The sequence below is a fragment of the Podarcis raffonei genome, chromosome 10 (genome assembly GCF_027172205.1).
Source record: "Podarcis raffonei isolate rPodRaf1 chromosome 10, rPodRaf1.pri, whole genome shotgun sequence".
NCBI lineage: Eukaryota > Metazoa > Chordata > Lepidosauria > Squamata > Lacertidae > Podarcis > Podarcis raffonei.
This window is the reverse complement of record NC_070611.1, coordinates 40,505,510-40,793,867: the sequence shown is the minus strand read 5'-3', so window position 1 is coordinate 40,793,867 and position 288,358 is coordinate 40,505,510. Positions and strand designations below refer to the sequence as shown.

Genomic DNA, 288,358 nt, shown 5'->3' with positions numbered 1-288,358 from the left:
CCGAGCAAAAATGAGTAGGGCTGATCAGAAGGTTTTCATAAGTTAATCAGAATCAGAAAGCATTGCTAGGTCAACATTTGGGGGTAAATATGAACAAAACTCTGGTGTTATAATGTTGTAAAATATCGACTATGTTCTACAATGTCCCAATTTTCAGCCATAAACTAAAATGAACAAGGTATTAACTGAATGAACATGCTGCAATTAATGCTGTAAGAAGACAGCATCTTAGGCAGCCTCAAGCTCATCTTAAAATCAGACAGTTAACCCATTCCTTATAGAACTGCCACCCCACCAAGAACTTCTGTGCCAGTTGTTTATTTTCATCTGGAAATTTATGTCCCAGTATCTAGGTTCTCCTACAGAAATTCTGAAAAGTTTGGAGTGCCATAAATGCAGTTAGGAAGTCATTTGCTGCATGGGATCCAGATGTTTGCTCTCCCCTTAGCCCTTTTGGTGAGAAGACACTTGCACCTTCTCAGCTCTCGAACTACAGTATTTTGTCACTGGGAAATGTGAATCTTCCACAAGGTACTGTATCGATCTAGATGGCTATTTGCAATGTGGTTGCACAAGTCTCAAGGACGTGCGTTAGGTAACGCCTATGACATCACTGGTGATGAACCACACAAATCCCACCCTTTGTACAGAAGTGATTTTTCAAAGACAGCCACATCACTAACAGAACGCTTGAATTAGTTTGTTGTTGGTGGTGGTAGTACAGGAAGAATGCTTCCATTGGTTCTCAGAAGAGAAAACCAGTCAAATGTGGCAGAGCCAAACAAGATACAGGTTGGTAGACCTGACTTTTAGATGCAGGACTGCCCCAATATAAAGGAGTAGGATTTTAAGAGCCAAAGGAAGGCATGGATGTGGAAGAATGACAAACCTTTCCTCTGCTTACATCTCAACCTCACTGCAACACAGGCACTTTTCTCAATGAGGTTTAAGAGACTGGCCAATCAGGAGAAACAGCAGAGATTACTCTGCTGCAAAGTTTTGACTGTGGAGTCCTGAGTTCAAGCTACATCACCCCATGCCACTTCCACACATAAAGATTACCTTGGCTATTTTCAGAATGACCTTACACAATACATTTTTTTTGCAGCTGACTGCACAGGGCTTTTGATTTCATAAAACTGTATTCATATCTTTTTTAAAAAAAGCGAGGCAGAGTAGATGATATATTTATATCCGATATTGATATTCTTTCAAGAATTCCTTCAGTCTTGTTGGCAAAGGAAGTTCCTGGATCTCATTAGTGTATCTGTTTATAGCTACCCTACAGCAGTGCTGTAGAGATGAAGTTGAATGACAGAGAGGTTTATTCAAATACAGATGGACTGTTCCATTGGAAGGCATTTCAGACGCAGTTCTTCTGTCCTTGCACATAAGAACGTAATATTCAATCAGGTGGACCACACTGTCAAACTGCCGGAGCCTTGACCGAACACAGATAATGGAATCCAGTCGGAATTTGCCATCTTGAAATTCTATGCGTAGGTTGGTAGGTCCGACTGACGTTTTTACTGAAATAGTAAGCAGGTACTCAGAGTGCGAGCTGTCTCTGACCAAGAAAGTCCCTTCAGACGTATCTTGTAATCTCTCCTTGGCTTCTACAACACTCAGGTTACCCCAGTACCATCCTGATAAGAGGAGGAAAACAAAGTTACTCAAGTAGATTCCCCTAGAAGGACCCCCACCCCTTTCCAGTCACTGCTGAACCAAACACTTACTGGGTGGCCCTGAACAACTCACTGTCTCTCACTCTTAGTGAAAGGGGCCTGTCTCAAAGACAAGAACAATTTTCCTCTGCAGTCCTGCATGTCTCTACCTGAGAATAAGTCCCATTCAACACTGAGGGGCTTACTTGAGTCAGCTGTGTGCACAGAATTGGTCTGCTCAAGTGCTATAACAAGTGACAGAAGTACTTAAGCTCATGCTATCCTGCAATGTGTCTTATTTGATTAACAGTAACTTTAACCCCAAAGTACCCCAACCACGTTCTGATGCCTGAAACTATATGCAGAGAGCACAACAGCAAAGCACAATATAATCTTTACAGATGCAGGCATACTTACAGCCAAAGATTCTTCTTTATCTTGGGCAAAACAAATCAGGGATGGGGAAACCATCCCTTTCAGGTAATAACTTCCCACATCTTCAATCTTTTTTTAAAACTAAAGAGAATATTTTGCTGTCTAGCTTTTGTAGTAAAACTGTTTTCTTTGTTCGCACAAATTCCCATGACAAGGCAGTAAAATTCTAATCACTGCCCTCTTGAAAAGCCTTTCCTGGAAGAAATGTAGGACATAATAAGCTGAAAGACTTTAAGCGAATATTCTGTCGATGTGAGAGATTCTGCTCCATAACTACACTGAACAAATTAAACTGTTTTCTGCTCAAGACACAGTTCTGTTTCCCCAGAAAGTCTCCAGCGACTCTCGATTCACAGAGAAGCCTGCCCAACAAGTTAAAAGACAGCCTTTGAGAGGCACCGTTATCCTTGAAGCAATCCTAATACGCGACACCCCGCAAAATACACGTCTGTAACCCGAGGTACCACTGTAATCCATACGTATCCACGCCTCCCAATCCAAAACGTGAAAACCAACACAAAACGAAGTTGTGGCACACCACTATAGAAGTTTCTTTAACGCTTAGAAAGGGAGAGTGTGGATTTTTCGTTTTCTTCTCCTTCGCAAAGCCTCGCCCTGAGATCACTATACAAGATGGGTGGTTTTCTACCTCGCACCGCTCATTATTTTAGGTCGCGAATGATCGGAACGAAAACCGCGACGCAGCTTTCGAGGGAGCCTCCTCAACGGCAAAGGGGGAAGGAGGGGGGAGCATTCAGGCTTGCGGGGTATTTTTGACTCGCATCTCGAGCCCAAGCTCTTGCTCTTCCTCCCCCGACGCGCGGCCCCCGAAGTTGCGCGTCCCATTTCCCGATCCTACAGAACGCGCGCAGATGTCGCGGTCGTCCTCTCGGGAACCCGATCCAGGTCCGCTTTTCCTCCCAGCCCTTCCCACGCTACAGCCCCGAAGGCACCGGCAGGGAAGGAGGCGGGGAGCGCCTCCGGTTCCCACAGCCGCACCAGTCCCCTCTTTGTATCTGGCCATTGTTCGGGGAGCGCAGCAAAAGCAGAAACCCCCAGCCTTTTCTTCTTTGGTCACCCCGGGGCAACCCCGGAGGGACCTTCACCCCGCCAAGGCCACGACTGCTCCCAATCGGACTTACCTGCGAGCCTCAATTCCCGCATGGCCAACTCCAGGCGCTCCTCCTCGGAAGGCTCCGCCGCCACTGCCGCTCCGGCAGCCTCCCACTGGGGCCCAGTCCTGTCGGTGCCATCCGAGGATTCGTCCGTGCGCAGGGTCATTTGGGGGCTCGAGGTTTGGGAGAGGGGGAGGGCGGGCGAGCGAGCTAGGAGCGCCGTGCCCCGGCCCCGAGGCCCCGGCGGCTGCCCCAGCCCATCCGGATCCCGGCCGCCAGCAACCTGCAACCCTGCGGGAGAGAAAAAGAGCCGGTGGCCGCTTAGGAGCGCTCCTGCGGAATCCCGCTAGGCTGGGGCGCCTTGCAGAGCATCCGCTGCAAGGAGAGCGAGCGCAAGAGGTCCTTCCCGCTTCGCCCCGATTTCCTCGCAGGGGAGGCGGCTCTCCCGCCTTCGGGCAAGCACTAGAGAAGGTGGGGAAGGGCCCCTCGCCGGTTTCCACCTGGGCCAGACCCGGGACAGCGCGATCGGGCTCCCTCTGGCTGGCCTCAAGGTGGAGCGCCTTCTCCTCGCTTTGCAGGCTGCTGTCGAGGAAACACGCGGTGGGCGGCCCCGGGGGCTAGCCGTGGGGGGGCCTGCGCGCACTCCGGAAAACTTACCTCCGCCTGCAAGCGCCGCATGGATTCCCCGCTTCCCCCTCCCCGCACTGGCCGAAGGCGCTTGCAGGAGCTCGCCTTTGTTTTGGGAACCCGGGAGGCCAACGCAGGCGCTCGCCCGCCAGCCTCGCTTTTGTTGCTAGAGGGAGAAGCGCGGTGCTGGCTGGGCGGAGACGGATCGGCCAGCGGCAGCAGCAGCGGCGGCTCTGTCTCTCTCCACAGCCCCCCCAGCCCCCGGCAAGCTTGGCTCTCTCGCAGCGGGGGCAGGCAGGCGAGCGCAGGTTATTCTTCTCTGCAAAGGGCTGTTACTACCAAGGGCAGGAAATCTGCATGTGACGCCGTGACGCCCAGCAAACAATTCCCGGCGGGCTGGAGGGATTTTCTCGCTGGCGCGCGCGCGCACACACACTACCAACCCCGCCGCCGGGTAGGGGTGGGGGGGTGGGGAGAGAGAGGCAGGCATAACGAAGAGGACAGAATGCACGTGGGGAACGCTTCAAACACCCCTCCCCCCCCGGACTCGCTGCATTATTATTTATTTGCTCTGAAGGAATTGGGGCCGGCAGCTTTCAACGGGGGTGGGGGTGGCGGGGGGTCCTGCATGGCTTCTTAGCTCGACTGCAGCTTGCAAACTTCAAAACAAGGAGGCGCGTCGTCGGGAGCTAGTTTGTGCTCGGCTCCGCCGCCTCCTTTACCCGTCTCCTGCGCCGCCTTCCTTCGCTCCCTCCCTCCCTTCCTCGAATGGTAAAAATGCAAAGGCCGCTTTCCAAGAACTTTCCAGGAACCGCGTCACGTGACAGCCCGGCTCCTGCGCCTCGGCTTTCAATGGGGCTCGTCTTGCAGCAGCAGCAGCGGCCGCCGCTCCTTTTCTCGCGCTCTCCTCACAATAGGAGTGGGAGGGAAGTGGTGCGGTTGCAAAAACAAAACATAAGCTCCTGTCGCCCTGAATAACAGCCTCGCCTGCCCGCCCGCCCCTGAAAATGGTTTTTTTTTGCAATTGCTAGGAAGCAGCCATTTCTTCCGACTGACCGGTTGCCAATGGAAAAGAGTCGATGCTGCAGCTTTTGTTGTTGTTGTTGTTGTCAGAGAGATTCTGGTGTCTGTAGTTATTGAAAGAGAACTGACCGGAGAAACGTGCCAGTGGCCCAATGGGTTAGTGCATCTGGCTGTTAACCAGAAGGTTGGTGGTTCGAGACCACCCGGGGACGGCTGCATTGCAGAGGGTTGGACTAGATGACTTTGGGAGTCCCTTTCAACTGACGATTCTATGAAATGTGTCGTACGAAACTGGTTGGGCTGGCTGGAGATATGTGACCGTTCCTTCATCGCGGGGAGCTATGCCGAACCTGCGTGTCGATGGCGCGCGAATCTGTTCTGTGTGTACGTGGCAGACGCGTGTACGTACTCTGGTAAGCCTCCATTGGCTGCGCAGCTTCGCGTTGCGTGTACACTGCCTTCGCCGAGTACGTGTGTGCGATTGTGACACGGTGATCGGTCGGTGCTTTCCGTTCGAAAGTGTGCAGTGGCCCAGAGGTGCCGGTTTAAGAGGCAGCGAAATCGCTGTTGTTAATGGTCGAATAGGTAATGTGCATTCCTTCAAAATGTGGTAAGCTAGCCGTTTTAGATCTGCTTGTTTCCCCCAGAAGGAATGGGCATTGTGTGCCAGTGAGTTTGTACTGGGGAAAATCTATAGTCATTTCTAATGATTTATTCCTGTACATTCACTTGTAAATAAATCCTGTTGAACACAGTGGGGCTTATAGGATTTGGGTTGCAAAGTGGCTAAGGATACAACTGATCCATTCTTCTTAGTGAACAAAATGAAATTGCCCGTAAGGGGTGCACTGTGAATAACCAAACATTATTCCACCACCTCACCAAGTTTAGTAAAGCTCACGGAATGAAGGCAATTTGTTTCTGTCTTGTTGGAGAATTTCCCCATGTAATTGGCATTGGGCTTGATACTGCATCATATGCATGGAGAGAGAAAACAGGTTCCTACTAACACACCATCACTGTTTACTTTAAGGATGTGTATTAAGAAAAACCTTTTGGCACCTGCCTGTGGTGGTTTAGAACCTGTAAAAGACTAGGAACCTGTTTTACTAGTTGGTACTGAATGCAGTGAAATATTGTTAATGAGAGGTCTACTCTATAAATTACTATTGGGCACTGAATAATCAATCAATCAATCAATCAGTCTTTAGTAAGATAATGCCTTAGGCACTGAAAATAAAACAACGGTGTGCTTAAAGCTTTTTCTTTAACTTTTGTGGCGGCAGGAAAGCAACACAAAATGTTATTGTGATAGAGATATCACATTTATGAATGTGTGGCATGTTATCCCAAGCAAGCCCCAGTCATGTTTATGTGGAATTTGGTCCTAGTGAGATTATTACTATTTATTATTTATTAAATTTTTATATAGCACTGTATCTGTAGATCTTAGGGCGGTTCACAACATAAAAGATGAAAGATACTCTCTCCCAAGTGAAGTGTGTGTAGAATTGCAGCCTTAAACTGCAGCTCTGAATGGTTGTAAATACAGGGTTCAGACTTAGGGCCACATCACACATCAAGCATTTGGTTCCACTGTATTTTTATTTTAAATAGAAAATCCAGGGTGTTCGTCATGCTTTACATCTTTCCCTCCTCAGGCTGGCAGGAGGGTGAAGCCCATGTAATGCTGGCCTTGAATTACATTTGACTTTTATTTTACTTAGAAAGCATAAACCCTACCCTTTCTGTGCAATTTAAATTAAACAATTACAAATAAAGAAGCCCCATGGAGGAAGTAAAACAGCATAACAATGGAAACATAAACAATACATCAACATAAAACCCATCTGCTGCAAGACAATTTGTTACATGGAAATACAAAAATAAAATCTCTTCACATTTATTACTAAAGCTGAGAAAATAATGAAAGGCTCATACCTTTTAAAAATGCAGCACCCAGGCTAGTTTTGGGATTTAGGGCCATATAATGCCAATTCTGTGTGAGCTCCTCTGATCTGCATTTGGTTCCTATGCAAGGGGCTGGTTCTTAACTTCGCAATTCAGTACTTTCCATGTTTACTTAGAAGTAAGTCCCATTGTCTTTGAGAGGTTTACTCCCTAATTAAAAGTGTTTATGATTGCACCCTTAAAACTCTTAGTGATCTGGGACTAGGGTATTTGAGGAAGAGTGTCTTTTTTCATGTGTACCTGCCTCCTTACAGTGCTATTGCCTATCACGGTTAGTGGCTGCCATAGAGAGGACTTTCTCAGGAATGGCTCTCAGGTTGTTTGAGCCAATGGCCTCAAGAAACACCATTTACCAGAATTTAGGACTGTGACTCCTTTAAATGGGCTTCAGAGACTTGTTCAGTTTGATAGGCATTTTATGGTTTATAAATAAATTTTATGGTTTAAATACCTGATCGGTTTTCTTGGTTGTTGTATTCCATTCCCACTTATTATTTTCTTCTGATAGGTTTGTTATTTTTAAATTGTATCCTGCTTTCATTTTTGTTCCACTTTTTGAATTGTTATGTTGAAAAGACAAGTTTCCTAGATAAATAAGTAAAATATTTATGTGTGCTTCAAACTACGTTGTATCTGTCTGTTGTAAGCAATTGTTATGAATAGGGAGGACTTTGATCCCCCTACGTTTACTTCAAATAATTGGGGTTTGCTTCTAGCTAAGGCCACGGTTCTTGGGTTACTTTCCAGGAAGCAATTTCCACTGGAACTTGTGTCTAAGTAAACATGCTCAGGATCTGGTTTATATGGGTTTTTAAAATTTGTAGGTGTTAATTCATTTCCTGAACACATCATGTAGAGAGTAATATGTAACTGGCTATTTGTCCAGTTCAAGACGGCTATGGTGGCAAAGTAGAAAACGGCATTGTAGATTTCCATGTTTCTAATTCTAATGCTATATTAAAATCTCTTGCTTTTGACTGAGTTGAGAAAAGTAATTTGCAAGCATATCTGTTTAGAGCACTTTGTCCCATGAGTACATTATTTCTAGCACTAGATGGTTAAAAGTACATTTTCAGTGCATTGGATTTCTATTTACTACTTTGTTGTCTTCAAATTTGGGCTCCAATCCTGTGCCTAGTTCCTTGTGAACCATGAACTTATTTAATGAGCTTACCTTGTGAACTCTGAGCTTACCTCTGAGTAAATTGCATAGGACTAAGCATGATTATCAAATTATGTGTAGTAAACACCTTCTGAGATATATCCACGTGTTAAAACTTGTTGCTACTTAAGTATACAATTATGTGACGGATATACCTTATAGTTAAGCTATAATTTATTGGCATTGGATAACTTAATAATTCTAGTTCAGAAACATTAGTTTCCCTTCTGGGGGACAACAACTTTGTAAATATTCCTAAGGCACTTCCTACATTTTTGGTTTGTCTTGTATGTACTAGAATTAATGTCAGCAGAACAGGTCCGTGGGTGTTTTTAAAAATTCAAAGCACAGTTGGGAACAAATCTGTTATGGAAGACAGTTTCATTTAATATGGCCTAGTTTTAGACTTGAAAAAAATCCTTAAGCCCATCTGATTCATCCTGAAAAAATTCTGCAATGTATTCCGAGACAAATATGTCTTTATTAAGTATTTGTGGTACATGACTTCATCCAGTTTTTATTTGTTAATTTTTTTTTAAGATATAAACAGCATCTTTAGACTTTCTCTGCCACTAAATTGCTTTCTCATGATCCTTTGTTTGAATTTTCAAGAAACCTTTTCAGCTTCCTGCTGAAAAGAGAAATATGGGGTCACTAAAAAAGGATTTCCAAAGGGTTATGGGGCAAGTAATATAAAAATACAGAGGAAGTTACTCTCCCTCAGATTTAATTACAGAAAAAAGACTCATTAGAGTTCTTGTACTTTGGCAAGTAGATTAATTAATTACCTATTCTTTTATTATGTTCTACCTTCAAGGAACTCAGGGAGTCTTCCAAGGTTCTCACTTTTTTGGCCTAACCATGCAAAAGGTAGGTTAGGCAGGGAGAGAATGTGACTGGCGCAAGGTCAGCTGGGGAACTTCAAGACCGATTGGGGATTTGATTCTAGAACAGTACATAGTACAGTACCCTAATCACTACTTAGGAAAATTATGGGATCTTGCAGCATTTAATTGAGAACAAAATCTGCTTTTCCCCTCTAGTGACTGTAGTACTGAAATGCAGAGAACAGAAAGCCTCCCTCTGGAGTAATAGCAGCTGGTGGGTCCAGTTGTTGATATTTTCATATTTAGGATTGTGTGGCAGTGCTTTCAATATTTGTTTCTTGGGCTAGTATTTTAATATGTCACAGTATTTTTCAAAACTTTTTGAGTTATCCCCTTTCTTTTCCCCTGCTGTTCTCACTTCCAAATTGAACCTGAATACCGGAAAATTCAGGACAGATAAAATCAACACAGCATGTAGTTGATAGGATTCACTCCCACAAGATATAGTGATGGCCACCAACATGGATGGCTTTAAAAGAGAATTAGACAAATTCATGAAGGATAAGGCTGTCAATGACTACTAGCAAAGAAGGCTATGTTCTACCTCCACTTCAAGAGGCAGTATGCCTCTGAACACTAGTTTATGGGAATCAAATAGGGAGACTGCTGCTGCTTAGGGGCTTTATACAGGCATCTGCTTGTCCCCTTTGAGGACAAAGATGCTGGACTAGATGGGCCTTTGGCCTGACTAGCTGTATTCTTATGTAAACCTCAAAAAGTGGGGAAATGAAGATTTTTTTTTGCTAGTGAGATGTAGTCTAATTTTCTGGAAGAAATTTGGTACGAAAATGAAGGATGCGATGGCAGTGTTTCAATAAGAAATCATTTGGTATCTTAAATATGAATTTTGGGGGGCATGACTGCTGTACTGTCCATACTTACCTGGGAGTAAGCTCTATTGAACTCAGCGATGCTGACTTCTGAATGCATTGGCTCAACCAGTAAAATACATTGAAGTATATTAAAGGTTTTTCATCAGCCAGCTGAAATGTAACCTTTGTCTTTTGTTTGGAAATACAAGTGATCTTAAAAAAAAAAAGAAGTTGTATCATTTAGGGAACCTGAAGTTGGAATCCCTACCAAAGAAAAAAAAAGTATGCAACCTGATTATTTGCCCGACTTCCTCATTTGTTTCTGTTTCTTTATTGATCCTAGACCAGGGTGGATTTGATTTAAATCAAATCAATTTAAATCACTATTCAGTAAGACTTGATTTAAATCACTATTCAGTAAGACTTGATTTAAATCATATTTTTTTACAGAAAGACTCATTCTTGCTGGTATAATCTTAATATTTACAACCAGATGGAGGTTTCATTTTCGGAATAATAATTTTTTGAAAATAATAGATTTTTTTTAAAAAAATCATTGCTTTTTATCCACCCTGTTCTAGACCCTTCCAGATTAGAAAACAACTTTCAGTTCTGACATTTCTCAGTGATCGCAAGGATTGTAGACTGAAAGTGAATCAAGCTCCACCTTCCATTCTCCCAGTCTTGTTTTTAACCTGAGTTCTTGGCTCCAGTTTATTAATGTAGATAAGATAACAAGCATTTTCTAACCTACAGAGAGACTGGTTTGATTCCCTCCCTCTCCACACCTTCTGAAGGGTGTGGCCAGTGCAGCAAGGGCCGTGGTGAGTGATTTGATGGAAGCCTGGCTGCAAACTTAACCACACTTGCTAGGGCAGGGGGTCTCAATTGGGGGGGGGGGGGCTGGGGCACATTTGGAAATCCAATAAACTGTAGACAGACACGGCAAAATACCCATCTGGCAGAGGAATAAAAAACAGTAATGCTCAGAATCACACATGCACGCCAATAAAAAGAAAACAAACCCATAAGCCAAACACATATGTACCCGAAACAAATATACACAGACCCAAAACAAAATAGGTGATTTCCCAACCCCCAAAGCAAAAAAAAAACCCTCAATCTAAATATTTGTTAGGGTCAAGAGGCCTTGGTGAGTACCAAGAGGTGTGCCTGAGGGGGCCACATTGAACTCAGGCTTTCTTCTGAATAAATTTGGTTAGGATTGTACTGTCAAACTGGTAAACGCCTTCTAGCAATGAGTTACAGACTGGATGAGAGTAAAAGCTTAAAATACGTTTCCTCTTTTGCCCCAAATTGAAGTTTGCCCTGCTCGTTGCAAAAATGAAGATTCGGAGAACAGGGTTACATTCAATAAGCTATGGGAAGGTGTAATATGTTTTCTGACAAATGGAAGACAATGTTACATAATTAACAGTGTGTTGAATTTGGACTACAGGGGACCAGAGTTGAGATCCTTGAGAGGGAGAAAACAAAGCAACACATAAATGCAGTGCTTTTTTTTTCTAAAATAAAAATGTTTAGAGGTACTCTCATTTTCCTACTCATATTGAAATACTGCCCCGCAATGAGGCCAAACTTAGATTCACAAAATGTTTAGGGGTATGCATATCCCTGCGTACCCCCAGAAAAAAGCACTGCACAAATGCAAACTTTTTCCGACTCCTTACTGAAAAGAGAATATACATGCTTGTACTTGAGACCCTTTTTTACTGCAGTATTGCTGAGGCTCTTCACATATTTTCTCACTTAAGCAAGAATTTTTTTTGTAACCAAAGTGGCATAGCAGAATGTGACAAATAACATGACAACTTTACTGTTTTTCCTGAAAAAAAGTATGCCAATTAAATTGAACACATGAATTTGCCTTATACTGAAGGCCAGACTAGATGCAATATTTAAAAATACATCTTTGCATTAACATGCAAATTGTAAAAAATGCAAATAGAAGGGCTGATAATTGGGATCATCGTAGGCATAGCAGTTGCAGGGTGTGAGTCTAACCCGTTCCTCCCCTGCTGTGGTCCTAACAAAAAATTATCCTGCAACATTACCGTTCCCAATGTGCTTGTAGTATTTATTTCCCTGCTGTATTTTGAACTCTCTGGATACTCTTCAGTAAGCAATTCTCAATCTGTTTCCCCACCTTAAAAGAATTCTTTATTCATAACTACAAATTTAACGCAGAAGTTTGTTGTGAAACAGAAAGCAACTAACTAACTAACTCTATGCTTATCTATCACATGGATGAAAGATGGGGTTCCCAGACTATGGCTGCATTTGTTTATATCTGGAATTATTTCCAGAATTATTTCCAGTCTTGAACTGGCCATTGAAATCTTATGTTTGCCTAAAAATTGGATATTATGGGGTGGGGAAATTTTATGTTCATATTTGCTTTAGTACATATTGGCTTAAGGTTATTATGTATATCTGATGGTTTGACGAAAACTTGTTTTTTTGTGTTTTTAAAGAAATCAGCAATTCTGAGAATTCAGGCAGAAAGTGAGTAATTCTGAGAATTCAGGAAGTGTGCTGCATGCCACTCCTTCCTCCATTTGAGCCAACACAGACTTTGAGACTCAGATCCCAACAGGTTTTACATAATGGCACCCATGCAAGTCTAGCTCTGTGTGCCAGTGTCAACTATTATGTTGGGGTGGGAGGAAGTATCCCTGCCTGCCTTCCACATGCTGCTTTCTTTGGTCTTGGAAGAAAAACTAGCACTTGGATTTCAACATAGTATTTCTCTCCTTCCTGCTTTCAGTTCAGACTTAGCATAGGAAGACCTGTTTTCTAGCCCTGCCACAGGATGGGCTCTTCTCCAATTAGAACATCGGGAATGCTTGGCAAGAATAAACTTCAGGAATACTTGGCTGCGTTGATTTTTCAGTCACCTTTATTTCCTCGGGCTCTTTGTAGCTCAGTTCCCCGCCCCTGCCCCCCCCCACATATACATTGTTCTTGGGTGTGAACATGCCCATGCAAAGGTACAATTATTTTGTGAGACAGCATGTGGCTTAGCTTACACTGAAGTTATATAGCCATGCTATAACAACAGAATAATTATATTGCAATTCCTTGATGTAACCACGCAGTGTTGCTGCAGGAATGTTGCTCTTGATTATAAAGGTGATAAAATATATTAACTAGATTTGGTTGATAACCTGAGTTGAACCTGAAGCCCAGCAGGTATCTTCTTAACACCATTTTGTACAATTCTGGTATAAAATGGAATTGACTTTCACCATAGAGTTGCCAAGGGCTAAAGCATGGTGTCTATTGAGAACCATGGCTAATGACAATTTTCATTTTACAACAGAAGTACAGACTAGGGATGACAGTATCTTACTCAGTCTTTAAAGGTGATGGTCCAGTTGGAGGAGTTGCCTCTTCCTTAACAACCGTTTTGGGGTGATCCCAGACACCTGCTAGGCAAGAATTTGAATCCACACCTTTTTATTTTGCGCAGGGCTGGGACATGGTTGAAGAATATGAAGAAGTAGAAACCTACAAGGAATTGTTGGAGGCAGGTGAGAGAAATTACTAGTTTGGTTCCTTATGGAATTTATGCCATACTCTTCAAAAGGTGAAGCTTGCAATAAAACAAAAGCATTGAAATGCTATCTTCTGTTTTAATTTATTGAGTTTATTAGCTCTAATCCAGTCCATTACCCAGGAACAATTTATATGTGCATTAAATTTTGTTACCTGTCTAATAGCGTGCTTCTGTAGAACCAATTGAAAAGACAGTGGTATTTTCTCTTAATTTCTGCACCTGCTAATTATAATGTACAACAGATTAAGGTTTATTACACCTGCTCCACCCACTTAACAATAAACAAACAATCTAGCCTCTAGATGGGGAAACAGGAATATCAGGTTTAAGCTTGCTGATGGCTGCAAAGCATTTTAGATGCAATTAAGATAATAAAATTGTGAGGGAAACCTGTTGAGGCCTTTGTACTCCTGACTGCAATCTGGTGAATGAAGGAGGACTGCTTGTTGCTATCTAATTCATTTAACCTACCTAAAATGAGAGAGTGAAACCAACATTTTGGTAAGGACAACTGAATTTGTAGAAAACTAAGGAACTACCATCGGTACCGGTAATTGTGTCATTTTATCACATTTACTTAGAAGACCCACTGAGTCAGTGGAACTTATTCCCAAATAAGTATGCATTGAATTTCACCCTTTTAGCCCTGTCCCACACAAATAGCAGGAAAAGCCAAGGGGCCCTGGGACAATGAGAATGCAAAGCATGTACTTTACCTCTGCGGTACCCAGGATTGGTTTGTGGTCTTGTGTTTTTCAGAAAAGAAATACAATCTGTATTCACGGATACTTTCAACGCATATGCAATTAGATTACAGGCACCCACCCCCAACGTATTCCCATGTTAGTGTAACACAATGCAAACATCATTTAAGTATCCCTAAAATCTTGAAAGACCTATACCAGTGAGACTGCATTTCTGCTTTTTGTGTGCGCGATGGATTGCTGTTCATTATTAATACTGCACATTAAAACTTCAAATATAAAATCCAAGCCCTTAGTCCATGCACAGGGGTTACATAAGTGCTATCTTTGTGGTTAAGTAGCAAACTACTATCTGAAATATAACTTTGTTTTAGGTATTCTATCATTAGCTTATTCATGAAAGCAACAGCAAATGAGCAAGCAGTGTTCCCAAATATATGAACAAAGCAGTGAAAAGGTTCAAGATGTTATACCACAGTGGCCTCTCTCTGTGGTTTTTGTATAATGAAAAGCAGCGGAGAGAGCCTGGAATCAGAGGGTGGTATTGAATTAAGTTCTACTCAACCGTATACCCATTGAAATTAATGAACCTGCCTTAATTAAGTCAATTAATGTTATTTATATATTTGGTGCATTTATATCCCACCTTTTCCTCCATGGGGCTCAAAGTGGCTTACATAGTTATCATGCCCCTCATTTAATCCTCACAACCACCCTGTGGGGTAGCTTAGGCTGAGAGATGGTGACTGGCCCAAGGTCACCCAGTGAGCTTCATGGCCAAGCGGAGAATTGAACTCTGGTCTCCCAGGTCCTAGTCCGACTCTCTAACCACTGCACCACCACTGAAAAGATAAAGTTAGTTGAATACCACCAAGAGATTCAAGAGAGATGCTTAACTCTTTCTTCTCCAGCCATCATCTTGCTCAGTCACTCCCCAAGCTGCTTTCCCACTGCTGGAGAATACAGGCACAGCTCATGTGAGGAGATTAGATAGATAGATAGATAGATAGATAGATAGATAGATGATAGATATGGGCGAGGTAAGTTGCAGTTGATTGGGAAGAGGTTTGCACTCCTTTTGTCAGCTTGTTTTAAAAATCTTCCACTCACCCCTTTTTGTAGTTTCTAAATGACTGGGTGTTTTAAGCACATTTAACTGCTGCCATTGCATTTCATTTGATCCTTACAGCTTTGGGGGGAAGTGAGCAATTCTCTGTGTCAGAAAGGCTTCTTCCACATATTTAAAAGTTAAGATCTGTTTGAAGTGAAGAATGAAAACACTACTGTAGTAAGCTAAGGGAGTGAGAATACTGTACACATAGAGCCTCACATTAACTGGAAATATCAGCATAACTGAGTACATGTGCAAATCATAGGGGCGGTAGGCCTGCTTCTATCTGCAGTAGCCAGAGAGCAGGGACTTTTGCAAACCCTAACAAAGTGTTTTGCTGTGTGTGCAGGGAAGAATAGTCTGATGTTCCTGGGGCAGACCGTAATGATCTGCCTGCCTCCGCTGTAGCCAATACACTCATGGAGATGTTTGGTACTGTTGACTGAAGCATCTCAACACTCATGCACTTTCCGTATCCAATTAGTGCAGAGCTTGGAGCCCTCTTCTGTTCATAACTGAAATAAGAACAGCCACAAAATCTGTCTTTCTGCTGTGAGCTGAAATATTTCCTGCTGTCAGTAAAAAAACATATTGCTGGATTGAAATGTTCAAGTCTGGTTTTGTACCAGTTAGAAACACTTTCACCAACTCTCAGGGTTCACATTTTTCATAAGCAAGCACTCTCAACTCATTGAATAATGCTTTTTCTAGATGGAAAAGGCACATAAATACCACAAGCTCATCCCAAGGTAGTTTAATATAAATGTACATTGCTGGTGCTCTATAGCAAATAACAATGGCAAGACCAGTTTTGATTTATTTCCATTTGCATGGCTGTAAGGGACTACTTTGTGGTGGCTTATTAGCATAGCAGTGGCTTTCAGTTTCTTTTAGTTTCCTTTACTGAAGCTCCTTAAGTTTCTAGCTGCCCATTTTGTATTTGTAGCCATACACAGCTTCTCAGGATTTATGACTATTGTACACAAGTGGCAAATGATACTCTGTCACTGCAGAATCTGGTGTCACTTTGATGCACTCTGGAAAAGAGAGGCCTAGCTCATTGACAGCACAATCCTATGTGTCTACTCAGGAGCAAATCTAATGTAATACAATTGGGCTTATTGTCAAGTTAACATGTATAGCATTACACGTATGTTCTTGGCCACTTCAAAGCTATTTTAAAGCAGCTGGTAAATGTCTTTGGATTCATCTTGCTTGTTCAATTGAACTTCTGTAAATAATAAGAGTATTAACATGTGCCCTATTTTTATCTTTACATCACCTCCTGCCGCTCTTGACTTGCAAACGAAGAGAGGGGAGCTGTTCAGTTCTTCCCCTTCCTTTCAGAGAACCAAGACAAACACATAGTTGCACTTAGGTACCCTTGTGCCAAATTATTCAGAAAAGTGTAAAACGATCCAGTATTATAGTTCCTTACAAACTGCTTAACTTTCCTGGTGTACCCCACTCACGTTTCAAATTTTCCTCAAATTGTTGATAATGTCTTCAAGTCTTCATTTTACTTCTCTCTCTACCCCGCCCCCCATTCTAGTACAGTGTTACTTCGGTTCTCGAACAGCTTGGTTCACGAACAACTTGGAACCCGAACACTGCAAAACTGGAAATAGGTGTTCCAGTTATCAAACTTTTTTTGGAAGCTGAACGTGCCCTGATTTGGCCTTCACTGCCAGGGGGAAAAGGCGCCCGCCGCAGGAGGCCTAGCAGGCTGCACCATGACCCCAAACCCCCACGAGGAACACTTACCTAACCAACAGCGAAGTCCAGTGATGAACTCCAGGTAAGAAAAGCAAGCACCAGCCCTTTACCGGCCCTTACCCCCCTCCCAGCTGGTAGCAAGGTGTGTGGCACCTTGCCAGGTAAGCCTACCTGGGAGGGAGGGAGTGGAAAATTTTGGGATTCTGCCTAATGCCTTTGTTTTGGGGAATGTGGAACCCAGTTCAGCTACTGATTGATTGTGTGACTGTGGAAATGGATAAAAGCTCCCCACCCAAACAATGACTATCATCAGTGCAGGTAAGAATTTTTTTTTAATTTTTTTTAATCATCTACAATATTGTCTTATTTATTTTATAGTACAGTATATTGATTATTGCCTTCATTTTATGGATCAGTGGTCTCATTAGAAAGTAATATTCATGTTAAATTGCTGTTTTAGGGGTTGTTTTTAAAAGTCTGGAACAGATTAATCCATTTTGCATTACTTTCTGTGGGAAAGTGTGCCTTGGTTTTGGAACGCTTTGGTTTTGGAACGGACTTCCGGAATGGATTAAGTTTGAGAACCAAGGTACCACTATATGTAGTTAAATTATAGGTAAGTAAAGCCGAGGTCTTGTCTAGCAGTGCCCTCTGCTGGTTGAGACAGCAACGTGTAATGGTAACATCTATAATCAGGAGTGGTTACAGAATAGATTCATTTGTAAGACCAAAAAGAAAATGCCACTATCATGACATTGATCTGCTCCCATTTTAATATTCCTTTCCTTTCCAAACACTTAACTGAAATAACGTATTTTGTCTTTCGTAATTTTAGTGCTCTGGGTAACTTGATTCTTTATTTCTTCCAAAAGTGTACAAAACCATTTCCTCTGGTTTAATGTTGCTGTTTTAGTAGCTGCTTTCTGTACGTTTTCTCTTTTTATATATTTTACTTACTGTGATCGGTTAACCTTACTATTGATGGCATGGAACCATATATCTTTCCATTACTTTTCAGATCTGAGTCACCAACTCCCGCATGCCACTTTTAATTGAAGTGATGAGGTACAGTTTAGTCTTAGTCTACCTTTCACATACTTGGGGAACTCATGTTTTGCATGCATTTATGCACTTGGTTTTCTGCTTCCAAGATTAATACTTTCCGAGGACATGCCTTTCCTCTCCAACCCACCCAAAGTCGGAGCTTGGAGCATATGTTGCTTCAATTCTTCCCATCTCCATAGGCACCTGGGCAGCAGATGACATGCTGGTTTTAATCAGTGAGAACTGACGCTTTGACAGTGCAGATTAATGGTATAAATTCTCTTACATTTCCCACTCCCCAAATACTTGTAATGTTTCCAGCTGCCCTAGACAGATCCCGCCGAAATGGATTGAGATACTTTTCTAGATCATGTCTTCAACACCTTTCTGTGAAGAGGCTCTCTGGGACATAATCTGTACCATCAGAGGAGCTGATATGTGCCCACCATCCATTTGGAGTTGCTGTTGCCCTACTTTGAAGAAGATGGCTACAAGTGTAAGCAGAAATGGTACAAGAGCACCTGAGAGCTCCATTTAATTTCCCCAACATTAAGCCGAGTTGATGCTTTGGGGAAACTTAAGTCTAGGGACGTGGGTGGCGCTGTGGGTTAAACCAGAGCCTAGGGCTTGCCAATCAGAAGGTCGGCAGTTCAAATTCCCACGACAGGGTGAGCTCCTGTTGCTTGGTCCCTGCTCCTGCCAACCTAGCAGTTCAAAAGTATGTCAAAGTGCAAGTAGATAAATAGGTACCGCTCCAGCGGGAAGGTAAACGGCGTTTCCGTGCGCCGCTCTGGTTCGCCAGAAGCGGCTTAGTCATGCTGGCCACATGACCCGGAAGCTGCACACTGGCTCTCTCGGCCAATAAAGCGAGATGAAAGCTGCAACCCCAGAGTCGTCCGCGACTGGACCTAATGGTCAGGGGGTCCCTTTACCTTTAAGTCTTGTAAGATGTTCCAAGCCAAATCATTCATGTTCTTATGCAACGTTCCAATTATGCAGGAAATCTGGGCATTCCGTGCCTACAACATATGAACAAATATCTTGCAAAACATGATAATTACTTTCCCATTATTAGTCAAGACTGGGACGCGAGTGGCACTGTGGTGTAAACCACAGAGGCTTGGGGCTTGCTGATCGGAAGGTCGCCAGTTCGAATCCCTGCGATGGGGTGAGCTCCCGTTGTTCGGAGCTCACCAACCTAGCAGTTCGAAAGCACATCAAAGTGCAAGTATATAAATAGGTACCGCTCCAGCGGGAAGGTAAATGGCGTTTCCGTGCGCTGCTCTGGTTTCACCAGAAGTGGCTTAGTCATGCTGGCCACATGGCCCGGAAAAACTGTCTGCAGACAAACGTCAGCTCCCTCAGCCTGTAAAGCGAGATGAGCGCCGCAAGCCCAGAGTCATTTGCGACTGGACTTAACTGTCCAGTCAAGTACTGCTGAGATTAGATAATTAAGAATTGATACTTGAAATTGCTTTCTCCCCTCAATCCCTTTTTCATTGTGTATTCTATTACACAATGAGCAAGAAGAATCTTCTGCTTTACTCTCTACACCACTTTGTAAATGATAGTTTTTTGACTAATAAAATATTTAAATCAGTAAGCAAAGAGCTGAAGTTCCACACTGGTTTTTTTATAACTAGTTATTTTTTGTAAGCCAAACTGGGAGTCCAAAGACTTAAGAGATAAAACTGTCTCAAGCGTTGTATCTTACTGCTGTGTGAGTGAAGTTCTGCTCGCAAAACAGGACCTCTGTTTCCTCCCCAGCCCCCCCCCCGCTCCTTCAGAGCTGATTTCTGTGCATGTGGGGGGCTGGAGGAGAGGAAATTCTGTTGCGTGAGCAGAGCTACAGCACTGGATGTAGGCCAAATTCTTCAATCCACATTGTTTAGCTGGGAAAACTGCTAATCAATAACATTCAGTAAATTATTTCTGGAACACAGCTTTACTAGAGCTGGTTAATTCCAGTAGTAGGCATAGCATGAATGTTCCACACAGGCATTACTTGCCATCATGACTGGCGCTGGAGGCTTAATGTTTCTTCACGTAAGTCTTCGTGGTCATCATGTTTCACTTATTTAGTGTCAGTCTCCTAGAAGTCTGAGGCATCCAGTTCTGTTGGCTATGCATTTCCTTCTTGATCTCTGGGCTCCCTCTGCTCATCACAAGTCTCATCACAAAGTTGCCTTGGATTTCAACCCCCTGTTTAACACTCATTTCAGCTGCAGCATTGGCCTTGTTTTCCAAGGTCTGCCCTAGTAGGAACAGCGAGCTGTTAGTTCAGTCCTTGTGCTCTGAAATTAGGCCCAGCAAACCAGCACACAGGAACGGGCGAAGGCACAAAGCAAGTTTGAGTTAGAAAAGTACTTTAATGACAACCTAACATATATATACACGTTCAAAGCAATCTCATCCACTTAAGTAGTCACTTGCCCCGACAGCAACAACAAGGTGACAAACATGGTGTTCATCTGTCTTTAGGGGTATTGGTTTTCTTGCGTCTAGTGTGGTACCTTGAAGGGAAAAAAAGAGAAGAAACACATTAAAATGTATTTTGTCATACGTTCAGTCATTTGAATACTCCGTTTTAAGAGACCAGTGATTGTCATGTTGACATTGTGTTTTGACATTACATTTATTATACCTTGTATATTTGTCTGCCCAATACAAAATAAAAATAAAAATCAAGTCTTCTGTAGTGCAAAAATACCCTGTACTTTTTTAGTTCGTGGGCAAATCCAACTTCCAGCAGCACACAAAGGATGAAAGTTCCCTAGGAGTCCTATATCCGATCCTATACTCAGCACAGCATCAGATTGTGTCTCTCTTGCTAACTGTGCTAAAAAAGAGCTTGATCAAGACTTCTGCTTCTATGCTAAACTACATCCACAGTGGCTGAACTGCAGGACTATATGGCCAGAGACTGCGACACACAATTCTAGGTGATGTGTGTAGCATAGGAAATCTGTTTACTACCTGGTCCATCCAGCTCAGTAACATCCACAATTACTGGCGGCAGCTCTCCAAGGTTTCAGATGAGTCTCTTTGGTGTCCTCAAATTAAGGACAACTATTCAAGGCCCCAGGGATGCGGGTGGCGCTGTGGGTTAAACCACAGAGCCTAGGACTTGCCAATCAGAAGGTTGGTGGTTCGAATCCCCGCGACGGGGTGAGCTCCCGTTGCTTGGTCCCTGCTCCTGCCAACCTAGCAGTTCGAAAGCACGTCAAAGAGTCGGTCACGACTGGACCTAATGGTCAGGGGTCCCTTTACCTTTTTATTCAAAGCCCCATTACCCTGAGACCCTGAATAGTTGTGGAAAAAACTATTGGGGCCTTTTGTCAAAATAAGGTTCCAGCAGATGCCCTCGATATACTTAGAGGGGGGGATACTTTGGAATACCCCATATGGAACGGAAACACATTTATGGATGTAATCAGGTCAAGGATATCTATTGATTTGCTCCTTATATACAAAATCTAATGGAAATGTTTTATCATCTATTCTTAACCGGTTCCCAGGCTGATCCGCTCCAGGAAGTGACAGTTGAACTCATAGCTGATAAATATCTACAATATACTCATCTGGTAGCCAAATTTGCTCTGGCAGCTAAGAAGCTCTGCTCCAGCTATGTTAATGCTTGTAATCTTATATTTTATGTGGTAAACTTTTATGCTGTAGACTTTTATAGACATGTTGTTATGTCTATGTTGTTTATAGACAGCCTTGTTTTCACCATCTACTGTTCATTGTGATACTTCGAATGGATATGAAGTTTTCTATATCTTTGAATAAGTATGAATAAAGGTATGTTAAAAAATACAAAATAAAGGAATTCCTGCATTTTTTAAAAAAAGCAAGTTTGTTTTCTTGTTGGTAGGGCTATAGATGACTGCCAAACATAAAACTGGATCGGTATTCATGCCTGCATGAATTACATTGTTTATACAAAAAATAAAATAAAAATCTTACTGGTAGGACCAGATGAGTTAAATTATTATCAATAATTCTCAACATAACAAACCATTCCAGAAATTCAAGCGCCATGTTTCCTAGCCCACTTAGGTATTGGATAAGCACAAGTCTTCTCATATGTATCTGGATATATATTTCTCTCTAAGGTACTTTATTATCGGTATAGCCATTTAGGTAGGAGCTAAAATCAGAGCAGATGAAAATCCTGGTATCTTACCCAAAATAGCTTTGCCCCAACTATTCTGGAGGGTTGAGGGAACCTCTGAAAACATGGAAGAATGAACTGGAGGCTGCTGGGGGAGGAGGGAATCAACAAATGTTGCCTTCCTCCCCTCTGCTAGCAGGAAAACCCTTCTGTGGATGAAGGGGCCTTTCCATCTGTGGAAGGCAAAGTCTGGATCCAACCCAATCCAGGTTCTGCAGTACTCGTCACCCTCCCACACAATACTTACTGTCCCACAGGGTACCAGCGGTGCTTTGTTGTGTAAAACATTTTACTAAGTTCCTCAATCATAGGACCTTGCTGGTTCTTGAAGTCCTTTCCATCCAATCTAGATTTCAGGATTTGATCATGTGTTTCTTCTGTATAATCCAGTGGATCTAGTTGTGGAATGGGCTGTCAAAAGAAAACTGCCCCAATTAACAAACTAAAAAAAATACACCCCCCCCCAAAGAAAAGCCATAAACATATATATTTATTGCTTTACAGTTATGAAATGTGCAGGTATTGCTAGTTTTAGGCTGAATGTAATTTGCCATTTTGCTGTATACATCGTTTAAAACCCCACCCCATCCAAAGATTACAGCATGCTGAATCCTGGCCATTATGCTGCAGAACAAAAGCGAATACTCTTCACTCCAAACAAATTTATCAGTCCTATTTTTCTCTAGCTTTTTTGCTTGCCACTGTTCTGAACCTTATATGGGAATAACCTCCCCCTCTTTTGATCCAAGCAACTTCTGCTGGAACTAAACTACTTGCAAGAGCTCATTCTCACTACTACTTGTGCATTTCTGGCTTCTAATTATCCATGAAATGTAGACTGCAGCCTCTTTTCTGCTGGCTCTGGGAGAACAGCTACTGAAATAGTGCTCCGCTTAATGGAACAGAATTTAAAGATGAACATAATCTAGATATCTGGATTACTTTGGGAAATAACAGCAAGGTGAAATGATGCATGCAGTCTTGAAAAGGGCTGAAGACTAGGGTGTTCCGCTGAACTTGTATATATTGCCACAGATCTGAACTTCTTGGTGATCAAGCTGAAAATTTAAGCTATGTTAAGTGTGCCAAGCTTAAGTTTTGAGCACAAGGCTATTTTTAAATCACGTTCATGGTAAAGGATAACCACCAAGAAGAAAACTGGGAGGGTACCCAAATATGAGCTATGTTCGCCTGATAAAATCAGGAAGATATTTTTTTGCAGATTCACATACTCTTGTGTGCTCATATGGAATGTCCACTGAAGGGTGATAGCAAACAATAGTTTTTCCATCCGATGTCACGGCAAGTTCCACTTTGCTAAAAAAGAAAGAGATGACATTAGACAAGGCTTTTTCCTTCTTGTTTTAACTAAAACGTTTGCATAATTAAATGAAATAATAATTTTAAAAATCCAGAATAGAGGCTAAACCTCAAGAAAATATTTTTATACAATATTTAAATTGATCTAAATTTATTTATATGATTTAAAGTTGTTCTAATAGACCAAAAATGCTGTTTAGCTGTCCAGTAAGGCAGAGCACTTGTTTTCCTGTAGTATAGTCCTTTGAAGTATGTAACCTTTGGCATGCACTTTGGCATCAGTCTTTCCACAGTGAGTAAGCACTGTTTGGGTTTCCTCCCCAGTTCTTTGCAACCAGAATATGCACTAACGGTACGTGTTGTCCAAACAATCCTAATGAAATGTCTGACTTCAATATCAGTTTTTCTCTCACAGCAGTATTTTTATGGAGCTACTAATCACACTCATAAACATCCAAATTAGTGAGTTTATTAGACAAAGAGCATAGAGACCTTCATTTATATTCAAAAAATCTGTGGGCAAGGTAGAACAATACTAAATACCTAAACTAGGGCTGTTGAAGCCAAGTTCTTTGACAGCAAGCCCAACTAAGCTGATATCCTAATGAGATGTTCAGCCTGATGCAAGACAAAAGTGATTACTATGAAAGCAGTGCATAGGAACAGTGCATAGGAAGCTGCCTTATACCAATATACCTTATACCTCAATCTTCTAGAATCTGGCCAGCAGCATCTCTCCAGAGTCTAATACATTTTCAGCAAGTCTTCATAGCTCTACAAAAGCCCAACTCCACTAAAATATGGTGTTTTCTTTTAATGAGAAATGAAAACAGAGATTCTAAAATTCATAAATTATTCTAGCAGTAAGAGTGGACTGGCAATTGTGCTACTTCTAATATTAGCAACTGACATCCTGGTGTCTTTTCACACACTTGTGAAATGAACTTTTGAGTTAAATCTGAATGGCTTAATACATACCAGTTATAGTCATCGGGAAGAGCTGAATATGTAGATTTGGGACAAGCGCAAAATACAGATGCATCTGAAAATGTAAGAGCCAAGTAAAACACCGGAGACAGAAAACAGCACAATGCGGGTTTCCTTTGAACACTGCTGAGCATAAAGTGGTCATTGTAACAACTCACAGTACTAAACTAGGGATTGAACATAAATCAATGTGAAGACATGTTGAGTCAGGCATCCCCAAACTCAGCCCTCTAGATGTTTTGGGACTACAATTCCCATCATCCTTGACCACTGGTTCTCTTAGCTAGGGATGATGGGAGTTGTAGTCCCCAAACATCTGGAGGGCTAAGTTTGGGGATGTCTGTGTTAAGTTATCTCACTTTTCAAAGCCTCTCCCCAAGCAATGTCCCTCACTGGCACTGCACAATATTTACAGGTGTCAGACTGCTTTGAAAAAAAGCAGTATGACACCACATAACCCTATAGATACATATGGTATAACAGAAGAGCTACACAGCTCTGTCCTACCTTTCTTGATTGATAGCCAAGTATTCTTCCCTCCCCCTGCCCCTCCTGCAGACTGTTCAATGCAAGGGAGACCCTTCCCCAGCTTCAGGTGCCACATGGCAGAGTTGCCACTCAATACGTTGCGGATAAGAAAAGAAAGTCCAGTGCTGCTTTGCCACTTCCTCTGCCTCTGTTCTCCAACTGGTGTCACTTTAGAAGCAGCCTCCATTAAAAAATGGTGGGGAGTGAGAGGAGAAAAGATGGAACCCACCCAAATTAGGTAAGGCTGGGCAAACACATACACCCTTTGGGAAGCTGGGTGTGTACGCCATTCTGCAGCAGCACACGGTCCAAACTCTATGACAGTATTCCCTAACCTGGCGCCCTCCTGATGCTGCTGAACTATGACTCCCATCAGCACCAGCAGTGTACAGCTATGCAGCTTGCACTGATGGGAGTTGCAGCCTACCACCAGCTGGAGGGCACCAGGTTGGTGAAGGCAGCTCTATGCCAAATACTCTGGGAGAGATGGGCAGGAATAAAGGGGAGGGCTCTACTTTTCCATCCATGTAAGGCTACTATGCCATTGCAGGTTTTCCCGGTTATTGCTCCTCCCCTCCAACAGAGTGATTGGGCATATAGTCTTCCTTCTTGCATGTCTGTCAGCCAGCAGCGCATTTCTCCAGGCTCCCTGGACACAGACTTGGGCAACAAGGCTTGAATGGGAAAAGAAAGAAGCTTCTCTTCTTGTACTACCGGAGTGCTGCTGAACAGCTTTGCTGCAGCAGAGCTGGCTCAGTCATGCTTCTCTTGAGTGGAGACACAAACTCTTTTCCCATCTAGAACCACAAGCTGCTTAGCTCCATGGTGATGGCAGCAGCAGCAGCAGCAGCAGCCACCTTCTGTGTGTGCAAAGCAAGATCCCACTCCATTAGAGTTAAAAGAGAATCCATGCACACTTACTAGGAGACAGAACTTGCTTGGTGAAAGCGGCCAAACGCGCCCATGCAGTCCTCGACAACACAGCCCTTCGTGATGCCATGGCCATAGTAGCAGGCAAAACAGCTGTCACGTCACAGTGATGTTTAAAGAAAATCTGCGCAGTTCAGTCCGTCACTGTTTGGGAATCAGTGGTTTGTCAGGAGATTAGTCAAAACGTATTAGATCCACAATTTGCAAGTCACCTTGTACACATTTCAATAGCTTCCAGGCTTTCACTGTTTAATTTTTCACTATGCAAAGTCTTCTCTATCTTTGCCTTCCTATTTCCCTATGACAGGTGTGGGGAACCTCAGGCCCAGGAGAACAATGTGGCTTGGCAGGACTCTCTTCCTGGCCCTCAGAACTCTTCCCCAGCGATAACTATTGCTGGCTCTGCTTTGCTCCCCCCCAAGTGCTTTTGGTTGGCTAAAATGCATCCTTGACTGCGTGTCTGTGGTGTATGCAGAAAACTCTAATGTATGGCTGGAATGCCGTCAATTGTTACAAAGGTAAGAGTCACCTTAATTTCTCTGCTCCACCCATTTTGTGTCCTAGAGTCCACCAACCACTTTCATGAGACAACCAATGGGTTGCTTGAAAAAAAGCTTCCCACCCCTTCTCTAAAATTTCATTATACCAATTGTACAGACTCTGGAGGCAGTGGTGTAGTAGTCAACCAAGTGCAACTCAGAGCAGACCCACTGGAATTAATGAACATAAATCATGAATACCACCCAGGAAGTTTACCTCAGCTTTGAGCCCCACAAGACAATGCGAGTGCTCCATGGCTCAGTCACAGCATTACCAAACAATGTTATCATGAACTGCCTGAGCCATGTGAGAACAGTTCTTTCCTCATATAATTTATTTTCAAACACTTTTTATCCTGCTTTTCTGCAAGTCTGTACATCTTTTCAGAAGTTAATCTCACTGATTTCAACGAAGCTGATTCCTAGGTAAGTGGGTACAGGATTGCAGCCTTAAAACAATTAAAAATACAACATAAAAACAGCAAACAGCAGTACAATAATCAAAGGGTTCCAAATACCTCCTTCCACAAATAAACTGGATCTAGCTTGGAACCAAAAGGAGACCAGAACAGGATGATGCAAACACACACACACACACACACACACACACAACACACCTAGCTTGCAGGACTGTTTAGAGCTGGCCTGCCACCACACTCTTGAACAACTTGGCCCCAATTAGCAGCTAGTTGACAGAATGCTGCTCACTCAGGTTCAGCAAGATATTTTTCAGAAGTGATTTTTCTCCTTCCCAGACCCTTCTTCAGCAGCAAGATGGTATCAGCTATGATGGACAGGTCTGGCTCAGGTGGCAGATTCCACTCCCATCTGCTGCTTGCAGGGCTGTCTGTGGCTGCTGCCACCGCCACCCACTGCGACCCCCTACTATCAGGAGCCTCCTACCAGATATGGAGCAGCAGCACCACTTTTGCTGCTACAACCAAATACTGTTTAAACAGCATTTGCTACTGTTAGGAAGGAGCTAGCAATGATGCAACAGGTTTCTATGTAGTGTGGGCCCAAGCCAAGCCTCCCTCTGAAGGGGTCCTTTATTCAGAGAGAGGCAGGAAGTGGTCCTGGAGAGGGTTTCTACTACCACAGAGTCCAAAGAGCAACCAACGCTGTTTCGTGCTTATTAACCTTCAACAGAGACTTTAAACAAAGAGCCACTAAACTTTTGTTGCAGCGAGTAACCTTCATGGATTCATGTGCAAGGCTGTCAAAACCACATATAGGGAATGCGGGCAACGTTCTTTACACTGAATTCCACTGGTTACACCCCTAGCAGCGAGCAAGAACAGTATACCGTATATCCTATGCCTGCCTTGATTCGCCTCAGGCTCGCTTCTGTACACGCGTGTGTGTGCTTTCAGATGCAGATCCAAGGTCTCTCCAGAGCGGCAACTAACCATCCAAGCCAGCCAATAAGTATTTGCCGCACTGCAGAAACGAACCCGGATGATTCGACCGGTCGTCAGAACGCTAAAGCCCAACGCTAGAACTTCTCGGATCTATTTTAAGGCAGGGTGCGGCGGCATCATTGACAACAGCTCAGCCACGGCCGCTTTGCTCTCGCAGTGAAATCGCTGCTCGGAGGAGGCAGAAGTGAACACGCGCGCCTAATGACCCGACCGGGGCATTCTGCACGTGGGGAAGCGCTTTTGCTTCCCTTCGCCTCCTCATCGCGCCCCAACCGCAGGAAAGGATTTGGATAGGGGCTTTTCGCTTTCGGCGCTGATTTCCCCGGCAGGAGCAAGGAGAGGATTCCCAAGCGCCAAACCGACAGGTCAGGCTCTCCTTGCTCCCCGGCTGCCTCCCCCACTTTCCAGGGCGAGGCGGCCAGGAGGCGAAGTCGGAAAAGGTGAAGGGAGGAAGGAAGCCGCTTACCCGGCCGAGCCAACCCAGCAGCAACGGAGTTCGCCGTTCTCGCAGGAACCGTCCACTTCTTCCTTTACGGCAAAAAGGAACTCGCGAGGCAACGTCCGGGAGCTGCTCTCCTAAGCCCCAAAGCACATTGGGAAATGTAGTCCTGGCAAGGGCCCTCCGAAGGCTGCCCAATGAAAAAGCAGCTGAGGTTTTTAAGACTGCATGTTTTTAATTTTAGACAGTGGTCCTGTTAGTGGGTTGCAGCAAAAACAACAAAGCACGTTAGTCTTTAATTTGTCACAAGACTCTTGCTGGTTTTGCTCTGTTTTTATTTTTATTTTTTAGGAGCATAGAAACTTTCCACCCACACTGATACATAGAACTAGAAAGAGGTGGTACAGGGGCATTTCTCTTCCAGCCGACTGCTTCACCCTAACTTGAGCAGGCAAGACTTTCCCTGCTCTGGGGAAGGAGCACAGTTCACCATAAAAGCATCTGCTTGTTGGTGGTGATGGTGGGGGAATCTCGGGTTCAACTCCTCAGGTAGGGCTTGGAAAGATTCCTGTCTGAAAGCCTGGGCTGGGCAGCTGCTACCAGTCAGTGTTGGCAATACTGAGCTTGGTCTAACTCGGTATAAGGCAACTACCCTCTTTGGGAGAAGATTTGCTTTGCATGTGCCTAATTTAACGGCTGGCATTTCCAGGTAGAAGGACATCTGTCTGAACCCCTGGAGAGCTGCTGCCAGCCAGTGTCTGCAATAGATGGCCAATAGTCTGACTCAGTGTAAGGCAGCTTCCTGTGGTCCTTGTATGGGGTTGAAACGTTGATAAATGCTTTGTTTAACAAATTTCTGCATGCCAGACAGCTGTTAAATAAAGGCTGAGGAACACTGTAGGTGGCAACTTATACAACTTTTGCCACTATTTTTGTGAATTCAACTCAGTCACTTATGAAGAGTGTTGTGGATTACACAGGTATGGTAGCAGAAATGTGCATATGTGATTAAAAAGGTAAAGGTACCCCTGCCTGTACGGGCCAGTCTTGACAGACTCTAGGGTTGTGCGCTCATCTCACTCTAGAGGCCGGGAGCCAGCGCTGTCCGCAGACACATCTGGGTCATGTGGCCAGCATGACGAAGCTGCTCTGGCGAACCAGCACCAGAGCAGCACACGGAAACGCCGTTTACCTTCCCGCTAGAAAGCGGTACCTATTTATCTACTTGCACTTAAGGGTGCTTTCGAACTGCTAGGTGGACAGGAGCTGGGACCGAACGACGGGAGCTCACCCCGCTGGGGGAATCGAACTGCCAACCATGCGATCGGCAAGTCCTAGGCGCTGAGGTTTTACCCACAGCGCCACCCACGTCCTGCATATGTGATTAGATAGAATCAAAGGCAGAGCTCTTTCCCTTTAATCAATATGAAGCAGAATTAATTCCGCAAATCTGACTTTTTGCTGCTATGGTATAACAAACTGCTCATGCAAACATGACAGCTCTAAAAAAATAACCTAAAATCTTCTCAGATTCATTTTTGGCGTAGCTCTTGGCTATGAATAGAGTTTCAAATGCTACGCACTTGAGTTGGAATGTCACTGGTATCTTTAAAAAGTCTTTGCAAGAAGCAAAGTTGAAGCAAGGATAATTTGGAAAGGGGATTGGCATATAATTTCACTGCTTGTGACTGAAGGGCAAGGAGTTGAGTTACAGGGCTAACTGCAGTTGAAGATCTAAAAGGAATCTGCTTCTAGGAATAAATTTCTCTTCCTCCCTCCCTCTCTCTCTGTGACAGCTTCTCACTTACAAGTAGTTAGATTATGATTACGTAAACTTGGAAAAACTTAAAAACAATGGGGAAAGCAATTAGAAACCTTTAGTTCAGAATTCATGGCAAAGCCTTCATAAGCTACAGAGTTTAGGCCAAAATAGTACTAGCAGGGTGGCAAAAGGCAAAATGAGAGGTAACATTATGTTTGTGTGGATGCCGAACAGTAGCATATACAAAGAAAATTTTAATTTTGACACAGGTACAAAAGAGGACAGGATTGCAGTGCCTTTACTAGAACTGTACTGTTCTTGTGTAGAAGTGGGGGTTTCTAGTGGTGTTGCATGTCAAGCAAAGTTGAGAAAAGGCAGCACTTGCTGGAATTTCTTCCTTCACACAACTACTCAAGGAGTAGAAGTCTAGTCAACTTTTGTACTTAATTATCGGTCCTGCCTTATATAGAGTCAAGCCATTGGTTCATCTAGCTAATCTATCTTAGTATTGTCTGCACTGATATTAAATGGCTCTCCAGGGTTTCAGCCCTATCTAGGGATTGAACCTGGTACCTTGTGTATGCAAAACAGATGCTCTATCATTGAGTTAAAACACTTCCCCAGAGGTACTGAAGAAAGTAGCAAAATTGTGTTATCATTAATTTACTACTATTGTTTTGAACGTCACCTGGCTTAAGTTTTATATAGACTTGATTCAGATATCAAATTAATGCATAGGGTGAATTGGGCTGTTTTTGGAATACAACTACTGTAATAAATCCAGAACACAAATTTGCACAGGCTGAATTCAGACCATTGTTTAACTTGACAGGAATGAGCTGCGACAAACCTTCAGTTCACACACTCCTCCTCTCTCCTCTTCCTCTGGCACACCCTCAAGGAAGATATAGAAAAGAGAACAGGAAGCTTGCAGCTTTCAAAGTTATGCAGAAGCGGGAATTTCAGGAGTTGTAACTTGTTGTCATGCAAGCTAAAGCTACTAAAATCACCTCTTCTGCACATAAGTGCAGGAACCCTGTCCTCTTTTTCATCTGGGCACCCTAGCTGCATGGAGTTCTTTATTTCCTTTAATTTGTATTTGGGTATAGCTGAATGAAGGACTTGTAGCTGTCTCTCACACTAACTATATGCATGTTCTTTCAGCTGCTAATATGTGTCCTGCATCACCCAGTACCAACTCTTTTGTATTGTTGGTTTTGTTTAGATCAGTATGTAAGTTTAAGGGTGAAGATGCTAAATTGCTAAATTGGCGCTCTGGTTTTCTCTCAATCACAGCATTTTTCACATGGTTTTGCCAAGGCTAGATCTTGTGTTAGTCAGTGTATCAATGATACAGACTTTCAATATTTGCTTTCAGTAGCCAATAAGTCCAGCTCACCTTTGTCATTTGGCTTTTACCCTACCTCTGTAAACAAACCAAATGTTTCAAAATTCCACTCTTGCACGTTTCAATGTGACACTTTCAGCTCTTTTGGATAGGAGATAGCGATATCCTACTCTGTCCCTGTGGTTCAGAGGGAATTGAAACAGTATGGCATGCCTTATTATTTTGTAACTAACATTGAGATATCCAGAAAGAGCTGATTAATCAGATATATAGTTTAATCATTTGAACATTGCTCGTTTCCCCTCTCCCCGATGCAAATAAGATTGCTACAGAAACTGTAGCTTTTGTTGTTGAGATCTATGAATATATGAGTACAAATCTTACCTAAACAAATGTAACCATGTTTTCCTACCTGTTAGAAGAGATATTCAAGAATTTTGTATCTTCCATTTTTGTATGTTAACTGATGCAGAAGTTTTATTGTGAGGTCTGAAAGTGTGAGGCGATCTACGATATAGTCATCGTCTTGCTCAGCTCAATGCATTTTCCATGAGTAACAGAAGCAGGATAAAATACATAAAACAAGGGAAGACAGGTAAAAAAATTTCTCACAGAACTCAGGTTCTTGGCGCGGCAATGTGTATATCAACATTCTTCTATGGCTAACGCTTCGTGTGTCTCTGACGAAGGGCGCTCTGCCTTCCACGGAAGCTCCTGACACGAAGCACCTGTGTTAATTCGGAAGGTGCGGCCACGACAAACCTGCCCGCGCCGGGACTACACTTCCCAGCATGCCTCGCTAGGCGCTGCCGGTGACGTCACGGGAAGTGAAGCGCAGAGCTCCTTCCGGTAGTGCGTAAGCCCCGAGCGGAGCCGAGACCCAGCGGAGCCTGAATCCCAATAAGACAAGATGGCCGGGCTGCCCCGCAGGATCATCAAGGTACCCGCTCCCCTTCCTCCTCCGGCCTGTCCCCACCCCCTTGTCCCGCTCGGCCCTCAAGCTGCGCGCAGGCCTCGCCGGGCCTCGCGCCCAGGCCCGGGGCCGCCGGAGCCCCGAGGAAAGCGCTGAGGGCAGCGCGGCGCTTCCGGTGAGCGGGGCAGGCAGGCAGGCGGCGACTTCGCCCTCCTTCCTTCCCCCGCCGCTGCAGGGCGCGGGGGGCGAGGCCGGCCTGGTGGCGACTACGGCAGCAGCCATCGCGGGAGGGACCAGCCGGTGCGCGCCTGAGGGGCGGCGGCGGCGCCTTGCGAGCATCCGCCTGCCGGGAATGAATGGGAGCCGCAAGCAGGGCGGATGGAAGGCGCCCCCCCCCCGCCACCTTCCGGGCCTGGGTTCTGAGCCGCGCGAGTCACGGTGCTGGTCCCCGCCCTCTCCGCCGCTGCAGCCGGCGCCCCTGCCTCTGCTGAGCCGCGGCAGGGCGAAGGGAGGCGGCCGGGGCGGGCTCTCTCTCTCGCTCGCACGAACTAGGCGGGCGAGACCTGGCAGTGGCCCAGGCAAGCTGGTGGGAAGCGGCGCACGACACCCGCATGGCAGGCGCAGCTTTGCCTAAGCCTCGCGTCGGCTCTCGGGCAGCAGCAGAGTCCGCCGCTGGCTCATCTTCTCACGAGGTTTGGCCAGTACGGTGGTGGTTCCCAAGAGCGCCGGCCGAAGTGAATGGGCTTGGCCAAGGCTCTCTCCCCTCCCCAAATGCGAGCTAGGTTTTGTTGCAGTGCCATTTAAAAAAAAAATCTTTTTTTTAGGGAGAGGGTTGCATCCGTTGAATCAGAGTAGGCCCATTGGCGCCAACGTGGTATATAGTAGCTAGAATGTTGGACCTGGGAGACGGGGGTTTTGGTCCCCAACTCACTGGGTGGCCATGGGCTAGTCACTGTCTCTCCGCCTAGCCTGCCTCTCAAGGTAGTTGTCAGGATGAAATTGGGAGAGGGCTGAACTGTGCACATTTGAACACCTTGGAAGAAAGGTGGGATATAAATGTAATAAATAAAATGAACAGACCTAGGTTAGTTAGGTCCATTCATTTCTACAGGTATGAAAAACACTGGATGTGGCCCAGAAAGTTTTGATTTTATGCTGCCAGATAAAACATATGCACATACTTCTCTTGAGTTTTTGGGTACTATCATGTTTGGCGTATTATGGAGCACAAAAAATGGTCATGAAATTGTATCGATTTTTCTTTTCACATGTAGCTTAAAAGTTAAAAACAGGAAGTATCTGATTTAAAATAAAGAGCTTCCAGAACTAACACCCTTTGTGTGTTGATACTATCACTGCTACACTTCCAGCAGTGCACCCTTCATATGTAATTCTGAGTTTTCAGATTATGGGTTACATGATTTTAACAGTGCTCTGAAAAAGTCACAAGGCTGTGTTTTCAATCAGTTGCCTTGGATTCCAGTAAGTGTTGCTGTGGAAAAGATTTGTATGATTGAGACATTGTACTCGGTTCTTATTTGTGCATAGAATTGCTGCTAAATTTATACTGTTGAAAGCTCCAGCCAACTTGCAACCCTAAATTGTACTTAAGCAGGGGGTTAGGTCCCACTGAGGTCTGTGGAACATGGAGTAAACATGTTTAGGATTAAGTAGTTGAATGAGCAACAGTAAGAGGGCTTTTGTGGACATGTTCTGCTTGTGAACTTTGCAGAGGCATCTGGTTGGCCACTGTCAGAAACAGGATGCTGAACTAGATGGACTATATCTCTGATCCAGCAGGCCTCTTAGGATATTAATGGGAAACTTGGCATTGATTTCTCTCAGTTTTATTGAAGGAAAAACATGTAATGTTCTACGGTCAGTATGCTGAGAGAAATGTTCACTATAGTATGAGTAAATTCATTGTGTATTTACCTTATTTTTATTCTACATACCCATTTGACTTGGAAATACTGAGTTCAGTCACACTGAGTTCAGTGGGATACACTCTCAAGTGTGAAAAGGGATGCAGCTCAGATTCAGTTCCACTCCTTGTTACATGGAGAAACAAAGAGCTACACAAGTTACTGAAACTGCGCAACTAACCATGAAAGACCTTAGCTTTTCCACTTGATAGGAGATCTCACCAGGCATTGATTTCAAGCCTATCAAAAATTGAAACCGAAAGCTGATATTTCCTAGAAAGTGATTTCTAACCTATAACCAAACTTACATCAAACTTGAACTCTTAATTTCTGAACGGATTGTATACTTGTGTTACTCATGTATAGAATCACAAAATAAATGCAAAACCTAAGTGAGTCTTGTTACAAAAACAATGTTGGGAAATTTACAGGAATCCGAAATTTTACCAAGAGACAAAACAGGGCTGGAAAATTTACAGGGATCTGAAATGTTAGTAAGAGACAAATAGTTTCCCAGCTATGCCCAAATAATTTTGAAAGTGGCAAATAGGCAGAGCAGTTCAACCCCCACCCTCAGGATCTTGCATCAGTCTTAGCACTCAAACTCCCCCTTCTGTCAGCTGAATGTAAGGAGAGCTGCCAGTGGAATCCCCTCCCCATGGGAAGCCCCCAAAAGGAGATTTATGGAGCCCTTGATTAACCATCTCAAGGAGTCAATAGTAGTTGCAATTCAAAATACCCATCCAACATGGAGCAATGACTCAATATATACACTAATTTTTGTTAAAAGGCTTTCTAGTCAAAAAATAGTTTTTAAAAACACACTCTCTCAAAAGGACTTGAGGCACAATCCCAACTCCCACAGGCTTTGCTGAGCAGCAGGGCCACACAGCACTGCTGTCCATTGTAGCCACCACAGAAGATTGAGTGGGGGGCAGGACTATCATGCCTGATGTTGTCAGTGAGACCCACTCAGGATCCAATGGATCCTGGACCAACTCAGCCCCTTCACCCGAACACATCATTTTAGTGGCAAGTGCCTTTCCTTCTGTGTATTGCAGAGAATGTAGGAGAGGGGGATTGGGTATTTCATCATCATCATTATTACAAAAGGCAGAAACTCCATTGTAAACTAAACAAACTTAGGTCCTTTTTTCTTTCTCTCCTTCCCTCCTTTTGCTCTGAGGCACAGAAATGACGCATGAGGGCAGCAACAAGCAATGGCTGGCTAGTAAGCCAAGCCAAAGTTTGTGGACCCTGGTTAATTGGGGTATGTGTGAAGTTGAGTTCTTGTGATGTGCATTATCTGTTTGAAAGGTAGGACACAGTAGAAAAATATAGAATTGTACACAGGGTTCAAAATTAGCAGGGTGCCAGGCGCATATTGCACCGAAAGATTCTCCATTTGTGAGCACCTCAAAAAGTCAGAGTGCACTTTTTTATGCCTGGCTGACACTCATGGATTACTGAAATATATGTGCTTTGAAGCTACAAAGTACAGTATATGTTAAGAATAGACAATACGTTAAGGAATTTAACAATAAAGAGTAGAATGTTCTAAAAACTGAAGTATGGTACCAATATTTTTATTATAAACACCTAATTAAACATGACTAAGCGGCTTAGTCATGCTGGCCACATGACCTGGAAAAACTGTCTGCAGAAGCGGACAAATGCCGGCTCCCTCGGCCTGTAAAGCGAGATGAGCACCGCAACCCCAGAGTCGTTTGCGGCTGGACTTAATTGTCAGGGGTCCCTTTACCTTCACCTTTAATTAAACATGTATTAACAATTTCTGCTAAAAATGTGATATTAACAATGTGTCACTTATGTGAATTGTGCATTAGTTCATGCTTATCAAAATAATAAATAAAAAGTGTTGCTGACCCCTTCCCCCATGGCAACTAGACATTCTGTTTTGGCCCACAACCCAGGTCCCAGAAGCCATTTGGCTCCTAGCTTTTCTATCCCAGTTTCTAACACTGATTGTACAGGCCACACCAGGCTAAGCTGGTGTACTAAACTGTAGCATATTAATCTATTTGAGAATAGTTTTTCTTTTGGCCTTCTGTATACTAGTTTGTACGTAGTTCAGAACCACTAAACTAGCATTTCAGTGACAAGTCTTATGTAGCTAGTCAGTTTAGTGGTGGGTGCCAGTGTGGTATAGTGGTTAAGAGCGGTAGACTTGTAATCTGGTGAACCGGGTTCGCATCTCCTCTCCTCCACATGCAGCTGCTGGGTGACCTTGGGCTAGTCACACTTCTTTGAAGTCTCTCAGCCCCACTCACCTCACAGAGTGTTTGTTGTGGGGGAGGAAGGGAAAGGAGAATGTTAGCTGCTTTGAGACTCCTTAGGTTAGTGATAAAGCGGGATATCAAATCCAAACTCCTCCTCCTCTTCTGCCTTCGTAGTGACAACACACAGATGTTTCTAGTAAAGTTCTGCCGCTCTCTTTGTTTGATCCCAGATCTTCTGGGACTGAATGGCCTTGTGACTGTGGCTGCGTCACTCCACTGTGTACTAAGCAGGTTTGGGCTTCTCTGCCATGAGTACAGTGAGTTTGTATTGGAGCAATTGCCAGCACTGGCACAGATCACTGACCTGGAACTTGTAGGGTTTCAGTATCAGTAGTATTTTTAACACATTTGATTTCAGTGATAATAGATCCAGGCTGGACTGCTACTCTATAATTTATTTGAAGGCATTAAAACCATACATAGAAACACCTTGCTGTTCTTCCAATACCTCTCCTGAGTTCTTCAAGTAACTTTTATAACAGTATGTAAGATTTGGATACGCTGTACTTCAGTTGCAATAATAGTATCCTACCTATCACAACATTTCTGGGGCCTTTGTAGAGTATATCTAGAAAGATGACTGCAGACATGCTGCCTCACTGGTTTTTTTAGCCTAAATGTTACTGTGCCTATTTACTCCAGTGTGTCCTGCAGCAGGATTGCAATTTGAAGTGTGAAGACTGTGTCAGAACTCAAGAACAGACCCATTCAAATAGAAAAGCAGACCTACAGTTATCCCGCCCAGCAAGCAAGAAAGTTGAATAGCTCCTAAACTGGCATCAGTTTACCCAACATCGTTCTCTCACTACTTGCTGCAATTTAAACCTATTTATACAGCATGAAAGTAGCAAAAGTTTCTTTTCTTTTGAAGTGCCAATTTGGAAGGGTAGTTTGGTTTGTTTGTTTAACTCTAAAAATGTTGAGACATATTCTGTAAATCAGATATGCCAAAATAAATATGACTAGGTCTCAGATATAAGTATCAGCATTGTGGGAGGGAACGACTGTCTCCAGTAGTTTTTCTCAAATGAGTTGGGAGGAAACAATTTAGGTGTGGGGCTTGTGACTCAGATTGAAGTGGCAAGGAGAAGTAAAATGGGCTAATGACTGAGCAAGTGAACAGATGATCAGGAAATAAGATCTGCAACTGTCTTTACTCATGTATGACAGGTGTCTGGTAATCTCAATCTCTTTAAATGATTTTTGACTACTGGCTGAGATCTAATAATAGCTCTGGTTCCTTTAAAAGTTACAAAGAGGTGTGGAAAGAAGGCATCAGATGTCATAAAGGCAGTGAGCAAAGCTGAGAGAATGCTCCGGCAGGAAATTGAAAAGTGTCTTCATTCTTGTTCTTCCTACACCTAACATTGGTTGTTGGCATCAACAAACTGCTTCGTGCTCTGGAACATCATGTTGTACAGTCTGCACCTAGAGGGCTTGCAATCTGAATCTGAATCTGATAGGAGAGGACATGAGGACGGACCAGTGAGAGAAGGAAGGGGATGATGAAAATGTAGAGCTTAAAGTGAGCCAGGAAAGGCTTTTATGGAAAAAGTCATTGAAATCCGTGATAGGAAGGAAGGGAGAGAGAGAAAAGGCTCCCATAATGAAGACAGTAAAAGAAGGGACATGGATCGTGTGAGAGTTTAGGAGGTACATGAAGAAAAGCATTTTCTCCATGTTTTTTTCTTGGGATTGGAATATATTAAATACTTCGTTAAAACTAAATCTCACTGCTTTAAGAATATGAATGGCTTGAGTACAGTTTGGTATACAGTATTTATGACAGTTAATTGAATATTTATTTTTAGCCAGATAAATGCATTATTCAGACAATAACTGGGAAAATACGTAGGCCAGCGTCCAAATAACTGTGGCACTAGTTCCATGAGTCAAAGGGAACTACAGTGGTGCCTTGGGTTACATACGCTTCAGGTTACAGACTCCGCTAACCCAGAAATATTGCTTCAGGTTAAGAACTTTGCTTCAGGATGAGAACAGAAATTGTGCTCCGGCGGAGCGGCGGCAGCAGAAGGCCCCATTAGCTAAAGTGGTGCTTCAGGTTAAGAACAGTTTCAGGTTAAGAACGGAGCTCCAGAACGAATTAAGTACTTAACCCGAGGTACCAACGTATAGACTTATTTCCTTCAATATCAGTCTCCTTGCCACAAGGAAGACTGTTTGTGAAACCAAGGGGACTTTCCAAAACAGTTCGTGACCTGTGTGAGAGTCACTGTTCAGATATAAGACACAAATCCACTGGGCCCGGCACAAGTGCTATGAGGAAAAGCAGCTCTTTTGAGTCCGAGACTCAGTGTCAGATATGGAGCTACAAGTTATTGCAACTCACAGTATCTTAAGTATATCTTAGCTTTTGTTGTTAACACTGTAACAAAAGAAAAAATAAGTTTTTACTTCTTAGTCTCAGGGTGCGAACTAATGCACATTTACTGTATCTGAGCATAAGCTCCATTGAAGTCAATAGGACTTATCTCTGAGTAGACAAGAACTGTTTGAAACTGTTTGAGGACTCTTTGAGACAGGCCTGGGAAGCAGATATCCTGTTGATGTAACTTAAGAAATAGCAATGGATCTGGGTATTCTAAAAATAATGAACACTTCTGTTATACTGAATCTGCAGTCCTAAACTCATTAGGGAATGAGCCCCATAGAACATAGTGAGACTTATTTTGATGAGTAAACATATTTACCGTAGATTGTGCTTGCAGCCTGATCCTTTATAGAAGTAGTACTCAATGCCTGACATTTAACAGTGTCCATCCATCAGTGAATAAGTTTCCCTTCCCCTCCTCTCCCCTTCAACTAAAGCTTATTTTTCTAGACAAAACCATTGTCTGAAAAATAATTCATAGCCTGAAATACTGAAGTTTCATTTTAAACTTCATGGACATCAGAAAAAAGGTTTATATGAATTGAAACAGGTTTTCCACAATTAATGTGCCTTGCTTTTGTGTGGGTAGTTTTCAGACATTCATGTCCTTTGATTCAGAAGATGGAGGAAGCAAGAGAATTCAGACCACGTTGTCTAAACATTGCAGGAGTGATGTGCTTGGCAGATACCCAGATCACAATTCTGCACCAAATAGCTGAAGATATTCTGTATTTTTTGATTCCAATCCAAGGTTACTTGTTTAGTAATGCAGCCAAACACAATCTCACTGTTATCAACACTATCATTACTATATTTGCATCTTGTAGTGAACTGATTTGTAGTGGCATGAAATTGCTGCAGAGCAAGGTTATCTGGAGTTTTGGAGTATGTTGTCAGCAACGTGCTGATGACACACAGATCTACTCCTCCTTACTGCAGGTGTAGCAGTGGATGTGCTGGACTGTTGCCTTGTCTCGGTAATGGACTGGATGACAGCCAACAAACTGAAGCTCAATCCAGACAAGACTGAGGCACTGTTAGTGGGTGCTTCCCTAGACCAGATGGATGGGATGTTGCCTGCTCTTGATGGGGTTGGTTATACCCCCTCTGAAAGAGGGGGTACGTAGCTTTGGGGGTACTGCTGGATCCTTTGCTTGAGGTTCAGGTGGCCTCAGTGGCAGGGAGTGCCTTCCATCAGCTTCAGCTGGTGGCCTAGCTATGCTCATATCTGGACAGGGATAGCCTAAATTTTGTTGATTAGCTTCCGGGCCCAGTTCAAAGTGTTGGTTTTGATCTATAAAGCCTTAAACAGCTCAGGACCACATCTCCCCATATGAACGGATCCAGACCCTGCAATCATCATGTGAGGCTATTTTGTGTGTGCCTCTTCCACAAGAGGATAGCAACTGGAGAACAGGTCTTTTCTGCGGTGGCTCCCTGTTTGTGGAATTCCATCCCCAGGGGCGCTTGCCTGCATTGTAGGGGGTTGGACTAGATTACCCTTTGGGTAATGCTAGAAACTTGGATAGAAAAGTTAGGAGCCAAATAGCTTCTGAGACCTGGGCTGTGGGTGCCAAAACAGAATGTCTAGTTGACATTTGGGGGTGACAACACTTTTTATTATTTTGATAAGCAGGAACTAATACACAATTCACATAAGTTGCACATTTTTAGCAGAAATTGTTAATACATGTTTAATTTGGTGTTTACAATAAAAATATTGGTACCATACTTCAGTTTTCAAAGCACATACATTTCAGTAATCCTTGAGTGTCAGCCAGTCGTAAAAAATGGCACTCAGCCTTTTTGAGGTGCTCGCAAATGGAGAACCTTTAGGTGTAAAATGCACCTGGCCCCCTGCTAATTTTGAACCCTGCATTGGGTCCTTTTCAACTCCACAGTTCTATGATTTATATATCTTTCGGTGCCAGGCAAAACATTTGGAAGTGGGGTTATTGGTTGTGTTTTTGTTTTATTATGTATTTTGTGTTTTCATTTTGTATTTTTATGTTGTGAACTGCCGTGTGATCTTTCCTGGTTATTTATTTTTCCTGCTGATAGAGACATCACAACACAATAGAATGATACTGCACTTCAACCTCATCTAAATATAGCAATATGAAATTAAATTTACTAAGTGATAGCTGGACCTGTTTGCTTACATAATGGAATATAGGAAGGAGAAGTGTTTGCAGTTCTTGGTGCTGGGTTAATACAGTGTGCCTGCTTCTTCAGACTTCTTGGTTTATTGATGTCTGAAAAGTTAGATTCACCAGATGGGAAGTTAATATTCTGAGGGTTTGGTAAAATGTACTGGGAGGACAACAACTTGTATACTTCCATTGTCCATGGATAGCTGCCCTCTTAGAGGAACAGTATGTGTGTGTGTTCCACTTTGGTTTTCTCTCTCTTTCAGGAAACCCAGCGCTTGCTGGCAGAACCTGTTCCTGGAATAAAAGCGGAGCCAGATGAAAGCAACGCACGTTATTTTCATGTGGTCATTGCAGGCCCACAGGATTCTCCCTTTGAGGGTGGGACATTTAAACTTGAACTATTCCTGCCAGAAGAATATCCAATGGCAGCTCCGAAAGTACGTTTCATGACCAAAATTTATCATCCTAACGTAGACAAATTGGGAAGAATATGTTTAGATATTTTGAAAGGTAAGTATTTTGGAGCCATGATAAGCATGACATATCTTTCTCTTCCATGCATTTTTCAGATTATTAAAAAAGTTGAAAGATTATTTCATATTTCAGTTATCTTTTAAGGGGTGTGTGTTTTGTATTTGAAACATTGCTTTAGTACTCTCTAACTTGCTTCCTCAGACAAATGGTCTCCAGCTCTGCAGATCCGTACAGTTCTGCTATCAATCCAGGCTTTGTTAAGTGCTCCCAACCCAGATGATCCACTAGCAAATGATGTAGCTGAGCAGTGGAAGACCAATGAAGCCCAAGCCATAGAAACAGGTAGTGTGCCCTTACTCTAGACTAAAGAAAATTGAGTTATGAATAAAATTCTTGTACTGCTTTTGATCCCAAATGCAGATGCCTAAAGTATCTTACAAAAATAAATCTTTGTAAGAATCACTCCAAGTCATACATACAATAACTCAAATACCGTAAATATAAAATACGTCCAGCCTTTTAAGTCTTGGGGACAAAAGAGATGAATTGTTAATGATGTGCATGCAATTTGTGCACATAGTTTTTGTTCTGTGAAGAAATTGCCATGGGGAGACTTCGCAAAGGGAGAAGGCACAGGGGAGGTTTAACAGTTTCTCTTCCTGTACAGTGCCAAGGAAAATTCCCTCTCCAAAGCTGCTATTTGCATTTCAAAGGTCACATCTTGGCCATGTAACTTGTGCGGTCTTGGAAGCCTACTTTCTAGTCTATGAGTGCGGGCGTCATCATGGGCTTATGGCCAAGTCTGACCTCTAGTTGACTTTTTCAGCTTTCTTGTATGAGTGTGTACATAGATTTATGTGTGGAAACTATCAAGTGAGAAACCTACTGGTTGATAAGTTGTCTCTTGTAAGCGGCTACTGCCTTTGCATCTGATGTGCGTAAGAGTCACACAATCAATGTACCATATGTTGGTTGTGTCACATTATTGATGTGAATTTGTAAATGGCTCTATAGCTCTATAAAGATGAGGGTGCAAAACTATGGAACATTTGTCACTTGATTCATTTTATTATACGTAGTCCTCAGGAATAGCCAGCATTCTAATGAGTTTTGGGCAAGAAAGGTGGGAGGGAGTAGAGAATTCTGAAGTTAGATGCTTTGTTGTCTAATACATATTTCTTTTCTCTTTTCAGCCAGAGCATGGACTAGGCTATATGCCATGAATAATATTTAAAATGTGCTCTGAATCAGTGTGCATCACTTTTTCCTGTTCTGCCAAGACCTCTTCCTTTTTTTTTGTTTTTTTGTTTTGTTTGCATTTAATGGACACAGTCTTAGAAAACATTACAGAATAAAACCCAGACATCAGTTCTTTGGTGATTTAAATGCATACTAGCAAATCTGTGTCTTGTCCTAATTCACTCCTGTTCCGCATGAGCAGAGGCTAGAAGTATCATCGGGATTGTTTGTGAAATTGTTTAAAAGCAGTAGCACATCTCTGCTTTTAATAAGTTTTCCCCATCATGAGTTAAGTGTAAGCACTGTGAATGAAAGTAGTCAGGGTTAGCTGCAGGGATTTTTGTTCTAATTGTGTGGGCTCTTCCTCCCTTTTTTATGGTGATGCTAATTGTATCGGTTAAAGCAGCTAACCAGTTATACTCTAGAATATGCCCTCTAGCCAAGTCTAACTTAGACGCTGTAGATGGACAAGCTTGGCTGTTTGAACAAAAATGGGAACATTAAACATCCATCACTAATAATATTGTGATTCTGCTGTCAAGTGTAAAAACCCTCCCTTCAAGAAAAGAAAAAAAAAGCTTGTGACCATTTTGTATGGCTTGTCTGAAAAATCTTCTGTAAATCTTATGTTTTAGTAAAATATTTTGTTATTCTACTTTGCCTTTGTACAGTTTGTTTTGCTGTGTTCTTTTGTTCACTTTTCAATTGTGACAATCATTTTTTTTAATGAAGCCAGATTAGAACACTTTGATTTTCATCAACCTAACAGCTGTAGTGAAATATTGGATTCCCCCCTCTCGACCTGTATTCATAGGCTATGCCACATTAGTGTTCATAATATTTCTTTTGTTTTTAAAAAGCCTCTGATAAATGTAATTGTTATCAGAGTCGGTTAGATGCATCATTAATGTGTTTGTACTTGCAAAGTTACGTACCACTGAAGCAGGAAGCTAGCAAAACAAACAGTAATTTTGGGTGTATGTGTACCTTGTCTGTCTTGTGCTACGTATTATCCAGTATCAGAATACATTTTAAAATAACTTGGATCTTAAAAATAAATAAATAAATCCTCTGCATAAAATGAGATGTTAACAGTGCAGGTCAATTGGTTGCTAAGGTATTTACAATTAGGCTTCTTAGCTCTGGCTGTACCTGCAGTCTTTAAGCTACTACTTTCTTGACCCATTTCTTCATTTGAAGACGGAAACTTCTTATTTCTTAAGATATCACGCAAAAATGTAAATAACTCATGGGAGCATATTTTGATCCCAACTTCTACCTTCTGTATTTCTTAAAATTTATTTTCTTTTCTTACCCTACTTCTTTGCCTTGACCACCTTTCTGATATCTCTGCTTTCCATGTGGCCAGTGTAATGCCAGCTTGGCATGGGTAATGTCTGTCTTGCAGTTTGGGGGGTGGGGGGAAACAGTATTGAGGTCCATAATTTTCTGCCCATCATACCTATTCTAGCATCATCTGGGGTTTCTATAGAATGTGGTGTATGTATTGTGCTCTTATGTAAGATAAAGAATATCTATTAAAATCACATTTTCAACAGACAAAAATGCTTTTAGTGATGGTATTGTCAGAGTTGACTGCATTATAGCATGATAAAAGGCTGATAATCTGCTTCAACAGGAGAGAGAGACCATCTCAAAAATTGTTTCTAGTTGAAATTCTTTTTTAGATTGTTTCTGGGCTTCTAGCTAGTCCTTGTCAACTACCAATGAATAGCACCACTGTCTGCCATAGTAGAGAACTGATTGTGTTATTCTTCTCTAACACTTGACGAGCGTAAGTTCTCATATGTCAATGACTAGTATGAACATAACCATATGCATAGTGGTATAATCTCTGACTACTCAAAAACAAGTCCCACTCAGTTTAATAAAAGTTATATTGAAAAAAATGCTTATGTTTGCAGCTGTAGTAGTTTTTTAAAGAAAGAAACTTGAATACCTGCATAGCAAATGGCTTTAAAATGCTGCTACCATGATATTATTTTTAAAAAGACCAGACAGCGTAAGCTCTGGCTCTCTGTATGTCACATTCTGGAATAAAATACCATAAAACCTGTTAAAAATGGTACACAGTAGCTGAAGTCAAGTACATATGGCAACTATACGGTTGGAATGTTAATGTTCAAACATAGGGCATAATTTAGCAAGAGCTATACAAATTTCAATGGGTTACAGCTTAATCCTAAATATTTTTATTTGCTGTAAATCCCACTGAATTCAATTCTGCATGAGTGCACATAGGATTGTAGCTTTGAACACATGCTATATTTCTCCTATTGAAATAAATGGGCATGGGAGGCGCTTAACTTTGGACTGTGTCCTTTCCAGCCCTGCATATGTGGTAAATGTCTTTAAATGTGTACAAATAACTGTTGAATCTATGCTGTGCACTAGAGAGGTGTGTACACTCAAATTTGAGGATTTCTCATCAGTTGCCCATGGGACTGTGTTGAAACACCTTGTGTTGAAATCTTACTAAGTTTAAAATAGGGAGTTGGTGCAAAGCAGATGTATATGCATTTGTAAACTAGGCATACTATATTTTTTCCATGTGTGCATTGAAAAACAGCTCTTGTGCCAAAACTTGGGAGTTTAGGCATTCCTTTAGGACTGCAGTTAAGGAGTAAAATATCCAAAAAGCCCCTGTGTTCTGGCTCTAAATGTTGAGAGCAGTAATTAAAGTAACTACAAGGGTTGGTTTTGAATTTCCATTTTCCACCTGAATCTTTCTCCTAATGAAGTGTAAACATTAAGAACTAGACTTTTATCCCTTAAAAAAAAAGGTCAAGGAATGTGGCTAAAGAGTCACTGAAGGTACTTGAATCTGTGTTTGATTGAACTAACAACTTTTATCTGTAAAGGAGTTCTAAAAAGACTATCAACAATGAATAGGTCATCTTGTTCGGTACATCTCAGCTGGTTGGAATTGTCCCACTGTATGATACTAATAAACCAAGTAGAATTATTTACGTATGTTTGCTTTATGATAGGGCTAGGTAGAAAGATGGGGTTCCTTTACTGAATTACAGTATAGGTGTTTCATATTAATCTTGGTGCTAATAAATATTCAGGCCAGTTATCTGGCATGTGTACTGATGTATGAAGCCTTGGCTTAAATCAAAACCATGTTCATGATAACTCTTTTTCCTTTAGCTGATAAAAATATAGTTCTTGTGTGTGTTCTTGAAAGAAGGAAGACCCCAGTGACAAATCCATGCTTTGCATGGGTAGTTTTACAAGAGTAAACATACTGAATATCGTGTAATTATGGCCTAAAATAATGTGGATGTTATGCTTTTAAATGAAGCATATGCCCAGCAAATTATGGTTACTGTAAAATCTTCAGGTCTAATACGGTTAGAAATCATGTATATCTGAGTGTAATGTACATTCCTCCTATGTTCAGGATTATTTTTTAAATGCCTGATAGGTTCTGTTTAACATCTTCTGACTGTAATGTTATGACACTGAATAAAAGGAAGAGTGATTATTCATTATACAGTGAGCTTCTCATTTTAAAGATTGGTATTCGCACAGTAAATTTTCAAGCATATTTGTACAATGAAAAAAAAAAGCAAGTTACCAAATAACCTCTCCCCTCGCGAGAAAAACTTTCCATGTGACAAGAAAGAAGTCCTATCCTTTTCAGAAAGCACACTGGTTCATATTGAAGTTTTATTGGCCCAAAAATGTTTCCCTATTTTGTTTAGGATACTTCTATTGTGCCATCAGCAAAGTTTAAAATCAAGTGCACCTAAGTACAAATACAGAAATGCAAGCTAGAAGTGCAAAATTAAAGTTACCTCAAAAAAGTACATAAATTTAAGCTGAACAATAACAAATCCTGAGACCCCATGAAGTTCTTTGCTTTGTAACAGAAATCCACCAGAGGGGGTGCCAGTTGAGGCTTTGGGGGGACAGCATTCCAAAGTTGGCGTGATGGGAAAGTACCTCTTTCCCTATAGCCATCTGCTGCACGTCATGTGTTGGGAGTACAGAAGGTCTCTAAGAAAGGATTTGTTTGATGCATTAAGATTCAGGAAAATGGAGAGCCTACTAGATCTTGGGAGTCCCTATTGACTATGCAGGATACAGCCAATGGAAGTTGGAGTCAAGTAATAAGTGGAGAGCAGCAGATTAGCCCTACCAGGTTGCAAGCCATAATGTAAAAGCTTTTTTAAAAGTCAAAACTTGGACTTGCAAATAAACCCAGAGCTAGTGCTCTTGCACAACGGTTAATGCGCATACTGCTCAGTCTTCGCAATCTTTCACAGCTGTGTTCTAAACTCTGTAAGTTTCCCGATTATTTTTAAAGCTGAAGCTCAAGTATAATAAGTCATTTAATTTTGAAGGTTACCAAAGCATGGGTAGCTGTTCAGATAGGGTCACAGCTGACATACCAACTGAAGTTGGCCACCTCAGTCTCTACTGGCAAAGCTTGAGCCAAGATCACCCCTTGGTCCTTCAGGTTTAGTACAACCCTATCCAGAAGAACAGAAGCTCTATTTTCTGGTATTGTGACTGGATTGTGAAACTATTCCATTTAACAGCAACGTTGCTGGTCAAATGTCTTAAGTTTAGGAGTGACATGAGTATATAGAAATTGTTTATAAATTAAAAGACAAATATACACTCACCTTATTGTCTCAGTGGACTCCCAGTACCTGTGGGAGATTAAAATTGTAGAGTAACTCAACTCATTGCCTAGTGAGGGAAAGTTACAGGCTCACGTAAGAGGCCAAGCACACTTCTGCTGTGCATTTGCAGATACTTGCTTTTCTCCATTGTTTCCTTTCACACAGGAGGGGGAAAGTTCAATGGAATGCTGAATGTATTAATTGGGAGATGTGGGAATGTCCTTGAGAGGAGTATGTGGGGTGGGCATCCATGCCGTGGTTTAAACCTATTTGTTATTAACCCCTCCCCCTTTACTGGATAACATGCTTGTTCAGAGCTGCTAAGCAGTCCTTGTTCTTTAAATCTGCTAACTGCAGATTTAGCAGAGTGAGGTAATGTATCAGGAGTGTGGAGAAGGGGGTGGGGAGGCATTCTCTGTGAGCCATGCATAGTGCTACAAGGTAAAGTGTGGTCCAGACTTATACAAGGCTTTGCTTCCACACTGGCTGGATCACTGAACAGACACACTTGGGATAGACAACAACATGCTGTTGTGCATCCTAACATGTCAGAGGAAGCAGAGCAGAGAACAAGCGAGAGCAGGAGGTGGGGAGAAGTTACTAAATTGCTCAAACCCCAGGTAGAAGTTTGCCATTTCAATGAAGATCGAGCCCTTCTCCCCCTAGTGGAGTGTTCATTGTTCTGAAAGGGATAGCCTCGTACCCAGCAAGTGCAGCAGGTAGGGTTAAAGTAGACCAGGAGCAAAGAGATGGGGGCCTGAAATAACTGCCCCTTCAGGTACAAGAACAAGTATAGCATTTCCACGTGACATCACTGCAGGTCACTTGTGAGTTTATAGCATGTAGCTGATGTCAGAAATGGGTGTGAGAAGCAGGTAGTGAGCCTAACCACGAAGCAATATTTGTAAGCAAAATTCTCAAGTTTGTGGACACATCCACAAAATGAAACAACAGTCAGGGACATGGGAGGCAAGCAAGAGCGTTTCTTCTTGAGTAGCTTGGGCATACAGGCAATAGGCAGCAATTCTGTATAGGTTTATCTGAAAGTAAATCCCACTGAACGCCATGGGGTTCTTGGGGTGCAAAGCATGTTGTGTACCACTAAGATGTGGTCCCTGCCCTCAACTACAAGCACAGAAAAACTTCCAGGCCACAGAAGGAGGTGAAAGTCACTGTTCCCAATACTTAAATCTGAATTTTATTGCTACATAAAGAAGCTACAGTCTTTGAAGATTGTGTTTCAATTTTTTTTTATTTTGGAGGATCATTTCAGATATAAAAAGTCAAAATTCTTACATCAATCTTTAAAAGAAAGCCATGCACACAGCTCAAAATGTTTACAACTTAACTTGTAGTTTTCCTTCAAACGTTTTACTTCTCAGAAGCATGTTGAGCATTTGTTCCAACATTTTGACAGTAGCCCTGGTTAGTCTGCAATAAGCACTCAGGATGGTATTTTTACTTTTAATAGCCTCTATAACCTACATAAATACTCTTGCAATGTTGGTATGACATGTTCCCAATTAACTATTCACTGTAACAAACTCCCACTGTATTAAGTCAAGACCTGCCTATACTTCTCTGGTATACCTTCTGACTTTGCAAACCATGTCTTAAGATACTGAAGACATGGACTGCCCTGTGGAATCTGGTCCTAGTCAACTTTTATTTCCCTGCCTTGTGAAGCCAGCTACAGGTTCAAAGGTCACTTAGGGGGAACACTGGCCTAGTTCCACAAGAATGCTTCACTATATACTAATCCCTCAGCATTTTAATGTCAACCCTGAACCCCTTACTGGAGTTATTTGACTATGGTTTAATCTTGACAGAAGAGGTCTTAGCTGTTATTTGACACATTCATGCTGTCCGGTCTATTCTTCCAAATGACAGAAATAGACAATGTTTCTGTGTTCACTTGTCTATAAGTGAAAATGCAACAATGGCAGCTAAATAATACAGTGGACCTCTTGTCATTCCAGTGTTATGTTGCAAGACAGACTTTAGAAGTCAGTATGAATAAGGGGCTTTATCTGAAGTTGCATAGGCAGAAGAGATCTGTACACCAATATATTTAAAACTGTATGTGGCACAGCAGCCTGGAGTATTTATAAGCCATCACCTTTGATTTGGTTAGCACTGACAACTGTACATTTGTACATAACACATAAATGTTAGAAACCAAAGTATTCATGCATTACCAATATGTAGCTTCTCTATGCTTGGCTTGGTTTTATGTTCCAAAAGCAAAAGTTGAGATGAAAGCAGTTATAGTAACCAAAAACTAATTAAAATTGCTCTTACTTCCATCACTGTGATGAACAAGAGACATTTCTCATATTATCATCATCATGTGGTTAGTGATAAGTGAATAAGAGTGTGGGGTTGAAGTGCTGACTTAGGAATCAGGAAAAACGCATACTTGTTAACTAGCCATTTCCTTAATCCGATTAGTGTACAAAGTTTCACATTGATGGGTCTGCCACCAGTCTACTATGAATGTTCTTTTGACCATCTGAATCAGAATATGGAAAGTAAGGCTCTTCAAGCACAAAACTGATGACATCTACGGCTCCACTCAGATTCTCTGAAGCCAGTAACTCCTGGAAGTTCTAACCTGAGCAAGATGTTGCAAGTCCATCTCCAGTTAATAGTACTTACTTATGGCTCTTGAAGCAACACTCACAACCAAACCTCTTACGGATGTTCCTTGCTTAAATGCATTTCTATGGCACTATGTGTGATTCCCACATGTTTCTAGAAGGAAAGCATATGGCACCAATATTTTCCTTAAAAACTGTAACAGCACGTGGGTTAATTTATAGCAGCATTTTTACCCAATGTATTGGAAGTTAGTGTGTAAGTTTGCCACCTTTTTCTCAGACAGGATTCCTGTGCCTTTATCTGTTATGTGATGAGCAGGAACTCACTAGGTGAAGATTCGGTGAGTGAGCTATTAAAGATTCTGCTGGTTACATAGCTATTAAGACACAGAAGTCCTAGGTAGTAACCTACTGGTGTGAGCAACAGAGTATTTACATTACCTTTTCTTTCCACTTTACACTATACACCAGTTGGATTATTTACAGTGGGTTTATGTTACATAGAAAGAATGAGAAGAGACAGTTTCATAATAGAGGTAGTTCTTTACCTCAACCACAGTAATGACTTGAGGGATCAAGGGAAAGTTCAGCGTACAGTAAATGCTTTTAGAGATTTCTGAAATTAGACTTCATATAATTTAGAGAATCTCTATAGCCATATTTTAGTTGCAAGCATTAAAACAGGATTAGAACCCCATTTAGTCTGCTTTTTTTCCTTAAAGCTCAGGACAGTTCTCTTCCCAATAGTGATCCAAATCATGTGTTTTGGAAACTGGCTGGAAGAAGCTGGGATGGTCCCCAGTAGTGAATCAAGACCTGCTGGAATAGCAGAGAAAGCCAAGGCTGACTTTGGCAAGAGGAGAGCAAGCAGGTTAAGGGGTTGGCATGTTAGCATTTTTCTCGAATCTGCCTGTTTGGCTAATAATTGTAAGCAAGAGCAGTGTGAAGGATTGGCAGAGGCAGACAAGCTGGCACTACTCTGGTTAGGATTTGTAAGTGAAATATTTGGGGAGGACACTTCTTGACATAGAAGGCACTTCTTTGTTGGTTTCTGCTGCCTTTTAACTTGTCCAACAAATTTTGTACTGAAGTAGGGAAAGAAGGATGACTAAATTAAAAACAGTTTCCCCAAAATAGCATTTTTTGATTTTTAGGAAATTTAACAAAATTAAGCCAGACTCAAATGCCAAATTACAAATTCACTCCTGTTGTTTTTTTTTAATCGGGTTTTTAAAAGCCACAAAGAGGACCATTTAAGGCATCTTTAAGAATTCCCTGTATGGCTTTGGTTTGTTGAAATATTAAACATTGCTAAAAAAGAAAGAAAGAATGTATATGTCTGAACATAAAGTGTTCACACACTCAATTTAAATGACTATACACATAGCACATGACCACTAACACATCTCCCCTTGTGATGGTGAACAAAAAAGTAGCTGAATTTTATCTTACAGTTGAGGGCAACCCAGAAGTCTGTGCAGGAGTAACATATAGAGAGTTGTTATCAGGATGGGAAGAAACCACAGAATTTCCATTGGTTGGTGAACATCCCAGTTTCAATTTTTCCAAGTACTCTGCATGTACTGGCTTGTGACACTGAAGGACCTTGATTGCATCTTCAACTTTAAACCACTCTCTTTTCCTTCCTACAACATGAAAAGAATAAATGTTTCAAATAGTGGACATTTTGAACCTTACAATCTGTCAACTTAAAGTTGGCAAATGTGGCTGAAACATTCTAAAGAATCCCCCCAGAGATCCACCCACTATTTAAGGGCACTTAGTAGTGGCAAGCAGGATTGTGAAAAACAAGGGTATTAACTACAGACAGCCAAGATCTTCAACTCTGTTCATAAAATTCCTAAGTTGGTCTTATGATGTTAGGTGCTGAATAAGGATCATGAACATTTGGAGCTATAAATAAAGGCTTCTAATTACCACAGTTGGCTGAATGGTTCACTGTGAGACTAACAGGCTGGTGTCTACTTTTATTAATGTATTATGTTAATTATGTGCAAATTAACATGAAAGTTAGTTTGTCCATCTGTTCCCTTGCCAACAAGCAAATAGCCTGCTTTTTATCTATCTTACCCTGTTCTGATTCATTAGAAGTATATGGCATTCTGAATATTACTCATTATCCCAAGTTCTTTCAACCAATTAGTAGTTTAAAGTATCCGTAAAAACAGCATGCCATGGAATGTCAAACTGGAATCAAACACAACATTTATCTACTTCCATAAATTATTTTATTAATGCTATTAGAGCAGTGGCCAATTAGTGATAAAATAAAATGGTGCTGGCTGCTCTTGAGTTATCCTTTGAACCTTTTTAGTACACCTCTAACTTTAATAACTTGCGGCATCATGCTTCTTGAACACCAGTTGTGTGAAAGCTGTCCTAAAAATAGCATGGTTCTGATACTGCATTACACACTTAGCACATGCAGGGTTGAAAATTTCTTGCCTATATTAACCGAATCCTCCCAGTCTTCCAGGATTTCAGTCACTGTAAGAACATAAACATAAGTCCTATGTTTCCGGTCTTGATTCTGCTTCAGTAGGAAGAAGAGAGAACAGACATATTAATTCACACTTGCAACATTAGATAGCTATTTACTTAGAATCACTTATATACTATCTTTCCACTATAATATAGCCCTCAAGGTGCCTAAAATTCAAACACTGCAACAAGATCATTTAAAAATACAATGGTACACATACAAATTCAAAAGTTTAAATGGGGGGGGGAATATAAATTAGAACTGTTTTAAAAAAAAGTCAATGGAAAAACAAGTGAAAAGCAAATGTATACTGTTGGTAGCAGTACAGAAACATGTCAGTCTTCTAAGAGGCAGCTATGAGTTCTCTTGGCAAAGCTTTACCTCTCATTTAAATTGGAGCCAGTTGAGGCATGTGTGAGTGTCTGGAGGCAATTGGAGGATGGATGGCAGTTAACAGATTGAACTTGAATCCTGACAAGACGGAAGTACTGTTTCTGGGGGACTCCCTAGTCCTGAATGGGGTAACTGTGCCCCTGAAGGACCAGGTACACAGCCTGGGGGTCATTTTGGACTCACAGCTGTCCACGGAGGCACAGGTCAATTTTGTGTCCACCGAACCAGAGTGAAACATGGTCTGGTTATTTCCTATTTGGATTACTGCAATACACTCTACCTTTGAAGGTGACTCAGAAACTACAATTAACCCAGAATGTGGTTGCTAGACTGGTGACTGGGAGCAGCCACCGGGACCACAACACCAGTCCTAAAACATCTACATTGGCTCCCAGTACGTTTTTGAGCACAATTCAAAGTGTTGGTATTGACCTTTAAAGTCCTAAATGGCTTCAGACCTGTATACGTGAAGAAGCATCTATGCCCCCATTGTTCAGCCTGGACTCTGAAGAAGCCCTTCTGGCAGCTCTCTCATTGTGGAAAGTGAAGTTACCAGGAACCAGGCAGAGGGCCTTCTCACTAGCCCCACCCCGTGGAACACCCTCCCATCAGATGTCAAAGAGATAAATAATTCTATGACCTTTCATAGACACCTGAAGGCATCCCTGCACCAGGAAGCTTTTAATATGTGATGTTCTGTTGTGTTTTTGTATATTCTGTTGGAAGCCATCCACAGTGGCTGAGGCAACCCAGTCAGATGAGGTGGGGGTACAAAATCATCGTGATCATCGTCATCATGAACTTTGATGTTAGAAACAGGGCTCCACTTTTTCTATCTGCATATATTTCATTAGGAAGTGCGGATTACAGCATCTATCCAGGAGTTAAACTAACATTCTCTGTTCACTGCTTGAAAACTAGAACTATACAAAAACCCCAATCCTAATCACATTTCCTTTCAAATCTTTGTTGCATTTATTAGGTCAGTCACTTTGCAGACCAGCAAAAATGGGATCCTAGAGACAATTCTTATTCTACTATATTTTCACCCATTATGCAGGTACTGGATAGTGTCCCCATCACAATCAGCACAATTTACTGAATCAGCTCCTTTTAATATCTTCCCTACTTATAAATATTTTGTACATGAATGTCAATATTTTTCTATTCCCAAACCTGACTTATTTATATATGAAGTGTAGAAGGTATTCAAATTATCAGCCCTTAATTAAAATACCTGTTTTCCAAGATTCCAACCCTTCCGCATTAGAAATGCAAACTACATTTCACAGCATGTACATCACAGAATATATATTTTTAAACAGCTCACCTCAAATATTCCCAGCAATCTGCCTAGTTTTCCCTTTACTCCAGCCTGCAAGGAATAAAGATAATCAGATATTTTCCCCACAAGCAATTGTTCTTACGGATTCATTACAATATTCAAAACCAATGTTTAATTTACTAGCATGTCCAATAATGGTTTCATGATCTATTAAATCTGTGCCCTAGCCAGAGTCTCTTTAGTTTTCCTGAAAGCTAAGGAGCAGGGAGCACATTTTTCTGATTATCAAATTTTTTCAGACACACAACTAAATTTGAGAAGCTTCTAACAGAGCACCTGCTTTTCTTTCTTTTACAGAGTTTACAGTTAGGAAGCATGTGAGTAATAAAGCAAAAAGTGTGTAGGAATTTAGCATACTTAAATAATGTAGCTAGTTCCATTCTGGCTCCCACTTTTAAAAAACTTTTATATTAATGATTTGGGGCTATATTTAGCCAATGCAAACTCCCCCACTCTGGTAATTAGGAACAGAAATATCTGCATCTTGATGAATGCAGATGATTTAGCGCCCCTCTCAGGACTGGGCCTCAAACATCTCTTAGAGGTGCTCAGCACATACTGTAAACTATTTCCTAGCTGAGATGTAAAACTTCTAAGATTATCCGTACATTCAAAGAATATTTCATTCTGTGATAAGTGCTTCTTAAGTAGCACATCCTGGAAATTTCAGTTTATTTATTTGATTCACTACCTGCCATGAGATTACAAGGAGGTTCACAGCAATTTAGAAATGCATTTTTAAGAACAGTTTAAAATAAATTACAGGCACAAGAATAGGGTGAGACCTATAAATATCTAACTCAAAGGCCAGAGTGAAGAGGGGCCTCTTCAAGCAAACAACAGGAACTATGTAAGGAAGGTGTCAGACACATATAATGAAGGTGTCCCTCCTCTGTCCGGAGGGAATTCCACAACTTAAGGGCTGCCTCTCCTGTACCAACACACAAATGTCTGATGGCTGTGGAATTATCAAGATTAGAGGAAACTGTAGCCCGGAAAACAACTCTAACCATGCAATAAAGCAGAAGAGTCCTGTGTGGTCTCAAGTGTTTGGCAGACCCAGCTGATAGGCATCTGTTGGAAAGTGTTTCATTTAAATTAGGAACAATTCAATTCTTTCAGTAAGCTATTATCTTTATAGCCAGCATCTCATGAACACGAGAACAGCCATGCAGATGGCTATTGTCATTTATAACAGGTCTGCCACATGCCTGTCCTAGGAGGGGAGTAGCCCTTGTCTATGTGGCTCTCAGTTAAGTTCAGAGAATGAACTTAAAAAATTCAGTTAAAATTCAGAGAATGCATATCCATACAGCATTTCAAGCTGAGAGTTCTTTACCTCTTCATAGACTTCTCTGACAGCAGCTCCACCAGGTTCCTCTTCTGGTTCCATTCCTCCACCTGGAACAATCCACTGATCTGGGTACCGGCTGCTACTTACTAAAAGAACCTGCAAAGAAAAAGATTTTCTTATGACAGTGTGAATTAAAACTCAGTGAGACTTCATGAAACCAGACTGATATTTTGTGAAGTTAACAAAATGTTTAAGATGTCCACCAAATGGTACTCAAGGGAGCCAACAATATCAAATATATGTTAACAGATCCAAGCTTGGGTGACAGGCTATAAAGTTCAAGAATTCTGCACTCCTTCCCTTGCATCAAACTTTTATATACATATTAAAGTCAGATAATATGTCAAGTTTTGAGTATGCTTTCCTGGATGTTTCCATATTTGGTTCACAGTCAACTTACTGCAAGACTGTCAGTTTTAATAAAATATGACCCAATTAAGTTACCCAAAAAATAAAATAGCTGTCTATTCAAAGCATTTCAGACACGACTGCAAATGTTTTAATAAGTAGAAGGACAGTAACAATGGAAGCAGAACCCAATTCAGAACATCAAGATAATGTTCTTGGAGAAACCCAGACCAAGATGACAACTTATTCAGGCCAATACAGACTGAATTAGATACCCAATTCCTCTGTGTCTACAGTGGAAGTCCAAAGCCCATTCTGGACATGAAAATCTGTGTATGCACCAGTGTGTTAATGCGCACACAGGTTGAAGAAACCTAATACTTTCCATGTGCACTTTTGTGCACATTCTTGTGCTTTCAACTGAACTCAGTGGGTTACTTTTTTTTAAGAAAAAAGTGTGTCATGACCAGCCTCACTAGCAGCCCACAAAGGATTGCTTCCATCCTAGTGCTGAGGGCAGTTTCAGCCACACATTCTACAGTAAAATGCAAGGGTTTAGATGCAGAACCATTACCTTTCCTATTATATTAAAACATTAAACACAAGAAAGCTAGACTGTGATTCAACAAAGCAAATACAAATCTGTACAGGCTTCTTGGATTCTTACAATTCAAAGCAACTAATTGTTTAGATTCCATACTTTAGTCTTATGAAGTTTACATTGGTTGGAAAGCCAAGCCAAGAAATAAATATGAGAGGAATTCTCCTGCACTTTCTAATGTAGCCGCCACAAGGAAGAGGGAAAGCATATTAAACTGGATTTAATTTTTATGGAATAGCTAAGAGCTCGTTCACACTTCCACTTGCCCCGTGTTTTCTAGGCAAAGGTCTGGGTGGTTCTGCTTTGGCCTGCTGCTTTCACCCAGAAAACCCACCCTTTAGCACTAAAGCGGACAAAAGGCAATCTGCAGAAAACCCAATTGCTGTTTTCCTGGGGGAAAGCGACAGGACAAGTGGAAGTGTGGAAGAACCCAGTGACTCAAATGCATTTGCCTTACATACTACAGTATTTCAGAATTTTAGATAGAATTTAACTGTTTTTAGCTGTGTGTGTTTTTAGGTATCTTGAATGTTTTGTGCTCTAGCTATGAACTGAGGATTCCAATTTCCTTTCAGTGAAGGAACTAAGTGTTTTCCATAGTCATGTGAGCAACCACCAACAATTATGAACACCATTATTCTTCTGTTTCAAAACACTCGGCTTAGTGAAATTGTTTCAATCAGCATTTACATTGATCACAGGCCTGAACAGAGATCCCAGTTACTAGTGCAGGGAGGAAGGAGTCATTGTTTGTCCTGTCTGGAGCTTAACTACATGGCTTTGTACCATTACATAAGATTCAGAGCCATGACATATCATAACATGACAGTGTTTTGAATTACGGACCCTAGCATTAGTGAAGAAAATGCATGTGTTTACAACTCAAGTATTTATATTAAATAAACTGAATGTAATCCAAAGAGTTTCAGAACACATGTCAGATTCATTAGGTACAGATCAAATTGTACAAGATAAATATACCATGCTATCATATACTCAGTTTTTTTAAAAAAAATACAAGATTCATAATGATGTTAGAACTGAATAATCCCCCTTACTTTCTTATATAGGAGAAATAAACATGATTGATCCAGGATAATTTGGGAGTCTCTCAATAGTCTTGCTTTCCTACAAATCAATACAGTTGGGAAGATTACCCTCCAGAAAAGTATGGTCCAATCACAACAAATTTCCACAAAGGCTATTCACATTCATCATGACACTTATATATAGTGCAGAGACGTATTATAGACATTTTCCAACTCATCGAAGTGCAATCACTGGTTCTTAGAACAGTGCTGGAGACTCTCTGACTTGTGGCCCATTAGACCTCTGAATAAAGTATGAGAGGCCATTTGCTCACCTGTCAGTCACCGGATGTCAGGTGTGGAGATCTGTTCTCTCTTATGTAATCTATGGGATAAGCCTGTGTTTGACAATAAAAGCCAGTATTTCCACCCACCTAGAAGGTATTTGCTTGCAATCCCAGCTTGAATTCAAGCCAGGGCTGTGAAAGAAAAATCTTCCTTTGGAGCTGCTGTTTGAACTTTGATTCACCTGACATCATATGACTCAAGGGGTTGACAGGTCAGTGCCCTGCCCACCTGTCAAATGCCCCAGAGAAGATGGGTCAAATCTGGACCCTCCATCCAGATCTAATTCCTCCCCCCAGTCTTAGATTTACAACCAAGAAGGTACAGTGGTACCTCGCAAGACGAATGCCTCGCAAGACGAATGCCTCGCAAGACGAAAGGGTTTTTCGTTTTTTGTGTTGCTTCGCAAGACGATTTTCCCTATGGGCTTGCTTAGCAAGACGAAAACGTCTTGCGAGTTTGCTTCCTTTTTCTTAAAGCCGTTAATACCCAGCGAATCCGCGCTCCGCAAGACGAAAAAAATCGCTAGACGACACAACTCGCGGAACGAATTAATTTCGTCTTGCAAGGCACCACTGTATGCCCAGAGGAAATAAAGTAGGAATGGTGCTATGTGTACTAATGCACTGAACAGCGCTATTCCTGTCCACCTGCATTCTTTTGCCATACTCACAGATACCAATCTATTGTATTCTACCTTGTGCATCAACAAACAACCTTGGCAGATGCGCGCAATGCTTTTATCAAAACTCCAGATTTCTTTCAAGGCTTAATGAAAATGTCAAGAAACCTGTTTGCTATTGCTTGGGAGCAAACAGCAGCCACAGCACTGGGTTCTTCCAAACTGATAGTTCCTAGTGCTGATCAAACATGGCAATTCTGCATGCAGATTACATCAAAGAACACTTTTCCACACCTCAGGGTGGAAGCAGGATGTATGCACATAAAAAGTGGTGTGTTCCATTCACACTAGCAAGCATAGCACAGCTAAGAGAGAGCACATTTCTGTTTGAGTGCTAAAGTGCTTTTTAGTTTATGTAGGCATTTCAATCTCACATTTGGCTATGAAAATCCCCCAAGACAACTCACAACAGAGCAAAAACATAAAATATATAATCTACTTCTTGCACAACTGTCAAGATTGTTTTAAAATGGGAGGCAACTCCCAGCAGCAGATCCCACAATATGTTCCTCCAAAGTTCTGGAGTGCTCAAACAAATCCTTGCTTCATTCTCTCTTCAGCAGCCAACTTGTCCAGCCAGGCAAATTCTAAGCATTATCAGCCATGCCTGATAATGTCTTGGAAGAGTCATTTCCTTGCTCAGTATTTAAACACTATCACATGTTCTACTGCACATTTATTTATTTATTTATTTATACACATATGGTGTGTGAGAAAAATGGCATTCTAGACTAAATTAAATATTAAGAACATACCAATAAAATGGTGCTGGCAGAATTATGAAGATGTGCAGGCAAGCCTTTTGACACACAAAGCTCACCTTTGTTAGAAAGAAGTTGGAGCTACTGTTCTACCCTTTCTAAAGAACAGTGATTTGATGGCACAATGTATACTTCCCATAAAAATAAGTAAACAAAGTGTGACTACTCAAGGGCAAAAATCATGTCTTTAGTTTATTGACATTTAGCAGGTCTACACTGATCATGCTCACTTCTAACAAGAAAAAGTCCTAAAGTGAAGGAAGACGTTAAAGAAGGAAATTAGAAAAGAGACAGCTAATAGCGTTGGTAGCTTAAGGCTGTTCAGGTCTCTCTTATGAACAGTGCAGTCCCTCTTAACTTTTCTGGGCAGCTGACAGACCAACAAGAAGTTCTTTCTGCAGCTACTAAATGTTGCTGGAGAGGTTTCAGTAACTATAACAAGGATGCCAAAGCAACTGACTGACTGCAGGGTTACTCCCCCACAAAACACCTTTTTTCACCCGTTTCAGTGTGCAAGTCATTAGGTATTCACTTGAGCCAGAGTCCACCTGACTGGTCTTGAACCAAAGTGGACTGTGTGACTGACAGACTCACCTTTGTAAGCTAAATGTTAAGAAACTATTTCGAGTTCCATGTATCCACTGTCAAAATGTTCCATTTTTTCAGCCAAGGCAAGGACAGTGCAGAAAGGTCATTTACACTGCTTTTACCAATTCTGGCTATCATATGTTTGTAGACAGGAATGAAAAAGGCAACTTTTCAGCACCATTCTCCCTCTGGACAATAAAGAGTATTATGTTGTAACTTGAAATATGAAGGAAGAACCCCATAGACTGCCAGCTTACCACATGGTTTTGTCCCATTTCAGCTGAGAGTTAAGTTGTGAGTACTCCTTTTTCTATATTAAGCATTTTTTATTATACAGGAAATAGATTTTTAGTCATTACAACTTCTGTGTGAGGACTAACTTTCATCAAGAGAACTTACAGACCAGAACAGCCCCACTTCAAGAAGAAAAAAAGCTATTTGAATTGTATCAAATGTACCGAGATGCCAACTCTCTCTTCATTACTGGAAGCAATTAAGACCCTGCAGAGGCTAATTGAAAGTCACAAACAGTCTCTACCAACTGACAGTATAACGGCATGCTAGTATATAAGCATAAACTGTTACACAGAAATGAACATGTAACAGGCACTTGTAAAAGTCAGGATTACTGCAAATCTTGTCCTTTGTTAACAGAACACTTAGTTTCATATTACCGAAGCACCTGCAATCTCTGTGCTTTCATGATGACTAGTAAAACTCCTTGCTTTGCAAACACCAAAACTGTACCCAAGAGTCTTGAAAGAATTCTGAACTGCAATTATTTGCAGAATTTTCTGAAACACAATATCCTATTGAGAATGCAAAAAGAGGAATATGCCAGGATTGTTTCAAGATAATACTAAGAGACATAAATTAACTATTGCTATTGTTGAAACTCTGACAAATTAAGTTTTATCTCCACCACTGGAGGACCCCAGTACACACAAGAGGTCAACTAGTTTACACACAAAAATGGACAGTTTTTGTCCATATGTGTTTGTGGAATTTTGACCAGTGGATCTCTCAAGCCACTCACCCAAAGCTGCTAAACATTAAGGACAAGTAGTTGCCACAATACAGTTACTGTCTCATTCTTTGAATATATGTTACTTAAACCTAAAATAACAATTAAAAGATGCTGAGTATCTCACTTTTTAGTATAGCTGGAGCTCCCTCTACAGCCCCAATACTGTGCAAGAAGCCTATTGGAAGCATATACTGGCAATATTTAGCAAAACAATTCAGGTGTGCCAACAGACTTAAAGCAGTACTTTTGCTTTAAATTTGGACTCATTCAATTACATTGTTAGTAGCCCAGAACAGCAATGTGAAGTTTCAAACAATACAATTACAGAAACTATTCATACCAGCTTAGACTGCTCTACAGAAGTTTACACAAAAATAACTTTTTAGACAAAATAGCTAAAAGTAGTAGTTCCATGTGCCTAGGCAATATTTCTGGTTGCTAAATACCAGGGGCACAATATTTCTGGTTGAAATGCATTTTGTTTGGTTGGGTTTTTTGCCCTATGTTAGCAGTCCCCACCCACTTCAGCTTTAATCATGCCATGTCTCAGTTGTACTTCCCATCTAGCATATACTTCCAGAAGCAAGATCCAACTGTACCAGGGAATTGTATAATTGCATCACAGAATATGGAAAGCTTTTTCCTAACAGCTGATACAGCCAAGCCTACTTTTGGCAGAACTGCCTCTAGGTTGTGTGACAGAACCATTGTGTACTAGTGTTGGCAAAGGTAAATCTGTAGAGACTGTATTATGAAGTCAGGAATGCTTCACAGTTTCTCCCTACAACTACACTGCCTCTCAAGATGGCAAATGGCTCTTGGTACTTCTCGGGCATGTTTAATATTTTTTTCTGGTAAATGATATAATCAAAGGATAGAACAATAATATTCTGTACTTTCCAATAAAGGTCCACAGCATAATACTTGGCTTTTAAAAATCTGCTGTTTGCATTTTATGTGAACAGCCCAATTTAAAATGATAAATGAGACCATAACCTCCCTTTCAAGAAACTGGAGAAAAAGCAGCTGAAAGGCTACACCAACCTGCAGCCCAATTCTTATTCAAACAGATCACCAAGCTAAATGGTAAGTAACCCCAATTATGTATATACAGGAGAGTATCCTTAGTCTCATATTTTCAGTTCTCTCACATATCCTTATGGACAGCAACACAGAAAGGAAGCAACAGTGACAACAGGTTATTTGAAAAATTATTTAAAGAGGCTCTAGAAGACTTAGTAATGGCTTGATATGTCCCCAAAATATAAAAAATCTTGACTGCCTTTAACTTACCATCTGCTACATTAATGCATAGTCACATTTGCTATCTTACTTTGAAGTGCAAGAAAAACAGCAAAATGTAATGCTGTTAAAAAACTATACATGGTTAGAAGGTAGCAAAAGTAGATTTCAAGGGGGGTGAGCCTTCTTTTTCAGTGCAGACCTCTATCACAACTACAGTAGAAATCACTGTTCATGCATATGTATATCCATATATTTAAAACCAGAGGTAGTGTGGCATTTCAAAGCCTATTCAGTGTTATTAGATTCTATTATGCTGTATGCAGACATATGCATATTTAGCCTGTTGCAAAAGTGAAACTGCATGTCTGATTTATACATGCTGTTTGCCTTACAAACAGGTTTGAAACACACATTCATCCAAGCCCGCTGGGAGATATCCAATCAGTCACAATCAGAGTAGACCTGTTGTAACTTAAATGCATTGATTTCAGTGGGGCTACTCTGAGCATGTCTAGTATTAAATATCACCCACACAGCAGCCAACTCCTAGGGGCCAAGGCCCCCTCCCCAATATTCGAGGGGACTGACCCCCCCAAGTTGATGGGCATTGCCATTCAAATGATGTGTGTGCACCATCCCCTCTTTTATTCAAGTGGTCACCCCTAATGAGCCATTATAAACATGCTTCAAAACCACATCACTATGTCTGAGCTAACTGGGTAGCAACTGAACAGTAGACAACTACTCAGATATTAACTATTTACTCTGAACGCATCACAAAGAGATAGAGTAAAAAAAAGGAAAGTCATGTACAGGAGCTGCTTATGCAGATTGTTGTTGCATAAATAGGAACTAGTGCCGCCTACCTGTCTGCTCTGCTGTGTGTGTGCACGGGGGCGGGAGGGGGGTGTCTGTAAAAACTGACAGTCACAAAAGCAACTCGATCTCCCCGCTGTGGCAGAAGAGGTCATTGAACTCAAGCCATGCTGTTTTCGGAGGCAGCCAGATCTGTCCGACTAGTGTCAAATGTATTAAAGATGCGCAATGCTCAAGGCACAGTGTGCAACCCTTTCATTTCTGTTAAGTAGCCACTGGCGGGCTAAAAGACCAGCCGGCTTTATCCCCCCCCCTCTCTCTTTCACACACACACACACACACACACACACACAAAAGCACACCACGTTTTAAGACCGGCGGCAGTTTCAGCTCCACTCCCCCCCCCCCCACGTTCCAGCCACAACCAAGTCACCTAAATAAGCCGACCTTGGGTCACCCCATCTCTCTTGCCTTACAGAAGCGGGCTCGGCCCCCTCCTCGGCCCCTCCGACTAGGCCTGCCTCGGAGGGGGGGGGAGAGAGAAAAGTGGGTCTTAGCCCCCTGGCGACCACGCATCCCGCGCCAAAGCCCAGCCCCGGAGAAGGGACGGGGAAAGCGGGCAGGAACCCTCGAGGATCGCGAGAGGGCGACAAGCCCGGCCTGCTCCGCAAAGCCCCGCACACAAAGGGGGTCCCAGGCAGCGGGAAGGAAGGGATGGCGGGGTGGGCAGCGAGGGAGGCGGAAACTGGGCGCGGCACCAGCGCCGCGAGAGGGAGACGCGGCCCGACCCCCACCCCCCCAAACCGCCCTCACCTCGTCCTCCCGCTCGCTGCGGAAGCACAAGCACGCCGCCCGCTTCTTGAAGCCCTCCCGGTCGTAGGTCCGCGTCTGGTTGGGCTTGAACTTCATCATAGAGGCAGAAATAATAATGCCGCCGCCGCCTCTTCCTCCGGTCCCCGGCACTGCGCCTATTCCAGTCGCGGCGACGGCTGAGGCCCCGGCGCTCTCCCGCTTCGCTCTCCGGCCCGCTCCGAGGGGCGGCGGCGGCGGGGCGAGAGTGAGTCCCGTCGTCAAGGGAGGGAGGGAGGGAGCGAGCGAGCGAGGGAGGAGGAGGAGGAGGAGACGACGACGCGCTTTTCCTCTCAGGGGGACCGAGCGCCGCGAGGAGCGGAGGCGCTGCCGGTGTCGCGGCCGCCCAGGAGGAGTCCACGCCGCGCCATGGAGACGCTCCGACTGCTGGCCCGCTGCCGCCTTCCCGCCGGCGCCTCTGTCCCGGAGCTGCTGGAAGAAGCGCTGCGCTATCTCTTCGCCGCCCCGCCCGCCTCAGTCAGCCGCCCTCATCCGGCCCCCTGAAGCGCCGCCACTCGCCGCTCCTGCGGCCGCTGTACCCACTATTTAACTGTAACGCGCATTCCTCCACCCGCCCGCAGCGGCCCGGCCTCCGCCGCTCACTACGCAGGCGCAGGGCCCGCCTCGGAGGAGGGGCTGGCGAGGGAGGGGCGGGACGAAGTGAGGAGGCTCCATGGGCTGATCTTGGGGGGAGGGGGTGCCCTAAGGCGAGGCAGCCTCCTCGGCCCCGATCCCCTCAGCCTGACGTGAAAGGAGGAGGGCCTAGCTGGTCCCGGGGCGGCTGGCTGCCTTACTTCCCTCGCGCAATAGCGCCCAAACTAGAGGCTTTTGCAATTTGGAAGCGGGAAAAGCGCCTCCCTTTCTTTTCAATGAGAGTTGCCCCCCCCAACATGCCATATTTGTAGTGATGACTAGTTTAAACTCGCGCAAGCATTGACAAAAGAATTTCATAGTTTAGGGAGTGCGCACGGACAAGGCTCGATCCAGTTCACTCCGGATGGCAGCCGCCCGGGCTGTGTACAGGCAACTCTCAGTAGGGCTCTTCCTTTAGGTATAGGATTGCAGAGAATGGTGCGCATCTCCCATATCAGATCCTTCAGTTTCTCAATGAATGGGAACTCCGAGGAATATGAGTGGCGCCTCCGTTTCCACTTGGTACTCCAAGTGCCTCATTTGTCAGTAGGGCAAGGTGGAGAAAACAGGTGCCCAGGCGCTGGGAGTATCCCCCTGAATATAAGTGCTACACCCGCAGCGAACTAGACTGGTTCCTGAGCTGACGATGCAAAATGGTTGAACTGCAATGTGAAATTCTGGACCGTTGCAGTCAAGCAAAACTAGGATATGGGAACTCCTACCAAAGATCTCGCATTAATATACCAACCCTGAACTTCACATGGAACACAGCAGCAGTGGAGTGCAAAAGTGCGCTTAGCCCTTGGGTTCTCCCAATAAGTGCCTGATAAATTCTGGACATGGTTCCATTATATTTTGAAGTATTACACATAGTCCAATATGGAATTATGATGTCATGAGGGTTCAAAAGCCTTTATAGTCAAAACAAGTATCTATACCCTGCAAGTTTTAGCTAAGATTACAAGTGAAGCAACATTTATCTGAGTACTATCAACAGGCTGCCTTTCCCCCCACCCCAATAGAGTCTGAAGATATGAAGATTAAACATTTACAGATGTATTTCTTTTTTAAAAAATCTTGCCTTATCTTAAGTGGTCACCTAAAGAAATACAAGGTTGTCTCCAAATAGTTTTACTCAGAACTGGCCCATTGAAATTAATAGATCTAAGTCATGTCCTTTAATATTAATAGGCTGCTCTGAGGGCTAACACTAGATACAGCCCATGGTGTTTAGCATTTCACTTTATTGCTGCATCACTGATGGGATAAGCAATATAGCTAAATACAGTTTATTAATGCACTGTTAACTAGCTCTATTGTAGGTAGCCTATGTGATTAATAGAAATGGAATATTCTATGTTTGAGTTGTGCAATCAAACAAAAGGGATGTCTGATTACTCTTACATCCTGACCCACATCCCTACAGAATTAATCAGAGCAAAACTTTCAGAATATGATCTGCTCAGACAGTGGTCATAAATGGAGGTCCCCACTGAAGTGTGTGCAGGAATGTCCTATGAAGACTGAGTTTACCTCTATCTTTCTGTTTTTACTTTCTATATTGCATTTCCCCTTATATGATCACATTGCCCTTCTTGGCACTGGAGTAATAATGCCACACCAGCCAAAGACTTCTTTGGAAATCATTCCTATATCTGAGGCTTGTCCAGAGTGTCTGTTTTGGCTAGCAGGAGCAAGTAGGAATGATGAAAGTAGCAGATAAAAAGGATAACTGTCTGAAGGAAAGATCCTAAAAACCCAGCTCAAAGCAGTTCCTTTTGTATCTCCTATTACAGCTCCCTGCATTCTTCTAGGAACCTGGGAAAGTCCCTTTCTGGGCGTGTTTCAGATGCATGCAATGGCAATAACTTTTACAAACTGAAGACAAATACTACTGTTTTCAGTGCTCCATGACAGATGTTAGCATCTCTCTTATGGTTCTTTCCCCCACCCCCATGGATGGTTCTCCCAGGCACATTTGTACTGGAGCCAAGACTTATGCTGCAAATCTAATTTTGCTGTCATTTCAAAACAAGAAGCAACCATGCTCTTTTGGCTCTTAGCCAAGCAATTCGTTGCATATTTGTGTGCGAGAGAGAGCTAAGGATAAGCGAAGTTGTTGCATTTGTTAAAAGTACTAATGTGCAGATAGATTAGCTTGCTTCTTCAAGTGTACTGGAAACCTAACCTGTAGGGAGATTTTATTTATATATATATATATATATATATATATATATATATATATATATATATATATCTGGGTTGTCCTGGGTTCCTGGGTTGTCCTGGTTTGAAATCCTGGTACCCTAACTTTCATTATGTATGTATGACTGCCATAAGGTTGTAGCGTCCAGTCATCTCCTGTCCTGACAGTGATGAACGTTCATGTAAATGTTCTCCAGTGACAGAAACTAGATCCCAGGCTGTTTGTCCATACGCCAAGTGAAGTAAAATAGAATGTGGTGCAACTTCTGTATAATAAACAGTCCATGTTTTGGATATGCAGTAACATCTCCGTGGCACCTTTTCTGCCTTTGACCTTGCATTTCGGTCATATGCTATTCTTGAAATTTATCCAGGGCCTGGATTCCAAGCAATAATCAATTCAGAATACACACAAAATGTTCATTTTAAGCCTTACAAGTTAACAGAGGCTGCAATCCTAAGCTTTCCTACCCAAAAGTAAGTCCTACTGAATTTCGTGGAGTTAACTCCTTGTTAAATGTCATTAGGATTGAATCCACAGGTGCATGTCTTAAGCCATCCTTACAAGATTACCTATGCAGTACTTGTTGAATGGCAGCAAAAATGTGGCAGATCATGGAAGGCAACAAGTTTAACTCTAAAAACATGGACTTTCATAGGAAAATGTTTGCTTCTGGTGTGTCAAAACTGAAGCTGAAGTCTGCCGTCAATTTTAGTTCTCAAGTACAGTTGGTTTGTGGCACTTCAATCTGAAACATACCACTTGGGAGTCCAGCTCATTTTCAAGGACCCATAAATTCTGTGCCAAGTGTTTAGAATCAGTATCAGTTCACTAGACCCCTGCCTGCAAAGTTAAAGTTGCAATGAGAGAGAGAGAAAATGAAAGCAGTTTCTTGCAAAGAGAACTATATTTAATATTCTCAGGACTGTTTCTGCTGGTTTAGAATCCATCAAGTAACAGAGATCAACAGATCAATTTCACACAACCATTTCATGCTTATTGTGAGTTTTACATATGCTTGTCTATTTTTTGTTGCACTTATGTTTACCATAAGTTTCCTTTGCATGTTAAATGTATTTTTAACCAATTACGTTAAAGCTAAGTAACAGTGTATGCTGCAGCCCATTGGCAAGACACATAAATTAAACTGTGTTATGTCTACTCCCAAGCATAATAATAATAATAATAATAATAATAATAATAATAATAATTTATTTATACCCCACCCATCTGGCTGGGTTTCCAAGCCGTTAGTTTTAATATAATAAATTAGAAATAGAGACAATTTACCAAACTTCCCTGTTATGTAATTATTCTGCATCATTGTACGAAACAGTTCTGGTCACTTTCATCTGAAAACTACACCATGATGGTAAAACACAGAATTCATTCAACGTATCAGGTAGCAGCTTCCCACTTTCACAACCAATACCTGATCAGATATGGAATCTGCTTCTGGCTACGGAAGTGATGGTGTGACAAACCTTAACAAGATAGGAATGGACTACAGAAATCCTAGCCTGCAGGAAGGGCATGTAGTAGAAACATCATGGTGCTGAATCTTATTCACTCTTTTTTTCCATCCTGGAAAACATTAAAGTACTATTCAGCCTTCTTCTTTGTCGAGACCAAATTATGTTTAATGTTTATACTGTAGCATGATTAGGACTGTCCACATCTCTTTCTATTTCTAAAAAATAAATAAGTCCATCTCCCCATCTGGAATGGTACTATGATATGGAAAAGAGGGGTGTAACTCTATCCCCTGAGCTGTGTTTGCTTGTCAAAACACCCTGAGGTGTTATTCCCCACCCCCACCCCCCAAAAAGTGTTATTGGTAGACTCTATCTCTATGAGATGCCAGCACCTCACAGCATGGCTATCATCACCATGTTAAACATTTGTCTTTGCAAGAACAAGATTTTCTGCTTCAAACCTGTTGTTTTTCCAGGGCAAGGTCTTGTAGGAATACATTCCAGAGACAATATGCCTTTAAAACAAGACTCTGCCTGTGCTGAGTGGTGTTCAGTTTCCCCTGAGGTGGGTTTTCATTGCAAAGAACTGGATGTTTTGCTTGTAGATTATTCTGATGTTAGAATACACAACAATAGTAAGTTTAAACACACACACACACACACACACACACACGCAGCCCTGGTGGTGCCTTTAAACCAAATATACTGCTGGAACACCCTTCCAGCAGGAAAACTGACAGGATAGAGTCATGGGCAGAGAAACAGCGCAAATGCCACATTAACATCACAGAAACCTTGTTGGACCAGGCCATAGGTTTATCTAGTCCAGCATCCTGTTCTCACAGTGGCCAAGCAGATGCCTGTAGGAAGCCCACAAGCGGGATATGTGTGCAACAGCACTCATTCCACATTCTTACAACCTGTGGCCAAAACACCTCAGCCCTGGCACATTTATTTATTTGATTTTATTTTTTTAATTGAATTTCTCATTCACTTTATCTTGCCCGGGGCCACCCAAAGCAACTTAGAACCAAACAGACAATAAACCCCAGTCAGACATATTAAAACCAAGAGGAAAGAGAAACACATTATTAAAAACACCCCACCCACTTCTAAAAGGTCTCAGATAGTTAAAGGCCAAAGGCCTGGTTATAGAGGAAAGTTTTGGTCTAGCGCCTAAAGGTATATAATAATGGCACTCTCAGGTGGACTCCCTTGATAGGAAATGGAGAAGGGGTGCTTTGTGCTACAAAGAAGCACTTTACAAAGCGTTTGCAAAACCAATGTGCAGTATGTGGTTAGCATGTCTGACCAGAGCATGGAAGATCAGGGTTCAAATCCTCATTCTGCCACAAAGCTCACTGGGTGACTCTCAGCACAACCTACCTCCTTACTTATGAGGAGAACATAAGGAGGAGAGAACCGCACATGCTATTGCTACATCAGCCTCCTTGAGGGAAAGGTGGGATATACATGTATTAAGAAAAAATTCATAAATATAAAATGGTTCTTCTGAGGAGACACAGGAACTTGAGCATGTGCCAAGATTTTCTCCTCCCAGAACCTTAGCACGAACCTTGCCTCAAGCACAAGCAACTTCCATTCCCAACAACTGGGGTGCCTGAATTGAGTATATATATACATTGCCTGAAGATAACATGAGGTAAGTACCTTGCTGTAACCTGGCTTTGGTCAATTTCTGATGTGAGACCACCTGGGAATACCATGTGTGTCACCTTGAGTTTTGTGGTTGAAGACACGATAGAAACATAATAAATGATCAATAATTAAAGGTAACCAGCATTACCAATGAAATAAATAATATTCAATCCATTATATGCTCCTCAGTATGTGCCCAGCTTACACTTAGCATCTAATTGTGGTTTCTAGTTCAATCCTGCATGGGTCTACTCAAATATCATCCCAGGGTTGTGAGTGTAGGGTTGCAGCCTTCAGGTGCCTACCTCCTACTCCCTGTTCAGTTTGGTTTTCTACTAAGACAATGAGCGTGCAAGTTTTCTTGCAGCAATTACACATGGGTTATATTTACTTTTGTCCCTGTGGAGCAATATGGCACAACTCTTACAATAGTTAATTGATGAAACATTGTTAAAGGGACAGGAGGCTCTCCGTTAATGATGCACCATAAAATTGCAGGGGATGGGATTCCCCTCGGTTTACCTGCAGTCCCTGCTGCTTTTGTGTATTGAGGACACTTATGAATGACACTTGTGAAAATGCCTTTAGATCTTTTGCGTGTAGTGTATCCAAGGCTGAAAAAAAACCATCATCTCCTTTAAGAAATACAGTTGAACCTCAGTTTTTGAAAGTAATCTGTTCCAGTAGACCGTTTACTTTCTGAAATGTTGGGAAACCAAAAACTCAATACGGAAGCCTCAATACAATAGGGCAGGCATGTCTAAAATCCAGCCTGGGGGCCACTTGCGGCCCCCAGGCTGGTTTCAAACAGCCCCCCAGGCAATTTTGAAAAAGCAATCTCTTGCAGCCCCTGAGCTCCTGCCCACCAAAGCCATTTCCTTTTTGCAGGCTCCTCACGAGCTCTCCCCTCTGCGCAGGGGGTGTGAGTAGCCCCCGTGCCATTAGGGAGTCCCCGGTTGCGTCACTCCTTGGGTCGACCAATCTGGTCAGCCGGGGGGGGCGTGGCTAAATAAATAAATACTACAGTACACGTTTGGGACGTTGATGCTGCAGTGATGGCGATGGCAGAGGGGCGGCCGCCTTCTTGACCCAGTGCCGGCCCTCACGCATGTTCACTTCATCAAATCTGGCCCTCTTTGAAAAAAGTTTGGACACCACTGCAATAGGGAAACTCAATATGGAAGCTGTGTTGCACGTTAGGCTTCTGAAAATCATTTGAAAACCAGAGCAGTTACTTCTGGGTTTTCGGCATTTGAAAGTTGAAACGTTTGACTTCCGAGACGACTGAAAACTGAGGTTCCACTGTGTGTGTGTATATATATATATATATATATATATATATAAAATTGGAGCCCCTAAAGTCACATTTGCAGAATAAGAATTACCTGTTCCCTGTTATCACCGCAGGAAAGGCTAGAGTACAAGCTACAGAGACGACAATGTTTCCTAAGCTGCTTTCTCCTACTGTTCTCACAGTTGTTGAGTAAGCAGTGGCTTGATTTCACGACTGCTTATCTGGCAGGGACAAAATTTGCACTCCATGCACTCTGCCCTTTGAGCAGATCCTGTTGCAATGCTGAGTATGTTGAAGCCCGTGATAGTAGAATGGAGATTATTTGGACCAAACTCCCATCTCAATTATACCAGACAACCTCACTGAACTCAAAGGGTTGCAGCTAAAACAAGAGTGGTTAGCTGCATATTTCTTTGGGGGACCAGCTTGGACCAGCAAACATGAGTGAAGGACAGAGAATCATCATGTTCTCACACAGCAAGTTAATTGCATGAAAGCAACTAATGTATTGAAATGCAAAAATCAGGGTTGCTGTCACATGTTAATTGATTTCACTCACTTAATGTAACAAGTGGTTTAAACCCCAATTGAAATAATAATAATAATAATAATAATAATAATAATAATAATAATAATAATAATTTATACCCCGCCCATCTGGCTGGGTTCCCCCAGCACACTCATTCTGCTCTGAAAACAAGGGCACCAGAATGCAGAAGATATGTGTTCAGATAATCTCCGCTATACTTTGGAATGCGTTTCTAGCTCTGTTCAGATGTTTGCCAAGAATGCACAGAGGGAGGCCACACAAGCTAACTTCACCCCCAGTGCCCTGTTCCTGTCAGCTGCAGCCTCAGACTCTAATGATGAAGAGCCATAGCTTAGTGGGATAGTATCTGCTTTGTATGCAGAAGGTCCCAAGTTCAATGTTCAGCAATTCCAAGTAGGGCTGGGACTGTCCCTTGTCTGAAATTCTAGGGAGCTGCTGCCAGTCAGTGTCGACAATACTGAGTTAGAGGGACTGATGGATTGACTCACTATAAGGCAGCTTCCTTACTGTGTGTTTCACATCACTTGCTACCTGAGTTCCATTGTCTGAAGATGCCAAGGATGGAACCACAGACCCCCTGCAAGTTAAGTGCATGAAACACAGTGGTACCTCGGCTTACATACGCTTCAGGTTACAGACGCTTCAGGTTACAGACTCCGCTAACCCAGAAATAGTATCTCGGGTTAAGAACTTTGCTTCAGGAGGAGAACAGAAATCGTGCTCCGGCGGCGCGGTGGCAGCGCAAGGCCCCCATTAGCTAAAGTGGTGCTTCAGGTTATGAATAGTTTCAGGTTAAGAATGGACCTCCAGAACAAATTAAGTTCTTAACCAGAGGTACTGAGCTATGGCTGCTCCTCAATCAGAAATGAGGCCAGAAGAGGTCTGTGGCACACATCCAGCTCTGATCTCCAACAGAGGGGAATAGCTAGGGGTGGGAGGCTGCCCCTGCTGCCCCACCCTCCTTCTGCTACCGGAGGTGGATTTAGGACAGCACAGGGGGGGGGCAAGGCACAAGGGGCAAAGGGCCACCTTCCCACCTACTTCCCAAACCCTAGTTAGCACTTGCCCACCTTTGGGAAGGAGGTAGGAGGGCTCTAGGATTCTGCCAGAGCCTTGCACCACCTTCCCAAAGCCTGATGCCCCCCATTCCTGCCTTTGGGGAGGTGGCATGTCTGCCCCTGCTGCTACCTAAGGCAATTGCCTCACTCTGCCTAATGGTAGGGTCAGCCATGCCATCTGAAAAGCACCTTAGGTCAGAGATAAAGGCCACAGCAGTGACTGTTGGGAAATTTTGTCTCAAGGCTCCGCAGTCTCAATATCTTGAGTGGAAAGCAAATTGACAACTTAAAGGACAGAGTATTAAACCCGCATACACAGAAGGTCACTCAAGTGTGTTTAAAAAACTGCTTGCAAAAGGTCTTTCCCCCTCTCAGGTGAAAACTGAAGCCTGGCCAGCAGAAATTGTACCATTTCCAAAGGCAGTTACCCGATTACTGTGAGAATGAGGATTTCTGGATCAGTTGACGCTTCCTTTTTCTACTGAGGTGCATGCAACTAAGGCTTGTTTTGTATCGCTGTAAGTGAAACCAGATATTAGTGAAATAATCCACTGTAGAGCTTTAAAGAGAACATAAACTAGAAGCTTGCTGAACAATACATCTTTAATTGCTTTGGCCTGATTCTTACCTTGTGGGTTCCCCCTCTTATTTGTTTGTTTGTTTGTAAAGCTACAGCATTTCCACACAGATGGCTTCCAGTCAGAAAGTTTCTCCTAAATCTGAGAAATGGCTTCTAAAAATGCATCATCATTCTGCTGTCCAGGTATGTGTTGGGGAGAGGTGAACTTATCTGTGTGGCTCTTCAGGTGGGAGCCTTAGATCATTGAAACTACTGTACTTGATTAGTTATTGTGGGGAAGAGAAGGAAGGAAGGAAGGAAGGCGTGAAGGAGTGGCATTTTAGATGACTATATCTTGATGTATAACTTCCAGAAGAAGTCTGATGCTCTTTTATAAACATTAAACATACAAATGATAAGGGATGATGGCAAAGATTTACAGTGAAAAACGCCAGCAATCAATAATGTTGCAATTCACTTTTTTGGCGAGGTTCTGTACAGGCCAAAATAGAATTTCCTTCTCAGGGGCAAAAGCTGGATTTAAGGGGTGCTTCGCAACAAGGAGTACTCTTGCATTTGTGGTAGGAAAAGATGCAGACTTCCAATAGGAAGTCATGGGACATGCACCAATTGGCAACAAAGTAGAATGTCCACTCTGAAACTTTTGCAGGTGCAAACAGTACAGTGGTACCTTGGGTTACAAATGCTTCGGGTTACAAACACTTCAGGTTACAAACTCCGCTGACCCAGAAGTAGTACCTTGGGTTGTGAACTTTGCCCCAGGATGAGAATGGAAATCATGCGCTGCCACCAGCGTGGTGGCAGCAGGAGGCCCCATTAGCAAAAGCGTGCCTCAGGTTAAGAACGGTTTCGGGTTAAGAACGGACCTCAGGAACGAATTAAGTTCATAACCCAAGGTACACTGTATTGAAGTTGGAATCAATAACTTCCCCAATGCCATGTCTTGGGGAAATGGCTTCACAGACCAAACTGAACCAATTGCAGGCCAAGATTGGCCTGTGAGACAGAGGTTCCCTACTACTGATCTATATGAACAAGGTACTACTACACATTTGCATTCTATACTGTACTTATATGGGTGATTTCAGTGCTTAGATGGAAAACAACTTGTTATTACTCCTTTAAACTGCAATTTTCTTCTTGTCTCTCTGGCTGTCTTTCTCTATCAGAGTTGGCAGGGAGAAAACTACTTCAGATGAGCTGAACAAATCAGGATTAGGTGGAAGAGGGCAGACTGGAACAATGGAAAAAGTAGACCTCCTCTGTTCCTGGTTTATAGACCTTTCCAGGACTTTTTTTTTCAGCTGGAACTCACCGGCACTCAGTTCTGGCACCTCTCAGGGGTGCTATTGCTGTTCTAAGAGAATGAGGGAGGAGTTTATGTTGAGTTCTGACACCTCTTTTTCTAGAAAAATAGCAATGGACCTTTCTTTCTTTCTTTCTTTCTTTCTTTCTTTCTTTCTTTCGATTCACTCTAATGAAATGAATTGGGGAAGAAAAGAGGGGGAAGAGAAGGAGTGGGAATTGTCCCAAGCTATGGTGCACAGAACACAGCAGGAAGTCTGCACACAAAGAAGCCAATGTGTGCAAAGTTCGTTGCAATTCTGTTTGTAGCTTACAGCACAAAAGCAGAGATGATTTTGGAGCACAAGGAGTCAATAAAAGTACAATTCAAAGCAGTATAACTATTTAATGTGATGAATATACTGCCTCCCATTTTCAACTGCAAATCTGCAGATATGCTGCAGACCAGCTGAATGAAGCTCAAGGGCCATTAGTAGGCTGTGGACCAGTTTGGGAAACCCAGACCTAGGCTTCTTATGGAATCATAGAGTTGGAAGCTTGACCACAGCCATCCCTGGGTGGGCTTGAACCACCAACCTTCTGGTTAAGAGCTAGACTCACTAACCCACTGCGCCACTGGAGAACATCTTACGTGATACAGTTTGTCTCATGCCTTTTAAGAATTGTGGAGAGAGAAAAGGGAAGGTGTATATTTAAATATATATGTCATGGATATATAAGTCCAGATTCATGTACAGTTTACTAGTTCCCAATTGACAAAGATATATCCTGTGTCTCAAGATGCCAGGGGCTCCTGTTTCATTTGTATCACAAGTTACATTGAGCTCTGCTTTAACAGTTTTCCTCCTTTCATCTTCTCCAGTTTATCACAGCCCGAGCAAAACTGATTGCAATCTCTTTTCAGAGTTATCTTGCTGCAGGCTGTTTGGATCTAACTGCACGCTTCTTCGTTGTTCTTTTGTGGCTTTCTTATTTGAGTCACTTTGCTAAAATGGAGACAGCATGTTCTGTGCTCTTATATAGCTTTGTTACATCAAGAAGGAATAGGCCAAATGATGATGATGAACATTTTATATTTATCTGTATTTGTAAATAAGTCACCTTGTGTAAGAAACCTACTATTTTTAAAACTGACTTTATGTATTATTTTGCCCTCTTGGTGCCAAGTGAGGAAGAGGTAAGACAGAGTGCAATGTGTTCTGATTGGTTCTTTGCCAGGACACTGCTCCTCAAGAGAATGCAGCAGCTCCTCTGCTTCTTCTTCTTCTTTTTATTAAAAAGAGTAACTCCCAACCTATTTGAAATGTTGCTACAGACATTTTTGGTCCTGCTTTGGCAGAGTCAGAAAGGACATGTAGAGCAAAATTTCCTTTGCTAGCTGGCAGGAGCACTGGGCATACCCAGAAAACTATGAGGGATTTGCAGTTTCAAGTTCCAATTTTAATAGCTGCTATCCCCAACAGGGCTGGATTTAGGTTTGATGAGGCCCTAAGGTACTGAAGGTAATGGGGCCCTTTATATGTCCAGCTGTCCTTTGTCAACAACAAATTGTCGCTGTTTTTTGTGTTGAATATGTGCTAGCTGGTAATTTATGGGCCTAATAGGTATCTAAAGCCATTTGCAAATAACAAAATATGTATTTTATCAAAGTACCAGTAATTGTTGAACTGAAATACAATTAAGAAGAAGCATATTAATAGTGAAATACAATTAAGAAGAAGTATAAAGGTAAATGGACCCCTGACCAGTTGCGGACGACTCTGGGGTTGCGGCACTCATCTTGCTTTACTGGCCGAGGGAGCCGGTGTACAGCTTCTGGGTCATGTGGCCAGCATGACTAAGCCGCTTTCTGGTGAAACCAGAGCAGCACGCGGAAACACTGTTTGCCTTCCCACCGAAGCGGTTCCTATTTATCTACTTGCACTTTGACGTGCTTTCGAACTGCTAGGTTGGCAGGAGCAACGAGACCTCACCCCGTCACGGGGATTCAAACCGCCCACCTTCTGGTCAGCAAGCCCTAGGCTCTGTGGTTTAGACTACAGTGCCACCCGCGTCCCTTGTAAGAACTATATTAATAGTGAAATAATTATTAAGCTTTAACTTAAAATCATTTTTTTATTTATAACAAACTTCATAATGCAAACACATTGGCAACAAAACACTGTTGCTGTATATAGGTTTTATTTTATTTGTTTTTTATCTTATATTTTGCAAATGTACATCTAATTTTTTTCCTTTAATTTTTTTGGGGGTCCCCATGAGAGTTGGGCCCTAAACTATAGCTTGTTTAGTTTATACGTAAATCTGGCACTGATCCCCAATAATCTCTGGGTGTGGGGCAAGTAAAGGACAGTGGGCCAGATCTTGCTGTCAATCACAGTGAATAGCAGAGATGGACCGCTTGTGAGATGGACAGATGTTGTGAGATTGCAACTTCCCTCTTCCCCAGGCAGCACGGCCAAAAGTCAGGAATGAAGGGAGCTGTAGTTTGCAGGGCCACAGGGTCCTCATCCCTGGTGAACAGAAATGGGATTGTTATACCTGTGATCTGACTCAATATAAGGCAATTTCATATACCCATCTGAAACAGAGTTATGAAATCAAGCTAATATACACATATTTGTGCAACATATACCTAGTTCAGATTTTTGGTGAAGAGAAGAGTGTATGATGTAGCCGCATTCTTCCTGAGATAGGTCAACAGAACTGTACAAGGTTGATGCCCAAATAATTTCTTTCTGTGGCTCAATGTTTGGAAACTGGACATCAATACGTAAATCCCTTCTGTAAAAAATGTAAGGTTTGAATATTACATATTCATTTTCAGAATACCCTAACCTACCTCCAAATAATGAATATTTTAAACATTTGGGGAGAAATTGTTATTTGAGGACTGCAATCCCAGCCTGCTGATTTCTGCTGGGTGAATTATCTGAGAATCACGGCCACAGATGCACAGCTAACATGCACTAGAATTTACAAAGTCTGAAGGCAAATACTTCCAGTTCTTCAGCGATCAAGTCTGATAGCAAGAAAGATTCGTTATTGTACTTGGGAATTGGGGCCCAGTTAAGCAAGTGATTATGCTGGAAGGTTTTGACAGTCAAGCTTAAATTTAACACAGTGCAGTCAGTTTCAAATGCCAAACTGCTGGGTGAGAACAGGTGTTAACAACTCTGTTCTTCTTCCTAAGGCGAGCCAGGAAAAGCACAAGAGTGCACGGTGGGCCCTTTTAAAACTGTTGAGTCTTGTTCGCTAACTGAGGAGGACTTGAAAAGCTTCAACGGTTTCCTAGACTTTACTAATTTAATATGACTTTAAGTGGGCAGGGCTGTAAACATTAAGCCCATGAAACTTATTATAAAGTCTTCTCTTGAAAAGTAGAAAAATAAATATCCTGAAAATTCTGAAGAATAATATGTCATCCCCATATCTGGAATATAAACAACTGAGTACCATAAAACAGCTTTACTGGAGGGAGTGATAGGGAGAAGTGAACACGATCATTATATTAAACATACAACTCACTGTATAAACTGTATATGCAAACTCTAAATAGTTCACTGTCTTGGATTCCAGGCATGCTAGAACATTTGTGAGTGACATTTTAACAGATATTGTGGTTATCTGCTTAAGACGGGAAATATTAAGGATCCATTTATCACATGGCATCTGAGGTAAAAGTTCATCTATACATATTTAGACAGCTTTGGGCTTGAGGACTCGGGGGGGGGGAGCACTGCCTTTTAAATGTTCCATCAGGGTGCTTCTCCCCTTTAACAGTGGCATGATGCAGAGAACACCAGCAGCCAAAGCAGAGATGGGGGACCTGTGGTCCTCTAGATGTTTCTCCCATCAGCCCCAGCCAGCAAAGCTAGGGATGATGGGAACCGAAGTCCAGCAACATCTGGAAGGCCAAAGGTTCTCCATCCTGGGGGTGAACCGTCATCTTGTATGGAGATGATGTACTGATGGGGAAAGCTACACCATTGTAACCCATTTCTGTTGAATGACTGTTAAATGTACAGGAACCCTGCCATACTGCCATAGAAATGCTACATGGCAATGATCTTACGGACAAATTGAAGAGGTGTCAAGGACACTTCTTCTTCTTCTTTGGCGATCACTCGTAGCCAAGTAAGATTGTCTTCCATGAACACCGTCTTAGCAGTGAGTCCGTAAGCAACTGTGGAGGCCATTTCTGGATCCCTACGTCTTTCCCAACACGGGCCGAAAAGTCAGCACAGAATAATTTCATGGCTTGCACATGATGCAGAATTTGGCTCCTCACATTAAATCTGACCCTTTTGGAGGACTCTCAGCCCCATTCCCTGCATCTGGAGATACAGCTGTGCATTCGGTGTACTTTATATGCAAAGCACTGCGTATCTGGGGGAGAGAGACTAGCAAGGGAAGATTAAACAGGAGGGAGCCTCCATTGCAAGGTAGGTAGCAATGGAAGGGAAAGAGGTGGTGAGGTTCCCTTAGTTTGCAGCTTTTTAATTAACCATTTTCTAGTGCGCCTGGTGCCTGGAAGTATGTTTGAAAAATATTAACCTCTGCTCAGCTGACATGTTTGCCCTGTCTCTTTACTACACATGCGCAACTTGATTCTATATCAGTACCTCTTCCATCCCCCACCCCCCATCAGGCTGTGGGACGGGCACAGGTCTCTCTTGCCTGAGAGTCTGCAGGGGCCTTTAGAAATTAATCCTTGGTTTGGATGATCAGCCCAATAGGGCTGGTGTAGAGAGAGGATGCAGCTTGCATACTTTGTATGCAGAAGGTCATGGCAACACAACCTTGTTCCAAGTCTGAGCAGAGGTCCATCCGACTTTTTTGACTCTGCCTGGCAGAAGCTCATACAGGAATTTTTGCCAACCCTACCTGGAGGTACCAGGGATTGACCTTGGAACTTTTCACATGCAAATCATTTGCTCTACCACTGAGCGATGGCTTTGTTCCAGAATGACTCCTTGGCATCTCCAGTTTTAAAAGGATCTCTGGTATCAGGGCTGGCAAAGATATTTGCCTGAGACCCTGCAGAGCTGCGGCCTGTCAGAAGAGGCAATCCTGAGCTAGAAGGCTGAATGGCATACAGCAGCTTCTTATGTTCACAACAGAGAAGCGCTGAACTCCTGCCCAAAGCCTTTGGAAGCAAATGTCACCCATAACCCAGTCAGCAAATAGCTCATCCAGACAGCGGTTAGCAGATTCACTCTCATCTCCCTGAAACTGGAGAAGGTGACAAAGAAAATTGATTAGAGCTGTGCTTTTAGAAACTGAAAGATGACTGTGGACTTTCCTGAAAGAGCTGGGAGATATCAGGGATGTGGGCTGAGGCAGAACCTCAAGAGGCAATGTCCCCATAGGCACCATGTTTGCCTCACCACCTTTGCTGCTGACAGAGAAACAGTGGTGGCTTCCAACAAGCTGTCTTGTGACAGCTTGTGGAAATCTCATGAGATCTTGTGCGCTCAAAGATATCTTCCGAAAAGCTCTGTAAGATCTCATGAGATCTCGCCAGAATACGCTGTGCGACCCAGGTAAGGGAGGCTTTGGTGAGGGGACTTCAGAGGCATGAAGGCACCTTCCTGTTTCACCTCAGGTGGCAAAACAGGCTGGGCCACCCCATCTTGTTCTAACACATCAGGTACCTATGGCTGCAGATCATTCTAGTGCTGGCTACTTTAAAAAGGGTGGGGGGACAGACCTTTTTTTTAATGAAGAGCTATGTAAGTTGCCAATCACACATTGCATTGACACAATGAGAGTGTTCCACATCTTTCCTTTTTTTAGAATCACAATATGGTATCAACATGAACAAAATTTGCATTTCACACAAACGTATACATACACACCTATGGTACATATGCAGCTGCATTCTAGATAGTACAGTAAATCACAACTGATACATTAAGCAGGTAGATAATTTATATTTTCTTAATAATGATATATAATGCAGTATTTTGAACATGTGATCTCATTGCAACTAAAGCTTTTCCTAAAGGAAAGTTATCCCAACTCTTGCATCAAGATGAACAATTCGTGGCCCAATTTTCTGCACTGTAAACTTAGAAGGGAATTTTATTAATTCCATTTCATATTTCAATTGGTTACTTGCTGCATACAAATTGACTTTGGTCTTTAGAAGCTATGAGGACCTTCCTCCCTGTACTTTCTAGGACCACTCCTCAATAATTTTATGGTGGAATTTAAAAAGCAATAGCTTAGCGTTGTCTGTTCAGTAAACCGTTAGTCTTTTGCACAGTGCTTAGATCCTGAACATTGAACTGCTAAATCCTTGCAGAAAGTTCACAGGCAGTTTATGATTTACGTCTTCGACTATGTTGCTGAAAGGAAATGAGAGCACCCAGACGATCTAGTTCTCAATGCTCAACATCCTTGCAATTACCTATTTACACCTGTAAAGGTACATTGCTGTTTCTACCTTTCTCCTTTTCCTTTATCTGATGCTGATAAAAATCTCATATTACAGTTGCCAGAAAAGATGAGAAATAGGTTAATAGAAGCAAAGCGGAAGGAGGAAGCACACACCTTTTCCACCCAGACAGAAATTTCATGGCACTTCCTTTTCAGTGTTGCGTTAGAAATGGAGTTCTAGATAATGGAATGAAAAGTAAACACAGACTTCCTCATTCAGGAACAACAGGCAGGTGAGGCTTGCAAAAAAAAAAAAAAAAAGCATGGAGAGGACCAGTGTTTTTCTTGTTAAATATGTGTCTATTTTCCCATATGTATTTTAAATAAATGCAATATCTGTATATTCTCCATTATCACATGGTGAACTTTTGGATATGAGTGACAACTTTGTCTGCCAAGGCCTGGTTCTTTGCTGACCTTGAGTTCACTTGGAGATGCATGCACAGTGCTTTCTTGTTTTGAGGAAGTGCCTTCTTAGAAAGTTTGGCTCAGGTCTCGGTAGTACCAATGGGTAGAAATGGCAGGAGGGCAGATAAGCATTAGAAGACATGTCCGAATTATATAAGACAATAGGGCAGTCTGCCTCGAGGAGCTGGTGGAATAGACTCTCTGCTACAGGTATTTCAGCAAGGATCAGCCATCTGCCAAGGACGCCATTGTTGCATCCTGCATTGAGCAAGGAGGGGAGTTTGGACTGTATGAACTCCCATTTCCCTTTCCAGCTCTATGATTCTAAGATGTTCCCAGTGCTCTGTCCTTCATTGCTCCTAATATATAATTTCTGCCTATAGAGGAAGTGTGGCTGGAGTGTTGGACTTGGACAGCGGAATGCCCACCTTTTGACCATTGTTGAACCATAAAGCTCAATGGGTGGGCTTGAGTAAGTCACTTTGTCTCAGCTTAGAACTTACCTTATAGGATCACTGTGAAGCCAGAAGACCTAAGTGAACTCATTGACAGAATGGGGTGATGGTGGTGAGATGCACATTTGACCAATTACATAAATCATAGTATAGGCCAATGGTTCCACATTTTGCGTGCAGAGGACACAACACTAATGGTTCCTCATTGTTCCATATTTACTTGTCAGTTCCAGCTCATCATAACCAGGAAGCTGCCCATCTGCACCTCCCAGGTGTGTGGCATTGTTTCCTGTACACAGTGTTGGAAATTTGGTAATGCACTTGAAGAGCCTTTGCTTGGAATGATTGACTTGAGAGTCACAGCAGTGGGTGGAGATTCAGGCTGTTGTTCATCCTCAGGCAGTTAAGCAAACTGCTAAAACAGCTGTGAATGCACCTTGACTAATCATTTCCTTCTACTAATGCTGAGGAGATCTTCAGTTGATAACTCATGTGTGAGCTCCAGGCAACAAGCAACCTTCTCCAAGGACTATTGGCAGCACATCTAAGGCTCGGCTTAAAACAGGTGCTAGTGTTGCATTTTAAATGTAAAGTAATAATAATAATAATAATTATACTCTGAGTACTCCAGATACTTCTTTGTTGTAGTCCCAGCAGTTACCTCAGTATCCTGACTGCAATTATACATCACTCTGGGTACTCCATTTAATACTAAGATACACATATTACAATTCAGTACTCTCAAACACTTGATGTCAGGGGTGGAAAAAAAACCAAACCCATGCTGGAAATACAATTATGTACCACTGAACGGACCTGTGCTATCTTCTCACTGGGTTTAGATGTGGACAAGCTTGGTCCTCTGCAATGAAAAGGTGAACAAAGTTTAGAATAAGTTCCTAGTGTGTACCTCTTGGAGGACAAACAGAGAGTTTTTTCTTCCGTGTTCTAGGCACCCAGAGATCACAGCATTGAAAGCAGCACAAATAATGTGTCAGGACAGACTTGATTCATTTTCTCCATGGTGTATGGAAATGGGCATGCTTTGTTGAGTCAGCCTTCATTAACTTTTAAGTGCTTAGGGTCTCTAGAAGTCTTACTCCAGACCTGCCTGACAGCTAGGTTAGACAGAGAGAGAGAAAGCGGTTTGAAGACACACAGTGTGTAGGGATTTGAAACTTGGTCTCTCAGAGGACTTCCGGTTAGCGCCAGCGCTTAATGGCGGATTTCTCCCGGAGCTCCGGGAGAGATCTGCTTCGTAGGTTCGGGTCCTGTCAGCTACGGCGGAGCGGGGACCCTTAAAAATCACAGGCATGTTGCCTGTGAACTGGAGACTCGGCGGGCACCTTTGCGCCCCCCCGACGCTGTGAAATAGCCTTTTTAAAGGCTGCGGATCAGCGGAGGGTGTGAGGAGCGGTGCTGAGAGTCGTTCTCACCCAGCCTGCGAAGCGAAGCCGCGTCGCCATTAGCGGAGAGCGCTGATTTCTTCCAGCGAAATTGGATTAAAAGAACAACTATCCGTGAGTAGGATTGACCGCTAAATTACAATTGGACATTAAAAGTTAAGAAATTGGGCACCGAGACGGATAAGCACTAAAAAGGAAGTCTGCTTTCCGTTCTGTAGCAAGATCAAAGCGAAAGGCACTCCAGCTGTAACTGTTTGAGAGGAAATTTGCGGGATTTAAGAAATCCACCACCAAAGCAAAGAACTCCCTCCCCGAAGGCAGAAAGGGGGGGGAAGAAGATTTTAAAGTGTTTTTCTGCCAACTTTAAAGAACTGAGTTAAATACCGCTGTTCTTAAACCTGGGATCGGACTGCCGGAGAAAAGGAACCGGCTAAGGACTGTTGCTATAAGAAGGTTAAAAAGTATCTTTAATTGACTTTGGTTACTCTCAACTTGAAATACTTATTTTGTTGCATTGTAAAGTTACTTACAGGACATTATTGACTTGGGTCCCTTAGAAAGAGAAAAGAACAATTGGAAGGGACTAGGAAAATTTTTGTTTACTTTTAGGAGAGTGTGGGACTATTTGGAGAAGTAAAAAAAATTGACTCTGCGCCCTCTAGAGGACTTACAAATTGTTACAGCAACAAGTGAAGTGTAAAATCTGAGAACTTTTGTTTGACAGCTTAAGAGTGTGGGAATGACCTTGACTAAAAGAACTTGTTATGGCAGATGGTAAAGAGAAAGGGGATTCACAAGAAACAACCTTGAGATCTGGCAAACAATATAAAATTGATTCTTTCATGCAGAGAAGGGCTTCTGTATCAGGAGCCTCTGGAACTACAGCTGCCCCAAAGGCAAGAGTGAAAACAATGTCTACAGAAGAATCATTTGCCAAGGTACTGGAGAAGATAAATGATTCTTTGGAGGAATTAAAAAAGCAAGGTGCAGAAACTAAAGCACAAGTTGCTGAAACTAAAATACAAGTTGCTGAAACAAATAAGAAAATTGAAGAAATCTCTGGGAAAATTGATTCAAATACAAAAAGTATAACCGACCTTGGGAACAAAGTGAACTCAAATGCAGAAGCAATTGGGAAATTATTGGAAGAATCATCTACAACAAGAAAGATAGCTGAGGAAGCTAAAGAAATTGCAACTGCTGCTGAGGGAAAGTTTCCACCAGTGTTCAAGAAACTAGATGAGTATGAACTGGCACTTTCTATGCAAGATATGCAACGCAAGGAGAGGAACCTAAGGATCAGACTTGTGCCAGAAAAGGAAGGAGAGAACCTGGTGGACTACCTGACAAAAGAATTTTCTGACTTTTGGAAGCAGGAGTTGGACAAAGAAGAATTTAAGATAGAAAGTGCATTTAGACTGGGAGCAAGGCAGAGGAAGAACAGACCCAGAGACTGTTTAATAACTCTGAGATCAAAGGAGGAACGGGACAAAATACTGAACCTGCATTACCAAACAACCCTTCGAATTGAAGATTTTCACATCGAGATTTTTAAAGATATTCCTAAAAGCATTTTGGACGCAAGAGGACACTACAAGGACCTGGTGATACTGCTGAAAAGGAACTACATTCAATTTAGGTGGGAGTTTCCCCAAGGCTTGTCTTTTAAATACAAGGGGAAGAAAAGAAGAATAAAGACAGTGAGTGATAAAGACAAGTTCTTAGGAGAACACGAAGAAGACCTACAGAAAGAGACGTTTCCAGGGCAAGGGCATCCTTCACTAGACACGGACACGGAACCACCGACAAACGAGGAACAAAAATTGGGAGCTGTAGGAGGAAAGAGTAAATAACCCCATCATGGCTCTGCAACTTCTAACTTGGAATTGTAATGGCTTAAATATTCCCAGAAAAAGGAAAAATATATTTCATGCTCTAAAGAAAGACCAATTGGACTTGATTTGTCTACAAGAGACCCATGTGACAAGAGCACATAGGAAATTATTAATAAATAAAAGACTGGGACAAGAATTTATATCTTCAGACAGAGTAAAAAAGAGAGGAGTAGTGATTTATGCAAAGGAAAAGCTGCAACCGAAACAAATTTTCAAAGACGACCAAGGAAGATATTTGGCAATTGAAATCCAATCTCAAGGAGAAAAGTATCTGATAGTGGGAGTCTATGCGCCAAATGAAGGGAAAGCTGAATTTTTCAAGAAGTTGCATGAGACTTTGATGGACTATATGGATTACAATCTAATTATGATGGGAGACATGAATGGAGTAGTTTCAACAAATATGGACAAAGCACAAAGACAGGTAGTAACAAAAGATGGAAGACTACCAAAGACCTTTTTTGAAATGACTGACAATATGGACTTGATAGATATTTGGAGAACAAAACACCCACTAGAAAGAGAGGGAACCTTCTTCTCTGAAGCCAAAATGACATGGACAAGGATCGACCAAATCTGGGTGACTAGCAGTATGGCGCAGAATATAAAGAGAGTGGAAATCTGCCCAAAAACTTTCTCCGACCACAATGCAGTAAAGATGGTGATGAGACAAACAACAACTGGTTCCTTTAGATGGAGAATGAATGACACTTTACTTAGAGATGAGGAGATTTGCAAGAAGGCCCAAAAGACTCTGAAAGATTATTTTGAAATCAATTTAAGGACTAAAGTAGAAAAAAGAATAGTATGGGACGCAAGCAAAGCCGTGATGAGAGGGTTTTTGATACAACAAAACATATTAAAGAAAAGAAAACAAAATGAGAGGAAGGAAAAAATTCTGGAAAAGATAAAAGAAGGGGAAAAGAAACTAAGATTGAAGCCAAAATCACAAGAGATTCTAAGAGAAATCAAATTTTATCAAACACAATATATGGAACTGACGAATCAAGAATTAGAGTGGAAAATTAAGCAAATGAGACAAAAGACCTTTGAATCTGCTGACAAATGTGGCAAGTTATTGGCTTGGCAAATAAAGAAGAGACAAAAACTCAACACGATAACAAATATAGAAGTGGAAGGAAAGAATATAAGCAACCCAGCTGAAATTAGGAACTGTTTTCAGAACTACTTTAGACAACTTTATACACAAGGGCCGCAGAAGGAAATGGATATACAACAATTCCTCGAGGAAAATGGGCTGAAAAAGGTCTCGCAGGAAAGTAAGACCATTTTGAATCAGGAAATATCAGCACAAGAAATAGAAGATGCCATTCAAGGCATGGCGTTGGGCAAATCCCCAGGACCGGATGGACTGACTTCCAAATATTATAAAGTACTGAAGGAAGGGTTGATACAACCTTTGAAGGAAGTCTGTAACGAGATTATGGAGGGGAAAAGGGCACCCGATACGTGGAGAGAGGCCTACATTACACTTATACCAAAGACAGAGACTGAAAAGACCCAACTTAAAAACTACCGACCCATCTCGTTATTGAATGTGGATTACAAAATCTTTGCTGACATTTTAGCAAAGAGATTGAAAAGAGTTTTGATGGAGGAGATTCATGGGGACCAAGCAGGCTTTCTCCCGAAAAGGCATTTGTCGGATAATGTAAGGAATATAATTGACATTTTGGAAAAGTTGGAAGTGAACATAAACACTAAGGCTGTTTTGATATTTGTGGACGCCGAGAAAGCCTTTGACAACATTTCTTGGAGCTTTATGTTGAAGAACCTCCGGGGGATGGGGGTAGGCCAAGGGTTTGAGAATGGTATAGGTGCAATTTATTCTGAACAGAAAGCAAAATTAATTGTAAATAATGTGGTTACAGAAGAGTTCAAGATTGAAAAAGGGACACGACAGGGGTGCCCTATCTCCCCATTACTTTTTATATCGGTCCTGGAGGTTTTGCTTAATATGATCAGGAGGGACCAGTTGGTTAAAGGGATTCAGGTCGGAGCTAAACAATATAAACTGAGAGCATTTGCAGATGACCTAGTACTTACATTGCAAGAGCCAGAAGCTAGTACGAAAAGGGTTTTGGAAATAATCCAAGAGTTTGGTCAATTGGCAGGATTTAAATTGAATAAGTTAAAAACAAAGGTATTGGAGAAAAATCTAACACAGGTTGAAAAAGAAAGGTTTCAGAATGAGACAGGGTTGACTGTGGTTAAAAAAGTGAAATATTTGGGTATAAACATGACAGCTAAGAATGTGAATTTATTTAAAGATAATTATGAAAAAACTTGGACAGAAGTGAAAAAAGACTTGGAGATTTGGTCAAATTTAAAGCTTTCCTTGTTAGGTCGAATTGCAGTTATAAAGATGAATGTATTGCCAAGAATGCTGTTTTTGTTTCAAGCATTGCAAATAATGGACAAAATGGACTGTTTCAAGAGGTGGCAAAAAGACATATCTAAATTTGTCTGGCAGGGCAAAAAGCCCAGAATTAAATTTAAGATATTAACGGATTCAAAGGAAAGAGGGGGGTTTGCCCTGCCAGACTTCAAACTGTACTATGAAGTGGCAGCTTTCTGCTGGCTGAAAGAATGGCTGCTTCTTGAAAACACAGACATTTTGGACTTGGAAGGTTTTAACAATATTTTTGGGTGGCATGCATATCTGTGGTATGACAAGGTTAAAGCACACAAAAGTTTTAAAAACCATATTGTCAGAAAAGCATTATTAAATGTTTGGGTCAGATATAAAGATTTGCTGGAAAATAAAACTCCAAGGTGGTTGTCGCCAATGGAAGCTAAGGCAGTTAAAAAGTTAAATATGGAATCTAAGTGGCCAAGATACTGGGAAATTTTGGAAAAGGAAGGGGACAAACTGAGATTGCAGAGTTTTGAGAAACTAAAAGGGAAGGTGAGAGATTGGTTGCATTATCACCAAATAAATGAAGTGTTTAAACTGGACAGTAAAGTTGGCTTCCAGGTGGAAAAATCCAAATTGGAGACTGAATTGTTAGAATCCAGTACTAAGAATTTGTCAAAAATGTATAATTTGCTGCTGAAATGGAATACACAAGATGAAACGGTCAAATCAGCGATGATTAAATGGGCTCAGGACATTGGTCATAATATTTTGTTTGCTGATTGGGAAAAGTTGTGGACCACCGGGATGAAATTTACGGCATGTAATGCCCTAAGAGAAAATATTATGAAAATGATCTATAGGTGGTACATAACCCCGGTCAAGCTTGCAAAGATTTACCATTTGCCTGACAATAAATGTTGGAAATGTAAAGAAAAGGAAGGTACATTTTTTCACCTTTGGTGGACGTGCCCGAAGATTAAGGCATTCTGGGAAATGATCTATAATGAACTCAAAAAGGTATTTAAATATACTTTCACCAAGAAACCAGAGGCCCTTCTCTTGGGTATTGTCGGCCAAGGGGTGTTAAAGACAGACATAACTTTTTTCATGTATGCTACAACAGCAGCTAGAATACTCATTGCGAAGTACTGGAAGACGCAAGATCTACCCACACTGGAAGAATGGCAGATGAAGGTGATAGACTACATGGGTTTGGCAGAAATGACGAGCAGAATCCGAAACCAGGGAAGAGAAACAGCGCAAGAAGAATGGAAAAAATTCAAGGACTATTTAAAGAAATATTACAAAGTTAATGAAAGTTAGAATGATGATGGACTGGAAAGTAAACGGTTACTATTAGTAATGGTTAAGACAAGGAGAATAAGGAAGATTAGTTTAAACTTAAATTAAAATAAGGGAAGATTTGCTGAGTAATTGATAAGAATTTGGAATACAGAAAAGGGAGGCATGAGGAAGTCGGGGAAGGAAGGTATAAGAAATTAGGATATGAAATGGTATATGTTTTTCGTTTTGTTTTTGTCTTTGTATGTTTATGTATGTTATGGAAAAATTCTGGAATAAAAATATTTAAAAAAAAAAAAATGAAACTTGGTCTCTCAGATCCTAATCCAGCACCCTAACTACTATGCCACACCGCGACCTGGTAAGACTTTGGCACATTTCCCTCAGCTTTAAGAGCTTTGGCCACATTTAGAAGGTAAATCAAACCTACTCTTACTGTGGTTGCTGCATACATTTTTCTAGGTCACCCGGCTTAATATGAGTGGAGTGATTTTCACAGGCAGGATCAGTCAGTCCCTTGAGGGCCTTGATACACTTCCAGCCACCATGATGGGGTAATAACAAGTAAAATATATGGACTCAGTTGGCAAAATGGATGGGTTCTTAGGTCCCAAGCTGAGTTTCAACCTTGGATCCATGGCCAGGTGGTTCTTAACTTCTTCCTCTGATTCCTGACTATCAGAAACCGTTTATTAATGAGTGTGACACTCCCTGGTTTCATTTTACCTTATTTCACTGGGAAACATGAGCCCGGAATGACTTCCACTGAGGTATATAGAAATTACCTTTGCTGGGTAAAAGCAGTTTTGGAACCTTGGTGGCCAAATTAGATTTATGAGCCCTGAGATAATCCAGGGACATTTCACAAATAGGTTGCTTAACAGGCTCTCAAGGACTTTGTTGTGTAGCATTGGAAAACAATCTTTGAGCCCAACTAGTTGCATCAGTTCCTAACATGGTCTCCTTATTTGGGAATCTCATACTTGGCCTCCAGACACTGGTTTTAAGACTGTATGCTTAGGCATTAAATATGGTGTTTTCTGACCCTTTATGAAGTTTTATTTAAATTTTGAGAGATTAGCAGTCCAAAGCTCCCTGACATCCAGATTGTTAGGATAACAGCCTGCCTTCCTTCCTTCCTTTCTTTCTTTCTTTCTTTCTTTCTTTCTTTCTTTCTTTCTCTCTCTCTCTCTCTCTCTCTCTCTCTTTCTTTCTTTCGTTGCGCATTGCTATCTCCATTGCCCAATGGATGCATATGTGCACCTCCAGTGACACAGCATAGAAGGGGATTATGACTCCCTCTAGATGCGCGTTGATGTGACAGTGCATACAGATAATATCCAAGTTTTAAGCTAATTTTAAATAGTTGTTTGCCTGCTGTTGCAGTAAACACCCAGCAATGCAGCCACTCTCCGGCAGCATTGTCTGCGATGCCTCGCCCTGAGGAACAACCCCTTCCTCAGAGGGGGACATGGGGCACCCAGGGTGTTTTGTTAGTGGCATGCAGGTGAGAAAACAGGAAGGAGAATTGGTGGTAGTAGTAGCTAGCCAGCCGCTTGCTGCTACGTTGGTGGTGGGTGCCCTGCAAGTGGTGGAGGTGTGGGTGTGCACCGTCCTCTGTTTCTCCTGGCCCATCTGAGCCATATGGCTCACAATAGGACCAGCCTGCTTCTATGATTCTATCTATGAAGATTGGTATGGTGAGGCTACTTTCCCTGATGATTAAATATAATAACTAGTGTTAGACCTCTTAGGGTGATCGAGGGACTCCAGTCAATGATGGAGTTCTTCCTTGAGTAGTTGAGCGGGTGCACAATTTGGGGACTCTGGGGGGCTCTGCACAGCTTGTGGACTGTCAGTGGCTGCATCCAGGAGTGTGTTGTACCATCTGTACCTACTGAGGTGACTGAAACATTTCCTGGAACAGAGGATCCAGCAGCCATCATCCAGGTCTTTCTAAGGCTGCAGAAACTACTTTCTTCCAAAAAGTGACACAGGAATGAATCCAGTGTTACTTCTACTCAGAGTAGGCTCACTGGAATTGATGGGCATGGGTTCATCCATTTCAATGGGTCTACCTTAGTTGGATACAACCTATAGAGTGTGGATTGTTTTTGGTCCACAGTACCTATTCATAAGCCCGACCAGTGCAATCAAATCTAATTAGGAAGCAGTATTAAAGGCCCATCCCAGCAATTGGGCAATTTTAGTCTGCTAACAAAAAGAATGAAAATGTAAATTATAGTAAAAAATGTCTGTTTTTGCCAGAAGGGAGATAACTTCCTGCCGACATTGAATCCATCCCAAAAACCTGTTTTCTACAAGCTCTGCGTTATCGTGAACTTAATTAAGATGGAACTTAATTACATTTCTTTCACATTAGGTACACCAGAGCTAGTCAGAGCATTTGCCTTTCTCCTCACACCAGTAATTTTTGAGCACACAGTAGGAGGTCTGTCTACTTGGCTGTTTAAACCATTAACTGGAAAAAAAAGTGCTTGTCAGCCAAGCTTCTTGGTTACTTAATGCATCAAAAATATCACCCAAGCAACGAATTCTTCTGAATGTGAAGGGAAATAGGGTGCCCTTCAGACTGTCACTGTTCTGCAGAAGGGATTCAAATGTATACTGTAAATTTAGGTTGGTGCAATTAAAGTGAGTGACAGGGCACTTTAATGATAGTGCAACAATTTTTTATTTATTTTTTAATTGCAGTTTAGAAACTGTCGAGGAAATGCATTGAAAAGTGAGATGTGGGATGAACAAATGACTAAAGAAATACAGTATGGATGATTAAAATTTTAGTTAGGGCTTTAGTTAACTCCGTAACCTTGCATTTCCCCCATCTATCGTAAGAGCTGAAGACTCCAAAAGTATTTAAATTCCCACCCATTAGGTTAGAAAGTTTACAGGGAATAGCGTAAAGCAGTTTGGCATGTAACCTTGCCAACTCAACATGGATCCTAAACTGCCCAGGCGCGTTATGTTTCAGACAATAATTAACTGATAAGCTTGTATGGTTTTCCTCATGAATGAATTCTGCAGGAATTACAAGTTTAAGCATAGCCTTGGCACATACTTGAGGGAAGTGTACATATGTTTGCTGTGTGCAAAATTGCCATTCAAACCATTAGAATTCTTATCACTCAAAACTGCGACAGGTATATATATGAAGAATAGTCATCTTAAGTGTATTAACCTTATCCCAAATATTGAATTTAAGTGATGCCTGTCTTTCCAAGTAACCTCCTTTATCAACCTATTCAAATTCAATTTAATAATTTGAGAAATGTCTCTCTTGGAACCAAAAGGCCAAGATATGTTAAGACCTCTGGGCACCCACAAAATCACCAGCTGGCATACAAAGTAGGTGAACTACAATTACCCACTGACATTGATTCAGATTTTGACCAATTAATTGTATACCCTGAAATTCTATCAAAACAATTAATTATTGTGTATTAATTCTGCTGTATATGTTTCAGAACTACTACTAATAGTAATAAATTGTCAGTGACAGTCTAGAAGCACCCTCAGAAGCAATGGTGGTGCAATCATGTGACTGCTTCTTCCACTCAATCCACATTTTCAATATTACAGTTTGGTAGCTTGATTTGCCCTCCCATGCTTTGTGAGAGAAAAGGACAAGTAACTGTGCAAAATACCATATTTTCCGGTGTATAAGACTATATTTTTTCCTAAATTTTTGAAGTTTAAAATAAGGGGTAGTGCATAGCGCATTTTCTTAATTCTGAGTCCCCCCAAATAGGGGGTGTCTTATACATGGGGGCATGTTATACACAGAAAAATATGATATATATATATTCTATACTAGTAGCTGGTATCTCTGATAGGTAATTAACGTGCTGCCTTCTGGGGTATTTCTAGGATGTATAACCCCATGTTATCTAAGCAATGTGCTTCAGTTAATGATGAATGCTCACCCTTGCATGGTGCCAGTAACAGCACACGAAGATCCTTGCAGGAAGCCAGAGAGCAGCTGTCACTCAAACAATGCTCCATTTTTAGTTGGATGAGTAATTGTTGTGCTTCTGACCGTAACAAACATAGTCACTTAGACACAAATGTAGCCTATAGTAGGTTGTCATATATTTGAGAAGTCTCATCCGTGAATGGTGTGCAATTGAGCCTGCCTCAAAAGACACCATTAGCTTAGGTTTCAATTGACTATGGCCGAGGGCTCAAAAAGGTCACCTTTGGGGAACTGGTTCTCCCCCCCCCCCGCAATTATAATAATTTTTTGTTTCGTTTTACAAAATTAAAATTATAATCATACCACAACGCTTCCACAGTCAACAGATTCCTCTGAATCTCTGAACTTCCCACCTTCCCCTCAGGGGGCTCCATTGTTAAGCCTTTTCTACTGCATCTTATTCCAATATTCCAAGTTCTTTTATAACTCCATTATATCCATAGTTCTCGTTACATCCCAACTATTATTTCAGTCCTACTAGTGCTTTCAACTACTTACAGCGATCTTCTAAGTAATTTATAAATTTCTCCCATTCCTTATTAAAGTTTTGGTCTTCCTGGTTCCTGAGCTTTCCGGTCAGTTTTGCCATTTCGGCATAGTCCAACAACTTAATTTGCCATTCTTCTCTGGTAGGGACTTTATCTCTTTCCATCTCTGGGCTAACAACATCTGAGCAGCTGCCACTGGGTACATAAAAAGTCTCTTCTGCTCTCTTGGAATTTCAGGACCCACAATTCCTAATATTTGGGGAACTTATTCTGATCAAATGTGGGTCAAGGCCTGAAGTAAACCTTGAGTTGGCTCCATCCAACGTAACTCAACTACAACCAAATCCTGTTTGTTTTGCCCCTTCATACTATATTCCCAGTGGGACGTGGGTGGCGCTGTGGGTTAAAGCCTCAGCGCCTAGGACTTGCCGATCGAAAGGTCGGCGGTTCGAATCCCCACGGCGGGGTGCGCTCCTGTCGCTCGGTCCCAGCGCCTGCCAACCTAGCAGTTCGAAAGCACCCTCGGGTGCAAGTAGATAAATAGGGACCGCTTACTAGCGGGAAGGTAAACGGCATTTCCGTGCGCTGCTCTGGTTCGCCAGATGCAGCTTGTCACGCTGGCCACGTGACCTGGAAGTGTCCCCGGACAGCGCTGGCTCCCGGCCTATAGAGTGAGATGAGCGCACAACCCTAGAGTCTGTCAAGACTGGCCCGTACGGGCAGGGGTACCTTTACCTTTACTATATTCCCAATGGGAGGGTGAAAAGCAAACATTAGGTAGTCCTGTCTGAATTCCCACAGGGATCCAATTATGTGCCTGTTCCATTGGTGTTAAAAAGCTAGATGGCAAGCCTCCGGTTAATGAAAGGAAAGCATTTGAACGACAGGAAATCATTAAAATGATTCAAAAGGAAATGCCACAGAAGTGGAAATGGTGCTGAAAAGGGAAACTAAGATGAGAAAGGGGTTGGAGCAAATTTTCTATGAGGAAAGGCTGAAGTTTGTTTGTTTGTTTGTTTGTTTGTTTTTGGAGCTGGAGAGCACTTCCAGACTATTGCTATATTTCAGTGGGATTCAATTACATACTGGCAAATTCAGGTTGAGAGAAAAAATAGAGTTGACTGAGAGGTCTTGCGCAACAAACCCACTTCCCCAAAAGGTCAGGGTTGGGGTTTTTTATGATAAGGAAAGTGCCAGGATGCCAGGATGGTTATTGTAAAATAAAATAAAATTGAAATATTTAGAGGGATTTATGGAACAAGTCAAATCTGGTCTGTAGCTATAGATGAAAAATTAACTCACAAATTGAAGGACAGTAGATGAAAACAACAACAAACAGACTCATTTCCAGGTATGTGGCCAAGGCTTCTTTTATACATGAATGATGATAACCATGTTCAAATATGGCACTATGGAATTACTGGAGACTCTCCAGCTTTGAACATGAAAATATCACAAGATGCCCTTGGGCAATATTCTGATACTAAAAAAGTTAAGGGGGTTGGAGAGGACATGTTATAACCCTTCCAGACCAATAATTATTAGTCTTCCAAAGGATGGTGAATGCAGTGACCCAAATTTGTACCTCCTCCTTTTTTGTATGTTTTTCCTGTTTTATTATATGCTATTGAACTACATAGTTTTGATTAACATAAATAAAAAGAAATGTTTTTTTAACCTCCCATCATCCCTCACCATTGGCCATGCTGGCCAGGGTGATGGGAGTTTTAGTTCAACATCATCTGGAAAACATTTAGTTCAACATCATCTGGAAAACATTGACTCCCTTTGCCTTATATTGGGTGGGACAATTGGGTGGGACCCTCTAGTCCAGTATTGTCTACATTGAGTGGCAGTGACTCTCCAGAATTTCAGGAAGAGATCTCTGCCAGCCTTAAGTGGAGAAGCCAGAGATTGCAATTTGGACTTTCTTCATGCAAAGCCAATGGTCTGGTCTCTCACTGAGCTACAATCCTTTCCCAAGAGCATTGGGGATTCTGATAATGCCTTTATAAAGAACGTAGACATTGCATTCCTCTCCATTTTCTCCTGCAATTTCTCCCATATGACCCTATGGTCGCTTTAAATTACTGTCATTTGTTTTGGTATGCTTGTCACCAAATTCCAAAAGGAACGGAAATATTCGCTCCACTTGTTGCAACAAACTGCTGCTTCTCTTCCCACTGGACGCAACTCTCAGAGCAGCCTGAATGCCATTGTTGTTGCTATCTGCTCTGATATCTTTGAATAGAAGCTGGCATGCATATGGACACTCTTTCCAGGAGCGGCTGCTTTTACCTGGAGGCATGCAAAGCAGGGTCACTGGGTGGACAAAGGCACCCAGCCCTAGTTAGCTCCAGGCAATAGCCTGGTATTTTATGCAGAGACTGAATTTCTCCAGCATGCCAAATTAGCTGGGCTTGCCTCTGCTTCTGCAGATCATGCAACTGCAGGGCAGGGCAAAACCGTGTCATTGTAGTATTTCTTTATCAAGATCCACCGATCAATCAGGAATATTACAGGATGTTCCCTAGATAAGGAAAACCAGAATAAACATGCTGAAATGCTTTGCATTTCTACGAAAGCGTGGTACTGATTAGAACAGGTATGGGAGCTACCTTCACTTTATAAAGCAAAAAAAGCACACACACTGATGTAAGTTTCTTGCCAAAGTCACCTTGCCAAGGCAGAGCCAGGAATACAAGCAAGGTCATATGACTCAATTCCCAAGCTTTAGCCACTAACTAGGCCCTGATTCATTTGCTACAATGGAGTGGAGGGATGGGTCTGAGTGAGGAAAGCTTTGTTCAAAGTCTATAGATCTGTTCATTTAGCGTGTACATTTGATTGCTTCATCCAAATGGCCAAGTGTCTTATCTATCTGTCTGGCTAAACTTTGCCCTTAGTAAAAAACATCATTATATCCAGTCAAAGCAGGGCTGTTCTCATTTCAGCAAGACAGATGCCAAAATGGAAGGCTGTGTGACAAAAGTACGAAACATGTTTCCCCCCCTGGGATATCACTCCCATCTCTCTCTGAAAATTCTTAAGATTCAAAAAGCCTGCAGAAATTTCCTCTTCATTATTCTCTCTCCCATGGTATTTTTAGACTCTCTTCATAATGTGTTTATAAAACAGAATTGTTCTTTCATTTCAGCTGCAAGTCACTCAGTTAATGGGAATTTCTCCTTAGACTCCTTCAGGGATGAGCAGTGCGTAGATGTCTGAGCAGGACTTCTGGGGTTACAGAGTGAAGTTTTTGGTGAGTCCAGAATTCCAGCTCAGCACAAAATATGGTTATGATAGTAATAATCAATGACGACTTAATGGGGAGAAATGGCTTTACCTGCGTGTTTTTCTGCCCACTGGCTGAAAAGCAAAACGAAAAGCAAAACAAAACTGGCCAACCCATTTAGTGGGGGATTGGATGCTAGGAATACATCAGTCGCTGTTGAAAGTACATAGCAAGTTGGAGCGTTACCTTTAAAATATTGTAGCAAAAACAAATATTGACATATAATGTTTCTGCATACATAACTGGATAGTTGATGTTATGGTTTTATCAGAGGTTGCAGAGTTCATTAAAAAGTTCCAAAATAATCTTTATTTGTTACACTCTTTTTATTGGTCTTTTGACTAACCTAATGGAAGAACATGGTAATTTATATTATTGTAAGGTGTGCCCCTTTCCTGTGTTCTTCATAACTCCTGATACCATAAAGCTACATGTGGAAAAGTTTTTGGAGGCAAATAGATTCATCTTTCCATTCTGTAGACATTAACAGCCACAGTCCTGGACAGAGAATTGTTACATTGTTTGTTATTCACACTTACTTGAGAGTAAGCCCTATGATTGAGCATTATGTTGGAGCCCAAGTGAATGGAATCAAAAAGTTTGATTCTATAGTGAATAGAATCAAACTTTTTGACTCCTTGTTTCCTGGGGTTTCGTGTTGGTGTTTCCTTTTGAAGTTACTTTGTTCACAAATGGCCACTTTCAGGTCAGTATTACAGGTTCTGAGCATAATGCTGGGCCCCAAAAGTCTGCTGTTTCTGAGGGCTCATCAAGACTTGCTTTTGTGCCACATTCCTAGGCAGAGGCCCATGATTTAAAGCTCTGCATCGTAGCACTTTTTTCCTTTTCTTTTTGCCCTGGTGCTTTCCCCACAGAAACTCACTAGTTACTGCTGAATTGAGGCAATTGGCAATCCATTGAAAACCCCAATTTCCAGTTGTTTGTATTCAGTGTTAAACAGTGGGTTTTCTGGGGAAAGTGGCATGACAAAAAAGGAAAAGCACTCTGACACGGAGCTTTAAAGCACAGATCTAAGCCCAGAAGGCACAGGAGAAAAGGTAAGTGTGTGAGGCCTCAAGCTTTAAATGGAAAATGGTGGAGCTAGGCAGATCTAAAGCACAGTTCTATACTTGTCTACTCAGAAAAGTCCCATGAAGTTTAGTGGGACTTACAGGGAAATCTGTGGAGGTCTGCAGTCTCAATCTGATATATGTCTGCCTGGTGCAAAACAGATTTCAAATTTCACTAAAGGCTTCTAGGGCAAGCAAAGAATAGTTGCGGCTCACCATTAGCATTAAAACTTATCAGCAGCTCAGGTCTGTCTCCCAACTTCATTGGAACCCATGGGAGGCAGGGCATGGTAATAAAGACAATATTTATCTGGCAATATTTATATTAGCAAAGCTGGAGGATATGTAAGCTCCAAATGCCAGTAGTGCCCATTGGAACTGGTAGGGTGGAAGGTAGGAAGACCTAGAGTAGGTGAGGCCAGAGCCAATGACAGGCAAAGCAGCAACTACTCTAGTTCTTCTTTTGTCCCCATCCTCTTCTCTGCTGAGTTCTGCAACAGCGACACTCAGACTACGAGGGAGGGAGCTGAGAACCAGTGCAACCCCCTGAACTGGATGTCAGTAAGAAGGTAGGCAGGTACGGGTTAACTTGAGGTTGGTGGGGCAGCTCCCCATTCACCATAACAGAGCAGTTTCCACTGTCAAAAGTTATGTCCCATCCTCAAGCAGCAGAAGAAAACCTTTGTTCAGTTTTAGGCTCCCTCTCCTGGATGGCTAAATGTTGTACAGTGGTACATCGGGTTACAGATGTTTTAGGTTACAGACGCTTCAGGTTACAGACTCCGCTAACCCAGAAATAGTACCTCAGGTTACGAACTTTGCTTCAGGATGAGAACAGAAATCGTGCTCTGGCGGTGGGGCGGCAGCGGGAGGCCCCATTAGCTAAAGTGGTGCTTCAGGGTAAGAACAGTTTCAGGTTAAGAATGGACCTCCAGAATGATTTAAGTTCTTAACCCGAGGTACCACTGTACTGTACTCTTCAAAATGTATAAAAGCCATGGGTAGTTGCGAAGCTAGGCTTTTGGCCCCCAACAGTATTCTTTTTCTAGAAAAAGAGGTGCCAGAACTCACCATAATCACTTCTCTCGTTCTCTTAGAATGGCAATTGTGCCCACCTGAGAGGTGCCAGAACTGAGTTCTGGCAAGTTCTGGTTGAAAAAAAGCCCTGGGCTCCAATATAGTGCTCAATTTACTCACACTCTTGCCCCATAGGCATTTGCTTAACATTCAGCCTAGAGAGACAGAGACATATTTTACAGAAGTCAAAAATTGCTATTTTGTGACATTTTAGTTGAGCCTGGTAAATGTATTGCCCTACTGTGGCCACTTGGATTGGTTTCTAATGAACCCGTCTAATAAACTAGCCCTTCATTTAATTAATCCAGGTTAATCCCAGACAGATCTCAAGAGTTATTATCTCTTCTGTGTATTAAGAGACCTGCCATTTTTGCTACAACAGAATCTGCATTTTCATTATAAACATAAGCATCTAAAATTATGCTCTAGAGGTAGGATATGAATAAAAGGGATTCCTCACATCTATGCATTGTGACAAGTTCCTGCTGAAGAATGTATCCAAGCAACGCAATTTCCTCACTTGAGATCATTCTGTTAGTTGTACCTGAAGCCGGCAAATCTCAAGAGACAGATTGGCATATATTTCAGGAAGGAAGTTTGTGTTGATAAACGGTGTTGCATGGGTATTCCCTTAGACACCAGTGGTGAGACTTGGAAGGGTCACTGAAGCAGAAGAATTTATGAGGTCAGCTTGGTCTCGCTAACACATCTCACAGCTATAAACGTTTAAAAGCCTTGGCTGTACTGTCATAATTTATCACGGTCTTTAGAGATGAAAACAACCTGATAGCTCGGTCATTGAGTCCAGACATTGAGTCCAGTCCTTGTTCGCTTAACCTTCTTATTGGGTAGCTTGATATTCCCATTAGGGCAGCCTCCCATTCAGTGGCTTAGCAGTCTGTGTGCATTCTGAAACGTAGGCTGCATCCACACCATATATTTAATGCACATTTAAAGCGTACACACACCCCTGAAGGAATCCTGGGAACTGTAGTTTGTTAAGGATGCTGGGCACTGTAGCTACAGTTCCCAGGATTCTTGGGTGTGTGTGCTTTAAATGTACTTTGCATGTGTGGTGTGTATGCAGCCCTACTCCGTGAGTTTGAGATAATTCCATATGAAACTTAAACCTTCGTGAACTGAAAAGAAACTGGTCTTGTCACCCACTCCCTCATTATTTTCTTGAACAATAAAACCTCTATTTTGGTGCTGTAGTGTAGGGATTAAATCAACAGCTATGTAGATGTGCATTTATCCAAAGCAGTTGCTTTTAGCTATAAATCAGGGCTCTTTTCATCTCTCTTGGTTTCAGGGGGCTGGGGGGATGACGACCATAGCAACCTCCCTCAGTTAATAAGATATATAAATGTAATATGTTAAGAAAACCTAAGGAGAGAGTGTTTTTTGGACAACAGCCCTGATGAAAGACTGTGTAGAGAGACAAGAATTTATAGTCAGTATCAGTATTCTGAATCTAAACTCACCAGCCAAAGACCAACAGGAGGTTGAGTTCAGTGTCATTCACTGGATTGGACCCAAACTTAGTCATGCTTAGCTAACCTATATCCCATTGATTCCAGTAGAACAGTTCACACATTATGCTGTTCACAGGTACAAGGGTTTTGTACACATGTATAAATGCTTGTGGGAATGATTGTACACATGGTGTATTTAAAAGGAAACATGTGAACTAACCTAAAAAAACGAGTACAGAGTACATGTAACCACATATTGAATGCAGTGCTCTACTGTATTTACTTTAAGCATCTGACAAAGTCTGAGTGGATCGCCTTTTTTTGGGTATGAGGACAAGAATGATGAATATGATGACCATTGCATGCACCCTTGGTTAGGCCACTTTGTACAGCACCAAGAAGTTTACGAGCAAAGGGTGCTATCTTATTATCAAGCTTTAAGCTGCCCAGAGTGGCTGGGGAAACCCAGCCAGATGGGTGGGGTATAAAATAAAATTATCACTACTACTACTACTACTACTACTACTACTACTACACCTTATGTCCTACTTCTGAATAAATGTCCATAGGATCAGGCTGCACATCTGCCAACTAATTTCAACCTCTGAGCAGATGGAGCAAGCATTAAATCCACAACCAGGTTAGTGCCTGGAATAGAACCTCTTTTGGAAGGACAATCATGGAGATTTTTTAAATAAAAAGTTCTAGCTATACTAAGTCTAGACAATTTTTAAAAATATTGTTTATTGATTTATATGCTGCTTAATTGGTAAAATGGTTTCTAAGTGGTTTACAAGTATAAAACTGATTACAAAGAAGCAACAACACACCCGTGGGCAAATTAAGAGGGCAACTGATTGCAGACTCTCTGGTATTAGACTTTGCAGTGCGCCTAGCTACCTTGCAAGCCAATTGAACCACTTCCTACCTAACATGGGGGAGGTCATTCCCCTAACATTGGGGGATGGGGGAAGGGGTTCTTCCTCATCCAGCTGTCTCTTCCTCTTGACTGGAATGTAGGGAGCAAAACTTGTTTTCACATACTTGACTGATCCAGTGTGAAGATGCTTAGTGTTTTCCACATTAACAGTGAAACAGTGGCTGTGTATTTTACAATGTACACCCTTTTCCTCTGTTTATGTAACAAGAGGCACCGGAGGAACAGATTTAGGTGTTTTTTTTAGTATGGTTCTGTGGCAGCCATAACTGATTTCCCAATGAAACGATAATAACAGTATTTGAAGAAGTCACCATAACTGAACATCTTCTAGGGTAGTAATTTTCCATGTCCATTATGTTCTGCATTTCGATGAAGTCAACAAAGTAAGGTGCTGGTTTAAGAAATATCTAATTTACTTTGTTAATGAGTAAGGGAACAGCTGGAAAAAGAATTATGTACTGTAAACACAGACTTGTTTGGAGCTTAATGCAGAGCATAGCCTCTTTCCAATGTTAACAAAATACTCGCTTTATGTAACACTGTAATTAAATTCCCTCCCCAAGGAAAACAAAGATAAGGTAAAATTTTAGTGGAAGGCACAAATGATTCTGAATGTATGTTATTGTTGAAGGATGCCTGTATCTTTATTTAGATGGGAAAATTGAGAAGTCCAGGCATTTAAAAGTCAGGGATTAGGTAGCTGAAGGAGATCCGATCAGCAGAAGGAGGGTGGTGTGGGAGTTGGGAGAAGGGCTTCTTTAAAAATAACCTTTCCTACGTTTCTTTTATTTATTTGGACAGTTAGCCTGCCCACTCTGGCAGCTCTGAGGAGGTTACAACAATAGATTGTGGCTGTGTACACATTGCTGCTTACCCCAGCTCCAGCATGCTTCCACTGCTGGTGTTTGAAGCCAAGTACACATAAAGTTAGCCACAATCCACATGCATCCTGTTGTTTCTTGAGAAATACTCTTGTGCTTCCCTTCAAACCAGCTTCCAGTCAATTTGAAAATGGGAGCAGCAGTTAAGCTGAGGTGTGTACATTTCAGAGAGCTGTTGCGCATTTGCAAATGATAGCACATGCACAGATGACAGCTTCAGTGAACTGGCATGAGGGAGGAAATCAGGGAATGGGCCTCAGGTGAAGACATCCCCAACCCCTCTCTGGTGTGTACAGCAAGAATGTGACATGAAACAGTGCGGGGGGGGGGGGATGACCTTGCTGCATTTCAAGCCACTTAAATTTACATAGCCTTAATCACAACAGCAGCTCAGAGTGGTGTTGTGGTTAGATTGCAGTGCTGAATCCAGGTTCAAATCCCCCCTAGGCTATGAAGCTTGCTGGGTCACCTTGGGCCAGTCACTATTCCTCAGCCTAATCTACCTCACGGGGATGTTGTGATGAGAAAATGGAGTGGGGGGGGAGAGAGGAAAGGTGGAATATGACTGTAATAATGAATAAATAAAATTTCCCCACCAGTCGCATTCTGAGCACAAACACAGTAGGATGCAAGAAGTCTGGATGGAGAGGGGGGGGGGGAGAAAGAAAGAAAGAAAGAAAGAAAGAAAGAAAGAAAGAAAGAACCTGAGAACACATTCTATGTGGCAACAAATGGCCACTCAAGAACTAGCCATCAGGAGGAAGAATAGGTTGCCTTTCTGCCTATCCCCACCCTCACTGGTTCAGGTTACTAACAGAAAACATTGCTGCATTTACTCACAACACAACAGAAAATAGTTCAACTTCTTTAAAAAAGGAAAATAAAAAGGGAAGACCCACCCACAACCAGCTAATTTTCATCATAAAATCTGAATTCGTTGACTTTAAAATCCCCTTTGTGTGTGTGTCTCCACATTATACATTTAAAGCATATACAACACACAAGGCATATGACACCCCCCAATAATCCTGGCAACTGTACTTTCCCCCCACAGAAGTACTGTTTCCAGCACTCTTAACCAACTACAGTTCCCATGACCCTTTGGGGGATATCATGTGCTTTAAATGTGGATGGAGTATGCTTTAAATATATAGTGTGGATCTGCCATTCAAAGATAAGAGACCTGACAGCAACTTAACAAGAGAGTTATGGATCATTTGATCAGCCTTCTAAAGTGCTTTACTAGGAAACACTGCAAATGATTTTTAATCATTAATAGCTTCATTTTAACTAGAACTGGATGGGAAGGAAACAGAAAACTTTCCACTTTGGGACCTTTGGTATCTTTAATGAATCACTGACATGGCCCAGGAACTAGAGTAACCATTATCTTGCCACCTGCTTCTGATTAGTAGCAGTAGCCCATTTAACTCCACAACAGTGGATACAGCTGACCATTTACTAAAGTTGGACTTGCCAGACTGTGCATGAAGCCACGTGGGAAGTTAGTTTTAAACCACTGCTTGAATGTACGCCTCTCAGTTTCCCTCTCATCCAGGAGCAGGTCTATTTTGTCAAATCACAGTCTGTTTATGTATTATGTGTCCTTGGATTTTATATCCAAGCTCTTTAGTTATCTCCCTTATTATAAGGCTCTCAGATGCTGTAACGCTCAGTCCTCTGACAATGGCAGAGCTCTTCTTCATCTTGTGGATGTGATTCCTGCTGATGGCACCAGCACACAGTTGTCCAGCAGCCATGTGCAGTTATGCACAATATCAAAGAGATATCAGATAAGCGCTGAAGGTCAAAACATGGAAACTGCTGAAGGTCAAAACATGGAAATTGCTAAAAGCACACAGATGATGGAGAGCATTTGGAATTTCTAGGCAATGAATGCAGCACTCTCGCAGGAGCATTTTCTTTAACTCCTATGCCCTAAAATCAACAAGGAGGTTTGCAGAAACCTCTGGAAAAACCTTGATGATTGAAGAAGTGAGGCAAATCAGAGGCTCACACTTTCCAAGTGTCCTTTGGTATGAAGGGTGTCATTTGTTGGACAAAATCTTTCTAGATGTTTCGGACAGGGATGAGGAAATTGTGGCCCTCCAGGTGTGGCTCTAATTCTCATCAGCTCCAGTCACGAAGGACGGAAACTACAGTCCAACTACAGCGCAGAATTCAGGAAGAATTCTGCCTGAGGCTGGTGTTACTGAGAGCATGATAGGACACAGAACACAACTGCCCTAGGTTTTAGCAAAAACAGCAAAGAGCCTTGTGGCACCTTAAAGCAGGCTTTCCACATGTTCTCGGACTCCAACTCCCATCCACCCCAGCCAACATGGCCAATGGTTAGGGATGATGAGAGCTGTAATCTGACAACACCTGGAAGGCCATACAGTAGCTTTCTAATTTCTGCCTTAATGGCATATGCTTATTATGACATAACCTTTACTTGCTGCAGCACCTACCCTGATTTGATTCATTTAAAATCACCCTTCATCAACTTTGATGCGAGGGCAATTGGTTTTGTGAAACTTGAGGTCTTTTGCAGGTCTACGGTTGCCCCTTCTTACGCAGTGTGGCATGCATCTCACCCATTGCCTGGAAAGCTGGAAATGTGATAAGGCAACTCCCCAGCAACAAGGGCTCCCTTCTTCCTCAGTTACATTTGGGTATTGTGCTACAGGTGCTGGTGTTGAGGCCTTCCTAGGCTTCCCCAAGTGCCATATAGAGCCGTCCTTCCCATTGGTCTTAGTGGTACGTTGCACCAGGGCGCCGGCCTCTGAGGGGTGCCCTAGTGAGTGGGGGAGCTGCGCATCTTTGCTGGCAGCCTCCCCTTTCCCTGCACGCCCGCCAGCTGCGCCCCGCCAACTATATGGCTGGCGGGCATGCAGCTTCCTTCCCAAGCCACCGCAGGAGGAGAGCGATCCCCGCAGAGGCTTAGGATGGAAGCTGCGTGGCCTCTGCATCTGCTAAAGATGGCCCTGCTCCCGGTCATTGTCCTCCTCCTGCTTCCTGATGAAAGGTGGTGTGCAGCCTTCCCAGGCTGCCTTCTCGGGCGCCCCAATGCCGGAGAGCATGTCTGCCAGTACGTTTTCCTGCTTGATCGCCGCCGCCACGCTGGGGATCATATGATGTAATTGGCATGTCCCTCAGAGAAGGCAGCTGTGTGACATTGTGAATGGAATAAGAAGTCACAGAACCATGAGGAAGCATCCACTTCAGACAACTTACTGCAATAACATATCTTTCCCTATTAGATCAGACCCTTTAGATTAGATCTATCAGATCACAGGCTTTTTGTGATGTTATGAGGAGAGTTGAGTCAGTGTGGGGTTTTTTTTATCCAGCACCGTTTAGATGTCATTCATTAGCTTTGCAACTGCTTCGATCTAAAGGCCGGATGAACAGGTGTAAGGGTATGATGATATCAGCAGCTCTAAACCTACAAGGGGCTTTTATACTCTGTTTTATATTCAGAAATAGAACATGCTGTGAACACAAGGGCGAGAAACATTGCGCAGAGGCTGGCCTCTGTCCAACCAGCACTTTGCTCTGCAGCAACTTTCCGCACCAAAGAGCAGATAGCTTTTAAAACTTGGTAGACTTCTGAAATAGCTCAGAGGGAGGAGGCTGCAAAAGTTAAAAAGAGGAAAGAAAGAAAAAGCTTGGCTTTATCATGTCCAGGTCAGTCTGGCCTCCTCCTGTGACTTAACAGCTGCTTGATTTGCAAAAGTTACCAGGTTAAGCTTTTCACAGCATGGAGAGAAGCATAATCACCTGCTAATATCTGTAGATAAAGGGGGGGGGAGGGAGAGGGAGAGGGAGAGGGAGAGGAGTTGCTGAAAAAAGATTGGCAGCCCCAGAGCCAGATGATTGATCTATTTAGCTCTGCGCTGAGACCTCCTTTGCAGAGCACAGTCCTGTGGTAGTTGAAGGGCTGTTAGAGGGCAGTCTCCTACTTGAGGTGGTGTCCACTTCAAACCCAGTTTAAGAATAATTTTTATTTTGTTTTGCTTTATTTATAGATGGATTTCTGTATGGCTCAATCTGGTCAAGGTGGTTTACCGTTTAAAACCCATAAAATAAAATTACTGTCAAGATTACTAAGAACAATCAGTGTGTAAAAAGCAACACCAGTGTAAAATTAATTTTAAAAGCATGCAACGTTACAAAGTGATGATCCAGGAGTGGGATAAAAGCAGTAAGCGGCACTTAAAAACCATCAAGTTGGAGACAAAATAGTTCTAAAAGCATGGGATTTTAAAGGCTTGGAGGAGTGAGGGAAATGCCCCACTAATGCAGATGCCAGATAAGCCTCTCTGGGGAGAGCATTCGATAACTATGGAGGCTAAGGCTATCAATGGCTAGCACTAGTCACAATGGCTATGTTCTACTGTCATTGTCAGAGGCAATATGCTTCTGAATGACAGCTGCTTGCAATCACAGACAGGGAGAGTGCTATTGCTCCTGCTCACATGCTTCCCGTAGGCATCTGGTTGGCCACTGTGAGAACAGGATGCTGAACTAGATGGGCCATTGGCCTGATCCTGCAGGACTCTTCTGACATTCTTCACCAATGTGCCACCACCAGAAAGACCCTCTCCCTTTGCCACACCACGTTAGGTCGGGCTTCCAATAAAAATCTTAAGGTACAGTGGTACTTTGGGTTACAGACGCTTCAGGTTACAGACTCCGCTAACCCAGAAATAGTACCTCGGGTTAAGAACTTTGCTTCAGGGTGAGAACAGAAATCACGCAGCAGCAGCGGGAGGCCCCATTAGCTAAAGTGGTACCTCAGGTTAAGAACAGTTTCAGGTTAAGAACGGACCTCCAGAACGAATTAAGTTCTTAACATGAGGTACCACTGTACACCTGGGAGGAGGTGCTCTCAAGCTTTCATTATAAAGGTTAGTGACAGCACTTAGAACTGGGCCTGATAACAGGCTGGAAGCCAGTGCAGATGATGGAACATCCTCCCATCTGATGTCAAGGAGATAAAAAAACTACACAACTTTTAGAAGACATCTGAAGGCAGCCTTGTATCGGAAAGTTTTAAATGGTTGACTTTTTATGTTTTATGTGTGTTGGAAGAGTGGCTGGGGAAACCCAGTCAGATGGGCGGGGTATAAATAAAAAAATGATGAGGATGAAGCACTGGCATAATATACTGATATCTGCCAGCCCCTATTAACAATATTGCTGCTCTGTTGTTTTTTTTTAGAAGATATTTATTAAAATTTTCCACTTTAGTACATTAAAAAATCAAAAAAGAAAAAACAAAAAAAATTAAAAACACATACAATTTACAATCCTTATTTTCCTGTAACATATTTCCCTGTCTTCCCCACACCTCCCCTTCTTATATTCCAATTCAAATTGTTAATTCAACAAGTTCTTATCCCCAATTTTTAACCTTTTTCTATTTAGTTCATTTTAAAAAAGCCAATTTTACCTTATAAACATCAATATTTACATCAATTCTCATTCTTAAAACTTTTTTCTAAAGTCGACCCAAATTCCCTTCCACGACTTCCCCAATTTTCATACAAATAGCAAAACAAAATAGAAGCAAAAACAGATTGTAATTATGCACCCTTTGGATCCCCAAACTCCACCCCCCCTTTCCCGGTTTCAATCCCCAACAAATGTCCATCAGTCTTAATCTACTATCAGCCTGGAGATCTCACGTCCGAGGCTCTTAATTCTCTCTCAATTCCTCTCTGCCGGTTTTTTTGATAGTCCTTAATATTAAACACCAGATCTCGGAGAAGCTCTAGCCAAATGGGGTCCATGTTTCTTCCAGCCAGACCTCCATACTTAAAAGTGGAGCCCGAATCTTGTTTCTTACTCCTTTCAAGTCCAAATGTCCCCAAAGCTCCAACTTCCACCTTAATCAGATTTGTAATCCTTGGATCTTCAGATCTCCACATAAGGAGATCTCTCCATTCTTCAGTCTCCAATTCAAACCAAATTTTCAACATCAAGTTCTTATTTTCCTTTGTAGCCATCATGTCAGGCCTCTGGCTCTCCTTTGTCATCTGCAGCATTACAGCTCCTCCTTCCTTTTCCTCAGGAACAACATATATCTCTTTCTCCACACTCTCAAAGTTTTGTTTGCGGGGAGGTTAACGAGAATTCATCCTCTTTTGCTTGAGGGATGTTTGTGCATCTTCACATTACCCATTTTTTCATCCCACACTGTCCAGGGCATTTCCTCAGCAATTTTCTAACAAAAAACTGAGAGGTCCCCCCCCCCCGGGTGATAGATAGTGCTTTAATCTACTTTAATTGCACAAATCTACATTTTCAGTATCCACTTGACTTCCTCCTGCAAAATATTGACAGTCTGGAAATGACCTCTATTTAAAATATAGTCATAAATTGGAACATAGTAGCTCAGACTTCTGAAAAGTTTTAGCATGGAGGGCAAGCATAGCTCTTCAGTGATAGAGCACTTGCTTTGTCCCTAGGCAGGGCTGGGAAACCTCCTTCCTAAAACCCTGGGAAGCCAACAGTGCTGGTGGACCAATAGTCTGATTTGGTACAATACAGCTTCCTGTGTTGACAATGCCTGCAATGAAGCAAGCAAAGGGAATTATTCACTGGGTTTTTTGTTTGCTGCAAATCGCATTCAAATGAGTGGGAGGTGTGCAAAGGAATGGTTGCAATGGGCTGCGTCAACACCCTATGTCATATATTGCAAGTGCAAACATCGTAGAAACCTGGAAAAGTAACATGTGGTGTGTTTTGTAAATAGGCAAGAGAGGAATTCTTTGTGTTTTCCCCCTCCCCCTTTCTTGGTCTGAAAAAGAAGAAAGGAAAGCTGGCTGAATAATGAAACAATAGTGCTGCCTTCCCTTTCCAGGACAAGGGATAGGAAGGACTATGTGGGGTAGATTACTTCACACACACACACCATTCTCAGCATCTGAATGTGCTTGAATAGCAGCTTTTAATTTCAGACAGTTTACACATCTTAAAAGGTGTGTCTGATTGTAATGCTGCCGCAGCCCAGAGAATATGTCAGGTCCCATAATGTAGCTTTCCTCCTCCAAAGTGTAACTGCCAATGAAGCTGTTGCAGTTCCCAGTGGATGAATTAAGTTAATTCTTTCTTCTTCCAAGAAAGCCTCCCGCTTGACCCTGTTGGTGAACGCAGGCATGTTCAAAGCGCAGGTCTACAACTAGGGCTGGGTGTTATGTTAGACGGGGTGAATCGGCTGCCTCAGGCAGCAAAACATGAGTGTCATGAAAGGACAGCAAATTGTACCTGATTTAATTTCTTATTATTGTATTTTTGTGTTTGGAGAGGTGCTTTGTGGGATTTTCTGCTTGTGTGGCCTTGGGTATTACGCACCTTGACTCGGTGGAGAGATGGGATGCCGTTTGTTCTTCTGCCTCAGGCAGCAAAATGTCTTGGGCAAGCTCTGCTAAAAACCCATCTCATTTCACTTTGCTGTGGACTAAAAGGTACCCTGGGGCAAAAGCAGATGAAGATTGGATTACAGCAAAGCTACTGACTTGGCAGTGGATATTTACTAGGATGGGGAGCAAACCTCAGGGGAGAGTCCACAATGAGGTAGGAAGAAACATGAGTCTTGAGCTGGAACGAAACTAAAGCTTTGGAGCTGAGTCTTGCGCTTTCCATTTGGAATCAGGATGGGGTGTTAACTGAAGCTGTGGCAAGGAACAGAAACTTCCAATAAGTTGGTATTATGCCCAACAGTACCGACTTTGAATGCCTCCTTAATCTATTTAATGGGACCTTTAAAATAAACTTTAATTTAATCCAAAGTTTTGAGCTTGAGCTTGGTGCTGCCTGCTTGCCCAGAGTCCTGATCCCTGCTCTACTTGCACAGATGCAGGCAGGCCTGGAAGTTCCCCAAGATTGATGTGCTGCTTAGTAATAATTTTAAAAAACTTACATATCTGAACCATTTATATCAGGCTTCCTTAACCTTGGCCCTTCAGATGTTTTTGGCCTACAACTCCCATGATCCCTAGCTAGCAGAACCAGTGGTCAGGGATGATGGGAACTGTAGTCTCAAAACATCTGGAGGGCTGAGGTTGAGGAAGCCTGATTTACATAAAATAGTGTAATAATGCAATATTAGAAACACTTAGATCAATTGGCATCAGAAGAATGTTCCCTCAAATGGTAAAACCCTCCTTTGCAGTGGGTAAGGAATCCAATAAACAAGATATATAAAGCGTTGGTTTTAAAAATAGTGATAAAAGGAGACCTGGAAAGCATTAGATGTAAGTAAATTATAAAAACACAGATAAAATATAGTTTTGAAAAAAAAATACACAATTAAATTACATGCCTGGGTATTTTAGCAGGCATCAAAAGCAATACAATGAAGGCCTGATATTAACAGGCAGGCTGTTCCAGAGCATAGGTGCTGCCACACCAAACGGCCAATTTCTTGCAAGTTTAAAATGAGTATGACACGAGAGTGCAAGTCCTGTAGCCTGAGCCAGTTGTCGTGAGCACATATAGCGAAAACGGGTCTGGCTTGCCTTTGCAGATGTTAACATTTTGGTTCTGGTGGCATCATTCTGACTCCATTGCTACAGCTATTGGGGATTATTAATAGGCTGTTATTGTATACAAGCGGCACTGGCATTTGTCATGAAATAAAAAGCTGCATAGCTTTCCCTATAAGAACAACATCAGAGCCAGAACCTGCCAGCGATGACAGCAGATGCCTGGGCATAAGGAGACAGTCAGCAAGTATTTGCGCATGTCAAGAGAGCGGGGTGTATGTGTGTGTGTGGTGGTCAGTGCCTTTGCATAAGCAAGAGAAAGCAGGAGTGGCCACTCGTGAACAATTGGTTTGCTCATTTAGGGTCAGGTTTTACAAGCCACCCAAGTGAGTAAGCCAAAAAGCAGTCCTGCTTTGCACTGGGACCACAATATGTATGTGTGCTAGAGAGAGAGAGAGAGAGAGAGAGAGAGAAGGAAGGAAGGAAGGAAGGAAGGAAGGAAGGAAGGAGACATTCTTTGTCCCTACATCAATTCCCAGATGCAAGTCACCCCATCCCGAAGCCACTGGCGGAGGAAGAGGGGGGCAGGGGGAGCGCACCGCCCCCAGCACCACGATCCCTGTGGGGTGCCATCACAGCTGCCCCCCCCGCACTGGGCACCACACCCCCGCAGGCGTTGCACCACACCCCCAGGACGTGTGCCAGCCACGCCCCCGCCTGCTTTCTGCCCCCGGTGCTGGAGCATGAAGTTCTGCCACTGCCTGAAGCTGCTGTTAACTGCAGCGGCAAAAACATACGGTCAGGAGTTCTTCATAGATAGCATAATACACTGAGAGCTGGTGGTAGTGGGAGGGGCATTGTGCCATCTTAAGAGGTCCCCTGCTCAGGATAATGCTACCACAGCAAGCCCATATCGGAACAGATAGTAAAGATAGTAAACTTTTGGTAATAATAATGACAACAGTAATGTAGCAAAATAGCAAAATTAGTTTTAATGTAGCAAAATAATACCAGCCAGGATCATTTTTTAAAGTAGTTCATTTGTTTATTATACTATGTATATGCTAGCTTTGGGGACATCAGAGTATCATAAAAGCACAATCAGTACCCATCATTTAGCACAGATAACGGCAGAACAGTAAAAATTATTGTAAAATATAGGCTAGTTAAAACAAATAAGGTAAACCAGTATAACTATCGGAACCATATTCCATCAAGTAGTTTCCTGGAACAGTTATCCCAATACAGTATGTAGGAAGGAAGAAGATGGAAGATGCACACTATGCTGTCCATGCAATAGCAATGAGGCTCCTCTTCATGTAAAAGTATTGTTATAGGGTTTTTTGGGGGGGCGGTCTGTCTGGATGATATCTGTGGGTGCCTTCCAGGCCTGTGATCCTGTACCCAGTAAGGTTAAGAAACTAGTGTAAGAGGCTGCTGAACCAGTCAGACAAGTTTCTTGGTAAGTGGCCTTAGATGGCCAGTTAAGTCCTGCCATTTACATGTCCAAAGAGGTTGGACAGGAGTTGCCCTGTTGCTACAGAGACTAATTGATGGACCTTTCCCCATTTCATGTGGCTGAATGCCATGTCATCCTAGGATGGAGAGCAATAGGTCCAAGAGGAGCTGTGTGGGTGTGAGTTTCAGCTGACACTGGAAGCTGGAGACACAGGCTGGTCTTGCTCTATTCTGGACCCAGAGCTGTGACTCCTGAGACATCTAGTGGGAGGCAAGATCTGTTGGAGTCTTAATACTGTGAGCCCTTCTGTCCTAGGCCAGGTTGTATATAGGTGTAAATAAAATCACATATCCTATCACTGTCTCCATTGACCTTCATTGCAAGGCACAGGAACCCTGGGTAAGCACAGGAACCCTTGGAGTCTCTTGCACAACAGCAGGGTCTGTGAGAGGGTGGGATCCAGTTCAATGCACTGAATCCCTTATTGCTTTCCTTGTACTATCACCACAGGAGAGAGAGGATGGGAGGTTGGGGAATGGCAAGTGACTGCTGGCAAATGTGGCAGTTTCAGGCTGCTGACTGCACCCTGCCTGCCCACATAGAGAGGCTGGGCAGCCTCTACTGTAAATTCTATAAATACCTTTGAACATAAAGCCAGTGGAAATCTTTTTGTGAAGTTAAACATCTGTAAATGATCAACTTACATTTTCAAGATTATCTGGAGGTTACAGTTCTTTAAAATCTCTTTGGAAGGGAGTCACAGGCTCAATCGCTAAGCCCGTAACAAGCTTTTGCTGGAATATACTAGCATGGGGTGGCTTGCGGGGATGAAGGCAGACATTAATGGACATGAGGTTGGCAGTTAAGAATTAACTGGAAAGTAGCCAGGTTTGGTGGCACTGGAAATAAGACGGCAGTGTTGTGACTATCATTCGATACACAAATATGAGAAAAGTAGTTGCTAGAATCCAGGGGAGACCAGCACTAGAGGCAGATTTAGGGCAGTGGTACGGTTCCACCAGGCGGGCAGCCAAGGAGGGCACCTTCTCAAAGCCTGGTATGCCCTTCCCTGGCTTTGGGAAGGAGACATGAGGGCTTTGACAGGGTCCTAGAGTCCTTCCACCTCCTTCTGAAAGCCTGGTAAGTGCTTACCCAGCTTTGGGAAGGAGGTGGAAGGGCTCTAGGACCCTGCCAGAGCCTCACGAGGGCTCAGGGGAGGGCATCAAATGGCCTCGCACCAGGCGGCTTATTACCAAAGTTTGCCCTGCCAGCACAGTGTGGTGGTGCTGTGAAGCTGCCCTCCTGACACTGTCTGAACAGTGTGGGGGCTTGGAAGAGGCAAGGTCAGGGCAGGCGCATCGATGGGAGTGTTGAATTGTCACTACTGGTTTGCCCACGCAGCTCTGACCTCATTGCCACTCTGCCCCACATGTACACCATCCAGGCACATTTGCTTTGATTAAGTGGTAAAGAGCTGGTTTCCCTGGGGGAAAGCGGTGGGACAAGTGAAAGTGTGGGCAAGCCCTGTGTCAGGAAGAGGGTGGCTTCTCAGCACCACCTCACTAGCCTGGCCACTCTTGTTAGGTCAATGTTCAGCCTGCATCCACACTACCCAAGTTTACAAAAACAAGACAGAACACATAAATAAAATACAGCAAATAATGCACAAAAAGAGTGAAAACACTGATTGCATTTCATTCCCATGCACTTCCCAGTGCCAAAGGGCATGGATTTTCTAGATGGACATAAGCATATATGCACACATAAATCCAGACCCAGATGTGTATAGGTCATGCGTACCTGTGTACTGCCCTGGCAACTCCACATCACGTGGGTTTATCCAAAATAATCTGTGAAGCTATCAGAGCTTTCATACTTGATTCCAAGTGTTTCTGTGGATTTATGGGATAAATAGGACACACATGCTGGAAAAGGGCATTGAGTCCATTTCTCTGAGCCCAAGTAGGGTCCCTCGGTGGTGGAGCATGAGACACCAGTTTAATTCAGTTTTGCAGGCAAACACTATTGAGAAACAGCCTTCCCGATGGTTAACTATATATGCACAGGTCATCTCCACCAGGAGCTGTGCTTTCAGTCCTGTGGATCTAATTCTGTAGAATTCCATGTTGGAACATCTGGTACTTGGTAAAGACTTTAAAAAATCCCCCAAAATAGAACAGCAGTAGGCATTTTTGGTATGTCCCCCCCCAATTAATTTTAACTGATTTTACGCTATAGTCCTCCTGTATACCTAGTGTATACGGCTTAATACTTGAGGTATTAAGCAGCACCTGATTTTAAAAAACAACTAACTGTTGGCATAACTGAGTGGTTATATATTGTTCTTGATGATAACAACAACAAATTAAATGCCTTAAAATAAAATGGATATAAGAAGGCAGATAGTGCTGTATTGGCATGGACACGGTTTCCTTCTGAAACTCAGCTCAAAGCTTGGGAAAAAGAAAACGTGTAAACTTTAGGATGGAAGGAATCTTGTGACTTGAGTTTCCCAGCTTTATTTATTTTTCTATTTCAGGATCTTTTGTTTTGTAGATTTTGGACAGGATCCAGAACAGAAATCCTAGAACACCAATGCATCTTTTTTTGTATGTGTCGCATATCTGCCAGATGCAAAACAGGAAGCAGAAGGTGGTGTGAACCTTTAGTAAAGCTTGATTTCACAAATTCCCCAGGAATTTCAGATCCTTGACAGATTTCACCCATTACTAATACTTGCTTAATTATACAACATTCAGATAGAATAGAGTAAGACCATTAAAACAATCTACCCAATTTAGTGAGATTAAGTCTGCAATCTTACACAATTCTCTGATCTTGGAGTAAGCGCCATTGAATTCCGTGTGATTTATTTCTAAGTTAGCGTGCACAGCATGGCATTATAAGGGTGTGACAAATCTATTTTCTGTTATAGTAGCTACCAGGCTCCTCTTGGCTTAAAATTTCCCAGATTGCACTTTTGAAGAGAAACATCACCTTGACCGACAATTGAAGAACAAGTCATTGAAAGTTAATTAAATTGTCAGTTGAGGTGTTAGGTTTCATGTAATACGTTATAATACAGTGGTACCTTGGAAGTTGAATGGAATCTGTTCCGAAAGCTCCTGCAGCCAGTTGGAAGCCGTGATGGATGTTTGGGTTCCAAAGAATGTTCACAAACCGGAACAATCACTTCTGGGTTTGCAACGTTCGGAAGCCAAAACATTTGACTGGAAGGCGTTTGACTTCCAAGGTATGACTAGGTTTCTCAGTGAGAGCAAGTGTGGTGTATTGGTCAGTGTGTTGGACTAAAGCTTGGGAGATGGGGGTTCCAGTCTCCACTCAGTCATGAAGCTCACTGGATGGCCTGAGCCAGTCACTGTCTCTCAGCAGAACCTACATCACAGGTTGTTGTGAGGATAAAATGGGGACAGGGAGAACCACATGTGCCACCCTGAATTCCTTGGAAAATAAAGGTAAGGACAATAAAAACATATACATAAATGAAGAGTAAAGCATTTCATAGGCACGTAGGGCAGTCTTTCCCGACCTGGTGCCCTCTAGCTGTTTTGGACTACAACTTCCTATCAGCACCGGCCAGCATGGTTGTACTGAATGGGACTGATGGGAATTGCAGTCCAAACATCTGAAAGACATCATGTAAGGGGAGCATCATATGAAGCTGCCCCATACTGGATCAGACGATTGGTTCCATCTAGCTCACCACTGCCGACAATGGCTGACAGTGGCTCTCCAAAGTTTCAGGCAGAGTACCCCCTCTGTCGCCCTTCCTGGGGATGTTGGAGAATTCCAACATGGACTCTTGTGCATGCAAAGTGGATGCTCTGCCACAGAGCTGCAGCAATTCTCCAAAGATTGGTGAAGGGTGATATAGGATCTAATATTCAACCCCAGCACTGAGGTGCCTTGTAAATGTGGATCTTGGAGTATAATATCACTTGTTCTTAGCTATGAGAGGGAGTATGCCAAAGGTCAATAGGCAGTGGTTCTCTAATCAGTCATAGAGATATGGCAATGTTGCCTCCTTGCATGGTGCTCTCTTTTTTAACTTGAGCCCACAGCAAACCAAGTTGTGACCTTGAAAAATGTCAGGCAGGGAGTCAGTCTGTGTGCTACCAAGGGAACTGCAACAGCCACACTAGCTGGGGAGACCTCCATGCAGATGATACCCATCCAGCAATTCCCTGGGCGCTTCTAGACTGTTGCTTTTTGGGTGGGATTCAATCACAAACTAGCAAATTCCGGTTGCACGGTTATAGTTGACTGGGAGCTCTTGTAGATCTAACTGGAAAGCGATGGAGAAATGCACTGGAAAATGTGGGGGAACATTTGCTTGATGCAATGTTGTCTAGCTCTAGCCTCCCCATAAACAAGAATGAATGCTCATTAAATGGCCTACATTATCTAATCTCCCTGGAAACGTATCCAGATGACTGTTCAATAAACAGATCATCTGGAAGCAGCCCTTGCTGAAGCTTCTGAGTCAGCCATGCTCAGTGAATGGAGAAACTATGAGACCTGTGCTTGCAGATTACAGGTGTTTCCCCTCCCATCCACTGTGTCATGAATCCCAAGATGACTTGTTGGAAGGACTGGTCAAAGGGTGAAGAGTCGAAGAGTCTGGAGAATGCTAAGCTTGATGCTGGGGAGGGGCCAACTAACCTGGCAGATGTTCCCTCCATGCAGGTGCTGGGTGTCTCTGCAGAAGATGGAAAGCTACATAAACCAGTCCCTGCCTTGCTTCCTGCAAGAGGGATGTCCCTGGCAACTGGGGAGGTGGACAAATAGTTGGCTGGGCAGACCCACCTTCTGTCTCTAAGGACACACCTGGGACTGGATGGTTGAGGGGGCTTCCATCACTGCCCTGCATCCACCACTTAAGATGGGTACCTTACTCTGCCTAATGTTAGGGATGGCACTGCTTCTCTTGTAATTCAGTTGCTCCAGTGCTTAAACATAAACTGTGACGTGTGCACACAAAAGCTATATAGCATTCTAGCCTTACATAGAAGATCCTAAGACACTAAGTGCCTAGCTTGGAAGTGTCAATGGTGTCCATTAAATTCTGTCCCCAGCTAAGAGCCACATTATTCTAATGTCCGGATTTGAAGGTAGGATAGGAAGAAAAAATAAATGAAAATTAAGAATAGAAGACAAAAAGAAATCTGCTGGTCGTAGCTGAAAATGGAACTTTACTCAATAGCCTTTTCCTTAACTTTTCCACTGTAAGGGATTTATAATTACCATGTCTTGTTATGATATCCTGTAATCCAGACATGATTGTTAAAATTACAGCATCCTTTGCAATTTTGTACATTAAAGTAGGAAACAGCTAGCATTATCTTCTTGGAAACCTCAAACAATATAATTTTAGGGACTAGCAACTTTGTTGCAGTGCCAGCAGCTTTAAAACCGCAAGGTCACGGAGGTCAAAATTAAATTCACTTATGCAGTATTTTGAATCTAAAAATCAATTTTAAACTCCATCGTCATCATGATTATCATCCGTACTTGATCTACATTTTTCCTTTGGCCATCAAGATTATCCATATAATCCATCAAGCCCAATGTTTTAATGTTCATACCAAAGGGTTTTGAAGTGAATCTGTAAGCGGGCATATACTGAAATGTTACATCAGCGATGGGGAACATGTGGTCCTCCAGATGTTGCTGGATTCCACCTCCCATCATCCCTGCTCATTGCTCATGTTGGCTGCGTCTGCTAGGAATTGGATTCCAACAACATCTGGAGGGTCACAGGCTCCCGTGACACCACCCCTGTGTTACACTGAAGTAGCTTATTCATGTAAGTATTTATATTTTTTCTCATAGCATGGATTCTCTTGTTGTTCTTATTGAGTGCTTAAATTATTATTTGATAAGAGTAATGTTAGTTGAAGTTATGAAATATGTTTATTTAAGTAAATGTATATATTACCAAAACACCAACATACATATGGCTGTATTGTTTTTTAGGAAGGACAGTTAAGTAAACCAAGTGTATACTTCCTGAAAAGGTTACTCTCATTTTTTTGCTCTTTTTATTTACTTATTTAACAATAAAAAATAAGAAAACATTAAAACAACCCAAGCCATAGCAGCATCTCTTACAGTACATCACACATATAAGGTCACAAAAAACCTTAGAGATAAAAATTATTATGCCTCTTTCTCTTTTTATCCCAAGATGCAAAAGGTTTATCTTTAAAGTTTTCTTTTTAATTATTTGGAAATTCAAAATGCAGAATAGTTCCTGTTACAGTAAGAGCAGAGACAACATACCACAAAACAAAGTTAAATTTCCATTAGTATTTATTTTTTATTGTGAAACGTAAGTTTTCACATTTTCAAGATACAAACATAGACCCATTGGGTTAATGCAATTTATTATTATTAAAATAAGAACAATTTTAACATCCAGATTAATGATGAATTAACGCCATAAATTTTTTACATCACCACAAAGTCAATACCATGGCCCTCATTTTCTCTCTGTCTCTCTCTCCATACCTGCACATATATGCAAACCACATTGTGGAGAATTCAGATTTAAAAATGCATTGACACTGATTTCAACTGACTAATATATCCTTCTCCAACCTGGTGCTTCCCATAGGTTGTTCACCACAACTCCCAGCATGGCCAAGTTATGATGGGAATTATAGCCCAACAATATATTTATTTATTAACATTGATATGCCACCCTTCTTTGCTAAGGTGCTCAGTAGATTTTTTTTTTAAAAAAATCAAACATTTAAAAACATATAAGAACATTAGAAACATCTTTAAAACATGCAGATCAGAGGGCACCAGGTTGGGGAAGACTGGAGTGATGTCATCTTAATTTACTTGTGTTCCTTATTAGCAGGAGAAAGTTTTCCCTCAATATAGCTCTGCCTGAGTATGCAGTTGGTGGGATGTTTGTCAATGAACCGTCCTCCCTGTTTTTTCTGGGTATTAGATTGGAGCCATTAGGCGAGTGAGTCGCTCAGAAGAGCTCATTTTTCTTAGTATTCTGTTTGGTATGTTTGGGCAGTGAAAAGGGGAAGACTGGGGGTGCCAGTAATTTCGCAGTATTTTCAGTGGATCAATAAAAGGTGGTTATGACCTTAAAGTCTGTTCCCTTTGCTTGTACTAGCTTCTGGGATGCTGTAGGAGGGGATTGATTTACACAGGTTATATAATTCAGCTCTTCTGAGTAGAATTCCTTCAGCGATGCAGAAGCCAAAACTGACACCTAGCCACGTGGGCCCATCATGTAACCCACACTAACTTGTCATGAGACCAATCTGTAAAAAATAGATCACTGGTGTAAACTTACACTAGAGTGAGCTCTACAGAGCTTGTGTGACATGCTCTGAAGTCACCCATTATTTTCAGAACTCTTTTCTAAGTTGGCCTCAATGAACTTTCAAAAGTAGGTTTAGGTTACATTACTGGCTTTACAAGACATACTATTTTGAAGTATGCTCTTTCATTTTTGCTTGCTTTTTGCACAGTCTTGTGTGTTAGGTGGTGCAAGACAGACTAGTAGAGGGAAAAGAAATCAAAGGTCCTTTAGTTGCGTTGCAATGTGTCCTCTTCCACTCCAAGGTTTCGTGGGTGTCTTGTGAAATGGCCAGGCTTAGCTTGCTCACACTTATTTTATTTATTTAGAAACACATATAAACCTTTTAATACTTGAGAAATCTAAGCAGGGTACAACATACAAACAATAAACAGTAGAAGTAGAAGAAAAAAGCAGCATAAAACCAGTAAAAACATATAAAAACAAACAGGGAATTCAGGGAATTCAAACAAGTAAATAATAAAAAGGGTGCCTTTAGATTGAAGACATCTGAAGCAACTGATGGTTTCACAAATGGCAAAATGAAGTGCATTCCAGAGTTCAGAGACAATAGCAGAAAATGTCGATTTTCAGGTCATTGCCCTTGTGATATTCAGTAGGCAATGTACAGCACATGTGGAATTTCCTGTAAGCGATCTTGCAGGTGTATACAAGAGCAGATGATTTTTCAGGCTACTAAGTGAATGAAAGCATTCCCTTATATTGCAGACCCTTATCTGTTTGCTCACATATTGTGAGCAACAGAAATACTGAATTAGTCCTGTTTACCAGTCTCCCATTATGTTGCGTGAAGTTTCAGATGGAGACATCTAGTGGCTATAATACACAAGACACCTGGATTACACCAAAGACTGAGTCTAGAACCCAGATCTAGAAAGGTGAATCCTCCCCACTCCTCCATGAGAAACTGTTGGCAATTTTATTTGAAAATCATTTAATTTCCCTCAGAATTCCTACATTTTTAGACTGAATAATATTATCTAAATGCAATGTTAAACACTAATTTCTTTGGCAGTGCTATATTGGGTTTTGTAGGGGATTGGTCTGGATGTCATCTTTGGGGTCCTCTCCCTGCCTATGATTTTATCTCTGTAAGATGTGATGCTCTAGAGAAGAAGAATGCTAATTGAATAGCTCTAATCAAGTTTGTGAAGTGTCTCTCTGCATATCTAAAGAGTACAGAACTACAGTGCCACAGAAACTATTTAATTCATTGTCAGTTTCTCTATCTCGCCCTCAGGTCCAGGAAACCTGTGGTCCTTCAGATGTTGTTGGACTCCAGCTATCAGCTTGACCAATGGTCAGGGATGATGAGAGTTGAAGACCAAAAATACCTGGAAAACTACAAGAATGACTAATCCTGTACTAGCTGAAGATGGGCAGGCCTTCTGCTCCCTACCCAGCCGAGCTGGAAGTGATGCCATTGTTGAGTGTAAGAGAACAATACAAGTGAGACTATTCTAACTTGGCAGCTGGAGCTGGTAACACAGAGATTTTGTGAGATTCCAGCACTATGGGACTGAGAGGCTCTCCACTCTGCTGTGAAACATAGTGGGTAGGGATGAACAGATCTGTCTATTTCACTCTTAGTTTCTCATTTCCCCAATATTCAGTTCTCCATGTTTTCTGCACAGATTTGCTTTTTAAAAAAATCCTCATGAAAATTCAATAGCATTTTTTGCAAGCATTTTTCCTTAATATATACACATTATGTCCATTTCTTCCAATATACACATTTTTGTAAACATTGTTTGGCTAGAGAACTACATCACAAAATCTAGAGAAGTGTAAAATTATATGAGGACCAAAACAGTCCTCATATAGTTTTTAAAAGTGTGAATTTGTTAGGTTCAACACTAAATGTGAACTGAACCAAATTTCTTCCCCATCCCCAGTAAAGGGGGCCCAGTATTGCTCAGGTGTTAATGTTGTCAGCTCTTCCTTTATATGCTTGGGCTGCATATACATGTAGATATATCACAAAGACAACACAGCCTCAAGTGACCTCAGTTCTAGGGAAACCAAACCCAGGTATGCACTGGCATCACCAGTCTGGTGGCAATAATAAAATGCAATGACATAGTTGCAGGGTTTTCATCTCCTGAGCTTTCTGCAGGATTTGGGGTTTAGTGTTCCTAAAACCCCCATCAAGAGAGAGAGAAAGAAACTCAACTCTCTAAACAGCAATCAAATATTACTTGGTGACTTTACACATTTGGGCTTATTTTATCCCTGCCTGGTTCTTCCAGCCTCCCCACCCCCCGCCCAAGCTGAATGTACAAAAAGGCAAGGTGTGTCTTAATAACACACTTTGCACTTCCACTTAAAAGGCGTGAAAGTGTGACTGCAATGAGCTGAAAGCCTGAAAGAAATGTGCATAGTTTTTCTTTGCATAGAAGCGTAGTATTTAAAAAATAACAATAAAGTGATATGCTGTGATTTGGGAGCTGGTGTGAAACTTGCTACAGAACTAAACAGGGAAATGAAGTGACTTGAGTGATTCATGAAGTGATTCTTGAGTGATCATACCATAAACTGGCTAATCCGAGAATCTGTTAATTATTATCAAGCTCTGATCATGACATTTAATAGGTTCGATGCAGCCATAAAGGATTTATGCTGTCCCTCACCAAAATGTGGACTGAGACCAAGATAACAAACAGCCAAGGTTGTCTGACATATAAAGCGACTTCTTTCCCTGTCATTCAAAACAAAAGCACACACTCGCAGGTTTGTTGTAAACCTGTCTATGCACATGATGATAGCACAGAGAGGGTGTTGTGCTCCACTCTCCTCTGTTCTGTACTGGAAGTTGGACGTGTTCATTTCTGTTGCCTCTCCTGAGCATGTTTAGGATCAGAGACAAGAAATAGATGTTTGAGGAGCAGAAAAAATGGTTCTCCCATTTGTAGTCTTTCTCATCAGTGGCGTAGTGTAGGTTGCCAGCGCGCCGGGGCGTTTGGAGGGGGTGAGTGGAAGGGAGGGAAATGAATGGAGTATGCATGCACATTCAACTGCCTAATGGCGTCTGCATCACTCAGGAGATTGCAGTCACAGAGATCAGAAAAGTTGTTTCTTTGTCTGGAGAGGTCACTTCCTCGTTCGTATGGAGAAACCAGTGATAAGAGCATGCAGCTGTATTGAGGCAGCACCAGGTGTTGAAATTTTGTGCCCCTTACAATTCTGTGCCTGGAATAACTGCCCTTGTGGCCCTCCCCATGCTACACCACCAGTTTCTCATGTCATAATCTAGAGAATGATGCTGCTTTGCCTTTTCTTCAAGACCACTCACACATTCTGTTATTTATTATTACATTTCTATCCCACCTTTCCTCCAAGGTGCTCAGATTGGTATACAATTTTATCTTCACACCAACACTCTGAGGTGGGTTAGGCTGACGGACTGTGAGTGGCCCAAGGTCACTTAGCGAACTTTACGGCTGAATGGGCATTTGAAACCTTGTCTGCCAGGTCCCACTGTATCACACTGGCTGCAATCCTAGTTCTCACTGATATAATGGGACTCGTGCATAGCATTGTACTGCATAGGCATACAAAGTTTGTATGGAGACCTAGATTCATATGCATGAAGCTATGCTTCCTTATTAGCTGTGCTTTCATAATCACACATTTTATAATCTGCTTTTCAGTAATGTTTCTCAGAACATAGCACAAAAAAGGACAAAAACCATATTTAAGCACATAACTCATTTAATAAATGCAGTAGTAGAAATATGTGTACTCTAAGAGTCTCTTAAGATTATTAAAGGTCAAATACAAGCCTAAAAGGAAAGCTTTTAATTGCTCTCTTGAGGAAGCTCTCAGAACTGGCAGATCTCTGTAGCAACAGCCTGGCTGGTCAGCGTGGGCCATTACCAGGAAACAGCTATTAATAGTTGAGGGCAATTGTACCTGTCTTGGCCATAAAACCTGGAGTGAGTCTTTACTACCGGACCTGAACCAATGGGGAAATGGCAAGAAGGCATTGTAAAGCCAAACCATGACTTCGTGCAACCAAATAAGCATGCCAGCTCCTGGAGAGAATAATCCAGCTGCTTTGTTGCTCCCACTTGTTTGGCTGATGCACTGTGTCACCCAAACCCAAGATCATGGTTTAGCTCTCTCAGATGATCCACAATCCGTAAATCATGGGACAAATCTTGGTAACTACTTGTGGTTAGTCTGCCGAGAGATAAACCATGAGCTCATGTCCAGGTGACATGCTAAGCCAAACTATGGTTTAGCTCAGCATTGCACAGCAACAATATAACCAGGGAGGAGCAAAGTGGTTGGGGTCTCCTCTCTGGCAGCCTGCAAGCCCATATACTCATGTTAGGTTTGGCTTAGTATGATGCGCGATCCAGGCCAATAAAGTGTTAACTAACACTTCCCATCTCTCAATGAAAGTCTTATGATATGCCCCACCCTAATCACTTTTATTGGGTTGGAGCTGAGTCAACTGATGTAGCTCATTCACCCGAGTCCTCAAGGCCGACTTTTATTGCAGGTCTATTCTGCAGCATGTTGTTTACACAATAATAGTGCAATAGTGGTGGATTTATTCTGCTTTAGTTTGTTTTGCAATGCTTCTCCAGTGCTATCACATAATTGCTGTCTGGATGGGCTACAGCATAACAGAAGTGGGACAAAAATAAACCAGAACATTTGTGGTATAAAAAGTTATGGGATTTCAACAGGAAGTTATGGGTTATGCATTGACAGGAAGTGAAGCAATATGACTGCTCCAAAACTTTTGCAGGTGCAAACAGTATTGAAACTGGGGTTGTGTGTGACTGCCCCAACAACTTCAAGAGCACAAATCATCATGAATGTGCAATAAAAAGTATGTCTCCAGGGGCCACTAATCTCAATGGATGAGCCACAAATAATAAAGGGCTAATAATAAAGGGCAAGCAATAAATGGTAAAGGGAAACCTGCTCCCACACCACTCAATGGCCCATGAGCTAGGCTCATTAAATGCACACAAACACTAGGCAATTCTTTCTGGTAAGTAGTCCAAAAGACACCCACACCACTTGACATCCCAAAGAGACCATCCTGTTTAGTAGTGACCCTTCCAGTGGTTTCCCTTTGGCAAAACAAAAAACCCAAATCCTTCCCTACCACCCAGCAAAGCTCCACTAATGAGTCAGGTTGAACATAGCCCTAGCCAAAGCATAGGCAGTGCCTATTAGGCACTCATTGGCTGCTGGTGGGCAGGTAGAAACAGAAGGAATGGAGACAAGGTAGAAACAGTGCATTTCTTCACCCATCGCTGTGAATGTATGATCTATTAAAAAGCCTGAGAAATCTGTGCAACCTGTTTAATGGAACATGTTCCATGAAAATTAGTCCCTTTCTCTCTAGAATGGTTGAATGATTGAGTATATGCATCTTTTAACGTGATAGAATTACAGATAGAAATCACTGTAAAGGAATATATAATCTACAATAAACATTCCAGTTAGTTATAAAAGGAGTCTGCTTTATTAGCAGGGAAAACACCGTATGGTGCTTTATTCATAATGCATATTAACAAAACCAGTCAGAAGCATATGTATCTTCTAATCATGGCTTCACACTTACAGGAACGATGAATTCCAATTTGTTTACTGCATGTCTGCATGGTGAGCATTGTAAAATATGGAAAAAGAGATGGGTATCTGAAATGTGTGATTAAATGTATCTGTGAGCTGTGAATGGCCAAGGCTCTTGGGTACATTTTTAAAGCCACAAACTGGTGTTTGCCATGCAGACGTGTGGTGGATGAATGAGAGCCTCTCATTCTAATAATGCACATAGGGGCCATGGGGCTGTTCCTTCTATGTGCCAACTTCAAAAATAGAAGAATTGGTCCTCTTTTTCGTATGTACACAAATGCTTTCAGCACTCTGTAAACACAGGAATGGGATTATGACATTGAAGCTCTGCCTGAGAAGCTTGCCCTCTGGTGAAAACACTGATAGTCTAGATAGGTGTGGGCCATGCTTTGGAAGTCCAAACCTCAAGCCATAAAATGTATGCAGTCATCAAACTTTGGCACAGATAATCTGCGGAAACAGAAAGAGAGGGCAAAAGCCAAGTCTTCTTTACAATGATTGCTTTGTGGCCTTGCTCATGTGTAGGCAGGCTCTGAGTTGCATTAGAGTTTGTTCCATGAAGCCATAGGCAAGGCATAGCTTCTCATTTGGAAGGAAGGAATTCATTGCCTATTTGCTTTTCAAAGCTCCTTGTCTTGTTCCTAAAACATCTTTTTAAAGCAGTCTGCATGGACAGGGGAGGCATGCTAGATTTTAATGTGGTAGCATGGAGGCATCATTTCTTGCGGTATACAAATTCATTTCTCATTGTGTACCAACTGGTCTTTCGTCAACAGGTTAAGCAGATTCCAAGCCCTGTGAAACCAGAGAACTGTGGGATGAATGTTCACACTAAGGGCAATGATGCCTCTGTCATGCCATTTCCAAGTATCCAAAAACAAACAAACAAACAAACAAACAAACAAACAGACAGACAGACAGACAGACAGACATACAATTGTCTGTCTTCAGTGTGTGTTGCTGAGACTACAGCAAGCAGATGATCATTTGGCTACGATGAACCATGGAGCGTGTGGCCGAGTCCACATCAGTTTCCCAATCTCTGCCAAAGCTGACCATTGATCCTACAGTTGCCAGACTGATCTTTTCCTGCTAAAAACGAGCCATTCAGTTTAGACAGCATCAAAATCATGAGTGGCTTGATGCAAAGATAAGGGCACATTCCTTCAGTCACCCATGTTTACAAGATGAACACACTGCGTGGCTCAATAGCTTCTTAAGGCTTTGTGTGCACAATAAATATTGCTGAGCAATGTGTGCAGCTTCCCCTTTAGCACGCTAAAATAATAGGACTTATAATAAGCAATAAATGGCACGTATTGGTGGCGCACATCAACCCTTCTTGGCCCTGGCAATTTTGCACTCAAGAGTTTGTATCTTTTGCAACTTCTCATCCAGTTTAAACTTTGCATTTGCTAATGGACGCACTCGGCCATGTACCAAGTGACAGAAGCAGAATTCTTGCCAGCAACAAATGCCATACTATTGTGTGTGTTTGTGAGTCTATAAGAGTCTGATGAATATTAGCGGCATACTTCGGAAAGTTTCCCCCCTCTTTTCCAAAGCTAACGCTGGCACGTTTTCCCTTTGGCGTACATCTGATGTCATTGTCTCTCTCTTACTGCCCTTACAAAGTATTAGCTGACAGGCAGCACTTAATGCACTTATGGAGATGCCGTGGACAAAGCTAGATACACTTCCCAAAAATGCAATATATATTTTTGGGAGTGAGGAGAGAGAAGATTTTGCCATGCCAACTCATTATGTAAGAGGCATAGCATGATGAGTCTTATTCTTAGAAAGAGATGAAGATCTGGAAAGTTACATATGCTGCTGTGCCCTGGGCCACTGGGCTGGTATAAGGGAATCCGAACACAACTTGTGAAAGACCAAGGGGCAGCAAGCAATGAGAGTAGTCCCATAGTCAGTTACGCTTCTAGACAGGCACCATCTAGAGAAAGCTGGAGAGGGTGGCATTACCTCTTTCATTCCTTCCTCTTGCCAGTGCCTTGAGAAGATAGATTTATCTCTACAGCTGCATATGTATCATGCATTTAAAGCACTCCCCCCAGAAACATGGGAACTGTAGTTTGTTAAAGGTGCTGGAAACTGTAGTTCTGTGAGGGGTAACTGTAGTCCCCAGTATTCTTTGGGGAGGGGTGTGTGCTTTAAAAGCATGGTGTGCATGCAGCCTACATTTGCTCTTCTTGCTACAGCTAAGAAGACAAAACAACAAAAACAAAACCCAGAGAATAATTCTCCCTTCTTTGGCAGCGATTACTGTGCTTTTGCCATGTCAGATTGTAGATATGGTTTCCTCTGTTTCTTTTTTGGTCTTATAGAGGCTGCAGTCCTTTGAGCAAACCAGAGAGTGCCATGGTAGTTTTCGGCTGGTGGCCAGTCCTGCCAAGCCCCACTCGTGAGTTAAACTTTGAGTGGAGAACCTCAGGACCCAAATGTCAACATCATCTAATCTCCCAGCAAACAAATCAGGATGAATATTCAATAAACAAGTCATCTGGAAGTGCCATTAGAAAAGATACAATATCTAAAGCAATAATCAGTGAAACACATATTTTATATACTGAGAGATTTTACAATGTCTTGCTTAGGATGTATTTATATAACCAAGCCAATTTCAGCAGTAATATATCTGTAGTACAGGTAGAACCCCCCCTCAGCCAATTAAGTGTTTGAAATAGGCTATATTTAGCACTTTGCCTCCCTCCTCTGCACTACATTTCAATTTAATGCTAGACTAGCATGCAGTTACCTAATTATAGAGTGAAGTGTGTTACGAGTTCACAACAAAGCCACCCATTTAGCACATTGGAAATCTCGATTGCTGTAAGAATTAAGAAACGCACACCACTCTCCCAGTTTTACTAACAGAATAAATCAGTGTCCTGAACATTTTAGATCTGTCTTAAACACTTGGTATAATGCTCTGGCACTTAGCTGAGACAATGAGAAAATATAGGTTCTGCAGGAGCTATCCTTGCTTTTGTTTTTCTTGGTTTTTTTTGAAAACAGAGTGGGGAAAATAGTGCAAACACATAGTAAAGGAGTAAGGTAATACAGGAAAGAGAGGTGACATAAGAAAGACGTAACCTTGGCTTAGATAAGGGGAACAATTAACCGGCATTAATTCTGTTTCCACAACTTGGCAGTAAAGCAGGCAATCTTTGCCAGTAAACTCTTGTGAAAGAGTTCAGCTGCCAGGTTTGCCTTGACAAGACACTGATAGATATTCTAAAACCTAGATCTGCAATCTCAGGAAGCTGTTTTTCCCACATAACTTCTTTTAAATGGAATTTTGCATCTCCTTAGGCAAGATTGCCTCCTACCTGCAGCATCCCTACTGGCTTGTGGTACTGCCTTTTTCTTTCTTGCAGAATCTTTTTTAATAATTCCTGCTTTGCATCTGCTTTTCCACACACCATATACATTCAATGCACATTTAAAGCGTGTTACTTCCCTCAAAGAATCCTGGGAACTGTAGTTCCACCCTTACAGAGTTGCAATTCCCAGAACCCTTAACAAACTACAGTGTGGATTCTGGAGGGTGTGTGTGTGGCAAACCATGTGCTTTGAATGGGATGTTGAATATGCTTTTTATCCACAGTGGCTCCTCACTTACACCCACTCCTACTTTCTGTTGTTTCATGCTAGGAATGACTATCCTATTTATCTACTTGCACTTGGACGTGCTTTCGAACTGCTAGGTTGGCAGGAGCAGGGACCGAGCAACGGGAGCTCACCCTGTCGTGGGGATTCGAACCGCCGACCTTCTGATCGACAAGTCCTAGGCTCTCAGGTTTAACCCACAGCGCCACCCGCGTCCCTACTCTTGGGGGATAGTTGGCAGTAAATACATGGCAAAACGCTAGTGCACTCATGTTCTGAGGAAGCCAAACTCTCTGAACTGTATCTGAACTTTAATATCTAGCATGTCATTGGCAATAAATAAAAGTTATGGGGAAGCTAGGGGCTACTAGCAACAAGGGCTGTGTGGTCCCTATGTTTTTCATGGCCCTAACCAGTTCAGGAGCATGTATAGGTTTGACTAGCTCCTAGCCTTGTATTTTGATTGGTGGGGCCTTTCTATTGATGTTACATCCATTTCAGTTCTGAGCCATTTGTTAGTGATCTGTAACCAATAACTAGTACTTACCTGCTTTCACTTGCATTCCTCCTATAGTCCATTAACCCCACAGCTGGCTTGGTTGAAGCCTATCACCTATAGGCAATAGTATGAGGTAGGTGGCATGGGAAACTGGAAGAAAGTCTTCCCAGCATGTTTCATCCTGTAGCACAGTCAAATGCATTATTTCAGGATGATTTTCAACTTGGAGCCGTCAGCAGGCGGTTAATTTTTAGCTACACTGCAACATATGGAGTTGGTCATGTTAAATGACACTGTAAGCATAAGTCAGCATGGATTTAAAAAAATAAATATGAACACACAATTTCAAATTAAATTCCATAATTTAAAACAGTTATTAGAAAAAATTCCAAGTCTAACCAAGCAATCCATAAAATTAACCAAATGCATTTAAAACACAATCAAAACTAGCAGTGAAATAACCACTAATGATAAAACCAGCCCAAGTTCTTACTTATTTTCTTACATTTTAAAATCTTATTATCTTTCTTACATCATGGTACCCAGGTGGCTTCTCAGACCTTCATGCATGCAAGCACTGTGATGCAGCAGGAAAAAAATTCTAACGTTATTCTAGACTGCATCAAAAGAAGTATAGTGTCCAGATCAATGGAAATAATAGTACCACTCTATTCTGCTTTGGTCAGACCCCACTGGGAGTGTTGTGTCCAGTTCTAGGCACCATAGTTTAAGGATATTGACAAGCTGGAACGTGTGCAGGGGAGAGAAACAAAGATGATTTGGGTGCCAGAGTTTGTGGATGCAAGCCACCCATCATTTCTTGATGTAGTAAGTGTTGGAATTTAATCAGTGTTTGAGAATTAAACTGCAAACACTGAACTCCCAGGTCCAGCAGGGATTCAAGAAGGAAACAACACAGGCTAACTTCCTCATGAGGTAATCACCTGGTGATGGCTGAGACATTAACTCAGTGCTTTTTTTTCTAGGGGGACACATACCCCTAAACATTTTGTGAATCTTTGTACTTTTGTCCATTTACTGTATTTATATTTCCCAATTTGAACTATAAAATGGTGATTTTCTTGAGTGAAAATGAGAGTACCCCTAAACAAGCACTGCATTAATTTAACAAAAGATGAGCCATCAGGACATTCAGTGCCAGACAACCTATGTGTTTGTGTTGCCCCTCCTCCAGCTGTGTGTTAGTGGACAGAGACAAAAAGGGCTTAGGGTTTCAGTCTGGATGATGTAGGCTGGAGGGCAATTGTTTCACTGGGTTAGTGGAGACAAGGAAGAAGAGCGGGGCCGGGGGGGGGGGGGCGAAGAGCACCATGTGGACTTACTGTGACAGGCTGTAACAAAGAAACAAGAGAGCATGGCTGATTTCTGTTCTTAGACCCAAGCCTGCTACACCTATGGGAAAAGCAAGAGACCCTCTTGGAGTATAATGCTTTGAACCCTTCCATCTAGACTCAGGTTGTAGACATGTGTAAATAAAACATATATCATAAAGACACCAGTGTCTCTTCTATGCCTCATGGAGACTGGGGTGGCATGTAGCTGTACAGTACTGTACAATGCTACTTCTCACTATAAAAATCTTTACAAGGGACCAAGGATCACATGTTCCAGTGATAAATGCCTCTGAAGGTGTTCTGATCCTCAGAGATAATGCTGTTATGTGGTGTGGGAAGCCTGGCTCATAAATCGTATTCTTTATGATAATGAGAAAGGTATGAGTTTATTCTGAAAACATCTGCACAGTAAAATGAGTGCATTTCCTCTTGCAGCAGAATCTCTTCACATATTGCATGCAGAAAGCTAAATCTGGTTGGTGTGTCACTGCTCAACATGTTTTTGGCAATAACTGTAGTTCTCTAAAGCTAGGAGCAGGGACCTGTTCATTTTGAGGGCTGCATTCCTTGCTGGGCAACATTCTGTAGGCCACATGGCAGTGGTTTGCTAGTTTCTACCCACACTCACACACCCATTTCTTTCGTACATCTAGGCAAGGAAGAGAAGAAGAGTTTGGATTTGATATCCCGCCTTTCACTCCCCTTCAGGAGTCTCAAAGCAGCTAACATTCTCCTTTCCCTTCCTCCCCCACAACAAACACTCTGTGAGGTGAGTGGGGCTGAGAGACTTCAAAAAAGTGTGACTAGCCCAAGGTCACCCAGCAGCTGCATGTGGAGGAGCGGAGACACGAACCCGGTTCGCCAGATTACGAGACTATCGCTCTTAACCACAACACCACACTGGCAGGGTCTGTGGCCTCAGGAGAGAGGGCACGGGTGTGTGGCTTGCGGACAGTCCCAAGGGCCAGATAAAGAGGACAGAAGGGCCACATTTGAATCCTTCTGGCTTACATTAAAAAAAACAAACTACAGAACGTGGCTCACTTAAAATGGTAACATGTGGATGACTGCTTTCTCTATGTTTGAAATGAGGACCTTTTTTCAATAGCCCAGCTTGCTGGAAGCCGTGGGGGTTATGGAGACAAAGTGGGTCATTGCCCCCTGCTGTATCTTTGGTGTCAATGTTGAGAAAGCAGAAAGGGAACTGGAGACTAGCTTTGATTAAAATGTCCATGCTCCAAATAGCCAAAAGTCACATTTTAAAGCTGAGTCATCTCAAATTGCTTCCCAAGGTGAGGGAGAGTAAAAGCCATTTGGTTTACATGAGAGAGAATTAACTTACGTGCTTAACTGTGGCTGGGTCATGCCCTCCACACTGTGCTGTTAGGACTCAGTCTATCCGAAATTTCTTATAAATATTTATATCTAATTGCATCCTTCAAAACAAGAGAACTACCTGCTTTTTGATCCTACCTTATAAAGAGTTATGTGCATCTATAACACTTGAATAAACGTCGTATATATTGTAAGCTTTAGATTACAATTCTAAGAGTGGAACCAGCAACTGGCAAGAAGGATTTGATATAGAACAATAACAGCAGTTGATGGTGTTTCATTTACATCATCGTCTCATATGGATCTATGATAACAGCTCCAGTTTACTGGGTTCATGCTGAACTCGTGGGGATCTGATGAATGACTTTTTGCTAGACTACATTAACCTTGAAGGTTATACTTGCAGTTAGCTACTGAACTCCCAGAAAAGAACTAATTCATTCATCTCTTCTACTACCACCCCCCTTTCTTGTAAGTTATTTTCAAGTAGATTGGGCCACTGGCACCTTATCATGCTATGACTTTAGTCTTGTTGGCACCATGTGTCAAGTGCAGTGTCAAGACTTTTTCTTCCTCGTATGCTGCAGCATACCCAGTACTGTCCCGTAATTGATTTATTGTACTCACTGTGCTTTAAACATTAACCTGCAGTTTCTGATGGAGCTGGATTAACAGTCCACTGCACCCAGATGTGCATGAACTAAGCAAAGAAGTGTAGGCAACTCATTAGTCACGAATTGCATTCTAACTCTTCATGCCCTGAGAGCCTGCTGCTCCACGGGGTGACTGAGTTCAGCAAGTACCAACGGATTGCGCCTCCAACCAAAATGACATGCAAACTGCATTTGCTTGCAAATATTCCTTGTTAGCTTTGTGCCCCCCTTGCCTTTTCCCTTCTCCTCCTGTCTCTTACTCCCACTGCTTAAATTTAGACCGTAAGCTCCTCTCTGCTTATCTTTGTCATTTATATATAAATAGGAATAAAGATGCAGAAGGAATTATCCAATGCTAGGTGGTAACATCATTATATCCTATAGCCTGGGTGTTGGGATCTGGAATGACAAGGAGGGAGTCAATGGCAGGGAGTGGGAAGAAATGACTGAAGTGGAGTCCCCCCCCCCCCCCAATATCAAGGGAACAACTTGGGATCAGGTGTAGATCTCCAAGCATTTCATGTATCCTCAGACGTATCCTAAGGTAGGTCTTGAAACGGCAGCTAAGTGATTTCTGGTATACTGTCATCACAACCAGCGCCAGCCTGATTGCAGAAACACTTGAAGCAGTTGCTGGGGGGTGGGGGTGGCTGGTACTATATGAGCGGCAGATGTGCTCTGAGATGTGGGCCATTTGCAACATCACAGTTCTTGGATTGAGTGCAGCTGTGTTGGAGAGAGAGCTATGCCCTTATGTACATCCTCTGTGACACTGAAAAGGATTCTGGGATGGCAAAATGGCTGCAGGGTGCTTAGTTAGCTGGATGGCAAAGTGTCTAAGACTAACTCAGCCACCATTTCTCTTCTCTTGATCTTCACTAAACAAGTGTCTATTTTATAAATATTGAGTACAGATAGCCAGGCCTGTTTTCCTCTCAGCTTTTCTCTGGTCTGTTCCTCATACCTCCCTCATGAAATCCCTTTCCCCCATCTCCTCAGCTGCCACATAACTCCCTGTCTGGCCGGAATTTGCAGCCAATCAGCCTCTGCTGTCATGCAGAACAATTAGAATGAATTTACCTGACCCAAGCCCCACCTAATAAATACTCAAAGCAATCCTCCCTCTTTCTCCTCTCCGAACCTGCCGCCAAACAGCTACTGCTAAACAGGCTTGCTATATACAGTAATAGTACGTTGACAGTCACAAAATATTCAAAACACAAACATAAGACATATATGCAGCATTTCCCCACAGCAGGTCTCCTCAGGCAGCACAGTTTACCCTCAGTTCTGTTCAATAAAACATGCCAGATTAAGGAGATACCTTTTGAATAATCTGCATTTAATTGCTTCCCCCTAAAGTGTGCCATAGGGCAGAGGCTGCACGAAGGACTTGACGATGCCTGTCTTCATATTGCTTAACATCATAAAAGAGAGGGTTGCACAATTCTTGGCAAGACTTTGTAATCTCTTCAGGAAATTGTAGTGTTCACTATGACAACATCCTTAGCTGAAATATGCTAACATTTTTGCCAAAATTATGACCACAAATTATACGGCTACAGGAAGCAATCCAGGAAAAAAGAAGAGAGGTTTCCTCCTTTCAGACAGTCCACCCACTTATGGGATCAACTGGCTCCATGACCTTACTGTCTTGGATCACAAAGCAATACATTAGTGTTGTTGAGTTTTGCTGTGTGTGTGTGGGGGGGGGGGAAGAGTTTGGCTGTATGCTTGATTCTTTCCTAATTCCTGGATATTTTATTATTTAGTATTTATCACAGTTATTTCCTACCTCTTCTCCAAGTAACTCAAGGTGGTGCACATGGTTCTCTGCCCATTTTATCCCAACAACCCAGTGAGCTTCATAGCCGAGTGGAGTTTTGAACCCTGGTCTCCCATGTTCTAGCCTTAACCACTATGCCACCCATTTGTCTCCCTCAATAATACTGGCTTAACTTTGCATCTTGGCTCCTCAAAGCCCTCTGCTGACTGAGGTATCATTCGTTTGTATGGCTTTTTCAGTGGCAGAAAGCTCTGAGGGAGGCTGGAGCTCTCCTGGCGGAATGAAAAGATTGTATAATATATTTTGTGTTTGTTCTCAAATGAACCCAAGCTGCCTGGAAGATGCCCTTCTCTATTATTCAGCAATCTCTTCATCTTTCACCTTGCTGCTGGCTGCCTTATGAAACTTTTACACTATGCATGTTTGACTGACACAGAGATAAGCAGCAACCCATTTTAAAATATAGGCATTTGGAATGCCGTTTGCATTTTGTTTACTCTTTAGGTATGAAAAGGTTCCCTGCGTTAGAGGCACACTTCTTTTGCCTGGAACACAAAACAACACAGCAACAGAGGTGATTCTCTAGAATTATATATTTGTGCATGGAGGTGTTTCTGGGTACTTAAAAGTCTTGGGGCACAGAAGATGGTGGCTGTCTGGGGTCTCACTGGCATTGTGCTTTGCCCCTAGCCACCCTGTAAGGTGGAGGGAAGGTTTAAAAATGGGGAAATAGGCAGGTGTTTTGGGCTCCACCACTAGCAATGCCCCTTGCTATGACATTCAAAAACACCCCTCACCAAAGGCTTCTTATAAAATTTGGCAGCCATGGGATAAGAGGACTCATCCTCTTAAGAACTGGTAACTGGTATAAAAACAGGAATCTGGGGTGGAATCTAGACACATATAAAAAATGTTGTGAAAATGTTTTAAAAGAAGTTTTGAAAAAAAATATTGCATTTGCCATAGCTCACTGCCACCATCTAGTGTCACATTTGTATAATGCACTTTACAACACATTTAAAACATTTTATTTGCAGCTGTACAGCTGAGTCCTGGAAGTATTTTCACAATACTGGAAAGGTTAAAAAAAACAGCCTTGAGACTGGTGCAATTTAATTTGTCTGTAAATAAACTGTACAGACTATGGCATGTGTGGCCCTGGGCTCCTTAATACATGGTCTGGAACTTCTGGTTTTAGCATTGTTGGCTGGGATAAAGTGACACTGTAACTGCTCCCATGCCACAAAGGTAATGTGGAACCGAGCCACCCACAGACAAGTCAAACACAAAACATCTCCAGTAGCCACCTTAACATCAAGATGCTAACAGTCTAATTTCAGCTTGCTTCTGAGTCCAGAGGGCTAGAGCTGCAACACTAAAACATACCTGCTTCCCTCTTTGCAGGCCTTTTCCCACCTGACCTAGGAGGGTGGGGCCTCGATTGATTCCAGCTACAAAAGCTGAGGGTGCTGAACAGACTCTTGGGTTGAAGTATTGTTTAGGGGCTTTTGTTTGGGCAGCGGTGGCAGACTGGAGGGGTTGTTGCTGCTGTTTTTGATTTTTTTTTTTGTATCTTTATTTTAGATCTTATGGTTTACGTGGACATTGTTTAATTTGGTTTTTTACCTTTTGATGTTTTATTTATGTTCATTATTTATGTTCATTATTTTTTGTTATGTTTGCAATTACAGTATGTATTTTTTCATGTTGCAAACTGGTTTTAACTATGGAAAGCTGGCATACAAATAAAATCATGTACTGTATGTATATTAGCACTCCCTGGTAAACTGTACCTTCTTGCTTGATGCCGGCATTTAGCTTGTCTCTATGCCTTTGTTGGGTGATCTGGGTTTGTTGCACTGATGTGATCTTTCCTGATTGCTGATGCTATGTATTTCTTGCACAACAAACAGCATGTGATAGGGCAAAAGGTTTAGAAAATTCTGGGGGCTAGATGGAGATTGTCATGGGGCTCGCTATATAATTCTGTTTACAACTTTAGATGTCAAACTCTCCTAGCTCTTTTCACCTGTTGTGCATTTGCACCACACTGAGCCTGACAGTGAAAGTGCAGCTACATTGAAAAGGCTGTAAATATTACTGCAGGAAAGATTCTTGAAAACCTGGCTTTGCATATACAGAATGAGTAATAGCCCTCTGAGAATCAGACATGGAGGAAAATGTATACTGTTTGCCATGGCAAATATCTCTAGCAACATCATGGTGCCTCTGCTTGGTCCTATCAGATGAAGGCAAATAGCAGAATGTTGTCTTCAGCAGCTGAGCTTATTGTCTAACATATCTTTTTACACAGCATTGTGACCTGGGACCTGCTCAATTTTCATGTTTTATCATCACATAATTTCTTAATTAGTGCGTACAATGTGCTCATAATCTATTGATAAAAGAAAGATGCCTCCAATTACCATAAACTGGTGAGTCACACATAACCTTTTAAGATTATTAAAATGAAGGAAAAGGCAGATAAGTGTGCATCACTTTGAAAAGGGAAAAGGGAAAGGAAAAGTTGAGGGGCAAATGTGATCCTCTTGATTATATTTTACCACCTGGAACTTAATGGGCATGAAGCATATTTAAAGGTGAAAGGTAAAGGACCCCTGGACGGTTAAGTCCAGTCAAAGGCGACTATGGGGTGCGGTGCTCATCTCGCTTCAGGTTGAGGGAGCTGGCGTTTGTCCACAGAGAGCTTTCCGGGTCATGTGGCCAGCATGACTAAACTGCTTCTAGCGCAACGGAACACCGTGACGAGTGCCAGAGCGCATGGAAATACTGTTTACCTTCCTGTGATAGCAGTACCTATTTATCTACTTGCACTAGTGTGCTTTTGAATTGCTAGGTTGGCAGAAGCTGGGACAGAGCAACGGGAGCTCACCTTGTTGCGCAGATTTGAACCACCGCCGACCTTCCAATTGGGAAGTCTCAGAGGCTCAGTGGTGTAGACCACAGCGCCACCCGTGTCCCTGAAGCATATTTATGGTAGAGACAGGAGTTCAGCATTATCCATTTGCCAAGCCTTGCACTGCACTTCAGCGAATTTCTAAGCGAAGTGCTGTGAGGGGAATATTAATAAAATAATTAAATATTTCTGGGCATAATAATTATTATGACACACTTTCAATGTATTATTTGTATCTGGAGAATTTTCACACCCATTAGCAATTAGGATTAGTACATTTTCAGGGTAATATGCAGGAATTCAATCCCCCAACCCAATTTAATGATTTTTTACTTCTTGAGACTACATAAATTTCTGTAATTTACTTGTCTAGACAGCTTTGCTACAGTCTGCTGTCTCCTCAACAATGTATGTTGCCCAATTGTCTGTCATCTCCCCAGGCTGCAGCAGAAAGCATACATTTCTCATGGTTTTATTTATTCCAAATTTTCAACAATATTTCCAAATAGGTTAGTTTGTATTTCTGTCAGGGCTTTATTGCATGACTCACTATAATTCATCATATTTTCCTATTCTTTCTTTACAATTTATTCTTAGCTCTTTTCTTGACATCTCACACCTTAAATTCAAAATGGAAGTTGCAGTAAATAGGTGAAGGATCTGCCGATGCAGACAATATCTCGCTGAATTTGCTCCCAGCTCCTACTGGGTCTCTTGTGTTTCTCAGGCAGCACTCAGGATCCCACCAACCTGAACCCTACTTAACTCTGCTTGTAGATTAGAAGGATATTATTCTGCCATGAAAACGTGTGACTTAAACATCCATTGCACATTGTTCTGAGCTGGGTGGGTTATACCCCTTTACAAATAGGCCAGAGTTAGTTTGAAAATATATTAGTGGAATCATTTCCCCACCCCATTTTGAGTTCAGAACTGTAAATTTATAATTGTGATCTCTGTTCTTATTTATTGAGAGAACTCAAGCTGAACATACTGTTTTCAATAACTGCTTTTATTTTTGAAATCTATTTTCCCCTTCCTTTTTGTGCTTGGATCAGTTTAGTTCAAACTAGGATGTCTCTATAGTGTCTCTGGGGTTTGAAATCACATAGAAGAGATGCACATATTTTAAGGGCATTGCACTGTAACTCCACTTCAGTTTATAATTTTAAAGATTCCGTTCACATGCTCCATTGCATCCGAAAGGCAGCTAGAGTGTGTATTGCCCTATGATTTTGATTTCAAGCAGGTTACTTATTTATTAATTTTAGTACATCTATGTCCCAACATTCTTCAACTCTGAGTGATGTACATGGGGTCTGTGTGTGAACCTTCATCTAGGCACAGATCAGGCCTGTGTAGTGTCAGCAAAATGGCTCCATCATGTGTCTCAGCGTGGATGACCTTCCTGAATGAACACGCTGCCCTATGGCTTATACCAAGTAAACTGTCTGGGAGCAGAGATGACAAACTTAATTTCAGACTGTGCTTTATAGAAACACACACCCTCTTCTGGCTAGGAATACATGCTGCTCTTTTTTGGAGTTTTTGAAAAAAAAAAAGTTCAACAATTTTGGGGTTTTCTTAAAAAAGCTCAACAACTCTAGCCAAGGAAACTACTTTGGGACTGTGTGCACCCTCTTGTGGCTGAGGAGAGATCATCTACCCTCCTGCAGCTCCGGTTTAAGGCAGCCAATCATTTCAACATCGGCTACTGTCAGCAGATACCTGGTCAGGTTTCATTTGTTTATGACTGTACAAATGGACTTCAAGGGAATATTGAACAGCAATCATTGCCATTTCTGTGCATCTTTCCTTCCTGTGTTTTGCTATGGCCTCTGTGAAACGTGTTTTGAATATTTTTGCAGCACATGGGATAGCTGAAACTAGCACCCAGAAATTTGACCACTCATATTTTGGTGTAACTATCATAATCTGTGATACATACATATACTCACTTTCCCCCCTCATTTGGATGTCCCATTACCATCTCAAATTCAACCTGTCCAAAACTGATCCACTACTCTCTCCTCAACAGCTTTTCCCTCTTTGATTCCTCTTCCTATCCACCAACAACATCCCCTGTTGATCAGGCATGTAAGTCTTGGCTTCATCTTCAATTATTCTATTGCCTTTTCTCTTCATACTCAGTGTGTTACCAAGGCAATTAACTTCTCCCTGTATAAAAGGTGTGCCCCATAGTCCCTCCCTCCTTTCACTGTGTAGTTCAGATTTCAGATCTGTCGCCATTGTTATTCTGCAAGGCAGAATGTACACTGAGGACAAATTATTATTATTATTATTATTATTATTATTATTATTATTATTACTACTACTACTACTACTACATGAGATAATCACTTACGTATCTTTTAAAAAGAAAAGCACAGGGTGACCTACTCTTTCACAGCACAGGCCTGTGAAATATTGCGTTAATATTTTCTTTGAACTGTGTGTGCTCTCCATCTGCATAATCTTAATGCTACAATAGGAGTTCTGTGACATACTGAAGGCCACACTCTCTGCCAAGACTGTGGAAGACGCTCCAACTACCTCCGTAGCCTCTCCCAAGGCCACTGAACCTGTGCCTCTGAACGCTCTTCCAAGGCAAGTGCATTGGCAGGCGGGATTTCTGATGGTCCCCCCCCCGCTCTCCTAGCCCCTTCTGACACTTTCCCCCTACTTCCCCTCCCCTTTTTCCAGCCAAAAACATAAATATACAAGTTATGCTTACACTACACTGTAGTCTACTAAGCCAAGCCCCACTAGTTGCAGGGGTGGGAGGGGGAAAACTCAGCCCCAAAATTAGTCAGCTCCACTCCCATGGCCAGAAAAGGGGTGGCGGGTGGGAGCTTCCTTCTCCTGGAAGCAGCCAGACTGCCTGCACTTCGCATCCTCATAAGGAGCAATATCTGCGAAGCACAATAAAGGGAACCACAATAAAACAAGGTATGCCTGTACAGTATTCAAAATTTAAAAAACCCCTTCCCGTGGAAGCTGATCTGAAACTGTGCGTCAAACAACTGCTATTTCATTTATTTTACTTTTAAAAAATGTCTAGGGCTCTAATCTTAGGTATATATAGAATCACAGCATTGTACAGTTGGAAGAGACCCTGGGGGATCATCTAGTCCAACCCCCATTTCTTATATATGATTTCTTATATATTGTATTCTATTAGAATTGGAATTGCATAGAATACAAAAATAATATTATAAGGAATAAAAGAAGCATTTAAAATACCATTAAAAACAAATGTGAATAAATAACACGATTGATGTGCCATGGAACACCTTGCAGACAACAGTTTGGGAACCCCGATATTACAATGTGGTGCTAAGCAAACATGTAAAGGCTATGAATTCACAAAAAAGGCATCATTTGTCTTAATCACAGTCATAAAACTGAGAGACTCCTAACTGCAGATAGGATGAGGCACAGAACCTGAATTCCACTGCAAGGAGAAATGGAGATGGACAGGTGGGGGAACTGTTTTCAGAAAACCTCCCAATAGAAAGAAAAAATAGGGAAGAGGTGAAGGATAGAAGTGACAGGGATTAACACACATTAAATAACAGAAACACAGGGAAAGATGAGATCATGGAATAGATGATTTAGTGGGGGAGACAAATGCACCTCCAAAGTAGATTTTTTTCAAAGCACATGGGGACTTGGCTGATGCAGGTGTCAGAGGATGGAGTGGTTTGTGGACAAGGGCAATGTATCTATAATTATATACAGTACTGGATGTCTTCACAAAGCAGCCAGAAACCTGCCATGTGTGTCAATCACAGGCACTGCTGCCAAACCTTGAGCACAGCATGTCCAAGGGATTATGATATGACACTGGAGCAAAAAGTTGGGGCAGAATCTATTACTAATACTTAGAAAGAAAAAAAAGAACATCGGAATAGACCTCCTGGATCAGACCAAAGACCCTTCCAGTCTGGCTTCTAGTTCTCACAGTGGCCAACCAGATGCCCAATGGAAACGCACAAGCAGAACCTGAACACAACAGTGCTCTCCCCACTTGCTGACACCCAGCAACTGCTATTCAGAGGCAGACTGCTTCAGCTATGGGGGCAAATAGCCATTGATAGCCTTATGCTCTATGAATATGTCTCATTCAATTTTAAAGTCTTCCAAGTTGGCCATCACAACCTCTTGCTGGAGTGAATTCCACAGGTTACCTATATGTTGTGTGAAGAAATACTTTCTTCTGTCTGCCTGAAGCTTCCAATATTCCCTTTCATTGAATGTCCATGACTTCTGGTGTTCTGGGGACGACGACAAACCTTTTCTCTGTCCACTTTCTTCACACCATACATAATGTTACACACTTCTATCATGTCTCCTCTTACTTGCTTTTTCTCTAAACTAAAAAGTTCCAAATGTTGTAACCTTTCCTAACAGTAAAGTTGCTCCTTCACCTTGATCCTTTGAGTTGCTGTTTTCTGAATCTTTCCCAATTCCACAATATCCTTTTGGGTCGACCAGAATGGTACAAATTATTCCAACTGTGGTCACACCATAGAGCTGTATAATAGCAGTTCTTACTGCAGTTTCGTTTTCAGTTCCTTTCCTACTGATCCCTAGCATGGAGTTTGCTTTATTTCACAGCTGCCACAAACTGGGTTGACATCTTCACTGAGCTATCTACTATGACCCCAAGGTCTTGCTCCAGGTCAGTCACTGCCAGTTCAGACCCCATAAGCATATATATGAAATTAAGATGTTTTGTGCTGACTTGCATCACTTTATACTTGTTTACATTGCATTACACCTGCCACTTTACTGCCTATTCACTCAGTTTGGAGAGATCCTTTTGGACCTTTGCAATCCCTTTTAGTTTTAACCATCTTGAACGGTTGGTTATGCTCAGCAAACTACCTCACTGCTCACTCCTAACTCTAGATCATTTGTAAACAAGCTAAAAAGCACAGGTCAAAATAATGAACTCCAAATACTTTCTACATCCCACATTAGGAGAATTGTCCATTTATTCCTACACTCTGCTTCCTGTTCCTAGACCAGTTACTGAACAGCAAGAGGACTTTTCCTCTTATTCCATTACTTCTAAAGTTACTCAGAAATCTTTGAGTACTTTGTTGAAAGTTTTTTGAAAATCTAAGTACACTGTGTCAACTGGATCACCTGTATCTATATGCTTGTGGATACTCAAAAAACTCTAAACAGTGAATGAGACAGGATTTACCCTTGCAGAAGTCATGTTGGTCAGGGCTGGCGCAGCCATTAGTTGGGTTTTTCTTCTTCAAGGCTTGCTCTTTTATATGCTTGGAAATTCTATCTTTTTTCCACCAAGAACAGACGTAAGGCTAACTTGCCTGCAATTTTCAGGATTCCCCTTTGGATTGCTGATGTTTCCAGTCCTCAGATATGAAGGCTAATCTTAGGGACAAATTACATATTTTTGTTAGAATGTCAGCAATTTCACATTTGAGTTCTTTAAGAATTCTCAAGGGGATGCCAGTCAGATCCAGTGATTTGACAGTTTTTCTTTTCTTTCTGAAGACTTACATCACACCCACACCATACATTTATACTCACAGCTTTCCCGCAAAGTTTCATGGAACTGTAGCTTGTTAAGGGAGCTGAAAGTTGTTAGGTGACCCATCACAGAGCTACAGTTCCCGGTTTTGCTCTTTCTAGATGGCATATCTGCAACATTCCTAAAATATAGCACCTTCCTTGAAGCTGCAGGAGTCTCTTATGTCAGTACCTCACACACTGAGAGTAGACACCCACGGAAAGGTGGGCCCATGCATAATGTTCATGGAAATGAGGTTCAGGTCTGATGTTTGCAGACAGTTCTTACTTCATAGCAATAATAATAATTTTTTTTTCAGTTTTAGAGAAGATTTAAATTAGTTCTTCTGTTCTAAGAGAATACTTAATTCAATGTAGTATGAGGTGAGTTAATTGTGAAGCACTGGGTCCTAAAATGTTATTTTTTTCTATGTGAACAATGGCAGGATATAATTCCTCTGAGTCATCTACTAAAATATTCCAAGACTTTGACCTTAATTAAACTGCATGGTGTCTAATTATTGCTTTTGTAAATTTTAATACCAACTACTTAATAAGAACCAAAACAACTAATTAATACCTCCTTTATGTTTTTCCTCTGTTTTCATATGAAACTTTTTAAAACAATCTACTGTACAAGCAGGCTTCAAATAGACATTTCACATTATCTGTGTCCATAAGCAATGTTAAACCATGGTTTAAAATAAATGTGCTGCATGGGGAAGAAGAGGAATTTGGACTTGATATCCTGCCTTTCATTCCCCTTAAGAAGTCTCAAAGCAGCTAACAATCTCCTTTCCCTTCCTCCCCCACAACAAACACTCTGTGAGGTGAGTGGGGCTGAGAGATTTCAGAGAAGTGTGACTAGCCCAAAGTCACCCAGCAGCTGCATGTGGAGGAGCAGGGAAGAGAACCAGGTTCAACATATTATGAGTCCACCGCTCTTAACCACTACACCACACTGGCCTGGACATAAACCAAACTCTGGCCTGTTGCTATGTGCAATCCTGGGAACATGGTTTGTTTCCATGGTTTGTTTGGTGGTGAACCAAAGTTTGTTCTTCATGGCTTTGTTTGGAGGAAATTCAAAATATAAACTTTTAAGGAAAAGTGGCTTCTTCCTTATAATACAACTTTCCTCCTTAATGAAGCTTGGTGGCTCTGTTTGAATAAAACTAAAGAAAACTAAAGAACTGGTTGAAAGGATGCGTTTTTCCCTTTCCCCTTATTTTTCAACTTTACTTAATCCTATGTTATACTGGCCTTGATCCAGATAAAGAGATGCAAGTGTGTACAACACATTGGATCAGAAATCATATATTAACTGGATACACATCTAAAGGCAGATGCTGCCTTTCTATGCTGTACATTGGAATTGTGCAGCTCCCATTCACATCATTTGGTCTTAGTGGGAAGAACCATCGCCATGGACACAATAGGGTTTCTTTTTGAGTAAACAGCCACGCATTTGTCACAAGACTCAAAAGTGATATCGACTTTCTCTGGAAGGAAGAGCAAAGAAAGTGCTGCAAGAGTAATTAGGAAATCCATTTCCTGTTCACTACAATTCTGTGACTTGACAGTTAAGAGGTTTGCTGTAATAATAAGAGGATTTCCCCAGGTTTTCCAAGCAGCTTGTCCTAGAGAATTCAAACTACAACTCCCATAAGTGCTGGCAATCACTGCCCATTGCCCCTGCTCTCTCTGGCCAATGGGAGCTATAGTCACAACAACATATTTGGATGGTTCCCTTTGGAGGAAGGCTGACTGGGCCCACAACATCTTCACAACCAGTGAAGATAGTCATCTCTATAGTCTAGAACTCCAGATAACAAATACCATTGAGATTTGCAGCTGCTGGCCCTTCCTTCCATCACCATTTGCCATCTTTTAAATGTTTCTGCCCTTCTAATTTTGCCAGCTACATAGTAGTCTGCCCCCACAAGCAGCCTAGCTACAGGCTCTGGATGAACCTCAAGGGTAGCTAATACTAATATTTATACCCCACTCATCTGTCTGGGTTGCCCCAGCCCTCTGGAACTTTAGAACTCCCTGTGATCTTTTGATCCTCCAGTGAAGAACAGCCTCTAACTAAAGCAGAAAGCAATCATTTTACAACCCCCAAAATCAACAATCATTGAAACGCTTTCATTCCTTCACACCTTCCTGTCCTGCTTGTGGTCTTTCCAAAGGGATCTGTTTGGCTGCTCTGGGAAACAGGACTTTTGACTAGATAGGCCTTTTGTCTGATCCAGCTGGGCTCTTCTTATGTTCTTTGCTAATTGTAGGGGCCCATAAAACCACTGCTTTGTAAAGCTTTCAAGACCGCTTTGGTGATTAAAACAACAAAGAGTCTTGTGGCATCTTGCCTTGTTCACCAAGTCTGGTACTAAATGGAGGAGGTTAGTTCTTGCAAGAGCGCAGAACATGCAATCCAAGAATTTATTCTGTGCAGAAACTGTGGGGACTGTGGAGCACGACTGTGGGACCGTGGGATCTGGAGTTAAGGAGGCCAGAGGACAGTGTGGGGTTGATATTTACAGGCTTACCTCAGATATCTGAACGCCCTGGACTGAAAACTCACATATGCTCAATTTTCCTATATAAAGGCCTCAGGAGATGCCACCACAACTCCTATGTGTGGACATGGCTGGAGCCATACCTGGAGCAGAGCACTCTACGCATGCCTAGGAGCACGCTTTCCTTCCGTTTTGATTCCTATCCGTGGCTGGATTAGGTCCTGGAAGCAGATCGTGGGGCCCGCTCCTCCTCACGGGCGATCCTGGGCGCCTAAGCCCTGTCAACAGAAGTGGGGCGTGAGGATGAGAAACTTCCCCTCTCCGCCGCGCGACGCTTTAGGGGAGGACGGCGGCGGCGGCGGCGGCGAGGAAGCGGCCGTTCCCGCCGTGCCTGAGGGAAAGCGCCGCCAATTCTACTCGCCCCTATCGGAAGAGACTTCGAAGAGCAACTTAGCCCCTCTTTCCCGCCCGAGACCCCGGCTCCTTCACGGGGCGGACAGATGAGGAAAGAGCCCCGAGGCCTCCGCCCTCCTCGCAGCCAGTCCCAGAGGGTGGCACCTCCTTCTGCCGCCGCCGCGGCGCCGCCTCCTGCTCCCGCCCCAGTCCTGGCAGCGCCGCCTCCGCCTCATCCTCTGTCAGGGAGCGACGGGAGCGAGTTGGGCCGGGCCGAGCGAGCAGGGCTTGGAGTGGCCCCGTGATTAGGGGATGACCCTCGGGAGCTCGCCGTGGTGAGCTCGGACTTGTCGCCGCCGCCGCCGCCCTGGAGGGGACGTGACCTCCGCCACAATGTTTAGGAGGATTTTGCAGAGGGTAAGAGAGCTGCGGCGGCGGCGGCGGCGGCGAGAGGGCGTTTCTTCCGCCGCTGCAGCGCTTGCCTGCCCGGGCTGGAGCAGCAGGAGCAGGAGCATGGGGAGGGACGGAGGGAGCCGCACTTCCTGGAGTCTGACCGAGGAACAGACAACCGGCACCTGACCGGGGTCTTTCCTTCCTCACGCACACGCCTATAGACACGAGCCCATCCCAGCAGCAGGGAACCTGGCTGCTGCCCGCTTCCTGGCCCTTGGGGCCGGCTCGCCAGCCGCCACCGCTGCGGCGGCGCTTCCCTCACTTCCCTCTTCTCCAGGCCGTAGCTGCTGGTGCGTTTAGGCCCTTCTTCTTCCCTTGCTCATTCATGGCCAGGGAAAGTGGCTCAGGCAACTGGCTGAGCCGGGCCTGGAGCAACAGGGGCGTCGGGCGATTCTGCCGCTTGGCGGGGGGTGGAGGGGGCACAGGGCCCACGCCTGTTCCCGTGGGGGGGATTTGGGGAGGTGGGGGTGCGCTGTTAGGTTTTAGGTCCCTGCCAGAGGGTAGGGGGCGAGACGAGGGTGGGATAGGGGGCGAGGAAGTTCAGGGCTACTGGGGGGGGGAGGAGGGGTGAACTACAGAAGGGGAGCAATGGGGAGTGCGAAGTCTCAAATGGAGTCTCATTTGTCTCCCCCGCCCCCAATATGTGGGGCCCAGGCAGCTTCGGCCTTCCTCCTGCCCATCTGGTTCCAGTTGCCTTAGCAGAGTAGCCTGGTGCGGAAGGCCTCCTGGCACTTGACGGGGTTAATCACGGCTGGTTTCTCCCTCTGACAGGGAGGTGTCTCTGTTGAGGGTGGAAGGCATTACTCACTGACTCTTCCAAGGCTCGTGATATTAAATATTGCAGCAGATTAAATCTCTGTTTGAAGTCGCACATGTTTGTATGCATGTCTTTGGATCTTGTACACTTCCCCCTGGGGTTGGCTGTGTTCTCAGGTGGGAAAATAGTGGCAGTGTGTATTCAGTGGCTGACAACTGGTTGGGGCAGCACATGCCATTTGCCACTGACATGGACTGTGAGAGAGGAGAGGAATGAAAAAGGGGAAAATCTAGCAAATCAAACACTGCTGAGTCCTGTGCTTGTAAGTACAGTAGTTAGTAGCAGTTAATGCACAGAGTGCATAGGACATTAGCCTGCCATGGTGGTCAAGTAATTCCCAGGGCTAGGGGAACTATTAAAAGCTCCTGACTAAAATATGCCTTCAGAAGCCATGGCATCCTCCATGCTCTCTGCCCTGGTCTTTGAAATTATATTCAACTGAAAGCATGGGGACTTCTTATCCCAGAATAAAAAAAACTGACCTAACATTCCTCCCTATGCTTACCACCCCTCTCTTCCATGATAGGGGGAGTTTTAAAACCAGTGGCAAACTGAATGGTGCTTAAAGTACTTTTGGGAGGCAGAGGCTCCTACCATTGTGTGATTATGTATTTGCTTATTTGAGTAGATGGAAGTGTCTCATATTCACATATGGGCCCATGATATGAACTTACACATACATAACATGGAACTACTACTGTGACCATTACTTCAGAGTAAGTGCACCATCACCCTTTCTAGTACAGTCGTACCTTGGAAGTAAAATGGAATCTGTTCCGCTGGTCTGTTCAACTTCCAAAGCACGGCTTCTGATTGGCTGCAGGAAGCCAATCGGAAGCCGCAGAAGCCCTGCCAGACGTTCAGCTTCCAAAAATAGTTTGCAAGCCGGAACAGTCACTTCCGGGTTTGCAACGTTCGGGAGCCAAAATGTTCAAGAACTAAGCTATTTGAAAACCAAGGTACGACTGTACTCTTGCTAATCACCTTTATCACCACCTTTGATATACGCTTGAATACTGACATGTGTCAGATATAACGTACATAATAGAGGTGATTTCTCACCTGGCAGAGAAGGTCCTATGGCTTCTTAGCAATGTAGATACTTCAGTGACTCATAAATTTGCTCTTTTTGCCAAAAAGATCAGAAAGAAGACCCTGGGCAATATAGCAGTAAACTGTAAGGGAGTCGCAGAGATCTAAATGAAGACCATTATTTGTGGCGCAACACCCCTTTTGCTTGTATTTTTTATTTAGATTTGCTGTGGCCAATGGCTAGTACAATAAACTTATTTGGATTGGATTGGAGGTACAGAATAGTGGCATTTCTGCTTCACATTTATGTGGTGAGAGTTTTCAGGCTCATATCCACAGTAATCTTGGGTAGTGCACAGTTATTTGACTTTCCTATTCTTCTGTTGACTTGTAAACCCAAGTTAACGCATACCATATGTTGAATATCTCGCTAGTCCATGAACACTGTGGCTGTCTTTTTAATCTTGGTCATTGCTTATATTCGAAACTATCTTGCCGTCATGGGCATAGCAGCCACCCCCTAAATCAATCAAAATCAATACAAATCTGAGGTTCTACCCCTCAAACGAAAGCCTGCCCCCCCAACAAAAATCCTGGCTATGGCAATGCTTGCTCTTATCTGTCTTGCTAATTATTTCCTTTATCACATGGTGATATTGTGAGGAGGCCATAGCTCATGCTATGCTTATGCCAGTTTTGGTCCCTGACTTCACCAGTTAAAGGATCTGTGATGGCAGGGCTTGGAAAAATATCTATGGATTGTACTGAGCTAGATTCATTAATGGTCTGACTTGGACACTTCCATACTTTCATATACACCGGGGGGGGGGAGCATTGGTTCAAGGGGCCAAATGCAGCCCCTCAGGACTTTCCCCAGGCTACATCCTTCCCTCACTTTGCTCCACATCCTTCTCCACACATGCTGGAAAATGTCGTAGAACTGTAACAATGCCTCTTGCTTGGCTGGAGAGTTGTACGTATGGAAACCTCTGGCTTTTGCTTGGCTGGACTGTAGCCTACAATCCAAAGATAAGAGTAACATCTGTTTCCCCAAGCACTGATGGTATGCACCCAACATATAAAGAAGATTGACCATGAGAGAATGTAGTTTTGGACTGAAAAAGGTTACTGACCCTGATATGAAATATTTCAGCACGCCAGCCAGTAAGAAAAAGAAGGGCTGATTTCTGTTCTGATGCTATGGAAGCAGGAGAAGGGACAAGGAAGGATCTTCTGTAGGTAAAAACTTAGATATTGAAAGTGAACATAATAGAAACAAGAGTACCATAATATAGAGGGTTTTTTCCAGTTGTGGATTGACTCATTGAAGACCAAAGGTGATTCTTGCCTCTTCTGTGGGTTTACCTGTAAGCTGTTCAGAATGGAGTTGAGTCACTTAGCTCACTGAAAGAGAGTGCTCCATTGAAAGAGAATGCTCCAGTCTTATAATGCCAGTGCCATGAAACACTAAAATCATGTGGTGAAAACTGCATCCTAGATGTTTGATACCCACTTTGAATGCTTAGAAGATTTTTGCGTAGTTTGCTGGTAATTAGCTTAGTTGTTTTTGATGAAGGAAGACTTATGTTTTTACTGTGGATTTGGTGAGATCTTCAAGATGTGTTAAGAGTATCTTTTATCACTAAGAGCCTGTTCTTCTAATGTGTGTACTTTATTGCTTGGTGCAATTTCTACAAGATTGTTATAGTTTGCAGCTAGCTGTTTCCTTGTCTACTTATGATTTCCCAGGTAATGACCAACTTTATATATAACTAGTGAAATAAGAACAAAAAAGGTACCCTCTGATGTGCTGAGCTAGAGGTAGTAAATGCATGGGAGGGCTGGATGAAGCCTGCCAAACTGCTGCCAAGTAGTCTTCCACCTGCTTGCTGAACTGGGTGTGCCTTCTCTTATCTGCAAATGCACCTCTTCTCCCTTTGGCACAGTGCCATTGGTAGGTGCTCAGGAAACAGGAATGAGTACTTCTTCCTCTTCCTGAACAGTAAGATCTTCATAATGGTGCCGAGTCAGAGGAAGAAGAGGTGCCTTTGAAGGTAAACAGATGGGGAGAAATCACCCCAACAGCGCACTCTCATCTCAGCCATGTGCACTGATGCAATTTGAAACTCCATCACAGTGCTGGGCTTTGTAGAGTTTTAAACCTCTCCTCCTAGTTCAGTGCTGTGATAGAGAAATAGCCTCATTGCAGTGCTAGGATGAGAGTGCTAGGATGGAGTAATATATGCCTATATATGCAGGGTTGCTTGCATGTCTGTGTGAGAGAAGTGTATGTGTATGTGTGAGTGAAGCGTGCCTGTGTGTGCGCACTATACATCTGTGTGATATGTGAGTGTGCACATTATTATTATCTATTACTAGGTATTTCATTTAAAAATTGCTTCCCATAAGACAATTTACAATATAATAAAAACCTGTGAAACAGTTGCATATATAAAACATTATGATTAGAACAACAGCAATATATAAAAGCAATTCAAACTCTGTGCAACTATCAACTGGAATAAATATCTCCATATAGAAGGCTTGATGAAAGAGGAATGTCTTTAGTAGGCACTGAAATAAAATAAAGAGGGCACATGTCTGATATATAATGGGAGGGAGTTCCAAAGAGTAGGTAGAAGGCCCCATGTATATCTGCAAAGGCGCAACCACTTTGGCTATGACCACTGTTGTGCACATGCTGAATTTTGAACGTCGTCCTTGGGCCAAAAAGGTTAATTGTCCCAACTCTGAGATGGCCCAGTTGCCCTCTTGTTGTTGTTGATGATGATGGTGATGAAGATTACTATTCCTTCATTTACAAGTGAAAAGTTTTCTATATGTGATTTCTTTAAAAAGATCAAATAAGTACTGTGTACATTATTGTCAATTAGATTTTCTTTAAAATATGGCACTACTGTGTCTGTTAAAATGTAGAATGGCTACCATATTTGAAAAAAATTAACTGCCATGGTAGCTTCAGTCTAGAGAAGGACAGGTGGAAGATCCATGCATTCACTAGGCCTTAAAAATGTTCAGCTGTTCCGCAAAAGTTTTTTTAAAAAATGCCACTGAACATGTTCAATGTCTAGCATATGCACAAAATGCCTGTGTTAAAAAATAAATAAGTAAGGCGAGATCTATGCTTTAAAAACAAAGCTTGTGCTACAGTACTTCACTGAGTCGCTTATGGGAAATGCATGAAGCCAAGGCAACATACATGTGTCTTTAAACATCCATGGAACCTAGAGAATTATTGGACGATTGATAGTTTTTATTACACATTCTACTAATAAGATAAAGGTTCTTATTTTGTGATAGTCCCAACCTGTATGCTCGTTGCTATAGCTCTAACACTCCTGCTCAGTTTGTACATTTGAATATAGTTGGAGGCACTAGTGTAATTTCCTGTTACTTTAGAACAGAGAATTTAAACAATTCACATGTGCATCTGTTGCAAAAGATTTTATAAAGTATGACTGATTTAATATCTATTTATTTCTTGCAATACAGTAAGGAAATATATTACATCTGCCTTTTTGTTTTCAGACTCCGGGCAGAGTTGGATCTCAGAGTTCTGACTCCGATTCATCTGCAGTCCCAGGAAATGCGGTGGATGTCAACAATGAGAGCTCTTCAGAGGTACTGTATTACAATAATACATTGCCTTAGATTGAACTTAGATTTGTTCTAAACCTTGGATCTGACCTCTTTGGAAAAATTGCCTAGGAATGCTTACTCCTACTTATTTCAATGTTCAGTGTTTAGTTGCATTGAATATCTTGCAATATTGCATAAAATGTTGTTTTGCGTTGTGTTTGGTTCTCCATTTGGTGAATCCCATATTTTGTATATATCTGCTGCCACAGAAAATCTGAGCATTGTGCTGCCTTTTTTGACATTCAGTTTGCTTCCAATGTTTTAAAATATATACATGCCTAAAAGCAACTGTTTCACAGGGCTTCATCTGTCCAGTGTGCATGAAAATGTGTGTTACTGCCACTGATCTGTCCGAACATTACCAAGAGCACGTTGGGATAGAAACAAGAAGATTGGAGCTTCGTGAACTGCCTACTGCCACTGTGGGTCTTGTTTATTTGGCTTCAGTGGCTTGGTTCTGGGATGCTTGGAAAAATAAGTGCTTTTCCTTTCTGGTTGCTCTGGTGTGGGCCCTTTCAGCTTTTCTGGATACTTCCTACTCTAGGAATATACAGGGTGTATTGGTGGTTGTTGGGTTTTTTAGTGGTGGTGGTGTTATATCCATAACAGAAGGCTAGTGCCAGATATTGTATGTCCTGACAGTGTCTTGTGGTTCCTTCTTTCTGATTTGCAGCTGCCTTTTGTGGAATGGCTGTGGTATCAAAGATTGGCATTTACATATTGAAAATAGCTTTGCATGTTTTTGTTCCTCATGTAGTTATTTGAACAACTTGATACATTACTTGAATTTTCTCCGGCATATTTCATTGTGAACTAACAGAACTGGATATAAAATCATTTTCCCATTGAAGTGTTTGTGGCTTGACAGACTTGTTCACTAGAAATTCTGCTTCTAGGTTTCTGGATATAGAGCTGTATTGGGTAGCTTGGTCTGTGCTACGGACCAAGAAGGAGATTTTTGCCAGAGCGTTTCAAACCTGTAGAAGGCTGGAGTGGTGAAGAATCCACCATCTTCAACATGGCTCATACATAGGCAGCTGTAGTTTTGCTTGGGATTTTCTATTGAGAGTTCGTAGGCATACTAGGAAGGCATTGCTACTTGAAGAAAAGTCAGGATTTTTTTAAATTATTTTTTTGTAGTGTATGTAGTGAAACCTCTCTTAGAAAATGTTACCTCTTATGGTAAAGGGTGATTTTTTCGTCTTTTTAATAAAACACCAATCAATAGTAAAACAATTGCACTCAGGCACTGTCAGGAGAATCTGGGAATGAGCTCAAGTAGCTTTTGCACTGTGCGTTTTAAAAAGGTATTGCTTTCACGTACAATCAACAATTAGAATGTTGCAGTGTAACTCTACATACTAGCATTGACAGATATGGAGGAAGTTTACCTTCTCTCCTGTAGCTTCATTCATACTAGTATGCAGATTATTATTTTTTTAAAGATGCACAGTAAATGGTGTAGTTTGTCCACCTTTGGTCCTCACCTGTGGCTCCTAGAAGCTGTCAGCATGTGACAGCTGCCACACTTTGGGAAAAGGCTTTGACTGGCCAGCTAAACCAGGTGAGGGTAGCTGATGGGTCTTAAACTCTCATTAAGGACTTCCCTTGCATGAAAAGACAGGCTTTGGTGGATTGAACAGACAAGACTAATAGTGGGGCCAATGGTCAAGAAGGCGGTCTTCAGGTGTTGTAGAAGAAAGTGAGGAGCAGATGGGACTTGTTAACCTGGGAAGGTAGTCCATCTAGGAGAAGGAGAACTCTGATCCTAAACCTTTGCTGCCTTGCAGAATATCTTCAGGAGAAGAAAAGGCTAAGGAGTAAACCCAACACAAATCCTAGGAGTCCTTGTACATCCAGCTGGTGCCAAATGTATTGCTCTGCTTTCCTTTGGACCACATCAGTGAAGCTGGGTGGGCGGGTCTTGTTGTCTGGGCAGCCCAGGACCTCCATACACACTGCCCAGACTTGCACTCCGGGTAGGTCACTTTGGTGCTGCTAACGCAGCAGTTTGACTTCACCCCTGGAGTTTCACTCCATTGTCTCTCGAGACAGACGGATGCCAACAACAGTAAATGTGAGTGGCTTGATCAAAGTGCTAAATCTTACATGTAAGTCCATTTTAGCTCCCCCCTTTTTCAGGCATGCCTTTGCTGAAATGTTTGGAAGAAAGCATTAAAAATACTGTACCATGCTTTTGCTTTGTTTGGGGCCGATGGATTCATCCTATCAATGTCTAAGGTTGCAATCCTAAACACACTTAATAGGGAGTAGGCTTTATTGGACACATTTGGAATTTGTTATGGGTGGACATTCGTAGGATTGTGCTCTAAACCAAGCCTGTGTGGTATGAGCCGATAGCCCTTTATGAAAACATGTTTTAGTTTGTGCTCATTCTCCTTCTGCTAAGTTTGACCGCTTCTTGGAAGTGCCATTATTACCTCCCAAGTGAGATTTCTTTTTGTTGCCATCTCTTTTTGACCAAATGTTGCCATGTAAATCCTAACTAAATATAGTGTCTTTAAATATTAAATATTGTTTGCAAAAAATATTTAATATAAAAGTTTAGTTAACTCTGCCCTAGATAACAACATAATCGTTGCCTATCATTTGTGGGATCACCATAGCAACTACGACGTGATCTCTTGAATTTTAGCACATGAATAAAATTGCTAGTTGACAGCATTAAAATGTGTACAAACTTTTAAATTTATAGTCTTCCTATAGTTTAAGTAGATTACAGTGCATTGTTTTAATGTTAAATGTGTTTACTAATATTTTAAATCTTGGTCTTTTGCGTGAGAGAGCTGGAGCGTTTGATCCAGCCCTAAGTGTATAAAACACGGCAGCCTTAGTTGTGCATTTTAGTTGCTAATGGTTGCCTGGTTGAACGTTGAGTGATCGGTTTGCAAATAAAATGGAGGACGCTTACATTTGAATGCTGTATCTGCATTTTAGGTACCCATACTTCCTGATTCTACTTGCATATAAGGAAAATGTACTGTTAGAAGCAGCTCTTAGTGATGAAGAATGCCATGTATACAAGTGTCTTTAACAGCTTTTTGATCATGATGCAATTTTTTTTTTCTGATAGGGTTGGTAAATACTTTTAAAAACATGTTTTCAACATGTCTGTTTTCAACAATGTTATAATAATTCGCACCCAACAACTATTATTTATTTCCTTTGTGAATTGTTTTCTTGGAGGCATCTTGAAGTTATTTATGATACATTTACAATATATTACATAAACATTGCATATATAAAAACAATTTTTAAAATTACATATAATACAATTATAAAGAGTAAGGTAAGCTCTACAGTGAATATACAATTTGTTTTAAAGTGGAAGTGATAGGAAGGATGCTACCTACCTATTCTTAATGTCCAGCATAAAGGAGGTTGGCAGTTAGCGGTGGTGCAGGTAGTAATAAGAATTTAATAGGTCAAAAGGAATTGCTGAGCTCACTCCTCATTATTAGTCCAATGACATTTTATACCAAATGTGTATTTACAGTAGACTTAGCTTGTTGGGTTGTGCTGATATGATCTATTCAATCTAGCAGTTATGGTGTGCTTGCAGGATTCAGTGTAGGTGCTTCTTGCTCACTTCTGTAGCATTGTAATGCTCTACATGTGAATTAGAAACCCCAGTATTCAGAGGGAACATTTCATCAAGGAGAATGGGAAATCCACTCATTGGCATGTTTCAAAGATTGAGCCAGCAGTCTGTGCTCATTGGCCTATTTCATAAGTTCCCAACATTGTGTTTCCTGTTTAGAAGTGTTTTCTCTTCACGTGGGGGAAAAAGCATGAAGCTTGCAAATAGAGTCATGTGTGGCAGTTGCCAATAGGGAGCTGCCTTATACTTTGCCCAGTGGTCCCTCTTCCATCTCTTCCATCTGTGCTGCCAGGAGAAGAACTTTTGCAGCATTTAGTTTCTGCAGATTGCTGGCATAGCATTATGTATGAACCATAATCGTGATTTAAAATAAACATGTTCATCTTCCTCATGTATGCATTAGAGGTCATGGTTTAAAACAGTCATTTGTGGATCTTTGGGTCTCATACTTTAGCAGTGACCTGTGCAACTCCAAAATTTGGCACCCCGCACATCTCGCCTTCTATTCTGCAAAATAGTTGCTGCACCCCATGTGGCGACTCCTAGGCCTCGCTCCCAGTGTGACCGAACCCGTTGTGCTTCCCTAAATCCGCCTCTGCTTCAATCCAGGAGTTATGAAGCTGTATTATTTAGCTAAGCAGTTTAAATTACTGTCTCTGCTTAATATGTAAGGCTAAGCTAAGCGTCTATAAAATGGAAACTTAAATGTTCCAGAGGTGTTCCTCCTGGCAATGTGGAAGGGAAGGGGAAGGCAGAGTCTGTGAGCTTGACTTTTTGTTTGGGCTCATTTTACTTCACTCACATAGTTCAGCATTACATACAAATGTGGCCTAGAGGTAAGCTTCCTTAGCTGTGTTTTGGCACAGTGACTGAATTGGAGTCTGGAATCTGAATTCTGCAGAAAGATCCTATGGATCAGTATCATACATATGTTAAGATGAAGTGTAGACAAACCCAATGACAGAAGTGATATAGGTTTAAAATGTAAGTTAAAAGTGTTCCAAAAGTCAAAGTGGATATGTATTGCATGTCTGGCATTGAATTAGCAATTATTTGCTTATCATATTCAAAATTACAATTATTGTTTACTACTGCAACTATTGCAGGCACATCCATCTCAATTTATAGTTTTTGTTTGACTCATATTTATGAGTGGTTTGAAAACTGTATTGTTGAAATGCAGTTTTCTTGTTTCGTTACAGAATATTCTATATTTAGATAGAACGATGAATTAAAAGTAATATAAAAAGCAAGGGAATACTATTAATTCTCCCCCTTATGTTACAGGGATTTATTTGTCCTCTTTGTATGAAGTCTCATGGATCAGCTGAAGAACTTTTTAAGCACTATGAAGCAGTTCATGAATCTGGTATTGATACAAGCCAAGGAAGAGAAACTAACATGTCTCCAAACAGGTACTAAGCAACACTAAGCAGTAATAACTTATTATAACGGCATATTAAGCATGTAGTAATCTGAGCATTGAATAATATATTGAAGCATGTTAATCTGCAGTAGGTAAATGGTTCAGTTAAATGAAAGGATGAAGGCTACCAGTGTTAGAATCTTCAACAGCTTGCATGCTATTCATTGTAGCAGACAAGGTACAATGAGATTTTCTTGTGTACCGTTTGTAAAAACTTGCTAGGCCTTTGAATTGTTCATCACTTCTTACGATTTTTCTGTGAATGAACTTTTAGCGTACAATTTTTAATATTGATTTATTTTTATTATGTTTATTGTTGTTGCTTCAAGACTTTTCTGGAAAGTAACACATAAATAAAATAAGTTGCTGCAGTCGCAAAGATGCTTTTCTCTCTCTAATATTATATCATTGTTGTAGTAATTATTGACTGTTCTGGTTCCCCCTTTTTTTTTCTTAAAAGATGTTTTTTCTTAAAATACATTTTTTTTCTTAAAAGGGGTTTTCCTAATGCTTCATGTAGAGAAATGACTGCATATGCATTTCAGAACTGGATTGCAGTGCTAAGTTTATTTAACTAGGAAGTAAGTCCATCTAAAGCCAATGTTTAAGTTTGGACTGCATCTTAAGGTACTTATGTTAATAAGTGTAGCATTTCTAAATATGATGGTTAATATGAGGGGGAGCTAATGGATATATGCTTAACTTGTATCTGGAATTCAGAAGACTAACTGAAAGTAGTTTGTTTGAATATTTCTCAGAGAAATAAATGTTATTTAATTTAACTGCAAAAATTTATTTTAACACAAGTTCAAACATTATTTGTCTCCCCTTTAACATGGGATGTTTTCAGAGATGATGTAACACTACTACGGCAAGAAGTTCAAGACTTGCAAGCTTCACTTAAGGTTGGAAGTGTGCATTACTTGTGAATGCAGTTCTTTGTTTAAAATTAAAAAGTGCATTAGAAGATTGCCAAACCTATAAGCTCATAAAATGCTTTTAACTTTCCTTTTCCTCAGGAGGAGCGATGGTACTCTGAAGAGCTGAAGAAAGAATTAGAGAAAGTTCAAGGGCAGAGGCAGCAAGTAATTGCTTTAAAAATACTTGAAGCAGGTTTACCACAAGCAGTTTGTTATCATCCTTGAAATGGAAGATTAAAACCTTTTTTGTAAGGCACGTGGCCTGATTCAGTTAGTTCCATAACTCATTTACTGAAGTAGTTTAAGAATATTGCATGTGTGTGTGTGTGTATCATTTAATAGATTTATTTAATAGATTTATTTAACCTATACCAATAGTGGGGAACCTGTGGCATTCCAGACACTGTTGAACTTAAATGCCTCTGATGGGGAGTTAAAAGTCCAGCAGCATCTGTAAGTTCACTGGTTCCGCACCACTGAACTACACAGTAGTAGTGTCAACAGTATGACCAGCTACAAAGCTTTCATATTCATATTCTGGACCTATTCCCCCCCCTTAAGTCTTCTGTCCCTTTCCCTCCAATCTTGTTCTCTTTCCTCCCCATAGCTTCCTTTTCCTCCTACCACCCTTTTCTTCTCTATTGCCTTTCCTCTGCTGATCTTCTCCTTCTACCCCTCTTTAATGCAGTGCCAGTTAAGGAAGAATTGCTTGAAGTGTGCTCTTTTTTTTTAATGCAGTCTTAAAACCTGTGAAAACCAGATATACATGTACTGATCAAAATCCTATTAAAGAGAAACCCGCCCCCTCTATTTTTACTGGGTGATATCCAGCTATGTCATACTTGGCATTAGGACCATAGAAATCAGTGGACTTAGTTACTTACGTTTATTGATTTCAATCAGCCTACTCTTGAGTATGAGTATTTGATATCACCTACTGATCCTATCTGCATCTGTCTTCATTTCTCTGGTCGCTTTGCCTCTCTCTGGCAGTTTGAGTTCCAGGTGGGATAAGACCGTGGGGGCTTCATCCTGCAGCTCTGTCCTTTGATCCTAGCAGAATGAATGCATAGTAACCCAACAAATGCAACTACTTTACAATCTTTATTCATTTCAGTGGAGTCCTGTCAAAGTGAATGGAGATAACATAAAAGCATAGCATTATTTATTGTTCCCTTAGTGTAGTGTGTGGACTCATAGAAGTACTTGTATGTACTAAATAATTTGTCTTAGTAACTTACTCAAGTGCAGGATTATTCTTAGTCACAACAACTTGGCATTCTTTTTTCTAGAGGTAACTGTTGAATTTGATCAATAAAATGTGCTGAATTTAATCAGTTCTTAACTTTTGCAACTTAAGTGTGTGTGGAACTAAATGGCAATATTTTTAAATACCTCTGAAAATTTTCTTCTTTTCTTTTAAAGGAGTCTAAACCTGATGGACTGGAAACTGCTGCATCTACAGGTAGCATACTTTTTTAAACACAGTTTTGTGGTGGTTAAAGAAATGTAATTGTCAAGAAAATGTTATTGCATGATTCACATATCTCTTGAAGCATTCCCCCCCACCCCGCATAATGTCTGCTTCAAGAAAGCGACTCAACCAACTGTAGTGCAAATATTTCAGTTTGAAGTGCAGCTGACAAATATTCTAAAATTTTGTTCTCTGCTTTTGTCTGGAGCCATTTCTGTACCTCTAGAAAGTCATGCTGGTTCTGTGTTTTAATTAGAGGAAAGGAGATTAATTTTCTTGTAAAAGTGTACATGTTCCTGTTCCCTTTTAGAACAATTTCTTTTTGCTGCAGCTTATTATAGTTAATGATTTAATAAACCACAATTGCTACCAGGTTAAATAATTGGGAAACCACAATTAACACATGGTTAATTTGATTAATTTGATGATCCATTTGCTCTGGAAATTACTTGTAGTCCTCCACTTTAGTATTTATGTTAAAATAAGCAGGAAATCCTTATAATCTAAGTGAGTAATGTGGGAAAATAAATTTAAATAATAGTGCTCAAGATTGCTGTGAGTAAATGTGAAACATGCCTGTACTTTGTATGAAAATGCAGCATGTCTGCATAGTTGTTTTGCAATATAACTGGAGTTCCAAAAAAAATGTACTTATTTTTTAGGATTTGATTATGTTAAGCATCATTTTTTATTCACACGACAAGATTCTATTTAATGTGAAAAAATGTTATTTTTATCAGTATAGGGGTCTGTAAAACATTACTCCACTTCTGAGATATTCAATAAACATGCTTTCTTTTTAGAATTAGAATCATTAGAACAGCAGCTAGAAGAGAGTCATGTAGAAAACTTTAATATTAAGCAGATGAAAGACTTATTTGAACAGAAAGCAGCACAGTTGGCCACTGAAATTGTGGGTAAGTGTCCATAATTGTTATGCAACACGATGCTTGTTTCAGTTTAAATTAAATGAATGACCTTTTTTGTGACCTTTCTCTTAACGAGATCTTAAAGCCAAATATGATGAAGAAACAAGCCTTCGACAAGCTGCAGAACAGAAAGTGGCCAGTTTGACACAAGAGCTACAAAAAGAGAGAGGTGTATGCGAAGATTTGAAAACAGAGCTGGTAACTTATTATCATGTGATCATGTTTTACTTGTGCTTTGTCCAAATTGGAAGGGGACGGTTCCAGCTATTGATCATTTTAACTGCATTTTTTAAACAAGCTGTTATTGTTCATCTTTGACAGTGATTTTTTAATGTTACAAAACAAGGCCCTGATGTAAGAATCTGTTGTCTTGCCCTAAACTAAAAAAAACTAATGAAAGAGGGAAAGAGAAATTGTTGTTGGGAAGTAAGAATTTTGTACTTATTTTTCCCCCTGTTTACTAAATTTATCATGGCTTTTTTTTTTAACATTCTGTTGCCACATTCAAATTAAGTACGTATGCACAATTAATCAACCGCACAGTGCATTTTCTACCCAGGAAACTATTCCTGAGTACAAAAAGTAACTAGATACAAGTTATTACCCACAGCTGTTGCAAGTTTTAACCTTCATATGACTTTGAATTTCTCTGAGCAGTTCCAGTAGATGTAGTTACACTGTACTGTAGCAACAGGAGTTGAGTGTCAAGACATCCCATGAAGTTAAAACCAACTTTCTGGACCTAAGAAATGAAAGCTGGATTTGCTGTTCTAGAACTGTTCAAATACAGAAATATTGCACATGATGCAGTGACCATGTTGGTTTTTAGCAGATCTAAATCTGGCCAGTGCAGTCTAGAATATTTTTTGTGTGCTGTTAATATCCCCGATCGCAGGTGTCAAGTCAGAAAATTTCTGGCAAACCATATTGAAAATATGCTGCCTGTCTGATTTCCATAAGATGTATTTGCCATTCTTTCATTTTTCTAAAGCTTCAGAGGCCCGGGGTGGAAGATGTTGCTGTTTTAAAGAAGGAATTAGTTCAAGTTCAAATGCTGATGGACAAGATGACTTTGGAGCGTGAGAAAGAATCTGAGAAACTGAAAGATGAGTGTAATCATTTGCGAGCAGAATGTTCAACATCAGAGGTAGAGTATCTAGCAAAAAAATATTTCTCATGTAAAAATAAATATTAATCTAGGACTCTTTCTTGAGTTCTTTCTTTACTGTAATATATATATTTTTTAAAAACTTTACTAGAATCTGTTATCATTATCAATTCATATCATCTTTGGAAGCCTGTGTGCACTGCTACTTCCAAGTCAATTCCCATTTCACAATATCATTTTTATTCTCATTATTATATGGTGATATCTCTAGGCAGGGCTTTTTTGTGACAGTACCCACTGGTACAGAGTACTGGCATCTCTCTCTCTCTCTCTCTCTCTCTCTCTCTCTCTCTCTCCTCCCCCCCCCCTTGGAGCCATTTTCTGCTGGCACCCATGGCACTTTAATCAATATATGAGTACTGGCACCTCATTTTTTAACCAAAAAAAGCGCTTAAGATTGTGATGGTCAACTATATGAAAATCTATAAACAAGTTGTCTGTCTAGATTGTTAGTTTTGCATTTATCATATTGTTTATTCAGTGTTTGTGACATGTTCTTTTTAGTCATCTGTGCTCATCTTCCTCTTGAATTCTAGATACTAAAAATGCTTTATAACTTGATTATATAGGGCAGTGGTTCCCAATTAGCGAAGTATTGTGCCCTCCCTGTTTTTCAGAAGCTAAGCCATGCACCCCGTACTTTTGAAAATTTTAATATCTCTTATGGTAGTTTTAAGGGACACAGGTGGCGCTGTGGGTTAAACCATAGAGCCTAGGACTTGCCGATCAGAAGGCCAGCAGTTCGAATCCCAGCAACGGGGTGAGCTCCCGTTGCACGGTCCCTGCTCCTGCCAACCTAGCAGTTCGAAAGCATGTCAAAGTGCAAGTAGATAAATAGGTACCGCTCCAGCAGGAAGGTAAACGGCGTTTCCATGCGCTGCTCTGGTTCACCAGAAGCAGCTTAGTCATGCTGGCCACATGACCCAGAAGCTGTACACCAGCTCCCTCGGCCAATAAAGCGAGATGAGCACCGCAACCCCAGAATCAGCCACGACTGGACCTAATGGTCAGGGGTCCCTTTACCTTTACCTATGGTAGTTTTAGTTATGTGAATGGTGCCACAGACCCCCTGGGGTCAGCAGACCACCAGTTGGGAACCACTGATAGTGAGTATGGGTTGGAAACGTGTGGCTTGTCAGATGTTGTTGGACTCAAACTCTCATTGTCTCTTAGCATTGGTCAGGCTGCCAACAGTATCTGGAGGGTAACAGGTTCCTTACCTAAAGAGGACTGCCGTTGATATATAATGGGCATAAACCAGTATGAAAAAGCAAAACAAATACTCTTTACTCGAAGAATGTAAACTGTAGTGGGACTGGGTCCCTGAATTAAAAAGGTGCTGCCCACAAAGAGTTATCTAAATACTTGCAACTTAATCTTATATATGCTTACTTGGAAGTATGTCCTAATATGTCCAGTGGTAAGTGTGCATAGGTGTTGCAGCCTGATAGTGCAGCTCTCTGTGTTTCCGCTCAGAAGTAAACCCCATTGAATTCAGTAGTATTTAACCCCAGAATTGCAGCCTAGCCTTGCTAAAAGTACATCCATGAAATTCATGAAATCTGTGTTTAACGTGGTACTAGCATTTATCATTGCTTTCTTTCACCATTCACCCATCTGTTTTAATTTTTTTTGCTGCTTTCTCATGGAGGTCTTGGAACTTGAGGTAATACTTTTAAAAAAAACAAAAACAAAAATCCCAGCCTATCACATTGAGTTCAGTTCTAAAGATCATTTCAATATCTTATTGCATCAGGTGGGAACTTACTGTGTATCTGTGTGCAAATCAAAGACATTTCAGCAAACCTTTTGCAAATAATTTAACAATTCAGCAAAATATTCGGGTAAGTAGATGAACAATGCCACAGAGTGTGATTACAGAGGAAGAAAAACTAAAGGCTGTGGTTATTATGTCACATCTGTGGAAGTGTTGGGGGACGTGGCATGGTTTCCCCCCTTCGGTACCTCAGAGCCACCCCTGATTAACTCTCCTTTTTTACTTAAATACTTAAATAAAATAAACATGTCCTCTAAGTTTTAAAAAGTGACTTGGAAATTTGACATAGAACCTCATTTGATATAACATCAGTGGAACAAGAGTCCTGTACTCCTAATTATGTCTGAAGGGGGAGAGCAGAACAGCAGTACAGCTGCCGTATCCTGCTGAGTTCAGCCTACGAGTGGAGCATAAAACACACAGCTGGAAAATACAAAAACGGCATAGTAAGTCACATTATAGCAGCTAATCCTATACATTATGACAGCTTGGATTAGCGTGGCAAGGTCCCTCATGGCCAAGAAGTGTAGCTTTATATGAATTTATTGGGAACCTCATTGGGTTGAAGAATGGGGTGTTAAGTTATAGAAATAAAAGGGCTAGAGCTTATACAAAAAGCGTAGTAGCTAGGAAGCACTCTACAATCGCTACTGCTTGTCCAAAGACAAGGTGGGGTACCTGACCACTCGCAAAGCTTGTGTTAAAATGTAGACAAACCAATTCCATCTATCACAAGTAGATGTACTTGCTTCGTAAAACCACAAAAAAGGACAATGGAAAGGGACCAGTTGTCCAGAAGTAACCCTGTCTGTAGCGAATGCTTATACTTTTATGTTATGGAAAGCCAGTAGTTTCATCGCGAGCTACATCCTGGTAGCTGTTTTGTAGCCATAGTACATTTGAGTGCACACACATGCAAAATAGGTTCATACATGCACACACACCTTTCAAGGATCTGAGCTCTGTCACCAAATTCTCTTTCTCGTGTTGATAGTAAACATGCTTCCCCCCCGCCCCCCCGGACACTAAATATTTTTAACTTTCATTTTGTAAAACAATAACTTATTGTGGTAAAAGAGTAAGGGACCTGCATTTCATATGTAAAAGTTAAACACTGATTTAGTAATCAGTAAAACCGTTTGAGCTTTATACCATCACATTGCCCTGTATCCATCTATATCAGATAACTGTGAAAAAAAATTGCCCACTGCCATCTCCTTTCTGAAAAGTTGTTTCTGGTTACTACAATAAAATGGGAAACAAAGTTTCCTTCTTATCCTGAAGAAATTGAAAGAAGTGCTACAGGAGCAAAGCATCCTCTTCCAGAGATTCTAGATATAATTAAATATGCTCAGTTTCTTGGTGGTGATCTGAACGAATAAAAACTCAGTTTCGTTAGAATACCCTCATGGAACACACACACACTGAACCAAATATGTGAATTGTTCTTCTACCTTTTTCTTTTTCTTTTTAAGACTACTATAAATCAGTTAAGAGCTGAACTTGCCAAAGGACCACAGGAGGTTGCAGTATATGTACGGGACCTTCAGAAGCTTCAAACTTCCGTTAATGAATTAACACAGAAAAACCAGGTAAGAATCCTAGAGCTATTAACTTTATTTGAGAATGTCAATTAACACCAAACCTAGCATTTTCAAGTCGTCAGCTAAAATTCTCAACGTTGCATCCTTGGAATTTCAGAGGTGTAGAACTCAGTTGATGAAGCTGGCAGAAGTAAAATAATTTAGTGGTACAGGTGCCCCTTGACTTTTTTCTTTCTTTCTGTTATTAAAAGAACACAACAAGAAAACAGAGACCATGATACTGTCCCTTGGTATTTAAAGGGGAATGCATTTGATTTTGGGGAGAGAGAAAAGATAGAAATTATGAGTTCATATCCATGCCAGCTTTCCCATACTCCCAAGATTTGGAAATACATGGCATTGCTGTGATGTTTACAGACAGGTATAGAGATAGTGAAAAACCGTTTGCTCATGTGGGAGCTGTGTGTGCAGCTGCTATAATTTGTGGCAGACCTTTCTTGGGCCGCGTATTTTACAACCGTGTAAAATGTTCATCTGTGATGTGGCCCTTTTTGCAGCAGCAGCTTCACGTGAGTATTACTCAGCTTTGAGACTTCCAAGGCACTTGTGTGGAAACAAGCACAAACAGTACCTGTAGCATAGATATCATTCACTGAGCAGAGCATACCATGCATGTGTTTTAGACTGAATTAGTTGGCCCTCTTACTTGTTACATACTTGGTTTTTTTTATCTCCTCGTAAAAGAACGGCACCGTGATACCAGTCAATGCTTAAGAATTTTAGTTGAGAATAACTTCTCAGCATAATGGAGTAACCTATACTTTAATTTTAAATTAATCTAATACTGTAGAGTCTGGCAGAAAAGTTGAAAAAAAGAGAATTGGGTTATACTCAATTAGAAGAAAGTCTAAATGAAGAATTACTTGGCAAAAAAAATCTGCAAGCAACCCTTAATCAAAAGGACTTGGACTGTCAACAACTTCAGGCAAGGCTGTCTGCATCTGAGGACTCATTACAGAGGTTACAGAAAGAATTGGGTGAAAGGAGAGAAGCAAGTCAAAAACTTAAAGAAGAATTGTCAGAAGCTGAGACCAAGTACCAACACCTCAAGGCCGAGTTCAAACAGCTACAACAACAAAGGGAGGAAAAAGAACAGCATGGCCTACAACTTCAAAATGAACTAAATCAGGTAAGATGAATGTTTTTCACACAGAAGAAATTTTTATATTTATTTTTCAATTTACCGGTATTCATTTTCATATGTGGATTACAAAATAAAGCATAAATTCACAGCTGAGGTAACCCACATTGGAGGAAAGTGGGGCTTATAGTGGTGGCGGTGGAAGCAAGCTGTGGGGGCTGCTTGTTCTGTGGTGTAAGAGTAGGGCAAGCCTGCCTGTTAGCCGTACGGAGACTTTTGCCTTAGACAGTGCTATGGGAAGAGGGGAGGGAGCAAGACTTGAATGTTCTCACCTGGCCACTCGCCTACTCACCCGTTTCTGTTTAGGACTCCAGGAGCACCACTTCTGCTTTGCCATTGCAGCAGAATGGTCAGCAACACTCCTGCACCGCATTTTGCCCATGTCAGAATGTCCGGGCTAGGTAGTCTTGAAGATGGCCTGCACTACTGCTGCTTTGCCAAGGCAAATACTGTTCAAAGTTTAACAGAAGTTAATTTTTAAGTGTAGTGAACGGTTTGGGTCACTTCAGACAAAATGCCTCACTCTGTAAGGACCCTACATTTCCTCAGTAGACTCCGATCCGCATATTCACTGCCATACAGTGGTACCTCTGGTTACGTACTTAATTCGTTCTGGAGGTCCGTTCTTAACCTAAAACTGTTCTTAACCTGAAGCACCACTTTAGCTAATGGGGCCTCCCGCTGCTGCCATGCCTCTGGAGCACGATTTCTGTTCTCATCCTGAAGCAAAGTTCTTAACCCTAGGTACTATTTCTGGGTTAGCGGAGTCTGTAACCTGAAGCGTATGTAACCCGAGGTAATACTGTATTTGCAGATGTGAGAAGAAGTAGAGCTGTGTGTCATCAGTATATTGATGACAATGCTCTCATAATGTCCGGATGATTCCAATTAGTAGTTTCATACAGATGTTGAACAGCATGGGGGATAAAACAAACTCTTGTGGAAGCCCACATTGAAGGCTCTATGGGGCCAATCCCCCGTCACTGCTCTCTGGCTCTCAGATAGGACTGGAAATAGCACAAAGCAGTGCCACTCCAGGATGATACCATGGTCATGGATATCAAAGGTTGCTGAGAGATCAAGGAGAATTAATGGGATCAGAGTCTCCCTGCAACCAAGGCAGTTTCCATGCCCAAACCAGGTCTATTGCATTTCTGTGTAGAGTAGCTGGTTCCAAATTTGCATCTATAAATATAAAGTAGCATATAGACATTTTATACAAATCTGTACCTTTTTGGTGGTGTGCGAGTTCTTCTTAGGGAGGAAAAAACAATCCCTAACCCACCAGGGAGAAAAGCTTGTTTGCCGTTTTCGATAAGAATCTGTTTTGGTTTTCTAACCAATTGCCTGTAGTAGACTTGGGCTCATGCTGTGCCTGTTTTTAGTGCAACATACCTCTTGTGGCATGATTGAAGTCTATTGGTTGATAATGTTCTTTGGTGATGTGCCAGAACTGAAGATTCTGACATCCTGTTTGGAATTTAGATTGGAGAACTTGCAGTTGTCTCTGTAGCAACCAAGAGTAAAAGCAACAGCATCTTTAACTGATGAGTTCAGCTGGAAATTCATTTCATCATCCTAGAGTGTGCTGTAAATTAATATGATTTGAATAAGATGATTTTCTGTAGGAGAAATACTGGACTGAATAATAAATTTCAAGAAAAAGAAGTGCAGCTCACTGAAATTCTTCTGTGATAACATCACAAAGAGATGCATTCCATCCAGACTTGAGGTTTCATAATGGAGAATCTTAATATTATCCCTGTAGACCACAAAACATTCCAACATACTTAAAAAATAATATCATACGAGTCTGGAATCCCCAGTACCTTTTGTAATTCTGATTTCAAAAGGTGGAACTAAATATAAAGGCTTCACAGTGTTTCAGGAAGGTTCCAAAGGAAATGTCCTCTGAGAAGACCTCTTTCTAGTTGTTTATCAAACTGTTGACAATATAGTCAAGGTGATACTGCAGGTCTATTTCAGAAGTGTGATCCAGTGTGATGGGAGAGGCTGTTCTTGGGACAAATCTGTAAGGCTGTAAATATATTTCTTATGTTTAACCCTTCTTTGTAAAGTGCTTTATAATTCTTAGCTCATTTATTGCTCCTAAAAAATTCATAAACCCAGCATGTTAAAAGACAACCCTGTAAATAATCCCACAAAAACTTCTAGCTTGCTGGGGAAAGACCCAGAAGAGGGACAGAGGACTGTATTGCTGTGTTGGGCCTGGAGGAGGAGACATTCCTCCTTGGACATCCCTTTCGGTTTCTATGCTGGGCTCAGGGGATGGATAGAACACACTATCCCATATCTGCCAGCCAACTCAATTGCCTGCAGGCAGGTCTTTATTGTTCACGGCTGCCGTCTAGTGCTTAAATACAAGGCTGTTGAAAGATGTAGGATAGCCAGTATAGGTTCTAAAGCACAGGTGTAATATGTGTGGGACCTGTTCATAGGAACATAGTCCTGATAAAATGGCATTTAATAAAAAAAATCAGACAATCTCAAATAAGGTTAGATTTTGCAAGCCTTGATTCTTTAATCTGATAATGGTTAACACATGATAGATGGTGTATTACTGTGTGGTTGGCAAGGCCTAATCACTGACAAGTGTGCTGTTCCAGCTGTTTCTAATGGAAGAGAGATAGAAAGGATGTTTGAGTTGCCTCAAACTTGAAAGAGGTTGCTTTGTTTGTCTCTGGCTCTCTGAGATATTTATTACAGAATCATTCTCAAGTCTTGCAATCTGTATTTGCCTTAGCTATACAACTGACAGATGTTTCGTAGCCAACATGGTGCCCTCCAGATGTTATTGGACTCTCATCTTCCATTAGCCACAGCCAGCAGGGTCAACGGGCATAGATAATCGGAGTTGCAGTCCAACAACATTTGAAGGGCACTATGTTGGCTTCCCTTGTCTTATGGTATGTGCTTCTTTATTGTAGACATCCCTTTTATAGAATCACAGAATTGTATGCTTGCAAGGGACGCCAAGGGTCATCTAGTCCAACCTCCTGCAATGTACTTACGCAGTTCATATGTGCACATACAAACTGTACGTCTGAATAAAAACATAGCCTTCGTATGTGTGTCTTCAAAATATTTGCCATTTATTATCATTACAAATATTTATTACAGAAAAAGAAAATGCATGAAAAAGGTGAATTCACAAAACCAAAGCAAAGAACGAATATGATCTTATGATCCCCTACTTTTTCATTCCAAAATAGGAAGGTTATCCATATTTCAATTAACTTATTTTTGTATAAATTGTTTTCTCTTGATTTGACACAATAAGTAAAGTTGGAGCTTGTAAGTAAGTCTCAAATCCCAAAAAATCCACTCTGACAAAGGAGGGTATCCTTAAGTTGAAATTGACATTCCAACTGCTGCTAACAGAATAGTGACCATTTCAGTGTCCACCTTAACAACACAGTCCTCTAACTAATGTAAGTTTATATTCAGTGGGTTCTTTAGAATCTCATATACAGTTAATTATTTGATGTTATCCAAGACATGATTCCAGAAATTCTTAGTTTTACAACACTCCCCAAAGGTATGTGGGCAATATGCCTAGTGTTCACTACAAATATAAAATTATTTGCAAGGTGTAAAATACTATCAGTATAAAGTTATAGTGATTTTATTTTAAATTAATTGCTATTATACTGTGTTCATTCTGTGCCCAATCCATTTCCAAGCTCTTTCTGGTATGTTGGTTCCTATTTTTTCTGATTCCCTTTCTCTTTTTTAGATAAAGTTTGAGAAGTAGTCTATAGGTGTTATCCACCTTTCCTTTGTGTACTTTAACACAGCACAGATAAAACAGTTATCGAAATCTAATCAATTGCTGCTTATATATGCAGAATATACAAAATGAACAAGTAAATAAAAACATGCCATTGACCCCATTCTTTAGGTGAGGTAGCCTTGAAAGGGAATGATTTGAGTCCCTCCCACCTAACATATTGCCAAAGCAGTGCCTTTTTATGTGCAGTTCCCAATCCAGTGATGTGAACCATATACACGTTACCCACTGCATGATCTGTTGATAGAGTTTGCATGCGAGTATAGCAGATTCAAAGATAAAGTGCCAAGTGTCTGCCAAACATTTTCTTTGAGAATAATGAGACCAGTTTCTCCCTCCAGTTGCACAATAAACTTCTGGAGACAGAGCATCAGCTTGGGGAAGCACATGGCCGGCTAAAAGAGCAGAGACAACTGTCAAGTGAAAAGCTGATGGACAAGGAACAGCAGGTGGCTGACCTTCAGCTAAAACTTTCACGGGCTGAGGAGCAGGTAGGAATTATAAGCAACATGCAGTTCTTGCTTAGCTTTTAAATTATGTTCGATAGTAGGTATCTGGAATATCCTTTATCATATTGTTGTTGGAACTTTATAAGCCAGTACCCTATAAATGTGCAAGTTGCTTTGACAAATTAATCCAGAAAAGACTTTGAAGTCTCTTGACCACTTAAACTTTGCAAAAAAATAGTAAGGACACAAATTATTAATCAGTACTAAAATAAAGGAGGACGGGAGGTCGGAATTGAACTGGCCACTGCAAAGAGGGTGAACAGGCACTGATCGTCTTCACAGGGCTCTGTGAGATGATCTCTCTCTGGAATTTGTGGAACGAGCCGTGGCTCATCTTTCTCTTGAAGTGAGATCAGTAGCCCATCCTGCATGCTGCCAACAGTCTCTTCCCTCTGCTCCCCTTCCAGTACTTCTTTGGGATATCCTGTGTGCTTCAGTTGTAGCTACACCGGGGTGGGGTGGGGATCCAAATGGTTTCAGTCTTAGCTAAAGAACTGTGCCTTCTAAAATCCCTTATTCTGTTCCCTCTCCTCTCTCTCCAATCTGAAGACATACAAAGTAGGTAAGGTGATATATTTTTAATGGATCAAAGCAGGAGGCGGAGTTACGCTAAGACCAGACCATGTCATTACCGAGGAGGCAGGTTTAGTTGTTGTCTGAAGACTATCCCTGCCTCCGGGTCTGGCCTTGACCGGATGGATACTGGAATCAACAGGGGAAACCTACATGACCTGAAGGTGTTGCTGTGTAATGCCAGGTCAATGATGAATAAAACCACTGCCATCCACGACCTGATTGTGGATGGAGGATTTGACCTGGCATGTGTGACAGAGACCTGGTTGGAGGAAGCAGATGGGCCTGTCCTTGCCGCTGCTTGCCCACCAGGTTTCTCTTACGCACAGCAACCCAGGTCATGTGGGCGGGGAGGGGGGGTTGCAGTGATTTTTAGGAAGTCACTAGCTTGCACCAGGCGTCCTACTGGGAAGATCCAGTTTTCTGAGTGCATGTTCTGGAAGTTGGGCAATAGGGGCAGTACAGGATTCCTTTTGGTGTACCGACCTCCCCGCTGCACCAAGGATTCCCTGTCTGAGCTGCTTCAGGTCGTGGCGGATTTTCTCCTGGAGACACCTAGTTTGGTTGTCCTAGGGGATTTTAACATCCATGCCGACACGACCTTACAAGGGGCCGCTCGGGACTTCGTGGAAAGCATGGCCTCCATGGGGCTGTCCCTGAATAAGTTTGGCCCAACTCATAGTCATGGACATGCCTTAGACCTGGTGTTCACCTCTAGTGACGTGGGTGATCTGACACTAAGTAAAAGTGAAACAAAAGAAGTGCCATGGTCAGATCACTTCCTGGTGCAACTGGACTTCTCCGCGACCCTTCCCCTCTGCAGGGAGGTGGGACCAATTCGGATGGTCCGCCCCCGCCACTTAATGGATCCAGATGGTTTCCAGAGAGTGGTAGGGGATGCTTTATCCCATGTTGATGGCCTTTCAGCTGATTCCCTGGTGGCCCGCTGGAATGCGGAGTTAACCAGGGCTATCGACTGTCTGGCTCCGAAGCGCCCTCTCCGATTGCATGGAGCCCGGACAGCCCCGTGGTTTTCTTCGGAGCTGAGGGCGATGAAACAATCGCTGAGACGGCTAGAGCGTCGGTGGCAAAAAACTCACTCCGAATCTGACCGGACACAGGTTAGAGCTCAACTTCGAGCCTACCAAGTGGCGATAGCGACGGCGAAGAAGACTTTCTTCACCGCCTCTATTGCATCTGCAGAAAATAGTAGCAGGAGACTCTTTCAGGTGGTTCGCAATTTAACAGAACCACCTTTACCACCGGGGCCTTGTAAAGACCCCAAGATCTCCTGCAACGATTTTGCAAAGTTTTTTGCAGATAAAATCACTCATATTCGGAAGGAGCTAGACACCACCGTGGGAGCAGGGCTGGGGCGGGAGAGTGCTAGAGCTCTGTCTGGTCAAGTTGCATGGAATCAATTTCAATCCGTTACCCCCGAGGATGTGGACAGGCTGCTTGGACGCGTGAAACCAACCACCTGTCTCCTTGATCCTTGCCCATCCTGGCTAATAAAAGCAAGCCGGGAAGGGCTGGGCGATGGGCTCTGCGGGGTGGTGAATGCTTCCCTCTGTGAGGGAACATTCCCAGATCCGCTGAAAGAGGCGGTCATTAAACCGCTTCTTAAAAAACCATCTTTAGACCCGGCCAGTATGGCGAACTATCGCCCAGTCTCAAATCTTCCATTCTTGGGCAAGGTGATTGAGCGCGTGGTTGCTGAACAACTCCAGGCACGCCTGGAGGATGCGAACCATTTGGATCCCTTCCAATCAGGATTCAGGCCTCATCATGGGACTGAAACTGCCTTGGTCGCGCTGGTTGATGATCTCCGGCGAGCTAGGGACAAAGGTGAGAGTTGTTTCCTGGTTCTGCTGGATCTCTCAGCGGCCTTTGATACAATCGACCATAACATCCTTCTGGACCGTCTAGAGGGGCTGGGAGCTGGGGGCACTGTTATGCAGTGGTTTCGCTCCTTCCTCCTGGGCCGTGTTCAGAAAGTGGTGGTGGGGGATGAGTGTTCAGACCCCTGGGCCCTCACTTGCGGGGTGCCTCAGGGTTCCGTCCTCTCCCCCATGCTTTTTAACATCTATATGAAGCCACTGGGAGAGATCATCAGGGGGTTTGGACTGGGTGTCCATCAATATGCAGATGATACCCAGCTCTACCTCTCTTTCAAATCAGAACCAGTGAAGGCGGTGAAGGTCCTGTGTGAGTGCCTGGAGGCAGTTGGAGGATGGATGGCGGCTAATGGATTGAGGTTGAATCCTGACAAGACAGAAGTACTGTTTTTGGGGGACAGGGGGCGGGCTGGTGTGGAGGACTCCCTGGTCCTGAATAGGGTAACTGTGCCCCTGAAGGACCAGGTGCGCAGCCTGGGAGTCATTTTGGACTCACAGCTGTCCATGGAGGCGCAGGTCAATTCTGTGTCCAGGGCAGCTGTCTACCAACTCCACCTGGTACGCAGGCTGAGACCCTACCTGCCTGCGGACTGTCTCGCCAGAGTGGTGCATGCTCTGGTTATCTCCCGCTTGGACTACTGCAATGCGCTCTACGTGGGGCTACCTTTGAAGGTGACTCGGAAACTACAACTAATCCAGAATGCGGCAGCTAGACTGGTGACTGGGGGCGGCCGCCGAGACCATATAACACCGGTCTTGAAAGACCTACATTGGCTCCCAGTACGTTTCCGAGCACAATTCAAAGTGCTGGTGTTGACCTTTAAAGCCCTAAACGGCCTCGGCCCAGCATACCTGAAGGAGCGTCTCCACCCCCATCGTTCTGCCCGGATGCTGAGGTCCAGCGCCGAGGGCCTTCTGGCGGTTCCCTCATTGCGAGAAGCAAAGCTACAGGGAACCAGGCAGAGGGCCTTCTCGGTAGTGGCGCCTGCCCTGTGGAACGCCCTCCCATCAGATGTCAAAGCGATAAATAACTACCTGACATTCAGAAGACATCTTAAGGCAGCCCTGTTCAGGGAAGTTTTTAATCTGTGATATTTTAGTGTATTTTTGGTTTCTATGGAAGCCGCCCAGAGTGGCTGGGGAAACCCAGCCAGATGGGCGGGGTACAAATAATAAATTATTATTATTATTATTATTATTGGTCCTTGATTAAACAAGAGGTCTTTATTATTTACTTCCCACTCAAGATTTGTCCTGGGGTTAAGGCAGTGGTCGCTATCTGGCTTTAACTAAACCTATGAAGATTATTGTTATTGTTATCTAAGGCACAGCATGCAAAATTCTAATTATGTCAAAATTCTTATTAATGAAACAGAAGCCATTTTCTTTTTTTCACATGCAAATTTCCAGATGTAAAGCACCATGCCAAGTTACACACTTTTATTGTACTTTGGCACCTGTTGGTATAGAAAAATTATTCCCTGGTGAAATACTGATACTTCATTTTGTCTAGTACAAACCTAATACATGTCTTCTAAACTCATTTAAAAGGTATCTATTTGTAAACTGCTTCAGTATTAGACAAAATGATAAACGCTATTAAACTACTGAATTGTGCTTATCAGTTTTCAGTCAACAGTCTGTGACTATTTTTCTAAGCTAAAGGAGAAAGCAGCAAATGCAACTGAATTGCAGCATCAGTTAGATAAAATGAAACAGCAGCACCAGGAGCAACAGAATCTTCAGCAAAGCACGACAGCAAAGCTGCGAGAAGCCCAGGTAAGAGAGCTCATGCTACTAGAAAAAAGATCACATTGGCAGTAGGTACAAGAGGTGGCAATATCAATTTCCTCTGATGCACCACGTGAGCCCACTACTAAAAAACAAGGATTTGACTCCTGTCATTTATTCATGCTTCAGTGACTTTTACATTGGATTAATGACACCCCAGTTTAAAAAAGCATTACAGCTGATGGACTGAAAACCTCAACTGGTTCAGAGTTTTGATGTTCATTTGCTGATGGTATAATGATATGTCAACCATATAAAATCTGTGCTGAAGTTATTTTCATTGGCTGCTAGATTTCTGAGGCCCAATCCAAGCTATGGGTCTTAAATTTTAAATCCATAAATAATATGTTCTTACTGTAAACTGTGCCAGGAGCCATTATGGTTAAAAGGCAATATCAAAATACAGAAAGTAAGTAAGTAAATAAGTAAGTAAATAAGTAAATAGAAATGTGTTATAATTAATTAAACTCTTTTATTCTCCTGCCACCCGCAAGAATGATTTGGAGCAAGTGCTACGTCAGATTGGGGATAAGGATCAAAAAATCCAAAATCTTGAAGCCCTGCTGCAAAAGAGTAAGGAGAATATCACCCTGTTGGAAAAGGAAAGGGAGGATTTGTATGCCAAAATTCAAGCCGGTGAAGGAGAAACTGCTGTTCTTAACCAGCTACAAGAAAAGAACCACACTTTGCAAGAACAGGTAAGATTTCTAAGGTAGAATTCTGGGTTCGTTTAAAAAGAGCTGTTGCTTTTCTGTTCGATTCACAAAGTGTGTCATGACTGAAATAGTAAAAATAAATGGAAAGAATACTGTTTAGGCATTTAAAAGATCAGACTTGTTTTTTTCCTTGTAAATTTGTTATTTTAATATTCTTGAATATGTGAAAAATTGTTCAGTACATACAATGATATGTTATTAGCCCTATCCATACTATAGAGTGCCAACACCCATCTTGCTGATATTTTGTAGTTTAAGCATATTATTTTCACATTGGATGTGATAATCTGATTCAAAGTTAGATGTTGCTTTCCCTCTCTAGTGTATATATAAGATAAATACTTGAGTATGTTGTTTGTGGATACACTGATACAGTCTGTTCCCATGCTGTTACACCAGTATACCCTAGCCAAATTAGCATAACATTGTCAGAGTCCTGTGCTCCCGTAGCTGCAAAGTAGAAAGCAAAATAATGTCAGTAGAAATAAGAGAGAACCTAGCAACACTGAAGGCCACTCCTTACAGCATTAATGCCATAAGACTGCCCTGATTGTGCTTGCTGAAGATGGCCCCAGATTAGTTATGCATGGAAGGCATCAGTCAAAGCCTGGTGAAGGCTAAATGACACCATTTAACAATACCATTATATCACCCACCTTGGTTCACATCCTTTCTTAGGCATAGTGCAAAACAGGAAGAGATGCCAACACCTTCTTTAGTACAGATCTCCATGGTACGTGTAGAAAGGTGGCAATTGATATATGCCATCAGGAGCTTCAGGTGTCGCTGTAGGCAAAGGCTTGAAACCCTCAACAGCCCAAACATAATCCACAAACATTTTGCCAGGGAGCACTGCGAGGGAGAAGGAAGATTATTCTTGCTGCAGCAGTCGACCAGTTTCATATTCTTGTTAACACAAGAACTCCATGAAGAGCCAAAGTGTGGCAGACCTCTAGGGAGGAGAGCCAATGTATGGTGTGTATATAAAATGACTTTCTTTGTAGGAATGAACCGAAAGTTGAGCTTACACCAAGAACTCAAAAAGAGCTTAATAGGAGGGCTATAATCAGATAGACCCTTCTGAGTCAACTTCCTTACCTTTCCTTACCCTTTTGATGCTTACATTTTATAAATTGGTTTTGCAGAACAACTTTAATTTGCATTTGATTCTAGTAATAGCAGGGTAAACGTGTGAAGTCTATAGTAGTGTTTATCCTACTAAAATTATAAAAGAAAGGCCAACGGTCAGTGTTGGTCTTCATATTCTAGAGTAGACAATATATTTTGTAAGTTTCCCTGTTCTGATTATCCTTTTGTTTTCTTTATAGGTTACTCAGCTGACGGAAAAACTGAAAAACCAGTCAGAAAGTCATAAACAGGCCCTAGAGAATTTGCATGAGCAAGTGCAGGAGCAGAAGGCGCACCTAAGAGCCTCTCAAGACCGCGTTCTCTCCTTAGAGGCCACTATAAGTGAACTAAATACTCAGCTAAGTGAAAGCAAAGAAAAAGTAATACAACTTGATTTGCAGGTAATTTAATTTTATGCTGCATGCGAATCAAAATATATGAGGGGCAGGGATACTAGTTAAATTTCAATAAGCCTGGTGACAGCAATCTATCTTGATCACCTTCAGAAATTTGCTTCTATAATTCCCTGAAATTAAACCAGTATCCATGCAAACATCACTATTTTTTTTTAAAAAGTTTGTAACTGTAACTTGCATGCTGCAGTTGTTTGCTCTTCATCAGTTAAACTACACTTGGCACGATTCTTTGAGAGAATCTATTTGCTTTAAATATATGGCATGGATGTGACCTTAGTGCTAATCAGAATTTAATTCAAATAGCTTTTGAGCTCTGATTTGCTCATCCAGCTGTTCCTACCTTTTCCTCTTTCCTCACCTGTGCATTGCCACTGCCCACTTTTTGGTTTGCACCTTGCTGCAACGTTTTGTCAGTTCGTTTTGGAAGCTCTTTTCTTTTAAAAGATCTCTCAAAGCAAATATTTCCACGTTTATGGATGACAGGAGCTAGCTTGGGGCTATCAGTTCTGCTATAGTTAATGAAGCAAAGATTTGCATGAACAGCAAGCGTAGTTGACTTGAATCTGGCAATATTGCTGAACCATGTAATTTACCTGCAAATTACATTTGCACTGAACATCAAGGCAGGTTGAAGTATTATTGTCTCTTTATTGTCTTGCTATACACTAAAGAGGGTTAGAAAACATAGAGCCAGAGTAATAAAAGATTTGCTTTATGTTATTGGCTTTGTGGGTTAGAAGCTCTCCAGAGTTTGGTTAGTTCTATGGGCTTCTTTTTTGCACTAGCCCCTGGAACTGTAAAAATGCTATACTGGAGGTGTAAGGAGTTGTTGCTGCCAAACTAGTAGAGATAACGCTCCAGGCGCACAGCCATTTCTGTCTTGTTGATTTATTACTAAAAGTTCAAAGCAGTTACAAGAGTTCAAACAAACGCGTCCATGCTTCAGTCAATCAGATGTCTCGACTGAATATTTGTGACGTCTTTTCCCCAGCATGCCCATCGGTGCAGGGCACGCCTCCTATTTCCTTTGTTCTGTGAGTAGCTAGTTCCGGGGACTGGTTGCCCCCTCCCTATTTCCTCTTCTGAGTCGGAAGACAAACTGCTAATGAGCTCTTTCGGCTCTTGATAATTGCTTCTCTCCCCCCTCATCTCTCTAGCTGTCTCCCTTTCCCTGACAGGAGGAATGTTGGTTTAGCTCTGTTCTGAATTGAAAATAGGCTTAGAAAATAATATATGAAATTTAAAATCATTTCTATGTTAAAAGTCAGTTTAAAACTCAGAAAAACTAAGGTACATTTGGAAAGTTCTTCAAAAATACTCACAACTGGCAACCCATTTTTGGAATTGAACTGATGAATTGTGGCTTTTCCCTGAATTGATGAACAGTTGAATTGCTGTGATGAATTCTGTTTCAGTGGCATCTTTTGGGAGAATAATTGATTTAATTGGTATCAGAATACTTAGTAAACTGCTTACCTCAGGAAAATAAAAGTAGTTTAAAGAAACTGCAGTTGTTGTAATATTAGTGATTGACACTGAAGCACTTGCTTAATTCTCTGTCAGGTAAAAGCAAAGACTGAATTGCTTCTATCAGCAGAAGCAGCAAAAGCTGCTCAAAGAGCAGATCTCCAGAATCACTTGGACACTGCCCAGAATGCATTACAAGATAAACAGCAGGTGAGAGAAACAACAAGGTCATGTAAAATGCCTTCATGATTAACAATGATAATCTGATATGCTTAAAACCAGATCACTTGGGGAAATCTTGTATATAATAATATAACTCTGTGATGACCTTTTGGTTGAAATTGTTAAAACAATATTAAGCTATTTTTTTTAATGAAGTGTGAAGGGAGATGCATACATGACTTACTGCAATTATGAATGAACTGTAGTGGAAGAAAATGGGTCAGATTTGACTCGATTCACACAACTTTTTAGGATTGTCTGAAGCCACTGTGGGAATGTCAATCAGCTAATGAATGAATGAGTGGGTGGGTGTAAAATTCAGAAATTAATACTTCTTTTTTATTTGTTTGTTGTATTTATTTATCTATCCCATAATGGAGTACTCTGGGTGGCTCATGAAGAAAATTAAGCAGTTCTTTGGGTCCTAGCCCATATTTTTCAGCTGGGAATGAATTTTCCTTGATGCATATTGGCTAATGAAGCAATTTATGGCCACTTAAACTTGAGGGAGGGGTATTCTTTTTGTATGCATTTTTGTGTTTTTATATTGTAAACTGCTCTGTGATTTTCAGATGAAAGGCAGTATGGAAATTTTAATAATAATTAATACTTTAAAAATGAATTAGTTAAGGGCTTTCAGCTGCAAAGAAAATTTTTTTCTGTTAAACATGTATGACAGTTACGGGGATTCTCTAAAAATTACCCTTTTCAATGTTTATTAAAAGGAGCTAAATAAGGTCAGTACACAGTTGGATCAGGTTACTGCTAAGCTGCATGACAAACAAGAATTCTGTGCTCAGCTGGAAGCCAATCTTAAAGAGTACAAAGAAAAGCATCTTCATTTAGAGCAGAAAAATGAAGAACTGGAAGGTCAGCATAAGGTTAGCATCTAGGAACCTTTTTATCATTATTATTTGTTCATATGCTGCATATATGATACGTGCATTATCAACATTGGCAAAGTGAGGATGGTATGAGTGGAGAATTGCCCTGAAGGTAGGATCAACTTTTTATTCACCTGATTCAATGGCCACCAAATGTAGAACAAAGAAAAAGAAAAGGAAGGAGAAAAAGAAAAGAAAAGGTCTCCAAATTGTAAGGGATGTAGAGGGAAAATGAAAAAATGAAGGTTTCCTAAAAATGCTATGGCACAAAAGCAGCACTGCTTCAGTAATGTACTTGCCTTTACAACAGTAAAGGACTAGAGTTTGGAGGTTATTTGACGTTTGACTGCCTCTTTGAAAGCGAAGTTTTAAAAACAGCACTTTTAATAGCAATTGCCAGTTCACATTTAATCACAAAATTTCTGTAAGCTTCCCTGAAATATGTGTGGAACAACATCTGTCAAAATAAAAACACGATTTCTTTTCAGAGCAAATGAACAGAAGGGGGAGGGGGAATATTTTTCAGAAGTAGCATTTTGGGTGTAACTTCATTATTATTATTCATTGAGTGCCACAGCTGGACTGTCAGTGTGGGTGAGGCATATTTGATTCCTAAACATCACATAGCAGAGATGATATCCTGCTCTGCAGTGTGTTTTAGTGGGTGAGACTGAGGTGCTGATCAAAGTCAAGTTCAGGTTTAAGCAAGTTACGTTGCTTAAGGATAAATATTTGGATTGTATGTAAGGATCTTACCCAAGTAATCTCGAAAGTGGCCATTTCTTTGAATATTTGTGGTCTTCTCCTTCTTAAATGTGGGGAAAGGTTTTGAATTTGTTTCTATCTGTTACTGGGGAAATTAAAGAAAAGAAACTACGCCGTTGAAATATCATGTGTATATGCTATACAAGATAACAAGTCTTGCCCTCTGCTTACTTAGGAGAATGGGAATTTATTTTTTATTTTTTAAAAAACTTCTTAAAATTGTGGCAGTGTATTTTGTGAAAATTGTTAACCTTCTGAAATCTTCCATTTCAGAAACTTGAATCTGACATTCTTGAAGTCATGGGAAGTAAGGAAAAGGCACTTCAGGAGCTACAGGAGCAAAGGCAACAATGCACAGACTTAAGTCTGAAGGCTGCAGAACTGACCAAACAACTAGACAGAGAAAGAGAAATGTATGCTAAATATCTTAAAACATACTACGTTCCAACTCTGAATTGAAGCATTTTTGTTGCAGAATGCTTCTTCTTTTCCCTCACCCCCACCTTGGGATTATAGCAGGGTTGGAGATTTAACTGCAGAAAGCTAGAAACGGCGCACATTTTTGCTCCCTTAACTCACATGCCCTGCATTTTAGCAGGAAACATTTCTCCCTCCTTCTGCTGCCAGCTGCCAGCACACCTAACTGTATGCTTTGCTCATCTGATCAAGATGCATTATGGTGTCTCTGATTTTCATACCTGAGCCACTGTTTTCCTTATGCCACAGTTACTTAGACACATCACAGTAGCACATGTCCCTCCAGTGATGGTCAGTGATGGTCCAGTGAACCATACCATTGGCCTACTGAGTTCCGTTTTGCCTATTCTGATTGGCAGAGACTCCAAGGCCTCAGACATGTCTTTGTCAGCGCTTCTACCAAAAATCATTTTATAAGATGCCATGAATTGATCCTAGGCATTTATATGTGCAAAACACATGCTCTGCTCCTGAGCTGTGCTCTCCACAAGTGCAGTGCAGGGATTTGTTATTGGTTTGTCCTCATCAGATAATTCAGATCTATTGATATGTCAATGATAAACTGCTTTCACTATTTGTACCAAGTTTTATGAATAAATTGTTATGAATAAGCAACAAGAATACAAATAAGATTAGTTGAAATTCACACAACTGACCAAGCAGACCTGCATTTTATTACTTATCTATTTATGAATTTCCTTTTACATGTTTCTCAATATACCACAAAACAGCTAAAAATAGTTTTAAAAGCAGTACAAAAAGCAACTTCACCTTAAAGACAATAAAAAATGGGCACATAAGGGAGATTTTTTTTAAAAAAAAGCCAATTGGAAAAGCTTATTGAAACAAAAATGTCTTGAATTGTTTCTGAAAAGTTCAGATAGCGAGCCTCGGTAATATCTCATCAGGACGGCTGTTCCACAAAACGGGGGCAGAGTTACGGAAGAGTTTGTGTATTTCTAAATGGAAAAGAGTTGAATCGAAATGGCTCTTCATTCTAGAATTTGCATTTCAACTCATAATATATAGTTTATTGGTGCTGCCAGCATATCATTTAGCTATCAGGAGATGAAAAGAAAGCTTAAAACATTAGTGATTTAAGGGGATAACACATGTGACCCACTTGTTATATTTTATGTGTGAATGTTGGCTTATGCTGCAGTTTAGTATTGAACTATTTTTGAGTTTTATTTCCTCCCCTCTGTACAGAATATCTAGTACCAAATTAGATCTACAAAAGAAATGTGATAGCCTGGAAGAAGCGAACAAGCAGATATTGAAGCAAGAAGAAGAAAATGGAAGACTGAAATTGGATATTGAGAAATTACATCAAGATTCAGACAGACGGCACAAGGAACTGGATGGAAGGCTGCAAGCACTGACAGAGGATTTGCAGAAGATGAAGTTGGAAAAAGATACTCTATTAAAGGAACTTGAAGTTATCAAAGACAAACTGTCAAAAAGCACTGAATCTTTGAAAGAAGCCAAAGATGAATTGGAAAAAGAGAAACAGAAAGGAAAGGCAGCAGTGGCAGAAATAGTGAGTCATGAATTTTTAAACAAATAGAGATTTCCTGTGCGACTGATTTGTGCATCTATGAATACTAGCTGTGCTTTGCTACTTGCTGTGAGATTTTAGGGCAGTATGCCAGGACTGGTGAAGCTGACAATGGGAAATTAATACTCTCAAGTATACTAAATTGAGCTTTTCACTAATTAAGTGTATTATCTTGGCCTGCACGTGTGTGGTTCTTTTGGGCACTGGCTGAATTAGATGTCCATCTGCTGTGATTTATTTTTGAATGGCATTGGAAAGAATTGGGAGAGGTAATGAAACAGGTTTGTTTGATGTGGTTTGTGGAAGAAATACAACTAAAAGTGCATGAAATATATCTCTCTGTGTTTTTGGCAATAGGGAGAACCCAGTTAATTAAGGAACACTGTCATAACTTTAAAAAGATGCCCATATGTTTTCCTGAACATGATATAGAATTCCTTATGTTGTATTATATATAAACAGATACTACAGCAACAATTTTCACTCTCTTGTGGGCGTTTTGAGCCCTTTTAGAAAGGCAAGTGACCCTAGTACCCTGTTGGAGATGAGCGGCAGGAAAATTGAGTAAGCACCTGTTGTTATGAATATGACGACTGAAATTGCTGACTTTGAGGGGGGAAAGTAATATCTGCTAGAAGAAATTATAAACAATATGATATCAGCTGGTGTAGGGCAGTACGACCCATGCCTTAAAAATTAAAACCACATCTATTTTGAAAGATATTATCCACGTATTTCCTCTCTTATGTGAATTCTATGTAGGCCAACATTAGAGTACAATAATAATATACATTTGATGAAATTTCTGTTTTTGAAAGCCTATAGAAGCTTTTCCCTCAGAATTTCATTTTTTTTTATGATGACAATATATTCTCTTAGTGTGATGCATTCTAAAACATTTAATATGTGTAAATTAAATATTTTTTCCTTATTTTATACCAGTTATACACAAAACTTTTATTTAATGTTGCAAAGATTTCAAATCTATGCAGAGGTGCTGTATTTGGAATTTTTTTTATCCTAAAAATGATATGATTCAGTACTTTGGTTTTAACAATAAAAGAATCCTTGAAATTAGTTGAGTTCTTATTTTTAAAAAGGTTTCCCTTCCTCCCCCTGATTACTGTTGTTAAAGTTTGTTTCCAAAAACTTAATTTTCACTCATCAATTAAATGTAAAAGTATTAAAATGCTTGCAGTGCAAGTCTGTACATTTCTACTCACAAGTAAGTTCCATTGAGTTTAATGGGGCAAACACATGAGTAGATAGAAGATGGCAGCTTTGGCTTTTAACATAACTGGTTTTGTTACTGACCTTTATAATGAACAGTGTATAATGAAAATGGTCCATTGTGAAAAGAGAAAAGTTCTCATTGTTTATTAGTGTTGTAGATTTATTACCTTTGTTACTTTCATAACCAACCTTGTGGTGCCAGGTTCTGATCTACACAGTATATCTATCTATCTATCTATCTATCTATCTATCTATCTATCATCTATCATCTATCTATCTTCACTATTTATTTATTATACTCAGTTTCTTTGAAACTGTCCATTGTTTTCTACTGAATGGGATTTTAAAAGCTGTTAGAATTCATTGCTGAAACTTCCCATTTTTTTTCAAAAAAAGAGAGAGGTCTATATTTTGGAACTTTTATGAGCTCACCAGTCGTTCCTTTTCACACAGGAGAAATCTTGTCAAGAAGCTAGACATCAACTCCAACTTCAGTCAGAATCTATAGCTAAAGAGCAGAATGAACTGAAAAACTCGCTGGAAAAGCAAGAAGGGGTAATGCTGACTTTTTGACCGCAAGCATGTGAAATCAGAAATTGCTTTATCAAATAGTTTTTACTAGAATCAAACCCAGAAAGAGAGAGACAGAGTGCTAACTTTCCACAAGACTATACCCAAAACAGATTTCACTTAATAAAACTGTGGATGATCGCTCCAAGATTAAATAGCTGTTGTGTTCATGTTCATGTGTTAACTCAGAAACGGACCTAGGAATGTTGCAATATTCTGTTTCTACAACCCAATTCATAAAGTGGGTTTTTAAAAAATGCTCAGTTTAGCTCAGATGATGGATAATGACATAGCAGTGTTCCCTCCAAGGCATAATGTTAAAAGCAGCACAAAAATAATACTACATATGGTAAAGATAATACACAGTACTGTTCTGCTTTTCTTCTCTGTAGATCTCCAAGCAGCTGGCAACAGAGCTTGATTCAGCACGTGCGCAAGTCCTGCAGATTCAAAGTGTCCTGAAAGAAAAAGAAAAGAACGAGCAGCAGTTGCAGTTGAAGGTGAAAGAACTGAAGGAATCTTTTGACCAGAAGAAAAAGCAAAATGAAACACAGCAAGCTGAATTGAAATCAGCTCTCTTAGAAAAGGTAAGAGCCCACAGCATACAAAGAGGGTTTGCTACCAGTTTGGATTATCTGAACACCGCTGTCTTCTGAATAAATGTAACAAAATTAAATAAACCATAGGTATTTATTTCATAGGGACAAGTATTGTAAAGTACTCTGTAAACGGAACAGTGAAAATGTTAGCAATAACGCAAGTAGAAAATGTTCATACTTGTACGTTTCCATGTTACTGTTTATTATGTATAAAGAAAACTCTTCTCATGTGTGTGTTAGGCAGAACTGGAGAATAAACTGCAGCAGCAGATAACCTTGTCAGCACAAGAGCTTACGGCAGAGAGAGAAAAGATAGCAGAGCTACAGAAGACGCATAAAAAGACCCAAGAGAACATGGAAAAACTTCAGTTGGATTTTTATGGCAAAGAATCTGAGCTCTTGGCTACACGACAAGATCTTCAGGTACATCACATCACTTTTAAGGCTATAGGGCATCTTTTCTCACTGTGTGCAGTGTAGTGTTCCTGTGCCTTTTAAATTGGCAATTAGAGGATACAAGTGGAATCTGCAGCAAAATACTGCAGTGTGGAATGCTCCTGTTCTCTCTTCCAATTGCTCTTTTTTTGGGAAAAAAATGTTAGTGTCTAAGGTGTATACACTGCAAAACATTTGTAAGGAAACAAGAAAGACCTTGATAAAGTGCCTGTTACATGAAGTGCTAACTTTGAGGGTAAATAACCTATAAATACTGAGTTGTCTGAACTATGATAATGGCACCCTCTGCTGGAATATTTGGGAGAAATACTTCTGATTTGTGTTTTTTTTCCATTTTCCTTATAACTAAAGCTATAGCAGGATTTAAGACATTTTAAAATTAAACTAGCTTTATACTTAAGTCCTCTAGCCACCATATATGTAATCCTAAACACAACTAATGGAAAGAATTACAACCAACAGCAGCAGAAGTATCATCCTCTAACAATATCACATATTAAAAGTTTTTTATTTTTTGTATTATGCTGGACATATATGGCTTTTGTTTTGCATTCATTGAGAGTTAGCCCGCTTTGATCATTAAAGCAATAAATGCTCATTTCAATGCAGATGCAGTGTTGGCCGCATTTATTTATTAGAAATATTTATACCTAATCTTCTAACTGAAGTTCTCAAAGCGGATTTCAATCTATTCAAATTATAAGACTGACTTACAATGTTGGAGTCCTTCACCTGATCTATGGCTTCTGTCAGTCATAGTTTATGGCTCCCGGCAGCAGATGCAAGAGGCATGGAGTTGGGGGCAAAAGTGCTTACAGACCATTTATGATATATTAATATTAGTTATGTGATCTAGGGACCTATTAGAAGTTGGGGCAAAGGGAAGAAGACGACCTCAGGTTCTTCTCCCCCACCCCCGCTAATATTGTTTGGCATCCTCCATTCACTCCCCACCCCCACCCAAATGATTTCCTTTCTACTCATCCTCACATCATTTTAGCTACTACTTCTTTCACTGTCTGGGAGAAGGTGTTTAGGAAAAGACATACCAGAAGTTTCCTCTGCAAAATTGAATGAATAAAACAATAGATAGTTTATGGCACAATCTACTGTTCAGCTGTGCTTAGCAGAACTATGGAACAAACACATCACAACATATCTGGCACTAGGAGATGGAATGGCCCAACTTCCATGCAATGTCTAGAGATTTTGAAATGGCTGTAGGAAAGCAGCTACGACGGCAGCCGTTTGCGTGGTTTGTATGGCAGCTTGTGCAGAGACCCAAATTGAAAGTGAGGGACTTCCAAGACTCAGATGACTTGTGGTAGGGGAAATGGGACGATGGCATCAGTGCAAAATAATCCTTTTATTTGCACTCTAAATTTGTATCAGCATTTATTAATATTATTTCTTCATCTTTGTATTTGGAGCTGAATTGGAAAGGACTTTGTTGCATATTGCTAACAGGTTTTTTTACTATTAAAATCAACTCCTGTTTGTTCACATTAATGCATAATCATATCTGCTACTGTGACTGGCTGACTGTAACTTTAGCTGTGTTTTTCAAAAATTCAGTCCACAGAGGAGAAGCTTGCTTTGGCCCAAGAAGAATTGGTTTCAAACAGAAATCAAATTAGTAATCACAATCAGTTGATCAAAGAACTTAAGACTGCAAGATCTACATTAGAGCAGGATGTGTCTAATAAAGAACAACAACTGAAAGAGCAGAATAAACTGTTACAGGAAATACAGAAAGACAAGGTAATTTATTTTTTATTTAATGGTGATATGCCATGTGGCTATAGTTCTACAGTGGTACCTCGGGTTAAGTACTTAATTCGTTCCGGAGGTCCATTCTTAACCTGAAACTGTTCTTAACCTGAAGCACCACTTTAGCTAATGGGGCCTCCTGCTGCTGCTGCACTGCCGCCACGCAATTTCTGTTCTCTTTTTTAATATAATTTTTATTAACAAACCAATCAAATCACATTAATTCCAAATTACAAAGCAAAATTTTTAAATTTTTGTTGGGGGTACCCATACTTCGAGCTCAGAAAGGGATCCAAACATCTCTCTTGCTGCTGCTTTAATATTCACAATTCTGTCCAAATAGTATTCACAGTTCTGTCCAATCTTCTTTTTACTATTTTCCTCATCTTCTTGTTGTTATCATCATATATTCCTTTCTTTGTGACCTCTGGTAGTCTCCACAAGTGGGTTGAAAACAAACGTTGTTATATCCTGTGTGGATTTGCCATTCCTCCAAGAGCCATGTTCAAACAGACAGACGCCATTTCAACACTTCCATACAAAACATTCTTAAAGTCTGCCCTTTGATCCTCGCAGGCCTGTCACTCACTTCTCGGTCTTCTTAGGGGGTTCTGCCAGGTCACACTCACAGTCCGATATAATAACAGAGCCATGGTCTCCTCCCCCTTGTAAATCCTAGAACCAGGCCTGCTTCCTAATAAGTCTCTTTTTATAACTGCGTCATTCCAAAGGCCTTTCATTCCTTTCCAGATATTCCACAAGCCATGTCTTTGATTAGTAATTCATTTCCACACAGTTCTTAATCATCCCGCTTATAATCAGTAATTGCAACGATTCTTCCTGGGGGGGGGGGGGATTGTTAGGTAATCACATAAGATAAAAAAAGAAAAGTTTCCCCCCCATTCTGTCCCGTTCCGACATACCGACCCTTTGATGTGTCTTCTTCTTGATATATTTTCCTGAATCCAGCCCGTTGCTCCACTTCACAGAGGTCACTTTAATTAGCAGTCTTAACTCCCGTTCTTCACTCGAAATATGTACATTTGCTTCTCTCTAATTGTTTATTTTGAGCTGCTGCAACCAGTCAGAGACAGCGTCTGGGAGAGCCTCCCACACGAGTGCTGTGCACCTTGTGCCCTCACCCCCTTCATTCAAACTCGGGGGTGATTTATGGCAACCGCAGGCGAGGCAGTGTTCCCCATTCCCTTGGGGTAACAAGGGAGGCTGCATACTCCCATATCAGCCTCTTAATTACCTCATGTGGGACGGAGAGATGGTATTGTCGGCCATCTTCCAATGCGCCCCTAGCGGCCCCGCGCAATTTCTGTTCTCATCCTGAAGCAAAGTTCTTAACCCGAGGTACTATTTCTGGGTTAGTGGAGTCTGTAACCTGAAGTGTAACCTGAAGCGTATGTAACCCGAGGTACCACTGTATGTGCAATTGTTAAGTTTCATTGAACATTGAAGCTTATTTATGAGGAAACCTGCATGTTTTCACTGCTGGACTAATTTGTCATCATTTGGTTAGAAGGTGATGTTTTTCTGCCATGTCAAAATCGATACTGTTAGAATATGTATGTAGAGTAGAAATACATTAGAACAGGATTTTAAAGAGGCAGCTCTTTACCACCAGAAAATGATCATTGCTTTGTAAATCAGTTAAAAGAGATCTCTTAAAAATACCTGTCCATTTCCTCTGCTTCAAGGCTGGAAAAGAAACGGATCTGGCTAACGAAAGATCTAAAACAACTGAGCTTCAGAACATAAGCACCAAACTGGAAAAAGAAAATTCCAAACTAAGAGAAGAAGCCAGAACCTGCAAACAGGAATTGGAAAAAGTATGTTGAGATGCTACTCCATTTATGCTGGGCCACTTCTTTTGTTCAGCGTATTACCATTCCACTCAAAAGTTCCCTGCCTGCTTACTCTGGTGAACTTTCTCACCTTTCCTGCCAACTGTATATACCCTTCCGTATCTGTAGGCCTTGTGTTGGTTTTTAATTAATGTTCCCTTCTTAAAGCTGTGAGTTCTACTTTTTTATTTTACCTCCCGAGTTTAATCCTTCCTACAGGTGCCTTTTTTTCAGGTCCGAATTATAGATTAAACTGGCAACACTTATACCTTGGAGAAAAAAGCAGCTATATCTTCTTTGGGATCAGATAGCAATGGGCTGAGGTGGTGGGTGGGGAGAATGGATTTCCAGCATAAAATTATGATGGGGCCTAATCAGAAGCATGTCCTTGCTCTGGGCCCCTGGCTGCTTTTTCTTCAAATGAAAACAGCCAGTTTAAGCATGTTTTTTTGAAAGCGTTTGTAACATAAGATGTATTCCTCCCCCACCCCAGTCAATTGCTGACTGTGTCCATTTATGTTTGTATGCTCTCTGATGCTGCATATGTTGCACTCTGGTCAGTGACCGAAATAAATCGATTCATTCATTCATTCAGCTTCTCCTACCTGCCTGCCAGCAGAACTTCTCCTAACCCCCCCCCCAAGACCCCTTGAGATGTGAAATTGAGCTCCCCCAAAATATTGTAAGCAGTTCGACAAATGGTTAGGAATGCTCTGAGGCAAAAAGACACGTTCATCTGGTTTTTAAACTTAACCTGTTAAAATATAGAAAATAACTCACTTAAATCTTTGTCTTGTTCTTTGCTGAGAATTATACTATTTCATGGGAAATAGTATGATTTCAGATTAGCTCTCACCCAAGTATTATTTTTGTCATTGTAAATACTGTATGTTTCTAACAGGAGATAACAAATTTAAAGGATGCCAAACAACTACTGATCAAGCAGAAACTGGAATTGCAGGGAAAAGTTGATAACATTAATTCAGCTCTTGAGCAGGAGAAAAAGAACCAAGAAGTTATCAAAGATCAGTTGAAAAAGAGAGAAGAAGAAATGAAGAAGAAATGTGCTGAGATTGAGGCAAAACTGGTTGGTATATCTATTATGAGAGTACTTAATATGTATCCATGCTTAAATATGTTTAAGCATCCGTTCAGCAGTTTCAACTTTTGTAGCTGGAGTCATTCAGGGTGCCGCCCTCCCAGGTCAGGTGGAAAAGTCCAGCAAGGCAGAGGGAGGTCTTTCAGGACTCACAGCCAAGATGGTCTCTTATCTATTATCAGAATCTTTTAATCCAAGATATTTAACCTGCTCAATTTAACTTACTATGTATCAGGGAGAATTCCATATTAAGTAAGACAAAACACAGAGGCTTCTATCCTAATTTCCCATGAGCAGAACTCCACTCATGAGATACCATTGCTGGTGGAATGAGGAGAAAGTTTTTTTCACTGATTTCTCCTTTCTCACTGGCTTCCCCTGTTTATTTCAAAAATCTGCTCTGGTGGTTGGAGGGACAATGTTGTAGAAGGCTGAGGTGGAAATTACTTACTCCCATCTTCTGCCGTTGGATTCGAGTCACTTTTATGAAGGGAAGCAATTTGGGATCCTATAGGGACGCGGGTGGCGCTGTGGGTTAAACCAGAGCCTAGGACTTGCTGATCAGAACGTCGGTGGTTCGAATCCCTGTGACGGGGTGAGCTCCCGTTGCTCGGTCCCTGCTCCTGCCAACCTAGCAGTTCGAAAGCACATCAAAGTGCAAGTAGATAAATAGGTAGTGCTCCGGCGGGAAGGTAAACGGCGTTTCCGTGCGCTGCTCTGGTTCACCAGAAGTGGCTTAGTCATGCTGGCCACATGACCCGGAAGCTGTATGCCGGCTCCCTCGGCCAATAAAGCGAGATGAGTGCCGCAACCCCAGAGTTGGCCACGACTGGACCTAATGGTCCTTTACCTAGTTTGGGATCCTAGCCATGATTTCATTATTTTTTCCATAGCAAGAAGAGTTACATATGCAGAATGGGGTGGTTCCCTCTTTGGCTACAATCCCAGGGGTAAAATATCATCTGAACAGACCTTTTGTTGTTGTTGTTGGAATAAGGAAAATACTTACATTTAAAAAATGTTTTTATTGACTTAGCAAGCTGAGAAAAAGGAAAAAGATGAGCAATATAGAAGTCATGAGGAGGCTGAGGGTAAACTCAACATGCAGATCACAGCTTTAAATGAAAATCTGGGTACGGTGAAGAAAGAGTGGCAAAGCAGCCAAAGAAGAGTTAGTGAATTAGAAAAACAAACAGATGATTTACGTGGAGAGATCGCAGTACTGGAAGCCACAGTGCAAAATAACCAAGATGAGAGGAGAGTGCTGCTGGAAAGGTAAGTCAGTGAATTAGAGGCAGAATAATATGCTTTTTGTGTGGTGACTTCTGTTTTTTATAATAGAATGGGGAAAACTTCCTATTGTGTAATTTTGTGCTAAAAACAAATTATAATGGAAATAAATAAGCTTATGCAGTCAGAATAAATCACCCAAATTGACAGAGAAGCTAAAATTCAAAATTATAACACTGACCCCCCTTTTATGTGAAATTTAGACTGCCCTGTGCATGTACTGCATATGGTGAACATAACTAGCCACTTGACACAGGAAGCCAACTCAGTTCTTGTTCAATGTAGACTTCTTAATGGCCTTATTTGTTTCTACAACAAGGGAGGTCACCTTACTAGTATGGTTGAAACCATGTTGGAATAGGGATTCACACAGTTTGAAATGTAGCTTCAACTCAGAAAGTGTTGGAATGGAGTAGTTCTCTCACTAATATAAAGGAAACCAAAAGGATTGATTCCCTGCCCACCCTTGGTTCTTGACAATTGTCTGAGGGTAGGTTAGCAGTATGAATTCGCATGTGAATGATGGTTTTATTTTTCCTCAGTTTACAGCATTGTAATAGCATTATGATTTCTTCTTTAGGTGCCTTAAAAGTGAAGGAGAAATTGAAAAACTTCAGAGCAAATTGATGGATGCCCGAAGAAAACTGGATGACACTACTGCAGCCATGCAAGAGCTAGGCAGAGAGAACCAGTCACTGCAGGTATTTCATTTTGGTGCCTAAAGACAGACTCTGCGCTACCTTTAAATTTATTAAAGTAAACAGTGCTCTTTGCTAAGTTGTTCAGGTGAGTCAAGTAGATGGGTAGAGGAGAGGAACCAAATGTGGTAAGAATGATGTGGTTATGTGTAAAATTATATACAACAATTCTGGGTTGGGAGTACTGTGTATGGGTGTGTAGAACACTTGCTGTTGAATTTCCATTAAGTAGCTTTGATGTGATTTGGGTTTTTGATTTAATGTTCATAAAAATCTCTACTCTTACATTTTATAGATCAAACACTCACAAGCCTTGAATCGGAAATGGGCTGAAGATAATGAGGTTCAGAATTGCATGGCCTGTGGGAAAGGTTTTTCCGTAACAGTAAGAAAGGTTTGTATGTCTGGGAATATCTTCTGGAGAAGTGTGTGTGTGTGTTGAGAATTATTTTTGTGAGAGCAGTGAAGCAGTGGCTGTATTTGCTAAAAATAATAATAATATATGGTTTAGCATACTGTGAATGAGCTGGAACAAACCACAGGCTCATATACCAATCTCCATTTTCCATGCAGCCAGGAAGAGAGGTTGAGAAGTTGCTGCTTTCTTTTAACTACAGTATTTGTATTGTTTGGTGCAACAAAGTGATTTAATATTAACTGGTTAATTTCAAAGAAACAAACACCAGTCTCTGGCCTTTGAAGCTGACTTGTTGAAGTTGGCTGTGGATCATGTTCATCATTCTGAAAACACAGGAAGCTACAGTTAACAAAAAAGTGGAAGCAAAATTTTGAAACTGCCCCCTGTGGAGGAGAGGGGAAGGTGGGAGCACATTGGGTTCAAGGATCACTGTGATATATCGTGTTTTTCCATCTATAAGATGCCCCAATGTATGACGCCCCCTATTTTTGGGAACTCAGATTTAAGAAAATGGGGGGAGACACTGTGTATAAGATGCCCCCTAATTTTGACATTATTTTAAAGGAAAAAAACCTAGTCTTATACATAAAAAAATATGGTACCATGGTTTAGCATGATGTGCCATCATAGCCAATGTGTGTTAAGGAAGCATTTTTAAAAGGTGATTGTTTAAAATGAACTTTTTGGTGATGTCTGGCAGATTTATATAAGGGACATATTTGTATAAGCCTCATGCTTTCTTTTGTAAGCAATGCTGTGAGAGACTTGTCAGTACAAGCCGTGTTCAGGCCTTGTATATTTTTGTACAACTTGATGCAGTCTGCTCAGCCTGGCAAAGGGCATGTTCCTCCCTTGTCATTTGAATGGATACTTGCAGGTGGAAACAGTTACAGGATTATGAGGAGAGCAGTGTGAAAGTGAGGTTCACAATAACAAGTTAGTTTGGAGCACATAGGAGTGGAGAGCATGTTCATGAAGCACCAAGCCATGGCTTGGCATTATATCTCTCGCTGTATATAATTGTTTTGCTTTGTTTTTCCTGTTTCACAGCATCACTGCAGACAGTGTGGAAATATCTTCTGTGCCGAGTGCTCAGCTAAGAATGCCTTAACTCCTTCTTCTAAGAAACCCGTTCGTGTCTGTGATACTTGTTTCAACGACTTGCAAGGATAATTACTCACAGCTCTTAAATGTTATGCTAGAATAAAGTTTCTGTTATGCACTTCGTACAACACTCAGACAACTCTTTGGTTTGGGTGATGATTGTAACAATGGGCAAAATTATAGTATTGTTGAAAATATACATATAAAAAAGTCAAACAATTGTACTTCTTGTGAGGCTGAAATTATCTATGGCTTGTTTGGTTTTGATCCTACAAGAGCTTCTGTGTCTAGTTTATAAGTCCCCAGTAACTTGTAAATAAAGTTTAAACAGAGGAGTAACAATGTATTTTTTTAATCCTAATTTCCTTGTTTAAAAGTAACACATTTTAAAGTAAACACATTTGCAGGGATTTTGTGTATCAAATGCTGCTGCTCTAACTGGATGGTTACAGTTTAATAGCTTCATTGAAGTGTGAAAGATACGTAGCAGGCCCAAACAAGCAGCTTTTTTGCTTATTTCTTCTATTTTCTCACTCTCTGGGGATTCCACTTACAGTGAATGCCTAGATAGTGGGAAACTGTCTTGAAGGTTTTAAACTTTTCAGGATGTTTCACTACAGCGTCACTATATACTTCACTGAAAATGAAAGCAAGTGTCGAGTGTATAATGTATGCTTGACATCTCTAAGAATACTGTTCATCATATCAAAGGTACTTAAGTGGACTACATCATCCTTAATATGCAAGGTCTTACTCTGAAACTTTTTGTGGTTGGGCCATGTTTTTGCTGCATACCTTTTCAGAGGTCTTCTGCTTAGTTAATTTTATTATTATTATTATAAAATCTTTGTTGTTGTTCAATTCCCTTCACAGGAAACACTGCATGGAAGTTCCCAGGAAAAAATACTGTGAAGTGTGGGAATTAAAAAATACAACATTACGAAAGAAAGTAGTCACCTTGGAATTCTATCTTTCTCAGTGTAAATTTTTGTCTCCAGTTTCTTAGGTCTTGCTAGAGATTTGCCATACCTCCCTGCCAAATGGAAGTGAAATTCCAGGTTCTGCTAATGGCTTTAAAGTAACTGAGATTCCACCACCAAGAGCCTTTCTCTTGCTTTAATGAGGTACATCTCAGTTGTAGGTTTTATAGTACAACGGTGTCATGTTTTGTCCAAATGAGAAGGTACTGAAATTGCTCTTTTAAAATCCAATCTTTTAAAGATTGGATTTAGGCAGGAAATGTCATCTTTCAGCCCCAACACAGTAATTCCTTTTTTTCTTCTCTTTTGATTTGAGAGGCGAGGATAATATATATACTTCTATGCACATTGTAATCACACAAAATAATGTACTTTGTAAAATTTAGAGTGACTAAAATACAGCATGACATTTAAAATTAACACCTTTTTGATATGTGGTCTATTTAAAATGCTATGAAGGAAGTGATGCCAGCAAGGAAGAATGTTGTAGGCTGAGAAATGGAAGTACAGAACTAGGAAGAAATGGAGAAGCAAACAGCTTAACACAAATATATTTGTAGAGGGGTCATGGCTAGCATGACCTTTGCACTCAGAAGGTCCCAAGTTCAATCCCTTATGCCTCAAGATAAAAAATGTTTCATACTTTCCAGGTCCAGCAAATACCATTTTTTTGCCTGGAACTTTTGAGAGGCTGCTGACAACGGGAGCAGACAACATTTGATCTAGTGGCCTGATTTAGTATAAAGCTGCTTTATCTGTTCAAAAATGTCCAGATGAACAAGTACAAATAGGATGTATGAAACCTTAAAATTTTTTGAGTTGGATATGCATGCTCCATATGCCAAATTTACATCTAATCATTCATGGCTACATGTGTAGACATTTCCCCCATCTATTTGGTTTTTTTTTTAAGGACTAAACGGTTAAAGTAATATCCAGAGCATCTACTAAGGTAATTAGGAATTATTAGGGCTTTTACTTGATTAAATAAATCTTAGTTGATTAAATCACACCAGTTTTATTCAATTAAACATGCTTATGAATAAATTAAAGTTTTGAAGGAAAAGAGTATTTTGGTTTTAGATGATGCTCGCACGTGTTGCAGCAGGCACCATCTTAGAAAAGCCGTCCTTTGTTCTGTGCAACAGAATGGGGAGAGGCCTTTGCCAGTCACAGTTTTTGTAAGTACTTGCATTCAAAAGAATATCTGAAAACCATCTGCTCCCTCATTCAAACAGATGAAAATATATTGAAGTGGTTTGATTTGTTAATTGACAACACATCGCAGCCCTAGAAGTTGCGAACGTATACATGGAGGCAAGGGAAAATCCATTTTGTTCAGAGAAAGAGCATAAGGTTGGATCCGTAGTTCAGAAATTTGAGCTACTTCAAGAACCTCCGGAAGATAATAGCATTGTCACTTGCACTATGCACTTTCTTTCTCGTGTAACCAACATAATATGCAAGAAATGAAACAGCTGTTTTGGAAGAATTGTTGTAGTAATTGGTCCACAAGGGTATGTATTCAGGCTATGAAATTCCTAGTAACTTCATTTTTGTTAGGAATATTGCATCCTTATTTCTTAAGTGCTCCAGAGGACACATGTATACATAGCAAAGGAATTTACATGGTTTTAACAAGCATTGTTTGACTTGAGAATCGAAAAATGTGGACATAGCAATTTTGCACATTTGTGTTATTAGTTGACTGGTTTCCATAGTTCATGTATCAGCTTTTGTTTTCTTAGTATTAAGTTTCTCTAGAATTTACATGGATGGTCTGTTTTCCAGACCATAGCAATAAGTACATACAAAAATCCCTATACCTAAGAGCAGACATGTTTGTGTTCACATTCTGTTTTGAACTGCTAGAAATCTTAAAACCAGTATACTACTTAAGAGTATAAAATAGTTACAATTTTACAATGCTGCAATTGGTCAGCATTGACTGTTCTGTCTTGGTTAATGGAGTGATGCAATATTCTATGCAGTCATTGTACAGCAGGCAAATGGAAAGGTTTTCTCTTGTGTGCCAATTAAAGAGCCACTTAGTTCAGTGGATACTTCTTTCTTAGTCATCGTTCCCTCCTTACACCCCAATATGGAAAAGTTTTACTACTGGCTTTGAGTTTTAAAGTATCTAAATACATTGTTCTTTGTTGATATATAAACAGACTGGTGTGGCAGATCCCGATTTCCTAGTGTTGGTGCTCATACAGTGTACATTCTACCATGTGGTTAAATCCCAACTCTCGTCACCAAAGGGATAAGAAAGAATGTCATGTTGGGTTAGCAAACACTGAAACCTTTTATAATAGAAATCTGTCCAAAATGCTGCTTGTATAGGATTTGTCACTTTTGTAATAAAATTATTATTAAAAAAACCCCTTTAAAATAAACACACAACGCCCCCTTTCATTCTGACACTTGATACCACTATGTAAGATTTCATTTAAACTACCTCTTGATATGAAATTCAACTTTAGTGCATTTTGATAGGATTCCTTCACTATAATGTTAGGTATGATTTGTGGTAACTGCCAAATTTTCCAAGTGTTTTGTCTCACCAAAAATGTAATATTTGGGTATGTATGCTAATGTAGTTTCCAATTATTCTAGGCTCACTTGTGCTCTTTTGACCTATGTAGTTTAGTTCTACAAATTTGTAGCTGTTGGACAGGTATGAAACCATCAATTCAAGCTGTCCTGGTCATAAGTCTGTTGGACTTTGTCACCTGTAATATTGGCAAACTGGATACTGGTTTAAACATGAACATGCCATTAAATTAGCCTCTTGTTTGCAACAGTCTAGACAAGAAGTTGACAAATGCTATTAAGCTTATAATGGATGTGTGCCACAAAGTGTACTGTCCTGTTGGCCTCTTTTTAATGATTGGTTTATTATGGTCGCAGATGTGAATAATATTTACTGATTTTTATGTATAATTGTATAAATTAGAATTGGAAAAATTCTGTGCTTACCTTATATTTACAGATGTTTTAAGGTAGCCTTACCTACACAACACTGCACTTCTTTTTCAACTGGACCCTTAAACTCACATTATCTGTAGATAGTCTTGCATGACCATTTTTATCAGTTGGATTTTCTCAAGTCCTCCTCTCAGTGGTGTGTTTATGACTTGTGGTCATGTAGTTGTGCCTTACATTGTGAAAGAGTTTAGTTCAGTACGCACTGTAATCCCTAAACTCTGCATTTGGAAAGTAATGAAAGCTGAGGAGTGACACCCTACATCAGCTAATCCTGTATGAAATAACATGAGTGGATACTTGTGGAAATGTTACTTTTGTATTCTAATCTGTTATTGGGCTGAAATAAAATTAGACATTTCTAATAGACCACTTGCAGTGACTTAATTTGCTGTGCTTTTGATGTCGCTGTATCCACTTTTATTCATTTGCAAATTCAGATAGTGGTCAGGCAAAGTTGAGTAGTATCCTTTTGGTGTTACATCATGAACATAATTGTGGTAAAGGTGATAAAAACAGCTCTTCTAATTGGTGCCATTCTGCTTCATTCTGCAGTTCTTTTAACTAATAATTACTGAAGCCATGTGGTTCTTACCCAGAATTTTACAAAAAAGTGTATACCTCAAAAGTATTTGCAACTCCGTTTGGTGTTGTATAGTCAGTATGAACTGATTTTACCCCGCAGCTTTAATTGGCGGTTGGGATAATTTTTTTCTGGAACGCTACAGCCAGAAAATACAATTTCTCAGTTCTTAGTTTAACCCCATTCCAAGTTGTGCAGGTATCTCTCTTTGTAGCATCATGTTGATGAAATTTCTTCAAAGCGCTGATGAGGTGAGGAAGGTAATCTCAAGGTGACCACACTGCTTAAAAATGGGTTGTGTGATTCTATAATCTAATGTGAGAGGTGTTTTTGTGAAGATTAGTGTTAGACTGTTACTTTGTTTGACATTTTGGTGGTTGGACAAATGGCTTCTGAGGTAGGAAAAAATTGTGCAGATTTTCTTTCTTTCATAACCCAGTAGTATTTGATCAAAAAACAAAATACTCTGATTTAAGCAGGTCTCATGATTACTGGTACCCCAGTTTGACTGCAGAAGAACTTGTAAAGGCAGTTTTAAAGATGTTGGTTTAATGGCACTAGTTTTCTTTCCCTTTCCCGTATCATATCACATATATTTTCTAGTTTTTATCATGGAATGCTAAACCAAAACAAGCCATCCTGTGAGGAACCAAAGGTCATAAGCATAGCACTACAGTTGAATAATGACCATCCAAGTTGCTCTTTTCCCTCTCTGAATTCTGTTCCAGCAAGATTGTTTCCAGAGTCTCACCTTTCCAGGGTCCAAAAAATGTTCACAGACATTTGGCATGCCTTGTTTTTTTAAAAAAGTAAATCTGTTACATTGTCAAGTGGTTCCCAACGAACCACAACTAAATTTCAGATGATTCAGCAGGTAAACTAAAAAATGAAGTTTTGGGTTTATTTTCTCTCTTTGTGCAATTTGATATTGCTGTTTCCATCTGTGACATCCATGTTTTCTGTAAGTTGAAAAAGAAGTTTTAATTTAATAACAAAAGTAACTTAGGGATACATACTTTCCATATAGCTAATTAGGCAATAGCATCTATTCATATTTCTGAAAGGGGTATCTCACTCTAGTGGGGTAGGGACAGTACCCAGGACAGACAAATAAACTAGCTCAAATCATTTGGGGAAAGGTGTTAGCATTATCTTAGGTGAATTGCTTGCGTTTATTTATTTTTTAATGTTCGTAAAATAAAATACTTACTTTGAGAGACTCAGACTGTGCTTGTAGTAAAAAGGCTGCTATGCACTGCTGAAACCGATTTCTATGCTGTATTAGAAAAGCATTTCGTAGTCCAAAAACTAAGAAAACAATTGACACATGGTAAGACATCTTCCACAGCTTTCACTCCAGACCTCTATAAGGAGCAAATATCTGTTACCTTTGAAACAGGCCACATGAACTACTTCAATGGAACTTATATGCATCCATTGATAGACTTTTAGACTGCATGAAATATCAACAATACTTAAGCTTGGTTTTGGATATACAAGTAATCAGGGATAAGGGATTGAGAGTGAGCTGCAATCTTCTGGCTTTAGGGAAAATAAAACTACATGCAATGTGGTGTAACTATTTTCTAAACAACAACAATTACATAATGAGCTGCCACCTGCAAAGCTAGCACTTCTGTCCTTTTTTTGACAATTTGACATAGTTGCATATCATAAATATATGATTTAGATGGATATTAAACCAGTGATCACAAGGGGTCTCATAAAATCACATTGATGGGAGATGCAAAAGCTAGGTCTTCACTTGGATTCTAATTTTATACAGAAACAGGAGCAAGTCTGAATCCATGGAGAGGAAAAGGAGTGAAGATAGTTCAGCTGATCAATTTAGAATAGTGGGCAAATTGAGAAGTGTTCCAAAAAAATTAAATTTCTTTTGAACTTTGGTTGGTTTAGCATAGACAGTCAGTGGTGTTACATCTTTAATCCTGAAGTAAGGCAGGTCTGTCAGATCAAAATTGATTTCCTTCAGCACACTTTCTCTGATTTACCATGTAAATTCTCTTCACTACCTTTGTAAGCTGTTGGACCTATATACATCCCAGAGACTGAAGAAAAATTGAGGTGGGATGACTGAAATGAATATATTTTGCTTGAGGGGTAGCAATTGGCTTATTTGTATTGTGTTCCAAATATTTTAAGAGAGAGCTATTTAAGATGGGCACAGAAAATAGCTGTCCCTACATATATGCCATGCATCTACTCAATATTTGAAGAATGTAACCAAGCCATATGTAAAACGTATTTAACATACCTGTTATGTGGAAGGATTCAATATTTCTTACTACCATTCTGTCTAATGGGATAGGCTGGTCAAGCACAGTGCAATAGCCACCACCTTCAAGCAAAGATTGCAATTCGGGAGTGAAAAAGGGGCCAACAGGTGTTAAACTCAGGTCAGAAACTACAGATTTCTGAAACAGAAAGGAAAACCAATACGTTACCTAAGCATTCTATATTCCGGATTGTAGTTGTGGCATGTAGTACTTGACTTAAAATTGTGAATGGCAGCTCTTGGAACTTAAGTCAAAATTGCCACAAGATTAAAATGCTTATTTTTCTGTTCCATGGCACTAGCTTTGTATCATAAACACATTTCAAGCTCTAATAATTTCTGTTAAATGTAACAAGTAGGCATTCAGTTGGACTGCTATGCTGCAGTTCTTTAAAATACAAAGAAACTATGGTGCCTCAATGTATCTGAAAGCACATGAAACCTTAGTCACATCAACACCGTACATTTAAAGCACGTCTACTTTCAGATGTCCTGCCAACCTAGCAGTTCGAAAGCACCTCAAAGTGCAAGTAGATAAAAAGGTACTGCTCCAGCAGGAAGGTAAAGGGCGTTTCCGTGTGCTGCTCTGGTTCTCCAGAAGCAGCTTAGTCATGCTGGCCACATGACCCGGAAGCTGTACGCCGGCTCCCTCGGCCAATAAAGCGAGATGAGCGCCGCAACCCCAGAGTCGGTCATGACTGGACCTAATAGTCAGGGGTCCCTTTACCTTTACTTTCAGATGTCTGCTTTTTACATCTAAGTCAACAAGGTAATAGGAGGTGGTGGGTTAAAAGGAGCCGGGCTTGGGCCACCGGGGACTGCAGCTTCTTAAAAAAACACTGTATTTTTCGCTCTATAAGACGCACCAGACCATAAGACGCACCTAGTTTTTGGAGGAGGGAAACAAGAAAAAAAATATGCTGAATCCCAGAAGCCAGAAGAGCAAGAGGGATCGCTGCGCAGCGAAAGCAGCGATCCCTCTTGCTGTTCTGGCTTCTGGGATAGCTGCGCAGCCTGCATTCGCTCTATAAGACGCACACACATTTCCCCTTACTTTTTAGGAGGGAAAAAGTGAGTCTTATAGAGCAAAAAATACGGTAAGTGCATATTGCAAAGTGACTACTTGCATGAAATCAAAATATGGATCTGTACCCCTAAGGGGTTACCAAAATGTGGCCACTATGAGGCACTGCCCCTATGTATCGTATAATTGCCGGGGTCTGTTCTTCATTTCTTTGATATGTCAGCAATTCACAACTGTCAGCGCTGCCCAAGGTCCCAGCTCACACAAGACCAACGCTGCTTCTTGCTCAAGTTTAAAAGTCTTTATTGAAGTTCAGTCTCATTTCCAGACGCGCAGCGCGCAACGCTACATCTATCCGTCAGACCGTAGAAGTCCCATCTGAATCTCCTCCCCCCTGACACCAGCTTAAGATTCTAGCCTTACTCCACCTCTTCCTCTGTTCCTTCTTTCTCTGGGTCCTTCTGCTAGTCGGAGTCTCAGCCCTCCGAGATTCTTCTGACGCTGATTCTCCCGACTCCTCCCCCCCCCTCTTTCGGGCTTTAGGACCTGGCTCCCAATCCGGGTTTTCTGCTGTCCCGCGCTCCTCCACATTTGAACTTGGCGCGCGCGCGCAGCCTCCCACTTTCCTTCTGACCGTTACACTTGTGTCACTGCTCCCCCTTTCGGGGAGACTAGCTGGACCTGGCCTTCCCTCAGTCTCCCCACTCCCCGATGGAGGAGAAGCTGGTCCTGACTGACGTGACTCTTCCCCCCCACTGTGCTCTGGTGGGGGAACTGGCCCTACTCCTCCGCTGCTCCTTTGGGACTCCCCTCTGGTTCCTTGTTTATGGATCGTCCCCTCTGGGATTCGCCTCGCCCTTACCATAGGCGCCCCCTCCTGGGAATCCTCTGATTCGCTGGAGAAGCTCATGGAATCTCTCGGTCCACTGTCATATTCCCCTACGCTCCCCTCTGATTCCTCTCCTCCGCTCTCTATTTGCTCTCTCCCCTGCTCTTCTGCTCCTGAGCCTCTGACAACAACTCTTCCCTCGACATTTTTACTTTAATGATTTTAAAATATTACGTAAATGTTTACTGCACCTACAGATCAAAATGTGCATGAACACAACAGCTGTAGCTGATCTTTCTTTTCCTTTCTTCTTACCTTTTTGTGCCGGTTAGGCTTTGTAATCAACAGCAAATCATCAAACAGAAATAGGTAGACATCAATAAGTCTCATATGTTCTAAGGAATAAAGGCAAAAGTAAACACTGGTTCTTATTTTTTTTATTTTGTAACAAAACTTCACATTTTCTGCCTTAAATTCATCACTACATTTTGCTTTTGGATTTATCTTGACTGAAAGAATTTGGAAAATTACTTGCTAGGAGATTCAAGCATAGTTTTTCTAGTTCCAGAATTCTAGGAAGTTTGTTTTAATGAATAGAACTGAACTTTCAAGTTTTGTGGCTCAAGCTCCAGAGATTAATTTTAAAGGAAGTAGGAAGCCAAGAGCTGCCCCATATCACCACCTGCTTAGTATTAAAAAGTCTGGATGTGATAAATATTCAGCTTTGTAGTTTGGGTTGTTTAACATTTGCAATACATGAAGTAGTCCGGAAGAATGGTGGATCACTATTGCTTGCATAACTAGCATAATATTTTAATAGTTTTTAGCAGAGCTAGGGAAATGACTGAATCTCCCACGAGTAAAAGATTATCAAACAGATTATAGAGCAAAAATAACCAGGGATATATATTGTCAAATTATTTGTAACATTCCATAGCCTATCAGCTGTTACATTTTTATCAGTCTTAAGTATATCACCGCCTGCCAGTTCATTTCAAAAGCAGACAGCAGATTAAAAAAAAATCTGTTGTATACTTCACTCTCAGCAATCTAGTTCAAATTTGACTGCTAATTATGAACAGAAAACACTGAAGTTTAACATATTTCTCTTTTGGAAAAGCATATTTATTTAAAAGACCTACTTTTACACATCTTGCCCCCCCCCAAGAGTAGTACTGAGACATCACTCACACTGATTTTATTCTTTCTGAATATATTTTTATTCTTTGACCTTGTTGGACTGCAGCCTTATTTTGGTGTCATGAGCACTCACGTTCAACAACATGGAAGCAAGGAGTGATGTTGAACTGAGTAACCCCACTAACAGCACACACCCCTTCTGTGATGTCTGTACATAGAGCACAAACCTCTGTAGCAAGGGGCCTTTGCTCATATAGTTGTATATACAAAGCCTTCATCAGAATCTGGAACACTGAATGATTGAGGTTCCATATTCTGGGCATGCCTTTGCATGTATAGCTCTATGCAGGAAAGCCCTCTCTCTACAGATGTTCATGTTGTATGAGCAAATGTCAGGTGTAGACATGACACCAGGGGAAGGTTAAGTGATGCACCCCACTCTATGCTCCCATGTTGAAAATGGAGGTTCATAACATCTTAATACAGCACTTGTCCAACTTTTATTCATATCCTCTCTTTAGGTGTGCAGATTAGTTTGAGTTAGGTATACATTTCTGTTCACTGTGTAACTATGATACACAAAGCACTCTTTACCTGCTAGGGTTAATCTCCCCTCATGAACAAGAAATCTCTTTGTTGGTGACAAGATGTTTTCATTTGGGTTTTCTCTTAATAAGTTCTTGAGACACTGGTGATGGAGAAAGAGAGATAATCATGGAACTTTTGAATAAAAAGTGGTAACAGTGCAATTAAAATTCTGAGTATCAGAAATAATATAATGGACTATTTAATTGGATGACTGGCTACATGTCAAATACCACCTTTACAGCCAATCCTATACAGCAGCAGTGACTAACCTTTTCCGGTCTGGGACACCTTGACTCATGCCCAACCCTTTGAGGACTGCATGTCAAAATGGGCATGGCCAATGTCAAATTAATTCCCTGCCTTCTGACTGAATCCTTTTTTAAATGCTGTGTTATTACAAATAACTACCTCTTTTCTTTTCCCCTTCTATTTTTGCTTTCTTCCCATTGATTTCCTCAGGAATCATTTCCAAATAAATCTATTTACATTCCCACCTTCAGCCCCCATATTATTTTATTGTCCTCCAAATTACTCACTCCATTTTCTCATCATGAAGAGCTCTCCCTCTTCTCCCTCCCTCCATATTTGCTTATTACTTTTTCAGTGCTCACTTGTATGGGTGCTGGTCTAAGATATGCGTGGTCTATGTGCAGGCACCTCTCCAGAGCGTATTTAGAACATTCTAGAGCTAGTTACCTATTCGGAAGTTAAGCCATGAATATTTGTCCGTGTTATTTTAACAGTTTTATGCAGATTTAAGAAGACCCTGCTAAGAACATATTTTTAAGATGGATGAATAAAAATTGCTTACCTCAGGAACAAAAAATCTTTTTTCTTGATCCCAAAGTGAAGGCCAAACTATAATTTCCTGTAGCTGTTTAAATTTCTGGAAGTTATCCAGCCATTTTACTTTCCCTTCCAAATCTCCTGAAAAGATACACAATGGAGCAGCAAGGTTGGTTTACTGAAAATGAAATCTCTCTCCTTCATTAATATGGGCCTTAGCATTCTCTATATGGAGAGCTGAGTGCCTTCTGTATTGATATATTCTAGTCAATGGTGTCATCCCTGTATGAGCATCAATGTTCATGTTGCATACCAAATATGAGTTATCAGGCTTATAGTGTTCTTTGGAATGAGCCGGTTTACATAATATTACTTTTGTTTGTAGCTAGTGAAGGTATTTTCATGTTTCAGTTCCTAGGGAAATAGTTTTTGCCATACAGTCTTCATGCATGCCTAAATGCTGAGCAATAAAGGTTGGCCCAAGGTATTTTTGTTGGATGAGGCTGAGGAGCAAATGGTACTCAGGCCCTCCCCACCGAAACCCAAGTCAAGTGCAAAGCACATAGCATCAGCCAAGTTGTTTTGGCACCTGAGGCATGAAATCCCACAAGCAATTCTCCCTATCCCTGGTATAAAAATACAAGCACAACAAATTAAAGAACTAGCTGCCTTTTCATGCCACATAAAACCTGCTGCCTGAGGCAGCCATACCACTGCCTATTGGTAGGACTGGCTCTGTGAAAACAACTCGGGACAACTTCTGAACCAAGAATGCAGTTTCAGACCTTCTCCAACTCACTTATAGATTTCTCCACCTTTTCTTTAATTGTACCAATGACAGATTTCTCGGCTGCCTCTGTATTTTTCCATATATTCTTCAGGAGAAGGGGGTAGCGGGTCAGTTTGTGCAAAGGGGCAACCAGCAGTTCTGCGAGATGGAGACGTTTGCACCGCTCGTTCTGTTCACACCACTATCGAATACAGATAAATTTTGTATTAGGATTAACAAGTGTACTCTTGACAGTAAGCAGAATAATGCTTCATACCGCCAACCAGCAGTGTGATACACATTTCTTAAGTAAAATAAATTTCATGAGAACCCTGCATTGCCATTGCTGCATTGTCAGAATGGCAACCCAGTTCCCACAGCAGAGGAATAAATGCACCCCCTTCTCTCATACCTCACACTTAATGTGGTAATAATTGGGATGAATCATCCACCTAAATAAAAAAAAGGAAGGGAAATATCATGCAGATAAGTTTTGTGTGTACAGGCCTCAAGGTGGTGGTTGCAAAGGTTGAAGAGCACACCCACTTTATCACAGGAACTAGATTTCCACATATTTCTAGGCCCAATTCAAAGAGCTTGCACTAGTGCTTAAAACCCTAAACAACATAGGCTCCAAATACCAGAAAAATTCCTTCCTTCCCTACAGACACTCTCAGGTGTCCCCAGTTCAGGCCAACATAAGAAAATCATCCCCAATAATTCCCCCCAATAGCATATTTTACTTTAAAATGACATATTACTTGATGTATAAGCCACATGAAGGGGAGGGGGATGAAAGTAGAGATAGTGATTTTTGATGAACAAGGATGAGTATTGATGTTTATTATTAGTTCATTAAATGTATACTTCACCCTTAATCATATTGGTGAACTATGATAGCAATTGAAAAAACTGCCGCTGTAATATTACAACTGTAAATGTTGAACAAGGACAACAGCAAAACAATTGCTTTACTTTCAAATAGATCCCAAAATCTTCTCTTTTCTTCAGTTTTTCCAAGTAAAAGATAGCAGAGGTATAATTCAGGCAGTACATCTGGTGACTCTGACACAGGTTCCCTTGGAAATACTGCAAGACAAAAATGTTAGTCATTGAGGGCAATATCAAAAACTAAGTTATATTCAGAATAAACTCAAGCCCATTGCAAGCCCTTGGGATCCCTTACAACTCTACAATTCTATGCTTCTATGATTTTAATGAGTCCACTTGCAGTATGACTAATGTTGCATATTCCTCTTGGCATTGTGAGGACCAAATATTCATTTATTAGATTTATACCATGCCTTTCCTCCTGAAGGAGCCTATACATTTATTGCACATAATTTTTTTTGGTACTTGTCCACAACCCTCTGTGATCAGAGATATCTGAGATGGCAAATAATCCTTGTTACTTCATAGTAAGGATGGATTACCACTCCTAGTGCATGATCCATCCACAGTTAAGCCTTTTTCCCAGTGTGTGCTTAAGATAGCAGCCCAATCCACACTTACCTTCATAGTAAGTTCCACTGACATCATTGGGATTCACTTTTGCCTAAATATACATAGCACTATGCTACAAAAAATCCCCACTGAAATAAATGAATTTTAAAATACCTTTATGGACTATATTTTTTGTTTACAAAAAGACATGGACTTTTGGAGAATTTTAACTCCACATTCTTGATGGCTGCTTCAGGTCATTCTCGGGTCTTTGCTTAGTGGTGCTGAATCTTAAAACTCATCAACCCCTCCGCATAATCCAGAATAAGATGAATTCCAGAAGGGTAGTCATGCGGCCAACAAATTCATGCTGGCATCTTAAATGTTAAAGCTGTAACGTTATACCCATTTACCTGGCTGTAAAGCTGCACTCCTGTGCTCACTTACCTGAGAATAAGCCTCACTGAAGTCAATGGGATTTTCTCCGAGTAGACACGAGCAAGAATGCACCATGAGCACAACTAAACTTGCATAGGGCTGCACTGTAAGAAATGTACTGTGATTTATGCTCTCATGGGCCAGAGCCTACTTCATTGGAGGTATGAAGTGGTTATCTAAGTGGGTGTTTATATACCCTAGGTACAGAGAGAGGAGGGAAATACTTTAAAAACAAAGTCAGGCCAAGAAATAATGGTTCCCTTCCTTCTTGCCCTTGTTTCCCTCTATCAGTCAAACTCAATTGCAGTTGGAATTGTAGTTTCATGGGGGCTACAACCTTATGTGAGGAGAATCAGAACTTACAGGGTTAAACAGTTCTGTGTGACGTCTCACATTCTGAGGCGTGGTTATGTTCACATACGGGAATCTTTCTCTGTGTGTGAGTTTCTTTTCGTTTTTGGCTGAGAGGCGAAAGGATGTCTGCTCTCTCGCCGGGCTGATTTATGTTTTTCTTCTCATTAAAAGACTGTTGGAGATTAGCAAAAAGCCTGCATTCAGTCTGATTTATTATCCACACACAAGGCAACAGTTTCTGCTGCTGCAAATAACTCTGCTAAGGACTATGCTAAGAGAGCTAAGGGAGCTGAAGTTTTTTCTATCGGCACAGACGTCCATCGGCACAGCAGAAGCGTGCCGGGCGCCATCTTATCTCACACCTTAAGCATGTGTACACACACACACACACACACACTACTTAATTGTGGATGGATCATGCCATGGTCATTTCTGAACAAGTTAAAAAGCAGCAGTTCCGATACAGATCCCTGATACATTTCTCAACACTGAAAACTGTCCATTTACACCTAGACTCTTCTTTCTGCTCTTTAACCATTTACTGATGTATCCAGCTAAGCTTAACACGTTGTTACTCTTACCTTTGTGAGCACAGGGATGAAATCTATGGAAGGCATAAGCTGGACAAGGTGATCCTTTATAGCACTGAAGAAACTGGTCACAAAACTGAGGCTCACCTAAGTAAGAGAATCTTATTTAAGATGTCCTTTGGATGAAAGAGGGGGCGCGGGTGGTGCTGTGGGTTAAACCAGAGAGCCTAGGACTTGCCGATCAGAAGGTCGGCGGTTCGAATTCCCGCAATGGGGTGAGCTCCTGTTGCTCGGTCCCTGCTCCTGCCAACCTAGCAGTTCGAAAGCACGTCAAAGTGCAAGTAGATAAATAGGTACTGCTCTGGCGGGAAGGTCAACGGCGTTTCCGTGCGCTGCTCTGGTTCACCAGAAGCGGCTTAGTCATGCTGGCCACATGACCCGGAAGCTGTACGCCAGCTCCCTCGGCCAGTAAAGCGAGATGAGCACCACAACCCCAGAGTCTGCCACAACTGGACCTAATGGTCAGGGGTCCCTTTACCTTTACCTTTCACATGGATGAAAGATTTGACTGCAAGGCACTAAATGAGCTCTGTGCTTTTATAATTCAGTGGAAGAAAAATGTAAAGCATAGTGAGCACATTCAGCTTCACTACTCCAAACAAATACCCAGGGATGACTTGTGCATTTGAATGCAACATTTGATACATAGACTATAAGTGAGCCATTGTTGCTTTAAGACAAATGCACTAGAAGATGTAATTCCACAGGTCTTATATGTCTAATTTTCCCAAAGGGAGTATTTAAATAGTAGGACCCACACTGCTTTGAGCTTGTTAATATAGTTTTGATTTAACTATTGTATTAAAGCCATACAATGAAAAGCCACAGTGCTGATACATGTTGTTTAGCGTCAATCTACAAATTAAAGTGTTTTCTCACCTGATGTAACTCCTCTAGGTTGGCAAACAGTAGCCCAGAGTCCACATCCGAGAGAAACTCCTTGCATTGCAGGTACCTTAATGTATCCATAAATATCTTCAGAAAACACATCAATGCCTAGTTAGTTATTTCTTCTCCAAATCCCTGAACCCCAGGGTTGCTACAGATTTCCTTTTCCGAAAAACATTCCTTACCCAAGTTCATTATAGCTCTAGTAAACATAACAAATGGGCTTCATTTGTCATCTTGCTGCTATACACCTGCCTCTAGCACTTAACAATTCCTCCTTGCCCTGAAACTTGAAATCTTTCCCCACAGACCCTCCATGCATGCGCTAAACACATAAGCAGTCACATTCTAGGAAACATTGCAAATTCTGCTGACAAGCTGAAAAGAGCAATTTCCTTGTCTCCGTAAAATGGCCACTCAATTAATTTGAATCAAGCTATCCTGATGGCTTAGATTCTAAAGCATTTAGGCTGCAATCCTTATACGTTAACCAAGGAGTAAGTCTCACTGAACTAAGTGAGCCTTACATCTAGTAAACAGGTATAGCCAAGCTATTCAAGTGACATATAATATTCTTGAGGATGAGGCATCTTCATCATAACAGGACTTTCCATGGAATACTTTGCTGGTCTCTGAAAACATTCTCTTTGAAAGACCCAACTGCTGATATGGTGAAAATAACCTTGTTCTAATTATCATTCAAAACAAGTGATTTTGTTCACTTGCTCAGGAATTTAAATGCTGTTATGAATTTTGGGGTAGATGGGTCAGAGTCTGTATGCCTGAGCACCCTTCTAATTCCTGGATCCAGCACAGATTCAGTTCCTGGAATAGCCAGGGTAGCTCCCTGGTGAGGTAATGACCTTCTGAGTATGGGCCATTAAGGTAACAAAGGAAGTGGCTCTGTGCCAGACAGAAAATGGGTGGGGCCCCCTCCCTCAACATACTGGTAGTTAGAAAGACAAATTCCAGAGTTGTGTGTGCAAGCCAAAAGTGAGAAGCTGCAGAAAAACAGAGCCATGCTTGGATTTCTGCTGGGATCCAAAGGCTAGAAGCCAAATTAATGGGGTTCAATTTACAAGAAAAGGGATTTTAACTAATCATTAGAAAGAACTTCCTGAAGGCATCAGATATTCAGCAGTAGAACAGGCAGCCTCAGAGAATAGTGGGCTCTCTTTCATTAGATTTTTTTTTAAAGTTGGATGGTCACCTATTGGGAATGTTGGAGCAGTGAATTTCCTGCATCAGTTGGAGGTTAGATGCCCTTCCAAGTCTGTGACCCAATTTTCTAACAAGTGATGGCTCTGTAGCTGAATGGCTCAATGCACTTTCTAATCTGTAGCCTGTTTTTAACGCTTGTCAGAATATGCTCCAGTGAGCTGCAAGACAGAGATCCGTGTTTAAGTACTGCTATAAGCTAATTGTGAAAGGTTGCCTCCTGCAGGAACAAACGGTTGTGCAGAGGTACTTCCCATTTAGATTGATAGCTAGTGACATAGCAAACACCCCACAATGGGAAGGAAACGGTTGCGAAATCCAAACCTACTGTTTTGAGAACCTGGAGATGATCAAGAAGGTAGGTGCATTCAGTTGTGAAAAGCTCCCACAAGGCTTCCTCCTTCTTAGTATCTAAGAAGGCTTTTGGCTCAAGCTGATGCATATTCATGATTTCCTGCCAAGTTTTTCCCTATCAGTTGAGAGTATAAACACAAATATTTATGCATATTTGCATACAAACAGCTCTTCTGTTCAATCACTGAAGCTGTTGTTGGTGCTAAATACCCTTGTCTGGGTTGCCATTGGTTTCTGCTTCTGCTTCAGTGTTACATTATAAAAGACTCTTAAAGTATACTTAGAAGTACTCAACAATTTATACCGAAAAGAAGTATAATCCATGTCTACTGAGAAGTTCATACATTCATGCATACGTGTATATTTTCTTCCAGAGGGCCAGTTTATTGAGCATTTATCCCAATTTGCTTATGGAGTGTTTATACATGTTCCCATTCATCCACCCCACATTTTTCAGTATGTCTCTTTCCTAACCATAAGAAGGAAGAGTTTTTATTCAAGTGGATTTGTGGCGCTGTCACAAAGGTGACAGAGGGCTTATCTGTGTTTTTGCTTCTCCTGCTGCTTTCCCTTGGGGAAAACAGTTCTTTAGTGCCAAGTCAGAGCAAATGTCAAGTTGGGTTTCCCCCGGATTGCCGTTTGTTCCAATTGAACACTAAAGAGCGGGTTTTCCCTCGGAAAGGAGCGGGTCAAGCGTAAAACTGCTCAGACCTGTGCTTCCTAGGCACAGCACATGTGGAAGTGTGAATGAGCCCAGAGTGCCTTTATCTACTTCAATTGCACAAACCTAAAGTTTTGGTATGCACTTGAAACCCTCCTTCAAAATAGTGACAGTCTGGAAGCACTCTGTGTGTGTGTGTGTGTGTGTGTGTGTGTGTGTGTGAGCGCGCGCATCTGTCTATGCCCACATATACCGGTAAATAAGTGGGTATAGGATTGCAGAGCTAAGGAAAACCAAACAGAAGAACAGAAGACTAAAAATGAGGACCGACACACAAATTGTATCATTATAGTATATGAAGCATTTTCGTACCTTGACACTTTGAAATTCATAATCACTACAATCTGGTATGTTGAGGGTTACTGTGGACAGACAGTTTTCCAGATCTGATATTTGTTTGTGTTTGTCTTTACTCTGTTTAAAGACAAAAAGCAAAACAAAAAAGCAGCAGTAAATCTGTGAAATCTATAGCCATGGGGAAGATGTTGCAGATAGAGGATGTTGCAGATTCTTCCTCAAATTGTTATTTGTGCAAGCAGACAGCTTTCCCCAAACTGAATTTTGAAAATGCACCAAATTTTGAATTTATTGTAATGTGATTACTAACTACAGAATATAGATCCATAAATGATTAGTCTATTTTAAAATAATGGATTAGTCAGTATTGACACAAAGTATATGCATGCCACTGTAGTGAAAGATGGTCATACCAATATTCATTAGGTAGATATATTCCCCTAATCTACTGTTAGGTAGATAAAAGGTAAAGGTAAAGGTAAATGTACCCCTGACCGTTAGGTCCAGTTGCAGACGATTCTGGGGTTGCACGCTCATCTCGCTCTATAGACCAAGGGAGCTGGCATTTGTCCGCAGACAGCTTCTGGGTCATGTGGCCAGCATGACTAAGCTGCTTCTGGCGAACGAGAACAGCGCACAGAAATGCCATTTACCTTCCCACTGGAGCGGTACCTATTTATCTACTTGCACTTTGACGTGCTTTCGAACTGCTAGGTTGGCAGGAGCTGGGACCGAACAATGGCAGGGATTCGAACTGCCAACCTTCTGATCGGCAAGCCCTAGCCTCTGTGGTTTAGACCACAGCGCCACCCGTGTCCCTCATTGTTAAGTAGATATATTTCCTTAATTTATTGTATTCAGCAGAATGACAGACCTGGAACCTTAATTACACTGGGCATGTCCTCTCCATCCTCCATAAACATAGTGGTGCACCAATCTCTTTCTATCAAAAGTGTCAGATAGGGAAAAGTTAGAAGCAAGGATTCTGTGTCCATATTGCCATATAGCCTAAATTTGCTTAAAAACAGGTGGCTGCTGAGGTGCTGGCTCAGCTGTAATGTTGCACAGAACTCAAGGCATCTGCATCTGATTCCAAGAGCTGCTGCATTCCCAAAGGTTGAAAAGGTAAGCAGTTACCTTTCTCTCTCACTCTCTTTCACGGTCACTTAGAGATGTTTCCCTGCTCCTTTTTTTATAAATATCTGCATGTCCAAGCAACACCTGAAGTGTGTTTGGGTGCATGTCTGCAACTTTTAAAAATCTGCTCTCTTTACATTTTATTCAAAACAACATTCCCAAACCTTTCCCGCAATAAAAATGTGCTTTGGGGACTGTTGGTAGAGACAAACCCATATATATATATATATAGAGAGAGAGAGAGAGAGAGAGAGAAAGAGAAAGAGAGAGAGAGAGAGAGAGAGAGAGAAAGAAATACTGGGGCATGGAGAGAAAGAGGGATTTGCAAAATACTCACAGTTCCTTTTTTAGCAAATGGCCACCAGGGCTTTTTGGATTCTAATGAACAGAAACAAGGACATTGTTAGCTATAGAAATGATAAAGTATTTCATGGTAAATTTGACTTCATGGGGAGAGGGGGGTGGGAATCAAAAACAGGGCCATCTCTTCCAATGGCATCTGTATTCACCTGAGCTGCGCAGTGATGCTGAATGGTAAAGGAATTCTGCTGCACTATCTGATATCAGCAGGTCTCCAGGGAACATCTCGAATCCAGGCAAGCTCACCACCACTGAGCTGTGCCTCCGTTCAGCTGAGTTGTATAGACTGCAAGGCAAACACAAACATTGTATGATGCTACTACTACTACTAGGAGACACACCTAGGGTTCCTTCTGCCCTTGGCAAGGAGCCGTATCAATGCTCCCCTCCAAAAAACCCACTTTACTGGTTGTTTGAAAATGTCTCTGTGTGAAAATAATGCATGATCTTTAATGTTACAGTCTCCAAGAAGTGGCTTGGGCAGTTTCTTCAAACCATCACAGACTTCAAAAGTAAAAAAGTATGGCATGAAGAGAACAGCCTGATTGGCATGGTAAGGCAATGGATGCTAATTTAAGAATGGTTTCCACACAGCAGCCATTTCATGTGCACCATCTCAAAGAACTGTGAGATGACGGAATGAAGATTCATTATACCCTTTTAATAGAAATGACATTCAAATACATGACCATTAGGTAGGGAAGGGAGAGGATTTTGTTTGGTTCACATTTTTAAGTAGCGACCAAAGTTGCACATCAGAACACAATTTTCCTTCAGATTTTACAATTCTACAAATTTTACGATACACCTTAAAAATGTACCGATATGCACATTTATTTATTTATTACATTTACTTACTGCTTACTGCAAAAATGTCTAAGATTTAAGTAATATCTGGATATTAATTTTCATATAGATTTTTTTAAAAAGATAAAGACATTCACATAAGGTAGTTAAGAATTTATACAAGTGAACCTGCTGTCCTTCCCTAAGATAGCCTTGTAGTGTTGGCATGGCAGATAGCTAGCAAGATACATTGCACATATCACAGCTGAAGTCCAATTTTAGATGACATTTGTAACCTAAACACATACTGTTTGTGTTTCTGCAATTGTCAGTGGATTTTGTGATTTGACTTTGCTAAGCAAAGCAAATCAAGTCAGGTCCAGAATTGACCTTAATCGTGTCAGGCCACAGTGGGGCTATAGAGTGGCCTTGTGGCCTTGATAGTCCTGCTGCCAGTTTTGCAAACTAAGTCGTCCCCAAAATCTAATATGACAAGATTATTCTGCTGACTTTTCTTGCGAGTTGTGTACCTTAGATTTACAGATGGATGAATGTCCAAAAATTTGTATTGAAACGGAAATATGCATAAGACCCCCAAAATAATATTGAACAAGAAGATGCTGTTTGGTTGACTTTCCATGAGACACATCTGATTTTTCTGAATTATTTTTGTTGTAAGGGTGTATTAGCGTTGTAGATTTGTGAACGGTCAATAATGTTTCGGGTTTGGAAAAAGCAAATATGTGCTGTGGTCAGTCAACCTTAACAGCAAAGTGAAATCTCACACCCTCTGTTCTATGGTGTGTTCAGGTCACATAGAGATTATCATAAATTCTAAAACTGTGGAACCTAAGTGACAGAGAATCATAGAAAGGATCCTGAGGATCATCTAGTCCAACCCCTGCAATGCAAGAATATGAAGTTGTCCCATACGGGGATCGAACCCACAACCTTGGCATTATCAGCACCACACTCTAACCTACTGAGCTATCCCCTCCAAGATTTGCTAGAAACAATGCATTCTGTTGATTGCTGGATGGATCAGATTTGATTTGTGGCCCACAAGTAGTATTAATGTGGTCTTGATGTCAACCAGGCACGTGCCTCATACCCATTGATTTCAGTGTTTTGGGCTGTGACCTTTATGTATTTAGAAAAGCTACAAAAATTAATAACAAATAATACAACAATAACACAACAATAAAAGAGATGTTTATGAGACTTCTCAATAAACAATAGCTGGGGCATGCCTGAGAGTCAATTTTTAGCCTATAAAGCAACTCTCATTAAGGTGTACAAGTGGCAGAAAGTTACAGTGCCAGTCCCCTAAATTTATATAGAACAGATCTTGCCTGCTACAGTAAATATGTCACTCTTGACTCTTAATGGCTCATTAAGAGTCAACAAAAGTATAAAAATGAACGAGGGAGTGCTTCTTTTTTACCATTTTCTTTTAAAAGAAATACGTACCTGCTAGGTTTATGCAAATGTAATTCCTGAAAAAGAATAAAGCATTCTATGTTAGTCTTTATAAAAGGCACAAGAATGGCACTTTTAACCTTGCATGTTCTTGCTGAAGAAAGGAACTGCAAAGTGAAATTTAATTCTTAATCATTTTAGTGAAACAATTGTTTCAGAACAGAATCAAAACTCACCTGTTCCCAACCCCTAAGCAAAAACCGAACCTGCATGATAGTGCTGATAAGTGCATCTCATTTTAGTTAGGATTGGAACTTTGGAGAAGGCAAGTTTAACCCTTCCCCTTCCCCCGGGTTCCCAAAGAAAGTTTCCTCCTTTCTCTCCTCCTTAAGCTCCTATTTATTTTTGAAGGGGAACTCTCATTGCGCCTGCTACTGCATTTCTGAAAAATATATTCAATGATACAAATAAGGAATGGGCAACTAGATGTGTGCTGGTTTGGCTATAAAGTGAGAGTGGGGGGAGCTTTGTTTTCAGACCAGACCGAATATGGCGGTGGGTCAGGCATGGGCAGTGGTAGATTTTGGGCTCTCAAATTTCAGTGGCGCCCTGTGTGATGCTAAAATTCGGCACACACAGCCCACCTCTCACTCTCCTTTCCACATCATTGCTGCAGCACTCCCTGTGGTGTCTTCGCCCGATGCAGCCAAACTGATCAGGCTACCCTAAAACCACCTCTGACATGGGCATCACCTCCCCGCTCCACCTCCTTATTTGCACACAGTCTGCTCTTTGGAACAATTCCCCTGCTAACTTCAGGTATTGGAGGCAGTCTGGGGAGAAAAGGCTTCAGTGGAGAGCAGAGAAGAAAGGCAATAGGGCGGGGGACAGATTTCATTATCATACCCCCTACTGAGTTTAGTTTAAAAAGTAAAAGCAAACAAAATATGCCCCACTTTATAGCCCCCTAATGTGCAGATGTTTAGCTATTACATGCATGTTTAATCCTGCTCTCAAAGAGAGGCATCACATGCAATCTGGCCTAGCTAAATATTGATTAGACTGTCACATTCTCCTTAAGTCTAATGGCTGTAGTCAACCAAGTTTTACTCAAGGTCAGCGCATTGGAATTAATGGACCTAATTTAGTCATGGCCATGAAATTTCTATGGGCCTACTCTGAGCAAAAGTTAGTTGATTACAACCCCAAGAGTGGAAATGGCTTGATTTATAGTACCAGTCTTCAGTTCCATCTGAGCAATCAGCAAAACATAGCAAACCAAAGAACGAGGAAATGCGTTACTTACCTGAACACATTCCTGAGAATTCTGTTTCTCCTTAGTTAGGGAAGAAGGGCTGATCTCCCTCGTGTTCTGCAATGTGTTATCATCAACAAAATCATCTTTAGGATGTGGTGGAACTGATAGTGTGTCAGCCAATGTGGAGTTTTCTTTCAGTGTCAGTGAATCGGTGTGCATGCCAGAGTTGGAGGTCAAAGAGCATTGCTGAGAATGCAGAGTGCACCTCTGAGAAGCAAGAAGAGTTGATTCAGTTTGTGGCATCTGGTTGTGCCCCCTTGCACTCTCAGTGCTGTTTTGTAGCGAGAAGACCTGAGAGAGTGATGGGGTACTGTTTCTTAGCCTCCTAAGAGTTGGAGAAGTAGAAATTCTTCCTGGAGCATGCCTGTTAAATTGGTAAGGTGTGAAGTCACCATCGGCATCCTCCACAGGTGGAACTTGGAGTAGATTTGGGCTGTCACTAAAGGCCCTCCTCTTGGTGATATTATTAGGGTACAATTTGATCTCAGGGCTGGATGGGGCTGGGGTTTTGCACGATGAAAAGACAATATTTCCCAAGTCACTCTTTCCTGCCAAATCCAAATTGTCTTCTTGTGGTTTGGTCACCTCAAGAATATGACATTGATCCTCCAGGTAGACTGTTTCATCCACTTCAAAAGATTTGCACTCCATTTTTTATGAATCCTTTAATCACAGCAGAAAGATCTACAGAGATGAAAGGAAGGATTTCATTCTGAAAGCCAACATTTTATATTTAAAAACACCCTTGTGCTGCTACAATCCAAGGAACCCCCTTTGACAATGAAAGACTTGCATACCAACATCCTTTCCGATCGTGATTCACTGGAGGGAGGGTGTTTTTGATGCCAGATTTTAGGGGGCAGCATAAGAGATTGGAATGGGTTCTGCTGCCAGAAGGAGAGGCTCTAAAAGCTTTCCACGAAGAAGCAGAAATCAACCAAGGCACTTTGTTCTGTGGCCGTGGATTCAATTATAAATTTATACTGGCCAATCTCTGACTTTGATGCTTAATCAGCACAGACCTGTTCATGTTGGTGAAATGTTAGGGGCAATCAGATGCACCACTGGACAGCATGGGGCTTATTTACAAGAGTAAATCAGGCTAAAGTTGTGCTGCCCATCATTTTAAACTACCTTGATTTTGCAGGATTTTGAATGGTTATAACACAAAACTGAAAAGCACCCAAGGGGAGTTAATTAGCAGTATTCTATAAACAGAAGCATGATACCATAACACATGAATCTGATAATGCTCTATCTCAGTACTTACTGTTTCAACAGCAGGTGTGCAGGGATCACTGATACAGCCAGCTTCCTTGGGGGTAAACATGATCCTGCAGGAGAAAATGTGTAACAGGGAAGTTGTTTAACACAATGGCTAAAGCCATGGGTAGTTTTTCTGCCTTTTTAGACTGAAGGGTGGAAATTCCTCTTTTCACTTTCCCAGCCTCCTTTCTGAATGCAGGAATAGGGAACTTGTTTTTCCTCTTTGTATGTTTCCAAGGGATTTCTTTATCTCAACAGTGCAAAGGGAAGTGGTAGCAAGCGAGTTTACAGAAGGTAACATGATCTGCCGCAACGCATAACTGATTTTCTTTGCTCTTTGGGCATGTTTGTTGAATTCTCCTTTTCTTCCCAATTCTTAATTCTGCCCCCCCCCCAGCTTCTGAGTTCAACATTTTGACACATTCGCTTCACTCAGGGGAGAACAATGGATGAAAGAGGATCAAGAAACATGTCAACAGGGGAGATTTGTCAGCCACTGTGCCTGTCCTTTGTGAATAAGCGTACAATTAGAACAGCTCGACCTTTCCTTTTGTGATGTTCCCTTTGCTGTCCCTTCACACAAAGAACCTTCCTGTGCCCTTAATAATGAAGCCCTTTTAAAAATCCCCCCTTAAACTTCTTATCAAAATCTCCCTTCAATATCATGTGAATGCACAAAATATTCCCGCCCCTGCTGATAATAGCCTAGATGACTCATGTTGACATAATACTGGTAGAATGTTTTGTGGTTGTGATAATACTATATTTTAAGCTAGGTCACCTAGCCCATTATGGTAGCTGTTATATATACACTACTAGATATGACATAGTGCAGCAAAGTAGTCTTCAGTTTTTCAACCTTTCACCCACAAATGCTTTTGGGGATCTCCCCATCCCAATCTCTCCCTCTTTCTAGCATATACTTGTATGGTGGTAGGGCTGCTGTTGTGAGCTACCAGAGATCAGTTCATGAGCCCATAGACGTTCCTGACTCACCAGTTGAAGACCAATTCTGTGGTGGCAATGAGGATTACCAGGGAGCCGGGACATCCCTGTGTTTTCAAATCTCACCTCAGCTTCGATTTATGTGGCCCAGTAAAACTTGAACAACTGCAAAATGTAACGTGGCAAAGCAGCAGCAAATAAAATATGGACAAAATAGGGCTGGTGATTTACCAGAGATAGGTATCAAAAAATGGGGATTGTCCCCAATAAAATGGTCGGTATGCTACAACTCCTTATGCCAACAAAAAAGGGGGAAGCTCTAAACAACTGCAACAAGGAGCAAAAAGCATAGGGTAGGAAAAACAGAACAGGGTTTTCTTTTGTCCAATGCATTTCCAACTACTCTGGTCCTTCGTTAGCGAAATCTTCAATTAATAAAAATATTTATAGTTAGCAAACTGAATATTATATAGAAAAAACTTTTCATGAACAACATGTCAAAATCATGACAGGAAGAACCATTCACAAACCAATCTAACAATTTGTCAAATGAAAATGTAAATATTTAAAAATGACAGTCCCTATATATTAATGGTATTGTGAAAATAGCATACATACATGTAATTCTGGACCTTCTACCTCTACTCTTAAGATGCAGCCACTTGAAATCAGGAATTTGACTTGGGTGTAGTATGGTACATGGTGTAACTCCTCAGCCTAGTTAATTTATGAAGGCGGCCTGCCCACTGCAGAGCCACCCGGCTTGTTTGCTTAGTGACTGGCTTCTATAAATACTGTATAAATGTTATACCTACTTCAGATGTGTCTGGACTGGCCCTGAGCTTTAAAACATCCTTGGCAGGTACCTGGAGCAGAAAGGTTTGATTGTTGTTGACATTTCCAGTAAAACACCAAGTATAAATTGTGGGGTTTTATATATATATATATTAATAACAGATGTTGGAGTCCCCCTGAACTTTTACTAAAATGAATTGTATATAATTCTGTATCAGAATATAAAATATAGAAATAAAATATATACAAATTACTAACTCTCAGTGAACTCAGTGAACTTGTGAAGGAACGGATCTGGTGCCCCTGTCACGGGGTCACAACATCCCGTTTCACCCCCTGAGGTAAACAGGAACTTGCCATTCTGCCACCACACTGCCCCACCACTGAAACCCTCCTTTACGTGGGTTGCATGGCAGTGCCGGCAAAGCAGTGATGATGGTGGGTTCTGATGAGATCTTGCTGAAGTCCCATGAGATCTTGGGTGCTCTGTGAGATCTTGGTGAGGTCTTGTGAAATCTCACGAGACCTTGCTAGAAGCTGGTGCTGATGCTGGTACTGCTTCTCTGCTGGTGGTGGCAGGTGGTGGCAGGGTGCGGCACCCACAGGAGCGCTGTCTTTTGGGCTTCTGCCACCTGAGGCAGCTTGCTCACACTGCCTCATGGGTCTGTTGGCCCTGCCGTGCTGGTACACTTGCACTGCACCAACCACCCTGCCACCTCATCCCTGTCTTTCAGAGCAAGCAACACTGACCCACCTGCAGGGAAGCTAGTGTAGCAGCTATGCCCCGAATACAGGGTTTATTCTTTACCATCTTAAAATACATACATACATTTTACACTTGTGGAGGTTGGCAGGAAGCTATTTTTCTTTATAATGTGACCGGTAATTCAGCTCTCAACAACAACAACAACAACAACAAAATGTTGAGAAGCGGTGTTGTCCATTTTCTGCTGCCAAGCATAACATTAAAAAGCTGGTGGGTTGTCAAAACAGAGTCTTCCAGCCCAACGTATTCCACAGGGTTGAGTTCAGTTAGATGCTAAATAATTGTACCACAGCATTGTTTAAAAATCCACAGTATCTTTGGAAGGCAGGAGGGGGAAGAAAAGCAGAACAAACTGGTCCTGTCTCTGGTGATCCCCTTTGCTGCCCCCCATGCCATACCCGGGGGTCACAAGCCACCAGTGAAGATGTCTCTGCCCACACTTCCTTTGTTAGTAATACTCCATTGCATTTTGAAAATTAGTGTAAGGAAGGTTGCCTCTAAACTAATCTGTGGTGTATTTTGTCAACTCTAGACGGCTATTGTTCTGTGCATAATCTTATTACGATACTTAATTGTTTGTCACTCTTCTTTGTTACTCTTCACCACTCTTTCACTGCGGTAGAAAGAAAAAAGACAGCTGTTGCTTTCATCCTAGGATTTAACATCATCAAATATTTTTTAAAAAAACAATTTGCGTGTATTTCCGCGATTAGAGGAGTCCCAATCCATTTAGAAAATGAGTCATAGTTTGCATTAGGTGTTATAATAAAACATGTAGTTCTCTGTGTGTCTAAACACCATGGGGAATGATAGTTCTCTTGCAACTGTGGAGATTACCGTGCATCCTACCATTTTCCCAAGAGCTGGATATGGAGTCTTGGCTTTCCTGATGTTTATTAATGCTTTATTTTCAATATTTAATAATTTTTTGGTTATTGCTGTAACGCTGAAGAATCCTCAGCTCCGTAACCCCATCAACATATTCATTCTCAATGTCTCCTTTTCAGATCTTATGATGTCCCTCTGTGGGACCACCATTGTTATAGCTACAAACTACCGCGGATATTTCTTCCTGGGAAAGAGGTTCTGCACTTTCCAAGGATTTGCTGTCAATTATTTCGGTAAGCAAAATAGCTAGATATTGTTGTTGCTGCTGCTGCTTATTGCTATTATAATTAAAATACATTTATATCCTGCCTTTCATGGCAACCCCCCTTAAGGGGGTTTGCACAGATAAATAACAGTACAATTTACAGTTAAAATACCTTTAAACAGACAAGTTGACAACAATATCAAAACTACAAAACCAGAATAAACAGCCAAACATTTAGTTCCCTCTTGAATGACAACTGATGTGAGATCTTTGGGTTTTATTATGCTAAATGAAAGAAGGTCATGAAGGTGCTTTGTAGTTAAAAAAAAGAATAAAGGTAAGGTTTTTTTACAAAATTTCTGGAACATCCTGGCCCAATCCTAGCTTGGAATTCAAATGACTAATTTTGTTGTTATTTCTAAACCACTGCTCAAAGTTTGTATAAGCATACAGACCTTTTTCAGAGTAAGTCCCACTGAAATAAGTATGCCAGACTTAGTAAACATAGATAGGATTGGGTAGCACAGCCAAAATTTTAAGCTCACTTATTGTGCTATCCTATACTTTTCTATTTGGAAGTATGCCTCATTGACTCCCATGGGATTTACTCCCAGATATGTGTGCATAGGGTTGCAAAAGTACATCCCATTGATTTTGAATTTTTTTGGAATTTCCTATGAAATTTGAGCAACAGTATTGAAATGTGGAATATTGTGGTTTGATGATTCCTAGCATTTTTTTGCCTTTCTTATGATCTTCCAGGAATTGTTTCTCTTTGGTCCCTGACCATTTTAGCTTACGAAAGATACAATGTGGTCTGCCAGCCTCTGGGAACTCTCCAGATGAGCAAGAAGAGAGGTTACCAGCTCCTTGGTTTCATCTGGGTTTTCTGTCTCTTCTGGGCTGTGGTCCCACTCTTTGGCTGGAGTTCTTATGGACCCGAAGGAGTCCAGACATCCTGCTCCATTGGCTGGGAAGACAGATCTTGGAACAACTATAGCTTTCTGATTGTATACTTCTTGTCCTGCTTCTTTATCCCTGTCTTGATCATTGGGTTTTCATATGGCAATGTCATTAGGTCACTGCGTGGGGTAAGTAGTCAACTGTTTCCTCCACCCCATTTCACCTCTGTCCCCATTTGCTGACCAATGCCACTTCCATACTTTTCTGTCACCAAGCCAATTTGTTCTTGGTGTTAATGCATGCACAAGTTTGCAGCCTAAATGAAAGCTCATAGGATTCCTGGCTCTTTTCATATTTGTATCCGGTCAATGTCAGTGTCATCATGTAAAATGGTGCAGACTTTAAAAAAACTTGCATACAGCTATATAAGCAATGGCCAGATTTTTTAAATATCAGAAAATTCCTTTTATGTTTGAGTTCCCATCTGAAGGCACTATAGAGTGACTTGACCAAAGCAGTTTAGGCAATTATGGCCACATTATCTTTGCATTTGATGTTAAAAATCAAAATCATGTGCATGCACATATACAACTCAAGAGCATAACTCTTTTTAAAAAAGATACACAGTCTGGGGCTGCAAAATGGTGCCCTGTCTAGAAACTGTCACTCAAAGCAAGTGTTAAATGATGTGAAGATCACGTCCCTTTATGCTAAAGCCAATTCTGAAGCCTAGTAGCTTAGTATGTGCTGCTGGTGTTTATTTCAAACTTTTCTGCTTTCTAGAGTTCCTCCAAGTAATTTACAGCACGGAATCAAAATAACAGCAGCATTTAAAAGCTCAGTGATGAAACCGTAATAAGAACAAAACACAAAAAATTCAAGGACATACATATAGGTTTACAGAAGAGACGCCCAGACTGCAATAAGAGCAATGGTGATTTGGAAGATATTAGCTTTCATCCATGCACCTTGTAGATGTACAACATGCAGGCTTTAATGTAGACATAGGATTTGTATGAGTCCAAACATAGCTAAATAAATGCCTCTATTGAATGGCTAATGCTGTTGATTTGATTTAACAGCTAAATAAGAAAGTTGAAGAAATGGGAGGAAAAGGTAATCCAGAAGAAGAGTTTCGAGCCGTAATTATGGTGCTTGTGATGGTGGTGGCTTTTTTGATCTGCTGGCTGCCATACACAGTCTTTGCTCTTACTGTTGTTATTGACCCAGCCCTGAATATTTCCCCTCTGGCTGCAACCATCCCAACATATCTCTCCAAAACAAGCCCAGTATACAACCCAATCATCTACATTTTCTTGAACAAACAGGTATTGCACTGTCTTTTGTATATTTTGTGGGCTAGTTACTTTTATAGTGAATTTCATTTTGTAGATTCAATTGCAGGCTTCCAACTTCAAATCTACTAGTCACTATAGAACCTTTGTTTGGGCAACCCTATTCTCCCCTACCTGTCCCTCAACAGGATTTTTGAAATTATTTATCTAGGCGAGACCTTATATACATTTGCACAAGCATACTGACTGGGCAAAAGGCAATTTGTACACTTTCACATACAGAATCCTCTTTTGGGTCTGCTCATGTATCAGGATTTCTGGATCCAGTAGCAGGAAGAAGAAGAAGAAGAAGAAGAAGAAGAAGAGTTTGGATTTGATATCCCGCCTTTCACTCCCTTTTAAGGAGTCTCAAAGTGGCTAACATTCTCTTTTCCCTTCCTCCCCCACAACAAACACTCTGTGAGGTGAGTGGGGCTGAGAGACTTCAAAGAAGTGTGACTAGCCCAAGGTCACCCAGCAGCTGCATGTGGAGGAGCGGGGAAGCGAACCCGGTTCACCAGATTATGAGACTACCGCTCTTAACCACTACATCACACTGGCTCTTGTGTTTGTGTTGTTTCCCCCACTGCTAGACCATTTCCCCAGATGGTTGGCATTGCCACTGCTGGGTTGACTCTGGGATGACTCCAGTGAAGTCATTGCATGAGCAAAGTGACTTCCGCTCACGCAATAGAACTTCTCCTTCTCCTCCCTCCTGCATTCCCTGCTCTGGCATGGGGGGAACCCCCAAGGTAGATTTGGGAAGGTTATGGGGGGTACACGAGGTGAGCAGAAAGAGAAGTTCCATTGCATGAGGGGAAGTTGTTTGAACCTCACCCAGAGTCAAACAATTAAGCCCAAATAGAAAGGGCCTTGCAATAATTCTGAAAGAAGCTCATATGCATTGTACTCTGGTGAACAAAAAATGGATAGGAAGACCTTGCTGAAAGACCACAGGATGACATGTACACTGTTCCCTGTTAGCGGAATATAATCTAATTTAGGGTTATACCCGAAAGTAATGCTATCTCACTGTGACAGCACAAAAGCACAAGCATATTGATTTTCCTTTGTTTTCGTTTTGCAGTTTCGTGAGTGCGCGGTTGAATTTATAACCTGTGGCCAAGTTGTTCTGGCAAAACCAGATGAAGAGATTTCGACATCCGCAGCTCCAGCTGAATCCAAAACTCCTTGTAAGATCAACCAAGTGACTCCAGTCTGATGTAGTTCTATTGGCTGCATTTTACAACATTTTGTGCACTTTTTCTCCAGGAAACGTAATGAAGCTCCTCTTCAGTGTCTTGTTAGTAAATGATCCATGCCAGAAGATAATAAATGTCCATAGGGCTGCTTATGATGAATGGCTTCACACAGTTTTCACTTGCTATTGTCAGAAAAGTCTTGCTTACACCAAATATTCTCTGATTATATATATATAACAACAATGAGTTTACTTGATACACATGAGAAAAGGGCTGGGTATCTAAATTGTGAACAATGAACTTTTCCTCCATTGTTGATTAAATGATTATGCAAAGGAACTATCCTTGCCTACGAACCTTTCATCCAAAGTTTTCTGCCACTCAGTTTTGTTCTCCTGTTCCAAGTGCCCTCTCCCCCTCCATCCAGCCACCTTTACTGTCAGGTTCAGGAAGCAGAAAGCATGTTATAGTAGCTAGGCAATGTGAAGGTATGCAGGGCAACCAACCGCTATTGTCTAGCACCCAGAAGGCAGCTGGAATCCAACAGATGACAACTCCTAAGTGAGCTGGCAACTGGAGCAAATGTCCCATTCATCTTGTGCATTTGTGGCAGGCATATTGTAGACAACTGGAGAAAGGAAACTTGAATAAATGCCCCAGTGATTGTGGTTTGCTTTCTGTCATTGCCCCTTTGTGCTGCTTTTAAAAAATATGGTCATGTTTTTTCCTGTAGTATTCCATGATGTTTGAAGGAAAGCAACAGATGGGAGGAGAGTCAAACCTATAAAAGTGATGGTCTTCACAGCATTATCTCGTGCAGACTAGCCTTGTGCCAAGTTTGATACTGGAAGGTTGGTCTCGATACACATTATTATTAAATTATGAAACCATCAGCTATGAATCATGCAATATTTGGCACCAAATGGCACCTACAACAAAATGTTGCAGCATGGTGTGTTCTGCTCAGAATTCTACCCACTTCATGAAACTCCCCCCCCTTTCCTGTTCCTGCTCCCCAAGCAGTTGGTTAGCACTCCAGAGCAACTGAGCATGCCAAGACCAACCCCTGGGCAATTGTTTTGCATCACTCCCATTAAGGATTCCCTCCCCCCAAAAGGAAGTTTTGATGCTTCTGCAACCCTGTTTAAACCACGCATGGATGTGTAGTTAAATCAAGAGCTTCCATCTGGCAATTTAATATTCAGGTCTGATTCCTGGCCCAAAAGTCAGAGCAACTTGAAAGGTTTGGTCTGCTTTCAGAAAAATGCAACCCCTTGCGCATACAATCTGTATCAGTCCTTCTTTGGAGCAGAAGAGGTGAATGACTGTATGCTATTAAAAGCTGTAACCAGAGCTTCTATTTCTACATTTACATTTTATAAAAAATATACTGACGCTCTTTACTCTTCTGCCATTTCTGCAACTTGGAACAGGACACTGAAAGGTAAATTGAACCGGGCTGATCTGGCATAAAGATATATCCGGGGAAAGAGCTTAAATTTAGAGAGTGTTCCCAATATCTCTAATCTGTTGCTTTCACATTATTTTGTATCCGTTCACAGGGGATACTTGATAGGAAAGCTTCTCTGCCCAGTGAGCATGTATAATTGGTTTGCTTATGCAAGTAGGACGTGATCCCTGATTAACTAAGTTAAACATCAGCTGTGGACTCTGATAATCTGTTCTTTAATGCAGCCGACAAAGATGTTATAAAAAATGTTCCTGCAACTGGTTGAACAGAACCAGGCAGCAACGTTTTATAAAAAAATAATTAACCGCAGAGAATTGGATTGGCTTGAGAGCAGTACATGTGAAAAGGATCTAGGAGTCTTGGTTGATCACAAACTTGACATGAGCCAACAGTGTGACACGGCAGCTAAAAAAGCCAATGCAATTCTGGGCTGCATCAATAGGAGTATAGCATCTAGATCAAGGGAAGTAATAGTGCCACTGTATTCTGCTCTGGTCAGACCTCACCTGGAGTACTGTGTCCAGTTCTGGGCACCACAGTTCAAGAAGGACACTGACAAACTGGAACGTGTCCAGAGGAGGGCAACCAAAATGGTCAAAGGCCTGGAAACGATGCCTTATGAGGAACGGCTAAGGGAGCTGGGCATATTTAGCCTGGAGAAGAGGAGGTTAAGGGGTGATATGATAGCCATGTTCAAATATATAAAAGGATGTCACATAGAGGAGGGAGAAAGGTTGTTTTCTGCTGCTCCAGAGAAGCGGACACGGAGCAATGGATCCAAACTACAAGAAAGAAGATTCCACCTAAACATTAGGAAGAACTTCCTGACAGTAAGAGCTGTTCGACAGTGGAATTTGCTGCCAAGGAGTGTGGTGGAGTCTCCTTCTTTGGAGGTCTTTAAGCAGAGGCTTGACAACCATATGTCAGGAGTGCTCTGATGGTGTTTCCTGCTTGGCAGGGGGTTGGACTCGATGGCCCTTGTGGTCTCTTCCAACTCTATGATTCTATGGATCCAAAACCTACTGTGTAAGAGGAAGGAACACACAGAATACATGTTGACAGTCCCCTCTCTCTGCTTGCCCAAAATGGGCTCCAGGTGATGAGGAGATTCTCCACAGCAACTTTAAGTGTGGCACCAGGGACAAGAGATTGGAGCAGTGGCGTAGCGTGGGGGGTGCCAGGGGTGCCGGCCGCACCGGGCGCAACATCTGGGGGGGCGCGAGTCCAGAGGGAAGGGACAAGCAATCGAGGCTTGGTTGGAGTGGGGGGTCGTCGTCTCCGTTTGGCCGGCCCCCCTCGAGGAAGCGGGAACCTCTCCAAGGCGCAGCGCGCAGTTGGTGGAGGGAAAAGGGCCGCGCAGCAGCAACAGGATCCGATCCGAGCCTGCTAATCGCTTGCTGGGAATTAAGCGCCTCAAAGAGGCAAAGGAAGAGGTGGAGCCGCTGGCCCGGCCGGGAGGAAGCTGGAGAGAGCAGCGCGCCTGGGCGCGCGGCGAGGTTGGGTAGGTGCGCCCTGGCTGGCAACCCGCCTCCCGGGCTCAGTGCCTCCATGACCCCTCCAGCGGCGATGGGAGAGATGGGGGGGGGGGTCTGGAGCAGCCCCGGCTGGCCTGCTCCTGCTTCTCCCCCGCCTCCTTCCCGTTGCCGGCGCCTTGATCTCATCCGGATCAGGGACGAAACACGCCCATTCTTCGCTACTCCTTGTCGGGTTACTGCTTCATTTCTCCAGGGAGAGAGAGAGGAGAGGAGTCAAAGGATAAGGTGAAGCTACGGTATATCCTGTTCTGCATTTATTCCCTTCACTGCAGTCCTTTTATGCTGGATTTCACTAATGCAAACCGAAAATGGGATTCACCACAGATTTACTGGAGAGGAGTCCACTTACATGCTAAAAGTCACTGAGATCCATGTGGGAATCTTTTTTCAGCTGGGCGCTGCATTCCATCTTCTGCAACGTTTCACGGACCGCATCCTAGTGGAGGGCGAGGCCAGAGGGAACAGTGTGTGGAGCAAAGGATAGGATTTTTGGCTTTGTACAGAAAGCCTGCCATCCTAACCCCCCTTATGTTGGAGATAGCCCCACTGAATTCACTCTATGTTCTATGTAGACAGGGCTAGGGTTTCACTGTGTAAGCTGCAAGCTACAACTGGTCCTAAACCAATGGATTCATGTTACAAGAAAAAAGATTCTGACTAAACATCAGAAAGAACTTTCTGACAGAGCAGTTCAACAGTAGAATGGTCCTCCTTAGCAGAGGATGGACTCTCCTTCCTTTGAGGTTTCTACAGAGTTTGGATGGCCATCTGTCATGGATGCTTTAGCTGAGATTCCTGCATTGCAGGGGGTTGGACAAGATGATCCTCAGAGGTTATGCCCAAAACAGGTACAAGCAGTGGCGTAGCGTGGGGGGGGGGGCGGGGGGGCAGCCGCAGCAGGCGCAACATCTGGGGGTTAGGGTTAGGGGGCGCAAATCCACGGGTTAGGGGGCGCAAATTACTTGCCTTGCCCCGGGTGCTGACAACCCACGCTACGCCACTGGATTGGAGCAGAGAAATAGCTGATACTGACCCACCCCCACAGGTACAGAAGAGCCTTCCATTCATGTGGCAGGAGCTTTGCGTTCACAAACGCAATTTTATTTTATGCTAAACAGCTTTGGTCCCTAGCCATCATATTCTATGCATACACCTGACATTAAATTCACCTGACATTAAAATGGCACAAGTCCGAGCCCAGCATTATATTATATTATTGGCTCTGATTACTGAGAAATGCAGGAAGCATGAAGCCGGGCCAGGGGGGGAGGGGGAGGGGTGACGATTAGGCAACTGGATGATAGGCAAAAACAAAGCAAAACTCCCAGGAAGGTTCTGGAAAAAGCAAAGGCCTAGCCAGCTCTCCAAAATCTTCAGCTGAGAGTGCGCAGATGTCATAAATGTCAGTGACATCAGGAGACCTGCATTTTAAACAATGTTTTCTTTACTTATTGTAGCTTTTCTTATTTCGTCTCCTAATAAAAATTCTAAGAGCACAGTTGCCATAATAAGAAAATGGATAAGAAAACAAACCGTAAACAAACCCGAATGATCGTAAAAAAACACGAGACCTAAATGGTGTGAAGATCTTAAACGCCAGATAAAATTGATGAGGAAATTATGACTAAAGGACCAGAGAAAAATAGAGGGGTCTTTGACTAGTGCTTGTTTTGTCCGCATCCTCTTCCTCAGAATCTCTGTTGCCTTTGTAGAATTCAACAGGGAAGAGGATGGGGACAAAACAAGATTAGTTGGCTCTACCTGTCCTTGGTTCTGGCACCACCTGCTGTTGGTCTCTTGACTTTCTGACATACCTAATGAGCACCAGCCACCACAGCTGAATACCAGATTGGATTTGAACTGTTGCAGACACGAACTGAGAAGCAAAGAAAATGGTTCAGCAACCTTATCTGAGCTGAAGTAAAGAGTATCTGTATTGCATGCTTATGTCCTTGTTTGTTTGTTTGTTTGTTTGTTTGGTAGGTGGTGGTCTGGCTCACCACAGACCCAGAAGCAGTCTTCCTGCACAGATAAGCATACCTGATTTTTTTTTAGCATCATCCAGTTTTGCATGCTAGCAAATCAGAAAAATGCTGAATTACTAAATTATTTAAGTGGCAATGGGAGAAAGTGGAAATTCAAAAACACTGCCATCATTCAAAACATTGTTGCTCTTCAGCATCCCCCTGCCCTTTATAGCTGAGAGTTTTCAACTTCAATTAAACAGAAATCTGGGAGAAGATTTGTATTTCCTAATCTGTGAGCGGTATTGCTTTCTAAAGCAAAATGTCAAAGATCATGTGCAATAGGGTTTCAAATATGAAGCTTCATGAAGATTTCCAATCCTTCCACCTTGACAAAAATATGGTGAGTGCTATCAGACAGAGCAGAACAAGTTTATCTAGAAAATAAATGGTAGGATTTTGGTTACTTGGAGTATTGAAGGGAAGATTGCAGGCTGGTGGAAAAGGATAGGCCAAGCTTCCTTTCCAACCCAGGTCCTCACCTGGGATAGAGCCATTAACATGACAAATTGTGTCCTCCCCAAAAGAGGGCACATGTTGCGGTGAGACCTGGAGACCGAACTCCTGTGTTGTGGGTGGGTGAGACTGGACAGCCACAACACCCAATTGGTAGGTCCCTCGATGTTGGGTTCATCTGGCCAATGGGGCGCAGTCCAAACGGATTGAGGGACCTATATATACCCATGCATGTGCCCAGAGCTTCCTCTTTTGGCTCTTGCATTTGGAACACCCACCCACCTCTCCCTACTTTTAGGGCTTGTGCACTTGGCTGATTGGCTGCTGCCATTTGGGTTTCGCCTGCCGTGTAGCAAATCGTCACAGCTTGTAAGGTTGCGGATAGGCACTGGTTCAGGTGTGCGGATAGGCACTGGTTCAGGTGATACGGATGGGAGAATGGTCTCGCCATCCCTACGTGAAGGGTATTCCGTTAAAGGAATCCAGGAACTCAACTGGTTTGGTCAAACCCCAAGAGGTGGTTGTGCCCGTGCCTGAGTCTAGGGGGACATCTGGGTGGTGAACATAGTCTGTTCTCAGCTGTTCGCCTTCCCAGGTGTTCACCCTTGGCTGACCTATGCTGGTGCCCTGGGTCAGCGCTGTCTGCAAGGGTGCAGGGAGCTAGTTGAACCAGAGCATATGCATCCACTCACCTTCTGTAATCAATAAAGTTGTGGCCTAAATTCTGCCAAAAACCAAAACTAAAATTTGAGTCAAGTGTGACTTTATTTAGGGGGAAGGTCTCTGGGTCTGAACACGCAAAAGGGGTTGATGCCACACCTGAGAACCTGGACCTCGGCAGACAGAGGTTGTGTCAGGTGTGCGTGCAGGAGCCAGGCCCTGTGACCAATAGGACTTTGCAGGACTGGGGCCTTCCTAAGTTTGCTCTGAAGAGGCAAGGTGTGGCTGCATTGGTAACTCACAGCACCTGGTGGCAAGAGCAGGGAAGGGATATAAGGTCAGCATTTCCCTTTGGCTCTTTGCTACAGCAACACGTTCCCTGCCTTGCTGTGTTTGACTCCTTGCTTCTTGATCCTCGGACCCTTGGCTTCTTGACTCCCAGCTCTCTGACCCTTGGGCTCTTGGCTTCCTGACTCCTGGCTTCTGGACCCCTGTTCCTGCTCCCACCCCACCATCTTGCCCCCGGTCCTGATATCCCCTGCTGGGACTTCGATGGCCTGTAAACCAGACCGTGACAGGTTGCTATGGTGTGGGTTCCAAGGAAAAGAGAGAGTAAGGTGTGCTGGGAAGAAGGGGGGAAAGAAAGATTGGGATCCATCATAGGCAGGTTGTCTGAAGGCTGTCTGGGAGAGATGCCATTGAGTCCAGGGCTGCATCGCTGTGGGGGACAAGCCCCTCTTGAAATGACTATGCTGTAAGATCTGGACTCCCTCCATGCAGGCTGAAGGTGCAAACAGGTAAATGGATTACATTACTTAAAGCCGTGTCTCAGTTCCCCAAAGGAACTGAGTGCCACACACACACACACACACACACACACACACACACACAATCTTGCTACCACTCAGTAGAGTGGGGGTGGCACCCAACTTTTGTTAAAATATTTATAAATCAATAAATAGGGTACAATTCAGCCAATTTTAAGTCCCATCGAATTGAATAAAAAAACTTACACTGTTAACAGATGGATCTGAAATCTCATTAATAAAGGCTGCAAAATTCCTGTTTTTAATAACATCTTAAAGGATACAGGTAAACAAAGATTGATAGATATTCCTTCACTTCATCCCCCCCACAGTGTGTGTGTGTGTGTGTGTGTGTGTGTGTGTGTGTGTGTGTGTGTATATATATATATATATATATATATATATATATATATATATATAACACAATGCACACACACAATACTGAAATGTATGCCGTCATCCATCCCAAGCAGCAGATGGCACATAGGACTGCAAAGGCTCCTTTCTGAGAGGTGATATTTAAAATTGGCAAGCATATGGATCAGCTTCATAGCAACAAAAGAGTGCTACAAGAACATTAGCAGTGTGCCTCCATGCATGAAACCTGACATTTCTTGTGTTTGCAAATATGAGTGGGTTTTGCTTTGACACTGACGTGTCATGTTACTGGGTTCATTCATTTCCTGAAAACCCAGGAAATGGGTTATGCAGGCAGAAATTTACTTCTCTTTTGAAATAATGGTAGTTTCTGATTAAAATGATAGCTAACCATCTGTAAATAATTGCTTTTCTTCTGCAGAACATGTAAAGTGAGAATTAATTGTGTTGGTGATTTATGAACCTGTAGAAATATGCTTTTCCAGCTCAAACATTGACTTCATTCATTCACACAGATGCGCTTTCAAACAGTCATATTTCTTTTGTTAAGTGCCCTTTCTCATGCTTTGTGAGGTATTATTCAATCGTCCAAGGTCAAAAGATGTGATTTCAATATACGCTCTCTTTAAAAGACTCTGAACAGAATCATTATACACCAAACCTAGACTTTCTTCAGCAGCAAAATTTAAAATCATACCGAAAAACTGAGCAGTTATTGGCTTCTTGAGCCTGTCTAATGGTGTGTTCATGTGTCGTAGCGAGCCATATGCTAGAGTTAGTGTGCATGAGTGAAATTGCACCCGCTGTTCTCCTACTGGCTCATTCTGGGAGGAAACAAACCATGATCCCTAGTTTAGAGTTGTGTCTGAACCAGACATTGTGGTGTGTTTCATCCACAACAAAGCATGATCTGTAGTCCAGGTTTGTCTTTAGTTTCTGGACTGCACAGCTTGTAGGGGGAAAGGTTGCAGCAGGAGAACCTACCCTTGGTTACACACATTCATTAGACTGTGAGAACAATCCCTGTGTGCCTAAGGCCGGGCACACGGAAGCCATTTATGTATGATAGGGAGCTCTGCAAAACAGCAGGATCCCCAGCTGTGCAGTCAAGCCTATGTGTATAGAGTTTGTAGGGACTGCTAGTGCAATCTTTTGGGAGGATGTTACTTGAGGTCAGGGCCTGCTCCTGTGATTCTGTGCCCCTCTCCATGTGTCCTGGTGTCTTGAACTGTCTTGCCAGAGGGTGCATGCTCTGGTTATCTCCCGCTTGGACCACTGCAATGCGCTCTATGTGGGCTACCTTGGAAGGTGACGTGGAAACTACAACTAATCCAGAATGCAGCAGCTAGAATGGTGACTGGGAGTTGCCGTCGAGACCATATAACACCAGTTCTGAAAGACCTACAATGGCTCCCAGTATGTTTCCGAGCACAATTCAAAGTGTTGGTACTGACCTTTAAAGCCCTAAACGGCCTCGGCCCAGTATAGCTGAAGGAGCGTCTCCACCCCCATCATTCAGCCCGGACACCGAGGTCCAGTGCCGAGGGCCTTCTGGTGGTTCCCTCACTGTGAAAAGTGAGGTTAGAGGGAACCAGGCAGAGGGCCTTCTCGGTGGTGATGCCGCCCTCCCTGTGGAATGCCCTACCATCAGATGTCAAGGAAATAAACAACTATCTAACTTTCAGAAGACATCCGAAGGCAGCCCTGTTTAGGGAGGTTTTCAATGTTTAATGTTTTATTGCTTTAATAATAATAATAATAATAATAATAATAATAATCTGTTGGGAGCGGCCCAGAGTGGCTGGGGAAACCCAGCCAGATGAACGGGGTATAAATGATGTTGTTATTGTTGAACTGATTGTCTGAAAATTGACCACAAGTTTACTGTCTGCAATGTATAACTCCACCTGTTCTATGTATGGAATGACAAGGGATCATATTTCAGGTATTGGTATGAGTCATTTCACTCTCTCTGTGTGTGTAGGCAAGGGCTTCTGAGGAAAGACTGAAGACCCACTCTTGATTATATTCGACATTAAGCAAGAGAGAGGAAGCGTTTCTTAGTTTTATTCCATAAGAATATCTGGAAGTCTTGTCAGAAATTGAGACGTCATCTTCCTCAATGGCACTTCATTCTCTCACAAACAGACAATTCACCGGAAACATGTGCCAACATTTTTTTAATGCTTTCCAAACCCCCACACAGCCAACGAGAGAGAGGAGATGTAGTAGCGCAAGAAAAGGCTGTCAAACTGGAGGTCACATGATAAGAGGGAGAGTCAAGGGAAAGGTATTCAGTATATCTGTGGGTACCAAATAGTGATGCATTGAATTATTGTTCTGCAGAAACAAATGAAGGCCAAATTTGATGGAACATTAAACATGTTGCTCTCTTGTTGTTTTTAAAATAGGAGCTCTGGAGGGGTGTGTGCAAATGTGGATTAGAATCATAGTGTCGTGAGAGGGTTGAAAATCAGGCCCCCTCAAGGTACTGTTTGCTCACAAAAAGGCCATTTGCTGCAATTAAATCATTTTTTTGAGAGGGTGGGATTTTCCAAGGAAAAGTTATAGAGGGCCCACTCTTTCCATGATTGATCCTAGTCAGGGCAATTAAATAAAACAAAGAACTATCAAATAGCCTATGGTGTGTTTATGATAATCTCAGCTGTGCTGTTACATTTCATCCAGTATCTCTTTTCCTCTGTTATTACGAATTGTCATAGTCTCCCTTAAGACGTGACACGACTAACCTCATTACTAACATATTTTGATGCTTCAGATTGTCGAGGCATTATTGTTATGAAATTATTTTAAGGTTTGTATTGCTACTGGAATGTACATTGATAGAATTTGGCAAGTAACCTCAGCAACCTGCTCTTTTAATTAATTGCACGTTCTGGCTGAATGCAGATATTTTTTTCAGAGCGTTGAAGGCATCATTAGTCATGAACATCCATGTTCATTTTACATCATCTCAGAGTGGTGTCTGTTTGGAGAGACTCTGCAGGTTTTTGTTGTCTTGTAACTAAAACAAATCATCTTAAAACAATGATGCTTGTCATAAATGTAAATATTATGTAAGGGCCATCATATCTAAAGACCACCAGATGGCAGCACAGCATCTTTCAAAGCCTTGGTCGGTCCCTCTTCCATGCCGCTTTTCAGATAGGTGTGTTTTCAAAGACTGCAAAATGCATTTAATACATTGATGCCTTGTGTGGTATCCCACTAGACCTGTGTTTGCACAGCAGTTTATTCAGTTTCTCTAACTGTTAATTGCTGTATTATATTTAAGTTTTCACGTGACACCAAAGCCACTTTTGGATAACTAATATTCTATAGTACATGTATAGAGTTCATTTCCATGTTACAGTGGTACCTCAGGTTACAGACACTTCAGGTTACAGACTCCGCTAACCCAGCAATAGTACCACGGGTTAAAAACTTTACCTCAGGATGAGAACAGAAATCGCACAGTGGTGGCGCGGTGGCAGTGGGAGACCCCATTAACTGAAGTGGTACCTCAGGTCAAGAACAGTTTCAGTTTAAGAACAGACCTCCAGAATGAATTAAGTTCTTAACCCGAGGTACCACTGTCTTTGATAACAGAAAAATAATAATTTGAATCTCCCCTAACCCAGAAAATAATGGGAGTAAACAGTCCAGCTCAAAGCATAAGCCCGGGGAGGGGTGTCAGCTGACTCCAGAAATGTGTGTGTGTTTAATGCCCCTCTGGAGTTTCTGTAAATTTGTGTTTTGTCAATAAGGTATTAAACTACTGGCTGTTTGTTGGTTGGTTGTGCTCAAGACACATGCATTGCTTGGGTATGTTCTTGCTAAAGCAACCATGTAGATGTGGCAAGGGCAACTTGGCAGATATCCATTTAGGCACATTCACAGCGTACATTTAAAGCACTACAATATCGCTTTGAAGAGTGATACCTTCTCCAAGGAATTATGGGAGCTGAGGTTTGTTAAGGGTGTTAAGAGTTGCTAGGATACCCCTGTTTCCCTCACAGGGCTACAATTCCCAGAGTTCCCTGTGAAGAATTATAGACCTGTGAGGGAATCCACACTGATAATTATAGCTCTGTGAGGAAAGAATGGGGTTTCCTAACAACTCTTTAACAAACGACAGCTCCCAGAATTCTTTGGGGGAAGCCATGACTCTTTTCGGTGGCATCATAGTTCTTTAAATGTATGATGCGAATGGGGCCTCCGACTATGCCTTTTCCCAACCCCACAGTCTGGCATTGTTATTTCTAGGGTGCAGGTTGGCAGAAGGACTTAGAATGACTAATTGCTGGAAGATGGTTTATGGTTCTCCAAGGTGACCCATGCAGTGATGGCACTAGGGATGGTCTCCAGTGTTAAAAATAGCTTTCTTTCTTTCCTTTGCTTGCCTTATTCCCACATGGGGGGTCCTGGTGATTATAGGTATATAAAATGATTGCATATCCTATCCTAGTTCCTTCACAATAAACACACAATTACTGTAGGACTGTAAGAGAAATAAGGTAGTTATAAACACTTAACTGCTCATTATCTGGTAATTACCAAGAATACAAGAGTTCTGATTACAAATCTTCAAAGGTTTCAAAGCCTTGTTTACTTTTGCTCTTGCAACCACATGCTAGTTTCGGGAGATTAGTAGCAGAGTTAGATGCCATGAGTGCAGTTTGACTGACTTAAGATGCTTAGCTTCTCAGAACAGAACCGTAATAACTCATGGCCTCTTGCAGATAATGTAAACAACGTCAACAACTTTATCATGTATGCTAACCATAACCTTTTGTAAGTAAAGGGCTTGTCAAACTTTTGAAGTAACAGAAAGCAGGCTTTAAAGTCAATGGCTTTTATATACTGCTGTATGTCTCCAAGAGGGTAATAAAGTTTTCTGTGGTGTATGTGCTGGGGGTTTGATTGAAACAACCTAAGCTCTATGGATTGCGTGAATGCACTGCGGTACAAGCAGTAACTTGCCGACCAACTGCAGTCTTAATTACACGTCTTGGTGAGCGGAGAAGAGCATGCCAGTTCTTGGATCCAAAGCTCATTAACTGGCAGAGTGTTTGGCTGGGGACTTGTAACTTTAAATGTGTACCAACACACTCTCATCTTCTTCCACAAGAGTGAGGAAGATTGCCATGGTGAGAATCTGTTGGCACAAAGTGGGGCCCTCTTTGTGTGGGAGGCGGAGGGGGTGTAAATGGACTCCCCCAAATAAATAGTTGCCCTAGTGAGAGACAGCACTTTTGCTTTCTTTTCTCCTGTTGAGCACTCTGCCCCCAAAATTAGCTCAGGGGAAGGTCAGAAGAAACCCCAGAATGACACATGAGGGAAGAAGAGGGGATATCAGGCACGAAGTATTGCTCTCAGTAATGGAAACTTAGAATTCCACTCCATGTGCTTTAAATGTGGGGGTGGTATTCAATTAAGTTTTACTTACAGCAGACCCGCTCGAATTAACGAAATTAGGTCCATTAAGTTCAACAGGCCTACTCTGAGTAAAGTTTTGCTGACTACAACACATGGGGTAGATGGGAAGGTAAAAAGTGTGGCATCTACTTGCTACACTGCAACTCTCTTCATTAGGTTTCAGTCTCCCTCCCAATCCATGAATAATTGCCACTTTATTTTAAATATCTATTCTTGATTGAAACGTCTCATAATGTTCTGAAAAACCCATAGTCCACCACTTCCTTGCATACTATGGAAAAGCTTCCAAGTGTACATTCATTTAAAAGTTTAAACAGTCATGTGTTTTTCAGTGGTGCCCCCCTATTTTTTCTTAGTATAATGCTCAAAGCATACGGAAATAGATATTTCAGGAACTCAGATGCTTTTGTCATTATACACAACATTTTGTCCAGAAATGAAATTCATCCATAGTTTTTTTGGGGTGTGTGTGTGTGTGTGTGAAAATGCAGAATAGTAAAAAATAATAATAATAAAAATCACAAGTAAATTCCATTTTAAAATAAATCTCATATTAACTGCTCTTTTCCAGACTCTGTTCTAAAGTGACTCCAAAGTCAAATTGTGCCCAACTTGGGGTGGGTGTTGGGGATGCAAACCTGATTGAAATCCTTCTCATGTTAATGCCTCAACAAACTCAGTATAATTAAATGGGGGGGGGGGAGATGGCACTTCCTGTATTAATTGGATGCTGTTAGCTTTGCTGCCTTACAGGGTACTGGAGTTTTTGTTCCAATGTGACATATGGAATAAGGAAGAAAGTTTTTTCCGGCATATTTTAATGAAAAGCTCCATATGAGATTATAAACCACACGAGGAGTGGAGGCCTGGTCAGATTCTAGTGCCAAACAATTCTTTTGTTTGACAGTGGATGTCATCCAAAACTGCCTGAGGCAGGAAGGCAATCTACTTATCAACCAGTGGGTGGGAAGAAGCTTTCTAGGCCACAGAACTCTCTTCGTCTCTCATTGTAGCACATCCATATCACTACTAACCATTATCATTTATTTATTAGCTATTCGGTTTTTCTTACGTTTAGTCCCACGTTTCTTGCTTCATGGAACCGAAGGCAGGAGACGTGTAGTTTTCAGAACTTGGGAAGTCCATGTTATAAAGGAACTAATTCCAGGCCAAGTTTGTCCCTTTACAAAACCAAACCAGTTTGTTTCACTTTTGGTCCTCGGTTCAATTCAAGTTCATTCAAATGATCCTTTGGCACATTTCCCTCCAGCACTGAATATGTTACAAGCTGCTGTGCTGAAGCATAAAATACACTTAAGAAGACTAAGTAAACACGCATGCAGTGGAATGTGAATCATTTAATTTATTTACTCCTACAATCATAATCTTTAAGCTTAAAGAGTGAAATAGTCTTTCTTAAACACATGTAATAATAATAATAATAATAATAATAATAATAATTTTTATTTATATCCTGCCCTCCCCAGCTGAAGCCGGGCTCAGGGCAGCTAACAACAATAAAATAGTACAACATTCTAAAATCATTCATTATAAAATGTATGAGAAAGACCTTGAAGATGAACAAGAAATTGTTCAAGGTTCTAGCTCCAAATGAAATTACCGTATTTTTCGCTCTATAACACGCACCCGACCATAACACGCACGTAGTTTTTAGAGGAGGAAAATCCGTAGGCATGCCACCCGTAGGCATTCCCTCCATAACACGCACAGACATTTCCCCTTACTTTTTAGGAGTAAAAAAGTGAGTGTTATGGTGCAAAAAATACGGTAATTCACATTCAGTTCACTCGGCAATTATGGGAACCATTTTCAGGTGCAGTTTGGAGATTTTTTAAAATCTCATTCAGTGAATGTAGTTAAACTGAACTAGTTCCTTCCAAGCTCTGGTGGTTTCTAGGCAGTCACTCTTCCAGGCGATGACCAGACCTAGTCCTGCTTATATCTTCAGCAAGCTGGTGGCCTCATGCACTTCCAGATAATTTCCTTAATAAATATTTTTAAAGCGTCAAGAATGTTTCAAGGGCCGTACACATATTAAAATATAAGACTTGCTTTGTGGGTGATCTTGGTGGCACTTGAGATTTGCAGTTCTTTCTAGCTGCTTATTATGGGCTCACAACACAATCTAACTTGAGGAAACTTGGCCATTGCAAAGCTATAAAAAGCCTCCCTCTTTCCCTCTAGATATGAATGTGAATAATTAAGGTGAAGCTTATGTAGTAGAAGCAAAGCATGAGAGAATAACTGGATATGTTTGTGTTTCCATATGCAACCACCAAAAACAAGCAAAATAATCATAAACAGAAAGAAGCTAAATTCTAGAATCAAGCTTCAACTATGGCTTAGAATGCATCGTGCTATCTAAAGAAATGGTGCGGAATATTCAACCAATCTATTTCTTTATCTCACTCTTCAGATGAATATTGTCTCTCAAAGTGGCTCACATCAGTGGAAAAAACAGAACTAGACTGCCTCTTCCCTCAGGCTTACAAAGGAAAAGCAACACAACAAGGCAGGCAAGGGAAGAGGAGCAAAAGCAAAAGGTGGATCAAGGAGATCTGTTTGACAAGGAGGTGGTGAGTCATATAGTTGCATTTAATGCTGGCCTGATGTATGTGGCTCATGTTTTTTTGTGGGGGAGGGGCAATTTCACAGGGGCAAAGGACAAAAACAGCCCTTGAAGATCAGAATGCTCTTTGGGGTCCTGTAGAAATTCTGAGGCTTTGGCTGCGGTTGAAGGTTACTGTGCAGATGAGGCGGCAGATGATAAGTTTCTATTAAGTCGTGGGTTGACAAAGCAGACGACACAGAGATTTCTCCAAGTGGTTCTTTATCGTAAGCTGGAACTGAACTGAAGAGCAAACAGCTCAGCTGGCCTTGCTTTTACAGTGGTACCTCGGGTTAAGTACTTAATTCATTCCGGAGATCCGTTCTTAACCTGAAACTGTTCTTTAACCTGAAGCACCACTTTAGCTAATGGGGCCTCCTGCTGCTGCCGCGCCGCCGGAGCACGATTTCTGTTCTCATCCTGAAGCAAAGTTCTTAACCTGAAGCACTATTTCTGGGTTAGCGGAGTCTGTAACCTGAAGCGTATGTAACCTGAGGTACCACTGTATAGGCAGCCGGCTGTCAACATTGTAACAACAACAACCCAGGGTTTCCCGCCTAAATTAACTGACGTGGACCTGAGTGAAAACTATATACATGACACCCCTGATGGCCAGGGTGAGAACTTCAATACATAACAGTTTCTTCTCTCCTTTTTGACACCACCCTGCCCCCATTTGTCATTTCTTCGCCAGGCGCCTTGGCAGTATCCTGTCTTCATTTCCCAAGACCTGCCAAGACTGATCTTCCCGTGCTGATTATAATTTCTTTCGTGGCGGTGATGGTGGGGACCTTCAAGCCCGGGAACCAAAAGCAGCCCTTCAGCTCTCTTCAGCTGGCCAATGGAGCTATCCACAGCATGCCCCTCACGGACTCTTGCCTCACACCTCAGCTGGGTTTTTTTGGCGGGGCTATAAATGCATATTTGAACACTGATCATGCCTCTTGCTTGCCTAGATGGAGGAGAAAGAGGGGGAGAGAGAGAGAGATGGAGAGAGAGGGAGAGGAAACTAGCCTTGTGAACAAAGGTAAATTGTGCATTTGTTGCTCTGCACTTTTTTGTCTCTGCCCCTGCCCACAGTGGTGTAGCATGGGTTTGTGTGCACAGGGGCAGTTGCCCTGGGTGCAAAAATTCAACAACTGGTGCTGCCTCAATACAGCCGTACACTTCTGTCACTGGGCTCTGTTGAAAACAGCTTCTCCATGTGAACCAAGAGGTGACCTGTATCCTTAGAGGCAAGACCCTCTCTAAGGAGTTGCTAGGCCTTCCTGCTTGAAAGTTTACGATTACTAACAGTGTTTTTCAAATGACGAGAAAACTGTGAAATTCTGCAAATGTATCTGTGGTTATAGAACTCCACAAGGCATATGGAAATATCTGTAATATGAAATAGATGTGTTTATACCAGAGGGTATAACCATAAGGAAAAGTAAACAGAATTGTCACACAGCCAATCTGGTGTAGTGCATTTATGTTAACAAACATGGCCTGCATAAAGGCAGAACTTGCTGGATTGTATATGAATTTCTAAGTTTCTGTTTGTATATCTCGGGGCAGAGTCTGTGGACCAGGCCTTTGCTTGCTCAGGGTTTGCTGCTGTCCTGCGGCAAGCCAGTCATGCCATCCCTCCACCATCATACGCAGAACTCCATCGGTGTGACTTCCTCTCCATTATGTTCAAACAACATTGGCCAACTGACAAGAAAGATGACGTATGACAAGCATATGTGAAAAGATTCTGAATTGTTCTTCATCCCCCCTTATTTTACACCTTAACAGCTATTGGAATATCCTGCTTTCCTTAGGGATAAACTAGATGTAACAATGGCCACTGCACCGCTTACCATTTGTCCCTTTGAATTGCAGAATGGACAGAAATTGTTTTCACATGAAAAGTGGTAAACAGGTGAAGGTAGCTGGGTCCTCTCCTGGCGTGACTTCCAACAATTCATCATCCAAAGCACTTCTCTTGCATCTCAGTTCACAATATTGGAGATGAGTGGGGAGGAAAAGAGATGAGATAATTGGCCATTTCAGGGGGTGGGGGGTGGAATAAGACTGGGAAGGCTCTCCACTATCTGGGAAATCTTATTGATGCTAAAATCAGGCCCCACCCACTGCTAAGGAAGTTGCCTTATTTTGTGTCAGAGCCACTGCTCCATCTAGTTCAGTATTGCCAATGCCCCCTGCCTGAAACTCTGGAGAGCTAATCAGCATTGGCAGTACTGAACTAGATAGAGCAGTTAATGGGACAGTCAAATCCAAATTAATCTCTCACCCAGATCCAGCTTTCAAATCAATTCCTGTACAATTACCTCTCAAACCACTCATTTCGGCTAATCAACTAACCCCAAAATCTCTCTCTCTCTCTCTCTCTCTTCCCTCTCCCACACCCATTTGCTTTCCCAGGACCCCCAATTCCAAACTTTCTCTCTCAGGTTCACCCCAAACCCTCTATCTTCTTGAGCTTTCCTTCAGAAGCATGCATTCTCTTTGTTCTTCACACCCCTCCCCCTCACCTTTTGTCTTGTATTTTTATCTTGTGAACCACTCTGAGATCTTCTGATGAAGGGCGGTATATAAATCCAATAAATAAATTACACACACACACACACACACACACACACACACACACACACTAGGTAGAAGTGCCTCACAGGCACCAGAGAAGGTCTCTATGGACCTGATTTAGATTTGTTATTTTTACCATCCATTTGCAGCAAACCTTGTGAATTTGATTGTGCCAGCCACAGAATTTGGAATTGCAGTCAACTTGTATTTCTGCCCAAAGGCAACAAACCTATAACTGTAATTTGAGCTCATGTTTTCCATAACCATACCCAACACTTAATTCACTGGATTGTACTGTTTCCAGTAAGCTCCAGTAACCATGTAGATCCCAAATACTTATTCATTACAAGAAATGCACACACACACAGCCATTTAGGAAGAAATGATTCCTGCATTACGACTCATAACAAAGACATTTTCATCTTTTCTGGGGAGAAAATCGTAATCTGGAATGAAAGTTCAGAAAATTCCAAGGGTGGAGGATGGGACTTCCTTTCTTTACCTAACCTCTTGACTGCATTGAAATATTTAAGATTACTTTTATGTGCACTGTATCAATAAAACATGAATTGCCACAGAAAGCAATTTCTAGTACTGCATTAGCTTTGCAAAGGCAGATGCATTAAAACGCATGGAACAAAATACTCTGTGCCTTTGTGAAAAGCAGCACAGGGCACGGCACAGAAGGGACATTTTATACATCTAAAATCAGTTATAACTATAATGGCAACAAATCATTTACTGACTCCTACTGACATTGCCTATTTCTTTTTAGATACATGGCACAGAGTATTATATACTAACACCAATCCTCAAGAAAAGGTATTAGATCACAAATCTGCCTTGAAATATGTATTATGACAAGCAGCTGAGAAGTGCCCCCAAGTAATATATCAGATGCCAAGGAATCTGATATTTAGAGGAAATATTATATGTCTTACTTTAAATAAAATACAGATAACTAGTGACCAAGAGAAGAGAGCCAGTATAGTTTTGTATAGTTCTGCCGCAGCGCGGTGAGTTCCCGTTGTTCGGTCCCAGCTCCTGCCAACCTTGCAGTTTGAAAGCACGCCAGTGCAAGTAGATAAATAGGTACCGCTCCAGCGGGAAGGTAAACGGTATTTCCGTGCACTGCTCTGGTTCACCAGAAGCGGCTTAGTCATGCTGGCCACATGACCCGAAGGCTGTCTGTGGACAAACGCCAGCTCCCTCGGCCTATAGAGTGAGATGAGCGCAGCAACCCCTGAGTCGTCCGCGACTGGACCTAATGGTCAGGGGTACCTTTACCTTACTGATACATCAGAGTTTGAATCCCTACTCAGCCATGAAGCTCACTTCAGCTGGTGCAGAATTCAGTAGCCAGGTTGCTTACTGGGGCAAGACAGTTTGAGCATATAGTCCTGACCCAAATGCACTGGCCACCAATTAGTTTCTGAGCCCAATTCAAAGTGCTGAATTTGATGTATAATGCATTCAGTGCCTCGGGACTGCCAGGTGGACAGGTAATAATACTAATACTAATACTAATACTAATACTAATAGTACAGTGGTACCCCGATTGTCGAATGTAATCCATTCCGGAAGGCCATTCGACTTCCAAAATGTTTGACAACCGAGGTGCAAAGGGCGGTCTGCAAAGTCAATGGAGAAAATTGGGATAAAAATGCAGCGGAAGCCATGAATTAAAAAATGGAAGCAATTACAGTACTTCTGGGTTTTCAGTGTTCGAAAACGGAAACTTTCGGCTTCTGAGACACTCGAAAAATGAGGTACCACTGTAATCATCACCACTACCACCACCACCATCATCTCAAGGACTGCATCTCCCCATGTAAACTGACCCTGCAATCATCATCTGAGGCGCTTCTTTTGTGTGCCTCCTCTGCTAGAGCCCAGAGGGTGGCAACATGAGAAAGTGTCTCTTCTGCTATGGCTCCCCGCTTGTGGGACATTCCCCGCAGGGAGTTATGCCTGGCACCTTTGTTATATATCTTTAGGCGCCAGGTGAAAACATTCCTCTTCAACAAAGCCTTTTGCTGATTAATATCCTATAGGCTTTTAAATGTGTTTATGGACAGGGAGGTGGCTATTGTTTTCTTATTTTTGCTTTAACTACTTATTTGTGTTTTCATCTTGTATTTTTTATCTTGTGAACTGCCCTGAGATTTTTTGATGAAGGGAGGTATATAAATTTAATTATATCCTCCTCCTCCTCTAACCTAGGATTCAGCTACACAGTTGCAAATAAAACGCTTAAAATGTGTTATAAAGTGTAATATACAAATGTGACACTAGACGGTGAAAGTGAGCTATGCAAAATTCAATGTATTTTTCAAAACGTTTTTTTAAAAAGCATTTTCACAGCATTTTCAAAATTTGTGTGTAGATTCCACTTTAGAGGTTACTACAGCATAGACAACATGGGGTCCCATCTACCTGGTCTAGGGAACTGCCCACTAACAGCGCCTCGGTCTTACCTGGATTGAGTTAGTCCAGGACTGCAGCCTTTATTCTAACATATTTGCATGCAGTGTTGGCAATCCAACTATTTGATGCCTGTATTCAGTGACTTACTGGGCCAGACCAAGTTAAACAGAGAAAATAAGCCTGTTGTCTAGCAAGTGAATCTACCAAAATGGTTTTCACTAGGTCTTCCCAAATGGCTGGATGCTCTGGCATGACAAAGCTTTATGGGTCATTCAGACTAAGTCGAGGGGCAATTTCAATTAAGCATTTACAAACAGAGCCTGGAAGAAACTGAAGCTGATGTGACCTTGAGCATGGAACCGAGCCTGCATTGCCTTTGATCAGGGCTTTCATGGTGTCCATTGTTTCCAAGGGGCAGGCTACGCCATTTGTTTACGTTCTTCCTTGACTGTTTTCATTGGGAGGATGAAATCCACATACAGTGCTATTTATGTATTATCTTACTTTACTAAAGAATTTGAATATTAGGAGAGCAGTGCGTCATGGATAGTCTAAGGATTGGAAACGAGAACAGCGTGAACAGGATTGCCACCCGTCCCTAGAAAAATGGGATTGCCCTGTTCTTGGAGAAAAGTGTCCCCTGTCCCATTTGGACTTCAGTCAGGATGCCTTTTTTTCTCGTATTCAAGCTCAGCCAGCCCAAAATGGCGGGTGCACAGCTTTTGGTGTGGCTGATGAGGAGCCCAGCCTGGCAAAAGTGACAATAGAGAGGAGGAGGAAGGAGTGACCTCCTCCCCCTCCCTCCATCCCTCCCTCCTTCCTTCCCTCTTGCTTGTGGTCCTCCTCAGCCACTGCCCTCCAGTCTAGCATGGTGCAGGTCTGCTATGCTTGGTGCCCTTTCCCACCCCAACCTGACCTTTCCTGCATTTTCAAACCAGCTTCAGCCTGATTAGAAAACTGGATGTAGAGTAAGTGGTAAGATGGACGTACCTTAACAGCATGGACACAGATGACAGCTGAATGACTAGAAGTTCCAGGATGCAAATGCACTTAAAAATGAATTAATTGCTGTCAATGCTTTGAGATGGGTATATAGATAAGACACACACAGATATTTCATACAGCTCAGGAACGGAAAACCTTCAGATGTTGTTAGACTCCAGCTCCCATCATCCCTGACCATTGGCCATGCTGACTGGAAGTTGGAGCCCAGTAACACCTGCAGGGCCACGGATTCATCAACCTTGGTACAGATCAACTGATGAAGGAAGCAGAACGTTAGATTGTTTGGTGAATAAATAAAAGATTCCCCTTGGAAGACCTCTTTTACTGTATGAAACAGTGCGGATAATACAAACTGAAATATGCAGGCTGGTGCTGCGAAGCCCAGCTGCTTCTTCCTCAGCTACCATTGTGCTGCTTCCTTTTCTTTCAGCATTGGCAAGCACTTTCTCAAATAGTTTTGTATGTCATTTCTGGGATGCTCTCCATTCTGGCACTGCCTGCTAGCAAGACAATAGATGTGCCTTTCTACCACGGCCGCATGCATTTTCTTTGCATATGCTTGGTGTTTGGTGAGGCAGGATGGTCCCTGCGGTTTTCAAAATGTCATGGCCTTCTTGCCAACAAACACATCTCCTGTCAACCCGGTTACTTTGTTCCAGCAGCAATAATAAAAACAACAACACAAAACGATGCTCATTTGGTGCTTTCCTGCCCTGCTGTGCAGACAGGCTTTGCAGTATAATTCAGGCAAGAGTCATGTATTCTGATAATAAATTTACAGCTGTTGTAAGGCCAGCCAGGTTGTTTTGTGAAGGGCTGCTCCTTTCAGCTGAGGGAAAATGGCAGCATTTTATGCACTGGGAGAAGAGTCCCCTGGTGATGCTGGATGCCTGTGTAGGATTTCAGGATCTGGTGGGGCTGAAGAGCCAAACTGCGAAAGTGAGCTGTGTCAGTATATGGAAAATGCCAAAAGTTATGAAAAGGGTAGACCATTCTCAGTCGGCAACGTCCAGCATGTGCATGTTATATATCTCCTTAGATTTACCATCTGTGTGCCAAGTCAGGATTACAAACAGAGTGAATGCCCACCATTTCAGTTTATGCAAAATGTAGAAAGACCCATAGATCTATGAAATGGGGTGGTGGTGGTGTGTTTCGGAGTAGGAGGCTACAGGCCCATCTGCGAATGAACGCCTTGAAGCCTGGTGCCTAAGATACTCCAAGCAATAGTTCCTCATCCTTCACGGATGAAAACCTTCAAGGAAAGAAACTTCCACGACAATCATAGGGACCTTGCATTTAATATTTAACATTAAACCCAAACCTACCAGTCTTATAATTTAAACACATTGCTTCTCACCCTATCCTCACCTAACACAACGAACATGATCATCAGTTGGATTTCTCTTGATGTTAACTCTCAGCTCCACACTATATCTTAGTTAAGAATCAGTTGCTTAAAGCTGTTCAAGGAACCAGTCAGCAGAGGGTGCAATAAGAATAATGAATTTGGTCTCAAGATTCATGCATGTGTGGTGTAATGATTGCATGTAGGTTACTAGGATGAGAGCATCCTTCTCTGATCATTTTTAGTGATATTTTTGCAAGCACTGCATGCAATTCCCACCTTGATGTCAGCACTGTTGTGACATAATACACTGTGAAAACTATAGGCTGGAGGCTGATGAAACCTCATTTATTTCTTCTTTCTTCCCTTCACCCAGTACTGGACTATATATTTTGCATACCTGCACATTTCCCATGCATTTTCATAAATCGAGAGAAATTGTAGACGATAATTTTTAGTGAGCAAACATATCTCGCTTGATCTGACCAGTCAGTTAAAATGGCAGTTGAATGGACACCATGCTAGTTTCAGAAATACACCCAGAGAGAGCAGAAGTTGGTCTCTGCAGATAAAAAGGTAAGAAGAGCCTTTCTAGATCAGACCAAAGCGAATTTAGTTCACTATTCAGTTCCCACAGAGGCCAACCAGATACCCATGGGAGGGTCTGCTAGCATGACAGAACATGCGCTATAGCTCTCTCCTGCTGTTGCTCTCCAGTGACATTTGTCAATTTTGGTTTCTCTCAGTTTTTAATTTTTCCAGTCTTAAGTTTAGTTCATCACAGTATTATTTTTGTTTAAAGTCCTCACAAAAACGTGCCAGCATTTTAGTGTACATTTCTTCTAATATACACCTTTCGTATAGTTTTGCCTCTCACACACATTTCTACAAGCACAGTCCCCCAATACAGTCATTTGATACTGCTTGCTGATTTTCTGCTTGGCCAGGCTCAAGGTTCTTATTTTAATTCACAAAGCCCTAAACAACTTGGCCCAAAGACATTTGTCTATAAATATTTTTTAAAAAACAAGCAAGCCCACAAGTAAATCACTGCTGAGGTGCACCCACAAGTGTGAGGCCTGAGGAGATGATGATGGTACATCCACAGCTGTTGCTGTTGGTTAAGGATTACTTGTGACATCACAGAAGTACATGGCAGCTGAGTGGATATAAAGGTGGGCCTTTTTCTATTTCCCAACAGCTGCAAGATCCAGCATTTCCCAGTCCTCCACTTGGAAGTGGCACATTGGCAAATGGACAGAGGTGATCTACTCACTGTTGGTGGCTACAGAGTGACAGTAAGGCAAATTCACTTTCTGAGAGGGATTGTGGCTTGATTGTGGTTGATATCCATTGTCAGAAGTTGGCTTATATCTATATCTAGTGATGGGCCTAGCTGAAGCTGACAAATGGTGGGCAGAAACTAGTGGACTTCACGTTCGGAAGTCCATGGGTGTTTGTAAGGCTGAAGCAGGCTGATGTTTGTGGATGGAGGCTGGTTGAAATTCACCTTCAGAAGCCAGTGGTTATTTGTGGGTTGAAGCTGAGGCACAAATGTGAATGAATGAAAAGGGGGAAATCAGTGAATGTGGCCATTGGTGTGGTTCATAGATGTTGACTGGCTAATGCTTATGGGTGTGACTGGGAGGTTTCAAATGTGGTCAAGGCCAATGCCTCCTGTGAAGGCAAGAAAGCAGGTGGCCAGCATCAGCAGATCTCCATAATTTCTCAAGACCAGTGGCAAGCAAGCCTAACCCAGAAGCATTTATGAGAATGATGGAGCACCAGATTGGCCATGGAACTCCTGGCAAGTCAACCACGTGGCCTCAACCTTGCCACTAGCCTGCCCCATACAGGTAAGTGTGACAGAAAAGTTTCTTTTTGCTGGGCAGGTTGGGTCCCCAAGTGTTTTCTTTTTCCCTGCCAGCAAATGGTTAACGAATGGCAACTTCTGATTGACTGGGGTTCCAGGAGGGGGAGTTGAAAAGGAGAGGATTTTGAGACTTGGGATAGAGGTTGGGAGAGTTGGTTCTGGGTGGAAACATCCGCTCACAAGCTAGAGAAAGGAGTCTCTACGCTTAGGACAGTGTGTGGCATCCTGTAAGAGTAAGGAATTAACTGGGAGGCTGAGGTTGAGCCAGGAGAAGTTGAAGCTGGAAAGATACAGTCTACTTAGGTCTCATTCCAGTCAGCAGGGGAGAGATTCTTCCACAAAAAGAGAAGACTCCCAAACCAGTTAAGAGGGGTGTGGCGATCCCCTGGGTCTGTTACTTGGAGTACCTCAGGAGTAGGGTTGTCAAAGGGGTGTGTAACTGACAGGAAGTACCATTTTATTTAAGAACCAAAGAATTAAGCTATTGGGACTTCCCCTGCAGACGTTAATGCATACACAGGATAGTTTAGGCTGATTTTTTGCATGCCACACAGCTGTAAGTAGCACAGAGACCTTCTTAGAAGCAATGTGACAAAGCTGGTTAGGGAAACATCCGCACCAAACCCTAAAAAGATAAGAGATCACATGATATTGCGACATTTGAACAGCTCTGTTTTTCACCCTTTTCCTGCTCAGGCCAGATCTTTTTTTTAAAAAGAAATTGGTGGCTTCAGTTTCTGCTCTCCAGTGTTAGTTCATGTTAGATTTTCACAAGAGCCCTTCTAGCGCGTTGAAACTAGAATGATAAAAATAAATCCTGCTAATCTTCGATAAAGCAAGGGCATAAAAAGTGGGGAGGCTGGGTAGCACCTGAAAAGAGAATTACTTTATGATGGAATTATTGGTGTCTATGGGGTCATGCAGCCACTGGCAGTCCATCGCTGCTTCTGCCTTTTGGGTGTAAGCTATCCCTAGCAAAAACAATTCTGAAATTTGAGCTTTGTCAGAATTGTATTAGCACCTACAAATCTTCACTAGAGCACAGGGATAACCATACTTGCGATGGTACAACAGAACAAATATAGGCTCTTCTAAGATTCTGGGAATCGGCAAATAAAGGGCTCCAGCTGATAGCAGCCGCAGGGAACAGCTGCAGGGCATCAAGAAAGCTACTGGGATGCGATCCAGAGCATACTTTTCTCCTGTTTCCATTTTTATAATGATAATAAATAATAATAATAATAATAATAATAATAATAATAATAATAATATATACGGTAAAGGTAAAAATGTAAAGGGACCCCTGACCGTTAGGTCCAGTCGTGACCAACTCCGGGGTTGCGGCACTCATCTTGCTTTACTGGCTAAGGGAGCTGGTATTTGTCCGCAGACAGCTTCCGGGTCATGTGGCCAGCATGACTAAGCCGCTTCTGGTGAACCAGAGCAGTGCACGGAAACGCCGTTTACCTTTCCACCAGAGCGGTACCTATTTATCTACTTGCATGTTGACGTGCTTTTGAACTGCTAGGTTGGCAGGAGCAGGGACCGAGCAACGGGAGCTCACCCCGTCACGGGGGTTCAAACCACCGAAGTTCTGATCGGCAAGTCCTAGGCTCTGTGGTTTAACCCACAGCGCCACCCGCGTCCCATATATATGGTACTTATTTATAAAAAATATTTATATAATGCCAACTCATCAAAAATATCAAGGCAATGTATGATGTGAAGCATAAAGCACATGGAAAACTGTAGTGATTGTAGTAATTTAGAGGCATTTGCTTACAAGGAACATTGTGATGGGAGTTTAGAGATGGTCCCTGGGGAACGGAATGAGGGATGGGCTCTGACTGGCCTTCTCTGTGGCAGCCCCTCAGTTGTGGGATTCCCTCCCCACAGAGGAGGAGATGAATGCTTGAAGATACATCTCTTTAGTGCGGCTCAATCCCATGCTGTTTTTAAGGGAAGGCGGTTGAAAAAAAAGTGTGAGTTTCAAACTTTCGAAAGAGCTTTTGAAAAGCTTGAAAGATGGGGTAAAATTAATGGATGTTTACTGGGCAGGTTCTACCCTTCTTATTCCCAAATGTTACAGTCTCTACTGTTAAGGCAAAAGAAGGAGGAGGAATTATTTTGTCTTGCTATTATGTCAGACGCTTCCCTCCTGTCCTTTAAAACATCATGTCTATGGGCTCTATGTGTTTTTAACCATGGTGTCGTATATACACTAGGAATTTAGATCTATGTATTAGAGACTGCTAGGGGCAGGATGTTGAACAGGCTGTATAAATTGTTTTGGCTATGTGAGTAATGCCCTCCACCTATGAACCATTGTTGTGTTAGGTTGAATTTTTCCAGGCTTGGTATTGACATACTGCATTCTCAGACAGCTGTCTGGGTCTATTAAGGCCCATTTCTGAAGTTCAAGATGCCCTGGGTCTCCTGTGTAGAGTGGCTTGGAGTTGCCATTTGAATTTCCCCACAATGCTCTGTGGTGACACTCCTAGGGAGGGATTGGGAGAAATTAAAACACTGGATCCCAGTTATCCGCTGCTGATCACAGCTCTGCTGCCATCACCACATAAGCCTGCAGTGCTCAACTGATGTAGGAAAGGGCTGTGGATCCCTCAGACCTGGAGCCAGCCCTGAGTTCTCCAGGAACAGGGTGCTGCCCCTCTGCCCATTCTCAAAACTTGTGCCATAATTTTGTCGCTCTAAATAACAACCTGAAATGTGACCCAACATCCATTTTTGGTGGTGAATTCTATTAAGTTTACTTTGCAAGCCCATTTGTAAAGTAACCTGAGGTACAGCTACTCTTAAAATTAGCAGCGTTGGTGGGAAAAGCATGTTTGTGTGTATGTGAATGGGTTGGGACAGGGTGAATTTTTTCCTTCATTCATTTACTGCTTTCTGAATGGCTTTATTGATGTTAGAAGCTTTTTATGTGCCATATTGACTTCAAAGATTGCTCTTTGCTTATATGAATCCAGATAAGATTTCAAGGGATCTGAGAGAACATAGTAAAGGCCAGATGTCTAGCTGTTTGAAGAAATGCTTCTATGTTTAGCCAAAAAGAAAGAAAAGAACAAAAATTAATACTTGTACAGGAACACTTTTAGAGCATTTTAGCCATCTCTTTTTTTAAAGCTCCATTATGACAAATTATTATTATTGAAACATAGAGGCTTTATTATTCACTTTCATACTCTTTCCCTTCTCATTCATTCATAAATTATATTTTTCAAAGATTATCCCTCCCCGCAGATCAAAGCCAAGGAGGAAAATGTACTCTTCAAATACCTCCAGGTTATTTCAGCGTAGGAGGAGTTTAATGCTTATGTCTAACACCACCATAGTTCCATCCACAGGAACAGAGTGATCTATAGCTAATCAGGTTCATGGAAGCTGCAACACTTTACCACAAGTAGCAGATCTGCATTTTGCACACTCCACAAAAGCACTGTTAAAAATGGTCATGCATGAATATGTCATTTGTAACAGTCATAGTCCCATCCAGATGTCAGATTACAACTTCCATCAACCCCAGCCAGCTTGGCTAATGGCCAAGGATGATGGGCAATGTAGTCCAACAACACATGGAGGGCAGCATATTTTTTATCCTTGCCTCAAAGTGTGCCTTTTGGTTGGAAGTATTTAGATTTGGGTTATATCCTGAGAGGAGCTTCACCTGCCTAAGATTCAATTCCGTCAGGGAAAACTAGTGAAACAAGTTTGGCAGATCAATTTAGTAAATAGATTTCAAGCTGTGTGGCAGATACTTCACTGTGATAGTATTTATTAGGCTTCCTCAAAGACCCCTCCCCCTCCCCCTGACCTCAGAGCAAACCAAAAAGTCTTGAACAATGAAGCCTTCTGTCCTGGGACCACTTACCTGGGAGTAAGCACATTGCGCTCAATGAGACTTACTTCTGAATAGGCATGTACTGGATTGTACTGTTAAATCTCATTGCTAAGGACTTGCATGAACCTGCTACACCTGGCAGGGACTGTGTGCTGCTGAGTGTGGGAAGGAAGGCTGAATTTTTATTATTTTAAAATAAGCAGTCACATGTAAACAGGATTTACATCGATCTGCGTCTTTAAAAAAATATTTTAAAAATTACTAGATTTAATCGGTAGTAAGCAGTGGTGCTAAATTTTCCTCCTTTTCTTTTTGAAAATGGGACTTTGGATGGGATAGTAGAAATGAGAGACAACGCTTATAATGGGCCCACAATGGAAAACTTCTAGTTAGGCTGGAGTGGTTTGGCGCTTTGTGCCACAAGCAAGAGCTAAATGAATAATTCGCAATGAATAATTCATCCGATGCATTTAGCATCTCTTTTACTCGGCGGAATATCTATGAACAGATGCCAGTTCCTTAAAACATCTTCATTATTTTCAATTTTACAAACCTTTCTGTTGTCTTCTCTCTTTTTTTGGGGGGGGGGGTTGGTGGGTGTTGTTGCACAGAATAAAGGCTGGTACCAGAAAGAATGACTGATTTACAGAGCTGTCAAGGGCTTTGAGGCAAATGCCAGCTGTCTCGTGGCCTCTTAACATTTCGCAAATGGAAATAGGGACAGACTTGTGGACTTGTTAGCACCCCTCTTCTCACACAGGGATCAGTTGTGGGCCCCTGACCTCCCGCTCTAGCTCTTGTTGCTCAAGGCTCTTTTCTGCCTGCCATTCATGTACTCAGATTCAGCAGCATTGATTCTGTGGACTGGCATGTGTGTATGTGTGTGTGTGTGTGTGTGTTTGTGTGTGTGTGTGTGTGTGTGTGAGAGAGAGAGAGAGAGAGAAGGAAGCACTGGAATTTTGCATCCACAATATTCACCTTCCAAGGGGAATGCTGTGTTTTTTTACTACTATACTAGTCTATCTTGCATGTGTTTTTATGTAGCATTGTTGTAATTCATTTCACATGAGCTTTTATGTCTTGCTACATATTGTACTGCTCTTTCCATAATAACAGCCACTATTTCTTATGTTCTTCACGGGACCCATTCACTTTGTCTGTGATTTTCATGTGCATCCATTTACTGCAGCCTTAAAAATAAACCCAGAAAGTTTACTAGCCTGAAATATTTTAGATAACTAGCAGCTTGCGTTTCCATGCTGGTTGCAGAGGATAGAAGGTCCCTCCTTAACAGCCAGTTTAGAATCACAGACTACTGCAGTGGTACCTCAGATTACAAACACTTCAGGTTACAGTAGTAGTACCTTGGGTTACGAACTTTACCTCAGGATGAGAACAGAAATCATGCGGCAGCAGTGGGAGGCGCCATTAGCTAAAGTGGTACCTCAGGTTAAGAATGGTTTCAGGTTAAGAATGGGCCTCTAGAATGAAATAAATTCATAACCAGAGGTACCACTGTAATCTTTTAGGCGAATGAAACTCTGTTGTTGTTGTTTTAACCAGACTAGTTGAGGAAGTATAGATCACTCCTTCCACCCAACCCTCCTTCACTAGTCAGCTATGCTTCTGTGCTGATTCTGGGGGAAGAGAATATTGTTATGAGTTTGTGGATGTGAGGCCCCTATAATCCTGTTGTTGTTGTTTAGTCGTTTAGTCGTGTCCGACTCTTCGTGACCCCATGGACCAGAGCACGCCAGGCACTTCTGTCTTCCACTGCCTCCCGCAGTTTGGTCAGACTCATGTTTGTAGCTTCGAAGACACTATCCAACCATCTCGTCCTCTGTCGTCCCCTTCTCCTTGTGCCCTCCATCTTTCCCAACATCAGGGTCTTTTCCAGGGAGTCTTCTCTTCTCATGAGGTGGCCAAAGTATTGGAGCCTCAGCTTCACGATCTGTCCTTCCAGTGAGCACTCAGGGCTGATTTCCTTAAGAATGGATAGGTTTGATCTTCTTGCAGTCCATGAGACTCTCAAGAGTCTCCTCCAGCACCATAATTCAAAAGCATCAATTCTTCGACGATCAGCCTTCTTTATGGTCCAGCTCTCACTTCCATACATCACTACTGGGAAAACCATAGCTTTTACTATACGGACCTTTGTTGGCAAGGTGATGTCTCTACTTTTTAAGATGCTGTCTAGGTTGGTCATTGCTTTCCTCCCAAGAAGCAGGCATCTCTTAATTTTGTGGCTGCTGTCACCATCTGCAGTGATCATGGAGCCCAAGAAAGTAAAATCTCTCACTGCCTCCATTTCTTCTCCTTCTATTTGCCAGGAGGTGATGGGACCAGTGGCCATGATCTTCGTTTTTTTGATGTTGAGCTTCAGACCATATTTTGCACTCTCCTCTTTTACCCTCAATAAAAGGTTCAATAAAACCTTTCAATAAAAGGTTCCTAGAAAGAGTTAAAAGCTAATCAAGCCAGGCTAGCTTCCTGATGAGATAACTCCCTGGGTGATGGGCCATTAAGAGAACAAAGGAAAGGTGGTTCTGTGCCAGATACCAAATGAGTGGGGCCCTTCCTCCAGCTGTCAAATAGTTGGAAGAATAATGCCTGAGTTGGAGGGCAGAGTTTGCTGTTATGTGAGCTAGATACTGTTTGACTGGTAGAGAAGGAAGAACCTTTATTCCAGTGCTGCAAGCAGCCCACATGTACATGTCAACCATCCCCAAATGTGGGCTCCCTGGTTGTTGAACTACAACCCCCATCGTCCCCAGGCAACTTGCCACTGGGCAGGGATGAAGGGAGTTGTAGTCTAGCAACATCTGGGGACCTAAGGCTGGAACAGATGGGAAGTCCACAGATAGAGAAACTGCAGCCCATTAAACCTAGAAAAGGGACTTGGAAGACATAGATGGCACCTGCAAACAAAGGATCAAACCAACTGTGCTTCCGTTGAAATGCAATGCAATAAATAAATCACTTATTTTGTTTACTAATTTATATTTATTTCATAAAATGTATACATTGCTTGACTGTAAAATAAATAGAATAATACAGTTATCATTAAAAACAATTCTATAAAACATTCAACAAAATTTAAATCTACAATAAGTCGATTACAACACACATCATCATTCTACGTATCTGGGTATTGTTTCTGTGAAGAAGCACAGCTTATCGTTTCAGTCAAATATCTGGCAATCTTGACAAGAGCTAGTACTGACAGAAAATAAAGATATATGCATTCTAATTCTGTAATCAAAACATTTCATTTATTTGCAAAAACAAGCTATCAAAAATTAACAGGCAGCTATGGAAGGTAAAGAAAGGTCTTGTTGTTCAGATTTAGTATGGTGTTGTTGTTTTCACTAGAAAATGGAAGAAAGGGAATCCTATGCCTTTCAGAGACCCAATATCCAGCTTGACGCCATTCCTTGTTTGCTGCCCCTTGATCGCTTTCCCGCCTGTTTCTTAGCTACCCACCATGGCTTGAAGGTTGAGTGAAGCAAGACTAGAGCCTCTTGCTTTACCTGCTCTCCCCATCCACCACTCTCTGCAGAACACTCTGAGGATAACAGCCAAAAAATCCTGTTCGGAAAAACATCTGGTGACTCCAGGCCCTGATCTTCTGAAGTGCAAATGCGAGCAAAACAATTATACCACATTCCAAAATGAATTATCTCTCAGCCCTGTTATTTGGGCAAAAACAGTTACAAGCCTGAACATTTGAAGTAATTCCGCCCCCTGAAACGATCATCAAGCCAAGTCCTGTACAATAACAGCAGGGGGAACTAAGCCACCACTGAAACCGTCTCAATTTCAGATATGGACAAAACCTGAAGGCCAATTTCAACATGAAGGCCCCCACATGTGTCTGCTGAAAAGTCCTTCCTCTGGCAGCACCCAATTGACTGGCCATGATATTTAAGAACATCAAAACGTAAGATCCCTGCAAGATCAGCCCAGGGGCCCATCTAGTCCAGCATCAGCCTGAAGCTATGTTGGGTGGCGATAATGTACCTGATCCTATGTCCATTTTCACAGTAGCAAACCCCACTGAACACATCAATTTCCAAGTAAATATGCAAGGAACTTTGCTGTTAAATTCAGGATTCCAGGCTGCCTTGATTTTTACAGGTGGGATTCAACTGCATGCTGGCAGATTTGTTGTTGCACCACCTCCTTGCAAACAAATCAGAATGACTGCTCAATAAAGAGGTCATCTAGAAACTACCTTAGATGATATTAAATGGGGAGATGGAGAGAAATGCAATGGAAGCTGGCACAGCAGACAACCTCACCTTCGCCATGTGGATGTGAAACAGCAGAGTCAGCATAACCTTCAAAAACAACAATGCCCTACCACACATTTTGCTTAGGTGACCAGATGCAAAGGAGAGAACCTTTGTGTCTTTAATAGTTGCATGTCAACCTGCACTTGCCACAAATCCCTCTTCTGCATACCTGTTAAAGGTGCAGGAACTGTCTTTTGAACTGTAGTATAAGTAGCCTTTTTTGACAGATGCTCTTAGCTTCTTTCACACTGAGGTCATTTAACAACCAGTTGGCACAAAGATTTTGGTGAACATGCCTGAAAAGGATACTCATCATGGACTTGAAGTGTTGCTTCATTTACGGCCCGCAGTTATTTTCAAACCAAACCATGTATTTTGCACGCCTTTGATTGATTCATTTAACCCAGCGATGCATCATGGAAAATCACATCTGTTCCTTACTGCAAAGTCAGAAACCTGATCTTTGTTTCTTGCAAGCAGCCTGATAGGAATCGCTATGTGCTTGAGCAGATCATAACAAAGCCGGAGCCCTCGCACGTAATCCTGATGAAACAAGTTGTGGCTCTAGGCTGCTTAAAGGGCTGGAACTTTCTCCAGGAAATGTAATCATTGTATCTCTGTGAAGTTGGGGCAGAACATTAATCAGCAAGCTTTTCTTTTAGTGATAGGTCTTGGGGAAGGGTGGAAGAAAGAAGAAAGTGGTGGAGACAAACAGGACTGTACAAATGCATGCGTTTATTTTACCTATTGCATCTTTAGGCTTCAAAAGAGTAACGACCCTTTAACGTAAAAGCCAAACATTGCATAGTCCTATGTGTGGAGGTCAGAAAGGAGGGTGGTGTGGCTGAAACACAGCCCTATTCCCCTTCCCTCTCCTCTGCTGGCTGTGTGGATAGGGTTACATGCCAACCGGAGGTAAGAATTTCTGTCGACTAGGGATATGTGAATCCCTACTTTGCCATCCTCTTGTGTGGTCCCAAGTCCTGTCCCCCTTTGTCTCATCCAACAAACAGTAGGATTTCCCCCTGTCATTCATTTATGCAGTGAAACATAAACGGTTTTTAGGGCTGTTAATCGCACATACAGTTAGACCCTTTCATTATGCTTTCATTACATAAGTAATCACATTCAACCCCCAGTTTCTTTTGTTAAGTAGATGGTCTGACACATTCCCTTTTTTGGACCAGATACTGTCAACCACCCCTGTGATCCTTGGATGACGGGCGATGTAGAAATTAAATAAATACGGTAAAATAATTAAACCAGATTTAATTTTGTGGCTCTTTTGTGGTACTCAGAGTGAGCACAGAGTTTATGGAGTAAAGATGTGTTGCCTTGAAATTACACAAAAAGTGCCTGGAGCTGAAGTTGAAGGTATCATTAAGAAAATAAAAATAAACAGAATTTGATGTGAAATGTTCCTAGGATCTATAGACAGTGATGAAATTGAAACTGAGATGATCCGACACTTGCTCAATGCCCTCTGTGGACTGGAATTATGCTTTCTATCCCAGTGGACATATAACGTTTCCAAACTGGCTAAACTACAGTAACTTGTCACCAGTAAGAAAATGGAACAAGTGGCTCAGAAAGTTTTTCAAGTCATTCAAGAAAAATAGAACTGATGCTCAAATGTGATTTTAAAAACAAAAACAAAAACAAAAGAGATTTTCAGGAGTGATTTTCAGTGTGGATCAATTTGGTTGATCAATTTGGTACAGAATAAATGCCCATATAGATATGAATTATTCTTAGCTGGAGAAATTGGGTTTTCTTTTTACAGGTTTGGAGCAGTTTTGCTCTAGGGTGAGGTCCCTGGGGTTTGATGACATAAGCCTAGAGGTGACGGACATACAGCATATAGCTCTGATGTACCTTAGACATGGTGACCTATGGAATTTATTACTGTATGTGCTCCACAGCCTTGTGACTTTCAGATCATATCTACCAGTTTAAAAGGCATGTGTTTCCCCCCTTTTTTCCATTTCATTATTTATTTCAAACAGCTCTGATGTGAGCTTGGAAACTTTATGGGATACAAGTCAGAATTTGTGAGCTTAAATGTCAATTTTTCTTCCCAGGTCTCTAGGCGGCCGTGCCACTTTCATCGAATCAACTTGTTATTTCATGGCTGTGATGCAGTTAAGAGCTTTGCTATGTTAGGCTTTTTGCAGTGAAGTGGGGGACGGGGAGGGGGAGAACAGGCATGCATGCTTCTAAATCTCTATCGGGGGGAAAAATGGAAAACAGTGAGGTCTTTAAAATGAATTTATTTTATCTTTCAAGTATTGTTTTCTAACAGAAACCAATATCTTCTGAGGCTTTAAAATCAAATTGCAAATTACATTTGCAGCATGGCACATACGAGGTCCAAACCCGAAGAGGAAACAAGGGGATTCTTTTATTTCCAAGAAATACATTTTATGCTTATAACGTTTGGAGGAAGGCTACAACTCTGAGATCCCCTTCACCTGGCAGTAAGCCTGTAATATGCAAACATCCCTCTTGTTTATGGCTACTTCCTGCATATGATGAACAGACAGCATCATAGAGAGAACCATTATGTTACGATAGGCAAAATTGCAGTCATCAGGGTAGGTTGTGCAAATCTGTCCATCGGCAAAGTGGATAAATGGCAGTAAATGACAAGTTTGGTCTTGTACTTCCTACATGCAAAGCTGCATCTACTTCTTTGTCTTAAGTGACTGCAAGAGCACTCTGAGTAATCAGGCTATGATTTTGTGTAAAAACTGGCTTTGTGGCGTTTGCCCGTTCTTTTGAAAAATTGAAACTGTTGCTTGTTTTGTTAAATGGGGGACCTGAAAGAGTTATTTGAATGCAACAAGTATTGACTGTTACTGTGTCCCCCTAGAGGAAGTTTGAAATTGTTACAACTGGCCAGGAGAATTTTCCACTTCAAACTGGCCAGGGGAATTTTCCACTTCAAAACAAACTCCTGCCGTGGGATCGACCTTGAGCTTCAGATAAAGTGTTATGGCAAATGAAAAAGATAAATTAGACTTGCTTCAAGAAAAAACAACAAGGTCTGGTAAATCATGGCAGCAGCGAAGAGCATCAGCATCTGGCCCTTCTGTACCATCAGGGGCAGCATCTGTTCAATCTAAGTCAAAAGGAATGGCATCTGAAGATGTTTTAGCTTGGGCATTAGGTAAAATTAATGAATCTTTGGAAAAATTAAGTAAACAAGTAGCTGAAGCATCAACTAAAATTGACCAAAATACTACAAGCATCAATAACTTGGGACAGAAGGTGAACACTAATACAGAAACTATTGAGAAATTGCTACAGGAATCTACTTTGACCCGAAAGACAGCTGAAGAAGCAAAGGAAAAAGCAGTGGCCGTAGAGGAGAAGATGCCACCTATATGTAGGCAACTTGAGGACCATAGGTCGATGTTATCTATGATTGAATTGAAGGAAAAACAAACAAATTTGAGGATCAGGGCCGTACCTGAACTTGAGAAAGACAACCTAAGTGACTTTCTTATGCAGGAATTTGCAGACTTTTGGAACCTAGATTTAGAGAATCAAGATTTTAAGATAGTAAGTGCTTTCAGGCTTGGAAGGGGGGGGGGAGAACAGGGTGAGAGACTGATTGATCACCCTCCGAACAAAAGAGGAGAGAGACAAAATATTGATGAAATGTTGGTCAGAAGTGAAAAAGGATCTAGAAATATGGTCAAACTTGAAGCTTTCCTTGTTAGGCTGTATTGCTGCTATAAAGATGAATGTATTGCCAAGAATGTTGTTTTTGTTTCAATCATTGCAAATTTTGGACAAAATGGACTGTTTCAAGAAGTGGCAGAGAGATATTTCTAGATTTGTCTGGCAGGGCAAGAAGCCCAGAATAAAATTTAAAATATTAACCGATGCAAAGGAAAGAGGTGGATTTGCCCTGCCAGACCTTAAACTTTACTATGAATCAGCAGCATTTTGCTGGCTGAAAGAATGGCTGCTTCTTGAGAACACAGATATTTTGGATTTAGAAGGTTTCAATAACGTTTTTGGGTGGCATGCATACTTGTGGTATGATAAGGTTAAAGCACATAAAGCATTCAAAAACCATATTGTTAGGAAAGCATTGTTCAATGTCTGGATAAGATATAAAGATTTACTTGAAAATAAAACCCCAAGGTTGTTATCACCGATGTAAGCGAAGGCTCAGAAAAAGCTCAATATGGAGGCCAAATGGCCAAAATATTGGGAGATTTTGGAACAAGAAGGAGACAAATTGAAATTGCAGAGTTTTGAGAAACTAAAAGATAAAGTGCGAGATTGGCTTCATTATTATCAAATAAGGGAGGCTTACAATCTGGACAAGAAAATTGGCTTCCAGGTGGAAAAATCAAAATTGGAAACAGAACTGTTAGATCCTAAAACTAAGATACTATCAAGAATGTATAACTTGCTGTTGAAATGGAATACTCAGGATGAAACGGTGAAATCTGCTATGATAAAATGGGCACAAGATGTTGGTCATAACATTATGTTTGCTGACTGGGAACAGTTGTGGACCACAGGTATGAAATTTACGGCATGTAATGCCTTAAGAGAGAATATTATGAAAATGATATACAGGTGGTACATGACACCAGTCAAGCTTGCAAAAATCTATCATTTGCCCGATAATAAATGTTGGAAATGTAAAGAAAATGAAGGTACATTCTTTCACCTATGGTGGACGTGCCCAAGGATTAAGGCTTTCTGGGAGATGATCTATAATGAAATGAAAAAGGTATTTAAATATACCTTTCTGAAGAAACCAGAGGCCTTTCTCGTGGGCATGGTCGGCCAATTGGTGCCAAAGAAGGATAGAACTTTATGTATGCAACAACAGCAGCAAGAATACCCATCGCGAAGTACTGGAAGACACAAGATCTACGCACCCTGGAAGAATGGCAGATGAAGGTGATGGACTATATGGAATTGGTGGAAATGACTGGCAGAATCCGAGACCAGGGAGAAGAGTCAGTGGAAGAAGATTGGAAGAAATTTAAAGACTATTTACAGAAACATTGTAAAATTAATGAATGTTAAAATGATGTCGGAATGAAGTTAAGTGGTTTTAGCAGTAATGTTATAAAGGAGTATGTAAAAATGGATTGTTAACAGCTGAAAATGTAAAGTTATAATATATTAAGATAAAGAATTAAGATAAAAACAAAGAGGGAAAGGATTTGCTGAATTAACCAACTGAACTGGAATACAAAAAAGGGAGGTGTGAGGAGGTCAGGGAAATAGGTAAATGAAAGACAAGACATGGAAAGATGGATTTATTTTTAATTGTTTTTTTTCTGTACTTTGTATTTTTTGCTTCTTTTTAAATCTCTTTTCTACTTTTGTAACTTTTTCTGAAACTTCAATAAATATCATTTTTTTTAAAAAATGTCTGTACAGGGGAGAGAAAGAGTTAATAGATAGACCAATAGAAAAGCCAGATGCGGAGCGTACCTGTTTATAAAAGGGCTTAGCCCGAGGTTTAGACAGTTAGTTGGTTTGTTGGTTGGTTGGGAAAAGGCAGTTGGGAAAGCAATTGGCAGGCAGATGGAAATAGAGAGAGTTAGTGAAGTTGGTTCTTGTGTGAGGGGAGGTAGAAGACTTAGAGACAGAATAAAATAAGACTAAGACTGTTTAACCCTGTAAGCTCAGGTTCTCCTCACAATATACTCAGAGTCGAGAGTGGATTTCATGCTCTTTATTCAGCTCATAGTGGTAAGGAGGAATGAATGTTTCCCCAAAGTATCTGCTTTATATACATTATTTACACAATGGGCTGCACATGATTGGCTAATTCCGGAATTCTCCTGTAGGCCAATCAGGTTGTGGATTCACTTCCATCTGGAGCTGGATTGGGTGGCTCCTGCAGACCAATCATACTGCTGCATTGTTCTAGGACCAATCAGACTGCTGCATTCTAAATCCTATTGTTCTAGGACCAATCAGACTGCTGCATTTTGGATCCTATTCAACTCAGTACATAACACCTTGGCAACTTCAGTGACTGCTAACTGAAAGGCGAAGGGAAAAATTGTTCACCATGACTATATCGATAGAAACAGTGTTAAACAGTTGTCCTTTAGTAATCTTCAAAAGCAGAGAATGGTAATTATTGCCTGTGAAGCTATGGAAATAGAACTGATATGTGTGTCGAAATGGTGAGAGTGATAATAATTCTGAGATATGGAAGTGATCTCTTGCATATCCCAAGATTCTATAGACTTTAAAAAAAGAAAGTACAGGGAATAACACACACAACAGGTTGTATTGGCATTGTTATATGGCTCTCCTGAATGAAGCAAATGGGAGCAGTTTACTATGTTGCTTGCAAACCCATAAATTGTTTCCATTTTAGTATAGCTATGCATCAACATGCCCAGTTCTTGTGGTTGCTAAAAGGCTTTAATGGATGGACAGACTCCCATCCTGTCCTGTTCCTACTCTTAACTTCCCCCTTCTCCATTCATTTCAGTGCAACATAATACTTGTGAACGTTACTGTTATGCATCATCTGACGGTGTTGCTAGCATGGTGGTGGCAACTTACGCTGTCGTGCCAGACAAACATCACCGTCTTGCTGATGCAAGCACCAAACCACAAGTTGCGACAATGGACAGCAATCTTTGGACTAATGGCTTGCATGGTAGATTGGAGGACAAAGCCATTAGTGAAGCTTTCAGGTTTTCTTGTTACAGAGCAGGACATTTGTGGCTATTTCATTTATTCATTGTTCATCAGCCTTGCAGAGTTGTGTGCAGGTTAGTGAGCAGACTGGTAGAAGAGCACTCCGTCGCTCCTCAGCCTCCAGCACCAGACGACAGAAGCAGCCTCTTCCACTCCTAGCACAGAAATGCTGCTCTCTGTTCTTCTGACAGCACCCACCAGGCTACTTTATTTTGCAGGCAAATAACCTTTTTTGCAGGCTGTAAGAGTGATTTGCACACGGTTATATGAGAAAGTTGACCACTGCATGTGTCATTGTGTGTGGACTATCAAAAACCTAAACCCCGACTCTGGTCCCTTTGTGGCTTTATCTTGAAAACAGAGGGTGTTCCCCCCCCCCAGATGATTTTTCTCGGTGTGTGGCCATTGGTTGCCAATCTGTGGCAGAGATGCCACAAGTGGTAGAGGCAGCAAGCCCTTTGGGGGCATGGACAGGAATGCCCAGGTGCAGGGCCTGTATGTAGCTCAGCCAAGAGATCACAACAGCTGCCTCCCTCTCTCCTAGGATGCTAATGTCTGCTCTCCAGCTCAAACCATGATTTTGTGCAGAGGTAGCCAACAAGGTGCCCTCCAAATGGGGGGCACCAGCTCCCACCCAGCATGGCCAATGGGCGTGGGTCCTTATATAGCCAATCATATCATCTACACAAAGCAAGGAGGTTTCAGCAGGGTTACGGGAACCCCAGTGTCGCACCACTACATTTTCACAACAAATATCCAGTGCTTGAAGTGTGCTTATGTTAGTCTGTCCATTGAGTCTATGGCTGAGAACAGTTGAGTTTGGGAATGTTACAGCATCAGTTGACAACAGAACTAAAACAAAAAGGGAAATGGAATAAGCCGTATGTTTCTCAGCACTTTGAACATGAATATATTCCAGAAGGTTCCCTCCTCAGAGATTTGGGGAAATATGACGCTCTTCCCACACTCAGTATCCTCTGGCTTCATATCAAAAGCTGGCCAATGACACAGCTGCTGCTGGTTATCATGTCTTCATTGCTATGAGTAATTAAGTATCAGTCATATGGAATCAGTAGTTTATGCTAACGCAGGATGGGAATGTGGTACAGGAAAGGGCTGAGGCAGCAGTTCTAGCAGAAAGCCACCAAGATCTTGTTCATGGGTGCACTTATGTGGTTTGATGGCTTTTAATATGAAGATTATTGTTGAGCGGGGAGCTGACAAGCCAAACCAGACACTTCTGATCTGCATCCGTCTTTCTTGTGCATGCTTCTGAATTTTAGGAGCTGCCAACCAGGTTGCAGCCGTCAAGTCTTTTTCCAAGTGGGCCAGTGGGATAGTACTGCCTGGCCTTGAACTGAGCTAACATCAAGGACATAAATGTGCAGGGCTCAAACTCTACAATGCCCTGTGCTGTGCTCATAAAGTGAAAGTCACACCTTATTACTGTGCTCATGCCCTGATTGTGGGTTTCCCATGGGCATCTGCTTGGACACAGAATGCTGGTTCTAAATACCAATCAGTTCACAGGGCAGAGGTGAAGAGTTTGGATTTGATATCCCACTTTATCACTACCCGAAGGAGTCTCAAAGCAGCTAACATTCTCCTTTCCCTTCCTCCCCCACAACAAACACTCTGTGAGGTGAGTGGGGCTGAGCGACTTCAGAGAACTGTGACTAGCCCAAGGTCACCCAGCAGCTGCATGTGGAGGAGCGGAGACGCGAACCCGTTCCCCAGATTACGAGACTACCGCTCTAAACCGCTACACCACACTGGCTCTCACACTACACCACATTTGGCCCCTTAGCCTGGAACCCCAGGCAAAGGGGCCAAATGAGGTCCTCCAGACCTCTCCCTAACCTGTCCTGCTTCTGCTTCCGTTTATTCATTCGCTACATTTATATATTGTCTTTTTTCCAAAGAGCTTAAGGCATGGTTTCGCCATTCCTCTCCACATTATCCTCACAACAACCATGTGGAGTAAGTTAGGCTGAGAGACAGTGACTGGTCAAGGTGACTCCGTGAGCTTCATAGTTGAGTGAACCTGGGTCTTTGTGCAACCTTCTAACCCAACAGGGAATCCCATTATCAAGGTCCCTTCATGTAGGCTACTTATGCCTGGACCAGGAGTAACCTCCATGGACAAAGACTTGGGTAGTTTGATCTGTTATGGGTAGGAAAGGAGAGCTGCTGTTTGGCTACCACTGTTCATCGATGAACAAAGATAGTGGCTGGGTATCGTAGAGTTATAGAGTTGGAAGGGATCATCTAGTTCAACCCCCTGCAATGCAGGAATATGCAGCTGTCCCATATGGGGATCAAACCTGCGACCTTGGGGTTGTCAGCACCATGCTCTAACCAACTGAGCTATCCATTGGTAGTGGAGGTGAATGAATCTGTCAATTTCAATTTCTTGTTTTCCCACTATTGACTTCTTCACATTTCTGCAGCAATTACAATCTTTTAAATAAATGAATCCTCATGAGTAATCATCAGCATCTTAGCATGAATGCCTCCTAATAACTATAGTTTTATGGGACGCGGGTGGCGCTGTAGGTTAAACCACAGTGCCTAGGACTTGCCGATCAGAAGGTTGGCGGTTTGAATCCCCGTGATGGGGTAAGCTCCTGTTGCTCGGTCCCTGCTCCTGCCAACCTAGAAGTTCAAAAGCACCTCAAAGTACAAGTAGATAAATAGGTACCGCTCCGGCGGGAAGGTAAACGGCGTTCCCGTGCGCTGCTCTGGTTCGCCAGAAGCGGCTTAGTCATGCTGGCCACATGACCCGGAAGCTGTACGCTGGCTCCCTTGACCAATAAAGCGAGATGAGCACCGCAACCCCAGAGTAGGTTACGACTGGACCTAATGGTCGGGGTCCCTTTACCTTTTAACTATAGTTTTGTATAGAATTTTGACTAACATGCACATTTTTGCTAGCAATACTCCTCAATACAATGTTAGTTACACCAAAATATTCATTTTTAATGCACACTTTCACCTAAATAGATGCATTTTTGTACACATTGTTTGTTTGGAGACCCACGCCACAAAATTTGGAGTAGTGCAAATTTCAAAGAATAACCATGTTTTGATTCAAATGAGAAGTACAAAATCAAGGAATTTCTCATTAAAAGGCAAACAAAATCAATTTTCTCCCACATCCCTACCAGGTAGCAGGAAAGCATACACCTTAGGCTTCTGTTTCTATAGCAGTGCAAAACCCCCATTCCACTTAGTGCTTGAAGATTGTCTGGTCTCTGTTCTCTGCACCTGAAGGACAGGACTGTGGCTTCTGTTCTGTGGGTAGCCTCTATTTAAACAGCCCCTCACTTTTTTTTTTAAGTTTCCAAATTCAATAGTCTCATTTTAGTAAAAATAGAATAAAAATTCCTAGCTTTTCTGAAAAGTTTACAAATAGAATATTTTGCAAGCTACCGATGAGAGATTTCTTTCTCATAGTCACTGGAGGGAAAGCAAACAGCATTTCAAAAAACAAGCACAAGGTCTGCATTGAAGTTTAATATTTTTAAAAGATGAATTTTAGTGCTGCTGATATAGCTCAAGGCGTTTAAGAACCTTTGGTAACTGTAGTTAAGGTGCTTGTGCAATTTCCTTATATGTGAAACCTGCGTTTTAACACTTAGGCCCCCTGTTCAATAAACTTGGTGTGCCAGATAATGAAAGGTAGTTTGTTTACCCTGGAGAAAGGGGAAGTATTGCTGAAGTGGGACGGATTCCAAACACTGGCTGACTTTCTCCTCTCTCCATCGCTGCCTTGACCTTTCCTAACAAAAACAAAATGAGCTTGGCTACACTGAGAGAGTTTTGTAGTGTTTTTCCTGCAGCAGACATGCTGACTCAAACAGGACTAGACTTGTGCTGTCCCAACCAGCCACATAATAGCTCCTTTGAGAACCAGGGTAGAAGTAGTGCAAAAGGTCATTGACTCTTAATTGCCATATGCAGTAAGAGGATGTAGTCAAACAGTGAGGCGAATTTATGAAAATGTATAAATAAGTATATGTTTATATAGCCATATAAGGTGCACATATAGACATAGGAAGTTTGGGCACACGGTGTCCAAATGGGCAGGGGGAGTGAAGCTGTTAGATTTCTCTCTCTCTCTCCTGGCTGGAATATATTTGCATCTGCATCACTTTGGGGCTGTGCAACATTTCAGTATCACTGAAATGTTTTTATATATAGGAAAAGGAAGTCTGCTTTGGGGCAAGTGTGATCTTCCCGCATGGCCTTCATACCCATTTTCATTCATTTGCTCAAAAACATAGCAGGATGGTTCAGAAGAACCCATGCAGGTTCAAAGGCCACATCTGCAATATAAAGCACTAGGATTCCTTGTTAGTAGTTATGGCTCCCCCCAAATTATTCTGGGAACTGTAGTTAGTTAAGGCTGCTGCGAGTTGTTAGGAGACCCCCTGCCAGACCCGTCACATAATTACAATTTCCAGAGCTCCCTGGGGAAGAGGGATTGACCGGTAAGCTACTCTTGAAATTGGAGCTCTGTGAGGGAACTAGGGATTGCCTAGCAAATCTCTGCACCCTTAACAAACTACAGGTCCCAGGATCTGGGGGGGGGGGGGACAGGACGGGACCATGATTAGGCTTGCCATATGTCAGGAAAATTCCTGACATGTCCTGGTTTCAGGTGTAAAAATGGCATCAGGGGAATTTTGCCAAAATGGCAAAAGGTCAGGGAAAACTCAGATGTATGGCAATGCGATGGAAAAAGCAGCAGAAACATTTGGGTTTGTTCCCCCAAAAAGCTCAGCGTTTTTAAATATGGTAACCCTAACCATGATTGATGGTTAAAATGATACCATAGTGCTTTAAATGTATCATGCAGATGTAGCCACAGATGTTCCATAGTCTATTTATCTGCCACAGACGTTAGATTAGTAGCAGAAAATTGGTGGAAGTTCTGCATAAAGGGCAACCCCAGTGGACTGAATGGGGAACGTAATCTAGAAGGAAATAGTGATGTGTGATTTGCAGCTTGAGGGCTTGAGGTGTCTGGACCAGCCAGGCCTAATAAAGATAACAGGAGCTGCTTAGTCATCTGCTCGTGACTATCAACAAAGCAGTATCTCTTGGTTTGAGAAAACCTGATGAAGGTTTAATGCCCTGGCCCCAAGGATTTGAACCTAGGCAGCACGTAGCTTATTGCCCAGCTTGTGCAAGACCACAAAACAGCTTCCTTCTTGCACAGCTTGTCTGTGGGAAAATGTTGCTGGTGGTACAATAGGGGATACTTGCATGAGGACCCTGGTTTCTCTGTTACACCATAGCAGTTCCCAGGGTCTGCAGATCTGTGTCCTTGGTACCTGTATATATTACAGCAACATAGGAGATTAAGGGGCCTGGACAAGGGAAAGTTGCCATAGCTGACGTGTATGTTTTGTGTACACAAATGCAATGATCTATTCCTTCTTTTTGCACCTTTTTGCATGCATTGGAGCTCCAGCAGCCTTAAACATTGACATGAAGTGAATAGTCAAAATTCTGTTCTACTTTTTAGGACCAGGGATTTTATTTTTTTGTAAGGATGCAGAAGGATGGAGACTAAATACTGCAGATTCTGGGGTGTGGGAGGATCACCTGCAAGGCTTCATAATAAGGCTGGCTATGTACCCCACCCCCCAGATTGCCCCGGGTGTCTAGCACCACCTTTCAGATAAACTGAAGTAAAGCTCTTTGGGCAGGAGAACCAAGCAACACACATTGCAAGTGCTTTTAAGATTCTAAAGCAGTGGACTGTCACTTAATGTAATCAAAACATGCTGGAAACTAGGAGGAACTTAAGTCACACAGAGATACCATCAGACCATCTCTGTGGAGTTTGCACAACACAAAGTTGACTGTGTTGTGTTCCTCAAAAATGAGTGAGTCATCCAAGTATCATAAAGATCTCTTACGATGGCTCTTTATATTTTTAAATCCCCTTCGTTCTCAGAAGGTGCCTCATGAAAAGGGAAAACGTCATATTTAGGCCCCTATTCAGTAAGGCATGGATGAATTTGAAGAAAATCTGTTGGATATGTTGTCAAGTTAACAGGGATAATAAAAGATATAACATACATAAATATCCTTACTATTCTATAGCCATCAATTTACACTGGGTTGATTTCTTGCTTTTGTTTAACAGAGACAGCCTTACCATTAGACAGTGAGATGGTTAGTTGCCTCAGGTGGCAATACCAAGACGATGGGCAGTGGCATCAAGATGGTGGAAGAGCTGGGTGTGCTATGTGGCTTGCTTGAATCCCATCAGTTAGCCTCTTGTCCTTAGGAGCAGTGGAGGACACGATCCTGTTGCCAGAGCTGAAGTGAAGTAAGAATCCTGTGGCACCTCTTCCGTAGATGGAAGAGGGATGCCATGATCTAGCTTTTGCCTCAGGTAGCAAAATATATTTGGCTGTCCTTGTTTGTTAATGCTCTGTGAAAATATAGCAAGAAGTACTTCCAGTTTTCAGCTGTCCAAAGTACTCATTGAAAGGCTGCCATCCTCCCTTCTTCCTCATGCCTGACTAGTCCTGGATAATCCTGTTTAGTCATAATAATACAATTTTCAGTCACAGTAATTTACGTGGCCTTATTGTCTTAGGTTAGTGTTTTCCTGTTGTACAAAGAAAGCCCACCACTAGGTTGCAAGATTTATGTGGGTGGCTTCCTAGGCTCTACTGGCTGCAATTTTCCTCTTGTCGTACTAGTAATAGGGTTGTCAAATTTGCAGATGACACAACCGTGATTGGGCTCATCCCTGAAAGGGAGGGTGAAACGGATTATAGAGATGAGGTGGAGCGGCTGACAGAGTGGTGCAGAGCTAACAACTTGCTCATAAATACAAGGAAGACAAAGGAGCTTGTGGTGGACTTCAGGAGACAGAAGAGCAATGTCCAGCCACTTTTGATTGATGGGGTCTGTGTGGAGAGGGTAACAACGTTCAGATTTTTGGGCATTGAATTACAAGAGGATCTGTCCTGGAGTGTCAACACAAGGGGGCTTGTGAAGAAGGCGCAGCAGAGACTGTACTTTTTGAGAATTCTAAGGAAAAACCATCTTCTGCAGAAACTGCTGCTTGCCTTCTATCGCTGTGCCATTGAGAGCGTGCTCACTTATGGCTTATGTGTGTGGTACGGAAGCTGTACTACCCAGGACAGGATGGGGTTGTGCAGAGTTGTTAAGGCAGCAGAGAGCATTGTTGGCTGCCCACTCTCCACCTTAGAGCAGATTTATGCCACAAGGTGCCATAGGAAGGCACTGGACATAGTAAAAGTGTTGGGATACTGCCAGGGAGATAAAGTCCATCTGAGCCCCCAAGCTCGGTGCCGGACGATCCATCAACCTCCGACTGCTCAGGCAAAACAGACAGAAAACGAAAGGAACTTACAACATAAACATCCTGTGAGACAGGAAATTACGCAGGCTGTTATACAAACATCCTGCTCCCTTTTAAGGTGGAACGGAAATATCCTAACATCCTCCCCCTTTCCGTGTAACCTGTAGTACCTGTGGTTCAACCCAATTGCAACCTTTGTGCGTAAACCTTCAGTTGTTCTCTGTTAACAACCTTAGACAACAGATCAGCAGGAATTTCATTTCCTGGCATGTAGGACACCTGAATGAGTCCTTTCTGAATACACTCTCTTGCACGATGTAGCTTAATCTGCAAGTACTTGGTCCTTTGCTTGCAACTCTCCGAGTTCAGCAAAGCCAAACAAGATCTATTGTCTTGATACACTTGTATAGGACATTTCACAGAAACCCCAATGTCCTTAAACAGTTGCATTAACCATTCACAATCCATGAGTGAAAATGACAGAGCATTGAGTTCTGCTTCACAGGAACTTAGGCTAACTGTTGTCTGCTTTTTGCACAACCAGTCAAACAGGCAGTGGTTGTACATGTAGCATACTCCAGAAGTGCTTGTACCATCCGTGGTGTCACTTCCAAAACTTGCATCTGCAAAGATTTCAAGACCTCCAGTCTTCTGACTGGTGAACTTCAGCCTGTAGTGCATAGTCCCTTTCAAATAGCGGGCTATGCGCTTCAGAGCTTTCCAATCCTGAACAGTAGGATTGTTAGCATGTCTGCTAAGCAGGTTAGTGCTTACAGCAATGTCAGGTCTTGAACATCTAGCAATGAAATTCAACTTGCCTAGAATGCATCTGTACAGCGTTGTGTCAGAAAACGCTTCAGCAGTACTGTCTACCTGGTAACCTGTCACCATCGGTGTGTCTGCTGGGTTTGCATCAACCAAATTCAACCTGGTTAATACATCAGCAATTTTCTGTGTTTGGTGTACCAGAAAATTACCTGCTTGGTCCCTCTCCACCTGCAGAGAAAGATAGTTGGATACCTCACCAAGATCCTTCATGTCAAAGTGCTCCTTCAGCTGAGCTAGGGTGCTTTGGTAAAAAGCCTGATTCTTCCAAAACATCAGAAGATCATCAACAAAACATAAACAATACAGTTTGTTTTGCCCCTCCTCCTTGACAAACACACATGGATCAGCTTTGCCCTGGTGAAAACCTAGAGAAAGCAACGTTTCAGTGAGTTTTGTGTTCCAACACCTGGCACTCTGCTTGAGACCATATAAGGATTTCCGCAGTTTACAGACCATTCCCTTCTGTATCTGCATCCCGTCAGGTGGAAGCATGTACAGCTCCTCCCCCAAAATCCCGTACAAAAAAGCTGTATTTATGTCATGATGGGAAACATGCAGTTTCTCCTCCGCAGCGATCTTGAGCATCAGCCGAATGCTCTCATATTTGACCGTGGGTGAGTAGGTCTCGTGGTAATCCTGCCCTGGTACCTGTGAAAAACCTCTGGCAACCAATCTGGCTTTGTGTCTGACAACCTTGCCATTCTGGTCTGTCTTGGCCTTGAAGACCCATTTGCTGCCAACCAGTCTCATCCCTGGGACTACCGGTACCAGCTCCCAAGTTTGGTTCCTGTTCAAGGAATCAACTTCAGCCTTCATGGCATTAAGCCAAGGCTCAGCATCTTTAGAGGTTAACTCCTGGACCTCTTTGAAGCTTGAAGGTTCCCACACCTTCTCTGAGCTACTAAGAACAGCAGTTGCCATCTTAGCAAACTCATCAGCAAATCTCTTTGGAGGTTTGCCTTTGGTCGCCCTTTCAGACCTGCGAACCAGACGCAAGTCTTCTGGACTCATCTCCTCCTTCTTAGGAGAAAAACGACCAATGGTGAACAGTGGTTCTTCCAGTTCATTGTCAGACTCATCAGATGGTCTGACTGAGGCCTTTGCGCTCTTGTAGTCTGCTGTGTCATCACTGTCACTGACAGCAGCAGCAGCGCCGCCCACTGAACTGGAATCCGAACTCTGATCATCATCATCATCATCATCATCATCATCATCATCAGTTTCCTCAGCTTTCTCAGCATGATCTGCTTTCTTCACATCACCTTCATCCTCCTCTGGGTAACTCTGGAAAATTCCCACATTTTCCCCCCACTTAGGATTGTACTCAACACTCCTTGTGAACTTTATGGATTTAGAGTTAGTCATCCATACCCTGTATGCACCTTTTTCGTACCCCATGAACAAACCATGTGCCCCACGCTTCCCAAGCTTGTTGCTTTGTGGGGTGTGCACCCACATGTCAGAACCAAAGATTTTCAAGTGTTTGGTGTTAGGTTTCCTCCCATACATCTTCTCATAGGGAGTGCAGCCAATAGGTGATGACAGTCTCCTGTTAAAAGTGTAAACAAAATTCGAGAGAGCCTCCCCCCAAAACTTCTCAGGGAGATTGGCATCATGCAACAAGGTTTTTATCCCTTGCAGCAACGTTTGATTTGCTCTCTCCGCAAGCCCATTCATCCATGGCGATCTAGGCGTTGACATGTCATGCTGGATTCCCTTCTCAGTCAGGAAAGCTTCAAACTGCTGAGAAGTGAATTCCCCTCCTCGATCAGTAAACAGACAACCAATACGTTTACCATGAGCATTCTCCAACCAAGCACAGAATGCCTTGAACCTAGGAAATGCTTGCGATTTCTGCTCGAGCATAAACACATGAATGTACCTGGAAAAAGAATCAATTAGAACCATGAAGTACCTTGCTCTACCCAAAGAGGGCGCTAGAGGACCTACCAGGTCTGCATGAACTAGCTGGTAGGGTTTGGAAGCCTGCCTGCTAGACTCCTTGCCTTTTGGAGCAACCTTCACCTTGTTCTCTGCACAAGATACACATTTCATGTGAAATTTACAAGGTTTGATGTCCAAACCTTCAACCAACTCAGGCATCTTGGCTAGCGCTTGCCAAGAGAGGTGACAAAATCTTCGATGTGCATCATGAATGCATCCTGCATGAAGAACCTTGTTAGTTTGTGCAACACAGCAAGAATCAGCATTAGATATAACAGCATTGTCATCATAAGTTAGACAGAACAAACCATCCATCAACTTTGCATGCCACATGTCCTCTTTGCCTTTTCTGATGACACAGACAGTCCTCTTGAAGGAAACCTCAAAACCACGCCCAGTCAGCTGTGGTACACTAATCAAATTGCCCGCAGCTCCTGGAACAAAAAGTACATCTTTGATGGTAGTATTCAGACTTGCAAGTTTCACAGTTCCAACTCCTGTAGCTTGCAAAGTCCTTCCATCAGCCAGCTGGACCTCTCCATCTTGAGGTGTGAAGGAGATAAACAGATGGCGGTCTTTGGTGAGATGGCGCGTCGCCCCAGAGTCCACAACAAACCTGGCCTTGGCCTTGTTTCCCACCGGCGTGGGCTTTTGCAGCTTGCCTTTAGCCTTTGGTGAAGCTGTGCCAGCAAACATAGCCTTGTTTTCCACTGGCGAGGGCTTTTGCAACTTGCCCCCCTGCTCCTGGCCATCAGACGTGCCTTTAGCCTTTGGTGGAGCTGTGCCAGCAAACATAGCCTTGTTTTCCACTGGCGTGGGCTTTTGCAACTTGCCCCCCCGCTCCTGGCCATCAGACGTGCCTTTAGCCTTTGGTGGAGCTGTGCCAGCAAACATAGCCTTGTTTTCCACTGGCATGGGCTTTTGCAACTTGCCCCCCCGCTCCTGGCCACCTGCAAGCATCTTGCTCTGTTTACATCTGGCCTTCCGGCCTCTGCATAGGCTCTGACCTTGGTTCTCACGAGAAACAGAGCTCTCAGCAGCCGACTCCTTGGCTCCCCCTGGAGGCTGGAATGCTGCCTGGGATGACGTTATAGTCTGCTCCCCCTGCAGCTTGCAACCGGTGCCCTCAGCATCCCTGCATTCACTAGCATTCTGGGAAACAGCCAGGACCTCCGATGCATTCAAACACTGGGCTGGGATTATTGGCTGGTGGGCCTTTTTCAAAGCATCCCACATGTCACGTGCCGTGAGATTTCCAGCAAGCGTCTTTATTTCCTCCAGAGAGACGGATAAAACTATAATATCCATGGCCCTCGAATCCTGGGCCTGCCATTTCTTTGTCCGAGGAACTGGAGTGGCTTGAGAGACAGTATGCCAGACTCCAAACTGACGCAGCAAACTCTCACACCATTTTGCCCAGGTCTGATAGTTGTGCCGATTTAACTTAGGGCACTCAGTGGCCTCCGAAGCTTGGAAAAACTCCATTCCAGCTTTTTACGTGAGCCGTTATGCCTCCAAAGACTTCTTATCTCGGCAGCTCATAAATCACGATGCCTCTGGCTCGGCTCCCAGGCCAATTAGTCTTTGCTGGACATCAAAGACGTATTCCGCGGCAAACAGAAAAGCCTCTGCTTTCGCTTTTCCAACATACCTTTCAGCAGTCTGTCGCTGTCTTACTCTCCTGCAAGTGCCGTGAATCTGGGCCCGAAACCTGTTGTTGGGATACTGCCAGGGAGATAAAGTCCATCTGAGCCCCCAAGCTCGGTGCCGGACGATCCATCAACCTCCCGTAGTCAGGCAATATCAGCAATTCAGCGACACTAAGCCTCAGGCTTAGTGCACACTATAATAGCAGAATTCACACAGCAAAAGTTGCACAAGCATGAGAGCAGAACATGCATATTTACAGTTTATTAGGCGTTGGTCAGAACAAAGGAGACATGACCGTCTGCTCCGACTGCTCAGGCAAAACAGACAGAAAACGAAAGGAACTTACAACATAAACATCCTGTGAGACAGGAAATTACGCAGGCTGTTATACAAACATCCTGCTCCCTTTTAAGGTGGAACGGAAATATCCTAACAAAAAGATCCATCGCATCCTGGTCACTGTCTCTTCAAGCTCCTGCCGTCGGGACGGAGATACAGGACGATGAAGACAAGAACGAGCCGTCTTAAGAACAGCTTCTTCTCCAGAGTGATCATGGCCCTGAATGGGAAGCCTGGACTTTGAAAGTCATCTAATCTTGCTGTACTATACTGTATTGTTGAATTAGTGTTTTTATGGAGGAGTCAAGTAATTTCGTTGTCCCCGAGAGGGGGCAATGACAATAAAGATATTATTATTATTATTATTATTATTATTATTATTATTATTATTATTTATTATTATTATTAGTTGGGTTTCAAATCTGACTGGAAAGTGCAGTCTCTGACACAGATGACCTGCCTTCTACTCTGGGAGTGGAAGTCTCAAGTGTCAAAGGAGTATCTCCTGTTGAAGAAGAGGCATGTGTTGAGGCAGTCTCTTGTTTTTGCCTCACAGCTGAAAGCTAGCATTAGAAATCAATTCATCTAACATCTCAAAGATGGTGTGGCAGGTTTGGCCATATGCTGTAATTGGTGTGCTCCTGTAGCCTTCTGGACTTTAGTTGAAGTTAGGGCCAAACTAGGGAACTTTAGTTCACTATGGGTGCTGGGAGTTGTAGCTCTGTGAGGGGTAAATGACTGTTCCCAGGATACTTCAGGGGAAGCAATGTGCATTATATGGATGGTGTGGATGTGACCGAGATGTTTGCTTAATATGTAGCAGACAACTATGTATCTTGTTTCCCTCTGGGCCGATTCTACCATTAGGCAGAAGGAGGCAATCGCCTCAGGCTTGGGGGCAGTAGCTTCCAGCTGTTCCTCTCAAGTACTCCAGCCATTTTGTTCTGTTACCACATGGACTGTCCTAGGCTCTCTGATCTGGTCTGCTGCCTCAAGTGCAGCAGAGGGTGTTATCCATCACCAGTGTTGAAGTAAGTTTCAGCTGCCAGACCAGTTGGCTTTTGTGCATGGAACGGGGAGGGGAAATAATCTTATTCTTCTCAGGAAGCAATATGTTTTGGGCTGGTCCTGTTTTGCCTTAAAAAAAAAAATTAAGGCTGGGAGTTGGCAAGCCCAATTCTTACAGGAAGGCAGCATGCAGCGAGGGGAGTTATATCTTTTCACTGTCCTACTGCAGTTATATAATGATTTTTTCCTAAAGCTCCCAGCCATTGGGTAGAGGGAAGATCTCCATTCTGATCCCTGTGGGGGAGGTAATCACCCCCCTCCCCACACACTTCTATCCCAGTAAGAACTGGGCTCCATGCACTGTCATTATTTCAGATACATTGCTCCCTGCTAGGTGTACCATCTAGTTTGGTCCTTAGTCATCTAGCGTCAACCAAGTAGCTTCCATTTGCTTTACCCACAATTTCTGTCTGCCTTAACCCCACCTCATCTAGGTAAAACAGGGGGCACTGCTCTCTTGACAGTCTACCACAGTGCTTGTGGCCAAAACCACTTCCTTTTTTTAAAAAAAAGATATTTATTGAGTTTTTCCATCTTTATACATTAAAAAATCAAAAAAGAAAAAAGAAAAAAGTTAAAAACACATAAAGTTTACAATCCTTATTTTCAATAACATATTTCCCTGACTTCCCCACACCTCCCCTTCTTATATTCCAATTCAAATTGTTAATTCAACAAGTACTTGTCCCCAATTTTTGACCTTTTTATATTTAATTCATTTAAAAAAAACCAATTTTAACTTATAAACATCAGTATTTAAACATCAGTGCTCATTCTTAAAACTTTTTTCTAAAGTCGACCCAAATTCCCTTCCACGAATTCCCCAATTTTCATACTAATAACAAAACAAAATAAAAAAAAAAAAGATTATAATTCTGCACCCTTTGGATTCCCAAACCCCACCCCCCCTTTCCCGGTTTCAATCCCCACCAAATGTCCATCAGTCTTAGTCTACTATCAGCCTGGAGACCTCACGTCCGAGGCTCTTAATTCTCTCTCAATTCCTCTCTGCCGGTTTTTTTGGTAGTCCTTAATATTAAACACCAGATCTCGGAGAAGCTCTGTCCCAATAGGGTCCATGTTTCTTCCAGCCAGACCTCCATACTTAAAAGTGGAGCCCGAATCTTGTTTCTTACTCCTTTTAAGTCCAAATGTCCCAAAAGCTCCAACTTTCACCTTAATCAAATTTGTAATCCATAGGTCTTCAGATCTCCACATAAGGAGATCTCTCCATTCTTCAATCTTCAATTGAAAACAGATTTTCATCATCCAGTACTTATTTTCCTTTGTAGCCATCATGTCAGGCCTCTGGCTCTCCTTTGTCATCTGCAACATTACATCTCCTCCTTCCTTTTCCTCAGAAACAACATATATCTCTTTCTCCACACTCTCAAATCTTTCAAGTTTCTCTTCTTGTCCAGCTGCATGGACTTCATGAGTCAAGTCCTTATCAAATTCAATGAATTTGTTTACTGTTAAGTCCAGAGTTGCAACATTTGTAGCCAAAACATCAATTTGGCCTTGTAACTTTCCCAAGAGAAGAAACACTCTGTCCAATTTAGCTTGAATTTTTCCTCCTTCAGCCATTCTTGTAATGTCCCAAAATCCCCTCTAGAGGGATTTTGGTTACTTTATCTTCCTTCCAGTTCAAATCCAAAAATCAAGTTAGTTTGTATCAGTTCTTCCTTGTTTTCAACAAAATATAACCAAATTGTAACAAATATATCCAGCAGAGACAGCAGAAACAAAGTTCTCTTTTTCCTTCTTGACAGCTAATTTGACAGCTGTCAAACTCTTCTATATCTCCTCAACAGGCTCTCTCGCGGATCACTCCCGGGTCCGGGGGGGTGGGGTGGCACTGCAGCTCTCAAAATTAGCTCTTATCCTCCAGTGAAATTACTTATACTGCCAAATCGTGAAATTAATGTCTTTTACCCAATAACGAAGAAGAAATTATCTTGACCTTAGTTAGCTAGTCCTTGCTTTAGATTATTTATAAGACGGGGAGACGGACTTCCTGTTTGCGCCTTCCCCGATCGTGCCTAATTCAAAATTTTTTTCCCTTTACAAATCCAATTTCCGTATTACTCACGGGTTGTTGCTTTTAGAGTCCAATTGTTCACAAGAAGAAGTCAGCGCTCTCCGACCATGGCATGCGGCTTCACTCCGCAGGAGAAGCAGTCGACTCTCAGCACCGCGCCGCTCACCCCGTCCCCCGTTCCGAAGCCTTTAAAAAGGCTCCTTCGCGGGTCGGGGGCGCGCAAATGGTGCACGCCGAGTCACCAAGTTCACAGGCTTCAGTGCCTGTGATTTCTGAGGGTCCCCGCGTCGCCGCAGCGGCAAGACCCGGTTCCTGCGGAGCTGATTCCCTCCGGAGCTCGGAGGGAATCCGCCATTAGCCGATGGCGCTAACCCGGAAGTCCCAAAACCACTTCCTGGAGGGAGTCTACTGCCCTACTGCTATCCCAGCCCTTTCACACAGGCTTCTGCTCATTGCACTGCATGTAAGGCATTGTGTTGGTCTTGCAGTACTTTGCGGACTTCATCCATAACCTTGGGTATATATACCAGAGGTACTGGTTAGATATTGAATGGTTTCATGTGGCATCCCTTCTTCCAGCCATTTTTACCCTACTCCAAAATGAGTATGTAGGCTTTGGCATCCAGCCTCAGTCCTGCTATATTGAAAGTAGGGAAGAACTGCCTATCAAGATGCGCGAACTCTCTCTGTTTCCTGGACATACCAAACATAATAAGAGCTCAGGACTTTTCCTGCCACTGATGTAGGCAGAAAGGTTATGCTTACATTTCTTGCATATGGAATAGTTTGTTGATACTTCCAAGGATGCAATTTGTAGCTTGAATCTGTTTTTCCCCCTGGCTGGGACTGCTTCCTTTGAAAAATTTCTTGCTATATGGGAACTGTAATTTTGTTTATTACTTTTTAAATATACACTTTTAAACACCCCTTTTTAAAATAATAATAAAAATCAGTTTCCAATAACACTTTGAAAAGCTGTTCCTTGATTAGCATTTATTATTTGGCTTTGCTCTGCATATTCTGGTCTATTGTCTGTGATGGCATTGATATAGCTATACAAGTATCAACTCCATTGTTTGGGGAAACAAAACACCCTGACCTGAAAGGATGATCTGAATTTTGTGAGCAATATCATGGCAAAGGTAGAGCATCTTTTGAATGTTATAACCTCCAATACCTTTTTAAAATGTTCTGTCTCCCTCCTTTTAGTTTTCTAGGTTGCCAAAATAATATTGAGCTTTTGAAATATGCAATGCTCAGCTGTACTTTGTGTAAGCTCCACGCTGACTGGCACAAGTATTAAATATCAATTCTTACCCGCCAGTGCCCGGGCACCATCCCCGTGAAACAGAATCCGAAGGTTTTCAATCATTTTCTAGGCAAGTGATGAGCCTGAACTCTCCCTGAACTTGACATGCATTGAAGCAACAAGCAGTTCAGAAAAGGAAGGGGGGGGGGCAGAGAGATAGAGATGAAGGAATTAAGAAAGAAGCAAAACTATCGCAACACATCCCACTCTGTGCTCTCCCTTTCATCACTAAGGCTGTGTGTCAGTAGGATCAAAGTTACAGAAGGACTTTGATATTTTAATGGTAAGAAAACAGGAAACTCAAATATGTGTTGTTATTGCTCTTCCCAAGACACAGCAGGTAGAAGCTATCTGTCACTTCTTCTGTTAATACTCCAAGCTGCACATTTCATACCTTTTTCAGAATTGTACGAGGTGCTAACAGTAGAGAAGTGTAGCAAAACATATTCCTTGCTGGGCAAGAGGAAAAGTCTAATAGGTGTCTGCTTTTTTTGTTTGTTTGCTCTTGACAACATTGACTAGAAAACATTCTGATAGACCACTGGGAGGTGAGATTAATCTGCCCTATTTCCGTCACATAGCATGCCTCATGGATTAACAACCTAGCCCGTCTCTTGGAATGTGATCTTGTAAAATCTACTAGCACCAGTAGTGTCTAAAGACTCCAGGAACCCTGATAACTCCAGTCAATATGATCAAAATGTTGAGCTATGTTGGTAGATAATACTACTAGTCAGTGCTTTTTTCTGGGAGGAAGCAGGGGTAGATATACCCCTAAACCTTTTGTGAATCTAAGTTTGGCCTCATTGAGGGGCAGTATTATATTGAAATACTGCCCCACAATAAGGCCAAACTTAGAGTAGGAAAATGAGAGTACCCCTAAACATTTATTTTTTAAAAGCACTGCTACTAGTAGTTCTGCTGGAGAAAAGGAGCAATGGGAGAAGGATCTTTACCTTCAGAAGAAGCAAGGCTGTGCTTCCCTCCTACCCCTGAACAGTTCCTCAGGGTAGAACACATTGTGGTGGCAAACAGGAAGGGTGGACATTTAGAATCAAGGAAATGCTCACAATATTTCTTGAAAGCAAAATGGTAGATTCAGACCGACACCTCTTCTTCTGTTTGCCAACACCAGCACTTTGCTACCACATCAGAAATTGCACATCAAGTGTGTATGGAATGAAGCTATTGTATATTCAGATGGTATTTGGAAAGTATTTAGACATTCAGTGTATGTCTGCAGAATATTCAGTACCAGAGTTTGCAAAGGGAAAGAGGAGAATTGGACCTCTCTCTGTGTGTATGTGATTAATTTAATATTTAACTGGAAACAACTCAGCAACTAGTATAGAAAAACAGAAACCCAGCCCAGATAGGAAGCCACAGATTTCAGTCCTGCCTTCCAGTTTTTGTGGAGCCAGCCCCTGGCCCACTTAACATTCCAGAATCCAACAAGCTTGAGCTGCATATTCATAATTTAATCAGGTAAATGGTAAATATAGCTGCTTGAATGACTGAAATCCTCTTGGTAGTTAAAAATTAACCACATAATTTTTACCTTATTAAATAAAAGATTTAGAGGGATGATTAATTCATGTTGCATTAAGGTTCATATTTGCTGGTGCCTTTGTTGCTTGCAGCAAGTCCTTTGTTCTGGAGACTATGACTTTGGTGGAGAATTCTGAAACGGCCACACTTAACCCCCCTCAAAATGCACAGCGTTTCTTTGAAATCATGTGAAATGCCAGATCTCTCCTTTTACACTGCTGTCAGCGGAGGAAATGATTGCAGCAGCAGTGAGTGCATGCAATACGGCATCATTAATTTAGATTATCCAGATGGCCCAAGGAATACAATTATTATGTGGAAAAACAAGACTGGATAAATGAGAGTGCTATTTACAGTGATTTTCTGTGTTCCGTTCCAGATTTGTGCATGTGCCCAGGATGCACCATGAGTTTGGGTGAGGATTAGACCTGACCTGAATGGATAACGTTGACTTTGGACACTAAAAAAAAAAGAGTAGCTGCTTTTATTGTCTGGTATTCCTTTGGTGGTCATAAAAATTGCAGCAGGAGTGGACATTCAGCAAGTGAAAGCTTTCTGTTTTGCCAGGTTCACCCTGTACTGTAATGGGAGAAGGTAAAGACCTTTTGTTCCCTTCCATCCACAACTGCCAGTCTGGGTAGGCCAGTCATGCCTGAGGCTCTCGGGTCACTGCCCCCACACTCCCTCAGGTGCTTTCAAATACTTATAAGGGAGATAACATCCAGCATTCCTGTCCCTTCCTGATAACCAAAATAGCTTGTTTATCTCCCTAAGACTCTGCTCATATACACACGTGGCATGAAAGAAGGGCCTAGGCATGTGAGGGGTTGGAATAACCCTTTGAGTTTTAGAAGAAGTTTATTAAGCATAAAACTGACAGGCTGACATAGGTAAAAGCAGAATGGTACTACATTGGTACCTCGGGTTACATACGCTTCAGGTTACAGACTCTGCTAACCCAGAAATAGTACTTCGGGTTAAGAACTTTGCTTCAGGATGAGAACAGAAATCGTGCTCTGGTGGCATGACAGCAGTGGGATGCCCCATTCGCTAAAGTCGTGCTTCAGGTTAAGAACGGACCTCCGGAACGAATTAAGTACTTAACCCGAGGTACCACTGTATAAAAAGAAAGAGAATATTTTTGCTCAGGTGTATCTATCCTATTGTAGTTCCTTACAAACAAGCTTCTGGTCTCCTCACGTGTAATATAGCAGCATAGGTTGAGGCACTCTGAGGAACAAAATGGCAACAGCCATCTTTTAAAGAGTTTCTGACCTAGGTGGGCCTTGGTTGACAGATAGCTATGGTCAGTCACAAGTCAATCATGTACATTGGGGAAACAGTTTGACACCTCCTGGATGTTGAGAGATGGGCTATTGTGGCATTAACTACTGTCAGAAGTTTCTGCGAGATTGTGCATCTTGATGGGCTTTCTACATCAGTGTTATAAAAATCAAAATTCTGTTCTTTGAGAGCAATAGCCACACCCTCTGCTAGTACCTTTAGGCTGGATGGAGACTAGTGCTTAGGCCTCAGGTTAATCTGACAGTGTGTGTGGTGGCTGACAGGTTGCGTATCCACCACCATTTCACAAATCAAAGTCGGAGCACTCCTTTGCATTAATCCTTTGTTGCCGTTTCATTTATTCTTGCTTACACTCATCGATTTCCCCATTTCTTCTGCTCTAGAACTTGTTTTTGACAGGAAAAGAGGGGGTGAAATAGCAACTCTTAACGATTTATTTCCTGGAATGCCTCAGAACAATGCAAAATATGAGAAGTTCTGAGGAAAATAAAATGGCGGGCCAAAAGGAGTGGCTGCTGGAATCAGCTCTGCTGATGCCACAACCACCATAGAACAGGAAAAGCCCTGAATGGTATGAATGGGAGTAACGAAAATCATGCTCGTTCACAGTGCTAGCTCCAGGTTTGTGTGGGTCCTTGGAAAGTCTCTCCCCACTGTCCCCATATCCTGTCTAGTGCATCGGGCAACTGCTCCAATTCCTCTCATCTTCCCACTCCTCCATCTCATAAGCATCTGCTATCAGCAGTAGGGTGGGAGATTAAGGAGAATATAACAATGTGGAATGAAGAAATGCCTTTGTTCCTTGGAGGGGGGCAGAGATGGAGGACTAGTGTCAAGCACTTGTCCTGCTGCCACTGGACCTTCCCTTTCAATACCAATTAACTCCCTGAACTAATCCACATCCTTAGCATTTCTGTATATGGGTACTAGAATTTAGAGTCACCGCCACCATCACCACTTCTTTCAGATACAGGACTTTCAGGAAACTGGAGAGGGAACTGAGACTTGAAGAATCCTACTTTGCTCAGATGGACATCAACAGCAGCAAAAATTAAAATGGCAAAACAGAAGCAATACTTTACTAGGCACAGGGCAGGGGCTAAGTAAAGAGTTCATATCCTAAGTAAATCCAGATAGTTGGCTCAGGTAGGTTTCAAGCCTAGTAGGAGGCAATCGCCTCTAGGGCATATGTGAATACGCTATCAGGTTCTTTACAACTCAAAACAAAAACACGAATTTTTCAGGCCCACTCTGGGTGCCAGTAATTGTCAGCCGTACAACTTCAGTCCAAAAAAGCAAAATGGTTAAATATTTGATTAACTGAAAACAAGAGTGCTGCTCTAGTTTAATCTCCTGCTCTGAAATGTATTAAAATGAATGACATGGACAAATTAATGAGAGAGAGAGACAGCGAGGGAGGGAGGCTTTCTCCTACATCAGTTTGCATCTGTGACGATAATGAAAGCAACTAGGCCGTTGTAGTCTAGAAACAGTAGCAAACAAAAAGGTGGGGGGGGGAGGGTTTCTAAAAACAACCCCTTTATTTGTGGCAATGTTATTTCTGCGCTGTTATTTTGTTTGTTCCTACCTGGACGAAATGTAGCAGCTGGTTTTACCAAAGAATATATATATATATCCCCATTAACTTGTCTCTAAGCATCTTCTCCCCTCTTCTCCCAACACTGGTGGCAGAGCCCAACAGCTGCTTTAGTAAATACTGTCACTCAAGATTTAAATAGTTTCGCATAATCTGCAATGAAGGACAGAGATGAATCTAAGCTTTTCGCTGGTCAAGTGGCAGGTGGGGAGTTTTAAACCGGGGGTGGGGGATTGGTAGGAAAATACAGTCTCTTACTCCCACAGGGATTTTCTTTTCTTTTCTACTGATTTATTATAAAGTCCTTTAAAAGGGAAGTAACAATCTGAAGGTTGGAAAAACAGAGACAGAAACTAAAAACAGCCAGCTGAAGAAGTTGCACCAATTCAGACTGAAAGGCTGTTGTATATGCCCTGTTATAATGCCTGCATGGGGAGCAGAGGAAAACATTTATTGAGTCCTCCAGGCTAGATGAATGCAACAAAGGAACAATGCAGTCGAGTATGTGAGTGTCCAGTGGAGTCCTTTCCTTTTCCTAGCACCTGGCTCCAAGTTGGTTGGAAATCTTCACAGTTTAGTAAGCTCTCCTCATCAACACTGGATGCAGTCCTATTCTGTGCTATCCTCTTCGCCCAGCAACACCAGGAGAGATGAGCGGCTTCGACTGGCGGCTCCTTGTGCCTTTCAACAAGTGCCTCAACAGGTCTTAAGTATAAGAGCTTAAGCCGAGCTGAGCCCCAGTTGTGGAATGTGTGATGAGGAACAGCATATTTATGTGCTGGTGTACAGAGCTCTTCCCGGACAAAGGTCGATTTCCCAGCTCCTGGTTGCATTTTCTCTGCAGGCATACATGAATATCAATTAAAATGGATAGGTGAATTGATCATTCCAAGCCAGGGAGGAATAACATGCTGAACATAGCTTGCCACTGCTAGTGCATCAGGGATGGAACACCCCAGGCTGAGGAGCAAAATGTGGCCTACATGGCCCTTGGGATTCTCTCAAGGCCACACCCCTCAGCAGCCTCACTTTGTACTATCCTTGAGTGTTTTTGCCTGACTGTACCTTTCAACTCTAATAATGGGTCTTGGTTGCCTAGATGGAGGGATGTATGTGTCTGTGTAGAAAATAGCCTACTGGACAAAGATTTTTAAAAATACATTCATTTATTTGTTCACTTTTGCCTCTGGCCTAACCAACCGCTGGAGACTCCTGAATGGTGGTTTTCTTAGTCTGAAAATGGCTCCCTGCTCCTGTTCGGTCACCTTGGCCAGCAACAAGTTTGAGGAAGGGCCAGTTTTAGGACTGGGTATCATGTGATGAGTCCCAGTCCTCCCAAGAAGCATGCCAGTCCCTCCCATTATCCCTGCCCCCAGTTCTTACACATACACCCCTTGACACTGGCTTGGCAACTAAGGACTCAGCTGACATTCCTCAGGAGGCCAGATTTGGCCCTGGGGCCCCCTCCCATTGCTAGTTTGTTGTCTTGAACAACAGAAGAAACTAGTGCTTCATTAAGAAGAAGAAGAAGAGGAGTTTGGATTTGATATCCCGCTTTATCACTACCCGAAGGCGTCTCAAAGCGGCTAACATTCTCCTTTCCCTTCCTCCCCCACCACAACAAACACTCTGAGAGGTGAGTGGGGCTGAGAGACTTCAGAGAAGTATGACTGGCCCAAGGTCACCCAGCAGCTGCATGTGGAGGAGTGGAGACGTGAACTCGGTTCCCCAGATTAAGAGTCTACCGCTCTTAACCATTACACCACACTGGCTCTCTGACATTAGGTAGCATGGGATGTGAACTATATTTCAGATGATTTTGAAAGGTCCTGAAACCTGAATTTCTGCTCCCTCTGCCCTGGTGCAAAGCTTTCTTGAGCATTTGCAGAATGCTTTTCTTCCAGCCAATGCCCATAGCTTTGGTGTGAGGAAGAAACTGCTGCACCATGGTCCTGTTTCTATCCATTTGGTATTGCTAATAGCTTTGTTGTGTGTGTGTATATATGGAAAGGAAGGAAAGCAAAACTCTTATTTGGCTTGCTTAACTAGCTAGCCTTTCTGTTTGCACTCACTGTTCCATCATTCTTCAGGTGAAGGTGTGTTTACATGTCAAAATGAAGGAAACTTGATTCCAGTAGAGCTGCCCTTCATTCCTGTTCTTTCAACAGTTCTGGCTGGTTCTAGCCAGAATTAAACTGGATAATGCCTGTCCTGCCAGGCAGTAAAGACATTTTAAAAACACAAAACCAATTGTTATGCAAGGGAAGAAGTATAGCATGCCTTTTAAACTTGCAAGAGCAGATAGCAGTACTCCCTTAGAGCTCTATTTTTTTTTTAAGTACTTGAGTGTTCACAAAATATTTTCTCTTGAAAATCTACAATGAATAAAGCTGCAAGCTTAGTTTGGTTTAACTACTGGGAGAGAATTTTGATCATGGGGGGATAAGATTTGAGGGTGCACATTTTATTTCTTGAAGCTGCTCTGATTCAGGCATGTTACTTTATTTGAGAATGAAAATATAGCCAAGGTATTCTTTCCTTTGAACACTGAGTGGTAGCTTATTTTATTACATTGCGAAGTATCTTCCACCTCCTTCAGTATCTTAACAGGATAACCCTATCCTCAATTTATGATAGGGTCACTATTAAATCTCTTATGCCACAAAAACAAAATATTATGCTGGCACATAGGATTTATGCCACTGAAGCATTAGCAGTGCAACAATGTTATGCAGCAGTACACCACTGAAGACAGAGGCCTAGAGTTGGGGGAGCAACAGAGTTTAGCTGAAATCATTCAGAGGGTGGTCCTGCCCCTGCAGACAGTGTGTTAAGACAGCAGGAAAGGTGGTGCAAATTGAAACAATGCCAGTAGAGTCAACGAAAAGCACAAAATGGTGGCCTTCCCCTCCACCATGTCCTGCTACATCAGGAGATTAGGATTCCAGCTAACTTAGTAGCCAGTCACTGCACATCATGCAGTATATAAGTACCAGTTTGATAACACAGTATTTTGCAGAATTTTGTATAACTTTTAAATAAAAATAGTAAAAATAAATTAATAATAATTTATTGAAAGTACCTGTTTTCAAAATTGGGCATGCACATTGGGAGGGGGCATTGAGTTTGTTTTATTTACAGTATTTACAGTCCACTCTTCCTTGATTTTTCCCCCTCCAATCCCAGAGTAGGGAGCAAAGTAATAAAAATAAACAAGGAATATGAATATATATATATATATATATATATATATATATATATATATATATATATAAATCATCATATATGTATGA

The 288,358-nt window shown here is 41.9% G+C and overlaps 7 protein-coding genes and 1 long non-coding RNA gene across 16 annotated transcripts in view; 3 read left to right on the top strand and 5 right to left on the bottom strand.

Annotated features, from left to right (window-relative positions):
• Window positions 1–4,288, bottom strand: part of SOCS2 (suppressor of cytokine signaling 2) — a 4,877-nt gene extending 589 nt beyond the window's left edge. The window contains exons 1-3 of one of the 2 annotated variants that reach the window (XM_053405872.1): window positions 4,181–4,288; window positions 3,242–3,505; window positions 1–1,646 (exon numbers count right to left, since the gene is read on the bottom strand). The exon at window positions 1–1,646 is cut by the window's left edge and continues 589 nt beyond it. In XM_053405872.1, coding sequence (XP_053261847.1) covers window positions 1,189–1,646; window positions 3,242–3,380 — 597 coding nt within the window. In that variant the 5' untranslated portion in view covers window positions 3,381–3,505; window positions 4,181–4,288 and the 3' untranslated portion in view covers window positions 1–1,188. Of the gene's footprint in view, window positions 1,647–3,241; window positions 3,506–3,871; window positions 3,964–4,180 lie in introns of those variants that run through there. The other variant, XM_053405873.1, reaches the window with a different exon arrangement.
• Window positions 4,289–20,200: 15,912 nt separating this feature from the next.
• Window positions 20,201–25,888, bottom strand: MRPL42 (mitochondrial ribosomal protein L42). The gene is made up of 5 exons (XM_053405919.1): window positions 25,785–25,888; window positions 24,327–24,390; window positions 23,261–23,345; window positions 22,276–22,439; window positions 20,201–20,364 (listed from the first exon to the last, which is right to left on the bottom strand). The coding sequence occupies exons 1-5, from the start codon at window positions 25,867–25,869 to the stop codon at window positions 20,319–20,321; spliced, it is 444 nt and encodes a 147-aa protein (XP_053261894.1). The 5' UTR covers window positions 25,870–25,888; the 3' UTR covers window positions 20,201–20,318.
• Window positions 25,889–32,119: 6,231 nt separating this feature from the next.
• On the top strand, window positions 32,120–43,353 carry UBE2N (ubiquitin conjugating enzyme E2 N). Its single transcript, XM_053406388.1, has 4 exons — window positions 32,120–32,242; window positions 41,249–41,495; window positions 41,661–41,801; window positions 42,653–43,353. Exons 1-4 carry the CDS (start codon window positions 32,213–32,215, stop codon window positions 42,691–42,693), a joined length of 459 nt encoding a protein of 152 aa, XP_053262363.1. The 5' UTR covers window positions 32,120–32,212; the 3' UTR covers window positions 42,694–43,353.
• Window positions 43,354–48,589: 5,236 nt separating this feature from the next.
• On the bottom strand, window positions 48,590–145,750 carry NUDT4 (nudix hydrolase 4). 6 transcript variants are annotated; one of them, XM_053406385.1, is made up of 6 exons: window positions 145,304–145,750; window positions 142,423–142,616; window positions 55,537–55,647; window positions 54,183–54,227; window positions 52,393–52,510; window positions 48,590–51,602 (listed from the first exon to the last, which is right to left on the bottom strand). In XM_053406385.1, exons 2-6 carry the CDS (start codon window positions 142,459–142,461, stop codon window positions 51,400–51,402), a joined length of 516 nt encoding a protein of 171 aa, XP_053262360.1. In that variant the 5' UTR covers window positions 142,462–142,616; window positions 145,304–145,750; the 3' UTR covers window positions 48,590–51,399. The 6 variants fall into 6 exon arrangements, with proteins under 6 accessions (XP_053262360.1, XP_053262362.1, XP_053262356.1 ...); XM_053406387.1 differs by having other exon boundaries at window positions 145,417–145,750; XM_053406381.1 differs by lacking the exons at window positions 142,423–142,616; window positions 145,304–145,750 and adding an exon at window positions 63,806–64,440.
• A 114-nt stretch (window positions 145,751–145,864) lies between these two features.
• EEA1 (early endosome antigen 1) lies at window positions 145,865–193,218 on the top strand. Of its 3 annotated transcripts, XM_053406376.1 has the most exons (30): window positions 145,865–146,083; window positions 151,518–151,610; window positions 151,928–152,050; window positions 156,538–156,665; window positions 157,527–157,581; window positions 157,696–157,761; window positions 159,022–159,061; window positions 159,874–159,987; window positions 160,076–160,197; window positions 160,991–161,146; window positions 164,420–164,536; window positions 165,339–165,677; window positions 169,842–169,991; window positions 174,140–174,259; window positions 174,766–174,969; window positions 176,316–176,516; window positions 178,095–178,208; window positions 178,946–179,101; window positions 180,143–180,282; window positions 181,556–181,886; window positions 183,591–183,692; window positions 184,100–184,294; window positions 184,547–184,729; window positions 186,338–186,523; window positions 188,239–188,370; window positions 189,287–189,472; window positions 190,521–190,759; window positions 191,355–191,475; window positions 191,768–191,866; window positions 192,941–193,218. In XM_053406376.1, exons 1-30 carry the CDS (start codon window positions 146,060–146,062, stop codon window positions 193,061–193,063), a joined length of 4,359 nt encoding a protein of 1,452 aa, XP_053262351.1. In that variant the 5' UTR covers window positions 145,865–146,059; the 3' UTR covers window positions 193,064–193,218. The 3 variants fall into 3 exon arrangements, with proteins under 3 accessions (XP_053262351.1, XP_053262352.1, XP_053262353.1); XM_053406377.1 differs by lacking the exon at window positions 157,696–157,761; XM_053406378.1 differs by lacking the exon at window positions 151,928–152,050 and having other exon boundaries at window positions 145,867–146,083.
• On the bottom strand, window positions 175,644–180,518 carry LOC128422410 (uncharacterized). Its single transcript, XR_008332498.1, has 4 exons — window positions 180,449–180,518; window positions 179,861–179,954; window positions 177,854–177,952; window positions 175,644–175,839 (listed from the first exon to the last, which is right to left on the bottom strand). It is a non-coding gene; the product is annotated as an uncharacterized LOC128422410 (long non-coding RNA).
• Window positions 193,219–198,338: 5,120 nt separating the features above from the next.
• On the bottom strand, window positions 198,339–217,971 carry PLEKHG7 (pleckstrin homology and RhoGEF domain containing G7). The gene is made up of 17 exons (XM_053406379.1): window positions 217,571–217,971; window positions 216,289–216,984; window positions 215,034–215,059; window positions 212,927–213,063; window positions 212,755–212,795; window positions 211,296–211,397; window positions 210,237–210,377; window positions 208,682–208,777; window positions 207,794–207,889; window positions 205,953–206,066; window positions 205,008–205,179; window positions 204,234–204,349; window positions 203,429–203,522; window positions 202,010–202,089; window positions 199,821–199,980; window positions 198,756–198,853; window positions 198,339–198,504 (listed from the first exon to the last, which is right to left on the bottom strand). The coding sequence occupies exons 2-17, from the start codon at window positions 216,949–216,951 to the stop codon at window positions 198,397–198,399; spliced, it is 2,244 nt and encodes a 747-aa protein (XP_053262354.1). The 5' UTR covers window positions 216,952–216,984; window positions 217,571–217,971; the 3' UTR covers window positions 198,339–198,396.
• Window positions 217,972–220,814: 2,843 nt separating this feature from the next.
• On the top strand, window positions 220,815–224,759 carry LOC128422128 (opsin-VA-like). Its single transcript, XM_053405731.1, has 4 exons — window positions 220,815–221,193; window positions 221,928–222,256; window positions 223,151–223,396; window positions 224,490–224,759. Exons 1-4 carry the CDS (start codon window positions 220,872–220,874, stop codon window positions 224,622–224,624), a joined length of 1,032 nt encoding a protein of 343 aa, XP_053261706.1. The 5' UTR covers window positions 220,815–220,871; the 3' UTR covers window positions 224,625–224,759.
• Window positions 224,760–288,358: the final 63,599 nt, after the last annotated feature.

Coding starts and splice junctions, on each gene's coding strand:
- MRPL42 (XM_053405919.1), bottom strand. CDS start 25,869: ATGGCCATGGCATCACGAAGGGCTGTGTTGTCGAGGACTGCATGGGCG. Junction 23,346..24,326: donor CTTCCCGATGACTATAACTG/GTATGTATTAAG, acceptor TTTCTTTTTTAG/CAAAGTGGAACTTGCCGTGA. Junction 22,440..23,260: donor TTCCATATGAGCACACAAGA/GTATGTGAATCT, acceptor TTCTTTTGACAG/CCCATTCCACAACTAGATCC.
- UBE2N (XM_053406388.1), top strand. CDS start 32,213: ATGGCCGGGCTGCCCCGCAGGATCATCAAG. Junction 32,243..41,248: donor TGCCCCGCAGGATCATCAAG/GTACCCGCTCCC, acceptor TCTCTCTTTCAG/GAAACCCAGCGCTTGCTGGC. Junction 41,802..42,652: donor AGCCCAAGCCATAGAAACAG/GTAGTGTGCCCT, acceptor TTCTCTTTTCAG/CCAGAGCATGGACTAGGCTA.
- NUDT4 (XM_053406381.1), bottom strand. CDS start 63,904: ATGATGAAGTTCAAGCCCAACCAGACGCGGACCTACGACCGGGAGGGC. Junction 54,228..55,536: donor TCAGAGAAGTCTATGAAGAG/GTAAAGAACTCT, acceptor TATTCCTTGCAG/GCTGGAGTAAAGGGAAAACT. Junction 51,603..52,392: donor TTCAACCCTGCATGTGCTAA/GTGTGTAATGCA, acceptor TTCATGTTGTAG/GAAGGAAAAGAGAGTGGTTT.
- EEA1 (XM_053406376.1), top strand. CDS start 146,060: ATGTTTAGGAGGATTTTGCAGAGG. Junction 159,062..159,873: donor GGAAACTGCTGCATCTACAG/GTAGCATACTTT, acceptor CTTTCTTTTTAG/AATTAGAATCATTAGAACAG. Junction 181,887..183,590: donor AGGCAGCAGTGGCAGAAATA/GTGAGTCATGAA, acceptor CTTTTCACACAG/GAGAAATCTTGTCAAGAAGC.
- PLEKHG7 (XM_053406379.1), bottom strand. CDS start 216,951: ATGGAGTGCAAATCTTTTGAAGTGGATGAAACAGTCTACCTGGAGGAT. Junction 202,090..203,428: donor GGGGAGATTAACCCTAGCAG/GTAAAGAGTGCT, acceptor TTTATTCCTTAG/AACATATGAGACTTATTGAT. Junction 198,505..198,755: donor CACAGTCTGAGTCTCTCAAA/GTAAGTATTTTA, acceptor TTCAACTTACAG/AAAACATGGATGTCACAGAT.
- LOC128422128 (XM_053405731.1), top strand. CDS start 220,872: ATGGGGAATGATAGTTCTCTTGCAACTGTGGAGATTACCGTGCATCCT. Junction 221,194..221,927: donor ATTTGCTGTCAATTATTTCG/GTAAGCAAAATA, acceptor ATGATCTTCCAG/GAATTGTTTCTCTTTGGTCC. Junction 223,397..224,489: donor ACATTTTCTTGAACAAACAG/GTATTGCACTGT, acceptor TTCGTTTTGCAG/TTTCGTGAGTGCGCGGTTGA.